The sequence below is a fragment of the Podarcis cretensis genome (assembly GCF_951804945.1).
Source record: "Podarcis cretensis genome assembly, chromosome: 12".
Classification (NCBI taxonomy): Eukaryota; Metazoa; Chordata; class Lepidosauria; order Squamata; family Lacertidae; genus Podarcis; species Podarcis cretensis.
In genome coordinates, this window is record NC_137181.1 from 36,237,630 (window position 1) to 36,525,987 (window position 288,358).

At 42.9% G+C, this 288,358-nt stretch overlaps 7 protein-coding genes and 4 long non-coding RNA genes across 31 annotated transcripts; 4 read left to right on the forward strand and 7 right to left on the reverse strand.

Moving 5' to 3' along the window:
• Nucleotides 1-12,207: 12,207 nt before the first annotated feature.
• Nucleotides 12,208-15,106, reverse strand: LOC307199926. Of its 2 annotated transcripts, none has more exons than XR_013832263.1 (2): nucleotides 14,980-15,106; nucleotides 12,208-12,560 (listed from the first exon to the last, which is right to left on the reverse strand). It is a non-coding gene; the product is annotated as an uncharacterized lncRNA (long non-coding RNA). The 2 variants fall into 2 exon arrangements; XR_013832264.1 differs by lacking the exon at nucleotides 14,980-15,106 and adding an exon at nucleotides 14,187-14,278.
• A 267-nt stretch (nucleotides 15,107-15,373) lies between these two features.
• Nucleotides 15,374-55,975, forward strand: PALS2 (protein associated with LIN7 2, MAGUK p55 family member). Of its 10 annotated transcripts, none has more exons than XM_079948017.1 (13): nucleotides 15,374-15,646; nucleotides 18,067-18,140; nucleotides 33,070-33,191; nucleotides 34,837-34,989; nucleotides 35,482-35,634; nucleotides 36,222-36,449; nucleotides 38,463-38,594; nucleotides 44,248-44,347; nucleotides 45,160-45,228; nucleotides 46,081-46,242; nucleotides 46,838-47,040; nucleotides 47,511-47,639; nucleotides 49,034-55,975. In XM_079948017.1, the coding sequence occupies exons 3-13, from the start codon at nucleotides 33,075-33,077 to the stop codon at nucleotides 49,208-49,210; spliced, it is 1,623 nt and encodes a 540-aa protein (XP_079804143.1). In that variant the 5' UTR covers nucleotides 15,374-15,646; nucleotides 18,067-18,140; nucleotides 33,070-33,074; the 3' UTR covers nucleotides 49,211-55,975. The 10 variants fall into 10 exon arrangements, with proteins under 10 accessions (XP_079804143.1, XP_079804152.1, XP_079804146.1 ...); XM_079948026.1 differs by having other exon boundaries at nucleotides 33,070-33,173; XM_079948020.1 differs by having other exon boundaries at nucleotides 33,073-33,191.
• A 749-nt stretch (nucleotides 55,976-56,724) lies between these two features.
• Nucleotides 56,725-84,960, reverse strand: GSDME (gasdermin E). Of its 2 annotated transcripts, XM_079948039.1 has the most exons (11): nucleotides 84,833-84,955; nucleotides 82,961-82,998; nucleotides 75,298-75,536; nucleotides 74,291-74,483; nucleotides 70,939-71,110; nucleotides 68,608-68,728; nucleotides 61,688-61,864; nucleotides 58,971-59,098; nucleotides 58,628-58,823; nucleotides 57,890-57,963; nucleotides 56,725-57,201 (listed from the first exon to the last, which is right to left on the reverse strand). In XM_079948039.1, the coding sequence occupies exons 3-11, from the start codon at nucleotides 75,506-75,508 to the stop codon at nucleotides 56,962-56,964; spliced, it is 1,512 nt and encodes a 503-aa protein (XP_079804165.1). In that variant the 5' UTR covers nucleotides 75,509-75,536; nucleotides 82,961-82,998; nucleotides 84,833-84,955; the 3' UTR covers nucleotides 56,725-56,961. The 2 variants fall into 2 exon arrangements, with proteins under 2 accessions (XP_079804165.1, XP_079804164.1); XM_079948038.1 differs by lacking the exon at nucleotides 82,961-82,998 and having other exon boundaries at nucleotides 84,833-84,960.
• A 769-nt stretch (nucleotides 84,961-85,729) lies between these two features.
• Nucleotides 85,730-99,826, reverse strand: LOC307199915 (uncharacterized protein). Of its 3 annotated transcripts, none has more exons than XM_079948100.1 (14): nucleotides 99,720-99,826; nucleotides 98,412-98,447; nucleotides 96,462-96,510; nucleotides 96,300-96,366; nucleotides 93,674-93,724; nucleotides 92,462-92,489; nucleotides 92,166-92,196; nucleotides 91,655-91,712; nucleotides 90,796-90,826; nucleotides 89,551-89,587; nucleotides 89,175-89,210; nucleotides 87,176-87,211; nucleotides 86,519-86,546; nucleotides 85,730-85,875 (listed from the first exon to the last, which is right to left on the reverse strand). In XM_079948100.1, the coding sequence occupies exons 1-14, from the start codon at nucleotides 99,802-99,804 to the stop codon at nucleotides 85,861-85,863; spliced, it is 588 nt and encodes a 195-aa protein (XP_079804226.1). In that variant the 5' UTR covers nucleotides 99,805-99,826; the 3' UTR covers nucleotides 85,730-85,860. The 3 variants fall into 3 exon arrangements, with proteins under 3 accessions (XP_079804226.1, XP_079804227.1, XP_079804228.1); XM_079948101.1 differs by having other exon boundaries at nucleotides 99,756-99,819; XM_079948102.1 differs by having other exon boundaries at nucleotides 99,564-99,749.
• A 52-nt stretch (nucleotides 99,827-99,878) lies between these two features.
• On the forward strand, nucleotides 99,879-106,599 carry LOC307199921. The gene is made up of 3 exons (XR_013832258.1): nucleotides 99,879-99,959; nucleotides 101,618-101,708; nucleotides 106,194-106,599. It is a non-coding gene; the product is annotated as an uncharacterized lncRNA (long non-coding RNA).
• Nucleotides 106,600-106,782: 183 nt separating this feature from the next.
• On the forward strand, nucleotides 106,783-110,297 carry LOC307199920. Its single transcript, XR_013832257.1, has 2 exons — nucleotides 106,783-107,345; nucleotides 107,727-110,297. It is a non-coding gene; the product is annotated as an uncharacterized lncRNA (long non-coding RNA).
• Nucleotides 110,073-205,914, reverse strand: OSBPL3 (oxysterol binding protein like 3). Of its 6 annotated transcripts, XM_079947989.1 has the most exons (25): nucleotides 205,702-205,914; nucleotides 204,335-204,467; nucleotides 170,804-171,022; nucleotides 156,853-156,969; nucleotides 156,644-156,697; nucleotides 156,326-156,439; nucleotides 154,458-154,631; nucleotides 153,301-153,427; nucleotides 150,785-150,888; nucleotides 150,580-150,672; nucleotides 148,993-149,091; nucleotides 147,650-147,806; nucleotides 144,498-144,628; nucleotides 135,367-135,474; nucleotides 127,295-127,429; nucleotides 126,681-126,774; nucleotides 124,175-124,425; nucleotides 122,392-122,529; nucleotides 121,192-121,255; nucleotides 118,829-118,907; nucleotides 117,106-117,250; nucleotides 116,738-116,882; nucleotides 114,488-114,614; nucleotides 113,989-114,111; nucleotides 110,073-112,199 (listed from the first exon to the last, which is right to left on the reverse strand). In XM_079947989.1, the coding sequence occupies exons 3-25, from the start codon at nucleotides 170,948-170,950 to the stop codon at nucleotides 112,103-112,105; spliced, it is 2,823 nt and encodes a 940-aa protein (XP_079804115.1). In that variant the 5' UTR covers nucleotides 170,951-171,022; nucleotides 204,335-204,467; nucleotides 205,702-205,914; the 3' UTR covers nucleotides 110,073-112,102. The 6 variants fall into 6 exon arrangements, with proteins under 6 accessions (XP_079804115.1, XP_079804117.1, XP_079804118.1 ...); XM_079947991.1 differs by lacking the exon at nucleotides 148,993-149,091 and having other exon boundaries at nucleotides 205,702-205,839; XM_079947992.1 differs by lacking the exon at nucleotides 135,367-135,474 and having other exon boundaries at nucleotides 205,702-205,839.
• Nucleotides 205,915-229,446: 23,532 nt separating this feature from the next.
• LOC307199927 lies at nucleotides 229,447-241,868 on the forward strand. Of its 2 annotated transcripts, XR_013832265.1 has the most exons (4): nucleotides 229,447-229,741; nucleotides 233,974-234,037; nucleotides 236,768-237,475; nucleotides 240,952-241,868. It is a non-coding gene; the product is annotated as an uncharacterized lncRNA (long non-coding RNA). The 2 variants fall into 2 exon arrangements; XR_013832266.1 differs by lacking the exon at nucleotides 233,974-234,037.
• Nucleotides 241,869-245,845: 3,977 nt separating this feature from the next.
• CYCS (cytochrome c, somatic) lies at nucleotides 245,846-249,476 on the reverse strand. Of its 2 annotated transcripts, none has more exons than XM_079947730.1 (3): nucleotides 249,316-249,476; nucleotides 247,356-247,532; nucleotides 245,846-246,272 (listed from the first exon to the last, which is right to left on the reverse strand). In XM_079947730.1, exons 2-3 carry the CDS (start codon nucleotides 247,522-247,524, stop codon nucleotides 246,124-246,126), a joined length of 318 nt encoding a protein of 105 aa, XP_079803856.1. In that variant the 5' UTR covers nucleotides 247,525-247,532; nucleotides 249,316-249,476; the 3' UTR covers nucleotides 245,846-246,123. The 2 variants fall into 2 exon arrangements, with proteins under 2 accessions (XP_079803856.1, XP_079803857.1); XM_079947731.1 differs by having other exon boundaries at nucleotides 247,356-247,529; nucleotides 249,316-249,460.
• A 3,202-nt stretch (nucleotides 249,477-252,678) lies between these two features.
• Nucleotides 252,679-276,739, reverse strand: SPMIP4 (sperm microtubule inner protein 4). The gene is made up of 9 exons (XM_079948035.1): nucleotides 276,624-276,739; nucleotides 273,984-274,126; nucleotides 265,453-265,614; nucleotides 261,852-261,881; nucleotides 260,383-260,492; nucleotides 256,624-256,685; nucleotides 255,707-255,872; nucleotides 254,894-254,985; nucleotides 252,679-253,593 (listed from the first exon to the last, which is right to left on the reverse strand). Exons 2-9 carry the CDS (start codon nucleotides 274,115-274,117, stop codon nucleotides 252,805-252,807), a joined length of 1,545 nt encoding a protein of 514 aa, XP_079804161.1. The 5' UTR covers nucleotides 274,118-274,126; nucleotides 276,624-276,739; the 3' UTR covers nucleotides 252,679-252,804.
• Nucleotides 276,740-278,045: 1,306 nt separating this feature from the next.
• On the reverse strand, nucleotides 278,046-281,403 carry NPVF (neuropeptide VF precursor). Its single transcript, XM_079948097.1, has 3 exons — nucleotides 281,236-281,403; nucleotides 279,284-279,666; nucleotides 278,046-278,531 (listed from the first exon to the last, which is right to left on the reverse strand). The coding sequence occupies exons 1-3, from the start codon at nucleotides 281,362-281,364 to the stop codon at nucleotides 278,399-278,401; spliced, it is 645 nt and encodes a 214-aa protein (XP_079804223.1). The 5' UTR covers nucleotides 281,365-281,403; the 3' UTR covers nucleotides 278,046-278,398.
• Nucleotides 281,404-288,358: the final 6,955 nt, after the last annotated feature.

The following is a 288,358-nucleotide window of genomic DNA, read 5'->3' on the forward strand; positions in this document are numbered from 1 at the left end:
ACTTCCTAAAAATCACTGCAACCCCCCCTCCCCGCCCACATGACCTGGGTTGCTGTGCGTAAGAGAAACCTGGTGGGCAAGCAGCAGCAAGGACAGGCCCATCTGCTTCATCCAACCAGGTCTCTGTCACACATGCCAGGTCAAATCCTCCATCCACAATCAGGTCGTGGATGGCAGTGGTTTTATTCATCATTGACCTGGCACTGCACAGCAACACTTTCAGGTCATGTGGGTTTCCCTTGCTAAAGTGGTGCTTCAGGTTAAGAACAGTTTCATGTTAAGAACGGACCTCCGGAACGAATTAAGTATGTAACCAGAGGTACCACTGTAATTTTATTTTGCACATTAAAAAAAAAAAACACTGTTAATTTTATTGATTTTTTAAATCATTTGTATTATGCCTACTGTGTTGAAAGTCTGCTTTTATTGCTATTTTTAATGAATATTTTATACGATTTTATGTCAAGTGCTTACATTTTTTTAAATTTAGTGGCATATACATTTTGTTCAACAAACAAATAAATAATTCAGTCCTAGCCTCAGCTGAACATACATTTCATGATAGGACTCAGATGTTGCACCTACTGTGGCTCCAGAGGTTTCAGCTGTAAATGGAAATGGAAATATCCCCCAAATGGATTTTCCCTTTAGAGTTTGCAAAGTCTTGAGTGCTTTTCATGCTTTTCAGAAAGAAAGGGAAAAGTTTTCATTTGTATGGGTCTCTCTGCCTCTGTGTAAAATGGGATAGAGAAGAAATTACCAGCAGAGTGTTGCTAAGAGGTTTTAGCAGTGAACAGTCTCAGCAAAATAATGATAGTAAGAAAAAAGAATGGATTATACACATTGCCCCACTTCTGTGAACAGTGAAAAGTTCCAGGATGACTGTTGCAACACTTAGTTTTCTTTGGATTAAGGGGGGGGGGGGGAGTACTGAAAACTTATACTGCTTTTTGCTATTTTTGTTTTATTTACTAAGATGCATACGGAGCCCACTCAAAGCAAACAGACTGATAAAAACAAGCAGCGGGTCTCCCAGGAGCAATTTGTGCAACCTCCCCAAAGTTGCGCCCTGAGTTTCAGCTACCTCTAGATAGAAACTCTCCACTCCTGCTGTCTCTAGGCCAGGGGTTGGCAAGGTTTACTGGCCATGGGCCAGATTATTCCCATGGAGATCGTCCGTGGGCTGGACTGGAGCAGCGCGATGCCAGAAATTGTGTCTGCGTATGTCTGCAGCGCCGGAAATCGCTTCTGCGCATGCCCGGCGCCGAAAATCGTGCCTGTGCAGATGCGATTTTTGGTGCCACGCAGTGAGCGGGTGGCTCAGTTTGGGGGCGGCTCGTGGGCTGGTAAAATGGTCTTTGTGGGCCGCATGTGGCCCATGGGCCACACGTTGCCAATTCCCGCTCTAGGCCAAGGATCTCTGCAAAGCAGATGCTGTTATCATATATGTTTTTCCTATTAGTGCAAACACCAGTTTCAGAAGGGGTATGTAAATTAGTAAATAAAGAAAACACATGACTTTTTCTGTCTCCCATTTTTAAACTTTGATCTGCCCGCTTCTCACAGATCCTATTTTGCAGGATTTACAGAAGCCGTCCAGGTTTCTGATTTGATCCTGGAACGATTCACAAATAGGGTCCTTTCAGGCATCTTATTATTATTATTATTGTGCATTCATGATTATTTGTGCCAGCGATGATGGTATCCCGCAAAAGTTATGGGGCAGATGTACTGCGTTGTTCACAATCAAGTCAGGGTCACTTCCAACTCTGCAGTTTTATGATTCCAGTCTGGCCCAAGCTTCTTTTTTAGGTTATGTCCGCGAACACCACAGAACTGTATTTACAGATCACTCATAAGTGGTACCTCATATCTCGTAAAATGCCTCTGGTGGTTCCTGAGTACCCACTAGACTAGAGAGGATGCCATCTTATTGGTTGATATATGATTATGGTGGGAATGGGGCAAAGTGCAAAGTTTATGGGAACTAGTATTCAGAGAAATTGGATGAATTGTGAAACTATCAATCTTGCCCTCTCCACAATCGGCATTGCTGAACTCCTTTTTTGGAACAATATGCTGATTTCGAAACCACTTGTTACTTGCAGCAACGGCTATTGTTGCCAGACTTACAAAGAACATCAGCATTACTACGTTGAAATCTTGTTTCCAAAGGTCTAGCAGGTAGCGCTTCAGGAAAAAAATTATCAACAAACTGAAAATATTAAAATGGCCAAAGTAAACAATATATTTTTGTTAGAACCTGCCATGGATTTTACTAAATGTACCAGTAGAAGTGGTCGTTTTCCAGAGTATGCCCATTTATGGACCTGGTAGTGAAGTAAGGTTGTTTTCCTCTTTTTGTAATTAAATATGAATATAACAAAAACATGACTGAGGAATGTGTTTATGTGCATTCCCTCCTCCTCTCCATGTAGCTCATTTAAACTTAATTTAAACTGCTTGTGTATGTATTTTGATGAAAGTTTATCAAAATAAACCTAATAATAACCTGCTACTTCTGTTTCCTGCTACACCAGAATGGTGGATACAGAAGGTGCAGTCACAGTTAACTTGTTACCAACGGTAAGAAAAAGTATCGATTTCTCTCTCGCACACACCAGTTGCCATCAGAAATAATTGTAATATGAATGCTGCTGCGTTTGTTATTTTTAAACTTTCCACGGCTCGTGTGTCTGCAGGCGCATTCCTTAGACCAAAAATCGAGCCCACATAGAAAAATAAGCAGATAGTTCCCACACTGACTTCCTAATGTAGAAGCACTCTGGGGATAACTTGTGTTAGATGGTATGACACTATTTCAGAGTAAGTTACTCATACTTTTAGAACTCTCTAGAGGACTAAGAGAAGATCTGCGAATGCACAGTTTCCTGCAGTTATTCAGCTGCACTCAAAATACTGTGTACCTTAAAAAGGATATTGCAGAGATGGAAGAGTTGAGGGAAAGAACAATCAAAATTATCAAGGGAGTGAAGCAACTCCCCTCTGAAGAAAGGCTGAGTTTGGGACATTTTAGTTTATTTTTTTTTAAGTGAGTAAGAGGGGTATAAAATGGATGTGAAGAAAGTGGGTAGTAGTAATTTATTTATTTATAATTATTATTATTTATACCCTGCCCATCTGGCTGGGTTTCCCCAGCCACTCTGGGCGGCTCCCAACAGAATATTAAAAACACGATAAAACATCAAACATTAAAACAGGGCTGCCTTCAGATGTCTCCTAAAGTCGGATAGTTGTTTATTTCCTTGACATCTGATGGGAGGGAGTTTGCCCTCTGCCTGGTTCCCTGTAACCTCACTTCTTGCAGTGAGGGAACCACCAGAAGGCCCTCAGAGCTGGACCTCAGTGTCTGGGCAGAACGATGGGAGTGGAGACGCTAATTCAGGTATACTGGGCCGAGGCCATAGTTATTCTCCTTCTTTTACAAATCTAGAATTTAGGGCCATCCAATGAAACTGAATGTTGCAAGATTAAGGATCAAATTAAATCCTCACCCGGTGCTCAGCTAAATGTGGAACCTCATACCCTCCAACATTTCTCCCATGAAAATAGGAATGTCCCATTCCATACCAACAACAACATTTTTATTATTTATACCCTGCCCCTCTGACTGGACTGCCCCAGTCACTCTGGGCAGCTTCCAACATATGTAAAAATATAATAAAACATTAAACATTTAAAAAAAACTTCTATCTAAGGACAGCCTTCAGATGTCTTCTAAAGGTTGGATGGTTACTTATCTCCTTGGCTATTGTGTCACATAACTCCATACCCTCCAACATTTCTCTGGTGAAAATAGGGACATCCTAAGGAAAAGTGGGACATTCCAGGATCAAATCCTGGGAGCAGTCTCCCTCAGGAGCTTGTGGACTCTCCTTCCTTAGAGGTTTTGAAGCAGAGGTTGGATGGCCATCTGCCATGTTTGTTTCAGCTGAGATTCTTGCACTGCAGGGGGTTGGACTAGAAAGACGATCTTGGGGTCCCTTCCAACTCGACAGTTCTATGAAATCAGAAATCAGGGTGGCTCCTGTATATCCAAGACTGTCCCTGGAAAATAGGAACACTTGGAGAAGCTGGTCAGTCTGCTTCCTTGGGATGTAGTGATGGCATCCAACTCAAAGGCTCCAAAGGGAGATTCGGCAAATTCATGTGGAATGAGGTTACCACCACTGCACTGCCAGTGTTGAAGGCAATTTGCCTCTGAATACCAGTTGTTGGGAATTGTGAGTGGGAAGATGAGTGCTGTTGTGCTTAGGTCCTGCCTGTGGGCTCCCCATAAGTCCACTGTGAGAAACAGGATGCTGGCCCAATTAGGAATTCTGTCTGATCCATTTGAGCTTCTCATGCATATATATTTCTCCTGATTCAGAGACTCTTGTCTACTATGATACACACAATGAACTCCTTCCATGTTGTGAGTCATTATTCGCATGATCTGGCTTAGCTTTTGGGTCGCTTATAACAAGGCACTGCTGTTCACTTTCAATTCCTTGCGAAAAACCATTCAATTAAAGAAGTGTTTAATTTGTTAGATTTACAGTAGCTCGTCTCCAGCAAGAATAAAAATCCTGCTTGACACAGCCACAGATGAATGGCACACAGCTAAAAAGCCACCGGCAGTCTCTCTTTCTTTCTCTTTATATATATAAAAAAGACTTTCATCCTACCTTTTGAAGGTAGGAGGTCAACTGTAGCTTTCAGACAATATTCCCCTACCTTGACTCTAGTTGGCAACTTTCCTGCTTTTTTATTTTCCAAAAAGTAACCAGCCCCTTAAGCTTTAAGCACATCTCACAAGTTGCCTTTTATGTTTCACCCAAAGGTTTCAAAGTGTCTCGGTTGTTGGTTAAAATACATTTTAACATTTTTGTTTTTTTAAAAAATTACAGAGTGTGTGTGTGTGTCCATGATTAGGGAAATGGAAAAAAGGTAAGGAAAGAAATTATATGATAGGCCAAAAAGGAAAAAAAGAGGGGGGACGAGAATGAACATTAAAAAAGGAATCCTGTCGTTTTGCTCTAATCATTTGAAAGAATCCCCCGTGTTTCTAACAGAGACTGGCAAGCAGAACTGAGCACGTTTTGGACCAGGCAAGGAGATCAAGGGCCTGTTGGCAGGTTGCACGCAGTTTCCCAGGAAGAACATTTGGCAGCAACAAAGCTGTTGCTGGAGGGTGTTTGCTTCCCCTCTCTGCCAGTTGCCCTGGGACTGATAAGGCTGTTCACACACCATCCATTTATAGTGCATTTTAAGCATGAAACTTCTTCCCAAAGAATCCTGGGGTCTGCTGTTTATTCCTGGCAGGGCTACAATTCCAAGCGCTCTGAACAAATGGCAGCTCCCAGGATTCTTTGCAGTCTACGGTATTCATCCTACAACACACATGATGACCTGCACGGAAAATGCAAATGGAAATGCTCTCTGTGTGGGAAGTTAGTCATATGGGCCCTGGCAGTGCTTTATTTCTGGGGGTACTTAAGAGTATGCAGTACTGAGAAGCTTTTCTGTTAGGTATAATAGGTGAAGAGATACCAAAAGAAGATAAAATACTTTTTATGTGTGCAACGAAAGCAGCGAGAATGCTTCTAGCCCAGAGATGGAGGGAAGGAGAAGTACCAACAAGAGAAGAGTGGCAGACAAAACTGATGGACTATGCAGTGATGGCAAAACTGACGGGGAAGATCAGAAACCCAGAAGATCAAGTATACTTAAAAGACTGGAGTAAGTATTTAATTTGTTTAAAAGACCACTGTAAACAGTTAAAATCACTGGCAGGGATGTAATGTCACTTGTAATGGGGAACTAACTATAGTACAGTGGTACCTCAGGTTAAGTACTTAATTCATTCCGGAGGTCCGTTCTTAACCTGAAACTGTTCTTAACCTGAAGCACCACTTTAGCTAATGGGGCCTCCTGCTGCCGCCACGCCACCAGAGCACGATTTCTGTTCTCATCCTGAAGCAAAGTTCTTAACCCGAGGTACTATTTCTGGGTTAGTGGAGTCTGTAACCTGAAGCGTCTGTAACCCGAGGTACCACTGTAACTATGGATATATAACAGATGGATAATGGTAAAAGATGCAGAAAACTTTATTTTAATTATGGAACCCATGGAGAGAGGGAGGGAGGTCCAAAGGTTCAAAGGAACCTTTCATTTTAATGTTTGAAATGGTTAAAGTTAAACTGCATAAAATTAGGTAAAACCTCTGTGTGTGTGTGTAGTACCGGCACATTAAAAAAAAGCAGCACTGTCCTTGAGAGTCATTCATGTGAAGGCAGGTTGAAGGAACTGGGTATGTTTAGCCTGGAGAAGAGGTAATTAAGAGTGGATATGATTGCCAAATGTTTTAAGGACCGACACAAAGAAGATGGAGCAAATTTGTTTTCTACCACAACAGAGGGTGGGACACGAACCAACAGCTAAACATTGGAACGAACTTCCTGATATGGGGCAAGCTATTTGGCAGTGGAACTAGAGATGAGGAAATATACCAATTTTGTTTTCTCGTTTTTCCAGTCATAAGTTTGATTTTCCACATCTGCATCGGTTTTCATTTTTTAAAAGTCCTCGTGATATTTCAACAGCATTTTAATATGAATTTTGCATGCCTAATATACACATTTCTGCAATTGGCCCTTGAATAATGCATCTCTGAACATTACTTCCACTAATATTTGTGTTTTTCATGCCACACTACTCTAGCTTCTGCATTTTTGCACATGTTACTTGGCTGGAGAACATCACTGCAAAATTCATATAATTGCAAATTTTGAAGGATGGCCATGTTTCGATTTGTGTAATTTTTGGGAAAGTCAAATTAGTGATCCAATCTGGATTTATCTCCTATCCTGAAGTGTAGCAGACTGCCCTGCCAGGTGGTGGAATCTCATTCTTTAGGAGGTTTCAGGCAGCAGCTAGATTGTCACTTCTACCAAGGGGAGAATTACTAATGGACTTCCTGCATGATCAGGGAGTTGGATGAAATAGCCTTTGAAATCCCTCCAAACACTATGATCTTATTATCTTTGGCATGGCCTAAGTCCAAAGTGTGCAGGATTGGGATTGCAGGGAGGTGAAAGCATGCTGTGCAGGTCTTGAAGAAGCACCAGTCTTAGTGGTGTGCTGACCACAAACAAACTCCTCAACTACCTATTCAACTGCTGAAACAAATAGCACCAACAGTTCATCTTCCTTTGTAAAACTGGCGACACTTGTGTTGTGTTAACAGTAGGGTTCCCTTCCCCCTTTATTCATGAGAAAATTCACAGTTCAACAAAGAGTGTGCATGTGAACAACTGTGATCAGATCCACGCATGGACATTTATCATCTTATATGGTGATGTATGAAAGTGAGAGCTGGACCATCAAGAAGGCAGATCACCGAAGAATTGATGCTTTTGAATTATGGTGCTGGAGGAGACTCTTGAGAGTCCCATGGACTGCAAGAAGATTAAACCTCTCCATTCTGAAGGAAATCAGCCCTGAGTGCTCACTGGAAGGACAGATCGTGAAGCTGAGGCTCCAATACTTTGGCCACCTCATGAGAAGAGAAGACTCCCTGGAAAAGACCCTGATGTTGGGAAAGATGGAGGGTGCAAGGAGAAGGGGATGAGATGGTTGGACGAGTGTTCTCGAAGCTACCAGCATGAGTTTGACCAAACTGTGGGAGGCAGTGGAAAACAGGAGTGCCTGCTGTGCTCTGGTCCAAGGGGTCATGAAGAGTCAGACACGACTAAACAACAACAACAATGGTGACAGGAGTAAATTGTGCATCAAATTCAGGAAATAAAAAAAGAGAGCAGAAGGCTTGTTCATCATGTGCTGTACCATTTGGCTAAGGGCCAGTCCTGCAAGTACACTCCCTCCAATCAACCTTGCATCTAAAAACAAAGAGCAGATTTATTTGTATGCCCTCCAAGTGTCCCTATTTTCCAGGGACAGTCCTTGAATCAAGAAAGTATCCTGGCTTCTGATTTGATCCCAGAATGTCCCCCCCAGCCGTCAGTGCCAGCACCACTGAGCTCGGGGAGGAGGAGGACCTGGTGCTTGTCCTAAGCTGCACCAGCAGTGGTGGCTGTGAGGGAGCTCCCCATGGCCTCTCCATGGCCTCTCTATGGCCACTGCTGGATGCCACCCTTGGGCTGCTGGAGAGCTGGCAAGGAGGAGGAAATGCTGCCACTGATGAGGTCCAACCTTGTGTGATGCTTCATGTGCAGCCTTTCTGCCATGTATGGCGAGCGCTCAACAGCCCCCTCCCTCTTTCGACTACCCCATGCAGGCACCAAAAGCTGGACTCTTCTCAAGCTGCTGCTGCATGTTGCTGACGTGCTACGTTTAAGGATGGGGGAGAAAGTCAGTTTTGTTAGCACTTTAAAGAGAGACAACAGCCTCATTCTCACTCCAATGTGAGAATTGAAACACAGCTGGCCATCGAAATTTGCACTTCTCCAAATTTTGTGATGCAATTGGAGAAAGCGTGCATAAAAATGAATGCATTCAGGAAAATATTGTTTTTTAAAAAATATTGCATGGCTTGCAAAAAAATTGCTTGCAAAAAATGTGTATATTAGCCAAACTGCATGGGGGAAGTGTCTATTGGGGGAAATTCCCACTATGTTGCTGTGAAATTTTCCTATCAAAGTGGTGCTCTCTGGATGATTTAGGCTACAATTCCCATCTGCCTCAGTACGACTCTTCCTGACACAGAAATGAAAGTTTTCTATAGATGGCAAAGCTTACCGGTAATGCCCTGGACTTGTACGGGAGGGGAAATGCAAAATAACCAAATCAAACCAAACTACCAGGATCTTAATGCCCGAGTGTGAAAGAAAAATCTGGTTTATGTGATGTTAGTTTGAGACATGTGAAGCATGAGTACTTGACAGGATGCCTACAAAAATGTCTACCATAAGATTTTTTTTGTATTTTTTATTTTGTAAAGGCCCCTCGTGTGTGCAGCTGGCCTTGGTGCAGGGTGTTCAATGGATAAAATACCATTTTAGGTTGTGTGTGGCAATATCTGACTCACACCCAATGAGTGAAAGGCTTTTAGCTCACCACACAGTTATAAAACCATGAATAGCAGGGTTTGTGAAAGCTTTCTCTGGTATATGCACAGGATTACTGTTCAGAGACACTCCTGTTGGCTCATAACACTTATACAATTTCATTCAGATTTAGATCCTAGCAAGGGACCCTTGTGTGTATTTTCTGAACTGGCCTTTATGAAATTATTGGCTTCCATGTAAACTGTTCTTAAAGGGGAAAACATGGGGGGGGGGGTTATTAAAGAGATCAAAGCTGCAATCCTATACAGACTTACCTGGCTGTAAGTTCTATCGAACTCAATAGTTTTACTTCTGAGTCAACTGGGCAGGCTTGTATTGTGAAGTATTGCATCTTATCCCAGTCCCCAATTTCTTTATCAGACTTGTCTGAATTTATTTTTTTCTTTTTTGCACTGGCATATTCCCATGGTCCCAGAACATGTTCTGAAGGCCCGTGATAGAGCAGCCTTGATGAAACCAAGCAGGTCTTGTTCCAGTCAGTACCTAGATGGGTGACTGCCTTGGAACTTTATGTATACTGTCTTGAGATACAAAGGAAGATGAGAAATAGATGTGTTTTATGATGTTTGTTATGGTTAGCTTAATCCTGTTGATATGCCTGGTGCGTAAGAACATAGGAAGAATCCTGTAAGATCATAACATCTGGCCCAGCATCCTGTTCTCACAGTGGCCAACCAAATGCTTATGGGAAATTCACTGCAAGAAAAAGTTACAGGGAACCAGGCAGAGAGCCTTCTCAATAGTGGCACCTGTGCCCTCCCATCCGATGTTAAACAGATAAATAACTATCGGACTTTGAGAAGTCATCTGAAGGCAGCCCTGTATATGGAAGTTTATAATATTTGATGTTTTATTGTGTTTTTAGATTTTGCTGCAAGCTGCCCAGGGTGGCACTATCGCCACTTGTGGGGATAGTATTTGGGTATGTTCAGCCATTATGACTAGTGGTCCTTGATAGCTTAATCCTCCATAAATATGCTTAATTACCCTTTTAAAGCCATCCAAGTTGGCAAGCATCACAATATCTAGTGAGAACAAATTCGGTGGCTTAACCATGCACTGTGTGAAAAGCATGTTCTTTTTTCTGTCCCAAATCTTCCCTGTGTTCTGCGCTATGAGGGAGGGGGGAAAGCTTCTCTCTATCCCCTTTCCCCACACCATGCATAGCCTTATAGACAGTTTTCGGGTTCTCCGTTGACTCTTTTTCAAAGCTAAAAAGCTCCAGTGTTGTAACGTTTTCTCAGAGAGGAGCTTGAGCATTTTGGTTGCTCTATTCAGCACCTTTTCCAGCTCTACAATATCCGTTTTGAGGAGAAGCCACCAGAAAGGTAAATGGTTTTCCGAGTGTGGTTGCGGCCTGCTTGCCAAGGACTCCCTTAAGACTCCCAATGGTTTCTTTGCCTCAGTGTCTTTACCTGCCCCACTCATATAACATCAAGTGTAGGAATAGGTGAGCATGGTTGGTAGAGGAATGTCTGATGGGCTCAATTTGGTTTGTGGCCTAGAGGTTGCCCACCACTGCTTTAATGGGAATGTTTGCTATGTACTTACAGGCAGTGAAAATTTCGCATGGGGGTTTCATTCCTGGCCTCCACGTGTCGGCAAAGTGAATATAAGTGCCCCCCACCCTGTTACGCCCCACTCCACCCTTGTGCTGCCTTCTTCCAGGTCCAAAAGGGCATGCATTGGCAATTGCGCATGAATTGGGTGCACCTAAAATGGTCACCAGGTGTATTTAGAAAATGTATATACTGCGTAACATTTTTGGCAGGGATGTGGGTGGTGCTGTGGTCTAAACCACAGAGCTTAGGGCTTGCTGATCGGAAGGTCGACAATTCGAATCCCTGTGACGGGGTGAGCTCCCATTGTTTGGTCCTAGCTCCTGCCAACCTCGCAGTTCGAAAACACGTCAAAGTGCAAGTAGATAAATAGGTGGGAAGGTAAATGGCATTTCCGTGTGCTGCTCTGGTTCGCCAGAAGCGGCTTAGTCATGCTGGCCACATGACCCGGAAGCTGTACGCCGGCTCCCTCGGCCAGTAAAGTGAGATGAGCGCCGTAACTCCAGACTTGGCCACGACTGGACCTAATGGTCAAGGGTCCCTTTACTTTTAACATTTTTGGCAAAAATCCCTAGGCGATTCAAGCCCCTAAATAATTGATGTTTGAAAAGTTGTTTGATATTTCTTTTAAAAAGCAACTCACACTTGATTTCTTTTTACAAAAATATGGTTAAAAGAATGTTGCTTGTTTTACTAGAAAATCATTATTTTTCCTTGTCTGCATCCCATGCTCCTCATTTCCCCTGATGTCCTGGGCCGGCAGAGCCTTCCAGTGGATTTAGTACAGTCACAATATCAGAGCACAGATCACGGAGCCACAGTTGCTACTGTAATTTAAGCAATTGCCACATAGGCATCTAATATTTCAGTCCCTTGATACAGGCCTCGCTCACGTGCAGCAAGGCTTTATATTCCTGGTTTTCAAATCTACAAAAGGGTTGTTAGGGGTTGGTTACTGTTTCAATTTCTTCTGGTAGGTCAAATGTAAATCTGTACCTTTTGAGACTCCAGGTATGCGAAATTCAGCTTGTTTGTTGTCAGGTGGAAAGGGCTACTGCTGCCTAGCAAATTAAAATCAATATGTAATAAATTTTGTTTGCAAGTGAACTTTAATCCTGAATGGCTGTGTTCCTGCACCTCATTATTCTCCCCCTGCCACACTTTCTGAGTTCCAGTCTGTCAATATGTATCATCCTCTTTGACTGCAGTATGAAGGCTAAGTAAGGATGCATTCAAGTTCAGCTCATTTAACAGCACAATCCTCACCTCTTTGGCCCGAAATAAGTCCTAAGGGGGCTTACTCCCTGGTAAACAGGGTTAGGACTACAGTCATAGTCTCATAGATTTTGGTGGGAGAACATGCAGGTGTGTTTTTTATTAACCCAGCTATCAAAATTAATGAGAGTTGTTCAAACTGCTTGCATTTGGGTGCATTTAGCCCCATATGTTCACTGTGATCTCGTTCTCTCAATAAAGTTCATTACCATGTCTCTGTGCATTCTTAAATGCCATCACAAGAGCCAACAAGAGTGGCGTTTTGGCATGGAAATAGAAACATGAAACATCATCTGATTTTATTTTTGCTCACTTGACAGTTTAGATTTTCTTTTGATGGATCAAACTCATTCCCGAGCCATGAATGCTACGCTGTGGCCATTTGTTTGGATGATTAGCTCCTTTCTTCTGCTTGGATACTTTCCTTGGTACCATTACTGTTGGTCACTGGCTCTGCCTTTTCTCTAGTACAGTGTGTTGATACTGCTGTTAGTGTCAGCATGAACGATGCGGTAGGGCACACACTTGTGCTTGGTTATTCTCAAATGCCGCCAAATTTTGCAGAGAAATGCGAGAGAGTAAAAGGCAAATGAGTGCACTTGGCTGCAGTCCATAATCTAATTGTTGCAGAGTAGTCCTATTAAGGCAAATATAATGAATACCACAGTGAGTGCACAACAACAACAACAAAAGTCCTTGAGTCTCAGTTCTTTCTAAAAACTTCACTGGGCATTTTGGTATCTCAAAACATTTTGCTAAAATATTACAGTGGTACCTCGGGTTACATACGCTTCAGGTTACAGACTCCGCTAACCCAGAAATAATACCTCGGGTTAAGAACTTTGCTTCAGGATGAGAACAGAAATCGTGCTGCGGCGGCGTGGCAGCAGCAGGAGGCCCCATTAGCTAAAGTGGTGCTTCAGGTTAAGAACAGTTTCAGGTTAAGAACGGACCTCCGGAATGAATTAAGTACTTAACCCAAGGTACCACTGTATATAATAGAAATGACTCTCAGTATGGCCATTCCCAAAGGCAAAAATAGGGAAGATTGGTTTTGTTAATTTCAGCAAAGGTCAGGGTCATCCTAACTAACTTGTGCCCACTGGGTAGGATTAAGACTCCAAATCTCTGTGTCAGGAAGGCACAGCACTAAACCAGGTAAAAAAAAGTAAAAGGTAAAGGACCCCTGGACAGTTGAGTCCAGTCAAAGGTGACTGCTTTCAGGCCGAGGGAGCCGGCGTTTGTCCACAGACAGCTTTCTGGGTCATGTGGCCAGCATGACTAAACCGCTTCTGGAGCAATGGGACACCATGATGGAAACCAGAGCACACAGAAACACTGTTTACTTTCCCGCCGCAGCATTACCTATTTATCTACTTATACTGTTGCTTGAGGTGTGGCTAGGCGGGTCTCAAGTTGCTACACCTTCTCTTCCAGCAAGACAACCATCTTGCACTTGCTACAAGTGTACTGTTGCTTGTTCTCTGACAGAATGGCAAACATGGCAACAGTGTTACAGGTCACTGCAGCAGCTCCCTTGCCCTCCATATCTCTGGTCCTATGCACACCAAGACAGAGCTAATTGTTTTGGATAGTGTACAGCAGCCACCCTCTCATCTGCTTTAAATCTGGGTTGCAAACTGTATCTGTTACAAGGAACATTTTGTTTTTGTCTTTTATTATTGTTTGGGAATTGCCGTGTATTGTATTTTTAACATTGCCTTGCTCATAAGTTGCTATGGGGATATTTATTGATGAGATGGTTACATGCATTTTGTAAATAAATAAATTCTGTTTCTTGCATGAGCCTTATGCCACAGTCCTGCACACACTCAGGAAAAAGCCACATTGAAATCAGTTGTACTGGGCTGCCAAATCCTTTCTTCAGTACACAGAAATGCACAGAGGCTCACAGCACAAGAGCTTTTCATCAAATTTCCCTCTAAGCCCTTAACTTTGTTTCCCTAAAGATTTCTGTTGAGGTTATCAGGTTAAGATATGCACTAAAACGAACATATTGGGCCCCCAAAGGACTGCAGATCAATAACTAAGCACACCTGTCTGCCATTTTAGTAGAAGTGACAATCTGAGATTGGCACACAGGCCTGGGGCGTGGACCTCACTGAACAAGAAAAAAGGGGGAGACCAATGCATTTGTGACTGTTTAGTCAGAAAACATGTTGAAGCCAGTCTGTAGTATACAATGATATAGGAACAGGAAGTATAGCTATACTGTACTAAAACAGAAAAAGGACTCTGTTACCTCATGGTTGTTTCCTGATTTTAAGAACAGACTCTTTCCCTGCTTTTAATACCATTTCCATAGATTATGAAAATCCTCCTGGATCTTTAAACGTGGGAAAGAAAGCCTCATATTTGTTATTCGTAATTCATGTAGCCTAGGGTTTTCCATTTGGATTTTGTTTGTTATACAGTAACATTATAACACATTGTTATTATCATGGCTATTAATGCTAATATTGCTATTATTAATTATTATTATTATTAAACAAACAGGCTGTATTGCAAGATCATCCACACAAACTATGAACAAGTGATAATCCATTTGAAGGTCAACTGTATGGAAATCAATAGCGCTTATTGTCGAGAGTATACGTTTGGTCTTGGGAGTAAAAAAAAGTACTGCATGAACAACAGGAGCACATTCTCACTTAGCTCAGATAAAAACAATCATTTTAATTTTTCATTTTATTTTTAGTATTACACCATTTATGTCCTAACAACAGGTTCAAGGTGGTTCCCTCTTCCTCTTTTTATTCTCACAGCAACTCTGTGAGGGAGGTTAGGCTGCATATGCACCACGCATTTAAAGCACAGTCTCTCCCTTTAGAATCCTGGGAACTGTAGTTTAAAGGTGTTGGGAACTGTAGTTCTGTGAAGGGGGGCACAAACTACGACCCCCAGCATTCCTTGGGAGAAGCCATGCGCTTTAAATGCACGGTGTGCCCGCAGCCTACATAAACCCGAGCTACCTTTCCCCCACATCGCGCCCTGCAGTGGGGGGGGGGGAGCCTCTGATAAGAAGGCATATTTACAGTGAAATTCTTGCCACGTTTACTTAGATATTAAAAGCTGCAGCGCTTTACTCCTTCAGTCAGGCAACCCTTTGCTCCCAAGAGAAGCGAGGCTGGATCCAACCAACACCAAGACGAGTAGTTAAAAAATAATAATAAGGGGTTAAAGGGAGGGAGGAGCCTTCGAAGAAAAGGGGTGGGGTTTCCCCGTCCTTCCCGCGCGCTCGCTCGCTCGCTCCCAGCAAGATCAATTGGCGAGCCGAACGGGAGGGAAAACTTTCGCGCGCGCGCGCGTCTCCATGGGGGGGGGGCGCGAGAGAGAGAGAGGGAGCGCGAGGGCTTCCCGCTTTCTCCTCTGTGCGTGTATTGTGGGAGTTGCGCGCGCTCACAGAGCCACACACGTGAGAGAGACACGGTGCCTCTCTCAAGAGGCAGGGAGCGCTCTACGCGCGCGCGTGCGCCTTGCTGCTGCTGCTGCTGCCGGCGGTAGTGGCGGTGGCGGTTTCGCGGGCTCCTGGCTGGAGACTTCCAGAGCGTTAGATGGGGCTGAGGCAGAGCGGCGCCCACTGAGGAGGAGGAGGCGGAGGGTGTGAGCGCGCGCGCGCTTGGGGGCGCGAGCGAGACGAGGCCAAGGCAGCCGACCGACCAACGTTCCAAACCAACGAACCAACCAACGGCCGCCTCGCCGGTAACTGCCCCAGCAGCAACTGCCTCCTCAACAGTCCGGCGCGAGCTGTGCCGGGGGCCGGGCGGGGGCGCGTGCGCCTCTCCACGCGGAGGGGCGGCGCGGCGGTCCTGTTGCTCCCCCCCCCGCCCCGTGTGTGTGTGTGTGTGTGGGTGTTTGTGTGTGGAGCCGGGAGTTTCTCTACTATTCGGGCTGAGGAAAGAGAGGCTCGTGTGGGACGAGGAGGAGGCGGCAGCTGCCCCGTGACTCTCCTCTCACCGCGAAGGGAGCCATGGGGCGGCCTCCTCGCCTCGCCTGCCTGGGGCTGAGAGGGGCTCCCTCAGGTAGAGAGAAGACCCTTCTTCCCCCCTCCTCCCCGTTGTGCCATAGGGGCTCCTGGCGCCTCTCTTCGGGCCCCCCCCCCGCCCTTTTTCTCGGGCCTCGTATGGCCCCTTCCTCTCTTAGCGCTCCCCTGGATTATCCCCGGTGGTGGAGGAGGAGGAGAAAATACTTGCCGGGGGAGGGAGGGGAGATAATCTTTTCCCTCCCGCCCGGGATTATCTCCCCGCCCTCTGCGGGATTATCCTGTCCGCCCTCCTCCTCCTCGCCCCCCCTTCCCTCGCTCACCCCGCCTCCTCCAACAAATCCTCGGGGCGGCGTGGGGACAAATCCCACCCACCCAAGAGTCGCTCCCGCGCGCTCTTCTTTCCCTTCCCCAAAAACCTTGGGCTTCTTCCACCAGGTGAAAGGCACGTATTTTGTTGGGCTGTTTACTGTATTATTAATTTATTTTCTGGGTGGTGGTGGTGGTGGAAACCGGTGGCTGCGATCCGCATTGAAACTGAAGGTGGAAAGGGAGGGGGGGGAAGGGTGGTTGGTGGGTGGGTGGGCTGCCATTGCCACGGCGGTGCTGTCACCTCGCTGGATTTGGAGCTCAGGAGGGCGGGAGGCAGGGCGAGAGCGTGGATTGGCCGCGGGGGAAGGGAGGCTGGAAGGGGGGGGAGAAGGTAGGTAAGTGTTGCAATCCGCCACAAATGCAGCGAGGTGGGGGGTTGCGGGTGGCAACGTGCCAGAGCCCCCCCCCCCCCACGGTAGCAATTCTTGAGTGCCCAGGGTGTTTCTATACAAGGGGAAAGGGGAAATGAGCCAGTCGGTTCTTTGGCTTGATCATGCTTTCTTGGTGTGATCGGCTTCGTCCTTACGAAACTGTAGAGCGTAGCTTTCTCCCACCTACTAACCCACCCCCACCCCCCAATTTTTTGGATTTTAACTCTTCGAAATGCCTTGGGAGCCTCTCACGCCACAGCAGTTGAAATAGTTTTACTTAAGGCACAAAATGTGAATGGGGGGAAAAAAAACCCCTGCATGGATGTCATTTGTTGTAAGTTGGGCTGGGCTCTGAATGGAGTGGACTTGCTTCTGGCTTTCCGCCAATTGGTTGTGGCTATTGCTGACAGAAGGAAGGGCGGGCGTCATTTAAATTAATGCTCTGACGACACAGCAGTATAAGATAATCACGTTTGGCTCGTGGTAGAAGCAGTGGTGGTGATCTGGTTGTGTGGTTCCTTTTCACCTGTTCGAGCTAGGTGCAGCGATCTGGATGACTGGTGCTGCAGAGCTTCTTTCCAGTTCTGCTGCACAGAGCTCAGGATTACATCCATCCATTAAACTTCATTTTATTGGCTTTAGGAAGAGGAGGGGCCTTTGGAAACTGAACAGAAGCAGGGTAACTATAAATAGACCGTTGGACTAGAGGAAGCTTTGAGCAAATTCTGGTATATTGTATTTGAACCACTAGTATCTGTTTATTGGATGACTGTCATAATGTTCTTATTATGGCTGATGGCTTCTATCATGTCAGTGGGGGGTTGTTTCGAAAAGGCTAGCTACTGTTCTCTGTCATTCTAATAATCTTGCACTTGAGATATAAGCTGATAAAATGGTAGACGGTTCAACCATCTCCTTTTTGCTGTTTGTGGACTCCTTGGAAATTATTAATTAGAGCTAGATGTTTATTGCAGCAGGGCATTGTGCCCTGAATGATAATGGAGTTTGGTTTTGGATATATAGGCCACTTTATTTTGTTAAATGTTCTTTTTAGTAGCTGTCTTTTGTATATTAATATTACAGTGACATCTCAATATTTCACTGTATGTACACTGTCTCAGCTGAGCCTTGATCATATCTAGAGTTTTACTCATGGATCATTATTCTGACCATCTTTATGTTGTCAATAATTTAATATGGAGACTGACAGAACCTTGAAGAAGTGACTGTCTGCTGTACTGGGACAAATTTTGCAAGCCAAAAATCTTTATGAAAAGCCTGAATAGCTCTTGTAAAATTGGTACAATAGTGTTTCTTCTAAATGAAGCAGCTGTATTTACAAATGGCAATAAATTAGTATCATGTATTAATTAACTTCCTATTCCCTTTCATTAAAGGGAATGGCTGTGTGGAAGAAAAAATGATGTCTCACGTATTAACCTAAAATCCTGATGAAGACGTGTCTAAGCAGGTGTGTTGCAAGCTTTATTAATGAATTGCAGTGTTAGATATGTATTCATACATAATTTTTTGATATTATTTAACAGCTCATTGAAAATAATTCCTTGTCAGAAAACACTGATAAGAGGAAATCATTTTATGCATACCGCTTAGAGGGTTTAAAAAAAATTATGCTTTATATAAATACTGTTGGAATAAATAAATGACATATGTGGAAAGATGTGCATCTAGGGATGAATTTGGACAAGATTTAAATTATCGAAGCAACTTGTAGATCATAGCACATTATTAGTATGCAGCTGTTGATTGCTGCAAAAAGGACAAGCGAAAATTATGTTTGGAGAGAAAGTATTTTCAGATAGCATGAATATGGAATTTGAAGTATCTAGGGGGCTGTTGGATAAGCCGATTTTAGACCTTAGACGACTTCTTGTGTCTTGTTCACTTTCTCAATCATTTTTAGCCTACTTGGGGAGGGTGCACTGTGTATGTATGATAAGTAAAAACATGTAAATATGGAATATGATATCCGTTCGGTGTCATAGTTTAGAGTTTTGAGAAAAAGGCATAGTGGGATCTAGTGGGGGTCTCAAGGGTATGAACACTTTTAAATGTTGTAAACTGACAAATGATATATTGACTTGTGTGGTAATAGTGTGTTGGGGGGATTGAAATGCTACCAGAACATGTTGCAATCCCCAGAATCATTGCCTTATGATAGTGTTCGTGTTCCTTTCTTAAACTTGAAAGCTGGAGCCATAGTGCAATATGCTGCTTATGAAAGTGGATTTTAGTAAAGGCTAGTAGTTCTGCAAATTGACACTGCATTGATACAATGCCCTGTGGTGTGTTTGCCAATCTTACATCTTTGTCAAATGTGTGATGTGTTTGTCTGATTGTCTTTTGTCACACAAAATCCAGTTGAATAAGTCATTCTCTTATGTCACTGGCCTGTGAGTTTTGTACACACATGGTAATACAATGGTCTGAATCTATACATAGTAGATAATCAATAGGGCTCTTGAAAAACATTTCATTGGAATGTTGATGTTAATAAATGAAATGGGATAGATACAACAATAAAGTCACAAAATCTCATCAAATGTTTTGTATCAATTTAAAAAATATTAACTTTAAATAGTGTTCTTGAAATAAGTGTGTTTCACTGGAACTTCTTATGTGTACTTTGGTGCATATCCTGAAATTAAATCTTAAGTTGACATTCTCTCTGTGTTAATCATCAGTTTAAAGCAAGGATTGGGAACTGGGTGACTTCCAGATGTTGCTGAACTATAAAGACTCTCCTCCCTGGAAGAGAGGGGAGTGGTTGTGGGCGGGAGCCCGAGCTCCGCCCCTAGCAGGGGCGTTAGCCCCCTGCCTCTTCATCTCACCTGGCTGGCGCCCACGCCCCTCGGCAGGCACCCAACCAGGTGCCTCTGAGGGGGCGTTTACAGCAGCCTTTTGCTGCAGCGCCAGCCACTTCTCTGCCTCATTCTTCTAAAGCAAGGATTGGGAACTGGGTGACTTCCAGATGTTGCTGAACTATAACTCACATCATTTCCACCCAGCACCAACAGTGATGGGAGTTACAGTCCAACTATCTGGCAGTTAACAGGGTCCCCTTCCCTTCTTTAAGGCAGTGAAATACTTTTGGAGGGTTAGAAAAGGCAGTTGTAACTTGACATTGCCCATCTGGATTGGGTTAGACCAGAAGTTGTTTTCACGGCCATGCTAAGTGACTATACATCTAAAGCAGGGTTTCCCAAATTTGGGGCTCCAGTTGTTGTTGGACTACAATTCCCATCAGCCCTAGCTAGCAGGAACAGTGGTCAGGGATGATGGAAATTGTAGCCCAAAAGCAGCTGGAGACCCAAGTTTGGGAAGTCCTGATCTAAAGATATTCTAAATGGCAATAATTAGCTTGACAGTCTTTCCTATTACAGTAGCAAGTAGTGTAGCATTGAAGTAGTCTCAGCATTGCAAATAATAAAGGAAACTAAAAACTGACTTTAGCTAATTCAGTAGGACTCTTATAAACCCACCTTACTTGCCAGGCACTGTGAACCTGTGTTCCTCCAGATGTTGCTGGACTACATGGAGAAGGCTGGGCTACATGTTACTCTGGGGTTATCCAAACACTAGTTACTGACAACCCTTACAAATGTTCAGTCAGCCAAGATTCTGCTAATTTAAGGCACTCCATACACCCAGTCAGTCCAAATGATGAAAGTAACAGCAGTTAACAAACCTACTTAGAACCTAATTGTTAGACAGATCTTATATAGATATGGCTGACTCAGATAATCATATATATATATATATCTCAGATGGCTGCTGGTTCTTTGGTGAGAGGCTTTTCATGAATGAATACATCAGATGATATCAAGGCGCAGTGTATATAAGAGAGCCTTTGATGTAAGAGCTGGCAATAAAGCTTGCATAGAATACCAATCTTATTCAGTGGTTGGTGCCACAGATCAGTCTTGTACTGCAAAGGGAAGTTTGGTCAAAATGTATCTCAGAGAAACAAATGTACTGAGTTGTCTTACAGAAGATCTTGATTACTAGGAGCTGACTTATTGCCTAGCACAATGACCTAGAAACTACTATTAGAAGCAGGAGTGATGACCTTTGCTCTGCATTGTTTTGGTTGAAAGAACTTTATTACACTTGGCATGGGGGATATCAGTTTTTCCTATCACCATGTTAAATCTTGCTGTGGAGGATGCAAAACCTTCAGGAGCAGCTTTCAGGGGTGAACTATATGTCATTGGAAGATAAGGTGCTGGAAAACTACACCCATAAAAGAGTCTGGCTCTTGGCCTCTGTTTTAGTTTTCTCTTCCTCTTAATTATTTTGCATATCAAGCAGAGTCAGCAGTATCAAATGGGGCTCACACATTCCCCAAATGCAAATAATAATTCAGTCAAACTTAGAGGAGTTATGCATGTATTGTGAACAAAGGAACTGTACAAAGCCTCCAAAACATGCAGAAAAAACAATGTTAGAGTAAAATGTTGAGGGTTGTGATTAAAATGCTTTTGGCTACAGCCAAATTGCACTGGAAATTGTTGGAAGGACTTTTCATAAAAAAATATTCTGAAAAACCCAGTATATGGAGTTCATTTTGCTGAAACCCTTGGAGGATTCAGATAGTTTGGTGGCATGTTACTTACTTTGCTGAAGCTGTGCTGACACTTCTATGCATGGCATGTACATCTATTTTTAACAATTCTTGCCTTGGTGGTTTCCACCCATAATGCTTGTCAAATGTTCGGTTGATGTCCTGTGTACTGATAGCTCCCTGGGTCCTTTTTGAAAGTTTTATGCTGGCTACCTTCTATTGTCTGATAGGGGCTAACATTTTGTTAAAAGTTAAATTGCCTTGCCATTTCAGATTTTAAGTGACACCTGATTCTTATGCTTTCTTACTATTTAATTGATTTTCCTTTCCTTTCCCTTTATTCCCTCTACATGAATGTATGATTCTGTTGTATTGACGAAGTTGTAGCTTAGGTGGTTAATTTTCTTCAGTAGTGTCTGTGTTGAAACAAATAGAATTTTTAAATTAAGGTTTCTCAGGGTTGCTTTTATGACCTTCATCTAATCTTTTCTGTGTCCTGAGTTAGTGCTGCTACTGAGTGTTCTTAAACAGACATCTTGGTGCCCTTTAAACTATAGTTACCTTGCTAGAGTTGTGTTCTTCCGTTTCATCAATTTGGAGAAGGTTTTTCCTTCTTTAAAGTCTTCCTTTGCTTTGTAGCTCTTCCTTGGCTCTCTTTAATTACCGGTATATTGGTATTTTCTGGCATTTGTCCTTCGTCAAGTGGGGTCTTGATTTTCCAAAATGCATGATATTTGCACCAGTGATACAGATGCAGGTTTGCCTAGGTTACCTGGTCTAGCAAGTGAATATGGATCTTCATAATTTGATTGGATACGTGTATTTCTTTTCCTTTGCATCAATCTTCACATTTTTTTTATTATTTATTTATTAAATTTGTATACCACCCTTCATCTGTAGATCTCGAGGCGGTTCACAGCATAAAAATACAAGATAAAATATTTAATACATAATAACAAGAACAAAACAAACCAGTAATCCCCCTCCCGCAAACTCATTTAAAAGGGCATAAGATGTTAATCATCTTCTGGTTGAAGAGCTGTATAATGAAGGTGCCAGCTAAACCTCCCTGGGGAGAGCATTCCACAAATGGAAAGCCACTGCAGAAAAGGCCTTTTTTCGCATTGCCACCTCCACACCTCTCATGGAGAAGACACATGAAGAAGGGCCTCCTATTTAATCCTTTAGTAATTCCCATGCTCTCTGCAGTAATCTGATTCTCAACTGTGTGTATTTAGGTTTTTTTTTTATCCAATTCTCTTTCTTTCTGGTGCTGTTCTCCTTGAAATTGAATGACTGATACCCTGCTCACATACATGTTGAACTAAATAGTATTATTGTTGTTGCTAGGAGACTTAAGCTGCAATCCTAAACTTACTTGCTTCTTTTGAAGTAAGTACCATTGAAATATTTCTGAGCAAACATTATTAGGATTGGACTGTTAGCAGATTCTCGTTACTATTTGAGTTATTTCTGGTTTGGTTGACTTTCTATTTGTGCCTATCATGAGTTGCCATATGAATGTGTTAAGTTTTTCTCTTGTTTGTGTAGCATTTCTGATTTGTTCCATTTCAGTTCACTATAACCATATGACTGAATTGGTTAGAAGATTGTAGCCAGATCTTTCTGTTTATGATACAAAATTGTCTCCTTCTCCTGTTCCAAATGACCCAGCCTCTGAAGTTCCCTTAACTTTCTTCTTCTACACTAGCATACTTCCCTTTTGAAATATGACCATAATATCATCTTCTCTGAGCCCTTGGCATAATCCCCTTAACCCCCTTTTCTCAGTTCATTCACATAATTTTCTTGGTTAATGGGGTCTGGGCAGCCATGTATTTTACTTCTGCCTGGTTCTGGAAATGAGAGCCCAAACCATTTGAAGGTACAATAAATGTTTGCATTTGTGTGGTGTGTGCTCATTGTTCAGACCTCAACTACATCAGGTACTCTTGTCAAAAAATTGGTCTAGGTTACAAGCTGCCCCACAAGTATGAGTGAGTAAGACACCAGTTTCTAGAAGATGCTTGAAAAGCAAGTGATTTAAGCAAGCAGACTTAACTGCTAGAGTGAAGGCAGAAAGCCTGGAACAGAACTAGGAAATCAACCAAGTGCTCCTACTTATTTAATGGCTTTGTATGAATGACATTGTTTACTCGGAAGTCCTATTGAGTTAATGAGGCTACCAGGTAATTGGGGTTAGGAATGCAGCTTTAGATTGTTTGGAATGTAATTAGACAAGAAATATGAAAATATTTAAGACTGAACTAACACAAAACAGGATGCTGCTAATCAGTCTTACATAGTAGCTCAGTCAACAGTTGCCACATGACACACTTTCATCAACCTGTGTAGGCAGGGTTTGGCAGAAAAGCCATCCTATGTTGGATGACACAAGCTTCAGCTATAGCTCTTGCTGGATTCTTTCCTCTGAGGAGCTTACAACTGTGTTTAAGCCAGACTTGTCCAGAGTATTAATTGAGCTTCTTAGCTGAACAGTGGTTCATTTTTGGGATTCCTACAGCTAAACTGATGACTATGCCAGCTATACAAGGCTGGCTGTTTCCCACCACCTGAGAAATCTGAGTTTGATACAAATTAAATGCACAAATTGTTTGACACACTCTAATCTGCCTTTCAGATAATTGTTTTAACAAACTAAATGTGGATATCTGTTTTCCAGCACAGGGAAGCTTTACAGTGGATGCTCGGGTTGCAAACATGATCCATGCGGGATGCACGTTCGCAACCCACAGCATTCACAACCCACAGCAGCGTATCTGCGCACACACAGGTTGTGATTCAGCGCTTCTGCGCATGCGCAAAGTGTGATTTAGTGCTTCTGTGCATGCATGACTGCAGAAACCAGGAAGTAACCCATTCCGGTACTTCCAGGTTTTGGTGAGTCTGTAACCCGAAAAAACGCAACCTGAAGCCTCTGTAACCCGGGGTATGACTGTAATCACATTTTAATACTGAAAAAGCCCCGTTTGATTTATAGAGTAAACTTTAGACCACTTCCCTCATCAGCAGTTTTTGACGATTGTAAGTTAATTGATGTGGCTAAATACAAGAAATAGCATGTTTTGTTTTGTTTTTAAATACTCATGTCTGGTGTCCCATTATGTATGATACTGAGACAACAAAAGACATGAACCCCACTACTTACAGTGGTAGATTGAGATGAGAAAATTAATTTTAAAGGAATGTGGATTCATTGAAAAATTGTCAAAATGTCTTTCTTTTCAGAAGCACTTCAACTTTCTTTAGTATGTTCACTTCCTCAGTTGTCAGTCTCTTGGAAGCAAGCACTGCTATTGTTCTTTCCAATAAAATTTCTTTAATAATAATCAAAATAGCACATGCATTTGCAGCTCTCAGTTTGAAATTTGGAAGGAAAAAAGTTTTGCCCCTGAAAAAGGATGGAGATAGCCAAGTTTTTAGACATCCAAGTTTAGCCACTGATGATGACATACCACTTACATCTGTACAGATTGAAAATCTGTTGTGCTGCTCATCTGAAAGATTGTAGTCACATTTTTGGTTGGACCCATCTTTTCCTTCAGACATTAGCAGTTACTTAGTCACACACAACAGAAGCAGGAATATTGTTAAAGGTTTGGCTGTTAAATTAGAAAGCCTGGCCATTAATATATATTTATATATATATATATATATATATATATATATATATATATATACACACACACACAGAGGGACGCGGGTGGCGCTGTGGGTAAAAGCCTCAGCGCCTAGGGCTTGCCGATCGAAAGGTCGGCGGTTCGAATCCCCGCTGCGGGGTGCGCTCCCGCTGCTCGGTCCCAGCGCCTGCCAACCTAGCAGTTCGAAAGCACCCCCGGGTGCAAGTTGATAAATAGGGACCGCTTACTAGCGGGAAGGTAAACGGCGTTTCCGTGTGCGGCTCTGGCTCGCCAGAGCAGCGATGTCACGCTGGCCACGTGACCCAGAAGTGTCTCCGGACAGCGCTGGCCCCTGGCCTCTTAAGTGAGATGGGTGCACAACCCCAGAGTCTGTCAAGACTGGCCCGTACAGGCAGGGGTACCTTTACCTTTACCTTTATATATATACAGAGAATTGTTTCCTGCATAGGTACTTTTGTAGCTAAGATTAAAATAAATTTGTCTTCTTGTACAGTCTTCTGACTATGCAACTATAATAAGTGTGGTTAGAAAGTATCAATTAAAAACAATACAGTGTTCAAAGGTTTTTTGGCAGGGTGCTGAAATTAGACTTGAATACATTGATGCAATCTTTCTTATACCTTGATTTATTCTTGATGAGCTGCATAATTTTTGGCAAAAGATTCACTATCATTCCTAACAAAGGGTTTACAATCTTCTGGATAATATTCAAATGGATTTTAGAACATTATTGGTGTTTTCAACAAGAACCAATTTGGCATGTGGGTCTTGGAAGTGGCATACAATTCACTAGTAAAGCAATTAGCATAAGTAACTGAGTAACTGAATGTTAATACAGGATCAGGTGAATTGAACAAGGGTGATTCTTAGTAATAGATGACGCATTTCCTCTGCCCTAATAGGAAGCTTTATTGTTCAGTGTTTTAGGTTTAGCATTGGAAGAGTGTATTTTAAGTGGTGAAAAGCCCGCTCCAGGTTTTGTGAGGAAACTCATTTAGATCTTGAAATCTGGTTTTTGGACTTACTTTGAAACTGAAATTGCCTTAGTTGCCCTTGCAGATTATCAGTGCTAGGGGATGGGCAGGAGGAACATGACCCTATTATCTTTTTTCTTTTTTAACCTATCAGTATCTTATCTTTCTGGACTACCTAACTGGGATATTAGTGGCACAGGTCACAGTGTCCCTGCATCTTGGCTACCACTGAGTCTTATGTTTGCTTTAGGGAGGAAAGACTTCTGTGTGAACTGCATCATGGTTTGTAAAGCTTCTGGGAGGAATCAGTCAAGTGTCAATCTGTCAGTGCTCTTATTACTAGAATTGAAACTCTTGAGGCTGATGCTCCTTTTCAGGCACTGTAATATTTCATTTCCTTTATTTTCCGCTGTAACTATAGGCTTTTTGCAGCTCAGATCTTCTCTGTGTTTATCAGCATGGATTTTCAATAGGTCTGAATCTTACTGCATAATCAGTGACTCCACCAACCCAACCAGCATAATTAAAGTCAGAAACAGGACATGGCTTCCATTGTCATTGTGTGTTCTCTTCCTTCTCCTTGTTTTCCATCCATAATAAGCTTCTTTATATGCTGTATCCTTGGGATTCTCAATCTTTGTTATTTAGGCTCTTTATCATGAGAGCAAAATCACTCAAGATGCCCGGATGTAGCTTTATTTCCCCTCCTGTCACTGTAATTGTGTGCTCCATATCAGTTGCTAATAAGGCACACGTGCAACCAGAGTGCAAACTAATATTTTTCTAGTAATGTTTATTGAATTATTTAGAACTTACTGAACTTGGTGCCGTGTTAGATTTCTTTTGGGATAGTGGTACAGCTTTGATATCTTTTTAGCAACTTTCAGTAGATTTGGCTTCAAGTGACTAAAGGTAGAGTTCTGGTAGCAGTGCAGCCTACTTCTGCGGTCCTTTCATTTTATACATGCAGCTATATAGCGATAGAAATCGCCTATAGCCCTTTGATTACTCCTATTGCTGTGATCATGCCCCTTCCATTTCACAAGCCATAGAAAAACTTTTACAGCTTCAGGCAGTTTTTAACACTTTAATGTATTATTGGAGCATGCATTAAATCAATAGTCTTAGAAGCAGAAGGAAAGAAAAACTATGGCAGTAGGTGATGGCAAAGCAGATGCTGAAAGTTAAATTGTAAAAGTAGCCATTTAAACACTGAAAGCAAGGCTTAAATTTTTCCTTGGAGGACAATTCAGAAAACTTTAAAATGTTGCATGAAATTTTAGCAATTTCTCAGCTTGTGAATGTGTCAGATAAGGAATACACACACTTAGTTGGACATACAGACTTCATTCCAGAGCCTTTCATAATGATAGCATGGATAAGGGGTTCCCTAGACAGTAAGCAGTTTGCTTGGGAAGGGCCCCAGTTTGCATTCTGTATAAGCTGATCATTTCTGTCTCCGACAATTATTTTTCTTGCACGACAGGTCCTTTTGGTTCTGCTCTTTGCACACACACCCCTTTGTACCCATGTGTGCACATACATCTGTGTCCTGAGAACACTTCATGGCATGCATCTGACAAAGTTGGCTCTAATCCATGAAACCTTATGCTACCACAAATCTGTTGCTCTTGAAGGTGCCAGAAGACTCATTAAATGTTCGCAGGAGTCATCTAAAACACTAAGTCATCTAAAACCCCCAAAAGGCATCAGCTAGTAGCAGCTTTGCATCTTTCATGGAAAAAGACCCCTGTGGTGGTTGTTTGTATCCATATATTCATCCCTAGGATCTCCACATAGCTGCTATATATTCTTCAAAATTACTAGAGGCTCTAACCACGATGTAACATTATCTGAAATATAGGGAACTAAACCTTAACTCACCCAGTCCTCTTGAGTACAATTGCAAAATAGAGAAATAGTTGTGGGGTAACACATAACCTATGTTGGCTACAATAGGATGCTTCTTTCAAGCTTATAATGTGGGGAGAGGACCCTGCAGGCACTGTGTTGGTAATCCCTGCTTTAGGAGAATCAATATAGCTGAGTCGTAGAACACATTCTTGGCATGAAATGGTCCTAGGTGCAACCTGGCATCTCAAGACTAAGAACATAAAGGGACCTGCTGGGTCAGACCAAAGGTCCAGTATTCTGTTCCCACATTGGCCAACCAAATGCCTATGGGAAGCCCACAAACAGAAAATGAATGCAATAGCACTCATGTACTATACAGAGGGCTGGAAAAGGCTGACCTATAGGAAAGCAAAGTCTGAAACCCTGGAGAGCTGATGCCAGTCAGTGCAAACACTGAACTAGATTGGCCTGTGGCAACTTGGTATAAGGCAACTTCCTGTGTTCTTTCTTAAATGAATCAAACTATAATACTTGAGTTGATGCCACTTAGACCGAAGCCCTGGTTTTGAATGATCAATAAACTGTGACTCTTGCATGCAGATCAAGGGTCAGCTTGCACTCTGGCACAGCATGTGCTCTATGTTCATAGTAGGGTGCCAGGAGCAAGTCAGATTATCCCTGCTCTCCAAGTTTGGCTGTGGATTTATTCTGTGTATACATATGATCAGTCAACTTATTTGCCCGCTTTTCTGCCTGTCAAACCTGATGTGGCACATTAACATGTTTGCATGCCACACTAATGTGGGAACTGCTGTGAAACAGCGTGGCAGGTGGGAACAAGCCTGGAAGACCATTTTAACATTTGTGACATTTTCAAACTGAGGGCTTGTATTTGTATGGTAGGAGCTGTAGTAACCCAGTTAGGGACCCAATTGGAAATCTAGCAGATAACAAATAATGCTACCGCATCTGTGTCGCTTTCTGATGGGAGTCACTGCTTGCATTGAATTATAAGATTGTTTTCTGTCCTTCAGATGTTCAGTTTTCTCCAGTAGCCTACAAAAGCCATAAATGTCACAGTTGATGTAGAATTGTGGCTGTGATAACAACTGTTCAGCTCGGGAGAACTACATACATGATAAATAGTACTGGCAGATTACTAATGGCAAGCATATTCTAAATATCATGGAGTCCTAATCTATATAGAACATAGTTTTGTAGCTAGGGTGGGAAAATAGAAAGATGTAATCTGTTTAAAGCTTCATTCCTAAGTACATTTACTTAGAAGCAAGTCTCATTATACTCAGCGGGATTTTGGAGTAAGCATGCCTGGAATTGCACTGGGAATTTTGACACTACATAGCTGCTGTGGATTCTGAATAGGTAACTATGCAAGCCTGGAATAAGCAAAGGAGTGGCCTAATTTTGGAAAGCATTTTTTTAAAAGAATGGCATTGGCCATACTTAAATTCATGCGTATGAAACAATATTTAAGACTTTAATATATCCACCGTTCTTTACACGATTCTGCTGGAAGCATTGAATTGAAGCTACTCTTGGTGGAAAAAATGTATCATTTCCTTCAAAATTGTAGAGTAATAGTGTGTGTGTGTGTGTGTGAGAGAGAGAGAGAGAGAGAGAGAGAGAGAGAGAGAACACCTGAAATGAGAAACAGTTGCCTTCAACCTTTTACATTGTACCTTAAGATGAAGAATGTTTGAAATATCCTATGTTTTGCTGTGCCTCTAAAATATGTGGGGAAGGGCCATACCTCAGTGGTACCACATCTGTTTTGAATGCTGTAAGTTCCAGGTTCAATTCCTGGCATATCCAGGTAGGAATGGGAAAGACTCCTCTCTGAAATCCTGACGAGCTGCTGCCAGTCAGTATTGAGATAGACAGACCAGGGCCGTTTTCCTAAGACGTGTGTAGCTTTCAGATTAGACGTTATAGTATCACATGCAATCACATGTAAAGGCTTAGGGTTTATAACCTTGATAAATGTGAATTGGTGTTTCATGTGGAATATGATTGGCATAATTCATGATGGTAAGTAATTGGTTTCTTTAAAGATAACTTGTTTCAAGAGAATTGTATAATTTGTATGTTTACTTTAAAGAAAAGGCCTTAATGCATGGTACTAAGGAGCTATTGATTAATTGCTGAAGGATATTATCACGGCCAGTAGCACGACTAGGCTCAGAAAAAGATTAGACCTATCTAAACTGGTAGTCCTGACTTATAGCTATTAACCAGTATGATGAAGCTCATTTGTAAGATGCCATTAAAACATCGTCTTCCTTAAGCTTAGAGTGAATTACAGTTCCATATAACTTTTCTTGTAATACATGCCCTTAGAAAGAAATTATACTGGCCACCACAGTTGAATATTACATTCTGGGCTGGATGGACATTAACCTAACCTGTTAGGATCATTTATATCCTGCTGAGGAAGTATGTGCTTCCTCACAAAGATAAATGTCGGCCACTGCATTTTAATTGTATAGATTAATATAATTTATACAAGACTGATATTATTGTTGCATACACCGCCACAGCTTGAAAATGGTTGAGATAGTCTTAATTGTGGAGTTTTATATGAACAACTGTTGATAGAAGTCTGATATGAAGTTGTTTTTTTAGAATGGTGGACATGAACATAATGGATTGGGCTGGTTGCCATCTATCTCTGGATTTTGAATAAAGAGAATCAACATTCATTAAAACTGCAGACCTATCCACACACTAAATTATTCTTTTATATGATCCAAATGACGGTGTGTTAAAATAAAGGACAAATGTCTGTTGAGCAAATGAGTTTTGAAGAGCCAGCCCATCTACACACAACAGAGAAAGTCAAAATAACTCTAGAGATACCATGGTGTCCTTCCTTGTTCCAGCTATAGCAACTGGACATAGCCGAAATGAGAAGCTGTTGCTCCTCAGACTTCCAGTGGAGTGGCGAGGATATGAGGCATGATATGAGCAAGCCTGGTGGTAGTGGTATGAATGTGCAAAATTTGTGGATCTGTCCCTGAGATGGGATGGGATGTTGGGGAAAGAAGCCGTGGTGATTCACTGCCAGTCACACTGTAATAGGTTATGTTCTAGCCATGGAATTAATTGGGTCATCTTGGGCCAGTCTCATTTCTCAGAATTGCCTCTACCTTACAGGGTTGTTTGGATTAAATAATTGGAATAGAGAGGCGGTGTCATGCACATGCTCCCAAATTTCTTTGAGGGAGGCTGTTCCAGCCCACTTTCAGACATCTTCTAAAAACTGAACTGTTTAGATAGGCTTTCACAATATGAGTTTTTCTTTAAACCAACCAGTATCTACTGATGCTTTATTCAGTCTATAGGTATCTATTAAACATAATTAAAGACTGATTTTATTGCTACTATTATGTTGTAAGCAGCCTTGTTACATTTTATGAAAGAGCATATTATTCATTTTCTAATAATAATTCATTTGCTTTTATAACAATTAATAGTTATAATGTGGGCTCATGTTGCAAGATGTGTACCTGAAATGGGCCATATCAAATAAATTACAACAGCAAGACTGACTGTGTTTTGTACAATTGGCACAATATAAATTTTCAGGAGCTACTATATATATTGATTAGGATGTGAGCCTTGGGTTTAGTGAAGTAGAATTTTTTGTCCGCCCCCCCCCCCAGTATATTCTCAATTATTATACAAATTGGTTCCAGTAATAGGTATTATACAAACATCATTTGTCCCTACCACATTATTCCCTAAGACAATGGTAACTTCAGTTACTTGGTGAAACATAGCCATTGAGAGACAATTTTAACTGTTTGCCCTGTGAAGAAGTACTTTCTTTTGACTGTCCTGAACTGTCCTTGCAATATTCAGCTTCACTGGATGGCCGCTGTTCTAGTATGTCTGTTTTTGTTCACACCATGCATAATTTTACACACGTCTGTCATGTCCTTCCCCCTTCCTTTTTATTGTTTTCTAAAATAAAAAGCTCCCGGTATTGTAATCTTTCATCATAGGGGACTGGATCATTTGGTTGTCTTTTTGCAGATGTATAATACCTTTTTCTGAGGTGTAGAGACTGGAACTGAACACTATGTAGCTTATACATTTGTCTCAAGCATGTAGAAAACCTGTGGGTGTACACAGACATATTAGATGTGAGAAAAATTTCTGTGCATCTTTCAAGATATTTGAGTTTAAACATGGTGGCAGCTTACACTGGTTGTCTGGGTTTCTTTAGGCAGAACTGGAAAAATATTTTAGATGGCTAGGTGCTAGTATCTGTTTCTTCAAGTTCCAGAACAGCCTGGATTATTAACTTGAATTTTCTGCTATGCCTGTGTTGCTCCCCCTAATCTTTATGTTAACTAGCACAACTGCATTATGTTTTAGAAACCTTAAGAGTGATTGGCAACAACCTTGGTTTATCCACTGAAGAAAAAAATCCCCGTTGCTGTCAGAATTTCTGAAAGCATAATGTGACTGTCATTAGCCTCCTACACATGCTTTCAGTGAGAACTTGTTTGCTAGGAAGAAATGGGATGCATTTGTTAGAAAGTGTGGGTATAGCAGCTATTCCTTAAAACCCAACTCCATTTCACTTTGAGAATGGTACTATATGGCTGAAAAATTGTACTTAGTACAACTGGCAAGAAAAAGAAATAGATTTTTGAAGAAAGGGCTTAATAGAGTGTCTTCTGTTCATCTTATACAATAAAGGCAACTGGATTACAACAGTGCAGAATCTACTGGAATTTTCTCAAATGAGATTTGTGTTCTTAACAGACTTGTTGCTTGTGTTTCTGAAAGGGGTAGCTGCTTTTTCTTCTTGGCTTATTTCTGAACACCGCCATACCTCCTTTTCTCAATATTATGAACTTAAGATGTTTTGTTTAATGGTGGTGGGATTTTTATCAGCTAAAATTTAATGCAACTGTGATTGTATACTTGTGCCTTCAAATACAATTGTGGGCCAGTAATTAAATCCATTTAGGTTCAGCATTACTGACCATGTCGTTTATATCTCTGTTCTAAGCATACAGATTGGTCCACTTACAACAACATACACAGTAACTGGGTTTGAACTGTGCTATAAGCACTAATGATGACTTAGTTTTTTACACACTTATATGTAAACTGTTGAAATGCTTCTTTAAAAAATAGATAATCAGATGATGTAAAACAGTGTGCTTGGGCCTTAAATAGTTTAATGACAGTTTTAAAGGAAAAATCGGCATGCTAAATTTATTTGATTAAGCCTAACTTTTTTAAAAATGAGCTCTTGTTCAACTTCTCCCTTTTCATCTTTGTTTTCAGCAGCAATGCAGCAAGTTTTGGACAACCTTACGGACTTGCCTCCATCAGCAGGAGCTGAAGAAATAGACCTTATTTTCTTGAAAGGAATTATGGAGAATCCTATTGTAAGATCGCTTGCTAAGGTGACAGTGTTGCTTACATATATATATAAATATATATCTATATATATATTATTATTAACTTCAGAATTTAGCATGAAGGTGGGGCTGGAAAGAGCTCAGTATAGGGAGAGTTGCTGGACTTTATCATGTGTGCAGTGGGGTCTAGATTTCTGTGTCTATAATATAACATTTTAGAATGTTGTACTGTTTTATTGTTGTTAGCCGCCCTGAGCCCGGCTTCGGCTAGGGAGGGTGGGATGTAAATAAAAATTATTATTATTATTACCCTCTTGGTATCACTAACAAGATTCTGCAGGGCAATGAGTGTGAAGAACTTGCCTCACACTCACAGCTGAATATGCTTCAGGTCCCTGTGTACAAAGTGATGTTAACCAGCATAGAAAGGGGACTGTAATGTTTTAGAACTGGATTGTAGTATTTAATATTTTAATGTGTTGAAAACCGATTTCAAATTATTTTTCCTTAATAATACAAAGTGATATAGAAACAAAATGAATTATAATTATAAGCCTTTTGAAAGGCCTGAGCATTTCAAGGGGATTTTGTCTGCTCCTTTCAACCCGGTGTTCTACTCTTCCCACAGACACTCTAGATATGTTTCTGGTGACTCCGAGTTCACTGGCAACTATTCCTTAAGGCAGTTTCCCATATTATAGACAGTTAGGATTACAAAATTGTATACATAATTTCAGTAAAGGAACGCTGACCTGTTTTTCTAAAACTTACAATAGTTGAGGATAAATCTATACTTGTGCCAAAAAAATGAATCGAGTAAAGAATCTGATGGCTGCTTAAAGAGAAAAACTAAATATATGAGTTTAAAGTTTCCATATCAGAATTATTGAATGCACTGTTAACAGACTTTTAAAGATAAAATGTGTATATGCTGGAAATCTGGATATCCAAATTACACTTTGTTAGCAACACTTTCCTTGCATCAAGATCTCAAGGATTGTGATTACAATTTATTTGTATGCTGTTTTTTTAGCTCAAAGGCACTCATAGCAATGAAGAGCAGACTAAAGTAATAAAGTGTCATAAATAGATCAGTGAGCAAAACATATACAAAGCAGCACATCACAATTCAGGAAGGCCAGAGAAAACCCTTCCCAATGAGGATTTATGATAGCTCAGTTGGGTAGAGCATGGTGCTGATAACACCAAGATCTCAGGTTCAATCCCCAGATGAGACAGCTGCACATTCCTGCATTGCAGAGGGTTGGACTAGATGATCCTCAGGGTCCCTTCCACCTCTACACTTCTGTGATTTTGGGTAAAAGGTGCTTTCACTAACCATATATCACCCACAGCTGCCAACTTTGTTGGCCTATTTATGCTTTAAGAAATCATTTTCGCATGTATGGTGATGGTGCACAGAATTAAGTGAACACTAGTCACCATAACAGTTGCCAAGGTGAGGGAAAAACCTGCTAACCTTGTTTCTGTGGCTTAGATACAGAGCTGTATGCAAGCCATAGTATCTTGCTTGTATTGCTAGAGGTAGGGGAACCAAATAACTATTCAGAAGATAGAGTTGTATGCTAGACTATCTGAACAAGCAACCAGAGGCAATACAGTTGGAGAAGCAGAGTTGTTAATCAAAAATTTTCCAGTCAATCTAAGGCCTATTTTCCAATCTTCACAGGCTCATGAACGACTGGAAGATTCTAAGCTTGAGGCTGTCAGTGACAACAATCTGGAATTGGTAAATGAGATTCTTGAAGACATCAGTCCATTAATAAACAAAGATGAAAACATTGCAGAGTTGGTTGGTATACTGAAGGAGCCACACTTTTTGGTAAGATTACTTCATTCTTAACAATAAAAAATACTTTTGTTCACTTACTATAATGTATCAAAATCAATTTTCATCTAATTAAAGATAAAACACTGTGTCCTTTATCCAGAGAGTTAGTTATGCTTTGCGCCCTGCTGAAGTGGAAGAAACCTCTGTTAATCTTAAACAATTTGTTGCTCTAGTTTAAATGAGATTTAAGCACCACTTTCTAAATTGCAGAACATGCATAGGAAGAATTACCTTAAAATGAAAACTAGTAAAAAATGATTAACTAGAAGCTTACTGTCTTGCTCTTTTGACATGTGAATTGAGCTTATGAAATTTTGCAGTGTCCACTTGTTCACAGAAGTGTTGAGGAGTTATCACATTTCTCCTTTTCTGACTGTTGGGGCAATTATCACTTAGATAGAAACAAATGCCACTTTAGTAACTAGACTGCTACACTCCATTACATATGTATGTATGTATGTTTGTTTGTTTTGTTTTTTGCAGTCACTCTTGGAAGCCCATGATATTGTGGCATCAAAATGTTATGAATCTCCTCCCTCTAGCCCAGAAATCAATAATTCTTCAGTGAACAATCAGATAGTGCCCGTGGATGCCATCCGTATACTTGGCATTCACAAAAGAGCAGGGGAGCCACTGGTAAGTAAATTATGAAAGAACATTCTGTTTTCCCACCTTCCCTACATACAGAGGGGAGGAATATTTGACATGTCTGTGTGTATTGACTTTCTTGCTTCTCTTAACCTATGTGGTAAGAAGATAAATGCAGTCTCAACTGAAGCTATAGCCTAAGGTGGAACAGAAGTAGGGAAGGGAAAACAAGTGCATCTGAGTAGTTCAGAGTTTTCAAGAGCTGTTCAAACCTTTAGTTGTGTTGGGTAAAATAATGCCATTTACCAGAAACTCCTCAGGGGCCTCGGTAACTGCAAACTTGATTTTATATATGTTAACTGGGTAGCATACATTCTTGCTACCTACACCATGGAATAAACCTTAATGAACTCAGAATTGTCTGGAATCATTGCTGTCAGTTAGCTGAAAGCCTGACAAATAGATTTTTGTTAGTCAGTTCCTTATTTGAAGTACTTTTCGATTTTTGGATTTCAGGAACATAAAAGTTTTAACAACTCTCTTGTGATACGCAATCACAGTCTTAAGAGTCTAGTTTTAAAATGTGGATATATGTTGTAGAGCTAAGCTCTGATGCCCTTCCACTGTTCATTTAGGGTGTGACATTTAGGGTGGAGAATAACGATCTGGTAATTGCAAGAATCCTTCATGGAGGAATGATAGATCGACAAGGTCTTCTACATGTGGGTGATATTATTAAAGAGGTTAATGGTCATGAAGTTGGAAACAATCCAAAAGAGTTGCAAGAACTTCTGAAAAGTATTAGTGGAAGTGTCACTCTGAAGATTCTTCCTAGCTACAGAGATAATATTATTCCCCAACAGGTGAGTAGTATTATGTTTCACTTGAAGGGACTTCATTTGTTTCCTTTCATTTACTCTAATGTTAATTAAATCAACTATTGCAAGGGATAAATTTGGTTATATGTTTTATTTTTTCTTTATATTTGTGTTCGTGTGTGTGTGTGTGTGTATGTATGTGTATATAGATATTCTCATAACTATAGTAATCAGTTGTCTACAGTCAGTGGATCACCAATGGCCACTTGATGGAATATAAAATCCTTATGTAGAGTGTATACTATGCAGGATTAATATGACTCTCTTGTTAGATTATAATCTCACATAATTGCACGAGGTTTTCTTTCACTTAGAATACATATGTTGCCACAACTTGTCAGTGTATCAACAGAGCAGGAGATCACCTCTGAAGCTGCTCTTTACGGTCTACAAAAGGGTTTTACATTACTTTCCTGAAGGAGTTCTGTTTTTGTGAATTCCTCTTAAATGAGAAAAAGTATATCATTTACTTTGATACCTTTGTGTCCAACATATGCTTAAACTATATGCAGTTTATAGTTAAAACAAAAAATGAGCTACATTTAGTCTTTTATAAATTCTTAGGTTAGCATTTTGTTTCCCCTCAAGATTACAATTTTCTATATTTAAAAAGTTTATGAAAAATATTAAGTCTACACAGTACTAACATGTTGTGAAGCTACATTTGGCTAGCTGGGCTCTGATCCAGTTCTCAAATATGCAGAGTAGAAAAGAAAACCTCATTGCATAAGAAGTGAGCCCATCTTTACAGAAGAAGGATTTGCTGGATCAATTTGTTATGTCAAAAGGGATATATTTCTTTGAAAAGCACAGAACAAACTATACTGATGAAATGTTTGGAAAGTATTAGTTTTGTCATCAAATATAAATTGTTGGCAGACATTCAAAGTGTTCTCAATTCTTCCGTAATATGTATCTGACTAGTGTTTACCTTTTTGTTTTGATTTTTCCCTAGTATTTTCTCCCAAAAAGGCTCTTGGCAGTGTGCATTTTATATATATATAAAAAGCAATATGCGGCATAAAGTATAGAACCACCCATATATGCTCTGTTGACCTGCAGAAAAACTGGAATAAAGCACACCACATAAATTTAAACTTTAAATGCATTCAAAAAGAAGTCTCTTAAGGCTTACTATTCCATTGATAGCTGAGGTGGTTGTGGTAGGAGGAGCAAGGAAGCCATATTAGCTGAGCATGTAAAGAGTACATTCCCTCATTCCATTGGTCAACTGCAGCCTTTCTGCACTTGGAACTAAGGAGCAGGTTTCTTTTCACGATAGATAGCAGGGATCGCCACACAAGTTTCAGTAGTGCACCCTTCTTAATTAAAAATTAAGCATTGCTCTCACCTCCTATGATTATTGTTAGGTAATGTTTGGGAAATATTTTTAACACTTAAAACATAGTTTATGCAGCCACTAAGTTTAATGCCCTCATTTATACATCACACAAGTCAAATGTGCATGAGTGAATGTGTGGGCACTCAGAGGGGAAATTGTAGCTGCTGTGCTGCTCTCCAGTTTCATTAATGTGCTTTGCTAAGACAAGTTCATGGTTCGGCTTAATGTGTTTGAGCCCAAGCTTGTGCGCCAGCTCTCTCTAGACAAGCCACAATCTTTAACCACTGTTTACCCTATGGTGTACAGCTTGTGATTCGCCTGGAATGAGCTAAAGCGCAAGTCTGGGTTCAGACAACAAGTTCAGCAAAACAATGGCTTAGCAAAGCACAACAACAAAACAACCAGGGAAGACCAAGCTGGCTGTGTTCTGCTCTCTGGGAGCCCACACGCTTACTCATTTGGGCTAAGCCATGATTAGCCATGGTCGGGCTAAGTGTGATGTGAAATGCAGACCAATGTCAGTAATTTGTGCCCATTTGTGCTAACTGCTTTTATACTTGCTAGAAACTTAATTGTCTTCTTAAAAATGTGCATTGTCTAGAGTTAAGCAGAAAGCACCATGTGAACTTGCTAAGCCCTTTCATTATTCGTTACAGGTATTTGTTAAGTGTCACTTCGATTATAATCCATATAACGACAACCTGATTCCATGCAAAGAAGCAGGGCTCAAGTTTTCTAAAGGAGAAATTCTTCAAATTGTGAATCGTGAAGACCCAAACTGGTGGCAGGTTAGAAGACAATAAGTTTAATACAATCTTCTCTAGACTTGTCATTTCTTTAGCTTTATTCATTTATTTGTTGCATATTTTATCGTTGTGCAAAGTCTTCCTATTCAAATGCACATTGCAGTATTTTTAAAGACTGATCTGCCTATGATTCAGTGTCATAAGGGATTGCTTTCAAACTTCAATTGTAGACAGCTATTTTTAATGTACATCCCCTCGTGGTCAGAATTAGTTCATTCCAAATGGTTGCAATGAATTTTTATATCAAGAAAAATAATGGAATGAGAGAGACAGGAATGTTTTAAATTGGTCCACTGCTGATTACTAGGGAGCCAGGTTACCTGAGGCTGCTTTATTCAATCGGAATATAGCATGAATGTTTTATAGAAAACCTAGTGAGGAACAATGTATGAGGTGGTAGGTTTCTTATATAACTTTAGGCTAGCGAGGTTGGCAGATTTTGTGTATTTATTGAGCAAAAAAGGATGTGATCGAACTTTGATATTACCTTGGCTCTGTGATTCAAAGCATCTCATTTCACTAGGCTCACTGCTCTAGCAGCTGTGGTTTATCCTAGCATTCTGCCCACTGCATTCTAGTTTTTTTCTAGCTTTCTTTCCAGAGCGTGACTGGGGATCCTGCTGTGTAAGTGGAGATCAGCCCAGATATTTCAAGAGAAATGGAGATGGAAGAAACATTTCCTATGGAATTATTTGCCTTATTTCCATATAGCTTAGTACTATAAGCAGCTTTGCTCTGTTTTTGCTCCATTTCCCCTCACTCTCCCACCCCTGAATTTCATGTGAATATTGTGATTTTATTCAAGTTGATTGGATTAGATTGATTTGCATTTTCTTACATTATTTATGGGCTGTTGGCAACATATGCAAGTTTTTGAATTTGAACTGGATTTAAGTTTAGACTTCCGGGTTGGCGCCATCGCCGAATGGCGGACTCCCTCCGAGCTTCGGAGGGAGCCTGCTCGGCAGGGGCTGGGTTCTACCGCGCCGGCAACGCGGAGACCCTCAAAAACCATGGGCGCTGAAACCCATGGGCATGGTGACTCGGCGGGCACCGTTTGCGTCCCCCCTGACCCGCGAAGGAGCCTTTTTAAAGGCTGCGGAGCGGGTGACGGGGTGGTGGTGCTGTGAGTCCTCCGCTTCCCCTGCCGAGCGAAGCCGCATGCCATTCGACAGAGAGCGCTGACTTCTTCCATTGAAAATTTGGACTTTAAAAGAATAACCCGTGAGTAATTGGAACTTGGATTAAAAAAGGGGAAAAATTCTTTTTAAATTCGGAGCGAGCAGGGGAGGTGCAAAAAGGAAGTCAGCCTCCCCCCTGTTGTAGAGGAGCTAAAGCAAAGGATTTGACAACTAAGATCGAGTGCAACCTTTTTTTGATAAAATTATTAACTTCGCGATGGAAAATTATAAGACTGGGCTGGAGGAGAAAAGTGGAATGTGAATTAAAAGGCAACCCCCCCCCGGAAACCCCGGGAGCGATCCGTAAGAGCGCCGGGAGAGGAGAAATAGAGGTTTTGACAGCTGTCAAAGGAGCTGTCAAAGCGGATGAACAAAAAAAGAACTTTGTTACGAGGACTTTGCTGGTCACATTTGTTACAAATTGGATATAAATTGTTTAAAACAAGGAATAATAAGTTACTTTGACTGTTGGGTGTGATCGGGAAGGAAACTGAGTTACTATAATCCCTCTAGAGGAGCTGTGGGACACTACAAGTATTGTTGGCATCGAATTTGAATAGGACTTTTTATCTCCTGGGAAACTGCAGAAATGGAACACTATTTTGTCTACAGAGGTCTACACACTAAAGGAGACAATAGATTTATCTATTGAAGAATGGAAGGGACTTGACCTAATGTTTTGTTCCTGAATAACAAAGCCTCTGCAGAGGAATTAGAAGCTTTTTGGAATTAGAACATTTGTGCAGGAGAGCAGGGAAAAAAAAAAAAAGAGGAGAGAGAACAACAAGAACAACAAGAACTGGACAAAGTTGGAAGATAGACTCCTTCCAAGATTCGACATGTGAAATCAAAGATGACCAAAAGACGGCAAAGACTAATAAAAAGACGGCAAAGCGGACTGGTGAAGGACTGTGGTTTAGATGTGGGAGCTTCAGGATGACAGTAGATATTGACGGACATTGAGAACGCAACCGGGAAAGGGGGGAGGGAAATTTGGAATCCAAAGGGTGTTAAATTACATTTTATTCTTTTTTCTATTTTTCTGTTTATTTTAATCTGTATTGCATATTAAAGAGGGGAACTCGTGGAAGGGAACAGGTCGATTTTAGGGGATGGGAAAATATTTTTTAAATTGGGTCAATGATAAATAATTTTAAAATTTGGAGTAAGAATTTGTTGAATCTATTTGAAAGAATTGGAATACAAGAGGGGGAGGGGAGGGGAAGTCCTGGAAGGATGCCAATGAAAATTAGGTTTTAAATTTGGATGTTTTTCTTTTTCTGTTATATTTGAAAATCTTTAATAAATATTATTTAAAAAAAAAAAAGTTTATACACCAGTATTAGGAATAAGTATAAGGAGAAAGAACGACACCTGCTATCTTCAACACTTATGGTTGGGTTACTTTCTAAGGCTACTGAAATTAGAGGAAATAGTTGTGGTTTGTGTTGCTTTCTGTTCCAAATAAATTGGTAGAAAGCTTTATTAAATATGATTTTGTCAAGCATATAGAAGAACTAATATTTCAGAAGAAGAATCAGCATGGGTTCTGCAAAGGGAGTCATCCACTAAACTTTTATAGTTCTTAGTGTCAAGCATGTGAATAGGGGTGATCACGTGGACAGTGCTGTACATGGATTTCCAAAAGGCCTTTGATTTAGTCTTCATCAGTATCTCCTGAGTAAACTTTGGAATAAGAGATTCATAACTGGTTAAACACAGAAAGCGAAGAGTAAAAATAAATTGAATGTTTACCATAAAGAGATAATAAGGATTCTCCAGGGATTATTGTTGGAACTGATGCTTCTTAAGTTGCTGGTAAGTGATCTCAAGTTAGGGGTGGGCAGTGAAGTGAGAAATGACACAAAATTACTTAGCATTATATTTAAAAAAAGCAGAATGAAGAGCTTTAAATGGAACTCTTCACACTAGATGAATGGGAAACACATGTCATTGGCAGTTACAGCATTCCAAAGAACATTGGGATTTTCTGGTTGGCATGTTTAGTGCTTCTGTCAATACCTTGGTCACTCTGTGGAGTTATTAGGCAGTTGGCACAATTGTTCCTAAGCACCATTTTTCTACTGAGAATTACTTCAGTTCCTTAGTATTCGGGGGAGCTGATGACAGTGAAGCAATTATGAAGACTTGTGGAGGGGGTGGAAGACTTCCAATGAATCTGATCACTGGTTGGAGCTCATTATAGAGTATACCCCATGGCTGGAATGTCAGTAAAGAAGCAGTTCTTTTTCAACAATGTTTTATCTTCAGGGTGCTTTCCAATGGAACTTTTCTGTGTGGTTCAAGGTCTGCAATTTGGCCCATATGGTGATGATAAGGAATCCAGTGGGACTTGTATGCAAAACACTCCAAGGATAAAGGCACTCGTGTCTGCTGTCTATCAGATGCAACGATTTTAATCATGTCTGTCTATAAAGTGATTAGAACATTACTTGGTCCTGTGGTCTTGATTCAGTTGGATTCAGTTTTTGAGGTTGAGGAATGTGGACTAGCTGCTTGGACAAGTACAGCCCACTTTGTGTCTTTTCAACCCTCGCCCATCTTGATTCATTACAAATAGCAAGGGATTCATCAGCTGTGTCCAGGAAGGTGTTAAACATCTGCTTGATAGTCAAAGTGGCCTACTTTTAAAAGCAACAGTGGCACGACTACTTCTGAATAAGCCTACTCTGGGCCCAGAAGTTCTTAATTATTGCTTTCTTGCTGATATTCCTGTTCCGGGCTGAATATTCAAGCACAAAGTTGCAATAGAACTCCAGGCACATGGATCAGGCACAGTTTCTAGATCTTCTTCAGTCAGGGTTCAGGTCTGGCTTTTGAAGCATGGGCAGGCTATTGAGACTGCTTTATCCTTCCTAGGCTGGGAGAAAAACAGAAGGAGAGCATACCATTCTAGACCTCTCAGTGGCTTTTGATAACTGTTGACCATGGTTTCTTTCTGTATAGGCTTTATGATGTAGGCATTAAGAGGGTTTTGCGAAGGGGCTCTAGAAGGGGCTCTGGCAGTTACTGTCTGACTCCTTGTTGCTAATGCTATCAGATCCTGCAGGCTTCTGTGCTGTCCTGCGATGCACATGAGGCAGAAAATCATACCTTCACATTGGGGTCTGAACTAGTGGTGGCTAATCGGGAAAGACATTTTTGTTATGGTGGATAGCTCCTAAAGATGCTGTGATGTGCAGCAGCTGTGAAAAAAGTGAATTCCATGCTACAAATGATTAGGAAAGAGGTCCAAAATAAAACCTCCAGCATTGTAGTGCCTTTATACAAATCTCTGATGTGCTCTGTTGGTCCATCTGTACTTGGAATATTTTGTGCAGTTCTGGATGCTGCATCTCAGAAAATGATACCCCACAGCTGGAAAAGGTGTAGAAAAAGGCAGTCAAAATGAACAGGGATTGGATGTAACTTGCAAGAAAAGGCTACAACATCTGGGGCTTTTTAGTTTAGAAAAGGGGTGAGTAAGGGGAGGGGGGAGATGAACAAAGGAACATTATGTCTAAGGGGGGGAAATGGTCAAAGGTTTCTCTTTCTCTCGTAATACTTGTACTCTGAAGTAATTTAATGAAGCTGATTGAAAAGAGATAAAGGAGAGACAAAAAAGGAAGAAAGAAAAAAGGAAGGACTCCATACAGTGCTCAGTTAAATTGTGAAATTTGCTGCCACAAGTTCTGGAGGTGACCTCTAGATAGATGGCCTCTAGCTTCTTAGAGAATAGACAAATTCATGGAGGATAAGTATATTATGGAGTACTAGTCATGATGCAATTTACAGGATCAGAGACAATATGCCACAGCAGCTGATTTGGACAGCAGAAGAAGGCTATGGCTTTCATTTCTTGCTTGTGGGCTTTCAAATGCATCTCCTGGGTCACAGCAAAAAGCAGGATGCTGTAATAGAGGGATCTTTGATTTGATTCTGCAAAGCTCTTCCTTGTGTTGGGATGACATTTTAGTTTGCAAAATAACAACAAATGAAGCTCTTGGGAGATTTCTGAAGAAATTGGAAGATTCATGTAGACCTCAGTCTAAATCTGGCTATAAAATGTTTGAAATTGTTTATGAACCACTTGAGTCAACATTTCATACTAGAAATAAGACTATGAAATGAATGCTTAAATAGTTAATTGGTAATAAACTAGCAAAACTACACTCTGGGAATGTTCAATGAAGAGTGAGTTGTAGTTGGGTTTTTTGGGTGGAGTACAGGGGAGAAAATTCAAATCACTGTTTCAGAAGACCCATCTATTCTGACACCCACATTGAACTAAATGTTCCAGTTATTACCTAGTAGCAGTATGTGGTATTGCTTTAAATCCAAACATGTTGATGTAGCTAAACTGAGGCATATTAAATAAGATCTTTGTTACATTAGTAGTAGTAGTTGTTGTTTTACTATGGGTTGGTGCCAAAACATGTTTAATTTGATTCCAGGCTAGCCATGTCAAAGAAGGAGGAAGTGCAGGCCTAATCCCTAGCCAGTTCTTGGAAGAAAAGAGGAAAGCATTTGTTCGACGGGATTGGGACAATTCAGGTAAGGAGCACAGCAGTGTAGTACTTTGCATCACTTCTGAATCTGCAAGTTCAAGAAGGTATGAATAATGGAAGTGCATCAGTGGTTTTGGCAATTACAAATTATTTGACCTGAGATAAAACAAAAAGCAACAATTAAAATATTCACTCCCTTGCAAATTTGAGGCCTTTCTGCCACCTGCTGGTACACAGGCAATATTAAGTAGAAAGCAAACTGACTTTATAAACACAAGTATTTGTCTGCTTACAGCTTCATAAACCCAATTTACTCAAGGGTAGCATAGTGTCAGGGAACTGCCATCAGAGCAGGTGGTGGAAGGGCTCAAGGAGGTTAGGAGAGACTTAACAGCAGAGGAAGGAACCAGCAGGGGGAGAGAAGGAGCTCCGAGGGAAAGGGAGTCGGAAAAAGGGCTCTGGGACACTTCCAGCGAAAACAGTGAGGAGGTTTCAGGACCTCCTATAGGGACACCCACACCTCGCCGGAAACTGTCACGCCGAGAGTCCAGAAGACGCGTTTCCGTTAAGGAGCTTTTATGTTGGAAGAGATTCCGCAAACGCCCACTGTCGGATTCTGCCAGCGACTGAGGGAGCCATGCTTAAGGGCTCCGCTAAAGACAGAGTTTTGCTAAGCTGAGCAAACCCTGAGGGACTAAGCTTTTACGCACAAGCAGCTCATCATCCCATCACACATAGCTTTTGCTTGTAAAAGATAATTCCAATCTTTCCTAGCATTGATGAAAGTTTATTCTAAGTTGCCATGGAGTATTTAAAACTTTCAGTTTTCTGTTTTTACTTTTCCACATATATTTTCAGGTCCTTTTTGTGGAACAATAAGTAGTAAAAAGAAGAAAAAGATGATGTATCTCACAACTAGAAATGCAGGTATATGAGCTTTTAGCATTAAATACTGCATCACAACAGAACAAACCCAGCATGAACATTTTGAATTGTGCTTGATTTGTATTTTGTTTCTTAATTTATAATTTTCAACACAAGGAGAATATTAATTTGAAAAAGCGCTTTTATCTTCATTTCCTCCTGTTATGATACTTCTATATTGACCACCTGTTCTTAGCCATACCAGTCCAGAAAATGGCTCCTGGGGAAATTTAGCTTTTCTCTATTTCCATTTGTATATTCTTGCAATCTAACATAATGTTTTCCAAATCATATTTGGAATATTTTATATTATTCTTGAAATTTACAATATTTATATGCTGCTTTTTATGATAGCTGTCTTCCCAATGGCTTCTATGTAGTATTAAAATACAGGACATAACAAAGTAAATGCAGAACCCATAGTAAAAATAATAAACTGCAAAGTGTTTTCCCCATATTGTTTAGTGTTGTGGTGTGCAAGCAGCTCCATGCATATGCAATAAATGTAGAGAGTGGGAGTATATCCACTGGCTCTGCTCTGTGTCTGTATTCAGCACTAGTGAGCAAGGAGTCCCATGTGCATAGGTTCCTCCATTCTATTGGGAACCATGGGGTCATTATTATTCCTAATTTGTGTGAAGGAGTGAACCCCTTTCACAATGCCTGGATGTTATGATTCAGTATGAGTATGTAGAGAACATCCGTATACCGCCAAAAGCCCAGCAAGGATGTTAGCATCCTTGCGAAAGTTCTGGAGGAAATTGTCTGTATCCTAAGGTATAGAAAGAGCACTGAACAGTGTTGAAACTGTATAATGCTCCACTGTCTTGTTTTTATTATGTTAAATGTGTCCAGAATTTGACCGCCATGAAATTCAGATATATGAGGAAGTAGCCAAAATGCCTCCGTTTCAAAGAAAGACATTGGTGTTAATAGGAGCCCAGGGAGTGGGCCGAAGAAGTTTGAAAAACAGGTTTATTGTACTAAATCCCACAAAGTTTGGAACCACAGTGCCATGTAAGTTATACTGTCACCCTTGATTCTGATCTTTCCCTTCTTTCTCTCTGATGATGTTAGATTCAGGCTGGTATTATATATTGTGATGCAAGAAGAAAGCTAGAGTAACTGCAGATTAAAACACTAGAAATAAACTTGGCTCATATTTTGTAAGTAAACATTTTTACAGTACTTTTGGGGTGGTGGTGTAGCTTTGTCTGACAAGCAGTAATTGAGTGCCAGCAAACTGCATACCAAAACACACTCGCTTGGGGAGAATAAGCTGCATGGAGCTTGGATTTATTTCTGATTCAACATTGGGCTGTATGTTATGTAAGAATGTCTGCAGTTCCAGTTTAAAAATACCTTGACAATTTTGTTTATAATTTTAAGAGTGACATTTGATGTTCCTGTTCAGGAACTTCTCAGGTTTTTGGTGCCAACATTTGAGAATACAAATTGGTAAAAATTGGGACCCCACCCTTGGATGAAATGCCATTCCGCTCATGTAGGACACGTTTTGGATCTGAGCCCTGTAAGATCTAATTGCATGAATACACAAGTGGCGATGTCAGTCTAACTTTTGATGTGTTGTGCATTTGTCAAACTTATCTAGTTACATCACGAAAGCCAAGGGATGATGAAAAAGATGGTCAAGCCTACAGGTTTGTGTCCCGAGTTGAAATGGAGGCAGATGTTAAAGCTGGAAGATACTTGGAACATGGAGAATATGAAGGAAACCTTTATGGCACCAAAATAGATTCTATCCTTGAAGTGGTTCAGACTGGAAGGACGTGCATCTTGGATGTAAATCCACAGGTATGCTGGAGTAATACTATATTCAAAAAGAGGCATCGAAAGGAAAGATTGTATAGCTGACCATATGAAGGCAATTTTAACCTTAAGAGAGCCTCTGCATTACAGATAGTGACTATAATCCCATTAACTAATCAGTGAAGAGAACATTTGATTTGCAGGTGACAAAGCATAGCAGAACCCTTCTCATTAAAAGTGCAGCTAAAGATACTTTACTCCAGGGTGGCAGCCTTTGGTCATCATTAGAGAAGCAAGTAACACTCAGTTACGACGTTACATAATTTATTCTCACTATTTGCTAATTTCTTTGAATCGTGCAAGGCTGAATTTTAATATTTTAAATGGGGGATATATATTTTGCACACTTTCCATCCTCTTGAAGTTTCCTGCTTTTAGTGTATGAAGTTGTTTTCAATAATGCTCCTTTCTATCTCAGAATGTTGTGTAATCTAGCTGATGCTCTCTTTCTCTAGGCACTTAAAATATTGCGGACTTCAGAGTTTATGCCCTACGTAGTGTTCATTGCTGCTCCAGAACTTGAGACATTGCGTGCCATGCACAAAGCCGTGGTAGATGCGGGGATTACAACCAAACTTCTTACAGTAAGGCAAATCTAACTTTTAAAAATGTATATATGAACAAACCTGGCCCATTGCATCAACACTAACATTTCTATGCCTTGTGTACTTGGTGGACACCTTCAATCCCTAAGTTTCATACCTTTCCTGGGTTTTTACACCATGAACGCTTCCATACATTGCTGCAGGTGGTACTTTTCCTTCCCCTTGATAACTGCTGCCTTACACAAGGTCTAGGTAGGCAGATGGCTTTCCTAAGTGATGTTCATAATGGGGTTTGTTTTTTTTAACCTCCCAATACACGAGGATTGGGGTGTGTGGATATGATTAATGCAGGAAATAAAGTTAATGCGGCTTTTCCAAGAAATGTGGCTGTTTAATTGAAAGATGGCCATACGCCTTGTTTCTGTGAAAGGATGTGATCTTAAAGATGCATTATGTTATCTACTTATCATAGCATGGCACCTGGTTTTTTTCCTGCCATCCCTCAGTAAAATCACTTGGGGTAGAATGCATTAAAACAATGAAAACAGAAAGTATATAGAAGCTGCATAATGAAACAGGAGGAACAATGAAGGCAACCCATAAATTCACCAGTATGAGTGATGACTTGCTTTACATGTTAAAAACAGCTAGGCAAATTAAAAGGCATTTCCCTGGTGCTAAAATTACATAAAAAGAACTTAAAGAGTAAAGGCTCCCTGGGAAGCATATTTCTCAGGTGAGGCATCTCCCAAGTCACCACTCATATAAAACTTCAGATAGAGGAGGGCCTTAGATTATGATCCCAGACTTTGAGCAGATTTGTGTGGTAGAATGCTGTCCTTCAGGTACTTGGGTCCCAGGCTTTTTAGAGCTTTATATATAATCACTAGCTCTTTGAAATGTCTTTGGCAACAAACTGGCATCATTTGTAGGGTTAGTGGTGAGATATGTTGGTACGGATGCAGCTGCTTCACTGTATTGCTAACTAAAGTTTTCTAGGGCTTTTTCAAATGCATGTACATTGTATTGCTGTAATCTGAGCTGGAGGCAATAGTGCTACTTGAAAAAAAATATTTTCAGAGTTGGCTGATTCAGAGCTATAGTCAACTTACTAACATGCAAATATTATTCTAGAGTGTTTATATGTAATTATGGGCATCGAGGATTTTAGACCTTCATATAATAAATATAGTATTTTCATGCATTGAATAAAACTTGTACTCTTTAGGATATCATTGCATTTCTAAGCCTGTCTCTACCACATTTTGCTAGGAAGCAGTTCCCACTGAGATCCTCAAGAATGTCTTCTGAATAAATTATGTTTAAAATCTGGCTGCCAGTTTTAAAACCTTAACCGAAGTAAAACAAAAGCAGAATTTATAGTTTCCTTTGCTTTTCAGATCATGTTTTTATTTGTTTCAATCTTCAAACAGGACACTGATTTGAAGAAAACAGTTGATGAGAGTGCACGGATTCAGAGAGCTTACAGCCACTATTTTGATCTGATCATTGTGAATGACAATCTAGACAAAGCCTTTGAAAAGTTGCAAACCGCCACAGAGAAGCTGAGGACGGAACCACAGTGGGTTCCAATTAGCTGGGTATACTGACAGTTCTTTTTGAAGACTGGTGTAAGCACCAAACTAGGCTTTCTGCACATCATAAACATTATACCGATAACACATTGTACAGAGGTGCCAGTCACTAACAGCACCTGATGCATTTGTATTCTGTGTATATTTAGATAATGGTATGCTATTCCAAGTTTTTATACAATATATTGAAGGGAAAGTGTACTTAATAAGTAATTTATTTTAATTTTTCTAACTTTTTACAAATCTTTCTATTCATACCACATGAAGGAAATGCGTTGAAGCATTTTTATAAATGTTTTGATTTACTACTTTGCCTTTTACTCATCTAAGGAACATTCACTTCTACATCTGGTCTTACATTTTCACTGTGATAAGGAGAAAAATACTTGAAAAAATGTTGTTGTTTTTTGTAAAACTCTGTTTAAATCAAGTGTTTTATCTGGCTGGTTTTTTCTTATTTAGAAGAAGGCACTAATCCTTATCCTAATAAACATGTATCTCTCCTTGACGTGATCAGAATTTTCAATACTTAAGCAACCAGCACTGAGCCATGTTACTGACACCTTTTTGCTTAATGTTTATAGACATGTTTTGCAGTTGTCTTGTCTTAGGCAGATGTACTGTAGACTTCCCTGTATATCTTTTTACTGAAAGTAAAAGCAATACCTTGAACTTTCCCTAGGAGGCTGCTCTGGTGAGCCAACATTTCTACCCATTAGAAACAAGTATTACTGTCTGAGTTATGTAATGTGATTCATTGTGTTTGGGATCATGGTGAAATAGCCTAAGAGAGCCTTACAACACAGAACCTTGCAGTGAGGCTCAGCATGTAGGATGTTTGTTCTCACTTGTGAAAAACCATTGCTTTAAAATAACAGAACCTGCTCCTTTACAATGACTTTGCTCTGTATTTCTATATTGTTCTGTGACGCGCTTTTATTTTATGCCAGAATATTATGAGTGATTATGTGTGTTATGAAATATGACGTGATGGGACTTCTGAGCTACATGTTACCTTGTGTTATTCACCAAATAGCTTGTGAACCTAAAATTATTGTCAGTTCCTAAAAATCAATGTTATTTATAAGTGGGTTTATTTATGTTTTACAATCATGTTTCTTTTTCTTCCAGTGTTCATAGTAACTCTTCTCTTTCGGCAAAATTAATTCATCTACTAACTTAGGTTCATATTCACTTAAATACTTTTGCTGATGTATATTCTGTTTAATGAATATAAATGCAGATTGTCACTTGGACAGACTAGTCTGGTGACCATAGTTTATATTATGCTTGCTGTTGTAAATACGCCCATTCATCACTAACATGCTAGGTGCCTGAATTGGTTGTCATCTGCCATTTCATTTATTTTTTCCATGTGAAGGCAGGCACTTGGCTTCAGATTTTATTTTCAACACCAAAGTTCCATACATAGGATGCCAACAAAGGAGAAGCTTGGAAAAGGCTGAGACAGTGCAAACAAGTTCTTAAAATGTTTTATAATTTTTTTTGATTGTGCACAAGAAAACAGGGTTTGGATAGTTTTTACCTTATACAGAGACACGACGAGACACCAAAAAGGTATTCTATATTTAAAACCTTTAAGGTATTTTTTTAAATACTTCAGTATATTTTGTAAATGTTATGCAGATTATTGCATACCTTTGTCTTAATTGCTGTTGCTACTTAAGATTTTAGCTTTTAACAATATAACATATTTTTTAAGAACTTCTATTATGTTAAATCTCTAGGCTACGTATTTGAAAAATGTATTCAGCTGAGACTGTGGAAAGATGATATTCCTGTGTGGTACCCAGAATGACACTTTAAAAGAGTATGTCTGCAGTTTTGATGCTGTTGTAGGATTAAAGGATGAGGCACAATGTGATGATTACTTTTGGTGGACAAAGCTGTGTTTAAATGGCACCTTGCAAGAGGTCAGTGAATCCTAACCTCAGATGTTAACTCCTGCTCCTTTGTTTTCCAGTGCTTCAGTGGGTTTGGTGCATCATTTTTGGCCCAGCTTGAGCAAAGGAAGCCCGGGCTTTGGGGCTTCTTGCTCAGATTCCAAACATGAACTATTTTTGAGAGAGAGAATCCTAAGACTAAATAGCCACATAATCTGCTCCCTGTCCTCTTAGCGTTCTGTTCTGCTTTTAGCACAATGGGTGGGTATGGCTCACTTGGGTTGGAAAGCAGGAAGAGCTACTAGCAAATAGGTCAGAGTTTCATGAAAAATTAACAGGAATTAGATGTTGGTTATAAGTCCCACAAGCTCTGAAAATGGATAGTGCTGCCCAGGGGCAGTAGACGAAAAGAAAAGTGATAGGAAACACTAATGTTTGTCTTAACTGCTGCCCCTAAAGTCAGGCACATTGAGAGAGAGCTAGCGAGCTCTCTGGACATGCAGTTTTTATACTGCTACTGTGGAGATTTTGGAAGAACTGGTTAAACTGTGTCATTAGGAGCAGCAATAGCCAAGCCATGGGTTGATCCTTTTGAGTCCAACCATGGTCTGGTGTGTGTTTGAAACAACATGTGTCATTGCCATTCTCCAGCAGGAAACAGATCTAGGAACAACTGTGTTTAACATGAAATCATGCCTTTTCACACGATGGCAGAATAAACTGACTTTTTGAACTGTGATGCCAAAGGAGGGTTGAGCTAGCTCCTCCCTAATTAATATTCAAAAAGTGATTTTACTTTCCACACCACAGTGCCACTAAATCAACTTTTGCTGTACTTGTACTTTAAAATGCTGAGCTTGCAGCATTTTCAAATGTTGAGCCCGTGTATTGCTATCATACGTTTGGAGGGGAGAGGCAGATAATAGCAGCCAAAATCCCGGTCCTTCTGCTGAGGACAGTGCCATGGCGATGTGCTCAGTATTGTACTGTTGTTGTATCAAGACTTTTTAAAGAGAGGGGCCACAGCTCATTGGCTGAGAATCTGCTTTGCATGCAAATGTACCAGGTTCAGTCCCTGGCACCTCCAGTTAGTCCTGGAAAGACTTTTGTCTGAACTCTCAGAGAACTGTTGCCAGTGTAGCTACAGTCCGAGGCAGATGACCATTTGCCTCTGCAGTTTCCAGTGCATAATGATCCCAAACGATACTGGAAAGAGCACTTGCTACATTATGTGCTTTTAGGGGCTCAAGCTGGGTTTTTTAAAAATTGCTTCCCTCCCTCCTAAAGTGAGAAGAATGTGGGCAACTTCACATGTATTTTCCATTACCTGAGAGTAAGCACCAGTGAACTCAAATACATACATGCATGCATACATACATACATACATACATGGTTGTGCTCTACATTCTAATTACCCAATGAAGCCACTTGTCACTTCTGCCAAAACACAATTGCTTGCCGCTTTTTGTTTCATGTACTGAACTGCACATGATCAGCTGTGTGCCACCTATAGGTAAAGGGACCCCTGACCATTAGGTCCAGTTGTGGCCGACTCTGGGGTTGTGGTGCTCATCCCGCTTTATTGGCCGAGGAAGCCGGCGTACAGCTTCCAGGTCATGTGGCCAGCATGACTAAGCCACTTCTGGCAAACCAGAGCAGCACACGGAAATGCCGTTTACCTTCCTGCCGGAGCGGTACCTATTTATCTATTTGCACTTTGATGTGCTTTCAAACTGCTAGGTTGGCAGGAGCAGGGACCAAACAATGGGAGCTCACCCCGTCGTGGGGATTCGAACCGCCAACCTTCTGATCGGCAAGCCCTAGGCTCTGTGGTTTAACCCACAGCGCCACAATAAAAATAACATTGGTTTATCCGACTGCCTCTATTGGACATAGTCTAAAGTCACACAGATCAGCAGGAATTAGAAAGTTGGGTAGAAATGTCCTACAGTAGTAGTTAAGTCTGGTAGAAAACAAATGGAACACCTTTAAAAGTGCATTGGTCATTTTACTACCCACCTTCAAAGAAATATGTGCTCAGTGTCTCTTGAGAGAGCTTTTTATTGAGGGATAAAAATCTGGCAATCTTCTAAAAGTGAACTGTAGATCTTAAGCCAAGTTATATGGTTGTATTTTTTTTAAAGAAAATGTTTTATTTTGAATTCCTTGGGTACTATGCAGTTCATTGCGCGATACAGAGTTTAATACTTGTACAAAAGCTTAGAATGAGAATATTGGAATTCTGCTTGCAGTTTTTTCACTTGAAAAATTCACACCAAAATGTTGAGGATTGCAGACAATATGGATGAGGCTGATTCAGATCTACTCAAAGTTAAGTTTAGCTTATATACGGCTTTTTGTATGTATCCGGTTACTTGATCTTTTGAACAACAGAGCTGCTATAGTGTTAAAATATTCTCAAGTAATTTGTAAATATATTGCCTGGGCCGTTTCCATATTATACTGTAACATAAGGAGTAGAAGGTATCTAGTGACAGACTATAAGTCTGCAATGTAAAACTACAAGGGTGGAGGTAGAGCCAGGGCAGGGCAGAAGGCATGGGAAATTGAGTCTAGGGGTTTTTGGTGAGCAAGTGTTTCCCTTTCTGCTTCACATCATGCAGTGATGCCTTGGAGATACATGTATCTCTTTGTCTTCAATGCAGAACCTGGAAACTTACTGGATGTGTATGCCAAAAACACAAATCCCTTTGCTTAAGTATGAGGCCCTGTTTGTCTTGTGCTAACAACTTTGCTACAGTTGTAATGAACTCTCTTTTTAGAAAATCTATGAATAAACTGAAGCCATTTAACCTTGGAGAAAACTACAGGAAGGTTGCTAGATCTTGCTTTAGGGGTCACAGATTTCCAAACATGAATTTTTCCTGAGAACTTTTTTTTTAGAAAGGAAAACCCAGCAACTTAAGGCTTCATAAAATAAAAAAAATCAAGTCTGAGTGAACTGTATGGAGTAGAAATCTCAAAAGGAAGATGCGGTGGTATATCCAGGGTTTCAGTGCTTTGTTTTTATACTGTCTACAGATGCAGAAGAAACTATATGTTGGTTTGGGTACTGTATTTTATATAGGCTGTAGAATCTTTGGGAGGGTAGTGGCAGCTGCTTTCAAGAACTCCAGTGAAGTCTTGTGAGCAAGGGAGAAAGATGATCAAATGGCACAGATGTGCACAGAGTTGGGTATCAACTAGGAAGTCCATATTGGTTTTCACCCTGGGAATGATGATACTAGACGTAAGCAAAATTCATTGATGTAATGAAATAGTATGAAACTTGCTGATTTGAGATCTTGAGTATTTTTTTATAACCTCGGAGCAAGGTACAGCATCCCATAAGCCGTAAGAAAGTTGTGTGGTCTAGCTGGGATAAGTTAATCACAGTTTTGGTATCACTGAACCAAATTTTAAATATTTTCCCAAATTTAAATCAGAAGTTTTTGTCTTGGCTGTAAACTATTTTGGCTTACATTTTAAATTACAGTTCAGTGTTATGACTATAGCTGCTAAAGAGGAACTTTGTCATTAGAAAAACTAAGTAAACAACAGCTATGAAGAGGATAAAACAGTTGGCCACAATCTAGTTATACCGGTAAGTGCTTTTTTGTATTTAAAAGATCTATAAAAAAGTATTGAAGGGCTTTGCCTCCTATGGGTTTATTCTGTAGAATGCTATAGTGCAGCTTCTGTAGTAGACAAACAAATAGTTTATTGCAGCTAGGAGAGTAATCTCCCCTTAATTTTCCCTACTGAATAGGCATAGGTTGGATCTGTTGTTTTGGCAGCACTGTGGCAGAAAACTTTGATCAGTCTTCCATGAATTAATTTTAACCTGCTTCTTTCAGTTTAAAGACAGGAGAAATGTATCATTGAGGCTGTCCTAAAATAGCCATTCTTACATGCTACTAGAAAATTGGTAAGCTTTATCAAATGGGCAGTGCACTGATCAGGAAAAACAAACCTTTGTACAGGCATCAGTATTCAAACTAACGTAGTACATCAGCTGCCACTAACATGCATTTTTTATATTCAAGTCCTACACAACTGTACATTATTGTTATTATTATTTGTATTTTATAAGGATAGATTCCAAAACTTTGAATTATGTCAAGGTTATACAATTCATAATTTAGATTGCCGGTACTTTTTAGGTTGTTATCACTTATTATTTGGTTTCTGTATGTGCACTGAAGTTGATATGTATTATTTGTGCAATCTGATTAAACCTTGGACTTTAGTCCTCTCCAGGCCTTATTGCCCTAAGAGACAGCATTGGTAGAGGAAGGCGCTGTGTAGTTTAAGTAAACTTCTGTGGTGGGGAGACTTGAACCTACCTGGAGGCTTCCTATACAACTGAGAACCAGGAAAGTCAATGTTTGCAGTATCATGGGGAGCTTCAATGGAACAAACAAGGCTCCTCGTTGCAGAAGTTTATTTCAATTGTGCAAAGGGCTGGAAGGATTTGCATGGCCTCGAGAGACAGAGCTAAGTGCACAGCCTTGCGGCTTTATTCTGTTCATGTTGCCTCACTGGGCAGTTACACCCGAAGAGGACTTTCGTTGATAAGAATTGTAAGATGTCCCTTGATAGCCTAATCCCAGAAAAATATTGTCTGGTGCATTGATCAATTTAGATTATTCTGATGGACCACGGGGAAATTGATTAACTGCTAAAGTAGTTCCATAGAACAAGGCTAAGTGCTACTCAGCTAAACTACAGTAACTTTTTTTAAAAACCCTCAATGTTTTCATGCTAAAGGCATATGTTGTTCTGTATAATTGTTGAAATGTACAAAGCTGTGAAATCCTGTTAACTCCTAATAAAGTATTTTTGTATATATGAAATAAATTTAATATTGGAAAAAGGGTTGCCTCGCAAGTTTTCCTAGCCCTTTCCTGAGTGCCTCTGACGGAATGTTGCTGAACATCATTTTGTAGGGTAAATGTCACCACTGAACATCAGTGCTTTGCTGAGAAAATGGGGGAAGCAAAGAGGGGCCAGACAGAAACGTATAGATTAGCCATGCTAGTGAATTCCCTCTTTTATTGAGTAAAACATTGAATACGCCATCCCAGTTAATATAGGGCATGTTTCAAAACCTGATTGCTTTTTCCAAAGGTCTAAACCGTTTCAAAGGAAGGGGTGGAACCCAGATGAGCAGGATGAATACACAATGCTTCCTTATACTATGCCCACTTAGCAAAGACTTCTCCTTGCACCCCTAGATTTCTGCTAACACCTACATGATGTCAGAGATTAAACCAAGGGTCTTTTGCACTCAAAGCATGTGTGGCTACAACCTCTTCCTCAAGGAAACGGAATTGGGTCAGATTTGAAATGACTCCTTCCACAAAGATGTTTTGGATAACAAAACTCTCTAGTACAGGGATTTTCAACCTTTTCAGACCCAAGATCCACTTTCAACTGAAACATGCATTTGGAGACTCCTTTCTTAACTCTTTCACCATATATTTGCAATGCTGGTAGATCAGACCGAGACCCACTAGGTGGTCCCAACTCACTGAAGACCTCTGCTCTAGTATATACAAATGCTAACAAAGCAATAAAGCAAAGGCTGCTTATAGAACAAATAAATGCTTCTGAAGTAACCTCTGAGGAGACAAAAACTGAAGATGTATTTTAATATGTGCATTGCAGATGAAGCGCCCTTGCATGGCTCTTCAATATTTTCATTTATACACTCCATTTCAACTTCTGCCATGCTCCAGTGGCACAGCCAATTTGCCCATGTTCCCATTGTAATGATGCAAATCAGCCAAGTCCAACTCAATTATGACAGATATTAAATACTGCCGTTAGTTATCCTATTAAACCACCCAGGCCGCTGCTTCAAGCCTGAGCTGTTTTACAGCCTAATGCATGAAGTCCATACAATGCTATATAGAGAATGATTGGGGAAAATCTGGGTTTCTTCATGGTTACAGCTTTTATGCACGACTCTGTCATCTCAAGGTTAATGTTTGATAAAGCAAACAGCCTTTGTGCTATCTGAAACCTTTGGGTGTCAGCAAGGGGAGCTAGCGCTGGATCTGCAAGTGTTAGCGTGCCATCCGCCGAGGTCCTGTTAGGCTGTTCAGAGAGAGAGAGAAAGAAAGGTTAAGAGGCATTTACAATGAAATTTCAAGTGAACCCCTTCAGTAGCGAGGGTGAACTTAAAATATTTAGGAAGTGTCTAGAGAGAGTGCTGAACAAGGGTAAAGGTAAAAAGACCCCTGATCATTAGGTCCAGTCGTGGCCGATTCTGGGGTTGCGGCGATCATCTCGCTTTATTGGCCGAGGGAGCTTCCGGGTCATGTGACCAGCATGACTAAGCTGCTTCTGGTGAACCAGAGCAGCGCACGGAAAGGCCGTTTACCTTCACGCCGGAGTGGTACCTATTTATCTACTTGCACTCTGACATGCTTTCAAACTGCTAGGTTGGCAGGAGCAGGGACCGAGCAACGGGAGCTCACCCCCATTGTGGGGATTCGAATCGCCAAGTCCTAGGCTCTGTGGTTTAACCCACACCTGAGTTCAAATCCCCACTCGGGCAGGAAACTCACTAGATGACCTTGTCAGTCAGTATCAGCCTATCCTAGGGCTCATGTAAGGCTATAATGGGGCTATATGTGCCAGGAATGACAGAGCCTCTGGCCCTCCACATGCTACTGATGAGAATTGTCAGCCTCCTTGATTACTGGCCATGCCGGCCGTGGATGATGCAAGGGGCAAAGCCATGCTGCTATCGTGACTGCACACTTGCGATTGCAGGACTTACCAAGCAACATAGAGCGGGGACAACCTGGAGTTCGCAGCAGGCGCGAAGCAGGACAAGCGCATAATCAGACAGTTCTGCAGCAAGGAAATAAAGAGGCAAACCGAAACAAGGATGAAATTGAAAATTTTTACATATCATATCAGTGAAACAAGCCTATATGGAAACCTTAACAACGTAAACTCATGAAATCTAGAATTGGGGGGCAGTGGGGAGGGAATGAGAAAAATAATTCTTAAAAAAAATAATCGGGTAGCGAACAGCCATTGCTATTCTTCAGGAACCAGCAATAGCTTAACAAGTTTCCCAGCAGAAGCGAACATCTCTCTTCCCAGCCTCAATTTACCAGCCATCAACTTCACAGAATGTAGCAAACTGGCTTCTTGAACCAGGCAACTGAGCTTTGCACTCTCAATGCTGCTGCTCAAGACTGCATGCTATTTACTTCTATCACAGGAGAAAGCAAAATTGCTCAGTCGGCAGAGCATGAGACTTTTAATCTCAGGGTTGAGGGTTCAAGCCCCACGTTGGGCGAAATATTCCTTCATCGCAGGGAGTTGGAATAGAGTAGACAAATGATGTCATGGAAGGGAAGAAATGGCAACTGCTTCACACAAAATTTGGCCATTGACCCAATCTAGCCTACGGCTGTTGCCCGTTTTCCAAAGTCTTTCAGGGTGGGTGTTTCTTTCCCACAGTTCTAGAACCACCAAGCAGCTAATTTCTTTTTTCTTACTGTACCTGCCATAGCACTGAGGAGGATGTGAGCCGCTAAGAGGAGCTCCTTGTTGGAAAGTGGGTCCTTCTGCAGGAACTGTTTGTTCCGTAAACGGATTCCAACAAGCTGTAAGAAATCCTCTATGTTTTTCTGCTCTGGTGGCTTTGACTCCACCATTACAAGGAGTTCTGGTTTGTCTTCTGTACATATATGGTCCAGCTGTAAAGAACAGACAGTGTTGATGGGATGCTGAATATGGGACCAGAAATACATCAGCCCATGGGGGCGGGGGTCGAAAATCAGCTATTATTGCTTATAAATAAAAAGGAGAAAGTTTGTGTATTTGGAAAGAAAGAAAAAGATTACCACATCCTCCAGCTCAGTCACCATTTCTTCCTGAAGCAGAAAATCACAGAGTAGTTGGTATAAAGTTCCCTGCTTTTCCTCCGTTAGCTTCATGAAGGGCTGGAAATGGGTCTTGAACTGCAAGGCATCTTTCAGAGACAAAAGGGGACACACATTAAGCAACCACTTAATAGAAACCACACTGAAAGGGATTTGAAGGGGCAAAACTTTCAACAGCATCTCAACCAAAGGTTACCAGTTCAATGAAACATTTTTTAAAAGCGGGGGTGCGGCACCAGATGATATTGGACTGCAACTCCCATCATTTCTGTCCACTGGCCATGCTGGCTGGGGCTGGGGATTGCAGTTTGGGGGACGACGACAAGATCTCCATTTCTGAATTAGAGCATTACTAAATATGTTTTCAAGGCGTAATAATACAATCTTTCCTGGGACAGAAATCACAGCGCAATGCCAAATTTGCCCTCCATTTGTTAACTACTTTGCACTCCACTTCTGTAGCTTGCACTACACTAGAGAGGTAAAACTCTGCAAATGGTTTAGGGGTGCGGGGGACTGGTGACGCTCCAGAAGTTGTCAACTCCCATTGGCCATGCTGGCTGGACCTGATGGGAATTGGAGTTCAACATCTGGAGGGCCCCTGGTTCCTCACCTTTGTTTTAACAGCATATCTGTTCCTACTTATTGTTGTGCCTCTTCTTCATTAACTTTTTTTTTAAAATGCTGAATTTGCCCTTTTTCACCCAGTGCACCACTTATTTCTTGTTTTTTTGTTTCATTTTAATAAATGCTACATCTATATACGGTAAATATATTGTACATGTTTTACTCCATTATGATTTATCAGGGTGTATATGGGGCAGCATTTATTTTGAAAACTGATTTCTTTCTAGAAAGAGGAAGCTTTTATGTGCAGAAAATGTATGAAGAGTAGCTAGCACAGTGAATGCCCGGAACTCAAACATAACTCAAACTGCAACATAAATGCTTTTTCTGGATGCACTCAGCCAGTAAAAGAGAAAAACCCATAGTACATTCATGTACTATTCATTTATAGAGCAGATAATAAAACCTGGGATTGAATGGCAAATGAGGCCTAAATTTGGATCAGTTGCAAATATGTTTAAGGATTGCTTGAACTGGCTAGAGTAAGCCAATGAAATCAAGAAGCAGCCACAAGCCTTTGAAATAGTCACACAGAGCAGCAAACTAGGAAAACGGTCATGGGGAGACTTTCAACAAAAATCACTTCAATTTCAGCAATACAAAGAGATTCATTTTTTTCAATCAATTTACCTATTCCAAAGAAAGTCCTATTTTGTTTCATTGATTGAAAAATGGCTGATTTTTATCATAGCTCTGGAACTTGGGAACTTGGGGGAAAGACCACATTCAGAGGCCTTATGCAAAGGTGTTATGGAAACGCTTTGATGAAGCAGGAAAAGCAGCTACAAAGCTGTAAGGCAAAGCAAGCTGCAACCTGCTCTCCCCTGTCCTGCAAACTAATTCTTTTTCTTGTCACAACTTTGTCTGACTAGACCTTAATTGGGCAAGATACAGCAAGCACACACCAGCAACCAATTTTCGCTGCCCTAAATCTCAATTTGACCCTCATTTACAGCTTCTGCATCTACCTCTCTCATGGCTTTGTCGAGTAAGGCGGCGCTTCCTGAGCAAAAACAAGGTTCTGCAGGGTCAAGGTGCTAAGTAAGCCTCTGCTGGGGAATTTAATTAAGAAACTGTTTCCATGCTGTGCAACAAATGCTCTCAAAAAATTGCTATTCCATGCGTGCATCCTAAAACATTAATTTGGAACAGTTTGGAAGGGGCACAGCGTAGCCAAAATAGTTCGCAATTAAGTTTTCACGGCAAGGGATGATCTACCTTCCAAGCAGAACAGGGAGCACACGTTCCAAAGCACCACATTTTGACATTTGGTACCTTCACATGCCTTAACGGTTGCCCAGGAGAGGAGCCTATAGACCAATAGCATACTATGTAAAAGGAAACCACACCTTTAAAATGTGTGCATAGAAAACGCTCCAGAAATATGGATGCAATTGTACAGAGCAACTTGGAGGTGGACAAAGGGGAAGATATAATTTGTTTCCCCTCCCAGTTTTTTGGGGGGAATCCAAAGCAAACCCACATACGTACTTTGAGGGGAAGAGTGGTATAAATATATCCAATGGTAGGCACCAATCTCAAATCCATTGAGAGGATCTCAATTCATTGATAACAAAAAAAATCCTTGCCCAAATCCAAAACACCACCTCTTTATTTTTTACATATCAACACGTGGAGCATGTGGCCTTTTCTACTCAGAGGGATGAGAATTTTATGAACCAGCAGCTGACACCAGTGTTTCCCTCTCCATTTAACAGTAAGTTGCACAACACTGTCTTGCTCAGGCTAAGGGCTGGGTGTGAGGTTTGCTGCAATACCAATATAACTGTCTTTTTCTTAGGTTCAAGAACTGGAAATACAGACCGGGAGGGGAATTTCAAACCCCTCTTTCCATGCTGCAGCAATCAGGTTGGCAAACTATCTCCAACACTCTTCTCCTACGCACATCCCAACGTTCCTTTGTGTACCCTGATATCTAAGAGCTTTTCAGAAGACCTATTTAAAACTGAAAACAGGTTGATCTTCCATTTTGTTCTTAATGTGAGCCAGGTTTTCTTTTGTACTTCTTAACACTTCCCACTCAGTCCTACCTTTGCTCAAAACACTTAATGGGGCATCACTGGGGACAGGGCCTGGCGGATTCTCACTATCGACAGCATCCAGAAGATGGGGGAAGAAAGAATATCGGAAAGCTGCAGACCGATAAGCCGTTCCTTCCATGCTGTCCCTTTCAAAGCCACCCTCTTGGTCATGTAGCAGGCAGAATTCTGTCAAACAGAAAGGGCTTGATTGAGTTGTCCAGAAAGACTTTGGAAACACAGCAACAAAAAATTACCCAGCAGATGCCTTTTGATTACATGTTAGCCTGCCAAACACACACACACATTTAACTTTTCTTCCTGTGCACCTGAACTTTTAGAGAGAAAAAGAAAACTGCTAAATTACTGCCCAGCAAGTCTTTAACTGGTTGGGAAGGAGGGCTACACAATCGTAGCTAATTAGCAAGTTTGCTAAAACATGATATGTTTAGTTTACAGCTCCTCAAAGATATAAATGAGAATTGGATCCAAGTACCATGTTTAAATTTTTTTAATTAGTGAAGGTTGCCATGAGAAACATTTCCCCCCTGTCATGTTACGGTAAATAACACATCACACCACGAGACCCACAGTTATGTGAAAGAGATTGTATCTAACTGTCCATTTACTCGGCTGTCCATTCATCAAAATACACATTTGCTAATAGAAGCAAACTACTAGGATGAATACCGTTAACAGTTTTTCTGCTGTCACCCAAAGGAACTTAAGTCCTAGCGATTCAGGATTCATACTCCTCTTTGTCCCATCTGTACAGAAAGACAGTGGAATGAAAACCTAAATATTGTGTGGCTTGCTATCATTAAGTACCGTTCCCATAGGATGGGCTACTTGACTACACACCTTTGGGTTAAGTTTGCTCTGCGTGGCCCACACAGAAATATGTGCAGATTTGCTTTTGACAAAGGATGGAACTGGTTAGATTTGGATCTGGCTCCACCACTCCCCCTAGTGGACATCAGGCCGCACATACAGCCCAGCCAGGAAAGGGCTTTGAGTCAAGGAAGTTTTTCCTGACTTTTCAGAGAACTCTTATGGAATCTTGAAGAGGCAGCAGCTAAACAACCTGCCCCTTTCTATTCAAGGTGTGATCTTTTTTGAAAAAGAGAGAGGGGGGGAGAGGACGAGCACTTTTGAGTATCACAATCAATTCACTTTATGATTTATAAGCTTTTAGAAAATGCATATAGCAGTCAGATTGCAGCACTCTCATTTGCAGAAGGAAAAACTAAAATAATATTATATGCTTTGTTTCTGGATGCAGCTGCACCATACATTTAAAGCGCATTGCCTCTTCCAAAGATTCCTGTAGTTTGCCCCAGCACCCTCAACAAACTATGATTCCCAGGATTCTCTGGGGGCTGGGGGTGGAGGCCATGCTCTTTTAATTTGTAGTGTGGATGTAAACTTTCTAAAAGAGTGGGAGTGGTTTTTGGAGGCCCTCTACTTCAGTGATGGCCAAACTTGGCCCTCCAGCTGTTTTGGGACTACAACTCCCATCATCCCTAGCTAACAGGACCAGTGGTCAGGGATGATGGGAACTGCAGTCCCAAAACAGCTGGAGGGCCAAGTTTGGCCATCACTGCTCTAATTCAACTACTTCCTCTGAAAAAACTCAAGAGCTAGAAGATCCCTCGACAGATGATAGCTTTCCGCTGGCTCTGTTTAAAGACCCCTAGCGAGGGAGAGTCCATCATTCATCAAGGTAACTGATTCCATGTCAATTGCGTAGAAAACAAATTCTCATCAGAGCCAGAGTTAACAACACGGATGTTTTGAGAAATGGATCTATGAGAAAATGGAAGAGATTTCACTTTCCCCAGCACTCTTGCAAAACTGTAATGAAATCTGCATGAAGATAACAGCAGACTTAAGGATAAATGTGAGACGGGAGGAGCAACGCTAACTGTCAACTTCACAGCCCATGCTCAGAATTAAAATATAACTGTTCCACATCCATATCCCTTCTCACTGAATTGAGGACATGTATAAAAAGGGAAATACAAACAGAGCACCAGGAAGGAAGCATTTCAACAAAGATAAAAAGGCCGCGGCCACGCAAACCTCTGTGCTGGAGAATGAGATGAAGGAAGCAATTGTTTGTGGAGCTGTTGGCATATTAAAAACCCTTAGAGACCCAGGCAAGCAACACAGAAAGATGGGGGGGGGGGAGAGAGAGAGAGAGAAATACAAATTAAAGCTATTCCCAAGAGTAATGAGACTCTGCCATGGTGCTCCTCGTGCCTCTGCTAAAGCTAATAAGAGCTGGCTGCGAACATTGGAAAGAAGAGATATTGGTAACACTATTGAATTAACTTCTGTTCCCAGGGCAATCTTATCTAATAATGTCCCAAGTGAGTAAGTCTGTCTGGAAGCCTGCATTATCCTTCTAAACTCCAGGATCAGGCAGGAGGAAAAGATATCTTCATAAGCCAGATAGGAAGCAGCGAGGAGTAAGTGGCATCTGGACCTGTGATCCAGATCTGCACCATACGAAAAGCAAATTTAAAACTTATTGCCTAACCAAGAATTCTGGGAACTGCAATTTACCTCTCACAGAGCTAGTTTGCAGGACCTTTAACAAACCGCAGTTCCCAATATTCTTTTTTTTTAGGGGCGACAACGAAATGTGCTTTAAATGTAGAGTGTACATACAGCCAACGGACCTCCCCCCAAATATCAATGTGGACAAACCATATCATAGCTGGTCAACTGTCCAAGTTTCACAGCTATGTGATATCAGTGGTTGTTAGAGCACTGCCCTTCCCACTCTTCCTAAAGCCTATTTGCATGATAACAATTCCCTAATTCTAGCTGGCAAAAAGGCACTGTGTGTTCCATGCTGGCAAAGCCACGAAGAAATATGGGCTGTGGTTTGCTAAGAGTTATAAAGCACTCAAGAGCCACATGTGCTACCAATACTACCAGATGCATTCCCAGAAAGAGCACTGGAAATAAAGGAAAACATAGAAGCATAAAGCAAAGCACCCCCTTGTGAGCAGATACGAGCTACCCTGAAATTCTGTGGCAAGGATTTACTTCTACCCCACTTCGATATATCAATTTGCAACCAGAGGCTCACTGTGGATGCAAAGTGAGCAAGAATCTGAGATGGGGACTGTACGTGAGCCGAGACTGTGTTCATACACATTCTGGCCATTTGGAGGACATCTTAATGGGCAGGGCTACAGAGAGGCAAACTTACTTACCGTATTTTTCGCACCATAGGGCCCACCGGACCATAGGGCGCACCCAGTTTTTAGGGGGGTGGAAATCAAGAAAAAAAAACCTTTTTTCTCCCCCAGCCCCAAAGAACAGCGTACAGGCTGCACACAACCTCTCCCTGCCGGAGGGGTTGCACGAGGCTATGGCACAAGCCAAGGCAGCGAGCAGGATGGATCCCGCTCACTGTTTTGGCTTCCCCTTTAGCCCCGTGCAGCCTCTCCTTGCCAGGAGACGCTGCGCAGGGCTAAAGAATCCATAGCCCCGTGCAGCCTCTCCTTGCCGGAGGGGTTGTGCGCAGCTATGGAGCAAGCCAAGGCAACGAGCGGGATGGATCCTGCTCGCTGTTTTGGCTTCCCCTTTAGCCCCATGCAGCCTCTCCTTGCCGGGAGACGCTGTGCAGGGCTTTCCTGGCTTTCCTGGGAGGTGGGGAGATTCCCTCACCTCTCCCAAAAGCCCGCAGAAGCCGCGCAACCCCTTTAAAGAGATTGCGGCTTCTCCTGGCTTTTCTGGGAGGTGGGAGAAGGGACTGATGCGGCCAGTCAGTCCCTTCTCCCTCCTGTGGAAAAGCCCGCAAGAGCGCACAGAGCTTGTGTGCGGCTCTTGGGGGCTTTCCCCGCCTGCCTCCCCCTGCATTCGCTCCATAGGACGTACACACATTTTCCCTTGCTTTTTAGGAGGGAAAAGGTGCGTCCTATGGTGTGAAAAATACGGTAAATACAGCAAACAGAAGAAGCATTCCTGCAACAGTATAAAGGAGATGATATACCAAGGGTACAGATGGTGCCAATCCAGAACTCTAGACTTGGTCCCTTTTGCAATTCAACGAGAAGAAACAGAATACAGTGGTACCTCGGGTTACATACGCTTCAGGTTACATATGCTTCAGGTTACACACTCCGCTAACCCAGAAATAGTACCTCGGGCTAAGAAATTTGCTTCAGGATGAGAACAGAAATTGCATGGCAGCAGCACAGCGGCAGCGGCAGTGGGAGGCCCCATTAGGTAAAGTGGTGCTTCAGGTTAAGAACAGCTTCAGGTTAAGAACGGACCTCTGGAATGAATTAAGTATTTAACCCGAGGTACCACTGTATGGAAAACTGATCGATCATCATGCATGCAATAATCCCTTGCGATTTGCTGCCATAAAACTTTACTACACAAGTCAATAAAACTTTTATGGGCCCAATTTGAAGGGAGTTATTCTTTGCTCAAGTTGCTGGGCACCAAGGAAAGAGATCAGGAACGCCCTTCTGCTATAGCGTATTCTCCCTGAATAGTGGAAACAGTTTGCCTTGCAGCATCTACGTTCCCATGCTGACATACTTATTTCACTAGCTCCTGCGGGAGGAGTGACTAACTGGGTATTAGAGAAAATATGGTTTGCTTGATGACACACTTCGTTCACTAGACATCCCCCCATGAGGTAGGGTTGTGGACTCTTGTTCTGCGGCAGACCCCACATAAAAACATAATAAAACATTAAAAACTTTCCCTATACATAAACTGAGATAGTGGAGACATCCATCTTATATGACGCCTGAGAGATAAGATCACCAAATACCAAAAAGGGCAGGGCAGCAACGAAGAGGACAGAAGTTAATAAACCCAAGGGTGTTGCACTTGTTATCTCGATCAAACAAACCATTCCAATAGGGAGAAGATATAGAGGCTGGAAATGTTAATATTTTATCATTAATGTTCATGCTTAGTTGTCATCTTAAGATCTGTGCATACACACAAGCACTCTATCAAATTATATCCATAGTGCTAAAATTGATATGTGGAGATGAACCAGAATATCTTGACAACTACAGCAACAATAATATCTGCTCCATTCTCTTATATCAGCCAAATAAAACTCCTATGCTACCACCCATGAACATTGCAAACAAATGAGGTGCTTGAAGGCTTTGCATTTAACCTGCCCCTCAGGTGGATCTTTTCACTGGCCTTTTGCCAATGTCAAATGAGTTCCAGGCAAGCCTATAAGATACTCTTGCACTGCTGAGAAGGATGAGCAAGTGGAAGAGGATCATAAATGGTAGAAAAGAAATTCTGTCTGAAATCACTGCAAACTAGATCCCCAGCAGGCAAGGGTCAATTCAGGCATCAGGTCCTTCAAACATCAATTCCGACATGGACACATATAAGTCTGAGGCACCGCAGGTCACCAACTCTGGAGGGACATAATGAGGAAACCTTTGATTCCTCTCACTGGTTCAGGGATGGGGAACGTCTTGCCCACAGGCCAAACTTTGCCTGCCCACAAAGCCATTTTGGGCAAGCCACACCTACTCACCCATCCTACACCTACAAAGCCCCCTTGAGCAGCTTCTGAAGTGCCCAACCCCCACTTGGTTGTTGGGAGCTTCTAAAGCATTGTACAAAGCAGAATTGGCCAGGGAGGTCAATCCTGCATGGTTCGGGTGAACCCAGTGTTAAGTAGGATAGAAACCTCTGCTAAAATGAAGTTCTCCCCTCTGTTTCAAGCAGTGGTTTCAACGCAACCCCATCCTGAATCCTGCTCAGTTTGAATGTGCTGTAAAGTCCTCAAGTTGGGGCTTCAAAGCACCTTCACAAGCAGTAAAGTCATGCTAAAATAGCTTTTTCCTTCCTTGTATCAGCAGAGCAGCAACAGCTAAAATGAAGGGAAAGACCTAGCCCCACCTTGCTGCATGGAAGGTGCTTCGAAGTCCTGACTTTGGAACGTCAAAGTGCCAAACCACCTGACACCATTATGAGAGCCAGCCCACTCATGGGGCAAGGTGGCAGGGTTGATCTTCCTTCTCCTCCTGTTGTTCCTGATGTAGATCTTCCCTGATATGGAGAACGCCATTCTGGGGTCTGCCTCAGATACCCAAATGTCTTGGGCCACCCCTGACCATTATGATGTCAGTTGATTGACAGGCGGGTGATCCTACCCATTTGACAAATTGGTTCCCTTGCACTAGTCAGATCATCCTTTGCAGGTCAAATAAGGCAACCCTCACTGGATGATGTCAACTGCAAAGGTGTGAATTTCCCTTTCAAGAACTCCTTTAACTGTATCCTGCCTGATGCTTTGAGTCCCGTGGGAGGTTTGGGAGGCAGAGGCAGTGAACAGAGTGGAATAAGTTTTCTCTGCTTCCATTTTTGTGTTGCACATCCATAAATTGCTGAAACTTCCACCAAAAAATACACAAAACCCTGCAGGGTGCTTATGAAGTACTATAGAGGTTCAGCAGGAGGGGAATAATTGGAAAAAAGGCTAGGAGAAACTCTACTGTAAAAGCAGATGGTGTATGAGCAACAATGGATTATAGCAGCTGAATGAGTTAGCAAAAGAACAAGACCGACTCTGACAGATGGATCTGCTGGGGAGGAAGACTCTTGTGTCACTAATACGTTTGCTCATTTACGATAACAGAAAGACTCTTTTGTAATACACCCAAGACAACACACTGTGGACAGAGTCCCTCTTAAAAGTAAGTGCATTTTCAAATTCAGCAAAGGCAAGAATGGCTTTAAGCAACTGTGTACACTTCCAAATCCTTGTATTGTTTCTCCCCTCTAACTCTATTCAAAAGTTATCGGACAGTGAACAACTTGATTGACTGTATCATGTCCTAATCCTAGCAAAAATGCATCGCTCATCAAGCTACAGAGCTTGGTAATGCTGCTCAAGGGAAGAAGATGAACATATTACTTACCAAATTGTCCGTCACGCTTTACATAAAGTTCTATTACACCATAAGCAATAGCTGTGGGAGCAGGGATCTCCAAGATCACATTAGAATCCTTTATCACATTCCCATTTTCACTCACTGATACCTGAGGGAGATATTAATCCGCTCTTTAATTTACACTGGCTTAATTCAGTGCCAGTAATAACTTGCAGACAAAATGAATGTCAAGATAAACAACATACTTAGTTATGTAGCACTACAAAAAACAAACACACCACAAAAAAGGCTCTCTCCATCCTTTCTAAGCCAGTTACACAAGTTGATGAAACAGAAAACAAAAAAAGAGTTCTTTTTCACAGGGTGCAGACGTTACAGAATTTGTTTCCACAAGGTTGGCCACAGGTAGTTGCTGGTGACCATTAGAGAAGCCTTAGGTGAAACCAGTGTCAAGGACAGGCAGAGCTCTGCCTGGTGCAGAAGAAAGAGGGTAGGCAGATGAGGAATGTCAGAGGGCAAGCTGAGTTTGGCAGGACAGTGCCCCGTTTGTCCTAATATACCAACCTCTGCTAGTTGGCTGTGCCCAAACAGCTTAAATTGGTTTTTAAACCATTATTGGAATTGGCCACAGGTCTACCATAAGAATGATCCTCCATGGCTATATATTGATCGTCCAGCAATTGAGGCAGTATATAACTTTCTGCTTACCAGGGTACCAGAGACACAGCCAAGTGGGACCATCTCTGTAACACTGCTTGTGAGCGTCTACACCGCTGACCAGAGCAGTAGACTTAATAGGACTTCGGTCCAACACAAGTGTTTTATATTGTTAGCCTGAGTTTGTGACATAGGCTTGGCAAAGCACCTCTATGCTGATATAGCTTCCAAACTGATCGGAATATTTCCACACTGAGAAGATGGTGCGCCACTTTTGCAGTGTCTTAAGTAAACGTTTAGGAAAACCATCCTGACAAACGTCCCTCAGATCGCTCAGGTTTCACTCTTTTAAAAGAGCTGTCTCAAAATCTTAATCTGGAGCAGATTCAAGGGCAGAAGCCAGCATCACTGGGCACCTGGGTACAAAGCTTTGTAAGAGACCAGCTACTGACTTCCTGAGCTTCATGGCCCTGATGCTCCTCTTCCTATCTTTGGCTGCCTCCCTTCCCCAAGCAGGGCGAGAATAAAGCAATGCTCTCCACTTGCTTTGCACTCTCCCTCTGGCTGGTCATGCAGATTGCACCCAGAAGGAGAGGGCAAGCAAATGGGCAGTGGCAAGGTGGAGATGGGTGCAGAGAGCGGAGCCTGTTCGAGGTATCTTGCCCAAAGGCACCTCTAGCTAGCATTGCTCTAGAGTAACCCTGCCATAGGGAAATGATTTTTTTTCCTTTTCACAGGCACCAATATTCTTAAACACCTGCCTGAAGAAAGCCATGGGGCTGGGGGGTGGGCAGGCACAAACATGTATACAGAACTTTAGTTCTATGAAGCCATGTAATTTTTAGTAAGCAGACCAGGGATGTGGAACCTGTGGCTTCCTTGGATGTTGTTGGGACTCCAGCTCCCCCAGCCCCAGCCATTGGGACCCAAGGTTACGGATGGTTGGGGGTAGTGGTCCAAAAGAATCTGGAGGGCCAAAGGTTTTCCCACCCCTGATTAGACTTAGGGGACAATCCATAAGGAGCTTCCCCAGCATGTGCCGAAATGAAACGAGGAAATTAAAGGAATGTATTATTGCAAAGCTTTCCTTGCAACTGAGCTTCCGTAGGAGAATGTCCCACAGAGCTGCACCTCGGCATGTGGAATCACTGCATACTTGTGAAGAACTGTTCAGAAGCAGGAAAGCTACAGGGGCCTATAACAGCACAGATAATCTTAAGACGCTAAATGGAACATGTCACAGTTTTAAAGTAAAACACAGTCAAACTGCAACTTATGCAGGGGTTATGTTCCGGGGATTGTGCATAAAGCCAAAATCGTGTATAGTCAAAACAACCCTGGAATGTATCCTGTGCAAGCATCCCTACCTTTTTGAAGTTGGTGCGCCGATCAGATCTTGCCCCACGCAAGGTGCTTTCCGCCTTGCTTACTGAGCTCTGGGGAGGTTTTCGCAAGATCTTGCCGGGCTGTCTGAGATCTTGTGACAGCCTCCCAGAGTCCACACAAGAGCTTCCCAAAGCTTGGCAAGATATTCTGAGAGTTCTTCAGCTCTCTGCCTTGCGTGCATTTAATTTGTACGATTTCAGCTGGCCAGCCGCCAAGTACGTAAAGCTGAAATCACTCAAGTTAAATGTGTGCGAGGTGCAATTCAACAGTACGTATCTATAATGAACTGCATTCAAATTTTTTTCCAGTTCTTACCTTGATAACTTTTGTCTTTATCCCCACCATACTAGCCATTTTTTCTTCTGTCTGAATATGTTCAGATATTAAACATTTCTGGGTTGTTACTATTCTTTTTGTCAGGATACAAAGAACTTCATGCTTTCTTTCAAGCATTTGTTGCAGCAATGTATTGTGCAGATTAACAGCCCTGAGGAAGGAGTATGAAACAGACAAAAATTGCTACCCAGGAAAAAATGTATCTTTATTAACTACACCAGGTGTAGTCAACCTTTTTATACCTACCGCCCACTAATGCATCTTTCTTGATGGTAAAAATCTCCTTACTGCCCATCAGTGCTCGATGGAAGGAGGATTCAGCTTGTGTTGTAGAATTCCCTACCACCCACCTAGAATCCTGAAACGCCCACTAGTGGTCAGTAGGGACCAGGTTGACAACCCGTGAACTAGGTGCAGAGCACTGATCTGTAAGAGGCTGATAAAGTGTTCATTCTTTGGTGGCAAATTGCAAACAAGAGAGGCACAAACAAGAGAGATGCAACCCTAGTTTTGCAAGCAGATGCTCCTTGCTAGTTTGTCAGTGTCTGGTAAATCAATCTGAGGATGCAATTCCATAGCTGGGGCAACACCCTATGCCTGGCAGCCAGCCACGTCATGTGAGCAAGCAGGGGCATTCACAAGAAGAACCTCCGATGAAAGTCTCAACAAGGCTGGTTTGTATGGGAGCAGGCAATCCTTTCAAAAATCTAATGGTATTAATAGGTAATCATGTCCCAATGTGCCAAGAGAATGGGAAAAAATATTTCCCCAAAGAAGATTGTAGACTTCCTTAATAATCTCCAGAGAGCAGGATTCATTATAGTCAAAGAAACCTGTTAATGGCACACTGTTAAGCTAATAATGTCAATTACGGCAAGCTTTTACAAGCTAGCTATTACAGTGCCTAGAAAATGCATCCTAATATCAATTAACAGGTAAATCTAAGAGGATAGCAACTAAAGAATATATTCATTCTTTTGCACAGTTAAGTGCAAAAGTTCTTGCTCCTTCCTCTGTTTCAAGGAGACTCAATACCTGAACTAGATGTTACATGCAAACATTTGTAACAAATCCCAGATAGTCCTCCAAGGAAAAGCCACTTAAGGAGGTTGTATTTGAAGCAGAAGGTTTGTTGTACACAGGTGAGAAGCAGGACCTAGTACTCGGTCCTTTCACTATCCCCTTTTTGTTGTTGTTGCTAGCTGCTGCCCTGCCCTGTGCGATTCCAAATATGCATTCTCTGCATAGGATTCCAAACACATTGCTGTTGTCTCTCTTCTTCAAGGTTGTACAAATACTATTTATAATCTATAGTATGCACTCTACCTATCCCCTCTTGACTTCACCTAACTGACATACATCAGTAAATAAGTCTATATGATTAGTCAACACCAAGGATAATTCATTCTATGGCTATTCAATTCCATAGGAAGCAGTAGGTTTCTACAGATGTTGATCTGGAGTAGCACAAGTATACACAAAGGAAGTGGGGGTGGGAAGAATTATTGTTTTGGTGGGGGGGAAAAACCCATAGTATATACCGTATTTTTCGCTCCATAGGACACACTTTTTCCCTCTTAAAAACTAAGGGGAAAAGTCTGTGCATCCTATGGAGCGAATGCAGGGGGGGAGGCAGGCAGGAAAAGCCCCCAAGAGCTGCACACAAGCTTCGCGCGGCTCTTGCGGGCTTCTCCCCAGGAGGGAGAAGGGACTGACGCAGCCAGTCCTTAAAGGGTGCGTGGCTCCTATGGGCTTTTGCGGGAGGTGGGGGAATTGCCATAGCCGCGCGCAGCCTCCCCAGGCTGGAGAGGCTGCACAAGGCTAAAGAGGAAGCCAAGGCAGTGAGCCGCATGGATTGCGTTCGCTGCCTTGTCTTCTTTAGCCGGGTTTAGCTCCCGGCTGGAGAGGTTGCATGGCTACGGCAGAAGCCAAGACACCCAGCGGGATGGATCCCACTCGCTGTCTTGGCTTCTTTGCTCTTTGGGGCTGGGGGGGGGGAACCCAGGCTTCCCCTGAAGCCCCGAGAAGCTCTGGAAGAAGCAGACAGGCTGCGCGCACCCTGTCCGTCGCTCTTTGGGGCTGGGGGGGAAGTGATTTCCCCCCCCCTCTAAAAACTAGGTGTGTCTTGTGGTCCGGTGCGTCCTATAGAGTGAAAAATACAGTAGTTATGAAATTGCAAAGGGGTTTGAACTCTGGATCTTGTTTCTTGTCTCTCCTCAGCGTGCTGGAGCAATAAAACACCACCTCATTCCCTCTACCCAAAACACCGTCTGCAATTATATAAAGCCAAGTTTTATCCCCTTGAAAGGGAGCTAACTAGACCAGCACACACTAATCTAATCCTCTGTCACATTCCACCAAGCAGAGCCCCATGTTAGTTCGTCTATTAATCCAATTCAAAATACAGCTTTCCAGTGGATTAATTTCAGGCATGCTTACAAAGCACGATCCGTACTATAAAGCTTCAGTTTGGCCCAACAGCTTTCCAGGTTGTGGCAGTACCTTGTTCTGTATCTTCCTTAATTAAAAACCATTTAAAAGCCGCACCCAGTTGGGTGGTTACTTAGCTCACTGCAATTATGGAAAGATCAGTAAAGGCACCAACGACCATGCTACCTTAATTATGATGGCATAAGGTTTTGGGGTTTTTAAGGTTTTATGTGCTAGAAGACCCTTTGTTGCCTTTGCCATAATAGACTAACTCAGCTAATAAAATTATTATTTTTTGTATCCCACCCATCTGACTGGGTTGCCTCAGCCACTCTGCACAGCTTCCAACATAATATACAGCAGAGCTTTCCAAACTTTCCATGTTGGTGTCACACTTTTTAGATATGCATCATTTCGCGACATAGTCAGTTTTACTAGCAAATTGGAGGTTAAACTAACCCCTTCCCAGCCCCGGGAGGAGTGCGGAGAGCATTTGTGCAATGCACCTACACATTGCAGCCAACACTCTAATGTCACAACAAGAATTTTGGAAATCTCTGATGTACAGAAACCCAGCAACAACACAACAGAACATCACACATTAAAAGTGTCCTGAAATAATAATAATTACCTCTTAGAAGTTATGGACATTTAAAAAAAAATAGCTTACCTTGAGAGCTTCCATCAGAGCAAAACGGCAAAACATACTGCAAAGTCAGTTAATTCTGATTTTAAGTATGCAGATTGTTTCATAACAAATACATACTTATATTTAAAAAAAATCACAATTTTGGAAAGTATGGTGGAAATATTGCACCTTCAACTACATTGCCTTAATATTAAGTGCATTTTAAAAAAAAAAAACTTCACAAGGATACCAGCTTTGAAGCTGAATACCTACTTTCCCTTGACATCCTTCATAAGCTTCTGTAAGTCAGCTTCTTGCTTTTTCAGATTTCCAAATGACGACTGGCTTTCCACAACACCTCTTCCTCCAGCTCCTACATTAATCGTCCCAAATGAAGTTTCAATGTTTCCTTTGACATAGTCTTCAAACTTCCCCTCGTACTTCACAAAATCAGACTCCACAACCACTTGGAAAACAAGCAAAAACATAGAAGTAGCTTAGCCATCAAAACATTAGATTGGAAACACAAGCAGAAATCACAGAATGCTTTAATTCTACGATTCTATGTTCTGCTAAAGTTGCTTCATCCTGACTGCACCTGATGATGAAATGGACTATAGCTCACAGAAACTTGCACCACAATAAATCTTATATGTCTGTGAGGCGTCACAAGACTCTGGTATCCCCAGTGTTATTTAATATATGGAAACATTGGGAGTGAAGTACCATCAGTATTATACTTAGTATTATTTGTGAGTGTGTGTCAACAGGACTTTTCAACTGGATGAATATTATGTGATTGGCCATTTCCTTGTAATTTTTTTGCTTTCCCATTTTTCTTGTGTTTCCTGTGGGTTTTATATTTGCTGTACATGTTTTCTATAAAGTTAGTGGTATATACATATTTTTATCAATAAACAAATACATATAAAAATGCAGTGGGTTTTTCTTCTGAAACAGACTTACTCCTCTGAAAGTTACCAACTTGAGGATGTGTATCTGAAATACAGAAAAGCCTGATAGCCACTTAAGAACATCAGTGCAATAAAATTCCACTTGTGTTTGCATTGGAAAAAATTATTAGTATCTTATATATACTTTAAAAGGACATGTTAAAATGCATTAACATGGCAACATCTGCCTTTACGAAACTGAATATTTAAAAGTTTTCAAAAATTAAAGCAGGCAAATCTTCTGCAGTCTGATTTGAAATACTTTTTTATTAACGGCTTGGACTTTATACTTCCTTATCTCCTGTGGCAACGTGTAACTAATTTTACCTGGTTTTATGGGTTCATCTTTAGCAAGCACATCATTCAATGTGACTGATAAGAGATGATACTTGGGTTTCTGCCAGCACCAGGTTTTCTTCTTCTTTGTCACTATGTTCAGGAACTGTAATTTGTCCAAGTTATTGAGCTGAGATACGGGGATCAAGTCTCCTCCACAGTCAATTTCTCTCACAAAATTCTTCGTTGCTTTTGCAAACATCCTGGTTTGTTTTCACTTTCTTAAATACCTGAAAGGGCAAAATCAAGACATGAATCGAGATGGCTGCAGGCATGGATAGGTGATTTCCTGGGGTAATTTTAATTGAAACAGTGCAGGTATACTGAAATATATGAGAAAGGAAAAAAGTTGCTTCCCTAGGTGATGTTTTTTACTTCCATTGCCAGTATCAAAGTTTACACTACAGGTCTTACCTTGGGCCCTATTGGGAGCAAGCGTGGGATACAAATTTAACCAATAAATAAATAATGTTGCGAACTGTACTGATGTTGTATTTTGCAAGGCTTTATATTGTTAATTTCTGGTTTAAAATATTTATGTATGTTCCACACTGGGACCTTTGAATAAACAGCAGACTATAAATGGTCACAATAAACAAACAACAATATGTGCACATTCCAAAATACATGTTCTTGATGACTGGGAAAGGAGCCTCTGCTTAAACCTATTTTAAAGAGAAAGTGTCCATTTCATACATAAGCACGCTTTATATCTGATAGGGTGTGTATGCTTGGGTGCCACTACCAAGTACAAACTTCCATGCAAGTTTCAGTCCTTAAATGCAGCAAAAAGAATGATTGCTCCAAGGACAGGGTGTATATCAAGCAAGCCGTGACTCCTAATCTCAGGGCTGTGGGTTCGAGCCCCATGTTGGGCAAAAGATTCCCGCATTGCAGGGGTTGGACTAGATGATCCTTGTGGTCTTTTCCAACTCTACAGTTCTATGAGGGAAAGATTTTAGAACATTCAGTGGAAAGAACAGAGCCCCAAACCACCAACATCTGAAAAGCATTTGCGAATACAGTTCTGTAAAGTAGTTTGAAATTTGATTTATCCAATATGTAAACAACTTATATTAATGTAACTGCCAGTTATAATTTATGTGCACAACTTTGAGTTTAATTGATGAATGTGCCGTTTTTATACAACCACAATTTGACTGGAACATGTGACTAAATACTGAACCAAGCAAGCCACAAGGCAGCATGTATTAGAACAGGCAACATATCATCCTTAAAACTGGAACTAATTAGTTTTAACTAGTGTGGCAAACAACTCACTTTGCTGAAGACACGACATGTGTCTTTGTAACACAAAAAGTGTCAGATGCAAGTGCCAGACCTCCTTAACAGACTAGTGGTCTAGATTCGATTCTGAGCAAAAATATTAAGAGATAGTTTCAGCTAAAAAGAGTTCTTCAGAGTGCCAGAAGTGAAGTAGAAATGTCATCCAATTATCCCTTGTTATTTCTTATACTAGAAAGATATAAGGGCTGACTCGGATATAAAGTGCTTGGGAGTTCACCTGTAGATACAGTGGTACCTCGGGTTAAGAACTTAATTCGTTCTGGAGGACGGTTCTTAACCTGAAACTGTTCTTAACCTGAAGCACCACTTTTGCTAATGGGGCCTCCCGCTGCTGCTGCACAGCCGGCACACAATTTCTGTTCTCATCCTGAAGCAAAGTTCTTAACCCGAGGTACTATTTCTGGGTTAGCGGAGTCTGTAACCTGAAGTGCATGTAACCTGAAGCATATGTAACCCGAGGTACCACTGTACTTATAAGAAGGATAAAGGAGGAGATTACAACAAAGGTACAGTTTACCTGTACAGATTACAGTGGTATCTCAGATTATAAACACTTTGGGTTACAGACTCAGCTAACCCAAAAGTAGTACCTGGGTTAAGAACTTTACCTCAGGATGAGAACAGAAATCAAGCGCTGGCGGCGTGGCAGCAGCGGGAGGCTTCATTGGCTAAAGTGGTACCTCAGGTTAAGAACAGTTTCAGGTTAAGAACGGACATCCAGAACGAATTAAGTTCTTAACTCAAGACACTCCCACAGCCAGAGTTCAGGTAAAAATATTTTTTGTTCCAGCACTGGTAAGCTAGAATTCCTAAAGAGGAACATAAAATGAAAGCTTCTCTCTCAAACTCTGGCCATGATTTTTCTTTATATTCCTTTGAGGTTACATCAAAGTGATTTTAAAAAAAGTCAAAGTATTTCCTGCCCCATCCCTTTTAAGGGTTTCTTCTTCTTTTAAGAAAAGTTTGGTAATCCTCAGAACAACTTGCTATTTACAACCAGTGTTTTCTAAAACTAGAAATTAAAGATTCCCCACACCAAAATTCATGCATGTAGCAATGGGCAAGCTATTAATTTTTATCTCTATTTTGGTAGGCAAGTAACTGTTGTGAAATGAACTGAATAGCTGCAGCACATTGACAACAAATGGATGGGGGGAGGGAAAGGTTCCTTTCTGACAGGGTTCTTCTGAAAGAGATGAGATTTATTAAAAAGAATGCTATTTGCCAAACATTAATAGCATGATAGTTATTTAACTGTCATAAATCAAAACACCCAACTTCTCTGAATTTCAATGAAGTGTGAAGCAAATGTTCTTCTCTGAACTGTAGCATGTAAGATCTGCTGCCTAAAGGCAAGTTTTGAAATTTAATCATTTTTAAAACATTCTTTAAATCGTTTAAAAAATATATAATGTGAGTAAACACCATCACCTTCATTCAGAACAGATTCAGACCAGCAGATGGACAGTTTTTCTAGAACAGGGCCTGCATTAGACTGTGATAAAGTGGGGCAGGGCATTCGGCATCTCAGCTAAAGCCTGTCTTGTGGAATGGAGAATGCTTTTTCCTCTAGATGGTTGGCACTCCCTGCTCTAATCATCTGTTTTGGGCAGAAGACCAATTCCAAATACACCTCCGCCCAAATGTCTGATCAGCGCTGCCAAAGCTAGCAGTGCCAACCATCTGTTTTGTGGAGGAACCCTTGTGTGCAGGAATGAAAATCCAAGCTGCTGCACTAGAATATTTCTGCATGGGAATTATAGTGAAAGTCTGCCCCACCCTCACCCATCATTTGGGCTTTCCAATTTGCTAAAGGAAGGCTAGAAATTCCTTACGACGACAACAACAACAACTACCAGTACCATTATTTTAATCTATATGCACTTGCTCAGGATGGCAAACACATAAATGATATCAGCAAGAGGCCCTCAGCTGTAGCTCACAATGGTCAGTTGGGTATGTTAATGGGGGAGCAGTGTTAGAAACGCTAGAAATGTAAGCCAGGCACCAAATGGCTCCTTAAACCAGGGTTAAAAAGGGAACCCTGACCATTAGGTCCAGTCATGGCCGACTCTGGGGTTGCGGCGATCATCTTGCTTTATTGGCCGAGGGAGCTGGCATACAGCTTCCGGGTCATGTGGCCAGCATGGCAAAGCAGAGCAGCATACAGAAATGCCGTTTACCTTCCCGCCGGAGCGGTACCTATTTATCTACTTGTACTTTGGTGTGCTATCGAACTGCTAGGTTGGCAGGAGCAGGGACTGAACAATGGGAGCTCACCCCATCATGGGGATTCGAACCGCCGACCTTCTGATCGGCAAGTCCTAGGCTCTGTGGTATAACCCACAGCACCACCCACGTCCCTAAAACCAGGGTTACAAGTGGCTAAAAAGGAATGTCTAGTTGCTGTTTGGTGGCCAGACAGCTCGAAGGTTCTATTTTTCAATATGATCTTTTGGTTCCTAAAATTCGTTCTGATCGTGCAGACAAAATATCACAGATAGAATTATACAGGATGTGTTGTTAGTGCGTGAAAACAGACACGATCCAAGGATCCCCAGGCACACATCTCCAGATGGTGGAGATGTCAGGCATCATCGTGGCGCCCGAGCATCTTAACTTGGCTGCAAGTGGCCGATAGCCAGTTGCAAAATGCACCTGGCAAATTTCGACAATCTTTCCTGTATCCAGGTCCCAAGCCATATAGGACTTTATACACAAAAACCTAAACTTTGTCTACTTGCTAACTAGCAGAGGAATTATTTCAGCAATGGGGTACTAAGGCAGTGACTAGTGAGCAGCTGAACTTCCACATTTTGCAGTAGCTGCCATTTCCGAACCAACATCAGGAGGAGCCCCACACAGAGCACATTGCAGTAATCCTGGAGTTTAGCAGCACATAGGCAACAGTGGACAGGTGAATGCAGTCCAGAAATGGCGGCAGCTGTCTCACCAGTTGTAGCTCGTAAAAGGCACTATTTTTACTATGGAGGTTCCCTAGGTCTCCAGAAGCAAAGATGGACACAGGAGCACCCCAGACTACAAACCTGCTCTTGCAGGGTGAGTACGACCCCATCCAAAGTAGGCAACTGACCAGTTATCTGGACTTGAGGATCACCAACACACAGTGCCTCCGTCTTGCCAGGATTCAGAGTCAAGTTTGTTGGCCCTCATCCAGTCCACCACCACACCCAACAGCTACATATCAACACTGGGTACAAGATGGTACCTTGCTGCACTCCACAGCACTACTGCTGAAAGACAATCACCCAATAATTTGACCCTGGAAATAAGATTGTGGCTGCTGTAAAGCAGTGCCTCCAAAAACCATTTCACTAAGCCAATTCCAACTTTCATTTAAAAACATGTCTGTCCGTCCCCAAAAATTAACTAATTTAAATTAAATTCTATCTTTAAAAAAATCACAAGACACATAATCTTACTGCAAGGAAGACCATATTTGTCCATCCGCCCTAGTATTGTCAACTCTGATTCACTAGGCCAGGCATAGGCAAACTCGGCCCTCCAGATGTTTTGGGACTACAACTCCCACCATCCCTGACCACTGGTCCTGTTAGCTAGGGATGGTGGGAGTTGTAGTCCCAAAACATCTGGAGGGCCAACTTTGCCTGTGCCTTGCACTAGACCAAGGTCTCAGGCAGAGCGTACTTCACTTCACCAGCTGCCAGGTGGCTTTAAATGGAGAGGCCAGGGATTGAATTCAAACCCTTTGCACTCAACTATAGAGTTGTAGTCCCTTCCAAGAGCACACACCAACTAAACTCAAATATTTTTTATTTCAGTGGGAGAATTATATGGGTACCAAATTCCCCATTATAATGGAAAATGGTTAGTCATCAGTTGGTTGTGCCCACATTTTTGAGTTAAAATTGTATCTTTTAAATGCAAACAAAGTAAGCTGTGGGCAGATCCACACCATACATTAAAGTGTATTCAATGCAAATTTAAAGTACATTGCTTTTCCCGTAATCCTGGAAACTGTAGTTACTCCCTTTCCAGCATCCATAACAAACTACAGTTCCCAGGATGCCTTGCATTCTCCTTATTTTAAAATGCGGTGGAGGGCCCTGGATATGTTCTTCCAAATCAAACATAGGAACAATTCACATAACTATTTTGAAGTTGCAACACCCTTGTGTGATGGCCTCATACTTTTTATTTTCACACAAGGAGCCATTTGTGCAAAATTCCCTACAGCTGAAAAGCCGCAGTAGTCCTGAATGAAATAACTGTTTTTTAATTGACGTAATACACTCGTGCTCTTAGGAACAGTTTATTTTTCACACAAACTGCTCCTTATTTTCAGAGGTGAAAATGAAGTGGTCAAGACATCACATGAACTTTACTGCACCTCAAAAATGAATGTATGAATTGGTTCCAAATTTTACAGACATTTCAAATGATTTGCACAGTGAGAGAAGGCTGTAACAGATGAAGACTTCTCTCATTCTGAATGGTAGAACTGTAAAGTTGGAAGGGGCCCATCTAGCTCAACCCCCTGCAATGTCACAACTAAAGAATCTCTGATAGATGGTCATCCAAACACTTTTTAAATTTTTTTTAAATAATATTTATTAAATTTTTAACAGAAAAGAGTTACATAGTAATAACACACAAACAGAAAAGAAATTTTTTTACAAAAATACAAAAACCAAAAATTTAACATAAAAATAAAAAATAAAAACTAAAGGTCCCTCTTTTATAATATCTTACATTCATTTACTTATTTTCGTGACTTCCTCACACCTCCCTTTTTTGTATTCCATTAAAAAATTTATTCAGCAAATTCATAACCTCATATTTTACCCTTGGTTATTTATCTTCACATATTCTAACTTCAAATTTTCATCTAATATCCATCCCTTCTTGCATATCATCCAAACACTTTTTAAAAACCTCAAATGAAGGAGAGTCCACCACCTTACCTGGGAATAAGCCCCACTGGACTAAGTGGAGCTTATTTTTTAGTAATCATATGTAGGATCTTGTGGCGCAGGGGAGGAGAGGATAGTAAAATACTTATACAAGTCCCAGTAATGCCAGCCAAACTGCTATACTTAAAAATGTGGTAACAAGTGATTGAAGCCTACCAATACTTAATGCAGTTGCATTTACAAGGAAACCTGAAGTGGAAATGCATTGATGGCAGAAGACAAAAGAGCAGAGTATATTGTTGGGCAATTGTAATGAAAACTGCACCCACAAGGATAAAGTGCGAGACTGGTTACACTACGCTCAGATTAAAGAAGTTTTTAAAAATGACAAAAAGTTAGGGTTCCAGGTGGAGAAATCGAAATTGGAAACAGAACTGTTAGAACCTAAGACTAAGGTACTTTCAAGAATGTATAACTTGCTGTTAAAATGGAACACACAAGATGAAATGGTTAAATCGGCTATGATAAAGTGGGCACAGGATATTGGGTACAACATTATGTTTGAGGACTGGGAAAGGTTGTGGACCACTGGGTTGAACTTCACTGCATGTAATGCTTTGAAGGAAAATGTAATGAAAATGATATATAGATGGTACATGACCCCAGTCAAGCTTGCAAAGATATACCATGTGTCTGATAATAAATGTTGGAAGTGTAAAGAAGCTGAAGGAACATTTTTTCACCTCTGGTGGACTTGCCCTAGAGTGAAGGTTTTCTGGGAAATGATTTATAATGAACTGAAAAAGGTATTTAAGTATACTTTCCCCAAGAAACCAGAGGCCTTCCTCCTGGGTATTGTCGGCCAGAGGGTGATAAAGAAGGACAGAACTTTCTTCCTGTATGCAACAACGGCAGCAAGGATACTCATCGCTAAGCACTGGAAAACCCAAGATCTACCCACACTGGAAGAATGGCAGGTGCAACTGATAGACTATATGGAATTGGCTGAGATGACCGGCAGAATCCGAGACCTGGGAGAGGAGAGGGTTGAAGAAGACTGGAAGAAATTTAGGATTTATTTACAAAAACATTGTAATTTATTTGGATATTAAGAAGGATGCCAGATCATAAACAATTGAGCACCATTAAATTAGACGTAATCTGGATGATAAATGAGATTGAGGAAAATATAATTTTTTTGGAGAATTATTAGACTAAATTAAATGAATGAGACTTAAGAATGTAAACAAGTTGATAAATTGCTGGAAAAAGTTTTACAATGATGCAAGTGGGAGCGGGGGACGTGAGGGAGTCCAAAGAAGCTCTGAAAATATGTTATGACACATGTTTTATTGTTTATTATTTTTGTACTTTTGTATTTAAAAAATCTCAATAAATATTTTAAAAAAAGAAAAGAAAACTGCACCCACAACTTCAGTCATGAAACTCACCTGGTAACTTTGGGGCCGTCACTATCTCTCAGACCTCACTGTGTCGTTGTGAAGAACAAACGTGGAGTGAATGAAATGCAAAGAGAGAAATTAACTTGGCCAAGAAAGGCAACAGATAAGTATTTAAATAAACAAAACTGTATATACCGCCTTGAGCTTCTTGAAGAAAGGCAGGATACAGATAAATGTAAATCGTTTACATCACTGCTATACAGTTATGTATGGGGAAGAGGCCAACACTGTTGTGTGGCTACAAACCATGCCTGAAAAATCAGCATGGCTGTGTATAAATAAGACCCATGAAAACATATCACTGGTATACAATATGTGGGTGGAAGAGGGAATGGTGCATGTGTGTGTGAAGGCTGGTGGTTTTTTTTACAGCAATTCTATTTTAAGAGTGTGTATAAAAGAAAAGGGTGAAGCAACTCAATATGGAATGTAGTATATAGTGTCCATAGGGCACAAAAATCTAAGTTTTTAAACTAGCTAAAACACTTTTATATGATTTTAGGTGTGCCATGACATTATAGAATTACGTATAGTCGAGAGAATATGAATAAAGAGGATCCTCCTCTTCCTCTTTCAATACTAGAGTGTTGTGGGGCAAGTAGCAGACAGGATGAAATTACATCACAGAAGTTCCAGGAAGGACAAAGGGAAGTAGCTCTTTGGAGTATTCATAACTAATATTGGGAATTGGCCATTGCATGATGTGGCAATGGCTGCTGGCCTTGGATGACTTTAAAAGGAAATGGAAAGCCCAAAAGCAAGTTTATCAATGGCTACTGCAACATGATCTGGAGACACACGAGGCCACCAGCTGGGTGAAGCTAAACCAGTCTGTGTACAGTACCGTAGCTACTGGGGGTGGACTAGCTGGGTTTTTTGTCTCCATAGGGGTGCCATTGAGGCTTCCATCCTGTGTGTTTGTGTGTATACACAAATGAATGGGGGGGGGGGGGGAGAGAGGTGTCAAGCTGAACCCAGGTGAAATAAAGTCTAGTTTTGGCCCTGCTGTGTAGGTTAATGGATGGGAACCACACAAACACTACCTCAGGGGATAATAATGCTGATGATTTTATTATTTGTACCCTGCCCACCGGGACTGGGTTGCCCCAGCCACTCTGGGGGGCTCCATGGCAGAAGATAGGCAAGAAAATAAGAGGAGGAAAACAAACAATGTATTAGCCAATATTACTCAATATACACCGCCAGTTGTTGGGCAGCAAAGAAGGAGGGAACATAAGAAGAGCCTGCTGGATCAGTCCAGCATCCCGTCCCCACGGCGGCCAACCAGATGCTGGAGGGAACAGTGCAAGCAGGATTTGAGCACAAACGAGAGCCCTCGCGCCTCCTGTGGTTTCCAGCCACTGGTCTTCAGAGGCACGGCTGCCTCTGGCCGTGGAGGCAGAGTCTAGCCATAGTGGCCAGTAGTGGCCATCTATAGCCGTCTCCTCCACTGCTGGCTTTATACCTGCTTGTGGACTTCCCTTGCCTGGCCACTTGTGGGGGGGAATTGGAGGTTGCAGCGTGAAGCCCCTTGACCTGGGAGGAAGGCTTCCCTCTGAGGAGGGCTGCAGTCTCAGCAGCCTTGCCCTTCAAACGGTGGGGCTCTTTTGCGTTCTTATTGCGCGAGCCCTGAGGAAAAGCAGGTGTTTTTTTTCGGTGCGGGAGAGACGGACCCACGTCCAGAATTTGTCGCCGTTTTCCTTTTTTAAGGCAAGGCTTTCGAAAGGGAGGGCTGTGGGGCGTTACACGAGGGGAGCACAGGCGAGAAAGCAAGGCAGAAGTCCGCGAGCGACGGAAGAGGCGAAGTGGGGGGGGGGGAGCTGTGGAGACTTGTGGCGCGGAGGAGGGCCCTTTACTCACGGCTGCTCCGCGTTCGCCCGCGCGCCGCCGCTCGCGAACCCGACGTCTGCGCGACCCTCTTCGGCGCAGCTGGACTGCAACTCATTGTTTGCGCCTGCCTCTCACTCCAGGCCGCGACGCCCAGTCCGGCGGGGCCACGCCCTTTTCTTTCCCCCCCCCGCCCCGCCCCGCCCCGCCCAGTATGCCGCTGGCTAGGAAAAGGGAAGAGCGCGTGGAAGGACAAAGGGCGGGCCTAGAGATAGGGAAAGCGTGGATTTGCACCGATTTCTTGGGGTTAACTAAGGCTACTTCCTGCGATGGTAAATTAAATTAAATGGGGGGCGGGGGGCGGAGGGAGACAGGTTGGCATTTGATGGCAACAAGATGCGCTGTAAAAGATGCGCACGTTTGAGGCGCGCCCATTCTACAATAAACACCCATTAGGAAGCACCCTAAAAATAGTTGACAGTCTGGCCAGCATGGAATGGGAAGGGGCTTCTCATATGCGAGGGAGGGTAAAATACTCAAATGATGTTAAAAGCAATCCTAACACTCCTGTTTGACTTTGAATAGAGCCAATGGTTCCCTGAATCCACTATTAACCTATTGCAATTAGTAATTGTTAGTAATCAAAGTGCCTACTCTGCATGTATTTCAACAGGCACAGACTGTACGTTTTGCATTTCAGTCTTTAGGAGTGGCTTTCAGTAGAATATGCAGCTGCTGCCCCTATCCACATGTGGTAGAGATCATGCATAGCCCCTATGGACCCAATGCCTATGTGATGCTTTACTGTATTGATAAACAATCTCTAAACTGCACCGGAAGAAATGCAATTTTGCCCAAGTGAAGACAGATACCTTTGATGCTTTCCACACCAACAATTTATTAATAGTAACTATACTAACTCAAACTATAGCAGGATTAAAATATCTTTATTTGGCATATAGCTATAAATATTTTAATATGGTTCACCAAAATTTAAAATGTCAAACATGAAAGCTCTCCAGCACTCAAATAGGTTATTGTTACACCACACTGGACTTCTGCTATTCAAACTCATCCTGCAAAGAGAATATTAGATGAATAGGTTTTTTAAAAATATATTCTAAGCATTTCTACAAAAAGAGTCCACTTCAACCAATAAACCTTCAACCTAGATTAAGCAGCTGTTGTGATTCCCACCCCCCACCCCACCCTCCAAAATATACTGGGTTTTATCAACTTAAGTCATATGACATGTTGAAATTATTGGATTTAAGTTAGCCATATGCACTGATTTCAGAAGGTTTACTCTGAGTATGAGTTAGTTGGATACAATTCACTATTTGTATTTACTGACTAATTTTAATAGTTGGATAAATAGGCATAGTTGGATAAATAAACTATAGTGAATAAAATGTGAAATACTCAATCCTGTGTTTGCTTCATATTGTTAATAAAGGTGACGACTCTTCTACAGGCAGTGACAAACACAACAGAAACACTGCAAGTACAAGATTCCAGCTTGCCGCTACCACAGGAAGTTGCAAAAACAGCTAAATTTTCAAGCTGACTGGTATGGCTGTAAAAAGTGGGCAGATCAGATTTTAGATTAAATAAATTGTTCAGCAGAGAATCAGCATGACTTTCTATGTCCAACGTGTTGGATTTAAGGTATAAGAATTGCACAGCAGCTGCCCACCTAGCTCCAGACACTTTGCTTACCTGTGATAATGAGTCTTCAACAACATAGCTAAATTGGGGAAAATAATAACAGATCAGATTCATAATCTGTGATGTGGTCCACCACTTTATGACTGCAATCCTATATATACATACTCGCTGGAGAGTCAATCTTGAATTCCAGATTGTGGACTGCATTGTATGGAACATGCAACTGTGAACTACAGTCTGCCAATCCCTTTAAGGCTGTAGGAGTCTTCAGGACAATGAGGTAAAAGGTGTAAAGTGGGAGTGAAAGTGGGAGGTGTCCTGTTCTCCTATTCAGGTCAGAGCACACTTGTGGCCATGTAAGGATTGGTGCAAAATCCTTAAGGCTTCAACATTTAGCTGGTTTTGGATGCCCCACAGCACAATAGCTACACTGTATCATCACATTATTGTCACTAAAGTTGCCTGTCCATAGCGACCATTCTCTGACCTGAATATGAAAGTCTCAGCAATTTTGCCAAGCTAAGTCAGTGGGTAGCAACTTGTCCTTAAAATCCACCAAGGATAATCTTTGTCACCCTCACGGAAAATCCAAAGAGTTACTATTCGCAAAGTACTTGAATTATTTAGTGAACCCCTTGCTTCATTAATTTTAAGTACACAGAGAATCAAATTAATGTTTTAAAGAATTATTTTTTCACTGTATGATACCTAGAGCCATCTTCTCCAGTCTGAGTTTCAACAGTTCTGTGGGATGGAATAAAAACAAAATTAACCTTCAAGTGAGTGAGTTGTATCATGACTACAGCAGGAGGAAAGATTTAATCTTTCTTCCTCATATACCACAGTTCCCAAATGAACAAGGGGTCAATCCTGCAGTTGTAGTAAAATCCCATACATATCAAACCAGAATAAGTCCTGTTGAGGCATACTATCAGGTAAATTGGTATAGGATTGCAGCCTATACCAATTTCATATCAGGCACGATTCTAAGCATTTCATTGTGGAAGTTTGTTACATATTCTTTACATCAAAAGAGTGCAGTTCATTGTCTTGGTTATTACTTACCAAGCCCTAAATAGCACGGGGTCAAGCTGCTTGACTGTCTCCTCTTATGTGAACTTTAAGATCTATCATTTAAGATCAGCTGTTTTACCCATGTCTGGGTAAAACATGTCTCCCTGGTGCCCTTGGCAAGGAGCTGTATCAGTGCTCCCCTGCTCTGTCCCTTGTGCCCTTGCCTGAGGAGCCTGTGCGCCTTATCCGGCCACCCAGAGCAGCAAAGGAGTGGTCCTGGAAGTGTACAGACAGGCTAGCAGGCTGACTTCACTCTATGCCTGGGCCCTTGGCAGGAGCCAATCTAACCACCCCTGCCTCTTGCATGTGTTCTAAGACAAAACTGATGACCATATGCAAGTGGCCTTTCTCTGTAGTGGTACCTCATATGTGGAAATCCCTGCTCAATAAGTTAGGTTGTAGTCATATATTTATATTCCACCAGCATTGAAAAGACTCTTTTTTAAAGCAATATGTTGTTGTCGGTTCTATGTTTGTTAGTTTGTTTGTTTGCTGTTCCTTATGACATTTTTTTTTTTTTTAGGGACGCGGGTGGCGCTGTGGGTAAAACCTCAGTGCCTAGGACTTGCCAATCATATGGTCGGCGGTTCGAATCCCCGCGGCGGGCTGAGCTCCCGTCGTTCGGTCCCAGCTCCTGCCCACCTAGCAGTTCGAAAGCACCCTTAAGTGCAAGTAGATAAATAGGTACCGCTTTATAGCGGGAAGGTAAACGGCGTTTCCGTGTGCTGCGCTGGTGCTGGCTCGCCAGAGCAGCCATGTCACGCTGGCCACGTGACCCGGAAGTGTCTCCGGACAACGCTGGCCCCCGGCCTCTTAAGTGAGATGGGCGCACAACCCCAGAGTCGGACACGACTGGCCCGTACGGGCAGGGGTACCTTTACCTTTGTGACATTTTTTTGCTGATTTTTAATTTGATGAATTGTATCTTAACGGTTGAATCACTCTTGCTTTTGTACTTCTTAGCTGCTTTGACTGACTGCTTTTTGAAGGCAAAAAAGCAGGTGATACAATTCTGAAAATAATAAAAAATACTTGGCCTTTAGTGCCTCTATATTTACACTCTGAATAATTGTAGAGTAGCTGTTGGCAACCCCTCGTGTTTAGGTACTTCGAGGAACTGGCATTGGCAACAGAGGCCTCTTAAGAAACTTATTTTGATGTTATTGTTCATTAAACAAGAACTAATCAAATGAGAGAAGTAATTGTTATAGCAATTGGCTACATAAAATGCCTCAAGAAGCTGGTAAGCACTGATGTCAGTCAGCCAAAAACAAATAAATGTAGTGATTCTGTATCCCACATAGTCATAAATGTCCATCTACTTCATAGGAGAATGAAACTGCATGTACCCTGCCATTACCTGGAATGGTGTTTAAATAGAAGCTGTATTATTTTCAGGTTCCTTAACCATTCCCTTTTAGTTAATAAATATTCCAGTAGAATATGCTAGTGCATTTGTACATACACACTCTGCACTATGCGAAAGTGGCAAATGCGTAGCATGCTTCTAAACAGGGATCATCTTATTCTTCTTAGTCAAACTAGCATTAATTCCTTGGGGAAACTCCACCAGGGATATGCCTCTCACATTCAAGCAATTTCAAAACGAACTAAATTATGCAGTTGCCCTTACCTCTTCTCCAGCACAAAAGCACCCTCTGTCTGAGTGCTGTGGATATTCAAATGAAAATCTTATCATTTAAAAAGTCACAGATATTGATTTACATGTAAAAAATAGAAGATAGGTTATTCAGGTACATAGCTCAAAGGGAAAAGGCAACTTCTAATTAAAACTGTGTTTCAATTAGGCACATATGAAAAATATGTCCACAGACAAGTGAGAACTCACTGAATTTTTTTTATAGTCTTATGCTAAACAGTGTGGCTGCAGAATTTTAGCTAAAATAACTGAATTTTAAAGAAAATATATTACCCAACTTCATACACAATCAATCACTTAGAACAACTTTCTATAAGTAGATAATGGGGTGAAAAAGTCAAGCCCTCACCTGGCATGTTTTCTAGGTTCATTTAGAATTCTTTTATCTGTAAAATTGAATATTATGTTATACACATGCACATCTGGGAATCTTTCAATAACTCTTTGCTTGGTCTAACAGTCTAAAACTTGCTGTATCAGCCAGCAAGTGCATAAGATGGAGGATACATCTAGCATCTAACATTAGAAAAGATGGAAAGAATTCCAGGAATCTTAACCAGTGCCAAAGACTTTATTTTATTTTATTTTATTTTATTTATTAAATTTGTTAGTCACTTTATCTTGCCCTAGACAAGATATATAATGGTGGCACCAAGCAAGCCTCCTTGAGGAAAGCATTCCACAGACAGGAAGCCACTGCAGAAAAGGATCATTCTTGTGTTGCCACCTTCTGGACCTCTTGTGGAGGGACACACAAGGAACATCCTCAGAAGATGATCACAGGGTCCAGGTTAGCTCATATGAGGAGAGGCAGTCCTTGAGGTATTGCGGTCCTGAGCCATTTAAGGCCCTATAAGTCAAAACCAACACTCTGAATTGGGCCAAGAAAGTAACTGATGCCCAGTTCAGTCAGGCTAGGATTGGTGTTATATGTTCAAACTGTGTTGCACTGGCTACTGAATTCTGCACCAGCTGAAGTTTCTAAACTGTCTTCAGAAGCTGCCCCACATATAACACATTGCAATGATCTAACCTAGAGGTTACCAGAGCATAAAATTTAGGCTACCCCTGTCCCGATAGGGGCGTAGCTGGGGTACCAGCTGAAGCTGATGGAAGGCACTGCTCGCCACTGAGGCCACCTGGGTCTCAAGTGACAGCAATGGATCTAGCCGTACTTCTAACCTGCATATCTGCTCCTTCAGAGGGACTGTTTAGGGACATTTTTAATGTGTGATATATTATTCTGTTTTTAATATGTTGGGAGCCATCCAGAGTGGCTGGGGGGCCCCAGCCGGATGGGTGGGGGTATTAATAATAATAATAATAATAATAATAATAATAATTACTACTACTACTACTACTACTGTAACTCACTGTAGTTCAGAATCAAGGTTTAGCCTTCATATCATATGAAGGTTTAGTTTGAATTTCCCCTCTTATTGCTGATTACAATGGGTCAAAATATTTAGTACAGTAATGTGAAATTTTGGCACCTTACACAGTAGGATTACTAGGAAGGGCATAGAGACTAACATAAAAGTAAGCAGATGTATAATAAACATCAGTGTCCTTTACAGCCACTAAAACAACATACCTTGGCTGTTGAGAAGCTCAGACTCTTCATACTAAAAAGAAAGACACAATCTAACTGATGTTTCAGCAAACCAAGCAAAACGTCTTTTTAATGAAAAGTGTAATGGAAAGTGATATATGACGTCACTCCCCCAATCTTTCCAATCCTAGTTTTATTTGTTTATTAGATTGTGGAAGGGTTTTGTTTTGTTTTTTGCAGGACATCCTTCAGTAAGAAATCATACACATACAAAACTATTAGGATGGAATACAATAACAAAACATAAAAATATCACTATCCATGTATGAACACACATACACAATGCAGAAAAATATCAGCATAAAAATTCAGCAGAGAGCATATAATAAGCCCAGAACGAATGTTGCATTTGGAGAATTAAACTTCAAAACATTTTCTAATAACTGTATCTGTAAAGAGCAACAAATGTATATAATTCATGGCCAGGGCTTCTGCCGTTCTCTAGATTCAACAAGCTAAAAGTAGTCATGATTAAGTACTATGGAAAGTCCATAGTTATTATTACTTGCTCCCTTGCTTTTAATGGGTTACTTTAGCTAGATTGGGCCAGTCTATTGGCTGTATCCAATGCTACAGCTCCAGTGGGGCAAGGAATTTTCATGCAAACAAGGGGACCTTCTTTCCCTTTCCTGCCCTCTGTGCACTCTCAAAATTAGGTCGGGAGACCTTCTGGAGCAGATTTGGGGAGAGGGGCAAGGAGAGAAGAGCAAACAGAAGTCCTATCGCATCAATGGAACTCTGATAGCACAGCAATGGATACAACCCAATGACTTGATATTTATGTACCAGATACCACTTTTTCAGAAGCGTATATACCACCCCTGAAATAATTTATACTCACCCAGAAGTTTGTGACATTCAAGTAATTTGATATCTCACCCGAAAGCCTCTCAATCTCACTTTGAAAGTAAATCAGAATACAAGCACAAATTCATATTCATATGTTTACATTTAAAAGCTACTCTTTATCATGTGACGGATGCTAACCAAAATGGTTAGCAAATATAAAATGTGCATTCACAAGCTGCTAGCCTAATGGTGGAGGCTGACAGACCACAAGCCCGTGTATGTGTGATCTTTCTGTTCTGAAATGCACAGAAGTTCTATGATGTTGTTCATTGTCAGTGTTATCCCACACAGTTCCATACATTTCCCTGTCACTTATCACAAAAAATCCAGAGTATTTTTTTGTTTTTTTGGGGGGAGGTGGTTGTTGTGCAAGAATGCTAAATTTACTTCAACTGTGCAACCTAAATTTCCAGGTGTACTGAATCATATCCACAAAATAGTGAAAGTTTAGATACGACCATGGTCTGTTGTTTAAAATGTTGTGTTAACATATCATGTCTTACTTTTCATATTCTTCTTTCTTTAGGGCCCAATCTAAGAAGAAAGAAAAATATAATTCTGCTCCTTGCAAGTGGAATTTCAGTTGCTATTTTAAGATAAAAGTACCCCTCCCAACATGGTATTGCAATAATCACTACAAATGTTACCTGTTCTCTTACCCACAAACCACCTACTCTTTGAAACCTACTTACTTGTTTGAATATATCTTCATCCTTATCGCCTTATTGCCTATCACAAAATAAAATATGCTGCTTCCCTAAGAATGCTCCTCAGTGGGTTTACTTTTGTAAATACATACCTTTTGTTTTATAACGCAGCCGGGAGTTCTAATGTGGAAAAGAATTAGAACAGTATTAGATCAAAATATTTACATACTATTTTATCTATTTTAAATATTTTAAGCCACTTTAAGAGGAAAAACTCACCAAGGCCACATACAACTAAAATACAATACAGTAAAACAAAATAATTAACCACTAAAAATCAACAAGCATCCCATCCCACAAAGTACAGTAAATAACTACAACAAAAGCCATCCACAGATCAGTTAAAACAGTTAAAAAAGCATCAGCCTTGTGGCTCCTCAATGGCCAAGGAGTGGAATAGTAGCTCCCCAACACCACCTTCTATGGCTGCTTATCCAGGAAGGACTGGAAGAATAACATGCATCCTAAATTCAATCCATATAAACAACTTAGAAGGATGACATCTTCAATGACTTGAAGTGTTACTGAGAGGTCCAAAAGAACTAACAGGGTAGCACTTTCTGCATCTATTTCCCAGCAGAAGCCATCCACCAGCATGACCAAATCTGCTTCCATCTCCAAAGCAGACTGGAATAATCCAAAAGTACCTGAAGTCGAGAAGCCACATGCTCCAACATCTTGCCCAAAACCAGCAGATTTGAGGTGTAGGATATATTTCCTCTTAGATCAAGAGTTCCAAAACTGTGGTCCATGGACCATCAGTAGTCCACGAGCTTCATTCAGGTGGTGTGTGGCATGTTAATTGATTTGTAGTTGAAAACAGTACATGGCACATTGATTGCATAACATACTCATTTTGATTTTTAATTGATTTTTTAATTTTTCTTATTTTTTGTTGTATTACAATTTGGATTTTATGGAATTCAAATTGTAATACACTAAAATACAATATGTAAGAAATAAAAGCAATTAAAATGCAATTAAAAATCAGACAGCACTTGGCAAAATGGCTACAACAGGCAGAAAAGTCATTAAGTGGTCCACCAAGTACCTCAGCTATTTTCAAGAGGTCTGTTGCGTGGGGGATTGGGAACTACTGCCTTAGATCCTATGAACTGGCATAAATTACCTCTGTAGCTAATATTTAATTCAGAACTCAAGCAAGGGATTATTTCTGGCCACCAAACCCATGCCGTCAAATGGAGTAAAGTTCTGATTGAAACAACCTCCCCCAACCCTGGCACTGAAGCATAGGAACAGGCTTTAAGCCAGCCATAAATGTATATAAAATGTCAGATAGGTACCGCATTTTTTAGTTTCCTATTTTCTGTTCTCAGAGCATCAATCTCCTGGACCTAAACAAACAAACAAAGACACAACCAAACAAAACATTATTGTTGCAGTCCAAGTAACATATCTCAAAGCTCAGGTTTGCTTTTCTCAGATAATTGTTGTATTTCCAAAGGCCTTAATGGTTGCTCTTTGCTTTATATGTGGAATTTGGCAGTTCCAAACTTGCTTCTGACATATCACAATTCTGAGAAACATCCACTGCTTAGGCTTTGAACTGATATATAGGTACATGTGGCCAAGCATGTAGATGATTATTATTATCTTCTCTCTTTTTTTGCAGGCACTTAAATATTTTTATTTTTTAAACTAAATTCTGAAAAAGTTGTGGAATAATTTAGGTTGCAACACTAACCCCCCTTACTCCATTTAATTAGCTCCATTTAATTCAACAGGACTTGCTTGTGAATAGACATGGTTAGGATTGCTTTAAGTAGCAATGTTGCTTAATTTGTTTAGTATTGGCCACAGCCTTCCAAAACAGACACGATCCACTTCCCCAAAAGTCCAAATTTTATGGCAGCTTTATTATTATTATTATTATTATTATTATTTATTTGTACCCCGCCCATCTGGCTGGGTTTCCCTGAAAGATACACTAAAATGTCACATATTAAAAACTTCCCTGAACAGGGCTGCCTTCAGATGTCTTCTGAATGTCAGGTAGATGTTTATCACTTTGACATCTGATGGGAGGGCGTTCCACAGGGCGGGCGCCACTACAGAGAAGGCCCTCTGCCTGGTTCCCTGTAACTTGGCCTCTCGCAGTGAGGGAACCGCCAGAAGGCCCTCGGAGCTGGACCTCAGTGTCCGGGCAGAACGATGGGGGAGGAGACGCTCCTTCAGATATACTGGACCGAGGCCGTTTAGGGCTTTAAAGGTCAGCACCAACACTTTGAATTGTGCTCGGAAACGTACTGGGAGCCAATGTAGGTCTTTCAAGACCGGTGTTATATGGTCTCGGCGGCCACTCCCAGTCACCAGTCTAGCTGCCGCATTCTGGATTAGTTGTAGTTTCCGGGTCACCTTCAAAGGTAGCCCCACGTAGAGCGCATTGCAGTAGTCCAAGCGGGAGATAACTAGAGCATTTACCACTCTGGCGAGACAGTCTGCAGGCAGATAGGGTCTCAGCCTACGTACCAGATGGAGCTGGTAAACAGCTGCCCTGGATACAGATTTGACCTGTGCCTCCATGGACAGCTGTGAGTCCAAAATTACTCCCAGGCTGCGCACCTGGTCCTTCAGGGGCACAGTTACCCCATTCAGGACCAGGGAATCCTCCACACCTGCCCGCCTCCTGTCCCTCAAAAACAGTACTTCTGTCTTGTCAGGATTCAACCTCAATCTGTTAGCCGCCATCCATCCTCCAACCGCTTCCAGACACTCACACAGGACCTTCACCACCTTCACTGGTTCTGATTTAAAAGAGAGGTAGAGCTGGGTATCATCCGCATACTGATCTCTCCCAGTGGCTGCATGTAAATGCTGAAAAGCATGGGGAGAGGACAGAACCCTGAGGCACCCCACAAGTGAGAGCCCAGGGGTCTGAACACTCATCCCCCACCACCACTTTCTGAACATGGCCCAGGAGGAAGGAGCGGAACCACTGTAAGACAGTGCCCCCAGCTCCCAGCCCCTCAAGACAGTCCAGAATTGATGTTATGGTCGATGGTATCAAACGCCGCTGAGAGATCCAGCAGAACTAGGAAACAGCTCTCACCTTTGTCCCTAGCCCGCCGGAGATCATCAACCAGTGCGACCAAGGCAGTTTCAGTCCCATGATGAGGCTGGAAGGGATCCAAATGTTCCGCTTCTTCCAGGCGTGCCTGGAGTTGTTCAGCAACCACTCGCTCAATCACCTTGCCCAAGAATGGAAGATTTGAGACTGGGCAATAATTGGCCATTGTGGCCGCATCTAAAGATGGTTTTTTAAGAAGCGGTTTAATAACCGCCTCTTTCAGCGGGTCTGGGAAGGCTCCCTCACGGAGGGAAGCATTCACCACCCCACGAAGCCCATCGCCCAGTCCTTCCCGGCTAGCTTTTATAAGCCAGGATGGGCAAGGATCCAGGAGACAGGTGGTTGGCTTCACTCGTCCAAGCAGCCTGTCCACTTTACCTCAAGGAAGCCATAGGCAGCTCCAAGGGCTCAGTTTGAGCCAGGACTCATGAGCACACAGTCCTTGACTATGTGGTGCAATAATAGTATCTCAGAGTATACGCCAAACGTATTACGCTAATAATGGAGTAACTGTACGTACAGTAAAAGCCAGTGGGTGAAGTCTTGGCAGAATCTACATTTTGAAAAGAGATGCAAGTGGGCTTTACCAACTATTTCAAAGAAGACACTCTCTAGGTTGTATCCAGTGTTACTTTTACTCAGAGTAGACCCACTGAAATTAACAGACATTATTAACTTAGGCATCTACTCTGAGCAGATACAACCCTCTCTCACACAACACAAAGACATAGGGAAAATTAAAGAGCACCCATAAAATTAATCATTGCTCCATAAGACATTACTTATCTGCATATACACAGTTTTCATTTTCATGGGCAAGATTTGTTTCATAAATTACTTACAGATTGGCTGCTGTCCAAAAAGGTGCAGATTTCATGTACAAGCCTCTTTCTCTGGTCCTTGTTTTTTCTTAAATAAAAAAAATCAATTTTTATAATGAATTTTAATTTACATACAATTTAATTTTTAAAAGTCACATCAATCTTTCAAATGGGAGTACTTACAAAATCTGCAGATAGGTTTCATTTTTCACTAGCATCTGCTCACTATTTTCTATGGTTAAACATGCAGAGATGGTAGGTTATACTATCACAAACAGGTAATTAGAGACAAATATATTTGTGTCTGTACTACTTGCTTACATAAGTTAGTTCATCACTGCATCTGAATATAATACTGAATATATTAACCCCCACTCAGATCTGTGAGATAGAGTGGAGTTTACAAGATAAAAACATTTAAGAATATCAGTGAGGGCAAAGTGCTAATAAATAATTATATTTGTGGGAATGGTGGCAAAATGTCATGGAAGGAGGCTAGGATGTTAAGAAACAGTTGCAGAATGTTGATGATTAGCATGATGAGAAATTACCAGCATGAATCAGACCATTTTGTGCCAAATACAATTGAAATTCAGAAGCTCTGCTTGCAGAAAATTGCAAAGGGACGTGCTCAGTTTGATACACAATACTTACTGTGGGGGGAAGAATGTTGTCTATTTGATTAATTCTGTTCTACATTGTATTTCACTTTATCGTATCTGCTAGTTTTGATACTAGTTGCTTTGACATTTTCAAATAATAACACACACACACCTTAGCGATTTTATGGAACCAGGTCATATGGATTATTTTGCAAGTTCCTTTGGAACATGATCGTTCAATGTTACATTTATTTCTGTGAAAAATTTATAGACCACCATTAAGAAGAGATTCTAGGGCAGTTTACATACAGAGCACCCTTTCCTTAAATTATCATATCTGGAAGAACCAACACTTGGACTACATTTCGACTCACTATTAGGATCAATAGATTTTAAAATAGGAAGACAGATTGCAGGATGGACCTTTATAGCTGAGCTGCCATTATCCCTCATCTCCAAAGACTGTACAGTGCGGTCCATCATTTGCAGAAGTAGCATGTGATACTGCCTTAGATTGTTCTACTTCAAAATGCAGGAAGATGACAAAAATCTGATAATTTCCCTGCATAAAGCATACATGGAATGTTTTATGGCTAGGCTAAAACTTTGGACCCTAATGCACTAGTTTTTCACATGCAGTGAGGTGCTAACATGGGGTATCATTCAAATGGTTCCACTCAGAATAGACTTTCAGAATGTGCTCTTTCTCTACATCTTGTGAAATTGGGTCATAGAGGTAAAAAGTGTCTGATATTAATATGAAACCCCAATTGTGAATGACTTTGAGACACCTAGTTAATCACCATTAGCAGACTTGTTACTGTGCTGCTGTTGCTGCTGTTGTGTTAATAGATCACTGCCATGGGCCAGTATGTTCTAAAGGCAATATTTTCAGATAGACTTATAATTCCTTATCACTCAGTCAAATTTATTTGCTAAAAACTATTGATCATCACAAAAATACAGTGTTGAGGTACATTTTAGCATAACCAGTCCCTAGCACACTGGAACCCATGCTGTAAAATGAAATTTTGTTTAACCTGTTGGGCTCTTAAAGGAAATGTAGAAACCTTATATGTAGTATATCCATCAGCAAGTGCAATTTTTCTTCCTACCATTCAAAACGGAAATTCTGAAGATTCACATTGAGAAATCTATCCCTAGGACAATTATGCATGGAGTAATAAATACATACTTAACAGTATTTTCCACCTCTCCCTGGCCACAAATACCGTACATAAAGAGGACAGCTCGGGGTGCCCTGCACACAGTGAGTGCGTCTTCCAAATAAGATCTCTTTTACAGAAATCCTTCACAATACCTGGCAACAGGCTTAAGGGTTACCCAAGGGGAGCTTTAAAAGATGCCTATAAATGAGAAGATATCATACATACAAATAAAATAGCTCTTAAAATTATTGCCAGAGCTGTTAATCAGCTAGCAAAACACTCACCACAGTCAAATTCTATATTGATAAACACTCTTTGCAGATATTATCTGATACTAAAAGCATTAAATAAGTCTGTCTTACCTTGTTTCTCAAGTAGTGGCATTTTAAAAGAAAAACCTGGAACCAGGAATAAACATGAAGCCATCAGGTCAAACTTGATAAGACACAACCTACAGCTAAAGACTATTATTGTTCACACATCTTGCAATCCTTAAAATGCTTGCAAGATGTGTGGGAGCATCAATACCCTAATTTATATATAGTCAAGACAAATTATTAATTGCACTTGGGGGGTGGGGGTGGAATAGCAACTTTATAACTAATCTGAACAATTGGCAGTGAGCAACAAAGAAGAAACAGAATGTTTCAGATGTACAGAATCCAGATTGGATACCAGATAACATTGTCTCTGTATATGGTGATACAATTACAAAAAGGTCACAGCCCCATGCACTCTGCAAATTAATCTGGAATAAATCCCTCTCCCCTCATTTACAATCACTAATTTTGGTTGTGAACTGCCCTGAGATCTACTGATGAAGGGAGGTATACAAATTTAATAAACAAATAAACCCCTATTTCACCATAAATAAGCATGCATCAAAAGTCAGGGGGAGGAGAGAACTTTGCCTTAAATTTAGTATAATGTTTTGTCACTAATAACAATAATTACATTATATATACACTCCACCCACCAGGCTGAGTTGCCCCAACCACTCTTCATGCCGGCTGCCTTGGAGGCCTGTTGGCAGGTGGAAAGTTGGGGCTGAAACCTTTTAAATCCATAAAGGTGGGGGTGAATTGAATGAGGTATGATATGCCCTTCTCCCCAGCTCCAGAAAAGTGAGGGCAGAATCATTTCATGTACCTCAGGGTGTTTTCTTCTTTTGGGTGCGGGTGTACGTAAAAATGCAGCCGCATTTAGCCTTAAGGATTTCACCCCGCCTTTTAAAAAATATACATATATATTTATTAAGTTTTCCATTTTAACAATCCAACAAAATCCACATTAAAACATTCCAAATTATAATACAATTAAAAAGCCAAATTTTATGCCAAATTCTATATCTTTGGGTGACTTCCCATGCTCTGAAGTTCGGGTGGCGATGATCTCGTATTGCACTGCATTCCTTAATGGATTTTACCCCCTTTTTTGCCTAAACAAGCCCATATAGAGAAAGATAATAAGGGGAAATCCATGCGTTATAATAACAAGAATAAATTTCCTCTCACCCTCCATATCCCCCCTACCACCCTCTATTTCGAAAGCTCTCGCTGCCTTTCTGAAAGTGTCTTGTAAAATAAAATAAGGGGACCATAAAAATAAATAAGGGGACCATGAGGTGGAAGAGCGTGGATAAGCTGCTGCTATTATTCCCTTCCACCCACCCGGACAGCGTCTCGCTCTCTCTTTGCCCCGCCCACCAGCCCCTCCACGGCGCCTTCCCGCGCCTCTCAAGCCAGAGGTGCGCATGCGCGCGGGGCGGAGCAGGCCCAGGCGAGCGTTAAAAGCCCGTTAGTAGCCGGGCGGGGGAGGGACGTCTTGTTCCAACGGTCGCCCTGGAGCTCACGCATTGCCATACCAACTGCGCACGCGCAGCCACGCACCTGGGCAGCGGGGTTTCCTAGGTCAGTCCGTGGGGAAGTCCTGTTGAAATCAGTGCTGCCTTAGCTGCCACTGAATATAGTTGGGGATTTTGACTGGTGGATTTGAAGGGACTGCGAGATAGATCTCAAATGCCTGAATCACAAGCGCCCTTGGAATTATTTTCTTCTTTTTCCCGAATGTTTGGAAGGAAAAAAACAACAAAACCCTCTTGATATTCATTTCTTTGTAAAGGAATCACCCCCAAGGAATGTCTCTTACTTGCACCTCAGAGATACAGTACAACCAGTGCTATTTTTCCCCCTTAAAAAAAATGTTTAGGGGTACTCTCATTTCGACTCCAGAAAATTACCATTTTATAGTTCACATCGGGGAAAATAAATACAGTAAATGGAAAAAAGTTCAAAGATTCACAAAATTTTTAGGGGTATGCGTCCCCCCAGAAAAAAAGCACTGGATACATACAGCCCAATGGGTTCTGTTGTTTCAGCATTCCAGGAAGGTTTAGCTAAAGAAATAACTTCAATGGACTTCAGTGGACTATGATAATACAGTCATGGGAGATTTGGTAGAGAGGTTGCTTGGCTGCAAGATCTACTCACGAACAAAATTCAGAACTTTGTGTCAGTTATTTAATTCAGCCACCAGGTGTCATAGTCCAAGAGGCCAATTTACCAAAGTACGGTAATATCTACCAACTATTGCAACAGATGGGCCTTTTTTGCTCATGTATACAAAAAGTATGAATCCTTGCAGAAAGATGGGGGCATGTAGTATAAATAGAGGGACCCCTCCCCAAAGAATTTCAGAAATGATGTACACGGCTTAAACTTAACACAGTTACGCAGGAGCATTTTTTCTGTACAAGAACTATTTAAGTGAGAGGGAACAACACTGGAACAGATTTGTATTTTTATACAACTCACATTCATGAGGGAATTATTTTGCAGGATGAGTATTGTGCCTGTGAGCAATATCCACCACAGGGCACACAAATACAGAGATAATATAGTTGCACCTTTATAATCTAAGTGGTTACCACCTGCATGTTATGTGGATCAAACAAGTGGATCTCTCATTTCTTGATTGTTCACTTTTGTGAATTTCAGATAAAATTTGAACAATAGTCCCTGATATATCTTAAAAGATTTGCCTCAGCAGTACTTTGTTAGAAGCCATCTGGCCTCATTCATGTTTTATTAAGAACCATCTGGATCTGTATTTTTCCAACACTTGCTGCCTTAGGGCTTAGTCATAAAAAAGATTTTTTAAAAAACCATCCGATAAACCATTGTTTCATGCATGTTATGTTACCATGTAACTTGACTTCGGTATAAATATTTGCTTTAGATGATGGTGAATGTCAAACAAGCTTCCTTTCCCAGCTCCCAACCCCAATTAAAAATCAACCCAAAATAATCCAGGGCTATTTTTCAACCTAGCTAAAGGCCCCCAGTGAGCTGCACTCTTGAAAACCCATTTGTCAATTTGGCTTTCACTGATTTCTCACTTTATCCTTGCTTATATTGGTTGCAACCAGCCCGTGTTAGTTGTGCTTTGCTTCCATTGAAATCAATGGGACTTACCAAGTCATGTATAGCTTGTTCCATTAAACTTGAATGCCATTGAAATAAATGGGACAAATAAGTAATGATTTAACAAACCCTCTTAAATTAAACAGGAATTGAGTTTGTCTGAAACCAGTCCATCATTTCTCAACCAGCCCCTAGAACCGCGATCAGCCATCCCACCTGCAACTGTAAGATAGCTTTGTTCACATTGCTTTCCTATATTTTTGCTTCCCCTTTTCCAGGCAGTCATGGGATTCTTCTTTCTGAGCAATGGTGTTGCTTCTGGGATTCCCTGACTCCAGTCAGCTGCAGCATGGGATGCATAAGGAATCCTAGGGCACTTATATTCTTGCCCTGGAGATGATGAGGAGAGCAGGGATCACTCATTCCTGAGGTCTCCTTGCCTATCAGCAGCAGATATAGAAATCCAGTTTATGTTATGGATCACCCAAGCCAAACAGCAGCTGCTTGACCTATCTTCTGAAGGCAGGAGAATAGGACAACAGCAAGCTCTCCTAGGGAGTTTTACAGACCACATGCTACCTCAAGTATGTTGCATTGAAGGAAATGTGTCTTCACTGAAAGTGGGAGCCAATAATTTCTCCCCAATGAAATCTGATTACTTGGACTAGGTCTCCTCACTTCTTCCAAAGGGCATAGATTGTTGTTTCAAATTTGAATGCACCCTTCAGATCTCTCAACTCACTTGTGTACCTTGACCCCTAACTTGGGAGCTGCTGATCTAAGGCTTGCTGCCAGAGTTTCTGTAACGTTAGTAATGATTCCCAAATGAGCTTGTAACTCAGGTGAATGAAGACTGATTTAGGATTGAATTACTTTAAGGCTGCCATGGTGCTCAATTTTAACTCTCAATATAGAACACACTCCAATGATCTACCATATACTTGACTCTTGCCCCACCAAAAACTGCATAATTTTAAGGTCATTTCTTCTTCTACAAAAGCAATACACTTTATGTGATTTCTGGTGACATCTAGTGGCTACATGTGGGAATTCAAAAATTATAATATTTTAATAGCACTGCAGGCCAGGCATAAGCCAAAGCCAACCTGGAAGCAATCTGCAAAGTATCTGGCATTTGCAGCCCCTTCATAGGTTATGCCTGCCTCTGGAATATTCTAAAAGACTTGGGTCTCAAACTCTTAAGGAATGCTTCTTCCCATATCAATCTGCTTGTGCACCAAGATCAGCAGAGGAGACCCTTTTCCATGTTTCATCTGTTAGAGCTGCCACATGTCTGGATTCTCCAGGATATTATTGGGACTTCAAAGGCAGAAATGACATTCAAGGGGGGACTTCCAAAAGGTGGCTCTTTGGCCTGGAAAAAAAAGCTCAACAATTTACTTTTCTACAAATCTGAGCCCTAAAAGAAGCTCAACAACCTTTGGGGTGTACTGGTTTTTACTTTCTGAAATATGGCAACCCAACACTGTCAAAGGGCTAAATAAATGGCAGATATTTAATTACCCCACAGTTTTGAAATGAATAGGGAGAAATAAAGTAGCATGATCTCGCGACTTTATTTTGGGATATGGTAGAATGTCAAAGCTGCTGCCAAGCTGACAGCAGAGAAAGCAAAATAGTAAGCCTGTACTCTTTCCACTAGCAATAAGTTCACTATCTTTTGTTGCTTTAAACCCAGAGGTTCTCATAAAACAAACAAACACACACACAAAAGAGGAAGGTGTTTCTGGTAGCACCTTAATGGTTGTTTTTTTAACTCATTTCCATTTCATGTCATTTTTACATCATACAGATAAAACCAATAACACAAAGAAGTTTCAGGATGCAGTAAACACCTCTGAGCTGCAAGTCACATGAGGAGACATCAATGACCATCCATGCATGCTTCAAATTGCCCACTTTGGCAGTTTGGGAGACTGACATAGGGTAAAGTTATTGCACAGTAAACTATTGGCAATGGAGGAAGGTGGGGCAATGGAGGATGTAGATAAATGTAATCCTGAAGACATTTTTTTAAACCACTGAGGCAATTTTCTTGGTGCTGGTACCACAATACTTTGTCCAGCAGGAGCTGTGCCATGTGATATTTGGCTCAATATGGTCAACCCTTCAGGCACAAATAGAATTCCAGATCACCACAGGAAGCACAGAAGATGGACAGAGATGAGAGAAGCACATTTTTGCATGCAGCGTGAAAATTAGGTGTGGCGGCCTGGCCCGTTTGTAATGGTTTCCATCTGTCAAGGAGCCTACTAGGTGCCATCTTAGGTCAGTGGCAGCGAACCTTTTAGAGACCGAGTGCCCAAACTGCAACCCAAAACCCACTTATTTATCACAAAGTGCCAACATGGCAATTTACGCCCCCGTGTCCAAGACTAAGAATTTGGGGACTCAAATTTTAGAGAATGGGGGGAGATGACCCAGAGTTGTTGAGCTTTTTGGGAGGAAGATTGCCCAAAATTGTTGAGCTTTTTAGGGGGGAGGGAATTGCACAGCATTCTGCAGCTTTTTTAGGGGAAGAATACAGAAAATCAATAACCACTCTTCGAAACGCCAAAATCCATCACGTAAACACAGCCAGCATGTACCTGCCCACTCACCAACAGCAGACCGCCAGCTGGTGGCGGGTGTGCAACTCCTCCCAATGCCACTGCGGGCGAAGCTTTTCCGGCTCACAGAAGTGGGGGGCTGCATTCACCAATGACCCTGTGGCCGGAACACACTCTAGGGAGCGTTTCCTGCCAGCACTGGCGTGGGCAGCTAGTCACTTTGTCTGTTCGGGCGATGGTGCGCATGCCCACCGATGGCTCCGAGTGCCCACTCTGGCACAATTGCCATAGGTTCGCCACCACTGTCTTAGGTTGATCTATTTGTTCTGGACTATGGAGACTGGGAAAACTGAGCAGACCAGAAGCTCCATTAATAGCCGTCTATTTCCCCAGAGTTGCTTATCTAAGGAATAAAACGAACAGAAGTGTCTCATTTGAAGGGCCTGCAGACTGAGCAAGTTCTAGTGTGCATCATATTTGGGGTTTCTTTCCAACTTAATTAAGCCTGTGTGCATTCTTACACTCCATGAAATCTGTATTTTTTTCTGATCTGTGCTGTGGCATGGGATTTCTATGGCATGTTCTTTCATTCGCCTCATTAATCTGGAGAGCGCGCAGATGTTACAGCAAACCGTTGAGGATTTTTGCCTGGCAAAATGTACAATGGTGATATCCTGGGGCGAGTATAAATATGACGCATCAGGCTTCCAACTGTCTACTTGGAAGGCAGACTGCAATGGAATTTTTAAAACCGCAACACAAAACACCAGGATGTGTGATGGTATTTGAGATGTAAAATTTATTAACATCTAACTAAACTAGTTACAGGGGATCAAATACATAATATGATACACAGTAAGATGAGCCAGAACTTTTATAGCAAGTTCATGGTATAAAAAGAAAAACAAAGAAAACTGGAAGACAAGAATATTGCAACAGTGAAAACAACCATTGTATAATGATACAGTCCATCAGCAGGTTTAAGTATGTACCTTCCCAATCCAAATGAGATTATCATTTGAACAATGAAATATTTGTAGCAATCAAGCGTTCATGTGAAGTAGATAACCTCTGAACAGTAACTTGAAAACCAAAATGTTAAAGGATCAGCCTGATTCTGAAATGATAACAATTTCACCTAGTTTCTACTGGAGGAGGCCAGGTTTATTGTTGGGGTTTTTTGTTTGTTTTTTGCAAGGAGTCTAAGAAGATTATGTGAAAAAATTCAAAACAATTTGGAAATATATTAATGTGGCAGCTAAATAGGGAGAAAAGTAGAGAAGAGCGATAGCTTTATTGTCCTTAGATTTAGGTGAAAAAATAGTTGCTTTAAGTAAAAAAAGATATGCAGTAACACTGATTATGTTTTATTGACAACAGAAAGCTAGCTTATTTTCCTTCTTTATTTCCCAAAGTCCTTCAGTATGGAGAGAGACCATCCAATCCACCTTCTTCACAGCACCCTAAAACAGTTATTTTTCTTCTTCCAACTACTTCAGACGGTTTAGAGAATACAAGAAATTCTCTTATATATTTTTCCCAAACAAAAACAACTTCCACTGTTCTGTATATTTATGTATTATAGGGTAATAGAGAACAGAAAAAAATGTAGACCAGTAGAAAAAGCAGCTAACTTTTACTCATCCAATATATCAAATCTGCACCAGCCCCAAACTGAGGAGATTCTGTGCTTGGTACATTTGAACCAAGCATAGAATGAACATGACAAAATAATGACAAGGGTGGAACAATTTAATTCAAAAATAAGAGTGGGGATAGATGGATACATGATTGTACCCCACCTGATTGTAGCCATGGTCAGTTAGCACACCCCAGACAAGGTTACCAATGATATGGTCTTATCCTGGCGCTAGGGTGCCTTATTTCTCAAAAGGGAATCCTCTATTTGAAGGACTGTCAGATTCAAGTCTGGTTTATAGATTTAGGAACCACAGGAAGGGAGAGTAGAGAAGACCTTGAAGTTGCTCATCAACGATTAATACCTGGACAGCAAGATAGCTCACCTGGTCACAGTCTTCTCTACTATAAGATGTATTGACTTTCTAATTAAATTATAGTACTTATTTCTAAATTTGCATAACCAAATCTGTATCATCTTTAAACTTGTTCCTTTAGTGATGCAATGTGTAAGTGGTGGTTCTGCCCGGAGCAAGCTACCAGTAATTCTGGCCCTGGATAGTTGCTTCAACTTGTCCTGCCCCAGCAAACATTTTGCAGAGAAAGTTCTTTTGGATCCAACCTCATATACTTGTACGTATGTTATTTCCCAGGCTTTGGAATACCCTTCCTGGATAGGCTAGATTGGCTCCCTCCTTGATGTCCTTTCACTGGCAGGTGAAGACTCTTTTATTCCTCGTTCTTTTGGGAATTGACTGCATATAAGGAAAGGGCTCTTGATAGTGTGATGTACTGTGTCCCCTCCTCCCACTGTCTGCATTTTAATGGATACAGTTTCAACACAGTTTAATTGCTTTTTAACCATAACCTTTAATATGCTGAAACAAAACAAAACAAAAATCATTCCAGTAGCCCCTTAGAGACCTACTAAGTTTGTTATTGGTATGAGCTTTCGTGTGCATGCACACTTTTTCTGTGCATGCACACGAAAGCTCATACCAATAACAAACTTAGTTGGTCTCTAAGGGGCCACTGGAAGGAATGTTTTGTTTTGTTTTGACTACGGCAGACCAACACGGCTACCTACCTGTAACTTTAATATGTTTTTAGCTATATGTGTAGTAGTAGTAGTAGTATCTGGATGTATATTTAATTGATAAGATACTAAGGGTGCTTCCAGATGGTAGTTTGTGGTATCAAAAACAGAAAAGAACCTAATAAGAAAAATATATCACCCTAACAGAATAGCCTGAAGCTTCCACCACTGGTTTGGTGCTTCATTGCTTCTTAAACTGCAGTGCCCAGAATCGGACACAGTATTCCAGGTGTGGTCTGACCACAGCAGAAGAGAGTGCTGCTAATACTTTTCTGGATCTGCTGTTCCTCCTGCGCCAATGCTGCAAATCAGTGTAGAGCAGCTGAAACCAGCAAGGGAACAGACAGTCCTGCCAGTGCCAGAGTGCAGTTGTCAGGTACCTGACAGAAACCTTCCACTTGTAAGTGCCATCAAATAATATCAGATATGTATAGAATGAGTTGGTATGGATATGCAGCCAGGTCCCAGCAGCTGCTGAAGCAATTTCCTTTCCTCTTTCGTGGCACGTAAATCATGCAGGTTAAACCTAATTACACCTTTAGAGTGAATTACAGTAATCTAATTGTTTAGGTTTAAGGGACGCAGGTGGCGCTGTGGGTTAAAGCCTCAGCGCCTAGGGCTTGCCGATCGAAAGGTCGGCGGTTCGAATCCCTGCGGCGGGGTGCGCTCCCGCTGCTCGGTCCCAGCGCCTGCCAACCTAGCAGTTCGAAAGCACCTCCGGGTGCAAGTAGATAAATAGGGACCGCTTACCAACGGCGTTTCCGTGTGCGGCTCTGGCTCTGGTTCTGGCTCTGGCCAGAGCAGCGATGTCACACTGGCCACGTGACCCGGAAGTGTCTCCGGACAGCGCTGGCCCCTGGCCTCTTAAGTGAGATGGGCGCACAACCCCAGAGTCTGTCAAGACTGGCCCGTACGGGCAGGGGTACCTTTACCTTTACCTTAATTGTTTAGGTGGTAATTGCAGGTAATAATATGAACTTGCAAAATTTCAGTGGAGTGGGACCAGTCCAATTACATAACTGGATCCAAAGGGCTAAGACAGCACCAAGCGATGTGTGCATGCCCTTGCACCATACTTGAGCATCCTCCCTCAAATATTGGGAAACCAGGCTGCCTAATATCCAGGATTACTATGGTGATGGTGATCGTTGGCATATTTCCCTGCCACGTTTTGCTCTAGTGAGGTGGGCTGATAATTCCTCTTACCATATGCATATACTCAAGAGAATAAGAGGTGATCAGGGGGGAAATATTTAAAAGATCACAAAAATACATGATTAAACCCTTAATTTCAATTGATGCATTCATGGGCTTGGCCCTCCCTTGAAAAAGAAAAGCTATGGGTTTTGCAGAAGACTGGATGATATGTGTGTAAAAGGTGAAATCATGGTCCTGTGTTAATGTGATAAAGGTCAGATGAAATTATGCTAAGATATCTGTCATAAGTGATGCAATGTGTGTGATGAACTGGCCATATGACTGTTTCATCATGCATCCAGTTACCCGTTCTATGTATGTGAAATCGAGAAAACAGCAAAATGAACATGGTGACCCACAGGGTGTGCAAAAGGGTGTCTTTTTAAAAACCAAAACAAAATCTAGCAAACAAAAATTGGAGCAATGCACAGAGCAATGTTCCTTTTTGAATTGGAGCCTAGAGTTCTATCCCAGCATTAACTGACTAATGCATGCATTACGGTAAGCTCTTGGCTCATGAACAATGATTGTATCTGTTTCTTTAAAAGCTGCATTAAATGTTTTGGGTTTTTTAAAACTGCATTTCAACTGTACAAAGCAATAAAAGACAAAAGGAAACAAGCGTTTCCAAGGACAGCAGCAGCTAAGCATCCAAAGCAGTAACATTTCTGAAAGTGCAAGGCCAAATTACATACCCAAATCTTAACTGACTGTAAGCACAGAATATGATTTATGCCTGAGATGATATACAAATAAATGGATTGTAAATGAAAGAGTGAACCTGTCCAAAAATGGAACAAACTTTGTCTGGAAAATAATTACATTTTTTAAGAAGGAATTGTCCCAAAGAAAATTACAAGTTACAAGAAATCTCAATTAGTGCAAAAAATATATAATGCGTGATACTGTCTAATAGTGAGACACTGCAAGTAAATTGCTATATGGATGCAAGGGCGTAGGGAAGAAAAGTTAGAATAACTGTCATTGCTTTATATGAATGAAAAACTAGGTATGTTATCTCCATATTGATATAGGGTCCCAAATTCACATTGGGACTCTAGTATAGGAGGGGGGGCATTACCGGTTACCAGATGTCCCCGTTTCCCGGGGAAAGTCCCCGGATTTATAAATCAGTCCCCTGACAAAATCAATCTAGTTAGTAGGGAGTTGAAAAGTGTCCCCGGATTCATTGAAAAAAACCTGGTAACCTTATCTACCTCGCTCTCCATAATCCTAATCTGAACTGCCCACACCAGCAACTTGCCTATAAAAAAAGAGCTTCCACTGAAATGAATGAGAACATTTTTTTCTTATGCACATCGCTGGTGGACCGCCCAGATCCTAACCAGGACTGAAGCAGGGGGCAATGGCGGAAAGCCTTGAACCCTCCATGCTAAGGTCCTAGTTCAGAGCCTGCACCCCACACTACCAATTTGTATAAAAAACAACAACACCATTGAATTTAAGGGCACAAATATGGGGCAAACATAGTGCCTAGTTAGACCTGAGTGTTTAATGAGGCAGCAAGCAATTGTTGTGCTGAGTGATAGACATGATATTATTGTAATGGAAGATCTTATAAATAAATGAATGGAAAAGTTATTAACTGATGTCTGAGGGGTTCTCGCCACCCCCACTTTAGTTGGAAAGTTTATGAAGTTTTGCTAAAATTTAGTTTCCCTTGAAACTGCTTAGGCATATATAAATGGGAGAGTTCAGAAGGTCATTAACATTTTCTATTTCGCCACTCCATCAATGTGTATCTGCAGAACAAACTGGTTAACTATGTTAGCTTTAGTTTTGTATTGTGGTGTGCTTGTGCCGTTGCGAACACTCATCCTCATGCATCTTGTGTCTAGCTAAATTAGATGTGATCTAGTTGTGCGCTATACAGTATGCAGGAAAAAACCTGCCTGAACCCGTTCGCTTATTAGAAGGAACAGCTCTAAACCAGGTGAGACAAAATGCTTGTATGGAGCTGCTCCCTTTGCCATAAGTGATTTGGGGCAGCTCACGCAGGGAAAAGCTCCATACGCATATTCAAATTAATGTATTTTACTTCTGTTCACAGCACTTGGATGCAAGACATGTACTACATACTAAGATGAAGAAAGAATGCTTTACTAATTTACAGAAAGTACCATTCAACACTGTAACCCAGGACCACTCTCCCATCAGTTTGTAGGCAAGGGACCTGAAAGCTTATAGAAGTATGTGTTTCAGACTCTAATTTTCTGCACACATGTTTCCTGTTTAGCGTGATATTATATTAAAACTGTGATTTAACAAAAGAAAAACAAACAAGACTGCCACCTACATTCCAAAGCGCTGTTTTGTCTACTTTGGATTCCTTCTTCAACATGCTAAATATGCTCATGAAGATATTAGAATACATAGAGAGGATATAGGAAAAACATAACCATTTTAGTGCAAGACAAATATTTACCTTAAAACACTAAACAGGTAAGGGAAGATCATATATTCCATACATTGTATCTAAGGCAGATGGTTGGTTTTTTTTAATAATACAAGATAATAAATGTGCTGCTCAGAAGAGGTAGAAAATACCGAAATCTTATTTCAGAAAACACCTGTCTCTTAACCACAATTAGCTACTTTGCAAATAGTTAAAAAGGAGGGCTTTTAAAAAAATTGTCTAGCAGGATCTTTTTATTAAAAACAAACCAGAATCGTGAAATAAAGAGTCCATGCTCTGTAAAGATATCGCCAGCCCCAAAGAAAACCGTGTTTCTTTTCCATTTGCTCATTTTTTTTTACCCACAAGCTCTGTTTAGGAGTACCACTAAATTGCATTTAACCAAATGGTACTTTCTAGGAAAAGGTAGCTGCTCACAACTAACAGCTTTTCTATTGGATTTTAATATGAATTAAGCCATCGCTAACTTTGGTTGGACTGTGCCTCAAACGTTCAGTCTACACAGCACGATTCATATATGCCAACTGTACAAATCTGGGACACGTTCAACTTGGAACTTCCACTGTGCGAGCCCTGCTGAAGTCCAGCTTCCGTAAAGGTCAACAAGGCATAAGAGAAGTTCCTAGGTGTCTGTGTCCTTTTGCTTGCTTGTAAGGCAGTAGAACCATCAATGCTACTACCGCTTAGTACTATTTTCTTGGAATAGGTTACCTAATGGAGTAAAAAGAACAGGAGCGATCCAGACCGCCAGCAGGCTGCAACGGAAGGGCTAAACAGAGCAGTGAAGACTGACCGCTACATCCCAGAGCCCAATGGCAGCTAGGGTAGGGACAACAACCATTTTGCTTCCTTATTATACCAGCTCCAGGCTGGTACAGCAGAGAGGCCCAGATTTGGGCCCGTTTCCACAAGTAACTGGTGGCTGGACTGGCTGAGGATCCAAGCGATCCTTAGCTTATGTAGCTCTGCTCCCATTTTGGGGATATATATAGCAGCTACTGCCAGCAGGGATTCCACAGGAGTGCCTTCCACTCATCCACAGTTGAGGTGGGTGCAGCTAGCCGCTCCATGGTAGCAGTGCCCAGCACAGCTAGGCAGAACTGGGTGAAGGAACACCTCCATCTCATCCAACCCGATTGGTGGTATTCTGCATTGCTCTGCCCATCTCCTCAAAAACAAAGCAAATCCAAACCACAAAAAAAGATTCCAAAAAGATCAGTAACTGAGATGGAATCTCAGGCAAGAGACAGAAACACACTCACTCCGGCTTTGGTTAGCTTCCTGACATCTTGTGGGGTGGGATCAGATGCCTCCATTCAGTTACTGTAGTGCGGCTGAAGGTTCCTGGCCAATACTGTTTATCACAGAACTCAATAAGGCATTAAATCTGAACTTGCATTATCCTTTGGAAAAAATAGTGTTAAAGCTTCTCTCCTCACCACCCCCCCTTTCAGAGATAACATTCAACCATCATTTATTAAATATATATGTCAAGAAAATTAGAGTTTTTTGTACATTCAAATAAATCATGGTTACTATCAAAATAGCAAAAGACAAACAGAATAACGCAAATGTGCTTGTCAAAAATCTAAATCAAGCAGGAGTCTAGAAGGTTATGGTGATACGCAGCATTTCCATTCTTATAATCAGAGAAACAGCAGCTATAATGTCCTTTTCGTTTGTTTTTGTTTTTTCACCATAAGACAGCATTATCCACTTTGGAAAAGCCAGGGTTTTTTCTAAGTTCTAGATAAGTTCCATTGCTGACCCAGGAGTCATCTTCAGATTTCCTGTCAAACAATCAACAGAGCTTTTTTTTATTCTCCTGTGAAACATGCATGTTTTATGCCACTCAGTGTGGCATTCATATTCCTCCCACACCCCATTTAATCCTCAGAACCACATCTAACCAGCTTCAAGTTGAGTGAGGATTTTAACTGGTATTTCCCTGGTCTGAGTCTGACATTTCACACACTCAGCAGTGGCTAAGGATGAATAATTATGCTTCTCTAAAAGTGGTAGCAGTTGGCAGATCAAGCTCAAGCTATGTTGGCAAAACTGAACTCCTGGGCACAGCTGCCACCGGAGATTTCAGAAGCATAGGAACCGGCTGCAAGTGTAACCCTATCCAGAGCAAGAGCACCATCCACTTCCAGATCAATGGGATCTTTCACACTGCACACCTTTGCCACATCTGCTTCAGTTTATTAATCTCACTGGATCCCACACCATATCTCAAATACATTTAAGACATACAATGCTTCACCTGGAATACTGAAATTAGGTATAGGTTTGTATATGCTGATGATAAGGTAAAGGGACCCCTGACCATTAGGTTCAGTTGTGACTGACTCTGGGGTTGCGGCGCTCATCTCGTTTTACTGGCCAAGGGAGCCGGTGTACAGCTTCCGGGTCATGTGGCTAGCATGACTAAGCCGCTTCTGGCAAACCAGAGCAGCGCACGGAAACGCCGTTTACCTTCCCGCCGAAGCAGTACCTATTTATCTACTTGCACTTTGAGTTGCTTTTGAACTCCTAGGTTGGCAGGAGCAGGGACTGAGCAACGGGAGCTCACCCCGTCGCAGGGATTCGAACAGCCGACCTTCTGATCGGCGAGTCCTAGGCTCTGTGGTTTAAACCACAATGTCACCCGCGTCCCTTTGCTGATGATACTTTGTCCCAAATCCCTTTCCCCAGAGGTTTCATGTAGATACTGAAAAGCACAGGGGATAAGACTGAATCTTGTGGCACACCACAGAATAAACCTCATGAGGTGGAACAGTAATCCCCTATGATCACCTTCTGATAGCTAGAACTGAAACCACCATCACAGTACAGTGGTACATCCGAATCCATTCCAGAAATCTGTTCTGGAAGTCCGTTCGACTTCCAAAACGTTCGGAAACCAAGGTGCTTCTTCCGATTGGCTGCAGGAAGCTCCTGCAGCCAATCGAAAGCTGCGGAAGCTGCACCCGACATTCAGGTTCCAAAGAACGTTTGCAAACCGGAACACTCACTTCCGGGCTTGCAGTGTTTGGGAGCCAAAATGTTCAACTTGCAAGGCATTCGGGATCCAAGGTACAACTGTATGCCAACTCCCAAACTAGCTAGGCAACTCAAAAATGCTATCCTGTGTGGCAGTGATGAGGAACCAACGTTTCTGGAGGAAAAATCCATGAGTAGGATATTGGGAGCTGTGTCCTGAACCTTGAGCTGTTATTCAACTCCATCTCCAATCAGCTGCAGCCAACATGGCCAAGGGTCATGAACGACTGTTGGCCAAGGGTCCAACAACATCTAGAGAGCCACAGGATTCCCCACTTATTCCTTGGTTCCTCACTTCTCCCAACATGTTTCCGAGTTAGCTTCCAGCCACCCCACTGCAAGAAAACAATTTCTTTGGTTTTCCTAGCCCATTGTTTTAGCCACAAGACATAAATAAAATTATGGCTTTAGCAATTAGGTAAGTATTCTGAGAAATGAACTATGAAGCGGAATCTTGTGAATCACTTTCTGTGCCACTCTGCTAGCATATTAGCAGACATTTCAGCAAAGAAATCTGCTATGTTAAAAAAGTACCTGAAAAATCTAGGCTGATGCTCCATATTGTTTTCTTCTAGAACTTTCCGCCGCTCTCTCTGTAGCTGCTCAATCCTTTGTTTTTGCATTTCTGCTCCTTCAATATTCCCTTCCTCTAGGAGCCTGCCATAAGCAACGATAAAAGAACAAAGCATTGTTGGCATTTTATTTTGTGGCTCCCTTAGCTTACTATCTGCAAACCGTGAAGTAGCTAGAGCTTTTAACCAACAACCAGATCATTTCCCCAGGCTACAGATTGGGAAAAACAACCAGTGAACTGATTCCAGAACTCAACAAAAAATGGGAGGGAAGGGACCCTGACATCTCTACTCCCTTTTTGTCTTTCCCAAAAAACTGACCAGTAAGAACAGATTTTCCTTGATGATGGGCACAACACATGCACATCCTGCCTCTGAAGGGTACAAGATAATAAGTGCTGCCTCAGTATGTATTCAGCTATAGGAAACTTAATTTTTTTATACAAAAAATAAATAAATACCTTTGGTCTGGTCTAAATCGGGTATCAGTAGATGGTAACAGAGGCCTAGTGAGCGGGTCCAATTCATTTAATTCTAATGCAAACTGTGTGAAACCATACCACTGTTCATAATCTTTTGGCATTGGATCTGCAAATAAAAATGGATTTGATTATTTTCTCCAGCCCAAATCTATTCATAATTTCATGACTTAAGAGCAATGATAACACTGGGCAACAATTTTTTACTTTTTGAATGTTGTCTAGATTTCTACAATTGATTTAGGGTATTTTTGCACTGCTGAATCAGGAAATGGCATCCGTTTCTCTCCATCAGGTCAGGTTTACTGTAAACTGAATGGTGGGCACTGATAAAGGTAAGTACACGTAAATTGCATGTTGCTTCACCATTTTTCAAACTTCAGGGCTTGAACTTCTGTTTCTTGGAACTCCTGGAATGCTCAGCGGCAGGGAGGTCTCTCTTCAGAGTCCAACAGTAGTCAGCCATCATGACTGCGTCCCAGCGACCCTGATACCTGGTCTCCATCTCTTTCATGTCCTGATGGAATCTCTCCCCCTGCTCGCCACTCATTGAACCCAGGTTCTCAGGAAACCGGTCCATATGTAAAAATAGGTAGTGCATCTTGACACTCATGTTGCAGCCCAGTTTCTGAAAGCAGTCAACATGTTGTTGACAAGTTCTGCGTAGTTTCTGGCCTTATTGTTGCCAAGAAAGTTATTCACTACCAGAACAAATGCCTTCTACGCTTCCAGTTCCACTTCGTTCATTGAGTTTCCGAACTCTGGATCTCTGATGAACTGATGGATCTGAGGACCGTCAAAGATGCCAACTTTCAACTTCTCCATGGTCAATCCTGGAAAAGCCTGGCACAAGTAAGTGAAGCAGTCACCATCCTTGTCCAGAGCCTTGGTGAACTGCTTGATTAAGCTGAGCTTGATGTGCAGCGGTGGGAAGAGTATTCTGTCTCTGTCCACCAGAGGGTCGTTGATGACGTTCCTTTTTTTGCAAGGCACCAATTCCTCCCACACAGGCCAGTCCTTCTTCGTGTAATGCTGAGCACGGTCCCTACTATCCCACATGCACAGAAAACATGGGTACTTGGTGAAGCCAGACTGTTGTCCCAACAAAAAGTTCACCATCTTCAGGTCAACACAAATAAACCACTTATGCTGATCATAACCAATTTTCTCCAGCACATACTTCACCGCTTCATAGTTCTCCTTCAGTGTACTCGAGTGAGCCAGGGGTATAGAGGCAAACTGGTTGCCGTTGTGTAGCAGAACACATTTCAGTGATCGCTTGCTGCTGTCAATGAACAGTCTCCAATCTTTGGGTTCGTACTGTGGCACTCCAAGCTTGAGCAGAAGCTGCGCAATATCTGCACAGTACACCAAGTCCTTCTCTTCCATGAAAAAATGGAGGTTTTATGACTTCAAACTGATCCCTTTTCGACATAATCACCAAGAACTATCGGACCTCAATACTTCTTGTCATTAAAATAATCATTTCCAATCAAAACAATTATTCGACATGGCATTTTACCCCCACCAACTTCTACTAAAATGCTCCACACAAGCGTACATGTGAACAAAAATGTAAAAAAAATGACATGTGGCCATAGCTCAAAAACTTGACCTGATTGAGCAAAACCAATGTGATTTTTGGATTCAGTGCATCAGATTCGTCCTAAATCAACTGAAAAAACGCAGACAACAAATTTGTTGTTGACCAGTGTTACATACATCATATCTGTGGCAACTCCCCAGTCTCTGAACTCCCTCCATAGGGATGTTTGTCAGGCAAAATTGGTTATGGTAATTTAGACATCAAGAGGACTTCCTACAAGTTTTTAAAATTAACAACAATGGATGTGTCTCTGTGGTTTTATTCTATGCCACTTTTTTTACCCATTTTTATTTTTGTTTTCCACTCCCGTTTTGTTTTCAACTGCTCTGCTTTGGTTTAAAGATAACCCTTAACCATGGATGCAGTTGAACTATTTGCCATGGTTGAGCATTATCTGCATATGGCCATTGTCTTAAATGTGGCCTATCTAGACAGTCATTTATAGTGAATTATTATGGATTTATCCATTACAAGACTCCATCCATAGTATATAGCATGGTAAAGAACTATAGTAAAATGTACTGAAACTTAAGATTGTGGCAGGTGGCAGTCAATAGATGAGCATAGGTAGGGAGTGCAAATGCTTTATATGTGTATAAAAATAAAATGGTTGATTGGTCACTAACTTGCTCTCCAGATGCACTTTGGTGAAGATGGTGTTCCGCAGTATATATTCTCATGCCATTTCCCAAAAATGCGATGCACTACTTTCCCATTTTTGTCCAAAACATTTCCTTCAATCTCATGTACATTGTGATTCCAGTATTTTGTCTGGAGATAAAATGAGCAAAACCAAAATCACTTCAAAAGATCAGGAAAAAATTGTGAATTAGGTTGCTCCTATAGATATGCCAAGAAATGACTATGTCAGCTTACAACCTCAGGATATTATTCAACATCCTCATTGCCCAGGAAATTCTGCTAGTAAACTTACTGACTTTTTAAATGAAATGGCACAGGCTCTTGAGAACATCCAATGTAATTTTAATATTACCTTTACAAAAGTAAGTTTGCAGAGACAGCTGTGGTCATTCAGATTCTTGATTATGATCTCCCCGTAGTGTTCTATCCACCGCTGTCCACTTAATATATTATGAATGCAAGATGTCACCTTATTCCATTCATAATGGTCGTTATAGCTAGAAGAAAACAGAGGACTGTGATTTCATGTTGTAATAAAGTATTAGTTAACAAAATCAATGGTTTTACTTAAAACGTTCATCTCAAACACCCTGAATATCCAATTTTGATTCCTTTCAAGAAAAGCAGAGACAAAGCAAAGGGAAAAAATATCTCACCGAGATAGAAAACTTGCACTTGGGGATAGCAAATTTACCGGTATTTATCTTATTTAGCAAAATTTATATACCACTTGATTCTAAGAAAACCTGGTTTGCAAAAATATAAAACATTAAATTTCTCAATAAAAACAGAACAGGTACTTTTAAAAATCCAAAAGATTAATAAAATCAACAGATGCTAAATCGAGGCAAAACACGAGGCTCTGTATTGCCTTTTGAAGCATCTGAATTTTATTGTATTCCTGGAGGAATCCTCCTTAGAATTGACTCATGCTTGTGTCAGTGCAGGAGCACAGGGAATGGCAGTGCAAGTGGGCAGTGGGGTTATGATGAAGGTCACAACGTGTTCACATGTTGGGGGTTGTGGTACGTGCTGCCCACAACGGTTTCTTAGATTTCCAATTGTGCACATGGATAGCGACTGCACCTCCTAATCATTACAGCACACTGCCATACACATAAAGGAATAGGCATGAAAGGAATAGGCATTGCACATGGCATCCACACGGTGGCGCTCTCAGCAAATACTGGGAGTGCTAGCAGAATTTCCCCTTCGGAACTGAACTGCATAAGCAACCCCTTATTTTGCATGTAGTTGCTGACCTAAGCTTTAACAACTTTTCAACAGCTGCACAGATCTTCACCATACCAATGAGAAATAAACCTCAATAAACCTGAATAAAGTGCATTTATAAAGGTAAAGGTAAAGGTACCCCTGCCCGTACGGGCCAGTCTTGACAGACTCTGGGGTTGTGCGCCCATCTCACTTAAGAGGCCAGGGGCCAGCGCTGTCCGGAGACACTTCCGGGTCACGTGGCCAGCGTGACATCGCTGCTCTGGCGAGCCAGAGCCGCACACGGAAACGCCGTTTACCTTCCCGCTGGTAAGCGGTCCCTATTTATCTACTTGCACCCGGAGGTGCTTTCGAACTGCTAGGTTGGCAGGCGCTGGGACCGAGCAGCGGGAGCGCACCCATTTATAGTTTTCATCAAAACTGGAAAGAAATATACGATAAGCCTGTTTAAAAAAGGGTGAATGGGTCAATTTGTAGCCATTTTAAAACTGATAAACCTGTTGCAATCAGATCGGTCTGAATTTGCCACATTCACAAGCTTTGATCATGGGATGATAAATTTTAAGCTGTTGGCTTAACAGGTAAAATTTTTATAAGCGACAGAATGTTGAGCCCATAATGGTATGTCCCAGGTTCAGTTCAAAGGTATCCCTAGTTAAAAAAATTTCTGATAGCAGGTATCCTGTATACATGTTATGCACATAATTCTCTCTCTATGGCACCATATGATTTGCTAGATTATGGAAAGTGAAAAAATATGGAGATTTTTATGTCAAAGGAGTTTTGACAACCCCAGAGCTGCAAAACGTGAACTACAGCCTGCATACAATTACAGAACTTACGCTGGCAAAATTACATGTGTAGTACCAACTGGCACTATTTCCATGGATTTCCCCCAGAATTTGTTTTTCCATCTGATATCTGAAATTTTAAAAAAATCAATTAAAAAATCAGTAATAAACTAAGTACATCCTTAACACCAAACACATATTGCTATTGTTGAGCTGAATTGTTTACTAAATGTTATACTTTAAGCCTGAGACCATCAATAAATTGACAAAGGTATCAAACAGTGCCTGCGTTTGAATGTCATGCTAAACCATGGTTTAGCGGTATGTGAGCAATCACACTAAACATGGAGCTCATGGATTCTCTCTTATGCTCCCAGTCACCCATGATGATGACTTTGGAAGCTTTTGTGTTCACTTTTAGTTAACTACAGCTTGGTGTATCATGCAGCCCTGAAACCGTGGCTGACAATAACAATGGTTACTTTAAACAAGAAGCTTCAGAAACCATGGTTGGAAGTGACCTGTTTGAAATGAATCATAACTAAAGCGAACCACACAGACAACACAACAGACCATGGTTCAACCAAATCTGAACAAGCCACACTAAAGGAGGATAGAGGAGTACATGAGCCTGAAATTTGCTGCGGCTCATTCACTTTGCACAAAACTATGGCCAGTATACATTCCATTGCTCATTTACAGATTTGCAGTCAGAGGTAACTCTATAGTGAAATCTCGTATTTCACTACCGCAACATCACAGCTCCTAAGCTTCAAGTGGTGCTGAATATAACCAGGACAAAACTCAGCCTGGTAACAAATAGTTATACTGACTTAAGATGCTTAAAGGGGTTGGACTCGATGGCCCTTGTGGTCTCTTCCAACTCTATGATTCTATATTGTGATTCCTAAATCATGGCAGTTCGTATAACCACAGCATATTTGGCTAGATGCTTTAATTTTTCCTCTTTGGAGATTGGAACCGGACTCTTGTTTTAGACAATGAAGTCATCTGAAACATTTATGACAAGCAGAGAATACAATACTTCAGTGTCTTAAGTAGTGGAGGTTTCCAGAAGACTTAGGCATAAGCCAACTGTCCTTGCATCCGTTTCCCTGAGTGCAATCCACTCAGTGCTGTTCAAATGTAAACTCAATAGGGTTTAGTGCGTAGCAGTTTAACTGTGTCCTTGCTTTCAAATGTTTGGGGAAACGGGCAAGAATTCGTTTTTCTATTGGTTTGTTCAAAAAATGTTGTAAAAGCCCATTATTACATTGTTTCTGTGTGTGTTTAAAAAGACACACACACACACACACAAAAACAACAACACCCCCCCCCCACTTATACAGTGGTATCTCGGGTTAAGTACTTAATTCGTTCCAGAGGTACGTTCTTAACCTGAAACTGTTCTCAACCTGAAGCATCACTTTAGCTAATGGGGCCTCCTGCTGCCACCGCGCCGCCGGAGCACGATTTCTGTTCTTATCCTGAAACAAAGTTCTTAATCTGAAGCACTATTTCTGGGTTAGCGGAGTCTGTAACCTGAAGCGTATGTAACCTGAGGTACCACTGTATATGCTATTATTGTAGAGTAGTATTGATACCACAGACCAGTTTCAAGTCTATGGTAGCAAGATGATATCAATTGCCTTGCGTGCCCAGCTACAGAGTCCCCTTGCCCAGATGCACCTGACTAGAGAGGGCTAAATGAATTAACACTACAAACGTGATACTCCCAGCCGACTGTGCTGCTGCATGCAAGGCCAGCTGAGATAAATAGGTGGGAAGTGAACCTGAGTGAAGCCTGCTTCAGCCAGGTCTGCTCCCCAAGACCTGCCCCCCTGAGATGCCGCAAATTGGCCTACTTGAATCGAGGGTCCTCGCGGGAACCCATGGGCCCCCACACCATACGAGGAGACACAGCAACAGCCGCAAAGATGGCATCGTGCAGCAAGGGGACTCGGGTTGTGCCACAACCACCACTTACTGGGAAGGCAGTAAGCAGCCGTTTCTAAAACACCCCCCTCCAAACTGGTTACATCAAGCTGTCTCAATTACAGATGGTTCACTAAATCCTAAGGTCCAAGACTGCCATGGATCTTCACCAACCTTATGTCTTCCAGATGTTCTGGGCTACAACTTCCATCAGCCCCAGCCAGCATCGCTGATGGGAGCTACAGCCCTGAACATCTGGAAGACACCAAGTTGGTGAAGGCTGGTTGAGGTTAGCCAAGGTTGAGGATACATATGTTTGTTATGCCAATGTCTGTGTTTCCCCATAATGCCATACAAACAGATGTTTGGCACAGCTAGCACAACCTCTAAAGCTGCACTAACATCTGCCACTAACGTTTGAGCTTATAGATTTCCTTCACATCCAAGTAAAAACAGAAGAAAATAAGCTGAAGAGTTACCTTGCCAAAACACAAAGTTATCAGATTCAGCATGACATGCAGATATAGGTGGGTGATGACTGACCTAAGAGGAAGGGAAAAGTTACCATTACAGCTACAGGTTTTTGATTTTTTAAATGACTTCCATTCCTCTCTCGTGAATTATTTTAATCGTTTCATTTTATTTCAAGCACAGCACTGACCACAAGAGGGAGCTTGTAGTAGCAAAACCAGCGTTGGATATGGATAACAAAACATGAAAAAAATGTTTTAAAAAAACAACCCAGAAGAGCAGATGTAAAGCGATTAATACTAATTTGTATTCCCTTCCCATTTGAATGGGAAGTTAATGAGGACTGTTATTTTTAAAAATAAATAATAAAAAGAAATAAATGTTGGTATATAAACTGTCTTAAATCAAGTCACTTGTGAAGAAATAAAATCCAAAAAAATAAATAAATCCAAAAATAAAATAAAAGAATGATGCAGGGAAACACAAATACCAGAAGAAGGCAGTTGAACGTCAAGTTTGGTTTCCAGTCAGAGCTATTGTTAGAGAGTGTTATTTAGTACAGGATAAGGATCAGGCCTGAGAAAAAGTGAAGTATTTCCTGTTGAGTAATAATGTGCCCTTTTGAAGTTCATTTCTGTCTCACCTTAGAGAAATATAGTCTCTAGACTGAGAAGTGTTTAATCGGGTTGGAGTGGTTTACGGAAATTTGCTACAGATTTAAATAACGGAAAAGAAACAGTAACATTTCTGAGCTACAAGAAACAGCAACCAAGCTCAGCATAATGTAACCATACAAGCTAACATAACCATCTATTTATACTGTAGTCATTTAAAATATAATTAATTTTGCTTTTCACTTTAAAGTGGAGCCTGTGCTGCTTTGTATCAAGTTTATGTATAGTTACTGCCAGGAAACTAAGGGATATAATTCACTTGGCATCTGGATACACAGGGCAGTGGTAAAAGTAAAATATTTTAGCGAGTGTAAAGAAAACACTAAGGTGCAAGGCACCCACTCTAAAATAAATATATGGATTTGGAGGTGGTTTCTCAAAGTAACCACGCTATTCCACAGCTTTCAGCAATCTCAGTTCAAGCTATGTATGCATGCAAAAGTCAACTGAAGCAATTCAGTATAAAATTAACCTCCTGCCACATAATCAGAATGAGCAAATTTTTCAGCCTGGACCACAACAGAAAAGTAGTACCTGTTCAGCAAAAAACTGAAAGCCTTTATCTTCTCGGATACATTCGTAGGTTTCTCCAAGCACAGGATTAAAAGGCTTACTTCCAGCTCTGTAGTAACTGGATGCATAAGCAGATACAGCAAAAGCAGCCACATATACCTAAAAAGCAGAAGACATCATATTATGTTGGTCATTAATAAAGGGGTATGTGTCATGTCTTGCTGCATTTTGATTTTTTAAAAACCTGATTTTTTTGGGGGGGGATGTTCTGATGTCACACTGACTGCAGGCACCATTTTTCTCTACTTTGCAATTTTAATATTTGCAGATATGTTTCCTGCAATCTGGAACAATATCTTTAGCATGGGAACATGACTCAGTATTTACAGAATGACACTAAAGTTCCTGAATTGCAATAGACTTTAAGAAGAAAACCAAAATTAAATGGCTGTTTTGAACTAAATTCCATTGCAATGAATAAAATGACTACTGGATTTTTATTACGGTTTCATTCTCATTAAAAGCACAATAAGCATCTCCAGACCAATCCATAGAAACAGCAGAGGTAGACTCCCATGGCAAACTATGTCAAAGCTCTATCGAGGGCAGATGGAGCTGTCAGCGTGAATTTTTCTGAATTCAGCCAGAATGTTTGCTTCATGAAAGGGGTGCAAAAACAGTTTATTGTGCTTTTCATGGGGGGTCCAGGCACCCTGCAATCATAACACCACCAAATAGCTTCCAGAAGACAAATACAAAGAAACAGAGGGAAACTTGCTGGTTGTTTTTAAAGTGACAGTTTATACATTACTGTATCCAACACACTTGGGATTCATCTCCATGGGTGGTGGGATGATGATGAGTAGTGAGAGAGAGAAGAGGGAGCAGACTGGGAAGGGGAGGGTGTCAGAAGCTGAAGAGGTAAGCAGGGTTTAGTGAGCTGGGAGAGTCTGTGGCAGAGAGATGTCCAGAATCCGAGTCAGAAGTTGAAGCAGGCGAGTGGGAAGAGGGAGGCCAAGAGGAAGAGATGAATCAGGCTAGTGAAAAGTTATGGGTGTCTCCCCGTCCTGCTGTGCCAAGCTCCCCTCACCCCTAGTTTCCCAGAACCAGGAGAGAGATGAAGGGGAAGGAGCAGAGGCAGGCACACAGACACAGTCTCAGATTGCTTGGGAAAAGCCCTGGAGAGCAGGTAAAGGTAAAGGTAAAGGTAAAGGACCCCTGACCATTAAGTCCAGTTGCGGATGACTCTGGGGTTGTGGCGTTCGTCTCGCTTTACTGGCCAAGGGAGCCAGTGTACAGCTTCTGGGTCATGTAGTCAGCATGACTAAGCCACTTCTGGCGAACCAGAGCAGTGCACGGAAATGCTGTTTACCTTCCTGCCAGAGCGGTACCTATTTATCTACTTGCACTCTGACATGCTTTTGAACTGCTAGGTGGGCAGGAGCTGGGACCGAACAACGGAAGCTCACCCCGTTGCGGGGATTCGAACCGCCAACCTTCCGATCGGGAAGCCCTAGGCTCAATGGTTTAGACCACAGTACCACCCGCAGACAAAGACAACTGTGGGAAGGCAGGAATCTCTAGTCTCTGCAACTGCTTCATAGGGGCAAGACCTACCGAAGAAGAGTTCCTGTGCTCATCTCCTTTTTCTTCTGGTAAAGCGTTAACTCCACTTACTTTGTGTGATTTACTGCTGGCCAGCTCGCTCCTGACAGCTGATGCACGAACCATTACATACCTGTGGACATGCAAAAGAGAACTCACTTTCCTTCTAGAGCTGCCGAGGGACCCTATTTCCTCTTACCATCCTCTCAAACAGGTTGGGCGTACGTGCCGCTTTATCCAACAACTCGCTGTACTCCAATTCCTCGCAGAGGCGCTGCAAAGTGTTCAGTGGTTCGTTCAGCTCCACTGGCATGGCCACCTTGGAGAGGTCTTTCCCGATGTTGTTCCGCAAAATGTTCCAGAGGCTGATGTTACTAGTGTTGGGACACGGAGCCGGCAGACACGTCCTCCGCTTGGAATGGCATTCCAAGCTGTCGTCGGGAACACTGTCTAGAAGACAGAGGCCAGGATTAAATTTGGCAACATCCCATGGTTAATATCCACACTTTTGCAGTAAAGGTGAGTTAAGTAAAGTTTGTAGTAGTTAAGTAAAGGTAAAGGGACCCCTGACCATTAGGTCCAGTTGTGGCTGACTCTGGGGTTGCGGCGCTCATCTCGTTTTATTGGCCGAGGGAGCCGGCGTACAGCTTCCAGGTCATGTGGCCAGCATGACTAAGCCGAACCAGAGCAGCGCACAGAAACACCGTTTACCTTCCCGCCGGAGCGGTACCTATTTATCTACTTGCACTTTGACGTGCTTTTGAACTGCTAGGTTGGCAGGAGCAGGGACCGAGCAATGGGAGCTCACCCTGTTGCGGGGATTCGAACCGCCGACCTTCTGATTGGCAAGTCCTAGGCTCTGTGGTTTAACCCACAGTGCCACCCGTGTCCCTTTGCAGTTGTAGCAAACCACAAAGAGGCTTCTTTCAACACAGTCCTGAAGAGGATGTAAGTTATGCCGAGACACTGTGGCTTGCCCAAGACCAACCAGCAAAGTTTCATAGCTGTGCAGGAATTTGAGACTCCTTGCACCAAATTAGCTCTCTATTCCCTCCCCCCATCTGTTTCCCTGAAGCTGAATTGCTCCCCATTTTAAGCAAGTGTTTAATTTTGCCTGAATTGGGAAGATCATCTCTGTGTATTCAAGTAGGAAATTAGTTTTCAAATTCCAGCACCAACGATGCGCAACGTGGGACCAGTGCAGCTAATTGCCAGCCCAGAACCATGGAGAAGAATCCCAAAGGTGCCACATGTTTTATCAGCTATACTTTTTTTAAAAAAACAACAACAACACCCTGCCACATTTTAAGCAGGACTTTTTATTCCAGGGAAAGCATATATGTTTGATAGCTATGGACCGTTCTGTTTGTTCTGCCTCCTTTGTGAAGAAAGAGAAAACAACAACCAGTAAATGTAGTGCATAAGAGCCAACTCCTTTTGGCCCCCCACCCATAAAATATTTGAGGGGGCCGGGCTTCCCCAAAGTTGTGTTAGAATTCCTGATCTATGATTGCAGTCATGGGATTTTTGTCTTTCACATGATGGTATGTGTTTTGACTCCACAGAGTGGGAAGTGACGGAGGCAGGATGTTTGTGTTACTGTGTTCTGTGAAGTGGGACTATTGTCCTTTGTTCTTTTTCTCTTTGCTGTCTGATGCTAGAGATAGAGGGAGCCATGTTGCAGTGCTCCGTGTGTGTTTACATGTAAATAAAGTAGATTAGCCAAAATGCTGAGTTGCTGAGGTCTGTTACGCAAGGTGCACAAACTCTGCGGATCCCTAAGTGTGCCGGTGTTAGTTGGCATCGGTCCCTGTGATGTTCGGGCTGAAGAAAGCGTTTGAAGCTCCCAAACGATCGACCAGGAGGGAGAGAACATGCCAGTTGGGCATGTGTCTCTGCCAGAGCCCTTCTCGAGTGTAGGCTGAACTCCTGACAAGTTGATGGGTATTGCCATTAAAATGTTGTGCATGTGCCAAGCCTTGTGATTCATCGGGGTGGGGGGCTTACCTGCCCCGCCATATTTTACTGTAGTTGGCACCTCTCGATCAAGCGGAAGGGGAAAGAAATATCACTTCAGCAAGAGCACAGCCTGGAATGGAAACACCTGGGCCCTGTGTGACAAAAGTGGGTAACTGCTGCATGCTTATTGGACTAAGGCCTTGGGGCACAATCCATCCCCACTTAAGTGATGTGCGTTTGGAAGCAATGTCATGGGAGTCAATGGAGCTATGTTCCTCCCCCATCCTCTTTGACATTGTGTGCTGCAGCGCATCAGGCCATTACTAGGGATGAAGGATTTGTGTATGACTGTACAGGCTCCAAAGCCTATACAGAGGGGATGGGAAAGGGAGGGTAAGAACCTCTGAGCTCTGTGGTTCTTGTTTTTATTCAGATTATGTATTTTGCGCATTTGTATTGTGATTTTATGTTTTGCACCGCCCCGAGACCTGCGGGTATAGGGTGGTATTATATTATTATTATTATTATTATTATTATTATTATTATTATTATTTCTCTCCATGTACAGGTGGTTTCTCCTACATGGGGAGAGATCACTGTGTGCCATTTTACTGTTGCAAAAATAACCCTTTAAAAGGAAACACAATCCTGAACGTGTCTGCATCTTCATTTCTGCACTATAAGTTTCTGGTAAAGAGAAAGCAGAAACCCTCAGGACAGACGGCAAAGAAATTTGCAACTCCTACCGAGGGTTTGCCTTTCATTCTCTATGTCGTTACTTAGGTTGTCTTCGGAGATGTTATCACTCACATCACTGGCGTATGAATCATCATCAGATACCTGAGGCGGAAGGAAATATGCTTTCATTCTGATTAAAAGGAACATGCAGAACACCACCACAGTATTTGGGAAACTGAAAAAGTGGATAAAAAGAGGCCATGAAGTTTGAAATGGATATTGCAACGACAAAACCCTGCTGTTAGGGACTCTACTTGTGCGTGTCAAGAGGAAAACAAAAGCATAAATACACATCCCTACGTTTAACACCCACACACCCACAAATCTTTGTAACATTTGTCAGACAGACACAAGGCATATAATATTTGAACATATGCTTTTTTAAAAACACACACAAAACAAACATGGTAACATCTATAAGCAGCGTTTCCTGCAAACCCCTTCTCCCCCCTTTTCAAACTGCTTTTTAAACCTAGCAGTGATAAATAATTGTGTATTCTGAATGGTACATAACATGTCGCTTGCTGCCCTGGGTTTGCAATTAGTGTGCAGAGACGGTAAAGGTCAAACAGCTTTGAAAGAAGCGACATGAGACCATTGCTTCCGATGCCGGTGCCCAGACCTCGTTTTCTGAAGAGCTGGCAGACAGCAAGACTTCCTGAGCATCAAAAAACTCGGTGAGCGAATCTGTTATAGACAGCCGACTTTCGTTGGAAAGCTGGTGAACTAGACCCCTGTTCTCGTCGTCCGAGTTTTCCTGCAAATGAGAGACAGAAAAGAGCCTTGAGCGAAAGTGTCATTGTTAAGTGCAGAACACCGAGGGAGTTGCCCTATGTCTACATTGACTGTCAGAGACTCTCAGGGGTCGCATCTTGGACCTTCTGCATTCAAAGTGGATGCCCTACCCTTGAGTTTCAGCCCCAAAGATACCAAAAGCCACATACAGTGGTACCTTGGGTTCTCAAACTTAATCCGTTCTGGAAGTCCGTTCCAAAACCAAAGCGTTCCAAAACCAAGGTACACTTTCCCATAGAAAGTAATGCAAAATGGATTAATCCGTTCCAGACTTTTAAAAGCAACCCCTAAAACAGCAATTTAACATGAATTTTACTATCTAACGCGACCACTGATCCATAAAATGAAAACAATAAACAATGTTTACACAATCAATCAATAGCTGAACTGAGTCCCACACAGTCACAAAAACAAAAAAGGCAAAATAAATAGCAAAAACAGACAGGCCTCAGTGTAACAGTCAAAACGGAAGTGTGGCGCTCAAATTGGAAGCGTAACACTCAAAACAGAGCACGTTTGGCTTCCAAAAAAAGTTCACAAACTTACACTTACTTCCAGGATTGCAGTGTTTGGGTTCTAAGTTGTTTGAGTACCGAGGCATTTGAGAACCAAGGTACCACTGTACTATTTGCTCAAACAAGCTTATAGGGTGAGCGGAGGAAGCAAGACAGCCCCAGCATTCTGTCACACTTCATGGGGCTCCATTTACTTTGTTTAAAAGTGCTGCTTGCTGCTTGTGGGGTCCACTAGTGATCTGGCAGAAGACACATTTCCCCATATGTAAAATCAAGCATAATAAAAAGAATGGCGGATGTGAACAGAGTATCCACTGTCACCGCAACCACAGAGAAACGTGGATTGGGGATAATTCAAACAGAAATTCCCAGGTGTCAAAAAAGGTTATTTACGTATGCTACTACTGTGGCCCATGTTTGATCAGCCCCAAAACGGAAAACAAGCGGGGTCCCAACTAAAGAAGAACGCCAACTTAAGTTGATGGAATATGCGCAGCTTGCGAACTTAACATATAGAATAAGAGAACAAGAAGAACATAAGGGAATACTGGAAAATGTTTATTAAATATATGGGGGAAATTGTGTACACCTGAAAATGTTGGCAGCATTAAGATAAATTCAACAGTGTAAATAAGTTTTGATGGATGTAATAATGGAATATGTAAAATATGCAGGGATTTATGATATGCAAAATGAACCATGGAAAGAGAAAAAGGGAAGCCATTGATATTTTAAGGATGTTAATTAGTACAGTGGTACCTCAGGTTACAGACGCTTCAGCTTACAGACTCCGCTAACCCAGAAATAGTGCTTCAGATTAAGAACTTTGCTTCAGGATGAGAACAGAAATCGGGCTCTGGCGGCGCGGCAGCAGCAGGAGGCCCCATTAGCTAAAGTGGTGCTTCAGGTTAAGAACAGTTTCAGGTTAAGAACGGACCTCCAGAACAAATTAAGTACCGTATTTTTCGTCCTATAGGGCGCACCAGCCCATAGGACGCACCTCGTTTTTTTTGGGGGGGGGGGAATGAATAAAAAAAAATTATTTCACCCCCAGCCGCAGCTGCCGCCCCAAGTCCTTGCGGACACTCGCCTGAAGCACGGGGAGCCCTCCGGAGGGCGCCCCGTGCTTCGGGCTGCAGGCTGCTGCCCGCAAGACTTGTGAGCCCACGGGAACTCCCGCCGGGCTTGCAAGGCTTGCGGATAGCTTCCTGAAGCCTGGAGTGCGAGAGGGGTTGGTGCGCACCGATACCACTCGCTCTCCAGGCTTCATCGAAAGCCTGCATTTGCCCCATAGGACACACACACATTTCCCCTTTATTTTTGGAGGGGAAAAGGTGCGTCCTATGGGGCGAAAAATATGGTACTTAACCCGAGGTACCACTGTATTCTAAATTGTAAAACAGAAAATTAAATAAATCTATCATCTATCTATCTATCTATCTGTGAGAGAAACATGGAGACGTTGGGAAGGGAAGAGAAACCCCATGCTGCCAAACCTCATATGGAAAAAAGAACAGTGACCAGGAGCTTTAGATTGTTACTGGAAAAACTGAAGTACAGGCTGCAAAACAGGGGTAGCTAATCTGTTGCTCTCCAGATGTGGGGCTCCAACTCACATCAGTCTCGGCTAGCATTGCCAAAGGCCAGCATCTGGAAAGCAGCACCTTGGATACTCCCTGCAGTAAAAAGAACTGAGGGCAGCATGCACTTTAGAAAGGACACAAGGAGCAAAAGCACAGAAGGATTCAGCAAAATGTCAAATAAAGACAAGCATTATGTACTTCGTATAATTCTTTTCCGCCCTCACATCTTGTTTTGCACTGCCTGAAAGACAGTTGCTAGAACGCTCGTTATCAGCTTGTTCTTCCCCACAATAAATCAACAGGCTTAAGCTCTGACTAAGATTACTTTCAAGCTATTACTACTGGTTTTTTTAACGGATGAGACACAGTCATACGTACGGCAAGTTTGGATCGAAGAGTTAAAGCAGATTGTGCAACAAACCTGCTTTGAGAAATGGGGCTTTTTGTGTTAGGTTAGTGGGAATGTGCACTGGGAAGTATGAGAAAACAATTGCTTGATGCAAATATCCTACAAACTCCCCACAAGCAAATCAGAATAAATGCTTGATGAACAACAGGCTCTGAATAACTTTCTGCACGTCCCTTGTGAAAATAAAGAAGGACAGGAAAGTGGTAGTGCCCCCGACACTTCATCAAATCAGGCTAATTGCTTGGTTTTACAAAACAAAAAGGAAAAAAAGGAGAGGAGGGAGCTCCCATTTTAATCATTTTTTAAAAACCTTTTCCTGTTGTCCACCACAGAGAATTGGGCAGGTGTATCAATACTCCTCAATACACTTGTGTTGACTTGTCGAAATGCAGTATCAGCAAGCATGGCTGATGGTTGGGGATGATGGGAGCTGTAATCTAACATTTGCACGGGGAAGGCTACTTCATAATTTCATTTTACACAGACTTGAGGTGGGTAAAATCTGGGCAATCTTTTTGTGCCAGTGAAAGGTTCTTTAACCCCCACAAGGGATCTGTCGGAGGTCCCTTCCAACTCTACAATTCTGTGGTACATTTTATAGATTTTGATTGGGAAGTAAGCAGCACACCTGGCTAATTGAAACTGACATCCTTAGCTTATCCACAAGCTTATCTGTAATGTGTTTTTTCTATTAAAAAAAGGCATTTACAAGAGTGTTTTCCACTCAACAGCTTTGCTGTTTTAGTTCTGATAATTTGGGCACTTAACTATCAAGAGCTATTTGATGTGTCAGGCCTTGGCACTACACATATTATTAAAATAACTCATTAAAGTCAACTGCACGTGGAACACTCATCTCCATGAGCCTTAGCTACATCACTGATAGTTTTTTGTGGGCTTTCAAGTAAGTTACTAGGATTCTTGGATTTGGCCCTATGCAACAGAAGCTCAGCATCAATAAGTAAGAAAGTAAATAGGTAAAGGACCCCTGGACAGTTAAGTCCCGTCAAAGGCGACAACCAGGTTGCGGCACTCATCTCGCTTTCAGGCCGAGGGAGCTGGCGTTTGTCCACAGACAGCTTTCCGGGTCATGTGGCCAGCATGACTAAACCGCTTATGGCGCAACGGAACACTGTGACGGAAACCTGAGCTCACGGAAACTCTGCTTAACTTCCCGCTGCAGCGGTACCTATTTATCTACTTGCACTAGTGTGCTTTTGAACTGCTAGGTTTACCTTTATCAATAAATACACCATGATGGATCAAAGCATTCATGAAAGGAGAAGAGGTGCTGTTACCAAAGTAGGATGGGTAAAAACATTTGTTTCTTGTTTGTTTGACAATGTCTAAAGCTTAATATGGTTCTATTTAATGGGAAAATCAAGCAACCAATAGATTTGGTGTAATGCAATACATAGCAGTTACAGCCACGATTATGCCATAGAAAACATCACTACAACTCCTCATTTTTCCATTTCTTCACTGTTTGTGACCCAAAGGTTCTGGGGAAGGTATCCATATGATAGTATAGCCCAGCTGTTCACAAAAAACAAACAAACACACAACTCCAAGTATTAAACCTCAGCCCCATCATGTAAAAAGATTTCATGTCCCATTCACTGCTGCCATTTATATCCAGACTCAATGCAAAGAGGCTTTCCATGTGGGGGGAAAAGACACCACAAATAGTTGTTGTGAGCTGCTCTACGCTTTATTGCAAGGGCAGGAAGCCTGTGGATCTCCATGTTGAAAGAGTACAACTCTCTTCATCCTTGACCATAGGCAGGGCGGGTTGGAGTTGGAGTCCAATTAGATCTGGAGAACCCATAAGCTCCCTACTCCTGCTTTACAACCACTAGAAGAGGGGTCTGGGGTGTAGGCAAGTTAAATTCTCACCAATGGCCTTCCTCAATCTGCTGCTCTCCAGATGTTTTGTACTATTATCAGTCCTAGCCAGAAAGGCCATTGACCAGGGATGGTGGGGGTTATAGTCCAAAACATCTGGAGGGTTCTAGGTTACGCAAGACTGGCACAGTGGAACCTCGGTTTTCGAGCATCTCGGAAGCCAAATGATTTGAAACCTGAATGCTGAAAACCTGGAAGTAATTGCTTCCATTTTCGAACGCGCCTCAGAAGTCGAACGGCTTCCGAGGCGCATTTTTCATTTCCCCCCCATTAACTTTGCAGCTAGCTTATTGCTCCTCGGGTTTTCGAACGTTTCAGAAGTCGAACGGTCTTCCAGAACGGAAAACCGAGGTTCCGCTGTATAGGATGAGAAACAAACGATGTAAAGAAGTTGCATTTAATGATCCAGCACTGGGATTCTTTCACATTTTCTGTGCATCAGACTCAACTTCTGCAAAGCCAATGGTGAGGGGAGACAAAAACAGAGAGGGAAGAATGGAAGTCTGCAAACAGTAAGAGCTTGTCACTTTATCACTTAGATGGTTAACAGTCCTGAACCAGAAGATTTTACAGAGCTAATGGAGCATCGGCAGACCAGCTCTGCCCTACCAGTGCAAGGGAAACTTCCTTGGCAGATGAGGCCTATTTCCTGAAGCTCTCTGCTTTCAACAGAGCTCAGTGGTGGTGCACTTTAAGCCACTGCCCAATATCCCTCAGGCTTTCAGTTCAAAACTGATGGGAGGCTAAAGTCCTGACACTGCACCTAAGAACATAGCTTGGCCGTTCCTGCAGCTCAAGGAAGACAACTAATCTTTAGCAATCAGAAATATACGGTTGTGAAGGATAATTCACCAACAACATTCCATCCAAAGCAGATCAATTGCATCTCTTGAAACTGAAAAATCAATGCATCCTCAAAACCCATTTTGCAAAACCTGGGCTTGGAACATCGTATTACAAACTCTAATATAAATATAATGTCATATGGTTCAGCTGCAAAATGAAATACATCCAGACCAAGGGTGGGCTAAAGTTTACCGGCTTCTCTAAAAGTAATTGAGCATTGTCTCTTCCAATGTCTTTTGCAGGCATGCATTATGAAAATAACGGATTAAAAAAAAAACCAGCCACTGTTGGTAACATCTTTTAATTCTAAACTGTGAACTCCCACTTCTTCCCCTCCAGCCTCACTGCAACCCCAATACCTAAAGGATCGTCTCTTTTCCCACTTAGACTATGCGCTTGTCATCTGAGACACACCCTTTTGCTGTGTCCAAAATAAGTATGGAGAATGGGTGACTAGAGAATATGCCTTCTCTGTCTTTTCAATGAGCTTCCCAGATAGGAATGCCTAGAGTCTACTTTACTATGATTTCAGGGCTGCGTAAAAATGTTTTTAGCATCCTGGGCAGCTTCAGTGATATTGTTATTACAGTCACTCAATCTACCTTCCCAGGTAGGGCTGGGAAAGACTCCTGCTGAAGAGCTTCTGCCAGTCAGTGTAGACAACAATGAACTACATAGACCATTGGTCTGACTCTGTATGTGGCAGTTTCCTATGTTAATATGTTTTATCATGCTTTGGTGTATTAAAAATATTGTACATCATTTTGATACGTCTTTATTTTTTAAAAAGTATAAATTGATATACAAGTCTAATAAATCAAATCACTTGCTCAGAACTGGTGAAATCTATGCCCATTATCCTGATGAACAATCAGAGCAGGTTCTGGAATTGCCACTTTGATGACAACATCACACAGACAGCCGCTAAAAAGTAAGCAAACAGTTGTTCTCCTGCCTGTTTCTTTTGAACATTCACAAACGCCACTTTAAAAATAAAATAAAAAATGGAACAGTAGCAGAGTTTCTGCAAATGAAGAAGCTAGTGCAAATCCTTCCATCTTTTTTAAACTTTTCATCAGGTTGAGCCCTATTTTCCACCTCTCTTCTCTTCACGCACCTCCATTATAATTCTTTATGGATAGTGCTGTTTTAACAAGATGTGTTTTGTTTTTAAAAGATTTTAAAATTCGCACGAAATCAAAGAAGCATTTTGGCACGCATCTAAAAAATAGCTAAAATTGTGCCCTTACGTGTATTTTTAGCGGCCCCCCCCCAAAAATACGGTTATGTTATGCCTACTACTGTGGACAGAACGTAGTGGGGGTGTAAGAACAGACAAAACATGATATTCAGAGTGTGGAAAAGATGCCCATGGGAAGCCCACAAGCTGAACCTGAGCACAATGGTAATCCCGCCCTTGTCATTTCCAGCAACTAGCATTCAAAGACATCCTGCCACCATAGCCACTATTGACAGCAGCCATTAGGGCTAGCACCATTAATCGTTTTGTCCTCCATGAATTTGTATAATCCTCTTTTAAAACCATCTATCTAAGTTAGCGGCTGTCACAGCCCTTGCATGCATTCTCTGCTGCCTCTTGTGATTGTGGTGTTATTGTGAGTCTCTGTGTTATCAGCGAACAAAGTACATAGGAAGCACTACTGGCCCAGCACTATGCTCAAACAAGGTCATTAATTTTCGATCTTGCCTCCCTTCCAAATCATAACACAGGGCGTTCCAGAGTTTAATCGCGAGGTGCTCCCCGGCACCACCTGTTTACTCAAAATGTCAGTCCATGTTAAATCAGCCTACCAATTTCTATCTGGCTTCTCAAAAAGTATTACATAAGACCAGACTAAGTTATTGTGCTAGTCAAAATTTAGAGAGCGTGTTGTAAGTAACACAGCCCCGCTTCCTTCATAGCCGCCATCTACCTGCTACGATTTATAAATATATTTCTGTTCAGCTTTATGGAAATTGCAGTTGCTAGTGCCAGAAAGACGTTCAAGCAAAGAGGTAAACTTGGCTTCTGGCAGGGAGACTCTGCAGCTCCAGCGATGCTTTGCGATTTCACCTTATTCTTCCAAATATCAAGAACCTGGCATGGTGATGGCGAATTGGCATATTATAGCACCTTTTCCCCCCAGTAGCTTTTGAGAGATGTGCTTTTCAGGCTGATGAGCAGTGTTGAAATATTCTACTTCGGCTATTTACAAAACAGAATGCAAGTTGTGTCTCATGGCACATGGGGTGTGTGTGTGTGAGCACGCGCAAAAGCTGTAATGGAAGGAACTATAGAAAACTAGTTAGAGACACAAAACTGTTCAGCGACACCAAAGAAAACGACAGGACAACTTTTTCTAACAAAACTCTAGCAGCGGAAGGGAAGCAACGAGGCTGTCAGCAAAAAACACTGAAAACATGCTTGGAAATAAAACTGTTCTATGCGAAGTATGCACAATAATTCATGTCGCAACAGATGAGTCACAAGCACAGGAAAAGGAGCAGCTGAATGGGGTGGAAAAAGAAGCAGGGCATTGGTCGGGTTGAGGTGGGGGAGAGAAGCAGCAGGCAGCTTTGCAGAAGGACAGGGAATCTATACCCACCTTTGCCAAACCAGGGCAGAAAAATCTATACCCACCTTTGCCAAATCAGGGCTGGATTTTGCATTAGCTGCTGAATCAAGAAGCACAGATTCGGCATGTATTCTGCGTAACCGGTCTTTAAGATCTGTGTTTTGTGCTATGGCCTGAAATGTTTAAGACAAAAAAAAAAAAAAAAGTACATTTGGGCTATTAAGGTGTCTCAGCTGATCTTATATGGTTGCCTTTATGGTTCAAAACACAGTCTCGATATTTGAAAGGGAAAAACAACCACCCCACATGGGTCTTTTTGCACCATAAGTTAATTCAAATAGTTTCTCCTTTCCTCTAAAGTAAAGAGTAGATTTAGGTGATGGGGAGTTGCACTTTAGCTGCTTAGAAACTTACTGTGCTACATATTTTATACTAATTTCTTGAAACAAAAAGTGTGGTTAACATTGGGCTTAAATGAAACTATTGTATTCCTATTGCACACTGTAACATTTAAAGTGGTTCTTGTGTGCCCGGTTTCACCTGAAGACATTGAAGTTCACCTTTGGAATGTACGAAGGTAGGAGATGTAGCAAGTGACTTCAGATAAGGCCCTTCGTTAGATACTTGGTTAATATATATATACTATTTTCTGGGTTATATCTTCGTCTCAAACCATTGCAACACCCATTTCCTCACATTCCTTGGCTTCCTTAGAACGGAATATGACTAACTACTTTGGAATTTACATTGGTTATTTATTTTCTACACAGGGTTCTCTGTTGCAGATCACCACACACCAAATAACCAAACATCTACCAGTGAGCACTTACCGTGCTTTGCATTAGAAAACTGTAATGGGCATTGTAGCGTCTGGGTGAAAATGTCACTTACAAGGTGACTTTTCTCCTGTCAGTCTTCAAATTTAGACCAGTTAAAGGAGACCGGAGAAGACAATGGGTTAAAAGCGTAAGGCCTACTAACGTCTAAACCACCCCTGCTTCCATAGAAAAGTTCTAGTGGCCCTGGCATGTAGCCAAACCCATTACAAAGCCCATGAAAGACAGGAAAAGCACTCTCAGATGGTAATAACGAACTGACATTAAAAGTGAGTTATGAATAACCAGGGCAAGATCAAACATGCCTCTTCAGCAAGTGGGAGTAAACACTTGCTTTCCTCAAACAGAATATGTTTTTTAGGGCAAGCATGACGAATCACTTGAGAATTTATATTTTTAAATTATTCTACTTAGCTTTAAAAAAGAAAGACATATTTTGAATGAAACTAAGGGCTCGCCCACACTTCTGCTTCTGGATAAGTAGTGTTAATTCAGTTGGCTAGAGATTAATGCTGATCATGCCAAGGTTGTGGGTTTGGTCCCTGTATGGGGCAGCTGCAGGGGGTTGGACTAGATGATCCCCGGAGTCCCTTTCTACTCTAGGATTCTATGAGTGGCAGCCAATGTAGTTCTATGAGTAGGTACAAGCGGTTTTGCCTTTCCCCCAGAAAGCCTGCTCTTTAGTGCTAAATCAAAACCAACAGCAAGCCACAGAAAACCTGGTTGCCATTTGCTCCGATTCAATGAAAAACCAGGCGTTTCCCCAGGGAGAAGCAGCGGGGCAACCAGAAGTGTGGATTCTGAAATGCACTTGCAAATGCCATGAATTCTATGGGTGGGACTTTGTCCCCAGAATGACAAATGTCCTGAGATCTTCAGAGCTAGTGAAGGAATGGGTTTCCCAAACCCAAAACTGACTGTGAAGGCAGTTTGAAACTGCACCCAAATCCCTATTTTTCCTTAGCTAAAATCCATTAACTTGAGCTCTGAGACAATGTATAAACAAAAACCCGGCTGTGCTCAGAGCCCTCTCCTTTATCAGTTTGTGACAGCAGGGATGGCCCTGACTGCACCAGCAGAACAGAGAAGACACGTCCATGCCTTATCTTATGTGCTGACCACAACAGACGCACAGACCGAAGTCCAGGAACAATGCCAGAAGCGTGTTCCCAGAGATGATGACCTCTTCCTCCAAGATAAGAGTAGGAAGAGGAAGATCCTTTTATGGTCAGAAGTACAGGAAGGGATTCCCTTTTATGGTTAAGAATACCAGAGCAAGAACATATGTGATGTCAACCTGCGTACATAGGCTGACGTGGTTGGATTTATATGGGAAGGAGGGAGAGGGTGCCTGGAGGATATATATACTGCATGAAACTTGTCATTTCTTTGGACTTGCTGTGGACTTGATCACGCAATCCGGAGAGCAGAATAAACTCTTTCTTGGAATCAACCTTGGTGTCATTCGACTTCCTTCCTCCTGAGCAACGCAGACCCTATCAGTGAACTCAAATAAGGCTACACTAGGATGATCTCAACTTGATGGAAAAGTTGAAAACATCTGAATTTTCAAAGTCTGTATACGTCTGCCCCTCCTTTATTGATAAAATCAGATGAGGCAAAAATTGGTTAATTAAGACTTTTGCTCTGATCTTTAGGGGGTCATTTCTAGCACAATCCCAAATGCATCTAGATAAAAAGGTACCAGTTCCCTTTAGGCTTGGAACTGAACTGTAATATCAAGTTGTTGTTGTTTTAAAAAATAAGCCAAAGGCCTCCTGATCCCTGGATTTTCATTGGTACTCCAGTGCATGGGGAGGTAAAGTTTAATCCTACTTGATGAAAAGTGACCCACGTGCTGCAAGAGGCAATGGAAAAAACTCCCACTGGCACCAGGAAGACCTTCAGACTCACTGCCACAACAGGATCATAACAGCAGGGTCCTGGCTGAGGAGAGGAGGGTTAAACCTTTTCTCCCTGGGCACTAGTCCTAATGCAAATCACTCCTCGCCCCCACAAATTAATTATAAAAACAACAACTTGTTGTGGCTGCAAGCCATGCTATTATCCAATGTGTAGTCCTAAAATCCCCTGGGCTCTCAAGTTGGTCCGTTTAGGACCTGGCAACCTTAAATGGCCCATTAATGTGGTCTGATCTATATTCAGCTACAGACTAATCTTAGCTCAGGGGAAATGTGTCAGGGGCTGGATCCCAGGGTGGAGTCAAATGTGGGCATCTCTCACATTCACAAGCACCATCCCTATCAATCTGTCTCAACAAGAACACCCCCTTGATCCACCATCTACTCCCGTGGTTCCCAATGTGGGGCACACGCTCCACAGAGGGGCAATTTGATTTTTTTTTTTGGGGGGGGGCAATTCGAGAATGAGTTATTAACAGTTAATGGTCTTTTAGGCTTCCTCCATGTGAATAGGAGTTCACTTTTTGAATAATAAGAATTATTATTATTATCATCATCAGGCCCCTGCTTTTCCTTTCTCTCAGTAGCCTGAAGGGAGTTGAGTCCTGGTGGCTGGATGGAAAGCATTCCACTCATGGGTCAGAGGATCCCCATCTTGTCTCCGTATTTTATTTTATTTTTGAGATAGTTGGAGATGCTCCATACTCTTCTCAAGATAATAAATTTCACTCTTTCGCCCACTCTATCTCATGTCCCATCTTTAGGCACTTTTACATATACAGAATGAAATTTCAAAGGAACTCGATGTTGTTATTAAAGAAGCGGCAAAGGAAAATGCCATGGCATTTGTTGTTTCAGGCTTTTAATAACCTTAGATGTCAACAAGAAAATATGAATGTGGAGGCAATGCTGAAGCCCTCCTTTAACACTTGTAAATCAAGATACCGCATTCTTCTATCAATACCCGCCCCTGCCCCCCAGACACACACAATTTAAAATATGTTTTAAAATCTGTCTAAACTGTCCAGTAGTGAACAGGGACTTTGGCTCCCTGGCTGGTGCCAGTTCTATTTACTGAACTGTGATAGTTCTTTGGGGAGAAAGAGCTAAAAGTACACCTAACATTTACCAGAGTATTAGAATTATTGAGCGCCCAACATGAAACCCAACACACTCCATTTCCCTGAGCAAAATCACAGCCTGTCCTTCTGCTGCCTTCGAAACCAGTCAGTAGTTAAGGGGGATGGGTCTCCTTCCCTACCCTGGTAATCCAAGCATCCATTTCTCATCAGGCATCAAATCTTTCCTATGTGGCTGGGAATAATGCCAGAGGACCACTTTCATTAACTGCTTTTGAATTGTATCCTCTTGTTCCTGGGGGCATTTGGCAGGGTCAACCGTGTTTACACCTTTTTTGCCAAGCACTTCCTCCCTAGCATTTCCTGGAGACGTTTAGCTATAGTCAATATTTCTTCTAGGAATACATCCAGGTGTTTCAAGGCCATTTCTTGTCTGTGAATTGTCAGACCAAACACTGTCTGCATGTGTTTACATGGCCAAAAAACAAGCTGCAATAAGGCGCGTTCAGCAGCTTGAAACAGTATTCCAAGGCCAGTTTTGGACTCCCAAAGCACTTCGGAGGTAAACCATTGTTGACGGTAACTGATCTGGTCGCACTGACAAGCTATAGCTACTATGAACCAAGGAGAAAGGAAAGAATAGGAGTGCACTTTGGGTATGTTTGTGTGCAGGGTAGAGTGTTCAGGATCAGCACCAACAGGTATCTGGCAAGGTTTCCAGTTACTACTGTCTCAATAACGGCAGACTTTGTTTGTGAAAGAGTAAGAGAAGGAAGAATACAATACTCTTTTCTGAGATAAGAAAGAAAAAGAAGGTGCTCATCTTCCCTCCCATTATGTTTGGACAGAGAAAAACAAACCAACAAAATCTTCTTGACCGAGTGTCTTAAATAGACAGCACCAAACACCAAGTGTTAAAACATTCAGGAAAAACATGTGGTATGAAACAACATTTACTGGTAGGACTTCATCACTGTGCCTCGTGGCTGTGAATTCCGTTAAGTTACATGACATGTTGCAGGAAAAAATGTCTGCAGTATTGCTTCATAACACTGCCTGAACTCATTTTTCTTGTACAGAAAGGCGCAGGAGAGAGGAAATAACTCCAGAGCATGTTCGACTGCAACAAACGGCAGGGAAGAGAGTGATAACTGCTCGGGGTTTGAAATCCACCCATGCCTTGTGCCTGCTTTGTTGTCCAGAGAATATTCTCACCTCACATCACTAGTTGTCCTAGGGCCTAGGCAAATCATATCTAGTTCCACGCTCACTGTTGCTCCTCTCTACAGACATAATGCTCCTGATCTTAGAAGCTCAATTTAGCTATTATGGCTGACAGAATCTACCTATGGGTGGAGCTTTAGTAGAGAAGCTTTTGATAAGACAGAGCAGAAAGAAGTTTCTTAATAAGTCTGTGTGGGACTTGCAGCATTCCTGCTTTGGGGGAGAAACCATCTGCCACTGACAACCCCTGTGCATTTTGCTGGTTCAGGCACAAATACCAGCTTGCCAAGGCTGGGCAGAGCTGAAAGGAGAAATAGGCAGCTGAAAGGTTGTACTTCCAACAGAGTTCCGTAAAAAATGGCTGAATAGTTTGGCACAGCCTGAGTTTTTATTCTAGGAAAATTTTTAAAGCTCTTCACAAAAGCCAAGGTATTGTATCCAGAACAAGAGTGTAAAGCAATCAAGAGCTGCAGGATGCAGAATATTTAAGCCAGACAAATGGGACGCAGCATTAGCACACGGTTACTGTGCTGTGCCATGAATTTAATAGTACTGTGTTTTAAAATGATTTTATAATTCGATTTTGTGGGACCTTTGAAGAACAGTAATCTTCCTGTACATACAGTAACACTTTTATGCACTCTAAGGCTGTTTTTATTCCAGAAAGCGAGAAAAATTTTAATGTTGCTTGTTGCCGTTTTCTCATCCATCTTTACAAAAGTCAGTGGCTAAAATGGCTAAGAAATTGAACTTGAACTAGTGCTAGGAAGTGATGCTCTCCGATTCATGCCTGGCCTATAAATGCGGCAGCATAAAGAGGGAATAAGAGTCATGAAGTGGTAAATGCACAGCATCCCTTCAGATAGGGAGTGCTATTTTTTAAAAAATGTTCTTCTCTGCACAACCATTTTCAAGCCAGCAGAAAACTAGAGGACTGGTCTAGAACCCCTTTTCCTGATGTTCTTGTTTTTTTTTTTAATTTGCTTCAATGACATACCTAAGGGGAGCATGAAAAACGGCCCACCCCCTTCAAGCTGGATCTACAGGATCCTACCAGTTCATCCTGCTCCATGCAGAGGCCTAAGGTGCAGATAAATCCAAATGCTTGCAACCTTAAAAGTGTTCAGAAAGCAACTACCAAATGAGCAGTAGCTGCCACTCTGCATCTACTCCAGCTGAATATGCATTTCTGTCAAGTTAACCAGTCCTTGATTCATTCCTGCCTTCCAACTACAAGTGCACGCCATATGTTCTAACCTAGGAGAGCAGCAGATGCCGTTCTCTCCCCTGTCAAAGCTAACAATCCTTAATCTGATGACTCACATCACAGACAGCCCAAGCAGAAGGTATTCTGAAGCCAAACTTCACTGCTAATCACTTTGAGATGCCTCCTGGGAAGAAAGCCATGCACATAATAAAAATACATAAAACGGTAAGTCATCTTCTCATCTTCCCCAGGTCTCAGGCTGGTTTCCAACGCAGGACCTAAGCTGTAAGCCAACATCGTAGGTTTGCCAAGAGAACAGAGCAAGGAGAGCAGGTGAATGCTGGAATGTCACTGAGCATCCAAGGAAGAAGAGTAATCCGTTTTTTAAGCTCCAGCTTGTTTAGCGGCAGTAGCATCAAGTTAGCAAAAACCTCGCCTGATTTTGTTATCACAAAAAGAAAGAAAGTGTGAAATGCATTCTACCCAACACATAGCATTGGAGACAGGGCACATACTAAAAAATCTTCACAATAAAACTAAAACAGCCTTTTAAAGCCCTAAACAGCCTCGGTCCTGTATACCTGAAGGAGCGTCTCCACCCCCATCATCCAGCCCGGACACTGAGGTCCAGCGCCGAGGGCCTTCTGGCGGTTCCCTCGCTGCGAGAAGTGAGGTTACAAGGAACCAGGCTGAGGGCCTTCTTGGTAGTGGCGCCTGCCCTGTGGAATGCCCTCCCAGCAGATGTCAAGGCAATAAACAACTATTTTACTTTTAAAAGACAACTGAAGGCGGCCCTGTTTAGTTTTTAATGTCTGATGCTGTATTGTTTTTAATATTTAGTTGGAAGCTGCCCAGAGTGGCTGGGGAAACCCAGCCAGATGGGCGGGGTATGAATAATAAATTATTATTATTATATTATTATTTTAAAAATGAACTACACCTACATGAACTTTGAGAAATACTCAGTTTAATCTGTTGTTGACTAACTCCTCACAATTTCTAAAAACTACTTTATAGGTACTGAATAAGTTTATTAATATTTATACAATGCCCACATATTGCTTGCCTAGAGTCTTTGAGTTATAGGCGGCCTCTAGTGCTCAGTGCCGAAAATCCAGAGTTTGAGTATCCTCCATAATCCAGCCTCTGCATGAAGACTGTGGAAGAGTGAGCAAGAGCCCACTATCCATCTTGGTCATGGCTGAAAAAGCCATCACTGATACACCTGGTATCAGGGAGGAGAAGGAGAGAACTCTGAACCTAAACCTCCACTTGCTTTGCAGCTATACTCATTGGTGAGAAAGGCTTTGGGAGTAAACCCTAAGGAAAAATCTCTACCCACTGCCTTGTGGGATATTTTAGAGAGAAGAAAGGGTTAAGGAGTAAACCCTACACAAATCTGGGAGTGGAGTCCCTAAGACGGTTGGATGGTGCCTTGTACGTCTCCTTCTTCCAACTCCTATAGCCAAGTACAGATAGGTAGCCGTGTTGGTCTGCCATAGTCAAAACAAAAAAATTCCTTCCAGTAGCACCTTAAAGACCAACTAAGTTTCCAGACCCTTCTATAAAGAAGTTTCCAGACCCTTCTATATAGTGAGAAGGTGGGGAGGGGTATTACTCAGAAGGGTGGTGGGAATGGGTCATCACAGCTATCTGCCAATCACCCATTCCCACCACCCTTCTGAGTAATACCCCTCCCCACCTTCTCACTATATAGAAGGGTCTGGAAACTTCTGTTTCAGTGTATCTGAAGAAGTGTGCATGCACACGAAAGCTCATACCAAGAACTCCTATAGCCAAGTTGATGTCAAATGTATTGCTCTGCTTTCCTTTGGCCCACAAGCGAGGCCGGGGGGCAGGGTCTTGCCATCTGGACAGCCCAGGACCTCCATACACTCTGCCCAGGCTTGTGCTCACTTCAGTACTGCTAACACAGCAAAAGCAATGCTGGATGCAGCAGTTATGAGTAACTGGTCTCTGCAGCCACAACAGGCGCTGTGATTCTCCAGCAGTTTAATTTCACCCCTGGAGGTGCACTCCATTGTCTCTCGAGACAGACGGATTCCAACAACCGACACACTTGGTTTAGTCTACTTTACCCCCCCCCCCAAAAAAATCTCCCTGTGCATTATAAAGCTGCCTTGAGTTCTGTCACCTGAGTCCATGGCCCAGAAAAATAGCAGACTCAGCCAAGAAGCAGAACACAAACCAGAGCTATGCAGATAGTTCTCAGTATCTCTCAATGAACTATATAAAGCAAAGAAAAAAGGGCTAAAATCCGAGCCGCGGTTAAGTGTGTTGGGAACACACTCTGGACATAATCAGATTCATGTCTCAAGTAGCCCATATTGTTGCTTTCAACTACTCTAATTCTCATTCCGCCATGTAGCAGAAAAGCTATCGTTCATTCCCACGAGGAAAAAGGAAAGAACTTGGGACACAACATTGCTGAAGATGCAAGACCTGCTCACACGATGCGTAGAGGAGTCTTTCACAGCTAGGTGCCCTCAAGTTGTTTTGGACCACAACTCCCATGATCCTCAACTATTAGCTGTGCCAGCATGATTTATAGTCCAAAATATCTCAAGGACCCCAAGTTGGGGAAGGTTGGTTTAGGGGTCTGCAACATAAATCTGTATGTGCAGCACACAGACAAACATCGTGTCTCCTTTGAACACCCCTTAGACATACAAGGTTGTTCATATGTAACCTGGCACTCCAATGATTGACAACTCATGACTGAAAGAAATGAATGTGCACACATCAAAAGGTTCAAGACACGAATGGCTCCTCATGCATTCGATGGCATTCCATCGGTCTTATTTCAGTGAGTTGTAAACACAGGCAAAGATCAAACCAAGACCAGATAAGCAAGTGATTTATGAGGCATGCCTCTGAACATCAGAGCAATCAATGTGGGTCACTTACAGATGATAAGGCATTCTTCAGTCCAGCTATTTGCGCAGATGGAGATGAGGCTGAATCATGTTCAAACATCTGCTGCAGCTTCTCTCTCTCCGTCGAAATCGTACTGAAAGCCGACTTTAAGGTGAAGTACACTATAGAAAATAGTCAAAGTTACAGAAACGACACAAGGGCAAAATGTGTGCAGAAGAGCAGCTGGAGAGACAAACACAGCATGGCAAAAAGTGAGAATGAAAACATTTCTGTTGCTGATTACATAAATACAAAGCAAAGTGCTTTGCAAGATTTTAATGTAAAAGGGGGGGAGAGATACAGATTCGTAAAATAAACACACACACACAAAATCCACAATGTAATGCAACTGTGGGCAATAATTATGATTATTTGCTCATGACCAGATAAGCTTTGTATTTAATTACTCACTTGGCAGCTTTAATGAATTTCATGCAGGTGAGTGAGCAGGCTGGCAGAGAAGCAACAAATCGCTCCAGCCCACCAGCCTGTTCCCTCGGTGTTCAATAGGGAAATGCAAGAGCTGACACAAGAGACAGAGCAATCCATCCCTCCTTTGCAATTGGTAGCTCAAGTTTCCATGCTGGCTAGAGAAGAGATGGTTTTCCGTCTTATACAGACAGTATGGAAATGCAATCTACTATTCATTTATCTTGCGGCTTCGCACAATTTTCAAAACAGCGGGAAATCCACAATTTAAAAACCTCAGAGCATGAGAAGAGCTCTCTCTGCTGGATCAGACCAAAGGCCCATCTAGTCCAGCACAAGGGGAAGCCTGGAAGCAGGACCTGGGTGCAACAGTGCTTTCATCCCTTGTGAATCCCAGCAACTGATTTACAAAGGCCTGCTGCCCCCGACACACCACTAGGCACCAGGCTTCTTAGCAGGCTAATAAAACTGCAGCTTAGTAACTTTTCTGGGCTTGTTTGCAAGGCTTCTCTACTGATCTAATAACTTTTGTATCTGTATTTGGCACTATATTTGGAGTTATCCCACTCTATCCTCTGTGGGATAGAGTTAAGCTGAGATATCGCAGCTGAGCGGGGATTGGAGCCTAGGTCCGACACGAACTGCTGCTGCACCAGGCTGCTTCTCAGCAATATAAAAAGCAGTAAGCACCTAAACTGAAATGAGTTTTAAGAGCACTGATCTTCGGTGTGTTCATTTTCTAAACAACAGAATACAAATGAACAGGAAGTAAGGAATGCAAAGCTCAGGGTTAGGTTAGTTATTTTCATGTTATGTACATCTGCAGCCTTGAGCAAAAAATAACTTGACATGTTATCACTGCAAGATACCAGGAAATATGTAACACCAGCTAATGGTGGGCCTGCATGACGTAACTACCCATTGCTTAATTGTAACCTTGTCATTGGGCACTTTTCCCAGCTGAAGTCAATGTTCAAAGTCACCATGTAATGACAGCTACAGGGCTCTAGGTCACAGTTTCAGTCCTTATATGAATGTGTTAACCTGAATCCTTTGTAAGAGGGACAGACTACAAATGTATACTAACGACGATATAGGAAGGGATGGCAGCAGGAGGAACCAAGATGCCTCTAAGGCATGGCTTCTCTGGGTGCATAATTAAGTATTTCATCATTATGCTGATGACAAGTAAAGGTAAAGGACCCCTGGACAGTTAAGTCCAGTCAAAGGCGACTATGAGGTGCGACACTCATCTCGCTTTCAGGCCAAGGGAGCCGGCGTTTGTCCACAGACAGCTTTCTGGGACATGTGGCCAACATGATTAAACTGCTTCTGGCGCAACGGAACACCGTGACAGAAACCAGAGCACACAGAAACGCCGTTTACCTTCCTGCCACAGCGGTACCTATTTTTCTACTTGCACTGGTGTGCTTTCAAACTTCTAGGTTGGCAGGAGCTGGGACGGAGCCATGGGAGCTCACTCCGTTGCGAGGATTTGAACCACTAACCTTCCAATCAGCAAGCCCAAGAGGCTCAGTGGTTTAGACCACAGCGCCACCCATGTTCCCCTATGCTGGGATAGCTCAATTGGTAGAGCAAGAGACTCTCGATCTCTAGGCGGTGGTTTTGCGTCCCTTGTTGGGGGAAATATTTCTGCACTGCAGGGGGTTGGACTTGATCCTTGGGGTTCCCTTCCAACTCTACAGTTCTGTGATTCTGCACAAACACAGCTTCACCACCTAACCCTGAGCAAAGCCTGAACTAAATAATGGATTTAATCATACAAAGCAACATGGGGATTTAAAGCAGCTTCAAAAAGCCAGAGTTTTACCTACAAACAAGATGGTGTGAGGTGTGAGGTCACGGAATATTTTCTGTGATTAATGAAATGTGTTTTTTTAAAAAAATCCTTTTTATAAAAGACTTGAATAATTATCTCTGTCATTTCCAAGGTTCCCTTTCCCTTTGCTACTAGAACACTGTTAAAATGAATACAGATGGTACGATTTAGCAGACATACTAATAAAGTGTGAGCTGCTGCTTTATTTATTAATCTTGCAAAAGGGCTGACTAGTGCCAGCTTGAGCTGGCCTCATAGCGCCTTAAAATGATCCCCCCCCCTTCTGCATCCACTAAAAATAGGTTACTACCATAGCAACCCCCTTACATCACAAATGCCAACTCTAAAATTCAGGAAGCTACATTCAACATCTGTACACATAAACCAGATGCAATATGCAGCTGCATTTTCAAATTAAGGCTTTCACAACTGCTCTTCAGGTTAGAAGATTCCCTAGACTTACATAAACAGTTCAAAAATGGATTAGATTGCCACAACTATTCATGAGGGGTGTTGGATGAAGGCCAGCTTCAGAGAATTATGATGAATGGGGAGGATTTGCAAAATGGACCTGAGCATTCTTTTCTAGATGCCTCCTTAATATGTGCGCATACATAAAGTTATGCATTAATTCAGATAAGGCTGAAAGAAACAATAATTAGTCTGGTTCAAGCTGTTCAAAAGAAAGTCCAAAGCTCAAATCACAATTCCATACTTTGATAACTCATTGTGCAAGAGGCATTTTAAAAGCAACTGAATTCTTACAACATTAACTGCACATCACTTTTTTACTGGATTTCTCACAAACCCCACCTCTAACTTCCATGTTGTTGGGTTTTTTTAAAAAATTGACACTGAGCAAAATCCCATTTACCTTTGTGTGCTATGTGACACAAGTCCTCTTGCATTTTAGAGAATTCCGATGTTGTTTCAGAACCATTAGAGTAAATTTTCTCTTCGCCAAAATCTAATGTGGATAAATTGGGGTTGGAAGCGTGCAGTCTCAATGGAGCAGAAAGAACAGTTGGTACCTATAAGGAACACACACCGGCGGTGCGATATTAGTACAAAAGATTCCAGCTTGCCAGCAACTTACATTCAAGATTCAGAAAGGAAGGGAAAGACATCGATCTGAAACAGACCATTGCCACTCGCAAACCAGAAGAACCCCCCGTACCCTACTGCACCCTCATTTTACGCCACAGATTTGTCCATGGAGCTTACCCAAACCCTTAGTTAAGGGTTTTGAAGTTTTGCTTGAGCATTTCAAGTGGTGCTCTTGATCTCTGCACCTTCCGCATTGAAGCTTTCCTTCCTGCTGTTTCTCTTCTCACTTCAGATTGCTCAGAAAATCGATGCTGAGCTACTCTCTTTCCATTAAGTTATCCTCTCTATCCTGAATCCTTTGCTCCAGTTTCCTTCCCTAGACCTCACCCTGAAAACTCTCCTGCTCCTTATCCACAATTATAGTTCCTTCACTTGCTCACTCCATTCTACCCAGAGTCATTTGCCAACAATTTCCTTCTGCCTCCTTCGCCTGGGAACTTCCTTATTCCTTGAACACCTTCACTTTCTTCTCCCTCAATACCCACATTTTCAGGCAAAACCGTGGTTGAACAGTCACAGCATCACTGGGAACAACGGCTATACCACACCTTGCTTTCCCCCTTACTTAGCCTCACTACTTACTTACCACCCCTTCATCTCTTCCTTCCCTTCTCCTTATTTCTTGATTTATTTAACAAAATTTATTCCCCACTTCACAAGCAGATGCCCACAGCAGCTTACAATTGAAACACAAAATGCCAAGCATGTGCTTGGGCCTAATGCGATCCTTTCTATGTTCTTTACAGACTCTTTGCAAAAGAACCCAATGAAAGCCCAAATGTTATATTCTTAGCAAAAACAACAACCCAACATTAAATAAGTGTAAGTACTGTGGGATTTGCTTGTGCATGGGGGGGGGGACCTGAGGTTAATTTGAGGCCATGCCAATACCCATCACAAATGTCAATTAACTCGTGTTTAAAAGGTGATTACAGAGTACACCATTCAACTCTCTTTTCTGGTCCAGGATTCGATCCTCCCTTCCTCTGTTGATCTATGCAATCCCCCCCCCCTCAGTTCAACTGTCTCCTTTCCTAACTATATACAAGCTTCCTGCTCTCTTTCAGAAAGTCCCCACCTAAGCTGCGGAGGAAGTTGTCAATCACTCACCTGAAAGGATGTGCTCATGCTCCTCATTAAATGCCTTGCTGAATTCAGAGGATTGGAGGTATGGGGAAGGAAAAGGTAAGGGGTGGTGGGATTGCTAGGCTGGAGTACGGACATGGCAGAAAGCGTATTGGCCAGTATATTAGGGGGGTGGTATGTGACCGGTCAAGAACATAAAAAAATGAAACAAAAAACATAAAACTTGGTCAATTGACTGGCCAAATAATAGACAAGCATTTAAACACGTATGCTATAAAGAGAATTTGCTAGTTGCCCAAAGAACTAGGGGACCTCCCAGAAGCTTTATAGAGCACTGTGAAAGAACACTCGAAGCCCTTCCTCCCCATAGGAAATGCAAACAATTCAAAGGAATAATGGCTTATGAAATTGATGGACTAGGCTGAAACGGCGAAATTAACTGCCAAACTAAGAGGACATCATGACTAAGGAGGAATTGGGACCATTGATGGATTATCTATCAAAGTATCACCCAGACATGAAGTTGCGGGCAGGATTTGAAATATAAGCAGTAGATTCCCGAAAGACCTAATGATAGTGAAGTTTAGATAATAAAAACAGATCTATTGTTGTGCAATGGTGTGTGGGTTTGGTGCCACCTGCTACTGGAATGTCCCCTTCCCCCAACAGATTACCATGGGGTGATGAGGACCTTGGCCTGAAAAAGTTTCTTCATCCCTATGCTACAGGGTCAATTTCTGGCTAGCCAGTAAGCTGAGACCAGTGTCTCTTCCATGAGGACTGTTTGTGTATGATTCCTTGATGCTTCGCAGCCTGAAGCATGAGTTCCTGTTCAGATATGGCTGTGGTTACAATACGTGACTAGTAGGAGAAGCTCGCCCATGCTGCTTAAAAGTGAGGGAGAAGGCAGGAAGTCAAGGAATAGTTGTTCCAAAAAGTGAGGAGTGGACTCGCATGCGCAGCCCTGATTCCTTCAGGGCTGCACAGCAAGGGACTCTCACTGTTTGTATTGCTGTCAAATGACACTGGGATGCAACAGAAAGCTGTTAGTCACACAGGGTGCTCCTAACATGTTGGACTGCAGCCAATTAATCGTTTTTGACCAATCAATTGACCAGCATGACAACCCTACCCTCATCTGCGTCAGACCAATACTAGCCTAGTTCCCCTACCCCAAAATGACAACAGCTTTCTAAGGCTTAAGAAACCACTTCCAGATATTCTTTAATGGGAAACGTTTGGCATTGGCGTGAGATATTATGCATGCAAAGTGTGTACTCTTACGACTGCGCTACCCCTTTCACCCTTCTGCAGCCCCCTGTAAACTCAGCAACCCAAATAAATGTGCATTCTCCAGATGGATGGAGCCAATCTTGGATATAAATGCTATTTATTATGCTGTCAAAAGTTCAGCAAACGAAAGGCTCAATAGATTAGTGAATGCAGCACCCTCTGTTTATATCACACCAGCAGAACGGAATCACCATCTGTCACAGAGAGCAATTACTAAGACCGTCAATTATATTGGAGAAAATGAGTTTTCACCAGTTCATCCACACCTACATTTTTAGGCTAAGCCTGGAAGAGGATGGGTGAAGAGAGGCTGGTTACCTGCAACATTCCTTTCGCATCTTTACTAAGACCTCGGGTACGCCACCTCCTGTGTGTTCTTTTTTCCTTTTTAGGACTTTCAAAGGGGATGCCCTTTAGAACAGCACACGGGAAAGAGAAGAACGGCATTTATCACAACTCTAGGAAGAAAGCTGACACGAGCTAGCAGCATGACCGAACAGAGGTAGCAATTTGCACAACTAACCTGCATGGCATTTATGGCGGGCGCTGAGTATGTCCTGTGGAGAACTTCCATGCTTTGCAGAAGCTGGCTCATTTCCAGCAGATAGTTATGACAGTGGGAGAGGTCTGTTGGGAAGAAAGAAACGATTTTCAGTGCTTTGTAAAAGAGAGGGGGAGGGGAGAGGGAGGAAGAGGTTATCTACCCCCTCCATTTATCTAGTGTATGCGCAATCTATCTTTCAGCAGAACTCTAATGGTAACTGATTACTAGGTAATTCAGAAGATTATGAAGGATGTGTCTGGCTGTCAGTTACATTCTGATTCTGTGGTTACTCTCCCAGGATTTGTTGAAACAGCTATTAAAAGCGAAGCTTACGAATAGGCGGGTAGGATTTTAGCACACACAAAGCAGTGGCGCAAAAACATACCACCTATGAAATATATGATCCATGTTTAAAAGGGCTGTGTCAGGGGTCTGCATTCAGGGGAGTGGGGGGAGACAGGAACGTACAGACAGCCTCCTCCTCTGTTGAGCAGCTGCACTTCGTCAGAGTCTGGGGAGGAGAAGCCTTCAGGAGACACGGACGAAGAGAGAAGGGGGGGGGGGACACGAGGCAAAGGCTCAGTCAGGCGGAGGGGAGCCAAGACACTACTCCCAGGGAAGTGGATGTGCCTCTTCCGTCGCATAGTTTTCACCAGGGAATTTCACGTAAGGAAAATAGGAGGTTTTCCCGGGCTTTTATGCTGGAGGGCAAACAGGAAGAAGGCACTTCTGGAATCTGCTAGCGATTAAGGCAGACATGGGTTTTGGACTTCTGCACTGTACATAAGTTTTGCACTCAATAAAACCTGCAAAGACAGGCCGGAGTCCTGGCTGTTATCTTCGTGAGCAACCACACTCTCACCTCACAGGTTGCATTAACGTTTCCAGGGAGAAAAGAGTTTAAGCAGCATCTTTGAGCATAAGGTCATAGAGTTGGAAGGGATCCCCCCCCAGTCCTACCCCCTGAAAGGCAGGAATCTCAGCTAAAGCATGCCTGACCGATGGCCATCCAACATCTAAAACCTCCAGGGAAGGAGAGTCCACCGCCTTCGGAGGGAGTCCTGGCCCTCCTTTATTCCATTTCTTTAGACTAATAGCACCATAAAGCATTGTTCTCCTTGTAATTATTAGTTCCTTGAGCGACTGGATGAGATTGTCTAATTCTTAATACGCAGCTAAGTTAGCACCCTCTTACAAGAATGTAGGGTAACCTGAAACAGCCCTATCAAAAACCGAAGCAGTAAAACTGAGTGACGTGTAAACAAGACTGGAGAAGATGTTCCACACAAACTAGGCTCTGGGGGCTAGTCTTTCTTGAACGGTTGGATTTCTCCCTCCCTCTCCATGCCCACCCAAAAAACCCCCAAACAAACCCATACACACTCCATTAGAAAACAGAGGCTAGGAGAAAAAGGTATTTTAAAGGTAGCTCACATGCCTGACCCAGTTGCTTTCTCAAAGAGATCTCCTGAGAGAGTTTTGAGTAGGAAAGCAGAGAGGAACACAATAGCAGAATAGGCTGGTATGCTGGCAGTACTCAGAAGTGAGGAAGACCCCAGTCATAGGAAGAAAAATGGAGTACACCCCGAAGTACATAGGAAAAGGATTTATTAGGCTCAATGTGTTTTGGAACAAATCTTTTCTTCAGGGGCATTCTAATCGTCTTCCACCTGTTCATCTCAAACCAAGGAAGGGCTGTAGCTCACTGGCTTGACTCACTAGAAGGCTGCTGCCCATGTTCCTAATCTGCTTTGAAACCAAGTTCCAGTTCCTATGCACCTGCATGTCCCCTCTGCCTTCCTCCCCATGCGGAGAGTACTCAACCGCACGTTCCTCGTTCCTTCCTAGCCTAAAAAGGACACTAGCAGCAAACAGGGCTTGTTTGTTTTTTAAAAAAGAAGTTTCACAGTGAGGAGTCCTGCAGCTGGGGTGAGCATAGTGCTAGGACAATGATTTACGCCAGGGGTGGGGAACCTATTGCCCTGTGGTTCTCACCAACCCTGATCATTAGGTATGCTGCCTAACTTATGTTTTGTAACACCTCTGATAATATCACCTTTAGCCCAAGGAACTCCAGCCCAAAGGCTGTAAAGGAACCAACCCCCCACCCCCATTTTCATTCCCAGGGGGTGCACACACACACACACACGCTTTACACATCTTTCCACCACCCATCTATGTCCCACCTAGGAACAAGTTATTTCAAACTCTCCATTTGAACTTCAGTCACCTGTTATTTGGAGTCCAGTCCTTTTTAGAGGCTGAAGCAATTGACAAGGCAGGTGATAGGCTCTTGAAATGGAGAGGAGGAGAAGTAACCCTAACTTCAGAGTCACATGGTCTATTATCAAAGCTTGTTTTAAAAATTGCTTTCCAATTTCCACCTTAAAAATTGCTTTTTAAGGCGGATGTTGCATCAGGACATAGAACCCTGAAGAACGTTCTGTAAACGCTAAGTAACTTAGAAGACTGAATTTCTACTAGAGAAAAGTTACCTTTTGAACATCTTTCCATATCCTCCGAAGACTGCAGCCAAGGTGGGATCCTTGAGTCATTGTTTGAGCAGGAGAATGACAAACTACTTCCAGTCTGCAATGAATTCTGTTGAGTCATGCTGCCTCGCTGTTGCGTGGAAACAGGATTACATCATCAATAAAAATATTCCAGTAAGGGGAGAAATACTTTGCATGGTTTGTTATGATGAATGACACTTAAAAGCAAGTACAGACGTTTAACTTCTCCATCCCTGAAGTAAAGCTCAACCTGCGCCATTGCTAGTCTGCAGGTTGGCTGAAAGATAAAGTACACTCAGCGGCCTTGCCCCACTAAAATTACCAAATTTCAAGCTAAATTCTTACATACTAGTAAAGACTCACTCATGCTGTCATTTCCACAAGCCAAAAATGCAAATACTTCCCAACTGCTTCAACACTGACATTTCCTATCAACGGCCTTCAGGCCGTTACGGACATTTGGGCAAAGAAAGTCCATGGTCTGTCAGGAAGGCAACTGGACAGCCCTAGTGAAGACAGTTTCTCTACCTAAATGACCAGGTTGTTGCCAGAACAACAGGAAGTGAGGAAAGTGAACAAGAAGAATGAGACGGGCTATAGTGCACTTTGTATCCTCCCAAATGCCACAGAAAAAGGCTAGCCAGATTGGTGTGTTCCAGATGTTCTGAACTCCAACTCTCATCAGTTTCAATCAGCTAGGACAATGGGAAGGGATGATGGGAGTTGTAGTCCGACAATCTCTGAAGGGCACCATGTTGCTTATCCATATAAATACTCATCGGGTCACACAGCACATAAAGCAAGCATGAAAAGTAGCCCTTTCTTCAGTTAATGGAAACGTAAACTATGCTGCTTAGTATCAATTGACTTGGATGAAGCTTTGTTTTGATTTCTTTATGTTTTATTTTGAAGCCACCAAATTCCCAAATCGCTACAAAACACTCAGCTTTTGTTGACTTTCATTCTTTACCTCCACTGGTACTGGAAAAAGAATGAGCACTACAGTGGTTTTTTGAAAGGAACATATTGTGTTTATTCCTCAAATATCAGCTCTATTCCTTGTTTTATTCTGCACACAGAGGTCAGACCAAATTAAGCCCCAAGGGAAGCCCATCGTCTGCCATTCCTGTGGTTTCTACCTTTCTGCTTGCCGTGGATTCCAGAAAGCCAGTTACGGAGTCTGTAACAGAAGCTGATGCTGGAAAGAAATGGTTGTTGATGTCATGCGGAAACATGGAAATTTCATTTTGACGATACATTCTATGATGGCGTAGCTTTGCTACCCATTCATCAAAGACTTCCTGAGATTTTGCCTAGAGGAAAACAGAGGTTATAAAAACAAGAGTTATATTTTTCCACATTACTACTACCCAGCGTAAGTAGGATGAAAGATCTCATTTATCTCCCCTCAATTGGTTCTAAGTCCTTACTAAATGAGTAATTCTGCAGTCCTGGACTGCTTTGCCTCCTGGGAAACCTACATAGGAAGCAACCTGCTGGGCCACATCTATCAAGGCCCAACTAGTCTAGCATTCTGTTCTTACAGTGGCCAGAAACAGGACATGACTCAACACCAGTCTTCCTACACTGCTCCTTTGAACTGAATGACAGAGGAGGTTTTGCTGCAGCAGATGGAAGGAAATTGTCCTAGTGAGGTCCTGGTAACTTGTTTCTACTTCTCAGCCTAGTGATGAAGGGGATGCTGAGCTGCAGGAAGGACGAAAGGCAGCGAACACAGTGCTCTATGGTAGCAACAGGGCCTGGCCCAGGCATCTACAGAACAAAGGGAAAGCTATAGGCTAAGTGTAAAAACCAAGGGATGACATAGAGACCATGGGCAGCCTGTCCTGTTCCAAATAGCCAATCAGACCAGCAAGCCAAAGTTAAAGTGGCAACGGATTCTACACCCTAATACTCAGCTCCTATTGCATTTCTTTTTGAGTTTGCCGCATATGCAAGCTGTATTCTGTACTGATCAACACAAATTCTTTGAACCAAAGTTCGAGTCTGAAGTTCCCGGGCAGCAATTTGGATCCCAAGTCCAACTTAATTATATAAGTTTATAACGATTTAAAACATATTAAATGCATCACACTCTAGTCACGCATAAAACAAAAACAAATCAATGTCTGTCTTAAGGCAGAGTTTCTTATATGCACCCCCCATCAGCCAATTTTGTCTTCTATGGCTTGTGACTCAGTTGCGGCTCCACTTCAAATCATTATTTCTTTTTTGTGGGTTCATCTGGAGCCAACGCTAAATAAAAATTCCAGCTTCAGGTTCTATCCCCCAGGGTTGCTCTGATCAAAAGGCTTTTAAGAAATACCCTACAGCTGAAAATTGATAACATAAAGTTAAACTGTATATGTATCTTTGAAAGCAGAGTACTGAACACCATGGGAAAACAGCAGTGGCAACTGCAGAAGCGTGATTTCCCTTAGCTACACACATATTACTGACAGGCAAAAGAGGTTCTAGTTCACTCAGTCCAATCACCCCTCCAAAGATTAAAAGCAGGTCTTCTATAACTCTGATTTTCTGACGCACCACGCTACAGCATACTACACTATGCCCATATCCTTTGATATATAACATCCTTTGATATTAACATGCAAAATCACCATCGTTTACACTAAAAAGCATATAATAAGCTTTAGCCTATTAATAATAAATCTTTGGCACCATTACATACTTTAAATGTACATTAAGCATCAAAATAATATTAAGTAGTTAAAACTATGCTGTTCTTCAAACTTTATTCTCATGTGTGGGAATTCAAATTAAACTATTGCTTTCAAAGCCACATACGACACCTTCGGTTCAAGCTTAGAGTAAGATACGACCTTGTACCAAGTTGAGAGTAAGATTGCATTTTAAGCAAACTGGGCAAAATAGGGCAAAATATAGCAAATTCAACAGGATTCTGGGGAAATGGAGATCTCTAGGTTGAATGCAATCTTTTCCAGTACCAGAATGACACTCTGATATTACTTAACAACAGGATTACCTTTAAATGATAAATGTGTTCTTCTGTATCCAGATCTATACATTTTGTTGACTTCTTCACGGACATCACCGAAAGCCCAACATCTATACACCCATGCAGCTTCCCTCGCGCTATCTGTCAAGAGTCGTTGAAAAATAACTATTTCAATTCAGGGAGAGGACAGCAAAAAACACACACAAAAACACCCCAACTTTCAGGATTACCTCTTTCTGCCTACTGATATCCTTTCAAACAATCACTGATTTCTTTCACAAAAACCTAAGCAGACATCAAATTAATTCACGCAACATTTGCACAATGTGTCTTTGAGGTACTTACGTCAGCTGGGCTCTTTGCATACTTCAAAATCCCTTTATCCAGAAAGAAGCATCTCTGTAATGCAGAGAAAACTCTTTTAGTCAGGAAGCGTAAGACAGTGTGACTGTTCCTTGAGGAGCTGTAATACTCCTTCACCCAGCCTTTCAACAAGGGCACCAGACTAAGTGACTTAAATGTTAATGGGAACAAACAACGACAGATGTCCTCACCTTGTGCCAACCTTTCAGAGGCCATTTCCTCTTTTTCAGCAGGTAGCCTTCCTGTTTCGGTGGTTCCTGCGTGTAATTCATGGCTCCCCGCAGTCCTTCTACAATTTCCCAGCTGTCCTGTTCAGAAACAAGGCCCAGAATATATAACAGTGTGTTTTTTCTCCTTCGTCAAATGAGAGGACAGTGACAAAAGCAGCAACTTTATCATGCTAACGGCAGGCCAAAATCCCAACCAAGTAAATTTTATGTGAAAATACTTTTGGAAAATTGCTACAATGATTTATATGGAAACTCAGCCAGGGGGACTCGAGGAAGTCACCCAACAATGTTAACAAAAGTGGAATTATTACAGTTAGGATAAATGTTTGTTTGTTTTTTGATGTTTTCTTTCTATTTGTTTGTTATAAATTTGGGGGGGGGGGAATCCCAACCCAAGCAGGCTGGGGTCACTTAGGTTTAAGATGGCTGCTCCACTGGGTTTCCAGATTGAGTGCAGCTAATTCAGTCTAAGTGGGCTCTGAATTGAACTGCCATTATGGACAGAATACAAAAAGGTGCATATAAATCCATTTGTTTGGAGCAGTCTTTGCCAGCCTGGTGTTCTGAACTACAATTCCCATCTACCAGCATGCCAAGTAAATTAAAAAAACTTTTTAATATGCAACAGCTGCATTCAGATGAAACAATAAACTATATTGAATGGTTATGGGAGCAAGTCTAAGTAAGCCTTGGAATAGGGTATCCATTTACTCCTCAGGCATAACCAGGAGGGAAAGTCTGGAAGTTTTTGCTTCTGTTTTAAACTTCTGCACAGTTCAGTGAAATGTGAGAACTTGTGGGTCTTTCCGCACTTATTCTTTGTGATGGTCTAGTTCAGGCATAGGCAAACTTGGCCCTCCGGATGTTTTGGGACTACAATTCCCATCATCCCTGCCCACTGATCCTGTTAGCTAGGGATCATGGGAGTTCTAGTCCCAAAACATCCGAAGGGCCGAGTTTGCCTATGCCTGGTCTAGTTGCTGTTTGGTCCAATGTCTTTAAGAGTGAATTTGTAGCTGATAGTCTGCACCTTTGGCCACATGTTGCTGTTATTAGAAAGGGACGAGTAAAGAACATGTCCAAGGAATATCACTTTTGTGGCTCTTTTTTTGTATTTAATTCACTGTGTTCTGGAATTCTAATAGTATAGCAGATAAGAAGAGGAACTACTGTGTCTGGTGAACCTAGTTATTGTGAGGAATATTGTCCGCAGCTAATTTTTGCTGTCATGGGCAAAACTCTGAATCATTATCACCATCTCAGTCTGCAATCTCTCTCCTCTGAACTGAGCTCGCAAACTGACAGCTTGCAGCGTCATAAAGAAGTGGAGTGAAACAGATGTTTCACAAACCATGCTCACCAACCTTACCTCCACATAAAAACTGGGGCAATACTTATACACAAATGGAAACTATTAAGAATCGTAGGTCAGAAGAAAAAAGTGGTCTTTGTTCCAGAACACTAGATGAATAATAATGTCATGTTGCAGTGTGCTAAAAAATCTGGAGAGAACAGAAATGATACCTCTATGACTGCTGAAAAACCCCTGTGTCTAATCTAGTTGTGGTCTATTAAAACGAGCAGGCTTCATAAACCATGGTTTGACATTTCTTTATGTTTGGAAATTGTTTAATGGACCATGATTAAGACTAACCATGGTTTGTCCAAATCCAGACATTCTCCAAGTTCATAATGGTAAACTGTGGTTTGAAGAAAAAAGAAGAAGCAGAAGCTTCTGATCTGCCTCACGTAGTTGGTCCAATGTCCCTAAAGCTCCCAGGCTCATTTCCATAATGAATGTACAAACACAGACAAAATATCATGAAGTACATTAATACAGCAATACACAGGAATATTTTTAATGTTTTTATCAATACAACAACAATGATCATTGTATATTCTCATGGTAGTGTGAATATTCCATACTAAACTACCGCTTGTAATCTCATCCGCTCCTACCATATGTGATATTTTGTGCCCAGAAGATCCTTGTAAATTTTTGAACGTTTATTACCCATTTCCCTTCCCCCGTTTCTGAATAATGAAACAGAGGTTTTAACAACAAAGCCTAAAATGCTCTGTTGCCTCAAATGAAATATGCATGCAGAAAAGTAACTGCTTATTGCACATTTTAGAGCTGCAAAACAGCAGGAAAATGCGTATGACAACATTCAGAGCCCAAATCAAACCCAACAAGTGAGAAAGCAATGAGCAATAGGAGTTACTGAACTGATCACATTTCAAATTGGCAACAAAGTTTGCGGAAATGTCAGAGGAATAACTCCTACAAGTTAAAAATTAGTCATTTGAAACCATCTCAACCTGGGCAAATGGTCCATTTTTAAAATATCATTTATTTGCTGTAGTATTTTAACATTGCAAGCCACTGTATATAAATGCATTAAGAAGCAGTAACAAAAGAATGCTAACATTAATTTCACAAGATAGGAGAGAACATATTCATCATGGAAAACAGGGACAAATCACTGGAAGTGGTTTGGAAACTGCAAGGCCAAAGGCAAATCCCCCTCGGCCACCTGTGCTTGCCTTCTTCAAAATTGTAATTTAATCTTGCAAAGGATTTGATAAAGCGAAATGAAATGGCACAAATGCTTTGTTTGGAGTTCATGAGTGCCAGAGAATCTCAGGCTTGCAGGCCCAGTCCCCACAAGAGGGGGGCCTCCCGGAATGGGCCTCCCGGAAGAGAGCTTCCTGTTGTTGTTTAGTTGTTTAGTCGTGTCCGACTCTTCGTGACCCCATGGACCAGAGCACGCCAGGGACTCCTGTCTTCCACTGCCTCCCGCAGTTTGGTCAAACTCATACTGGTAGCTTCAAGAACACTGTCCAACCATCTCATCCTTTGTCGTCCCCTTCTCCTTGCACCCTCCATCTTTCCCAACATCAGGGACTTTTCCAGGGAGTCTTCTCTTCTCATGAGGTGGCCAAAGTATTGGAGCCTCAGCTTCAGGATCTGTCCTTCCAGTGAGCACTCAGGGCTGATTTCCTTCAGAATGGAGAGGTTTGATCTTCTTGCAGTCCATGGGACTCTCAAGAGTCTCCTCCAGCACCATAATTCAAAAACATCAATTTTTCGGCGATCAGCCTTCTTTATGGCTCAGCTCTCACTTCCATACAGCACTACTGGGAAAACCATAGCTTTAACTATACGGACCTTTGTTGGCAAGGTGATGTCTCTGCTTTTTAAGATGCTGTCTAGGTTTGTCATTGCTTCCTAGGGTGGGTTAAAGGGGAATAGGAAACATTTCCATTCCAGGATCTGCCATGCATGAGGGACACAAACCTTTTAAAAGCCAGGAAGACCTCAACATTTTGAGCAACATGTGTTCCACTGTCTGAAGTCTAACCTTTTAATAACGCCTTTGAGAAACCCCTGTAATCTCACTAGGTTGTCTGGGCCAGAACAGCCTGTGAGCAGCAAATTAAAAACAAAGAACAGCGAGAATGGCTTCGCATCATAAACATGTTCTTGGAGGACTGTTTTCTCATTTTTGCGCTTTTATAGTCTGGCGCAGGTACCAGAGCATAAAACAGATCCTCACATCTCCTGTAGGGAACGGTGCATGTACACTTAAAATCAGGGCTTTCCTCAGCGAAACTGCAAAGAATGGCTTTGCATGGGGGCGAAAGTAGGAATATAAATGCATGCATTTTCAACGGACATGAGGGTATGGCTGTCAGATACCTGTGCCAGAAAACAGAATGAACGTGTGGGACGTGTACCTCAGAAATAAATGGCTATAGTTCAGAGGGGGACGTTTTGGCTTCCCCATCAACTATATTGCTGTGGAAGGAGGGGAAAAGGAAAAAAAAAGACTACAACTCAAGAGTCTTTGTGGATGCTTGAAGGTTCATATTTCATCAGATTTCCTGCCAATGAGCCTTTTCATTAAAACTGACAATACCTAATTAAAATGGGACTGAGGGGGCAGGTTACCAATTCTCAGCAGACAAAAGGTATGGCGTCTGTCACTTGGAGCCTGAAGTCTCAGTCATCACAGAGGCAAAAGATATCTAGGTGTCTGAAAACATGTGTTATATAGAGCAGCAGAGGACTATTATAAAAGTAGATCTGTCCTTTAACAAAAAAGAAAAAAGAAAGTAAGTCACAAAACTAGGCTCCATTTCGGTTAAAGATAGAGTTGCTCTGCATGAAAGTATTCTTTTGAAACCTACAATTCTGCAGTTTAAGATTGACTAAATGATGCATGACCTTAACAGGGTAGTTCTACTCTTGGGTGCAAGATTTTGCACACACATATACAGTGATTCCCTTTCTCACTAAGCATTTAAATCAGTGTCATATCATGTTAAACAATGCTCCCCCACCACAAAACATCATGGGAACAGAAATTTGTTAAGGATGATGTAAGTTGCAGGGAGACCTCTATTCCTCTCAAAGAGCTACAATTCCCAGAGTAGTTTAAAAATCAATCCCTTCTCTGGGAGGACTCTGCCAACCAGCTCGCTGAAGGGAATAGAGGTCACCTAACATTTTCCCCACATAAATATATAATATTTAGACTAGGACCAGTGTACGAAACCTGTGATCGCCTGTACAATAACTGAACACATTAAAAAGAGCACAATTGCACCAAATTGTTTGTTGTGGGAATAGAAGTGCTTCGCTGTTTAGATGGATTTCTCCATTAAAATTAGCTAATATGACGCATTATAAATTGCCTCTTCAGATTTTGAGTTCAGCTACTGGCTGAGTGCCCCATACAATCGATTTAATCTCACGCTGAATGCAATGGATCTAATTGCTGCTACTAGGCAGCAAGACTGTAGGAATATCTGCAGGTATTCCTGGCTCCTGGATGCAAAATAGTAGAAATAGTGCCACACATCCCAGCTGAAGAATCAGAAAATCAAAACCCTGTCATTAAAAATATTCATTTAGCAGCATGTGGGATTCTAGGACAACAAGTAAAGTTCATGAAATAGATACTAGCACTTCACGATGAGGATTTCAGTTCATGTCATTTCTGCCGGGAAAATTCTCATCTTGCAATATGCAATTTGTGGCCAGTTCACATTCCAGAAACATATCACAGCCCAACATTATACAACCTCTGGAAACGCTAGGCTGAAGCCTGGAGGAAAGTAAACATTGCTCCAGCCTTTCTTCTTTCAAATACCATAGCCTCTTCTTTGAAACACCAGGATCACCACCGGCCTTCTGCTCCCTTCACCATGCATATTTGATGTATTAGGAGACAGAGCAGATAGCATATGAATCATTCTATAATTGCAACACCCAGTCAGTCCAATGCTGGACCGGAATGACCAAATTGTATTGTTGTTATAAGGAAAGACTACGAAGTGTTGAAATCATTTCCTGCCATGAGACGAGCTGATGGCCCAAAAAGATGATGGCCAGAAACTCAGTTGGCTTTTAAAAGGATTGTACAAATTAATGGATAACACAGCTATCAATGCTCATTAGTCATTATAATTAAGGTGGAACGTTCATGTACTGAAGGATCCTGGGAGCCAGCCCATTCCCCATATCTCCATCATGTCCTATGTGTTAGCTTATGTAGGCATTTAGCCATAGAGACAGAATACTAGACAAGATGGATTGCTGGAGTGATATTGTAAGACAATTATAACCCATTTCTAAAAGCCCTGGATGCTAAAATGATATTAAATGCAAAAAGCTAGAAGCCACCCATTTTCCAATGCACAGTATGCATATTGTGTAGAAGCCATATCGAAAGAAGGAAGCAATGAACCAGAATAACTATCACACTGAAATTTGTTCTTATAGCTCCTTGAACATACCAGATGACAGCGCCAGACTTCTGTCTAGAATAAAACGCAGTCTGTTGTAGTGAATATTTGCAAGTGCCAAAAATAGAAAGCATCTTTGCGGGGGAAGACAGGGTTTTACATCAGCAGCACCAACATTTGTTACGGTTCATAAAATTGGCACAAATGGTTTTAAATTTAAATTTTCTTTCTTACTCCCACCAGAGCCATTTTTATGCTTTCTCTCTGGTACTACACATGGCCCAAATATTCTCAACATTGTTCTTTTTTGTCATCAGTATACACTCTTAAGCATCTATGCCTGTAAGAACACTTACTTGGAAGCAACCCCATTGATCTCACTGGGATTTACCATATTTTTCGCCCTATAGGACGCACCGTCCCATAAGGCGCACCTAGTTTTTTTTGGGGGGGAATAAAGGGGAAAAAATTATTTCCCCCCCAGGCGCGGGGCTGGGGCGGGGGAGGCCCGAGCTTCCCCCGACCCCAGTCCCCAAACAGGCAGCTCTCTGCAAGCCGTGGGAGCCCAGCGCTGGCTCCCGGCTTGCGGAGAGGTCCGCGAAGCCTGGACGCGCTGATCTCAGCGGGCGGAGGCTTTGGCATGCAGGCAACTCTCCGCAAGCAGCGGGAGCGCTCCCGCCGCTTGCGGAGAGGTCCGCGAAGCCTGGACGAGCTGAGCTCAGCACGCCCAGGCTTCCGCATGCAGGCAACTCTCCGCAAGCAGCAGGAGCGCTCCCGCCGCTTGCGGAGAGGTCCGCGAAGCCTGAAGAGCGAGAGGGATCTGTGCGCACCGACCCCTCTCACTCTCCATGCTTCAGTGAAAGCCTGCATTCGCCCCATAGGACGCACACACATTTCCCCTTCATTTTTTGAGGGGAAAAAGTGCGTCCTATAGGTTGAAAAATATGGTAGTTTTGAAGAAAAGGGCGCAGGACTGATTTGCTACTTTTCATTCTGCAGCTTAGCAAAGTCACTGACTCTTAAATTCAGAATACAGTGGCGATAGCAAATATTGCCTTGCATTAGTAGCTACTGTTACAGTGAACTACAATAAAGAAATGGAATCCACCATCAGTCTTCCAAGTGATACAAAGAATTTAGTCACCATGATGGGGGCAGCAGCCAGAGTTGGTTTTATGAGTAGCCAAGGTGGGAGGGGGGCGGGGGAGGTAATAAATGAAGACCCAAACAGTAATAATTTGAGCAGGGTCTTGCTCCCTTCCAGTATCCTGCCAACAGTAATTCCTCCAATTCACATCTAGCACATTTCTGGAATATAAAGCCACAATCCTTGAATGTTGCAAGGTAAGAATTCTCCCCAGACAAAACATATAACACAATAAAGCTAAAGATGTCTGCAAGTTAAGCTGAAATAAATCCCAGCGTAACCAGATGCAAATCCCCTGGGTTTCATATTTACAGTCCAGACAGTGTTCAAGTTCTATAGAAAATCTAAAGCAGATTGAGAGATACTCCAGTTACAAAAGATGAGGCCAGAGACCGTCTTGGCTGTGAGTCCTGGAAGACCTGCTCCCTGCCTTGCAGGCCTTTTCCCACCTGACCAGAGAGGGACTGACTCCAACTACAAAAGCTGAGGCTCCTTAACAGGCCATTGGGCTATTGTTGCCATTGTTTATATTAATTTTTTGTCTCTTTATTTTAGATCTTATGACTTAAGTGGAAATGGTTCAATTTGGTTGTGCACTTTTTGATGTTTGCATTTATTGTTTACGTCTAATTACATATTTTGCAATACGTTGTAAGCCGCCTTGAGCGTGGTTTTAACTTCGCAAAGGCAGCATACAAATGAAATGATTACTTGCTTGTTTCTGAGTGACAAGAAACAAACTCTGTAATCCACCTTCTATAGTAGGCGGGTGCATCTGTTTTGGATAAAGCCAAATACTGTACTGAAGAGGGTCATGTTGGAGGCATTTGGACTTCTGCTGAATCAGAAGCAAAGTGGGCCATGCCCAAAGCTTTGAATCAATTTCAGAACTTAGGATGTTGGGCAGCTGTCAAAACCCCAGTATAGGAAGACATACATGGAGGCACGTGATGAAGAGGAAAAATAAGGTTGCACCTAAAAAAATGATTGTAGGGAAGCCCAACACCTAACATGAACCCCACTGCCCAAGGATCCTTGCTGGGGAGTTAGCTGTCCCCAGCTCCAGCCATTTACAGGGATGTAGCCTGTATTCTCCCCTTCATGGATCACTGCCTTGTTGTGGTGAAAAGGGCTTGAATAACTCCCAAAAGCTATGAGCTATGCCGTGCAGGGCCACCCAAGACGGACAGGTCATAGCCGAGAGTTTAGACTAAATATGATCCACCTGGAGAAGGAACTGGCAAACCACTCCAGGATTTTGCCAAGAAAACTCCATGGACATGAAAAAGGAGAAGCTTTGAGAAGAAATTGAGTTTCTCCAAGGCATGCTCTGGTTCATGGGGTCACGGAGAGTCGAACACGACTAAGACGACTAAACAACAACAAGCCTGTATTTTTCTCTTTCGTGACTTCGGGGCAGCTCCTGCTTGATCTCACACTGGCTACTCTCATAGTAGTGGGGAGACATCTGAAGTTTGGGGAAACCAGAGCAAAGCTTTGCCTTGGGTTCAAAGTAAAGTGGGGCATCTCGAATGTGGGCCGAAACAAAGAAGCCTCCGATCCAAAGAAGTGATTTTAAGAGATTTTTCTTCCATATGCTCAAACCCTATCTTATGCCTACAAAATGGTATCAATAATCACCATCAAATAAACTTATTATTTCATACCCAAGAAAGATTCTTCTAGCAACTCAAAAGGTTGTGGCCACAGTCCAAAGTCATCAGTTATGCACTAGCAAAAGCGTCATCAAATGATGGCTTGAAAACAATGGCTTCCCTCTAAAAATGGGAGCTAAAGCGGGGGTGGAGGTGGTGGTAAACTAAACTAAAAGAAGTCTTCAGCTGTACCTGTAATCCCTTGCTTGCTCATAAATACTGCAATAGAAACATGACCTCGAGCTAAAAGAGCAGGAACGTCACGGGAGGACCAAGAGCTAAGGTTTGGTTAGTTAGAGCAGAGGTTTTCAACCCTGACCAACTACATTATTTCTGTGGCACCCCTGTGAGGCTCAGGAGCCTAGTTATGTCACCTCTTGCCTGCAGAGCTGGCAGCCTCTCACCCTTTTTTTTGAACATCCTCCCTTGTGGAGCATTCTCTCCTCTCCTCTCCCCTCTCCTTCAGAGTCCTCTGGGCAGCTGCAGCCGCCATCCTTGGTCTCTGAACTGCCCCCCACCCCAAAGAGAAGCGCCTTCTTACTCTGCCCCACAGGGGCCTAGGAAACCAGCCCCAGAAGTGCCATTCGCCTGGGAAGCTTGTAGCCAGGGCCACTGCAACAAACATCTGTGCAAGCCTTTGGGAGGCAGAGGTGCAAGAGGGCATCAGAGAGAGGGAAAGAAAGGGGGACAGAGGCCAGTGTTGCCCATGGCACACTGGGTGAAAACCAATGAGCTAGAGGAAATGAAAAACTGCCATTCTGCTAGATTGCAATTATTTTAAAAACAAGAAGGCATACACACTTAAAAAAAAAAAAAACAAGTAAAAATTGTCCCCGCATTCTTTGCAGAACTTGGTATCCACACATAAATGTTTTGTGACCATTCCCTATTATTTTGCACTCTCAAGGGAAGTAAAATCTCCATGAACCTCATCGCATGGATAGTGCGCACCCCGGAAATGATCTCTTTCAGCTTCTGCTTTCTGGAAGAAGGTACAGGGTTATAAAGTCTAGGCCTAGCTGCCTGAGAAAGAGTTTCCATTCAAATGCGATTTTGGTTTTAAATGCAGTGTAAGGTAGTCTCTATGGGAGTATATTGTATTTAATTATGGGGTATCAGAGTTTTTAGGGGACTAATCAGGCTGGGATAGCAGGCTTGTTGGTTTTTGAGTGTCTGATGTAGATTTTTTCAATTTCATTGTTCTGTATGGGACAATGACAATAAAGATTATTGTATCGTGTTATCATATCGTATCGTATTAGGAGTTTGTAGCTTCTCTGTTGTTGTCTTGTGAAAGCATGCATCATACACCCCCTTCTTATTTTCCCCTTGTGACCAAGGAATATGCTTACTTTTGTTAATTAACTAACTAACTAATTAATTAATTAATTAATTAATTTTTTTGTGCCTCCCTAGATCCGTAGATCTCAGGGCGGCTCACAGCATAAAATTACAATATTAAAAAAAACACAAGATGCATGCTAAAAATAAGAACAAAGACAACACAACAACCCCCACCACACAATACATTTAAAAGGACTGAACTGGAAAGAGATGTGGGAAACCTCTCTGCAACCAACAAATCTACCATAGCATTAGTAGGGATGTGGCATTGGGACATTTCAGAGGTTCTTTGTGCTGGGACAGATGGGCGTTGAGCACAGCCTTCCCATTCCCTGAAATAAATGAGCATGGTTTTTAAAAAAGAGTAGGCATGGCTGGTTTGTTCTGGTTACCTCCACCATGTACTGTGAACAATGCTCAGCACCCAAGTTATATTGAAAGGCCGCGCTGTGCCAAAACTAAAGTGACAATCAATAGTCTCATATAGCTTTATTTAACACCACACTTCCGTGCTTGAAACTTAATTCATGAAGATTCCAGACTTGTTTGGGGGTATCCACCGCTGGCTGAAGATTTGCTACACATGTTCTGCACTTTGTCCAATAAAACTAAGCAAGTTGGAAAGCCAGTTTGGAAAAGTTACCACAAAGGTATACTTTGTCCTGGAGTTCAAAGATAGCGGCTCTCAGCTATTTTTTCCTGATTGTGTTGGAAGCCTACACAGAAGCAGATGATCGCAGTGGTGGTTGGTCCTCAATTGGGACTGACAGGGCAGAAGGCAGGAAGACCAACAGTAGGGGGAGCCAAAGCCAACAACAGGAAGAGACACCCTGTGACAGGATGTAAGTAAGAAGGCAGGCAGGTGTAGGCTGGTTGAGGTTGGTAGGGCAGTGCCCCATTTATCTCAATGGGCCAGCCTCAATGGCTACTTGTGCATGGGCTTCTTCATTACAGACAACCACACTAAAATATGGATGTCTCCAGCAGAGGCAGGCAGCATGGGGACCAGGAGTGTACCCCAACTCCCCAATAATCACGTGGTGCCCCCCTTCATGCAGACAACATAGGCAGGTGGTTAATAAAGTGACCAAATCCAACCGTAGACAGATTGGGCTTCAGCCAAGGATAAATCCCATATCCTGGTTGCCCTGGCAACCCTAACAGCAGAGATATTTCCTTGCGCCAACCACTGGAAAGGGATGCCTCGAAACATAAACAAAATGTCTGCCCACTTCCTGTTATCCCTTGAAGCTGTTTATACAGTCTTCTTCCACATAATCTGATTTACTTAATCTGATCAACGGCACAGACAGTGTGAAAAAGTGGGAAATGTTCCCAGTCAACTTGGCCGGTTAATAAGAAAGCAGAAAGTCTGGCTAAAACCAGTATTTGTATGTGCTTGGGGGGGGGGGCAACTACGCCAAATGGAACAGAAGAGGAAAAGTGCAACTCTTGCTAAATCTCTAAATATTCATAAATAAGGAATTGCATTGGGGGGTGTGGGTTCTTGCACTGATTTTGATTCAAAATTATATGCATATGTATTTTTACTTTATAAACATTCAGAAATGTATTTGAGAATCTCAGGTTTCACTTTAATATGAGATCTTTGTGCTCAGAATCTCCCTTTCTCTCTCTTTTAAGTAACAGATGCTGGGAACAAACAAGAGTGAACTTATAAGCTTCCCAGAAGCATTTGGATGGCTAGCATTTAGAAACAAAACAATGGATGATACAGATCTTTGGTTAATCCATCATACCCCTCCTCTTCTGCCTCTTCTGATTGTTAAAAAAGGTTCCAGTCCTTAGGATTGCAAGTGTGTGACCAAGTTCTGAACGTCCACTCAAGTGCGGATGTGTGGTAAGTGCCATGGATTTTGGTAGATCTTTACAACGAAAGCCAGTATCAACATGATCTTGGTTTTCTAAAGGAATTTGCAAGGGGCCATGATAATATGAAACCATATTATCTGGAACCTGCAGGAGAGAAGATTGTTTTCTGCACTAACTCAGGGCCTGCTTGCAGGTTTCCCACAGGCAACGGGTTGGTCACTGAGAAAACAGGAAGCTGAACTAGATGTGCCACTGGCCTGATCCAGCACGCTCTTATGTCCTTGCATAATCGACTTTCCTTATCTGGTCTGCAATTATCTATAGCATGCATACATGACCAATTTTTTTATATGTCTCCGCTCAACCACACACAGCCTAAGAATGTGTCATCAAGTTCTCTTTTATACAAATGAACTTTCTGGCACAATTGAAAATGAAATATTACTACAGTGGTACCTCAGGTTAAGAACTTAATTCGTTCTGGAGGTCCGTTCTTAACCTGAAACTGTTCTTAACCTGAGGTACCACTTTAGCCAATGGGGCCTCCCGCTGCTGCCATGGCGCCGGAGCACGATTTCTGTTCTCATCCTGAAGCAAAGTTCTTAACCCAAGGTACTATTTCTGGGTTAGCGGAGTCTGTAACCTGAAGCGTATGTAACCTGAAGCATACGTAACCTGAGGTACCACTTGTCAGAGCTGCCCGAGGTCCCAGCTCACAAAGGACCAACGCCAGTCCGTTGTTATATATAAAAGTGTTTATTGAAGTTCAGTTTCGATTTCAAAGCCGTGGCGCGCAGCTCTACGTCTTAAACTCTAGACCGCTGAAGCTCCGTCTGAATCTCCTCCCCCCAGACACCAGTTTAAGACTCTAGCCTTGCTCCACCTCTTCCTTTGCTCTTTCCTCCTCTGGGTCCGCCTGTCCGCTGGGGTCTTGCCCTTTCTAGACTCTTCTGACGCTGAATCCCCTGAGTCTTCCCCCGCCTCCGGCGGGCTTTAGGACCTGGTTCCCAATCCTGGTTTTCTGCTGTGCCGCGCGCCTGTACATTTGAACTTGGCGCGCGCGCCCAGCCGGCAACCTTCCTCCTGACCGTTACACTGCTCCTGTCACTGCTTCCCCCTTCGGAGAGGATAGCTGGACCTGACTTCCCCTCCGTTCCCTCACTCTGCGATGGAGGCGTGGTCAGCCCTGATTCATCTTCTCTCCCTGCTGGAGGAGAAGCTGGCCCTGATACATGGGAATCTTCCCCCCCACTACGCTTTGGTGGAGGAGCTGGTCCTGATCTCCCGCTGCTGCTTTGGGAGTCCCCGCTGGCCCCTTGCTTCTGGTGTGTCCCCCCTGGGACCCCCCTTGCCCTGGCCATCGGCGCCCCCCTCTGGGAATCTTCTGATTCGCTGGAGAAGCTCATGGAATCTCTCGGGCCACTTTCATACTCCCCTACGCTGCCCTCAGATTTTTCCCCTTCGCTCTCCATTTCCTCTCTCCCCTGTGCCTCTGCTCCTGAGCCCCTGACACCACTGTATTGAAATCCACGGGAGGGGGGTGGGGGAACTAGCAGTGCCAATTAAAATGTTACTGAAAGCCAGGTTGTGAACTTGGCCTGTTGTGTGAAACCAAGGCAGAACCAACTCACTACAGATCTATACTCAACCCACATACTCAGAACTAAAGCTTGGTCATGTGAATTAATCCTAAGTACCAGAAACAGTGGAAAAGAGCAAGCAATCAGGAAGTGAATCATCTGCAACAGGAGTGAGGAAACAGTGGTACCTCCAGAGGTTGTTGGACTACAACTCCCATCATCCCTGACCATTGGTCATACCAACAACAGCTGGAGGGCCACAGGTTTCCAACCTTGATCTCTATTTCTATACAGATCTTGATCTATATTTTTCAATCAGTGGCGTTAAACAAAGGAGAAGAAGAGTTGGGACTTGATATCCCGCTTTATCACTACCCTACGGAGTCTCAAAGCGGCTAACAATCTCCTTTCCCTTCCTCCCCCACAAGAAACAGTGAGGTGAGTGGGGCTGAGAGACTTCAGAGAAGTGTGACTGGCCCAAGGTCACCCAGCAGCTGCATATGGAGGAGCGGGGAAGCGAACCCGGTTCACCAGATTACAAGTCTACTGCTCTTAACCACTACACCACACTGGGGATGATAAAAACACTTTATATTTACCTGTCTACTCCCCTGCTTAGAGGAGCAGCTGCTGGTACTTCTTGAAGGCGACAAGACTTTCTGAGACACACCAAGATTCTTTTCTTCAGTCATGGTCTCCGAAAGAGTTTCTTCTGTACCAAATTCAATGACAAAACGAGAAGACATGGGAGAGAAAGGCAAGAGTCATCGCATCTCCAAATGCATTCCAGCGGTGCTCAAGGTGCTCAAAGGAAATCCCTAAAAGACAGAGCAGGGGGGCGAGGGGAGGAAAAGGAGACAACAGCACGCCATCAATTTTAGTCAAGAGTAATTCTAACAACAATAAAGAGTTCAAATTTTCAGCGATGCAACGTGACACCATTGCTATAAAATTAGCAAACCAATAAGCTATGAAGGGTACCATTCAAGACTTGATGAGTAGTGTTGAAATAGGTCTCAAAAGAAAGAGAAGGCAGATGGACACGAAGTATTATTTAGTGTAATGTTCTGCCTTTTTCAGAGGCATTCAAAAAGAAACTGAATAGGAACCAGGTAATATTAAGGATGCATACAGCCTTTGATTACTGTGAAACAACCTGCTAACCCCACTTCTCGGACAGTTTATAGAAGTGGCTGGAAAATAAAGACTGGCAAGCTTTTCTTTCTTTTTCAATTTAAGGTTTATTACCTGTTGAAGTTTTAATTCTTGTACATTTCTTTATCATGAAATATCATTTTATCTTTTATTCACGAGCCTCATTGAGAGAGCTTGCTCTGAAGTGGGGGGGGGGAATTTAAATAATTAACAATAGAAGAATAATTTACATAGTGCCGGAGTGTATTTCATAACACTTCATGTTGAGGCTTATCCATACTTTCCTCCACTCTTTCCAGGCATGGTCGCGATTTAAAACTCCATGGCTGAGCATTCCTGGCCACACAAACACACCCCAAACTTTTGCAGCAATTCTGGGCTGCATCAATAGGAGTATTGCATCTAGATTAAGGGAAGTAATAGTGCCACTGTATTCTGCTCTGGTCAGACCTCACCTGGAGTACTGTGTCCAGTTCTGGGCACCACAGTTCAGGAAGGACACTGACAAACTAGAACGTGTCCAGAGAAGGGCAACCAAATGGTCAAAGGCCTGGAAGCGATGCCTTAAGGGAGCTGGGCATGTTTAGCCTGGAGAAGAGGAGGTTAAGGGGTGATATGATAGCCATGTTCAAATATATAAAAGGATGTCACATAGAGGAGGGAGTAAGGTTGTTTTCTGCTGCTCCAGCGAAGCGGACACGGAGTAATGGTTCCAAACTACAAGAAAAAAGATTCCACCTAAACATTAGGAAGAACTTCCTGACAGTAAGAGCTGTTTGACAGTGGAATTTGCTGCCAAGGAGTGTGGTGGCGTCTCCTTCTTTGGAGGTCTTTAAGCAGAGGCTTGACAACCATATGTCAGGAGTGCTCTGATGGTGTTTCCTGCTTAGATTCTGGGTTGGACTCGATGGCCCTTGTGGTCTCTTCCAACTCTATGATTCTATGATTCTATGATTCTATGATTCCCTGTTTTAAAGAACATTTTTTGTGGGAAAAGCTCTGGAGCAAAGAAAGGGCACTCAGACATAAAGCTTTAAAGGACAGACCATGTCTCAATAGTGCCGAGGAAAAGTTAAGCGTTGATAAGCCCTTGTTAACTGCAGCAAGCCCCACTGTGTTTATGTCCAAAGCTAAGATGTGAACCAGGGTCTTCGAACCCACATGCTTAAGCCAGTATGCTATGTCAGCCCTCAACTATGTTTTAGGCATGGGGCAGAGGTATGGAGGGGATGATTTGTGGGAACGCTTCCCAGCTCTTGGATCTGCATGGATTCCATGTGCAGAGATGTTCAAGGTGAGAGATTTTGACCTTCTGATGCAGGCATCCCCAAACTCGGCCCTCCATATGTCTTGGGACTACAACTCCCATCATCCCTGACCACTGGTCCTGTTAGCTAGGGATGGTGGGAGTTGTAGTCCCAAAACATCTGGAAGGCTGAGTTTGGGGATGCCTGTTCTGACGTATCCATACAGATACACAGAGCTCACAGACCATACCAACCATACCTCTACCAGAAGACAATACTTCTAGGACCTTATCTTTATACGTGATCAGGTGAGTCATTTTCACCTTTTAAACACATCCAAGTTGTTGTTTAAAAATGTGTTTTTTTGCCCAATTATTGAAGCAGCACTTAAAGGTGTGGGCATTTAAAAACCTGTCAGCTGTGCATAGATAAACAACAGAAATACCCACAGGGAATGATTAGAGAGCAATAACTGACCTCCATAGAGAAGGAGGCAAAGGTATTAACAATGTCAATATGATTGGTGGAAAACCCATTTATGGAAATTGCCGCCCTGAAGAACAAAACATCTTTAACTGCCGCACAATAGCAATCCCAGTGCATGATGAGGTCAGGTATTTAAGTAGGCATCTGTTGTCGAGTCTGGCAGAAAACAATATTTAATAGCAGCACCAAGGTGGCAGTCTGATTCAAGAACCTTGCTGGTAGTCCCAGTGACAATGTAGAAAACGTGAGCCAGAGTAACCATGGCAACAGATTCTTCCCACTTCACAAAAGCTAGACTAAAGGGCAACACCCTTCACAAACTCGAGGGTAAGAAAGTCTCTTACTGTACTATTACACAAAATATTGTATTATTCAACAGTGGTCAAAATACGTAATGTAATATGTAACATGTAATGCAAGTGGGAGCGTTCAGAATACTGATCAATATTTAACTTTGATCTTGTCCTCTTGGACTCTAGTCGTGCTGACAATATATAAGCTGACAATATATAAACAATCTAAGCAAAGCATTTCTTATGTCTTGCCAACAACTCTTTTCAGGATATGAAATCCAATCATTTTAATACCATGCACCAATGTCTAGTTTATAGATTATAGAGTTTGCTTTTTAAAAAATGCTCGGATACCACCGCTGGAGTTTTTCCTGTTCTTTGTGTCTGCACAATGGCCACAGAATATGCTCTTGCTAAAATTAGTTTTATGGTATTATGCCTCATGCAGTGTGTTCTACTAACTTGCTCCCTAGACAACCCCAGTTCACCTTGGTTTTTCTGTCTGCAGCAAGCAAGTGTTGCATTACATGCCTGGCTACTTGGTGCTGAATTAAGAACCATGGCTACGTTTATTCACCCAAGATGCCTGAGTGACAACATATGGCAAAGGTCTGCTTCAGTGAATCCGGCGCCAGATCTGTCATCATTCCCTCCAACAGTAAACTCAGGTGGTTGAGCGCCAATAGCACTGGCGTCAAAATGTGGATTACTGAGAAACAAGGAAGAGTTCAGCATGTTCCGCTGAACCCCGAGGTATGAGGAAGTACAAAACATCTGAACACCTTCAGAAACAGTCCAGTGAAGATTGAATATTGCTCATGCATTCCAGGGACCATTGAATGTTGGCAATTGGAAAAGAAAACCAGCTGGTAAATAGAGATGAATGAATCGGACTGCTTTAGCCTTACCACACCTTATAGGAGTCCAGCCACTGGGAAAGGGGAAAGAATGGAACTACAAGATTTTGTTGAAGGCCCCATTTGTTTTCTTCCTATTCAGTGGGATATGGAAAGGAGAAGGCATCTCATTGTAAGTGCTGGGATCTAAACACTACATATCATGCTCGTTCTTCTATTTAAAAAACCAACAACATCTCAAGTGCCTTTGTGAATGGCTGCCAATAGCTAGTATGCAGCAACCAACATTTAAGAAGCACCACTGGGATATTTAAAAACTCTGCTATAAAGTTGCCTAATGTGGCTGCAATACGGTGGTACCTTGGTTGTCAAACTTAATCCGGAACACTTACTTCCGGGTTTGCAGCGTTCAGGAGTCGATTTGTTCGGGAGCCAAGCTGTTCGACAACCAAGGTACCACTGTACAAAAACTACAGACTCCTGCAGTTATGCACTGATGCTTCTGTATGGCCAGCTACGGTTCTCTTGAATTGATTATTTTTGCCCAAGATCCTGACACCACGAGTCCAAGTGTGCGAAGGAATCATGTGCCACGCTGGATAACTGTTGCAGCGAGTGGGGGAAACCCCAGACAGGACTCTCGGGCATGGGCATAGCCCTACGGGCAGATCCTGAGCTTATTCTCGGTTAGCAGAATAAGGTTCTTCCATTATGATTCAAGGTTTACTTTTAAAGCACCAAATCCTCTCTTTTTAGAGGTTCTAAAAAGGAACTCTCCGTTTGTTCCCAAGAGCTCTTTTGGAAGAGCCAATCCTCTAATTACCTATTTCAACTGTCAAGGCCTGGTGAAACCCATTTCACTTTCTGTTACCATGAAACAGTACCTCCTGCATCCACAAAATTCAGCAGCATCTTCAGCTGCTAGAATTTAGTCTTGGGGCAGAGATACAATCATGCTCTGCTGTCTGAATTTATTATTGCTTAGGCGTTTCATATGGGAAACTGCACGAATACCTCCTAGAGGTTAATGAGCTCTGCCTTTCTATTTTCAACACTCTTTCTAATTGTTCTGCAAAGAAGAAAGGGGGGTGAACCATGCAGCAGAGAACTTTATAGAATAAAGCATCTCCCAGGATAAAGAAGGCAGACATAAGCCTGTGCAGGTGTTTCAGACAGTTCTAGAAATCAATATGCAACAGCTAAGCAGCATCAAGGCCACAGAATTCGCTCCAGAGAACTGTTTCAGCAATTTGCTGATTTCTGCTCCACACACTCTCAGTTTTCACCTGCATGTGACCACAAGTTCTTTACGGAAGCAGGTCATGTGATGTAGCAGGTTATTTGCATCATACTTCAAGTTTATTGAATGGTTGCGTTGGTGGGGGGTTTGGGGGGAGGGGGTCCTAATAAAAATGTTCCTAATTGAAGCAGCAAAGGGACGCGGGTGGCGCTGTGGGTTAAACCACAGAGCCTAGGACTTGCCGATCAGAAGGTCAGCGGTTTGAATCCCCGTGACGGGGTGAGCTCTCGTTGCTCGGTCCCTGCTCCTGCCAACCTAGCAGTTCGAAAGCATGTCAAATGCAAGTAGATAAATAGGTACCGCTCCGTCGGGAAGGTAAACGGTGTTTCTGTGCACTGCTCTGGTTTGCCAGAAGTGGCTTAGTCATGCTGGCCACATGACCCGGAAGCTGTACGCCGGCTCCCTCGGCCTATAAATCGAGATGAGCGCCGCAACCCCAGAGTCGGCCATGACTGGACCTAATGGTCAGGGGTCCCTTTACCTTTACCTTTAAGGCAAGCAGCACGCAAGTTGAGAAAACAGCAAAAATATCTGAACAGCTACCACCCCCTCCCTGGTCGATACACTCAAGTTCCAAATATATCTAGAAATTTCAATAATTTCAACAAGACACTAGAACTATTTTGGTATGCCTTTGCATTCATGGTCACAATGCTTCACTGTTACAATCTGTTGTACTATTATTACATAGCAATGCGTGACTTCGCTCTCAGATCCTCTGAAAGAAATATTAGAGGGGAAAGCTGGCGGTGGAGTTGCCAAGGAGCAGTTATAATTTTTTGTTGTTGCTTAGCACTTTCTACAGCTCTTTAGAAATTATGGCTCATCTCTAACCCAGTAGTTATCCACTGTATTTTTAGAATATACAAAACTGTATCTATAAATACAACCTGCTTGATCATTCATGCAATTCTTCCTGAAATAACATAAAGAAAACACACTCATTTTCAGGTCTTGTCTACACAGAGTATTTTAAGTAGCTAAAAGGAGAGTAGTAATAGATTCTCAATGTGACCAGCTCCAGGGCATCCACAAAAATCAACTCAGTTATGTTCCATCAGGTTGCTCATTTCAAGATTTTGACAGAATCCCTCACAAGGACAAAGGAAAGGAAATGGATTTCTCTCTCTTTCAAGAAAAAAAATCATTTAAATAGGTTGGTTAGCAACACCACATTTTGTATTAGTTTACTTATAATCTATTAACAGCCCCTGAGCACCAGCTGACCAGCATTTCCTTCCCCCTCCCCTTTTAAATTTTTTATTCCTTAAATATCCTGGACACCCCACCCCCACCCTTTTGCCATCCATATGGGATCTATTATGCAGAACTGATGAGATTTCCCAAAATGCACCACACACGCTGAACTCTCTAAGCAGGTAGGAAACTAAAAATAGACATTCAAGTGCGATTTGGCTACAACTGGTGTGTTCTGCTAGCATCTGCTCTTACCCTGGTCATTCCAAGCAAGAGAGGAAAAACAGAACAGTCAATTTTTATTTTTATTTATTTTAAACCCCCTGTGTACTAGATGTGCTTTTCTTCCCAGTAAACCAGGGTTACAGAATCTCTTTTAGCCCAAGGTTTCCACATTCCCTTCTGAACAAAATCCCGTGGTGGGTGGAGCCAAAGGGGAAAGTGGGTGGACCTGGGAAGGCTGCAGGCTACCGTCGAGATGGCTTGCAGAATGAAAGGACACACAAAAGCCCTGAGGACATCACATCAGTAAGGTAGGTGCAACCAAAATCCTACATACCCACTTATGAGAACATCTATCTATCTATCTATCTATCATCTATCTATCTATCTATCTATCTATCTATCTATCAATCAATCATCTATCATCTATATCTCCCCTCTGATAATTTTTGAAGGCAATTTATTTTCTTGTCGATTGATGCAGAATGGTTACAAAGAAAAGAAACTGCCAGAGAAATTTTCAGCAAGGCACTAGCTCATACATGGCTTCAGGTAATCATAACGGCTTGATCGCCATGCTGCTCATAATAATAGCAGCTTATCAATCAGTGTGTGGGGTTCATCTGGACGCAAGGTCTTTTGAGTCCTAGAAATGACTGTCCCCCCACAGGACTCACAGGGAAAAGTTCTGTATTATAAGATTCCACTTTTCTACCACTGTTGAGTCTTGGCAACCGACTGCAAGCTCTCTTTTGAAATAGCCATAGCTATAGGTACAATGATCATCCTCGTGTGCCTTTCTTGCCCCACAGGCTCAAAAATTCCCCACCCACCCTGAGTCTCTGTGCTACCTGCCGCCTTACTTCCCTAAGCAGAAAGTTCTCTTTGGCTGTGTTGGGTTCTCTCCCCAGGAACAAGAGCATTAGCTGCATCCGTCACCCCTTCCAGTTACAAATGCATGCCTCTTTTGTTGCTGCCATTCTGCTCTTTTGGTCCACAGTCCCCTCTCATGTTGGGCCCAATCATTCCTTCTCAATGCCTCAGTCTACTAATCCACACAGCGACCTCATCTTTCATCTTGCTTTAACTCGGGCAGTCTCTAGCCCTCCTGATGTTGTTGGAATCCAAATTCCATTAGCCTGCATGGCCAACAGTCAATGATGATGGGAGTTGTAATTCAGCAACACCTGGAGGACCAGAGATTCCCCATATCGGGTTCCATGCCTCTGCTAGCCCACTGGGACCCATCCTGCCTTACCATCTTCTCCTGTGCCGATTTCACCTTCAGTTTCTCTGCCTGAGATACCTAGCAGCGAAATGTGAGCAGTCCATGCTGCTTGCATCCTGCAATGGGTTTCCTTACCAGCTTATCAGATTGTACTCATCCTTGCAGTGCGTCTAAGTTAGCACAACTGCCAGAAGGTGCTTTTATACAGCTTACACTGAGGAAGAACGGCTTGTACGTTGCAAGCGCAAGCATCTGCCCCCATTAACCTCCAATATATTCCACATTCATAAAAATAACCTGCTTGGATTTTCGAAACATAGCTTGTCCGTTTCCGATTCAAACCCTAAACAAAGTGAGCTTCCCCATTGGGCTGATAGCGTTCATACATCACTCTTCTTTGAGCAAGCATGCTTCTTCAAAACACACAAATGCTGCCTTTCAGACTTGAAGAGCGTCAATTTGAAAACACTTTGCAGCCTTTACCACACTTGAACAAAGTGATCAGCCCTTTCTTTTATTTAGTGCATGGCTGTTACGTCCTTTTGCTAGGGCTCTTAAATATTTTATAGCCTGCTGTCCTCCCTTGTTAGTCTGAAAGCCATAAAAGCTCAGGTATCATCACTTTCCAGTACTAATTGGATTCTGGAATCCAGACAGAGACAATATGGCAGACCAACTTACAAATGAATTAGCTGCCATTTATTGACGGGCAAACACACTGCACTCCAGCGCGTGTTTCCTTGATTTTTAAATGAAAAGCAAGCTTTGGGGGGGGGACAGTGCTGAGGAGTAGAGACATGGGAGTAGCCAGGATTTTTTGGGGGGGGGGCTTGTGGGGGCAGAACCTCAGTTTGCTTTTTTAATTGAATTTTATTGAGGGGGGGGGAGCTGCCCCTCCCTGCCTCCCCTGGCTATGCCTATGAGCAGAGAGGCAACTAGAGCATTGGGGAGTGAGGGACAACAACTTGGGAGTGATCTGGATGGGTAAAACAGCAGGCAGGCAAAGGGGGTGAGGCAAGCACTACCTCCCCTAGCCAATTCTTTGCTCAAAATGACTCTCACTAATAAGCTGTTTTTCATTTAAAAGAAAACAGAAACCAGAGCAGCTACTGGATCTTTTGTTTCACAAATTTTCATGGGCATATTATTTGCCCCTCATAGCAAGAGAAAACTTTCAGATTTTGCTAGGTGTACGAAATAAATAAATAATGCAGAAGAGGGCATGCATACCCCTTGCAGTTGCATTCAAAGCTAGAAGGCTGCAGACAGTTTACACATCCAAGAGTGACGTGTGAAGTCAGTATTTTGGAGCTTGCTTCTGCCACAGGCTGCATTGAGCCAACCATATTTCAGCACAATAAGCCAAGATGTGCATAAGCCATTGTGCCTTCAGACCCCACCTCTCCTCAGTGTGCTGGGCAACCCAGGAAGTTTTCATTAACCATAGTTTCCCATTGCGCCTGAGTGAGTAAGCATGCATAGCATGGGTGGCCAAGCCACAGAAAGTCGCCTCCCAGTCCCCACAGCTTTATCTTTCCATTTGGCTGGGAGATAAATCTCTAAAGGGCAGACAAGAGGGCTTTATCTGCCCATCGCAGTGGGATCTTTTATCTCCATCTCAGCGCAAAGCACAAAGATTAGAGATGAAACATTCCAACTGCTCTTGCGGAGCAAAAGGCAGCATTTGCCCCCAGCTCAACGATGGAGCAGGGATGAGTGGAAACTCTGCATTTTACTTTGACAGGTCCGGTAGTGAAGAGTAATTCTATCCCTAAAAGTTAAAGGAACCCCTGGCCGTTAGGTCCAGTCGCAGATGACTCTGGGGTTGCGGCACTCATCTTGCTTTACTGGCCGAGGGAGCTGGAGTACAGCTTCCGAGTCAAGTGGCCAGCATGACTAAGCCGCTTCTGGCGAACCACAGCAGCACACGGAAATGTTGTTTACCCTCCCGCCGGAGCAGTACCTACTTATCTTCTTGCACTTTGACATGCTTTCGAACTGCTAGGTTGGCTCCTAGCAGGGAAAGAGCAACGGGAGCTCACCCCATCGTGGGGATTCGAACTGCTGGGGTGGGGGCTGGAAATGATGGTTTTGTGGGCGCAAGGTGTATGTGAAAGAGGGGGAGAATGATGTGTGACTGCAGTGTCCATAGATTGCCTATATCACTGCTAAGTGGTCCTTCGAGATGTGGATGACTGTCAATACTGTCCTTAGGATGAAATAGATTAGCTACTACTGGTGTATAGGACTGCAACCTTAGTAGCATACTGAAGGCAGTCCTGCATTTGGAAGTTTTTAATGTTTAACGTTTTACTATGTTTTTTTATGTGTTTGAAGCCGCTTGGAGGGGTTGGGGCAACCCAGTCAGATGGGCGGGGTTTAAATATGATGATGATGATGATGATGATGATGATGATGATGGAAGGCGTAGGGAACTTGTTGCTCTCCAGATGTTCCTGGACTCCAACTCCATTCAACCCTGACTCAATGCAAGCTAAGGTTGATTGGAAATGGGAGTTCAACAATTTCAAGGAGCTGTCCATGAGCCAGGTCATTCACCAGGCAGGCATACACACAGAAGACCCAGGATGCAATTAGCTTTTTATTAGCAGGAAAAAAAACCCAAGACTGCAGTGTCCTTGGTTCGTCTAAACTCAAAAAAGGCATTGCTGAAACTAAGCTCTGGGCATTCCCTTTCCTTCTAGCCTCTCACTCTGGATCCCTCCCAAGCAGACTGTGTCGAGCAGGTGGGCTCCTCCTCTGGTCCTGTCTGACGCATTGCTCAGCAACGTGCAGGACCCTCCTGGAGCTGGGGGTCAGAGGGGGAGGAGAGACAGCAGGAGTGGGACTGTCCGCATATACGGAGTGACTCTCAGCTTCTAATCATGTCCTAGAGGACCCTCCTTCTCCTGATTCCCTCTTGATCACAGGTCTCCTACTTCTATCAGCTCCCAGCTCATCCCTTCTGCCAACTGCTGCTCGATGTCCCACCACCAGGCTCCGGACTCTAGGGTGTCATTTCAGAGTCCTCCTTGGGGGGCTCTTGGGCTGGCAGCTCCATAACTCCTCCTCATTCAGCCTGTCCCTGACAAACAACATCTGGAGAGCCACAGGTTAGTTGTTGCTGCTCCAGGGGTTTCCCCAAAAGGCTTCACGGAGAAGGTAGAGTTTCTAGAATGCATTCCTCTAGGATATAATTGTAGCGCATGAATGATGCAGCCAAACTTAAGAGCCCTTGCCGAGTACATGCTTAGTTCTTCTAGTGCATTCTTTTTTGCTTCTCTTGAATGTCAGCCACACAGGTAAGCCGAAAGCTTTTTACCAGCTCCCAAAGTTTTTGTCTGGCTCAGCCCTCCCCACCGTGGCACACAGAATAATGGAGCTGGCTACTCAGAGGAGCTTTGCTGTTCTCGGCTGGGGAACTAATTACAGGGCCGCATTATCTCATTTTTTTCTACTTGCCAATACACTCAACGTGTAATACAGTCCCTTTTGAAAAGGGAACAGCATGTGGTTAATGCTATAAATTCTGGCAGTCGTAAGCATGGAGCACTCTTGGCATCAATTTGCAAATACATTTATCTGTCTTTTATGAGGATATTATCTCTTGATCAGTTTTAGTTCTCCTTCCCATGCCTAATAAGGAGAAAAGAAAGCTGTCAGTAACACAGCACAGAGATTCCACAGATTTATGCTTGTCTAACAAGCCACAACATTACTCATCCCTACAGCAGACCGAATAGGTATTCATTATAGTGCAATTTACTGACACAAAACTGTGCTAACAAGGAGTTAAGCTGAACTACTCCTCAAGAGAAACACTGCAAAGGGAATTCAGGGGAAAGCGGCTTCTGATTTGAGAAAGAAAGAATATTGTAGATTACCACTGGCAATTTACTCTTGCAAATTTATTTATCTTTTGGTGGCTGTGGAGATAATCTCCTTAATATTCACCAGACAAGCATTATTCAGGGATCTTTGATCTGGTTTGATTGGCTCCTAACCACTGGGTTTGGAAATGGAGGTAATTACTTGTTCACAGTTCTGCTGCAGAGTCTTCATAATTTTTATTCTCTTCTGAACCATTAAAGTGTAAGAAAGCATGACTGGCACCTCAGTGACTCCATGGCCAGAAACCATCTGCAACACTGGAGTACTCAGCAACGAAGTACAGATTTGTAATGAAAAACCTATCTGGAATATCCCAGGCAAAAACAGAAGACCAGTGCAGTCAAAGTTACCCAGCTATGACCTTCTCTTTCAGTACAGCTCACTCACTGTGTCCTTGGGAGGATAATGTAGCAGCTGACTACTGCCTGAAGGAAGCATGCATATAAACTGAATCAACACAACTTGACAGAAGGGAGGCAGAAGAGGTTCTACCACTGCAGTTTGGGCTCTGCTACTTTAGTTTCAGCTACTGGAGTTCATATTGCAGCTCCTATCAACTTCACATGGGGTTGGACTACAACTTCCATCATCCCCCTCACCACTGGCCACACTGCCTGTGGCGGATGGGAAGCAGCATTAGAAATTCGCCAGGGGCTAGGCGCATTTTGCACCTGGCTATTGATCACTCGTAGACGAGTGAAGATGCCAAGCCTGAGGCCTCCACCATCTGGAGATGCATGTCTGGGGATCCTTGGATCTTGACTGTTTTCACACACTAGCAATGCATCCTGTGGAATTCTCTCTGTGATATTTTATCCGCACAATCAGACTGAATTTCAGGAACCAAAAAGCCATATTGAAATATACAACTGTCTGGCCCCAAAATGGCAAACTAGGCATTCCATTTTGGCGACTGTAACCCTGGTTTAAGGAGCCATTTGGTGTCTAGCTTATATATCTGAGTTTCTAGCACTGATGGGAGACGGAGTCCACAGTTTCCATACCCCATAACCTAGCACAGAGAGAATCATACCTGTCAACCTTCCCTCTTTTTTGCGGGAAATTCCCTTATTCCAGCGCCATTTCCCGCTGCTTCCTGCTGCTATCCCGGATTGTTAGATATCCCGTAGACTGTCCCTGGGACAGGTGAGGCTGCTGATCCCTTATTTTCAAATCTGAAAGTTGACGGCTATGGAGAGAATTTGTAATGAAGTTTCTTTAAAGGCCTTAATCTCAACCCTTTCTGTGAGCTGGAAGTGCAAAGACCTGTCCAGTCATTCTTAAGGGATTAACAAGTTGCTGGAGGGGGGAGCTGAGTGGGATTCACTGATCCTACACCCCATCCATTTAATGAGGCAGCATGAGTGCAAAGCGCAGCCTGATTTATGTATACAGGCCCTCCCCAAGATGTGGAACCCAGATCGATTTGAGTTCCACATCATTTGGTGGGGGGCACATAGCAGATACAGCAAGTTCCTCTCTACATATGTTGCCCATGCCATCCACACGCTAGCAGTTACTGGGCATGGTCCCATTTCCCCCTCTTGCAGAATGAGCTCATTACTCAACTTAAAGACCCAAATTAGCAGGAAAACTATAAACTGAAACCTGGTTCGCATGTAACACTAAGTCAAACAACAGCTGGCACACAAAAGGATGAGTGTGTGGGTTCCTAGAAGCTGTAGCCAAGGTTTGATCTTGGTTCACAGCTCATGGTTTGTCTGAATGAGACAAACCATGAGCCCAAGTTCAGACAACATGCTAAACCAAACCATGGATTAGCTTCAGGTAGCACGGCATCAGACCCAGAAGAAAAGCACAGGGGTTGCCATCGCCTTTCTAGGAGCCCACATGCTCATGCTAAGCCATGGTTTGTCTTAACAGTGCATCTGAACTGTGCCAGAGAATGGCTAAGAAAATGGACTTGTAAGTTCTCCTGTATACAACCTACTCAGAAGTATATCTGCAGCCATGCAGTAGGAATTGGGTCGGAGGCCTCCAGTTGAAACTAGCTGCCCACCAGGACTTATATACAAAGCAACTCGTTGATTTGGCAGCATGCCTAATTTTTCAACCATCTGGTCAAGAAGCAGCATAATAATATAATAAAAATTCATTTGCTCTAAACAAACAGTACTCCAGTTTATTAGAATATTTATATGTTTGTTACCCAGGCAATTTTTTTTTAAAAAACTGAACCATACCTACTTGCCCCTGCTATCAACAGTTGCGATGAAAACAGTGCAGCTATTAAGACATCAATCCTGAAGATGACTTACAGAGACTAAAGAAAGTTCATGCACCCTGTATTATGGTTAGGGTTGCTCAATCACATTGTGTTCCAGCAAGAATATTTCCATAGTGAAAACAGCTCCACTTAAATAGTGTTTTAAACTCTGTTTGCAACATTTTCCCCCAGATATGTTTGTTTATGCAAGTCAAAATGTCAAATAGCATGTTCTAATCTAGGCATAGGCAAACTACGGCCCTCCAGATGTTTGGGACTACAATTCCTATCATCCCTAGCTAACAGGACCAGTGGTCAGGGATGATGGGAATTGTAGTCCCAAACATCTGGAGGGCCGGAGTTTGTCTATGTCTGTTCTAATCCCATTAAACCTGGATAGTATTCCCAGCATTCTGTCTTAAGACAAACAGAAGACTTTGGTGCCCCCCCCCCGCCCATCTTTACCAGGTTTTTTTGTCCTCCTCACATTATTGATTGCTTAATATCCATATTGAAGATGTGCCTTCCACAGCTCAAAAGCCTTCTCGCTACTCTGAGACTCGTAGTAGGGCCTAATAAAGGCATTGCCCTACTGTTGATTTTGAACTATTCCCCAATGGACTGACATAGCTGCCTACGATTTGGGCGTATTTAAAGGTTGGAAGTCTATGGTAAGATGTTCCGAATCTACACATTGACTCAGAACACTACTGCTTCCATACTGGTACAATGCACACGTCAGCAATTTGATTGTCTCAGGGACGCACTCTGAGGAAGAAGTGGGGAGGAGGTTCCCCCATCCCTTGTAAAATGGCCACTTGCAAGTCATTCATTCTCAGAGAAGAAGAATTGCCTCCTCTGCCCCATATACTTTCCAATTAATTTTCAGACATAAGACATAATCTTCATGGCTGTTTATTCACAATAGTATCATCTACTGAAATGTCACTTCCTCTTCCTTGCCCAGAATTGAAGAGAAACACTGAGGAAGTACCTTCTCGCCCGGTCTACCTTCCTTTGCTGCTGTGTGACTCTCTCTTCCACCTCGTCTATCAGAATGAAGCACGCAGGCAAGATCAACTTTCATGATTTTTTATCTCCTTTCCTTGCAAGCTCATTTCTTTCGGGCAACAGCAGGGAGGGAAAGGAGGAGACAGAGGTGAACGCAAGCGAACTTTTTTAAAAGGCAAAACTATTTAGCCAACCTTGCCTACTGCCAAGTAGATTGCTGGAAAATACTCTAACCAAATTCTTGGCAGGCCACATTAGCAGTGCAGTCCTATACAAACCTACGAAGGCTTCAGTCCCATGAGTTCAATGGGGCTTAGTCCCACATAAGTGGCATAGGACTGCAGGCTAAATAGTCTTAATCACTTATACGGAGACATCCTTCCATGCTAATCTGAGCAGCAAGATAATGGGGACTACTTTCTCTGTGGCGTCTATCTAGAAATAATGAGCGACATCATTAAAGTAGTGCCAGTGTTTCAACACAAAGCTAGGAAACCAGACTCCTCACCCAAAACATTACCAGGACCATGTGCAGATTTTACAGGCATTCTGATTGTGCATTGGGACATCCCAGTGCAGACATACTGATAATTCGCTGAGCAGGCTGCCACCACCCATAATGGGGAGCCAAGGTTTCAGTCAGATCACTCCTGCTCTGCTCTTCCCCAGCAACAGGGAAACATACCAGAAAGGGGAGTAGCTTAGAATTACAGCCAAACCTGGAATCATGGTTTGTTTTGTCCTAACAAACCAGAATCGCTAGGCTGCCTTAAATCATGATTTGTTATTGGTTTATTGATCTGCGCTTTGCTAGGATAAAATGAACTATGATCCCGGGGGGTTGCTAAGCTAGCCCTTTCCTGATTTGTTTATCCCAGGGGTAGGGAACCTGAGGACTTCCTGCTGCTGGGCAACAACTCTGCTCGCTGACCACTGACCATGCTGGCTGGGGTTGATGGGAACTGGAGTTCAAGAGCATCTGCAGTGCTACAAGTTCCATGCACCTGGTTTATCCAGGAGAGAATCAAATCAGTAGCATGAGGATTGTGCACGTTATGATTCATTAAGCTTGCCTGCCATGGCGCGGCCAGGCAAGGAATGTCCAGAGTGAGGAAGTAACTGTTGACTGTTAAAAGTACACTTACAACTTAGAAAAAGCCATGTCCATCAACCCAACGTCTTTCAGCTACTCCTATCCAATGAGGCAGTTGCAGCAACAGAGACCTGAGCTGCACACAAGCAGGTGAAAACCATGCCTGTGTGCAACCTATTTCTGCTGTTCCCTCTTCAATCCTCAACTGGTCCTAGGAGACATTGGAGCAGGAGAGTTGGGAGCAGAAGGAAGCCTTTGACTCTACACCAGCCTGACCTATCACCTCTTCTTCAGGCTACAATCTTGCAGCTTCTCCTGCCTCGGACTCTCATCTCCAGACTGTTCCAGGTTCCCCCCAGGTCACCGATCCCTTCCTTCCAAGTCAGACTCCAACTCAGGGGCAAAAACAGGCTTCCATTCATCACAAGGAGGCCAAAATAAGCATTCAGAATTTTCAGCCATATTATTACACCTGTCATCATAGGATGCCTTTGTTCAGCAGTTTGGAAATCCATAATGCCACGAACAAGTAAATAAACTAAACCTCACCTTCCTGTGTGATAGGAACTTAAAAAGTTGCAAGTAGTCTCCTCTTCAATCATCCCCACCCCAAAAGTGCCCTTCTCATCTGCTATTGACTGTGGCTCATCCAACACTGAGCACTGAAAGCCAGGTAACAAGTATGCAAATCTCTTCTCTTTCACCCCTCCACTGCAGTTGACAGGCTAGGAAAGAGAAGAACAAGGGCAATGAATTAAAAGTATTGTTTTGCAAGCTTATAAATGCTGTTCAGGACAGGACATGTTTTTATCCCCAAAATCTGATACACCCTATTGGCAAGCACACACCCCGCCGCAGATTTAGTGCTGCAAAATCCCTATCCATCTTTGTGCGCTTTGGAAATTTTTTGGCAAATCCCTATGACTTGCCCAGCTCCACCAAATGCTTTCTTTCAGCCAGTTGACAGTTTTCATAGCACTGCTGCCAACATTCGGGGTGAGTAAACAGGAGTGTTCCTTTTGTTTTTAATCTTGCAGTCAAAGCAGGAAGATGGGAAAAGGGGGGGGAAACGTAATTTAGAGGAAGCATTGTACAAGAGACAGGGCTAAGGCATGAAGCAAGAAATTGTGGGTAGTGCGGAGGGGGGGGGGAGAATTAATGCGATTTAAGAAAGCACACTCCTCCCCTGAAATCTGTATTAGCTGTAATTATACCCTCTTGAGATTTTTTTTTTATCCTCTTTGAGTAAGAGTCATTGCTTGCAACACTCATTTTTTCTATGTACCAGCAGGATAACATGTTAAAGATCTGTGGTCCTGTATTCTGCTGTTAACAATTTTCACTTGATGGGTGGGCAACAGGTTTGTTATTACATAAGGCTATGTATGCACCATAACATATAACGCATGTTCTCCCTTAAAAAAATAATAATCCTAGAAACTGTAGTGTGTTAAGAGTGCTAGGAATTATGCCTCTGCTAGGTGTACACTACAGTTCCCAAGATCCTTGGGGTCTGCATGCTTTAAATGTATGTAGGTAGCCTAAAACTCAATACAGTGGTACCTCGGGTTACATACGCTTCAGTTTACAGACTCCGCTAACTCAGAAATATTACCTCAGGTTACGAAATTTGCTTCAGGATGAGAACAGAAACCGTGCAGCAGCAGTGGGGCGGCAGCAGGAGGCCCCATTAGCTAAAGTGGTGCTTCAGGTTAAGTACAGTTTCAGGTTAAGAACGGACCTCCAGAACGAATTAAGTTCTTAACCCGAGGTACCACTGTAAATTAAAAGATACTGTGCACATTTTCAGCTCTGCAGTTGTCTTCTTATAGGAAGTCTGTGAATTCAGTAGGTATTTTTCCAAATCTGTGACTGCAATAATTCAAAGTTCAGTTTCTAACAGTAAATTTGGATCTTCATCCAAATCTATATCTGAGAAGTGGGACACTGTTTCTATCATGAAGTTTTATACTGGAAATGTTTAGGTGAGGAGGAGTTGCAAGACAATGCCATCCTAAGAACCACTTTATTCTGGTCCCTTCTACATTCTAAAATGAAAGGAAGAGGAAAATGGTTATTGCTCGTTCACTGCTCTGTGATCTTACTGTAGAGAGGTCCAGGAATATCCCCAAAAAGAAAATTTCAGTTGGGTACTTTTTATTTTGTCTTTCGTTTCCAACTTCTGGAAGCAATAAAGCCAAAGCACTGCAAACCACAAACTCTTAACTGAAATGGGATTTTAAACTACACTGCAAGAGCACTGGCACAACCAGCTACAGGCATGTAAAATACTTCTGTTCTCCTCCACCGCCAACTACAATTCTAGCCTTCGTTTATAGTCAGGAGTCTCAGGACAGAATGTTAAAATAGGCTCTGCCAGATTCTACACAGCACACAGGCATCACACATACTTTCCTAACAGAAAATAGATGGGTCTTTGGCATAAAAACCAGCTCCTTATCTTCAGACTTTTGAAACTCGGGAAAAACTGTGGAGTACCTGTGAGTCACCCAGGGTGAAAAATGTTTTTTTTAATTAACCTTCTCAGCTTGTGCCTCACCTCAGTCTGTTTCCAGTAAGGATTGTGTTCCTGAACAGAGGTGATAGGTCCAGTACCAGCAACACAAAATGGATTATTTGGGAAGGACAATGGGAAAGATCTCCTTTCACCTGAGTAACATGGCTTTTGTATTATCACACACCTTTATTTATTTATTTTTTAAAAAGGCAAAGAAGCAAAGGTCCATATGAAAAAACTCAGAAATCAGAGTTGGGCTTCATATACCGTTGTATGAAAGATGCAGGATTTTGTAAACAGCCAGTCAACAGCTATAAGTGATGTTGCACAGGTGAAAGGATGCAACTCCATCTCTACCTAGTAAACAAGTCTAATTGGTATTAAAAATGGAAGGAAACATGGGAAAAGTAGGCTCACAACACAAAAACATGCCGCAGAAAAGCCTAGTGAAGGGAAGAGAGATGTGTCAGACTTCCTTCCCTGTGTTCACAGAGACAGAAACAGACTTGTCTTTATTGACTCACCAAAGTGAAGTCTATGGCTTATAGAAATACAAACCAGAAGGTCACAGCTCTTCATGTCCAGTATCAATATCACAGAGACATACTGTACATATTATCTGCCCTAGGAAAGCAGTGAAGGATATCAAAGTAAACCATTCCATGTTATGAGGAAACACCAAAGATGTAATCCAAAGGGCCCATAATTCCATCTCTAGACACTATTTTCCCAGTGCAAACCAGTGAATTTTAGTAAGTTTTTTGTATTATCAATAATGTACAGATGCTATGAATACATTCACATGGTTTGTATGAATGTATGAACTGATTAGGCACAGAAACTCACTGAATCCAAGTCCTAAGTAATCTCAAGTGTATATTCAGAGTAAAAAAAAAGGTGTGTATTCATTGTCACTTACACCCAACTATTTCATTTTTAATTTGCAGACCTCCTTCCTATCTTACCGTACCGTACTGCACCGTACCGTACCTAAGCTTACAGTATAGGGTTCCAGAAAACAATGAAGCTAACATGTTACTTCACATCTATAGACCTGTTTTTACCTCCAATGAAGGAGCTGCCTCACATCTTCACTGGTCTCACTAGAAACTCAGTTGAGGATTACTTCTGTTTAATTGTGGATTAACTGCGTTCACCAAATATCCACTGATGCTTCTTCTGACCATGCACACACGTACACACACACACATTAACAGAGACAAAGCTGGTCTCTTTTCTGGAAGGGAAGGTGACAACATTAATCCCCTTTACTTGCCACACCTACAAAAGTTGCCAGACAAGTTCTCCAGTGCTAGTTTCACAGAAACTATATGTTAGTCGAATATGGGAGCCAGTTGTTTTGATATTCCAGTTAGGAGAGGAGAAGGAAGAAAAGGTGGCTTCCTCTTCCTCTTCTTATGCTCCCTTAGAATGGCTAGTGAAGACTCCATGTACCTGGGGTCAAGAACTTAACTCGTTCTGGAGGTCCGTTTTTAACCTGAAACTGTTCTTAACCTGAGACACCACTTTAGCTAATGGGGCCTCCCCACTGCCGCTGTACCGCCGCCGCACGGTTTCTGTTCTCATCCTGAAGCAAAGTTCTTAACCCGAGGTACTATTTCTGGGTTAGCAGAGTCTGTAACCTGAAGCGTCTGTAACCCGAGGTACCACTGTATCACCAACCACAAGGAAAATAGTTCATCCTCAAATGGGGACCCAGCACACACATTTCCTCGAGATGATGATGCAATAAAACCACGAAGAACCCTACTGTCTTACGAATCTCATTTATCTTAATGGAAGAGAAATATTTTCAGGTTAACACGCAAATTTTCCAGCCTGTGCTCTTAATCTGAATAGATTCATCTTCCATTATTCTAATAGCAAATGCAGCTGGCAAGCACCGCTGCCAGGCTTGGACAGGTAACTCACAACTTGCGCACATTTAACTTTTGCGTGTTCAGCTTTATGCACTTGGCAAAAAGAAAAATTAAAAAGGAGGCAAAAAGAAGACGGGTGTCCGGGGGTGAAATACTTTGGCAATCCCACCCACTACTTTGTGCTTTGACTGTGCGTGATTTATGCTCTATCCCTGGAGTATAGCCCTAGCTAAGTTGAAAATTGCCTGTACATAAAACAAGGGAACACTGAGGAAGAAGAGGGAAGTATCAACATGCTTGGTGGAACCTCAAGGTTTGCAGAAGTACTTCTTTGGGGGGGGGGAGGTAATTCCCCCTGCAAACAGCCCAAAGAGGATTGCGCGTGCCCGGTCCAAGGCTTACGCTCTAACCACTGCACCACATCAACCATGGGACAGCTCCAGTGGTTAAAGAACCTAGCCAAGTTAAGATGCCAGGGAAAAAGAGGGAAGTGCTCTCAGAGTTGGAGAAACGAAGGAACAACCTCCTTCCCCATACTTTTAACTCTATAACATACTGTACTATAAACCTATAGTTAAATTGCTGTAATGAACTTGTTTCTTTTTCAACGCAAGGGAATTTTAAAAGGAGGAACTATGACTGCGGTCCATTAGTGTGTAAAGAAAAGCTTTGTTCTTGCATCTCGGTGCTTTCAAAGAGCAGTCAAGTATCAGCATTAGCCATGCACTTATAAATTATACCTGCCGCTCACTACTTTATTTCTAGAAGTCAATTAGGAAAACACTTAAGAATTGTGTCTGGGTTTCCCTCTCCATACACACACATTTATTTATTTTTTGAAGAAGAAAGGAACTGATGCAATCAAGGAGTGCGCATTTTGTTTTGGGGCAAGGCAGAAGATAAGCTATTTTAAACCAAGGAGAAATATTATGACATACAAATAAGCTTCCTGGAATTGGGAAAAGATTTCACAAACCAGACTGAGACTTAGGTGGACTTTGCTCTCCATTTCTACATGTAGTTATTATAAGCAGTTTGACCAATGAATTACTTAATAGGTTACCTGAAACCCATTAAAAAATTGCACAAACAAGACATTAACCTACATGGCAAGGCTTTGGAGTCTCGTTCGATATTGTCACTCTGTATGTCCTACGTTGGACTGATAATCTGATAATCTCCAGCTCCTCATAATGCCAAATGTTATTCCTCTTGTAAAGTATTCCTCATCCATAACCCAAAGCACATTTTAAGATTAACAATTTCTTCAGTAGCCATCTGAATTGATCAGCTGCTGAAATCCTCCTTTCTCCTCAGCTAAATTCATACTAACATTGTACTTCATTTCAACAGATCCTTAATTAACTTTTAGTCCAGAGTGACAAGGTGTCCTGTTTTACAGAGGGCACACCTCTCTCTGAAGAAGCGCTGCCTGGTTCAAACCAGGTTAAAATGTTTTTAAAAACCCGAAGCAGCTAAGCCTTGAGCTTCTCATCAGCAGTTAGCACCTGGATAGCATAGAATCGTAGAATTGTAGAGTTGGAAGAGACCACAAGGGTCATCTAGTCCAACCCCCTACAATGCAGAAATCTTTTGCCTAACGTTGGGCTCAAACCCACAACCCTGACATTAAGAATCTCATGCTCTGCTGACTGAGCTATGCAGGCAGATCAACTTTCTGCAACCTTCCCTACTATGGTAAAGTGTATGGCATTGCTATTTAAGTTACAGTAATCATCTCTAATTCTCATCAAAACATAGCCAAAGTTTTATGTAAATCTGTGCCAACTTTTTCTTTCTATGTAAATCACCTGTTTAGCACCTGCTCCTTTCCCTCTAGGAAGGAGGGAAGCCAGTTATGAACATATCTGAAGAAAAATATATGCCCCTAATCCTGAACCTTTTGTTCATGGCAATATTACCCGATGAAGGGATTTCATGCTGGCATCATTATTTTATAATAGAAACGAGGACCTGGAGAGTTCAGTTGGTTAGAGTGTGGTGCTGATAATGCCAAGGTTGCAGTTTCGATCCCCCTGTGGACCAGCTGCATATTCCTGCATTGCAGGGATTACACTACAGATGACCCTCAAAGTCCCTTCAATTCCAAGATTCTACAAAAGCAGCACACAATATAACTGTGGGATCTTTCCCAGCGATCTAGAGAGCCAGTGTGGTGTAGTGGTTAAGAGCGGTAGTCTCGTAATCTGGGGAACAGGGTTCGCGTCTCCGCTCCTCCACATGCAGCTGCTGGCTGACCTTGGGCCAGTCACACTTCTCTGAAGTCTCTCAGCCCCACTCACCTCACAGAGTGTTTGTTGTGGGGGAGGAAGGGAAAGGAGAATGTTAGCCGCTTTGAGACTCCTGAAGGGGAGTGAAAGGCGGGGTATCAAATCCAAACTCTTCTTCTTCTTCTTCTAGATGAGAAATCTGCCGCAAGCAGAAATCCACTAGTGTGAACAATGACGATTTCTCCTGATTCCAAAAACTAATTTTCAGCTGCACGCGACAAGCATTGGTCTCTGTGCATGTTGCATCTTCAAAAGGCCTGAGCCTGCTTACTTAGTACGATGAAATATAGCCTGGAGAGGAGAAATTTAATGGGAGACATAATTGCGGCCTTCAAATACCTGAAGGGCTGTGATGCAGAAGATGGAGCAGACTTCTTCTCTGCTGCTTCAGAGGGCAGGAGCAGAGCTAATGGGTGGAAATTGAAGGGAAGCAGATCCCATTAGGAGAGACTGCAGACTGCCTCAAGAGGTAATGGGCTCTCTCTACCTGGAGAGATTCATACAAGAGAGGCTGGACAACTATATATCAAGGACACAGTAGCTGCAACACACACTACTTATTTATTTATTTATTTATTTATTTATTTATTTATTCATTCATTCATTCATTCATTCCCCGCCCACCTGGTTGGGTTTCCCCAGCCATTCTGGGATTCTGGGCAGCTCCCAATCGAATATTAAAAACACAATACAGAATTAAACATTAAAAACTTCCCTAAAAACTGCAGATCCAGCATTGAAAAGAGGATTAGGCTAAATGACTTTCAAGGTCCCTTCCAACTCTTATTATTCTAGGCTTGGTGATGGGTTTGAAAATGTCATGGTCTGAAACTGTTCTCAAAAGCGGGCCTTTTAAATGAGTCCTTAGTGTACTTCCTCTGCTTCTTAAGTAGGAGGCTGAGACAGAAGGCCCTGGAAGAAGAACAGAAATCCACAGCTTTCGTATTTTTATATAGCCCAGTCTGCATGCAACCCATTTTGTTACTGAAATTAGTAGCACAGCACTACCTGCCATCACAAAAAGGCATTTTCCATCCTATTAGTTGCCAGTTGGGAGAATGGGTATGCCGTGTGTGTGTGTGTGTGTGTGTGTGTGTGTGTGTGTGAGAGAGAGAGAGAGAGAGAGAGAGAGAGAGAGAGAGAACACACTACTGTGTAACAGAAACTGCCTATGGCTGTTTTCTGTCTGTGAAGTGCTTTGCAATTCCCTTGTTTCCCCTTTGCTACCTGTCCGGTAAGTCGGACAGAGACAACCCCTTACTTAAACCCAGCCAGCTTCATGAGTCTGCAGGAATTGGAGTATGGATCCTTCACAAACAATTGGAACATTCTTATCCAGCACCTCACATTGGCGAGCCTCTCTGACACATGCAAACACATGCGTGCACATACTAACAGTAGGAGGAAAGGTGAATAAATGTGCCCAAACAAGTTCATTACCTGATGGCGAGAAGACTGCAAAACAGTCCCTGTTGCCAAAATGTATCCAACAATTGTTTACAGTGCAAACCTGAGTGTCTACTCAGAATTCAGTGAGGTTTTCTCCCAGGTAACTGGGGCTAGGCTAAGCCGCTTGCTTGTGCATGTGCAGGACTCTGCTAAAATCTAGCACACTGCTTCCAAGAGTGGCAACAGGTTGAATGAAAAAAGGGAGAAGAAAGATGCTTATCTTAAAATTAATATCGTGTCCATTCAACAGCCAAGCGGATGGAGGACTGACCCAAAACCTCAAGAACATTATATACAAGGGTGAGCCTCCAAGATTAAGCCCAGTTTCGCAGGATGCAACCGTCCTTCAAAACCACGCCACCCAGGTAATCCTGGTTTCAGTAAATAAGGCATGTTTGCGTAGCAATCAACATTGGGTAATGCAACACAACTATATTACCAGAAGCAAGATTACATCAAGTCACAAGAGGGAGATGCAATTTACCTTCCCTTTAAATAAATAAATAAATAAAACATCGTACTAGACATCCATACTTTCAAGCAGGTTTCGAGTTTCCAATTAAGTACCAGAACATTTCCAACAGGGAGGAGGGAGAGCAGGTGGGCGGATAGATACAGCCATTGACCATGCAGCATTGTCAATAATATCTCGCATCTGGTGAAATTGGCGCAATACATTATATGCAGGGCTGCCTCTGAAGATGGTTCAGAAATTCCAGCTAGTGCAGAATTCGGTGGCAGTCTGATCCTGGCCCGACTGCACTGACTGCCGATTAGTTTCTAGGCCCAGTTCAAACTTAATAAATAATAATAATAGCAAGGAGTAAGTAAACACTATGTATATAGATGTACTTGTGTACATACATATACTCAAGAAAAAACTAGATGGATAAAATTATGTCTAAATTGCACATAGGTGCCCTTAAAAGTAAAGGGACCCCTGACCATTAGGTCCAGTTGTGGCCGACTCTGGGGTTGCTTTATTGCGGCCAGCGTGACTAAGCCACTTCTGGCGAACCAGAGCAGCACACGGAAACACCGTTTACCTTCCCGACGGAGCGGTACCTATTTATCTACTTGCACTTTGAGTGCTTTCAAACTGCTAGGTTGGCAGGAGCAGGGACCGAGCAACGGGAGCTCACCCCGTCGTGGGGATTCAAACCGCCGACCTTCTGATCGGCAAGTCCTAGGCTCTGTGGTTTAACCCACAGCGCCACCTGTGTCCCAATAGGTGCCCTTGCTTCCCTGCTAAAACCATATCATCAGGCCTTTTTTCAGCTGGAACTCCCTGGAATTCAATTCCGGCACCTCTCAGGTGGGCATCAACGCCATTCTAAGAGAATGGGGGAGGTTTTCCTGGTGAGTTCCAGCACCTCTTTTTCTAGAAAAATAGCACTGCACATCATGATATACTGAGAAGCAGCTTACTTAAATCTCAGCTTAAAAAATAAGCACTTTTAGATGTGCAAAATCCAAACTAAAAGTATACAGTAGCTGGGATTTTATCTTCCCAATTGATGCTCTCTTCTCAGAAGCATAATGCACATGAGAGAATGAAGGTATCACCGGCACTGATAATCTTGCCATCACCACCCTATTTAATGTGATTCTGGAGAAGATGTCTGCTGGAAAGCTAAGTTTTTGTTTTAAAACAAGCTCTAAACTGAAATGTTTAAAACAAGGTGCCTGGCAAGACTGTCACAATATTGAGCGAAGTCAGCCGTGATGTTCAGCACAAACTAAAGCTGTGAAACACATTAATGCATCTTAAAATTAATCAGAGTGCACACACAATGACACTCCCACAAATTTTACAACCTATAAAATACAGGCAGACACTACCAACCAATCACTTTTATATTCTCTCTCCCTCTCCCTCCATCCCTGCCACGAGATGTCTATTTATACAGCAGAGAGATGGTCTTTCATCAGACAAACGGAGGAACTCACCACCTCAATAAATAAAACTGAACTGCCAGACTAATTGTAAGCTTGAATGAGCAGTCCATCAATGTTGCCTCCCCTTTAAGGTGTCAACATTATTCTTCTTCAGCTGGCTACTCTTGCTCTGTGGAAAAACTAATGAAGTGGGGGGGGGCAGGGCAGAATTAAATAGTTTGCTAGAATTTGTCTGATACCCTTTGTAAAGGAAGATGGCCGCAAGGCAACTTACCTGAGAGCAAGCACCAATTAACACGGCGGGACTCCTTCCAAGTGGGATGCTCGCTTTCACATAGTTTATTTTTATTACCTAAAATATTTTAATGGGGTTTTTCATACAGTGGCCCTTTTCCCTTTTCCTCTCTCCTTCTCATGCCAAAGATGTAACAGCAACACATACATATGCACACATAGGTATTTTGAAGTCCAGCTTCAGGGGCCTTCTGGAAGTTCCAACACTGCAAAAAGTGAAGTTACAGGGAACCAGGCAGAGGGCCTTCTTGGCAGTGGTACCCTCCTTATGGAACGCCCGCCCATCAGATGTCAAGGAAATAAACAACAATCTGACTTTTAGAAGACATCTGAAGGCAGCCCTGTATAGGGAAGTTTTTAAAGTTTTCATTGTGTTTTTAATATTGTTGGGAGCTGCCCAGAATGGCTGAGGCAACCCGGTCAGATGGGTAGCATATACATAATAAAATTATTATTATTATTATTATTATTATTAAGCTTTAAAATGGTAATTGGTTAAATTTATCAACTAGGATTCCTATCAGCTTTTAAGCAAGCATGAGCAGGCTCTTATGGTCAAAATAATTTGACTAGGACAGGACAATACTTGTTGCAAGAGAATCCTCTGGAGAGAAAACAATAAACCTGTTTTACTGAATCATAGCTGCCTCCTGAAAAGCAGGGATGCCACAAGCTAGCTTCTTTCTTGCATTTATGCATTCCTCCAGTACAGTAATCCCTCAGAAACAGGAATTCATCTTTCAAGCTTAAAAACATAAAAGCGGCCTTGCTGGAGCAGACACAAGGCCTATGAAGTCCAGCACCCTATATCTTACAGTGGTCAATGAGATGCTTCTGAGAAACCTACAAGCGGGATGTGAGGACAATAATAACTCTCTCCTACTTCTGCTTCCCAGCATACCTGTATTAATAGGCACGGCATGTCTGATCTCAGAGGGGGCATACAGCCATCCAGCAGCCAAATTGTGGTTAGGCAAGACAATTGCTTACGCCACAATTATATCTCAAGAACTTTTATAAACAGCCACATGCATTTCTCCAAATTATGCCCTTTCTTCAGTTAAAGGGGCAGCTGCTGGAGCTCACAAGAAAATACAAAACCTTTAGATACTGTTCCCACCTGAAGACAGTTGCTAAAGTTATTGTGCAAAAAGCTCAACCCTTGATCTCTGAAAAGTATACCAAAGGCATGCAAAGATCTCTAGTTGACCTCTCTCACACACAGGCAATAAAACCTTGCCAAGACTTCTTCATTCAAGGTAGATCAGGCTTCAGCCACAGTAAGAGTCTAACAATGGAATGTGCCTGCAGGCTGACAAATTGCCTTCTTCAACTGTTTAGAAGACAAGCACCCTTTCCTATGTCAGCTTCTAAATCCAATATGCTGCTACAGCTTTGAGAATTCAAAAAGTCGCTCGATCCAGGGACAGTCCACATATATATTGGCCTATTCCTACCTCTTTTTCTTAATGGTGACACAGACCATTCATACTGTAAGAATAGTCTTCACAACTTGTGAGCCGAGCAGTGTGGTGGGGTGAAGACAAGCTACAACAATTAGCTGTAACGTTGTTCACTGATCCTGCTCAGGCTGCACAGAAAAAGCATTTTGGTTCCTGAAATTCATTCTGATGGTGCAGATAAAATATCGTAGATAGAATTCCACAAGATGTGTTGCTAGTGTGTGAAAACGGTCCAGATCCAATGATCCCCAGGCATGCACCTCCAAATGGTGATGTTAGGTGCAATCCTGGCACCTAGCTAATTTCGAATACTGCCAGAGACATATGGCTTTGGATCATTGGCTTACCGGAGAATGTTGGCTTTACAGTGGCAGGACAAACTGCTGTTGTGCCTCAGAAATCTAAGCAGCTCCAAAAAACTGGGCTGTAATTGACAACCCATTTACTCCAGAACAGTTCAATTAAAGTCACTGGGATTGCACTAAACTAAGCGGCTGCAGATTGTTGCCTTAAGCACGTACAGTTTAGGGAATATATCTATGGTGATATATTCAACGGAGAGTTTTCATTCAGAAGTTTTAGCTGCATTTCAAAGTGTAGCCACAAATTGAGGAGATGACCGCAAATTAAGGAAATACACACTGGCTGTTACGTTGCCTACCTCAAATGACAGATTTTCACTGCAGTTTATCTAATCACCGCTATTCCCGTGTTTAAACATATCCCATAACCAAACACCTGGCTGGCAAGATAAAGACCAAGCAGATTTTAAAAGTAACAACTGCATTAACAAGAAGCAAGCTTACAGTTTAAATATAAACTATGTGCATTATGGAGGTGCCCTTCAGCTGCCAACCTCAGCCACGCAGGAGCTGATTTTCACAGCACCATCGCACAAGGACAAAGCAAATCACATGGGGACACATCATGGGAAAAGTGGGTCCCATGTACCCAAGGACCATAACTGAAGGGCACCTGAGAAAATGTACTTATCAGCAAGCAAGTCCTGGAATCGTAAGACTGAAACACGAGGCTAGTTCTAGTCAAGTTCTCTGAGCTATGACAAATATTTGTGACGTGGTAGACTGGCTATGATTCAGACTTGGAAAGAGACTTGATACGCATCACGCATCTAAAGCACATGACTTCCCCCAAAGAATCCTGGGAACTGTGTTTGTTAAGGGTGCTGGAGATCTGCAAGAGTTAAACTACGATTCCCAGGATTATTGGAGGGAAGCCATTTTCTTTCAATGTATGATAGGTATCAAATCAAGGGCTGGAGAACCACCTATCAAGGATGCTGAAACAGTGGGTTTTCTGCATCAGAAGGCTGCTGAGGTCTGTTCCAGGTCTATGACTGGAAACACCTGCTCAGCCATGAAGCTCACAGGGCAAAATCACTATCTCTCACCCTACCTTAATCCAATAGTCCTGTGAGCCGAGTTAATTTAAAAGGGAAGCTGAAGGAAGCATCCAAAAGCCTTTGGGAGTCTCCCTCATACACACGTTTTAAGATCAGGGTGAAATTGGGGATTTAGAACAGAAGTGGGGAGACTCCAAAGGCTTTTGCAAGCCTCCGCCAGCTCTCCGAGTTTGGGAATTTGGAAGGGAAGAGGCTTGCATGGGAAGTCTTTGAGAGTTCGGCCTACTCCCTTCTAAATTCCCAATCTCATGCTGATCTTTAATCTCCACTCATCAACTGATGCCCAGAGATTCGATCCTGCTGCCTAGGCTGCATGATCCTGTTCCCTGCTGGGAAATGGGCAGAGCAGCAGATGCAGGATTAAACTCTGTCCTCTCATCCATCCATAGATATGTCAGCTGATAGATGGGTGAGTGTGGATTGGTAAAAACTGCCTGGCAGGCCAAATTGAACCCCCTGGCAAGCCAAGACTGGCTCGTGGGTCATAGGTCCCTACCCCTGGCATAACTACTTGAATGCCTATGGTCCTTGGAGGAATTATAGGATTCAAATGTTTGACTGAAGCAAAATCACCACGACCCTCAGTAGAATCAGAATCTGTCTGTAGACTGAATACATAACCAAGTGTCACTCATGCTATCTTCCATTATAGCACCCTGAAAATGGACATTAAATATTGTGTATGTGTGTGTACATGCATATTCTCCTTAAAAATCCATTTATAGTATATGAATGTCATTCTTTTTGGACAACCGGGGTTGTTACAGTTGCTGTAAAAATCTACCGTATTTTTTGCTCTATAAGACTCACTTTTTCCTTCCTAAAAAGTAAGGGAAAATGTGTGTGCGTCTTATGGAGCGAATGCAAGCTGCGCAGCTATCCCAGAAGCCAGAACAGCAAGAGGGATTGCTGCTTTCACTGCGTAGCGATCCCTATTGCTGTTCTGACTTCTGAGATTCAGAATATTTCTTTCCCTTGTTTTCCTCCTCCAAAACCTAGGTGCGTCTTGTGGTCTGGTGCGTCTTATAGAACGAAAAATACGGTAAATCATTTTCCATGACTCTCAGAAAGTATGCATTCAAATTTTAAAAATACACACATTACAACATTCTATTTTTACACGTATTCTTGAAGCTTCAACTGAGGCAACAAAGCGTTGTTTTTATAACCAAAAAGACACATACACACACACACACTCCAACAACTCTTAAGTACTTACAAATAGTCTCTAATTTCCAAGCTGTTTCACAAAAGTGTTAGCAGAATGTGCTAAGCATTTTTTTAAAGAGACAAAACTCATGCATATTTCCTGTACTTTGAGAGTAGCCGGAAACCAAGGATTTACCACGGCTGCAAAGTCCGTCCCCCCCGCCCAATCTCCTCTTCCTTGCATCCATTCATACTGAGAGTAACAGAGGTTTTTTATTGAGCATTTTCTCAACCTACACACATTGAAGCCTGCCAAGATACCACACAGCACCACAAAGCAGAAGCTGGGGCTATGAAAGACTGTATCCAAAAAAAGGGTAATTTTTAACGGATGAAAAATGGCAGATTCATACAGCACTGGGACAAGTATGGCCTGAAATTACCGTATTTTTTCGTGTACAAGACTAGGTTTCCTTCCCCCCCCCCTAAAAATAATGTCAAAAATTAGGGGGCATCATACTCTGAGCCATCTCCTCACATTTTCTTAAATCTGAGTCCCCCAAAATAGGGGGTGTCTTATACAAGGGGGTGTCTTATTTCCAGGTCTTCCCTTATCTAGGACACAATTTCACAGTTAAGCAGAGTAAGATATTCACCTCAGGCAGTTGTTTGGGGTGTCAGAAAGGGCAGCGCATAGTTAGTTATTCAATTTATTATCGTCATCTTTTCTTTCCAAAGAAGCGGGGAAGGTGCTTGTGGGATTTTCAGCCTCAGGCACCAAAACAACTTCATTGGCCTTGGTGCGGCACAATTGCCAGCTCTACCTCAGGGAGCCTGTCTTTGGTTTGTCCTGCAAAATGGGGTCCCTGAAATCTGTGTCTGGGGGCCATGATGAGGAACAGAAGCACCTAGCACAGCCCAGTGAAGGAGATGGAGAACAGGTTGGAAAAAATGACCCAGCAACCAACTTTTTTTTAGAAAGCGTACAAGTGAAACAGGTAATGGAGGACAAAGTAAAAAAGACCTTGGCTATGCAAGGTTTTTCTACCTTGAGGTAGAAATGTGTCTGAGAACTTGAGTGGAGAGCCTTGGCCAAAATCAATAAAACAGAGCTCTTTGGCCAGTTACACTGCACTGCTGAGCTTATATAGAAAACAAAAAATAAGACAGTAAACCTGGTAATGTGGAGAATACTATAATTGGGGCTCTACTGTATTGGTTTCAGTATTAAATAGTTCCAAGCGCAACTAGAAATAGATTCAAGATCGCCACAGGCTTTATGCTTTGTTAAGTCATTGCTCATGCATTAAATACAGAACTTCGTTTACAAGATCTGCTAAAATGCAGTGTAGTGTCAACAGCAGGGCTTTTTTCAGCCAGAACTCAGTTCCTGCACCTCTCAGGTGGGTGCCATTGCCATTATAAGAGAACAAGGTGAGTTCCAGCACCTCTTTTTCTAGAAAAATAGCACTGACTATCAGACTCTTCATTCTGAAAAGTTGTGGGCTAGCATGTCTTGGCCATGAGCTCAGGCTGCTTTCTCTGAACCCAATAAACAGGAAATCAGTAGCACTGTGTCTAGAAGAAACTAGATTTAATTACTCCCCTCTCTTAAGAAGTGATCAAGAAAGGAGAAAAGAGAAATTTTCCATTGATGCAAACTGGGTGGGTGGGGGTTAAAGAGGCCACAAGCTATTTATGCAAAAGTGCAGATATTCTCAGGATCTCTGAGCTTACATTCAACAGCCAGCTGGTTGTCTATTGCCATTTCCAAGGCACACAGCAAGAAGGCAAGATTTGTGGTACTTCCCTGCTGAAGAGCCTCCCAGAAATTCAGCCTTCAACCCCCAGATGTAGTAAGCAATACATAGTGAATGCATCAATTAATCCAGAATTAGAAATGTTTCAGGGCACAAAGTAAACTCTTACAATTAAACAAAACAAAACAAAAAAATTGTATTAAAAATCCTCAACATTGCAGTTCCATTTCAAGCTGCTACAGACATTCTTGAAGGGATAAAAACAAATACAGGAACATCAAATACTGCTCTCTAACAGCACCACTGAGGATTGCAATAGATTTTATGAGAGATGACTAGACTGATGTTCAGAATCTGAATCGTTTCAGAGAATGCAAGCAAACTAGGACATCTGCTCATGCCTATTCAGGCTAATGAGTTTATTTCCAGTTAACGGCTAACAGGGGAACCATGCAGCTGCACTCTACATTTCAGAAGATCTGAGTTCATTTATGCTTGCTGCACAGCATCACAAAGAAAGATAAGAAAGCAATGATTAGGCTGCATCCAAATGGCAGTTTGAACCACAGTTGGATGTGGTTTATTGCTACTACTCCTCATAAATACTACCAGTGGGCCTGGAGAGTTCATGTTACAATACCCAACATGGAAAGTGCCACCCTTATTGTGATCCTGATAGAACCAGTGTATTATTTGGGGCAGCAGGAATCAGTATGGAGAACTCCTGTGTATCTTGCAGATGGCAGGGGCATTGAACTTCCAGCTTGATACTTTGAATGCCTTTATATGGAGCCACTCTTATTTAAATCATCCAGACCAGAGCCTCTCATGCTATCATCACAGACTCCCAAATTCTGCACAGGAAACCAGCTGCCCAACACCAAGCCTGCTGTGGGAGAAAATAGGTACTTTCTCGACACAGAGTGATATTACTGTATTGGTCTGAGATGCTGAGAACCACAGGAACTATACCAGTACAAAAAAAAACCTCCTAAGAACTACGGAAATAATACAAGCTCTTTTGAAGGGCCAACTACCATCAGTGGAAAAAGTACTCAAGCTTTCAACAAATCAATCCACAGAACTCTGGCAAAATAAAAAGTAGCAGCCAGATATTGAGCAAAGACCTCTCTCAGAGATTTCTCTAATTTAGCTCAGTACTGGAAGAAACAATGCAAGTATTTCTCATGCCACGTATAACTTCACAGACAAATTATCAAGCTCTTTAAAAAAAACCTTTTGCAAACCTTTCCAGCAACCAAGTGAAAAAATTGTGCACAGAATATAAGATTTGCAGAATATAAGAGTCTTGCAAGGTAGCATACAGCTCCCCAAACCTAGTAAGATACCACCATTGGGTGAAGATGGAGAAAGGAAAGGGTAGGGATGTCCTTGCTGGATTGACCCAAAGAGTCTCCTGAACCCAGTACTGTATTCTGGCAGTTAGCAGCCAGAAGATAGTGGAAGCTCACAAAACAATAGTGAGAGTCCTTTTATTTGCATCACTAATCTTCCCAAACCAACTTGGCATACACCCTTCTCTTTCTCTCCTCCCCAGTGGCATATTTATGGCTAAAAGTGTCAATGCATGTAGTTATAAAACGAAGCTACATAACAGCTGAGCGTTCACACAAGCCAAATTGCAGAGGAAAACCAGAGAGGGACAGAAAATAAGGAGCGGTAAATCGATGTATGCAATTGGAAAGTTGCTTACTCTCCCGCCCCTCAAAGAAAACCCAGGGGGAAACTACATCAGAACAAGTAACAAGCTTTCTGGAAACTCAGCCCTCTTCCTACCTGGGAACTGACAGCGATCGCAAGCATCAGTCGGGCTATAAAGTAAGCTCTTCCGAGCCGCGGTTGTGCCCCCACCGCAGGCAGGGCTTGGAGGGAGCGAGATCCAAGCGGCTTTTCCTCACCTCTGAGCAACCTGCCAAAGCACAGCCAGGAGTCAGAGAAGCCACTGACAGGCAGACAGCCGCGACAACGAAGCGGGCGGGAGCGACAAACACAAAGATGCACCCTCTAAGCAGCTCTACCTGCCTGCTCCCTGCTACTCCCTTCGGCGGCGAGAAAGGGGCGGAGCCTCTCGGCCAGACCCAGCTTGGTTCCTCCCAGGGAGGTTCCGGAGACGGCAAAGAATCGTCTCAGTTGATTGACAGCGGCGCTGACCAAGGGGAATCTCCAGACGGATCAGCGCCAAGGCGGCGTTCGCTCGCGCTTTCGCGGGCAGCCGCCGGGTGTTTCCATGATGTCAGCGAGCCATGTTTCTCGGACAGGTAGGAAGAGGAGATGCGGCGCGGGCGGTCCGGCACCAAGGAGAGCGAGTCGAGGCACCCGTCACCCTGGGGCAAGACTTTCGCGTGCGATCGCAGTTCACCCGGATGAACAGAGGCAAAGGTGCTTAACCCGAAAGGTGGGCTTAAACTGGCCAAGGCAAAGAGGCATGATTTAGAGTCGGGAGAACGCTTCCCTGTTACAGCACAGAGTCAGGATTTCAGTGCAACAAACTAATCCCGAACCAGCTTTACTGCACCTCTTCCTGAGCTTAGCGATTTACAGTTTCCATAATTACTTCGGATTTGCACCACAAAACGCATGCAATATTTCCCATTCTTTGCAGTGCGGCTCGGTCGGATGAACACACCGTTCTAGAATAACCTCCGCTTCTGCAATCGCGCGTCCTGCCAAAGTGTCTCCCCACTCCCCCCAAAATGCCCATTTCGCCAGCGAGGAACGCGCAGCACCTTTAAAAGCCGTCGTTCCGTGGCCGGGGACAGCGTCCGAAGAAAGCAAAGGCATTTTAAGTTAAGGAATATTTGCAACACACGAGCCCAGATTTGAAAACGCAGCTGGAGAAGCTTGGAGGAAGCTGCTGCAAGGAAGCCCAACCACTTCCACAACTTGGCTAAAAGAACTCGCAGCCTGTACACATAATTAAAGCTGAGCCATGAAACCTTTAAGAAATAGCCCCTCGCTATCATGAAACCATCCGAGTGAGAAATCAAACTCCACAAAGACTGCAGGACAGAATGCAAAATGCAGAAAGGCTCTCAAGATGAATACCTTGTTATTTATTTGCATATAGAAATTTAAAAGCTGGAAGCATCCCCAGGCATATTCAAACTGCCCCAGCCATAGATTTCAGAGTTGCGGACACTTGCCTCTCGAGAAGACTCCTTCCCTTCCCATTCTGCGAGTTCTCTCAATGCAGCGACAAAGGAAAGAGTCCGCCAGTCCCACCCAGATTCCGCCCAGGCGGCGGGTTTTACTGGCTGCTTTCAAGGAGGCGGGGTTTCGCCTTGCATTCTTCAAGTAATCTCATCAACGCCTTGGCACCATTCAGGATTTGGGCTGAGGAGGAGCCAACTGTGGCGCTTCTCGCCCCGGAAGAACAGACAGCTCATTAGGGCGCTGCCCCGTCAACACCCACTTCTGGGCTGAGATGGGCTCCCACATTCCACTGCCGCATGCCAGGGACGCCGTTGGTTCCGATTAGAGCACTTTCTGCCCCAATCGCGCAAAATAGAAACCCATTGCAATGTTAAAATTAGCAGGAGGTTTGGGGTTTGGGTTGTTTTTCGAAAAAGGAACCAAGCAGAGGGCGGCGAGGTATTTTTGCTACTGAAGATACAAATATCCAAATGAAAGCTTCTCACAGCCTTTAACGTGGGCATTCTAAAAATATTACGTTTGCAGTTTGCGTGGGTGAAAGCAAAGAACGGATTGCATTGCTACTTCGGGCTCAAGCCGCGCTGCTTACTGTTCTGAAAGCTACCGTTCAAAGTTTCTTCTGTCTGTTTTTGCCCTGGTACAGTTAAAATGACATGGACCGTGCTTCCGGGTTAGGGTGCAGAAAACCAGGATAACTGTTCAAGAAAATAAAAGTAAGAAAATGCAGCTGTAATTATCGCAGAATTGACCTGCGGAGCTCCTTGTCTCCAGCATTGCTACTGGGCAATAATAGAATGGCCTCCAAAACAGAAATGACAATAAGCTCTGAAACCTAGTGAGGATTCTTAAAGAAGGTAATGGAGGATGAAACACATTTTCTCTCCCTGCATTCTTGGGAGGGATATTGGCTACTTATCTGTGCTATTCTGAGTTTCTATAAGCACCAAAATCTGAATCAGTGGCCCTTAGAATGAAAAATATTTCTTGCCCATGCCCAATTGTAACTAAACCTAAGTACAGTGGTACCTCAGGTTAAGTACTTAATTCGTTCCGGAGGTCTGTTCTTAACCTGAAACTGTTCTTAACCTGAAGCACCACTTTAGCTAATGGGGCCTCCTGCTGCTGCCACGCCGCCAGAGCACGATTTCTGTTCTCATCCTGAAGCAAAGTTCTTAACCCGAGGTACTATTTCTGGGTTAGCGGAATGTGTAACCTGAAGCGTATGTAACTCGAGGTACCACTGTATGCACAACCGAAATAGCCAATATTTCTCCCCCCCTGCTTCCCCCTGCCTCCCCCCCCCCCTGTAAATTATCATCTGTCAAGTTAGATATCTAAGCAACACACACACACACACAAGGCACTGGCATCTACCTGATCCCAAGCATTTTGTGCCATCCATTTCAGTGGGGCCTAGTTTTCTGCAGCATTCTTAAGAGTGGGTTGCAATGCATAGAATTCAGGATGAATATACTATTTGCACTCCCTAGGGAATAGTGGATGCCTGGAAGGCACAATTTGCATACGGAGAAAAGGGAGATTCAGTTGTGCAGAGCACTACAATGGTCTTTGCTCCAGAGCCTTGACAATGAGGGGGATGGCTGACTAAGAGCAGAGATGTAAGAGCAGCGAAGTGGGCTGGTTTAATTACTGCTAATTTCGAAGCATTTGCACAATGTCTTTTTATAGCCTTACTCAAGGGCAAGGAGCTGCAATGTCACTGTAGCAACTGGACTCTGACCCAAATGCTGAAACCAAGCAAAAAGGACGCTTAAATAATAGTCACTCATTATTGTGGGACTTTAGCTATGCAGAACTATCAGAAACCAGTAGTAAGAAATATGTAATTTGGTTAGAACAGTTACACACCGGAGGAAACTCAGGCATTGACTGCTTGCACCAGTATTCTGGAATCCATGCAAGTGCAGCTCCTGACATAATGCAAACTTTGATCCTCTAGATCACAGATTCAGCAGGAAATGAATCTACTGGGAGCAAAAGGGATGCTAATAGGAATATCCTTTAAGCCAGTATTTTTCAAACATTCTTTCTAGGAAGTGGTAGTTCTCTTTGATATGGCATATGGGGCTGGTTTCTCCTGTTTTTCTTTTGACATGTTTCACAATATACTCATTCACCTTGCATTGAACTTTATCGCAGAACTTCAATGTCCCAAGAGCAGCGTTTATTTCCATTATAGAACCCCTTTCACTCAACATCAAAGCCATACAGAAAAGCAGGGCTTTCCCATCAGTTTCTCATGCCTGCTGTTCTTCAGAGCCTTGCTTATGCGGCTCTGAGGCCCAGTATTTTTGGTGTTGATGGAAGGAAACAACAAGATGCTCTTCACATCAAAGGAAATTTAGCATTCTTCCTTGCCCTCAGAAAAAGGAGGAAATAATTGTATGGTGTCCAGCAAAATCAAACCACCAGTGCAATAATTTTTGGCTGTGCAAAAGAACATCCTCTCCCTCTCCTCTCCCCCACATGCCCCCCCAATCCGTTTTGGGGCTTCTCCCAACTCTCCGCAGTCAGTTTTAATCAAACATTTAAAAAACCTTCCCTATACAGTGGTACCTCGGGTTAGGAACTTAATTCATTCTGGAGGTCCGTTCTTAACCTGAAACTGTTCTTAAACTGGAGACCACTTTAGCTAATGGGGCCTCCTGCTGTCGCTGCGCTGCCGCTACACAATTTCTGTTCTCATCCTGAAGCAAAGTTCCTAACCCGAGGTAATATTTCTGGGTTAGCGGAGTCTGTAACCTGAAGCATCTGTAACCTGAAGTGTATGTAACCTGAGGTACCACTGCATAGGGCCGCTTTCAGATAGTTCGGGGGTCAGATAACTCCATACCGTCTAACATTTCTCTGATGAAAATAGGGACGTCCTGGGGAAATGCAGGACATTCCAGCATCAAATCAGAAACAGATGGCTTCTGTAAATGTAGGACTGTCCCTGGAAAACAGAGACAGTGAGTTGGATAACTACTCTTTCTAGAATGAAACTGCATTTCATTTTTCTTTCTAAACACAAGTGAACAAACTGATGGAATTGGATTGAGAACAAATCTCATGATTCTGCAACTTACTGACAAGGGTCAAGCATGTTAGAAACTCCTGAGCAAGCAGGGACGGAGCCATGGTCAAAGTGGTCCAATAGGATGACTTCAGCAAAGCTGCTAGACCCTAGAAGAAGGAGCAGAGAGGAGGGGACCCCTGTTCCAATTTTTCATCTGACATCCCAGTAGTGGAAGCCGACACCCAGAACCAATTTATAAGCATCGATGCAAGAGTGCAGCTGAGCTTTTGATTGTTGCCTCTGGCCTCTAGTCTGAACGAGAAGTCCCCATTATTCTATGATCATTATTGAATTACATTAGCTACAACATTAAATTGCAAGATCACAAAGGCAAATCGTTCTCTGAAATAAAAGCTAAGCTATTGCAACCATCTAAGCGCAGTTTGCCTTTCATAAATTAGCATGTCATTTAACAGTCATGGTTTGTTTGATGGCACCAATTTACGGAGAGCCAGACATTGCTATGGAACTATCTAAACGGACCCAGTTCAAAGGGCTGGTTATGACCAAACAGTTTGGACATCCTTATTAGCACAGTGGATCCCATGGTGTGACTGGGGTTGCCAGCTGAAATCTAGGACAGTAGAATATGTTTTATTGATCATTACTAAGTAGACCAGTATACCTAGGTAAAAGCATATCTATGTATACAATATCTACTATTATATACAGACACATATGAAGATACAGAGCCTTCTCTCTCTCTCTCTCTCTCTCTCTCTCTCTGTGTGTGTGTGTGTGTGTGTGTGTGTGTGTTGTGTGTGTATCTCCTATGATGTGTTCTGAAGGCACACCATTTTATGCATGGTAGGCTGCTGGGAAATCTATGCTGCCTGGAGTTCCATACAAGAAAAGGGTTTTATATAAATGAAATAAATAATACGAACACATTTGAGGACAAAGCTACATTTGTCCAAAACCCAAATGACCACTTCTTATAGGGAAAAACAACTTAAGGAAAAGGCATTTTGGAGAAGCGGAAATAAACCTTTCTCCTTCCTAACCCCTTTTTTTTCTTTTTTAAAATGGCTTTCTGTCCCGCACCCCCAATTCCTGGTACTTCGGGAAGGCTTCTAAATGCACATTTACTTTCTCAGTCATGCACCCAGGAGAACATTGATGGCAAGATAACGTTAAAGAAGTGAAGATGAATAAACATGCGTATATATGAGTGAGGCTGAGGCAACCTGGTACCCCTGACTGGCCTGATGAGCAAATAGTCTGAGCTGCTATAGGGCAGCTTCCTATGTTCATTCATGAGTCTTTGCTGCCAAGGTCCAGGATTCCAAGTCCTCACCCCTCACCTTCCTCCTCCCTGAACAACAATTGCCATCTAGATGGAAAGGCAGAAGTGAAAATATCAAAACGGTAAAACACTCCATCTGTGCATAAGAATATTTTTGAGTGGGAAGAAAGCAATAATATTGCAAGTGATCCATTCCAGAATCTAAGAAGATCAACCAATATTGTGAACACAGATGCAAAAGCCTCCCACATGTTTCTGCCTCTAACACAGTATGTGGGCAAGGAAAACAAAGAAGAGGCGAGAGGAAGATGGAAAGCTCTGACTTGCAGGCTCTGTGCAAGCTTGAGTGCCATTCATTAACCTAGGACCAAGCTGTCCATCATTACCCAAAACCAAGTAGCTGGCTTGGGTACCACTGTCAATCTGATCAGCCTCCTTCATCTGTAACTCCAGAACACGAGGCAGGCTAATTGGGAGCAAATGCAGAATGGTTTGATGCAAATCAGTTGCCTCACACAATATTTCTCATGCTCATATTCTCTTCCTGAGCACGAGATGTGTGTACAATATCTGTCTTGTTAGGTGCCAAATGAGCTGATTGCCCAACCGGGAGACAGCGTCTTTTGTCATTCCCCCGCCACTCAGAAAAAGCTGACTGCTTTTGCAATGCAACAGTCGGAAGGGACAAAGAAACAGCAGCTCAGCATGGTGAGGGATGTTCAGCTGCTTGAAAAGGCCAAATCAGATGTAGAACTGTAGAGTTGGAAGTACCTCAAGGGTCATCTAGTCCAACCCCCTGGAATGCAGGAATCTCAGCTAAAGCATCCATAGCAGATGACCATCCAACCTCTGCTTAAAAACATCCAAGGAAGGAGAGTCTACAGTCTCCCGAGGGTGTCTGTTCAACTGTCAGACGGCTGTTACTGTCAGAAAGTTCTTCCTGATGTTTAGCCGGAATCTCCTTTCTTGTAACTTGAATCCATTGATATGGGTCCTACCCTCTAGAGCAGAAGAAAACAAGCTTGCTCCATCTTCCATGTGACAGCCCTTTAGATATTTGAAGGTGGCTACCATATATCCTCTCAGTCTCCTCTTTTCCAGGCTAAACATACCCAGCTCATTCAACCGTTATTCATAAGGCTTGGTTTCCAGACCCTTCATCACCTTGGTTGTCCTCCTCTCCACGTTCCAGCTTGTCAATATCCTTCTTAAATTGTGGCACCCAGAACTGGACACAGTATTCCATGTGTGGTCTGACCAAGGCAGATTAGAGTGACACTAAACACTGTACCTCCGTTGATGCAGCCTAGAATAGCATTAACCCTTTTTTGCTGCTGCATCACACTGTTTTTACCAATATTACCAAATCCCCCTTCCCTCTGCAAGCAGAATTTAGAAAGCTCACAATTCCTGCATCTAATAAGACAGTCCTACACATATCAAAAAGCACATGCAACGATGTGGGTTGTTTCACATTACAACTTACATGCGGAAATGATGTCACTTCCTACATGGAAATGACATCTTTAGAAAAGTTTGCTCATGCAGTTTCCACATTTAGGGAATCAGAAAATTTTTGACTCACTCATTTTCAGAAAACCTATCAGGGTCAAACTTAATAAGCTGCTTGCTGGAGGACAAAAATGCAAGCAACTGTGTTTTAAAAACACCCCTCCTCAGCTGGGGTTGGGGGCAGATACGGTTTTTTCCATAAAATGTGTCACATCTAAGCAAATCAAGGCACAACAAAGACCACAAACAGTAGGCAAAGGAGAATGAAAGGATATAATTTCTATAGGTTTTCAAAAGGCTCTTGACTAAAGCCTGCTCAGAGGAAACTTGATGACTTGGTCTAGGAAAGTCATGAATTAAAAACTAGTAAGAAGATAGGGGACAAAGAGTAGAAATAAATTACCTGTTTTCAGCATGGGAGGAAGTTAACAGAGGAGCGTCCAATAGCTCAGAGTTGGAACCAGTGTTAATGCCAATATTCAATATATTATTAATAGCTGAGAATGGATTGGTAGAATACAAGGTGATAAAGTTTCTGGATAGACCAGAATGACCTGTCAGAAAGCTGCTGTAATCTTGTTGCTCGCTTCCTGACATCAAGAATTCTGGTAGCAGACACAGCCTTGCAATTTGTTTGCAGGGGCCCAGCAGGAATGTCAGCTATTTTAAGGTTTGCAGAATTTTTATTTTAAAAAACCAAACACCTGATATAATATTTTTGTTTTATTCAGTTGCTTTTCTAAAGGAAAGGAAGGAAATAAAAAACAGATAGAAAACTCTTCCAACCTGCTGACAAATTTAGGAATATAGTGATCTCAAATAAACTTCACAACCTAGAAAATATTTAAGTCAAGTTCTTCCCATGTAATGACAACATCCACTGACAACATCCACCCACATTCTGATCTGCATAACAAGGTCAGAGGGTAGAGCCACAGAGACATGCAAGTCAAGGGCACAGCAGTGTTGAAGTCAAGTTTTGTGCGAGGGACAGCTTGGGAAATACATTTAGTGTGGCCCCTCTCACTGGGCCTTCTCAACATTTTTGCTGGTGGCTTCCAGCAGCTATGAATAAGCAGATGAGTGGCAGCAACTACTCCTGGTCCTTGCAGGGGTCACCACCAGTGGTATAGCATGGTTTGCAAGTGCCCAGGGCCGCATAGAGGGGAGGGAGGGAAATGGATGGAGTATGCATTCTCATTCAACTGCCTAACAGCGTCCGCATCACCCAGGAGATTGCAGCCACAGAAATAAGAAAAGAAGAGTTGTTCTGTTGTCTGGAGAGGTCACTTCCTGGTTCGTATGGAGAAGCTGTTTTCAACGGAGCCCAGTGACGGAAGTACAGGTTAAGAACTTAATTTGTTCTTAACCTGAAACTGTTCTTAACCTGAGGTACCACTTTAGCTAATAGGGCCTCCCGCTGCCGCTGTGCTGCAGTACTGCCACACAATTTCTGTTCTCATCCTGAAGCAAAGTTCTTAACCTGAGGTACTATTTCTGGGTTAGTGGAGTCTGTAACCTGAAGCGCCTGTAACCTGAAGCGTCTGTAACCCGAGGTACCACTGTACAAAGCTGTACATTTTTGCACCCAGGACGGACGCCCCTGTGGCCCCCCTCCACACTATGCCACTGGTCACCATTTACATGTCCATACTCTCTGGGCCAAAGGATGGAGTAAGCAGTAAGTGGCAAAAGTAAAGAGGAAGAACCTCAGGGATAGCAGACTCTTAGCAACGGGTCCCATCCCAGGGCATGGGCCTCAGTGAGTACCTGGTGTTAAATTCCCAGTGTGAGGGCAGTGTCAGCAGCCCCTTCTTGACAACCTCATGAGGGCCATATGCCAGTAGTGAGGTGTGGGAATATGGTCATTTGTCCATAAGAGCATGGGCAAAAGATTATTATTGCAAGGATGATTTCATAGCAGAAAGCATTGCTTGGAGCATGATCCACGCGTGGACAGCTCATGCTGTCCTAATGATTGGTCCACGTAACATAGCCTGATGGTCTACGTGGTCTAGTGCGATGGCCCTTATCTGCTGGCTGAGAACAAGTGGGATTCCTTGTATTTTGTATCTTTCTGACTTTACACAATAAAGGCTGTGCTCCAGCAGCTTCTAAGAGAGAGAGAGCTGCGGCCAGACTTCTGCAACCCATCTTGGTGTGAGACTGATTATTTACGGATGGCGAGCGGGTTCTCGTCAGGACCAAAGACTGAAGTGGGTGGAGAACAAATGTAAACAGTAGACCTGTTTCCACATGTGCTCACGTGCCCCTCCAAATCCTCCATCTAAAGAAGCAAGATCAGAATTCAAGAACACATTCCAACCAAGCAAGAATCCTCTGAGTGCAAAACAGAGCCAGTAAAGGGTTTGACCTGGAGCAGGGGTCAGCAAACTTTTTCAGCAGGCGGTCCACTGTCTCTCAGACCTTGTGGGGGGTCCAGACTATATTTTTTTTTTTTTGCGGGGGTGAACAAATTCCTATGCCGCACAAATAACCCAGAGATGCATTTTAAATAAAAGGACACATTCTACTCATGTAAAAACACACTGATTTCCGGACTGTCCACGGGCTGGATTTAGAAGGTGATTGGGCTGGATCCAGTCCCCGGGTCTTAGTTTGCCTACCCATGTTCTGGAGGGTAGGGCAGGATGTGACCTAGATAGGCCTAAAGGTAAAGGGACCCCCGGCCATTAAGTCCAGTCGCGGACGACTCTGGGGTTGTGGCGCTTATCTCGCTTTACTGGCCGAGGGAGCCGGCGTTTGTCCTCAGACAGCTTCCGGGTCATGTGACCAGCATGACTAAGCTGCTTTTGGCAAACCAGAGCAGTGCACGGAAATGCCGTTTACCTTCCTGCCAGAGCGGTACCATTTATCTACTTGCTATTTGACGTGCTTTCGAACTGCTAGGTGGGCAGGAGCAGGGACTGAGCAATGGGAGCTCACCCCATCACAGGGATTCGAACCGCCGACCTTCCGATCGGCAAGCCCTAGGCTCAGTGGTTTAGATTTGCCCCCAGAGCCTGAGGTTCCTCATCCCTGGTCAACAGCATTATCCGGGCTCCTTACTTCCCCACACATTCACTGTATCCTCAGAAGAAGACTGGAAGGGGTTTAAGTTTGGCTCATGTCACATCCTGTTCGCCGCCTATACACCCTGCCCACACCCCTTTCATCTGAACTCTCTCCCACTCGTTGCAAAATGAATCCGCCCGAGCCTCACGAGCGGTCTTTTCAATCGATACTGAGTACGCGTTTGTCTTTCCACATTGTGAAATATTTTTACAAGCTGCCTTAAATAGCTGCAGATTCCTAGAAGTTGTGTTCTCGCTGCCAAGTCAGGTTCAACCCAAGGAAAAACAACAACAAAGCAACAGCCATGGCAACAGGAGAGGACAGAGAGGGCCACATTCACACTTAAGATGCTACTTTAAACAGCTGTTGCCTCCCCCAAAGCATTATGGGAGCTGTAGTTTGTGAAGGATGCTGAGAGTTGTCGGGAGACCTCTGTTTCCCTCCCAGAGCTAAAGTTGGTTTAAAACTCTGGAATTTGTAACTCTGCGAAGGGGAGGGAGAGAGAGAGAGAGTGAGAGAGAGAGAGAGAGAAAATGCACTTATGCAAATAGCACAGACAGAAAGTTGGGTGTAATATTGTGGCTAAATCCATGCAATTAGCTCAGTGCAAATTTCATTTGGTTAATTACATGTAGGGGCTTTAAAAATGGCTGCATGGGACTGCAATCCTATGCACATTTGTTTATTATTATTTTATTTATTAGATTTATATACCGCCCTTCAGTGCTATTTTTCTAGAAAAAGAGGTGCTGGAACTCACCATAAACACATCCCTAATTCTCTTAGCCTTAGGCAATGGCAATAGTACCCACTTGAGAGGTGCTGGAACCCAGCTGCCACCCTTCATTAAAAGATCTCAGGACGGTTCACAAGATAAAAACATTTACGAGGGAGTAAGCCCATTTGAATTGGTGGCTCTAGTATATCATGCCAATATAGTGTGGTTGCTCAGTACACTTAACCAGTCCATTAATCCCTTTGACTTTAATAGCACTTTGGCTTCAGTACAGCTCAAAATCAACATATTTGAACAACTCTCTGAAATTCCTTAGGAAAAAAAAAAGTGGCGGAATAATTTCGTTATCAAACTAATTAAAGTGTCTTCAAAAGCTTGCAGCATATTTGATTAAATATGCTCTTTTTTATATTCTGAGGTTTAATTAACTGGTGGGTTACGATATGCTCATGTAGTACCTCCCACCCTCTGCCACACTCTAAGGGACCACAAGCCGTCCTGTAGCTGGGTTCTTCCCCAAACATCCTTCCCTCCATTTGTTGAAATTTGTCCTTGTGTGTTTAATTGCCGAATAAACAGGTGACCAGTAAAGGGTGAGGCAGAAGGAGGAGAGAGAGAAAGTGAAATAATTACTTATTTATTTCTTGGATTTCTCTCCCATCCTACCTCCCCAAGGAGTCCAGGGTGGCAAACAGATATAAAATATAAAAACGAAAACATGCTAAAACAGATTAAAACTTTCCAACAACAATTACAGTTAAAAACATGCCTCCGCACAGTGATCTCAAAACTACCAGAAACAGTATTCTTCAGCCACCCAATAAACAGGAATGTTTTTCAAATTCTTCCCAAAAGAAATTCAAAATAATGATGGAGACAGGCACAGAAGGGTGGGAGGAGAGAGTTTTTTATGTTTGCATACAATCTTGTAAATACAAAATTATTGACTAAAATATAATTTTGAAATAGATGAGGGGAGAAGTTACACCTAAAATGGTTCATAGAATTCACTAATGTCCATTTATCTTTAGATTGTTCTTTTAAAAAGCACTATATTGCCGTGCTTGTGTGTTAAGATGTGCACTCCTCATGGTTCCCTGGTAGGTGAAATTCAGGGAACAGTGGCTCCTGAAAGAGCTTACTCTGCAATTACAATTAGTCGGCTCTGCCTGTCATTGGATCTAGCGCCACCTGCTGTTGGGTTCCCTGCCTTTTGTCCTACCTGCTTCCATGGGTATCAGCCACCACAGACTTTCTCTTATGGCTGCCCATTCTATCTCAGGAAGTGAGTGCAAAGTGAGCAGGCCTGGCAGGAGTGCTCTCCTGGTGGAACATAAGCCATTGTATTCTCTTTTTTTTTAATTTACATTTTATTTCTTTGTAAACATTTTTATATTACATTGGTAAACGTTGTCATATTACATTATACTATAATATAATTTCCAACATGTATACAAAAATTATATAAAAATTTTATATACCTAGAAAGAAAATGAAACAAACAAAATAAAAATAAAAATAGAAAGAACAAAGAGAAAAAACAAAAACATTTCCCCCCAAAAAAAATAATATACATACCAACACACTAGACTTCCTGTCTTTCCCGTTGTATATTCCTTTTTTACAAATGAATGTACTCTTATTATTGTATATTTCTTTACATAATATCTAATACATCCCTATATCAATATGTGCTCTTAATCTTATTTCTCAACTCAGTCTCACTCCAACGTCAGTCAAATGCTAGCATAGATAGCGAACCTTTACTGTATTTTTGAACATATGTTTTATATCTATCCCACTGTATTCTCTTTCGTCAAATATAATGGTAATTTTAATGCAGGTTCCAGTCCCTGAAAGGGCTCTCTGGGCTGGCCCAAGATATCTTCCTGCAGGACAAGATGGGGCCTCCCTCTGTTCCATGTGCAGATGCTGACCAGAGAGTCAGTTTAATCTTGTTTCTGCGCCGGCAGCAGGACAATTTCCTCCACTGCGTATGAGAAAAGCAAGCTAGATTAGGGAGCACAGAATGCGTTGGACAACACACACAATTGCCACCTGAAGCAGCCCCCTCACTCTTTCTAATGATCCTAATCCTAAAGAGCTTTACCCAACCCCACATATGATCTTGTGCATTCCCACAAAACCTGATGTGGCGTTTGCCCGTTTGTTTAGAGCCTGTCTGTACAGGGGAAAAGAAAGGGTTAAAAATGTAAACCAATAGGAAAGCTGGAGGTGGAGCCTACATGGGTATAAAAGAGCTTAGCCCGAGGTTTGTTAGAGTTGTTGGTGGGTAGTTGGTTGGTTTTATTGGATTGGCTGGTTGGGAAAGGCAGTTGGAAAAGCAGTTGGCGGGCAGTTGGAAATAGAGAGGCAGGGCAGTGGGTTCTTGAGTGAGGGGAAGTAGAAGATATAGAGAGAGGAAACTAAGACTAAGAAAGTAAAGAGTAACAACATTTGGAATTACGTAAAAGTTTGTGTCTGAAATAAAACACACTCTTCTTTATTACCTTGAGAACCTGACTGAGACTGAAGTGACTTTACCGGGGAGGACCTGGTTGGTGGCAGCGGGTTAGTGGTGTACGGGTCAATAGTCCGTGAGACGACCAGGGGCTCCGTACGAACGCCACACTTACTTCTCTAGGCTATGCTGTGGGGTGTTTTTATTCAGCTGCTACTGACTCCTTTGAAACCTGCTTCCTTGAATACATCAGGGAATATATATATCCTGCATGTAGGTAGCCTCTTAAACTTCTCCCTCCTCTCAGATCCATAATGTCACCAACAAATTAAACATGTTTGTGTGGATTTCGAAATTTCAGAGGCATCCTGTCTAGAACACAATGTGTTGATAAGGCGTAGAAAAATGAAAATGGCAACAGCAGCCAAAAAGAGAGTAAAGTTACTTCCGTCCTTTCCACCAGCTGTAGTACTGTGCTGTTTCTAAAAGTGAGCAAGTTACTAGAGTATAATTCCAGTACTCACAACTTGTTAACAGGATGGAAAGCAGTTCCCACAAATGGACAGCGATCTGACTTTTACCTGACATCAATAGCTGCCAAACCTTTTTCAAAGTGGGTGCTAGAGAAGGAGGGATTTAACTTCGAGACAACTGGTTCCAATCAACTCTGAGGATCTGAGCCAATGTAGGATGCTGATCAGGATCAGTGTTCACAAGACCCTCACAGCCAGGTGCATTGACAATAATTTCTTTGAAGTTGGATTTAATATGCTAAAAAGATCCCTCAGCTGCTGTTCTTTTACAAGATTAAAGGCTTACAGAGTTTATTAGTTCATTTATCACCAGTTACTACTGTTGGATATGGTCACGGTGCTTAGAAAGCATACATTTAAGCTTTACATAGATTGGTAGTTATTAATAATGATGTATTATTTTTGCTCTATTTTGTCTCCACTGTTTACCATTTTATATATGGGCAGACAGACAGACGTCAGACCTCCTAACTGAAGATAGCTTTTCATGCTTCTGATCGTTGAATCTGGTCTTTGTAAATTTATGTTAAGGTGTTTCTAGATTCTTTGTTATTTTATCCCTTCAAAGCCACAAAAAGCACTTTATGATAAGGAAAAAAAATGTAATGTTTCGGCAAAGGACATTTTGCATTTGACGAACACCTCAAGCAAGTGATTTCCAGAGCAAAGGAAAAAGCAGTATAACGGCCAGGGAATCCACATTTTAAAAGAATTTTTTATTTATTTTCTTATTATTTAATTTGTATCTCAAACAATAGTTAGAAAAAGGTGGCTATAATTATACCCCCTTGCCTGTTTTCAGTCAAAACAGAATTGTAGCAACCACCTTCCAACAGGACTTAAATAAAAACTCTAATATTTCCCCTCCAATAGGTCTCAAACAACCTCTCTGTCTGTCTTCTTCTGCTAAAGTTGATTCCATATATCCAGATCTGGAGAAAATCTCCAGGCTATCTCATTCTGGGTCTTGAATGAGATGGTTTGGGTATTATGTCCCAAACCATAAAAGCTGTTGAGCAAAATATTACTATTTCTGAATTTCCAAGAGGAAGTTTCTGTGTAGCAACCAGTATGTAGGACATCCTAGAAATTTAGTCACAATTTCAGTCACAGAAACTGCCTAAACACAGGGAGTTTAACTGATCTGTTAACTCTTTCTTCCATGAATTTTAGGATCAGTTCAATCTAGCCTTCCATTTCTGGATGGAATATGTGAGAAACCTCTTGAATGAGGCAATATTTGTTGTATGTCAACCTCGACTACTTCTTCAGTGACGAATGTGGTGAACCACAAGTAGTTCTCAAGAAAACAGCTTTGCTATTCATACATTGCATCTGGGGCATTGCTTGCACACCCCACTTCTTGCAGCTTAAGAAAGCCCAGGGAGAGTTCATGACTTGAAGATAAAGGATATAAAAGAACTTAGAAGCTGGCCCCATGCTCAGATTTTGCTACAGCGAGATTCTGTTGCCAGACGAACCCACAACATGCATGGGGAATCAGCGTCCCTTCAGTCAATCTCCTCAGATAATAGTTGCACTAGTGTTTTCACACTGCTTAGCTTCTCTCATAGCAAGATACCACCCCATATGGCCTGGTATGATTTAGCAGCATTAACAGCAAAGCTTTGACAGATGCCGCTCATCCATTATTACCATCTCCAGAGAGCATCTGTTTTCTGGGCAAGAAACTGATTCACTGTGGCAAATCCCTTTGGAGGGGATGTGGCATTAACAAGATTCAAGAGAAGCTTAGGTCATTTATATTAATTGGTGAAATACCTGTAAAAAAAAAAAAAAAATTGGTGACAGAACCAGCACGGCTGACATCTTTATCCTGGCCTTTGAAACGTGAGGTGTGTGTTCTCAGGGCCTACTCTATCTCTGTGTCTGTTATCTGTTTTAACTGCTTTTCATTTTTAAACCTTAAATTGTTGCAGCCTGCCCTGGGACCTGCTGGTGAAGGGCACATAATCAATTGAATGACAACAACAACAACAACAACAACAACAACAATCTGATATTATATTATATTATATTATATTATATTATATTATATTATATTATATTATATTATATTATATTATAATTTATTATTATTATTATTATTATTATTATTATTATTATTAGCCTTGCAGGGCACTCCAACAAGGGTTCTAAAACTTTTGTTTTCAGGCCTTTTTTTTTTTTTTTTGGCAATCTCTGAAAATCTGACTCCATTATCTATAGCCATATCTGACATAGCTACCCACTTGCTTTCCATAAATAGGCTGATAATCAGTCATGCCCTTGAAATTTCTTTCCATCGATCACTTTCATCTCTCTAAATCTAGTGAGCAAATTAGGAGAGCTGACTCACTCCTGTTTGAAATATGTTAACAACAGAACCCTGCCTTTAGCCGCCTTCCCCAATGTGGCGCCCTTCGGATACTTGGGACTGTGTCTCCCATCATCCCCAGTGAGCGTGGCCCGTGGTCTCAGATGAAGAAAGCTATAGTCCAGAACATCTGGAGGACACAAGACTAGGGGAGGCTGATCTATTGGGCGCAATTCAACTAGATTTGTGCACTAACACAAGGATTTGCACTAGTGCAGGGGGATGTTCCCGAAATCTCTGCCAGGAAAGATTAGGGGGATTCCAAGAGCAGACCTGGGAGGTGCCATTCCACTGACTACAACCTGTTGTCAGAACTTGTGTTGTTGTGTAATGTATAAAACTAGGTCAAACATATGTTGGAAATGTAAAGAAAAGGAAGCGACTTTTTAGCATATGTGGTGGGAATGCAGAGAAATTAAAAAATTATGGGGAATGAAATATAATGAGTTGAAGAAGATGTTCAAAATAACATTTATATATATAAAAAAAGAGGCATTTTTGTTAGGGATTGTAGGACAATACCTGCCAAGGAAAAGAAAGAACTTATTTATGTATGCTACAACAGCGGCAAGAGTCTTGATTGCACAAGGATGGAAGAATGAGTTAACCCCAACAAAAGAACAGCGGCAAGAGAAATTGATGAACTATGCAGAACTGGCAAAGTTGACATGTAAATTACGAGACAAGGACAACTGTGAATTCAAAGAAGAATGGGAACCCTTTACAAATTATTTAAAAAGACAACAAAATGAATTGGACTCCTTGGCAGGATTTGAATAAACATACACAAATTTATTGAGGGATAACATAGAAGATGGATAATATAAGGATGTATACAGTTGTATAATATGCAGAACGTTGGATGAGAAATCAGAGAGAGGAGCAGAGGGAAGTCGTAGGGGGAGGGAGGGAGGGCTTGTTGGGGAGGGGGAGGGAAAAATGGGGGGGGGGGGAATAATGAAGATGATTAGTTTTGATAATTTGCTATGTTGAAATTGTTAACAAAAAAAGAACTTGTGTTGTGTACTGTATAAAGTACAAGGGAGAAGACAGGAACTTCCTCCTCCTCCTCCTCCTCCTCCTCCTCTTCTTCTTCCGTACTATACCTGGAGGTCTCATGGCGGTTCACAGAATAAAATCAAAATATAAAACCACAAAATACATAATCAAAATAAAAACAACAACCCAATAACACCCCCCCCAAAGAAAGCTAATATAATGAGATCTCTTTAGAATTCTTTTTTTCTGAAGCATTTGAAAATGACTTGATAGTGGCAGTCAAGTCCCTCTGAACTCATTTGGGCTTACTTCCAAGTAAACATATTTAGGATCCAGCGATCGGAGTCCGTTTAATGTTATGTTGGTGTGTGGAACTGTTGAAGATAGCTGGCAGGCTAATGCCTAGCCTTATTTCTTGGGAGTCAGTTGCACTGATTTTAATAGGTCTTAGATCCTAGTAAGTAAGATTAGGAGGAGACTGGGATGCCAGTCTAAAGAGACAGAATCCTGGCTTAAAACAATGGAAATTCTGAGCTAAGACTTTGCAAGTGACATTTCAAAGTGCTTGACCATCTTATGACCTCAGAAATTCACATTAAAGATGTTGTTTGAGATTTCTGGAGGTGAGAATATGTAAATATTCTAAAAGAATGCAAAAGGACTTCTGTTAAGTAACTCCAAACGTTATTAAAACTTTTTATTTTCTATTTCAGCAGGGACCTTCTCTGTTTTCATTACGGCTAATCCTGCTTGTTCTCTCTGGCATTCCACTTATGAACCCTGGGTGTGCACTGCAACACATGAGGGACCTTCTATTTCTCATTTGTCTTTGGAGTAATCAAACCATTGCTTGGGACTCTGATATCTGTGGCACAGAGCAGTCAAGCACCAAGGCAACCGTCCTTTCTCAATATTTGTCCAAGAGCCTTATACCAAATGAAGTCCTGATTACGGGGCTCAAATATAATTTGTCCCATATATAATTCAGCTATTCTCTCCCAGCTACCACTCCTGCCCCAAAATCCATGGGAACTGACCATGGGGATTTAGAACAGGAGTAGCTTGTGTTGGTGCCGTCCAGAGATTTGAATTCTGGAAACCAGAGGAAGGAAGAGTGAGTGAGGCATCTGATTGGTCAATATGTGAATAGGATGCTGAACTAGATGAGTCACTGGCCTGATCCTGCAGGATCTCCCTGCCTCACACTCCCACACGCATCATCACTGAACATTGGCCATGCTAGCTGGGACTAGGTATGGACAAATCTGGCAATATCAGTTTTTCATTTTTTTCCAGTTTTAAGTTTCGTTCTCTACATTTCCACATCCTATTTTTCCTTTATATATATCAAAAATTATTTATTTGGTTTTTCAGATTAAAGTTTTACAGTCACATATCCAACATACAACATAGAAACAAGATTCCAAGGAATCTCCTGGACTTCCCTCCTCCCTTTTGTGGGTCCTATTGTCAATCATTTCCTCCTGCATCTTTTGTAATAATCCAAATATTTTACCTCTCCATTGTGTCCAAAATTCACCATTAAACTACAGTGGTACCTTGGTTTATGAACTTAATCCATCCCAGAAGTCCGTTCTTAAACTGAAACCGTTCTTAAACCAAGGCGTGCTTTCCCTAATGAGGCCTTCCGCCTCCGGTGCCCTTCCACCATTCGGATTCCGTTCTTAGACCGAGGTAAAGTTCGCAAACCAGGACACTATTTCCGGTTTTGTGGAGTTTGTAAACCGAATTGTTCTCAAGCAGGACTGTTCTTAAACTGAGGTACCACTGTACAAGTGTTATTCCAATCCTACTAATGATTTTAACTGATTACAATTTAAGATAAATTATAAATTTTCTCCATTCGTTATTAAAATTTTGGTCTTCCTGATTCCTGATTCTTCCGGTCATTTTAGCCATTTCAGCATAATCCATCAACTTGATCTGCCATTCTTCTCTGGTAGGGACTTTATCTTATTTCCATCTCTGGGCCAATAACATCCACTCGGCTGCGGTCACATACATAAATAGTCTGTTCTGCTCCCTTGGGATTTCCACATCCTATTTTTCATTCATTTGGTAGGTTCGTATTTAAATGATGACAGAAGTGAATTTCTGCTCTGCCTCATCCCTAGCTGATAGTGGGGTTGTGTAATACTGTACTGCTTTTGAGTGCTTTCTTTCTTTGGTGCACAGTCAACAATTCTCAGTCCCACCCACCTCTCCAGATCCCCTAATTTATCACCCTTTCAAAATGAAAAATGAGGACGGAATGAGGACAGAAGCCTAACATCTAGTCACTGATACCAACGTGCAGCTGAATGGAAAAGAAGAAATATGCTTGTCCTTAAAGGATTATTGCTGTCCAAGGGGCCCTCAGTCTAGGACTTTAGGGTAAAAGCCCAGGGCCTCGCTCAGCAGATGGAGCAAGCAGAGTAGGGACCTCTTACCGCATGTTGAAGTAAGTTAAATACTACATAACGCCATCCTAAAAGGTGAGGGAGTGTCTGATTTCATTTTGACCAGTCGGAAGGGAAGTCTCGCAATCTGCGCTGGCTTTGTGCAGCATCACAAAGGCAACCTTGATAGGACTGCATTTCAGACTAGCAAAAAAATGCCCTTTCGCCCTTTGAGCCCAACACCCGGTAGTCATCACAGAAGGGTGCCACAATCACTAATCTTCAAAGTGGACAGAGCAGCCTTGGAGGGAGTTTGCACTTTGTTGGGGCTGGAGAGAGTTGAGCCGGGAGGCCAGACAGCACTGCAGCAAAGAAGAGGAAGGAATTATATAAGCAGTTTGCAAAGAGAAGCCAGTAAGGGTACTTTGATCAGGGTGGAGGGAAGTCCATCCATAGCAATGCCTGAGAAGTCAAGAAGTACAGCAATCTACCAGCAAATGAGTCTTCTCCAGATTGGTGCTTTTTATGGGCGCATTCTGCAACATGTCGTTGATGCATTAATAGCCCATTAGTGGCGCTGTGGGTTAAACCACAGAGCCTAGGACTTGCCGATCAGAAGGTCGGTGGTTCGAATCCCCGTGATGGGGTGAGCTCCCGTTGCTCGGTCCCTGCTCCTGCCAACCTAGCAGTTCGAAAGCACGTCAGAGTGCAAGTAGATAAATAGGTACCACTCCGGCGGTAAGGTAAACGGCGTTTCCGTGTGCTGCTCTGGTTTGCCAGAAAGTGGCTTAGTCATGCTGGCCACATGACCTGGAAGCTGTACATTGGCTCCCTCGGCCAATAAAGCAAGATGAGCACTGCAACCCCAGAGTCGGCCACGACTGGACTTAATGGTCAGGGGTGCCTTTACCTTTACCTTTTAGTGGTGGGTTTATCCTGGACTGACCACATGCAATCCATCTTTATTTGTTGTTCTGCAGTGCTTCTCAAGTGTGGCTACTTGAATGCCCTCTGGAGGGGCGCTCTGACACTATAGCACAACAAAAGTGGGACACATACAACAATCCAGAGCATTTGTGGGATGGGAAGTTACAGGATTTCAGCAGGAAGCTATGGGGCATGCACCAGTTGGAGACAAAGCAGTATGTCCACCCTGAGAGCCTTGCAAATGCAAACAGTATTGAAAGCATAATTGTAAATAAACATCCTGAAACATCATGAGTCCAAATCATCATGAATGTCCAACAGAAAGGACATCTGGAGAGGCCTTCAGGCAGGCTGAAGTTCATTGGCTGCAAATGACTTTAAGTGCATCTCTCTCTCTCTAAATTTGACTGGGAATTTTGTCTTTCTCTTAATCTTTATTGCTGCAATCCAACATTGAGATGTTTGGATGTAGAAAGCCCACCCAAATAAACTCTATATGTTCTCTATACTGGAGCTCTAACAATGAAAGAGGTGAATGAAATGATGGTTTCAAGATGATGCCACCTCTTTTGTCATTTTTTTTTTTAATAACCAGCAGCTCAGTCACATTTGCCAATCTCATTCTTGCCTTCCTGTAAATACTAACTTTTTAATCCCTTGAAATGAAGTAATGCCTTGCTAATGCACTTTCAATCTGATTCTCCAGCCAACTTTGTCTTCCAGTGGAATCTATATCTTTCTGTTCCAACACTGTGCTTAAATATTAGATCCGTCATTAAACCCGAATGCTGCAGTGCCCTAGGAGAACAGCAATAGTGTGTTCCTTCTATTTAATTGCAAGAGCCATTATTCCTGATATACTTGACAGAGGAGCAGAGGGCATTAAGCACCACTCAAGTCCAAGTTATTTTTCAAATGTGCTGGAAAGGAAGTTTGCTAAACTGGAGTATAGGATTCTAAATGGAGTGACAGCAGCAGGGTACCAAGTGATTCATGCATCAAGCACGTTGCTTCTCAAAGCCAACTTAACAGTAGCCACTTTAGAGTAAAAGTGCGGACTTTTTATTGTTAAAAATTTAAATATCAACTTTTGTCATTAGCATATTAAATTCTGATCTCCAACACACCTAAAGGAGAAGATGGAATGCCAACCAGGGTCACAGAACAGATTTCTATTTTTGCAAAGTCAGGATTCATAAATGGCTATTTTAGGGATGCTACCCTTTGATAGCAGAACTCACTTACACAAACAGAAATTTCCATGAGATTGTGTCACTTTCATGAGTCCTTTGGAAGTGTCACAGAGGGGATGATCTGATCCCAAGGAAGTAGATAAATAGGTACCACTGTGGCGGGAAGGTAAATAGCATTTCTGTGTGCTCTGGTTTGGTTTCCGTCATGTTGTTCTGTTGCTCCAGAAGCAGTTTAGTCAAGCTGGCCACATGACCCAGAAAGCTGTCTGTGGACAAACGCCGGCTCCCTCGGCCTGAAAGCGAGATGAGTGCTGCAACCCCATTTGACTGTACTTATCCGTCCAGGTGTCCTTCTTTTACCTTAACTCACCAGGGTGATCTATCAGGCGCTCACTCGTTTGTTTTTGCTCCTTGCTTGGCACTATAGAATAGGAGGTTCTTTGGACACCTGGCAAGCCAACGGTACATGAATCGTGGGCTCTGCATTCACCATTGCAGGTCACATCTTGCACAGGCATAGAGATTTCACAGGGTAGGTAACATTGTGTTTTTAAAAAGTCATTTTATTGGCTTTTTAAAATGCCAGTAAAATGTCATTCATTGTGAATAAAAAAAACCAAAGCAGACTTTCTATGCATCACTCCTTTTTATTCGTTGTTTTGTGATGCCTCCCCAACATTGCTGCACTGTTGACATTTGGAGGGTAATTCTTGCACAATAGTGTACCAAAGCAATACATCCCACCCCCCGCACCTGCCCCCGAACATTTGTCATTTTATCAGGAAATTATGGGGCATGTGCCTGAGGCAAATGAAGCAGTACGACTGCTGCAAAACAGGCGAAAAGGGTATTCAAAATGGGGTTGTGTATAACTGCCCCAATAACATCATAATCACAAATCATGATGAATGCTCTGATTACGCAGGTGTCTGGAGGGACCTACGGTTTTGATTGTTTTGTAAACTACCTTGGGCATCCTTCGGGGATGGATAGCACAGGATCTTAACCATTGTAATAGTAATGACCGCTCCCCACCTCAAATGGGAGGTGCTTTTTGCTGGGTTGCGTGCAGCCCCTTGATCCTACACAATCCCTGGCAATGTAGCCTGTCTTTGCCCAACCTCAGACCGTTAGCCATCCCCAGCTGGGGAGGTGTTGCCAGGGGAGTTGACCAGGTAGGGTTAGGACCTCCCTGCACACACAATAGAGGGTGGAACTTACCTGGGAGTCCTCAGTCGGCTCCAGAGCTTCTCCCACCCTGCCCTCCCTCAGTTTTGCAGGTTAACCTCTTCTTTACAGGTCCATGCTGCTACGGACATTGATGGTTGCTGCTGAAGGATCGTGAAGAAATTTCCCTGCATTGGCAGGTTTTGCCTTCCCCGTAGCAAAACATCACAACTTTGCTGGTTTCAGGCTTTGGGCAGAATCCTTTAGTCTGTCTTCCCTAAATGGGGCTTGTATGTGTGTGTAGCAGTGACCCACGTTCCCCCTGCGATGGCGATCCCAGGGTTCCCTGTTAAAGGGGTTGTGTGGAAGGGAGTCACTGGCCATATGCCGTTAGGTTGTCAGTGCTCTCCCCTGCATTGCGGCAAAATGGGGGGGCGGGGTCTCTGCTTAAACATACGTTTTTCCAGAGCCAGCCCAAACCCCACACAGTTTGGATAACCCTGATGTTCCCCAGATCCCCAGATGGGGACGGGGAGGGATAAACGTCCAATGCCTAAGGCAAGGTCTCCCTACATCTGAAAGTTTAATAAAGTTGTGGCCAATTTTAATCCCATAACACGTTGTCATGAGTCATTATTCCTCATGGGGGTCGCCTGGGGTCGGGGGGGTCTCCGCCTGGCCATGCAATGATTAAAAATTTTGTTTACAAGGATCCCTGGCTTGGGTCTGACTTCAATGAAAGCACATGGCTATGTGTCTCCCTACAGGGTAAGTTGCTACTACTGCTGTTCTTGTTTGCACTGAGTTTATGGGCCATGCCAAGCTCAGCAAAGCATCACGGAGCAGTTCTTAGAACTGTGCACCATTGGATGACGCAGTAAACAGGTTTCTAGGTCTTTTCCTCACGACTGCTCAGGAAGTACAACTCAGCTAAGTCACTGAGTGTTCTGGGTCACGGAGAAGATTTGCTGCTGGGCAGAAGCAAGCAATAGAAAAAACACACCTGACTTACTCCACCAGAGTGCTTTATCTTTTTAATTACAAAGGTCATGTTTCTTGGCTCTGAATCTGACCTCCCAGCCTTACCTGCTTTCCAAGATTGGACTGGAACATCTAGTTCTAGGAAGTTAAATGGACCGGCCTGGGCAAATGAGCCTGACATATGTTTTGCTGGAATACATAAGGGTTTCTATTGCAAACTTTGAGGCTGAGAGCAGTTATAATGCTACCTGGTCCTCTCATCATAGTTAAGAAAGTGAGGGCTTTGGTAATTACTACTCCTGCTTTATCTTCTCCCTTTCATTTTCAAAGCTAACCATGGATAGCATAACTGGTATCTAAATGTGGTTAGTTGCAAACCATGGTAGTTAGAAGTAGGTGCTTAAAATTAAAAGCATGATTCATAAGCCCCAGTGCAAAGATAATGGTCGTTAACTACAGTTTGCACCAAAAATGAAGGGGAGAGAGGGATTCATCCCCAAGCATGGAGGCATAAAAGTCCAGAAGGTATTTCTCACATTCTAACGGTTATTTTAATGGTTTAGGTAGGAGATTGGGCATTGTTGTAGCTGTACTGGAACTGTGGCATAGTGTGGGTTGCCAGCGCCTGGAGCCATGCAGATGGGTGTGTGTGTGGGGAAATCGAGGGAGTGCGCATGCGCATTCAACTGCCTAATGGCATCCATGTCACCCAGGAGATGGCAGCTGCAGAGATAAGAAGAGTCATTCCTTGCTCTGTCATATGCTGGTTTGCATCTTGGCAACAGCTCCTGACTCCACTCTTGACAGATGCCCGTAGCTCATGTTCAGGTACCGTATTTTTTGTAAGGTACATTTGTATTGCTATGAACATTGTGATGGCTTTAAACAGAGACTGGAATGTAAGCCGTTAGCTGTGGGAAGAGGAATCATCTTCTACAGATACAGGGTATATGAGGCCTGTCACTTAGCAGTTAAACTGTCACAGTTGTTCACTGTTGCTAAGGTGATGGCTTGGTTTGGCCTTTCATACACAGCACCCAAAAACGGTCATTATGGTTGGTCATTTGGTGGACATTCCGTCCTAAGCTATTGGTCCATAATTGTAGGCCAACAAAGGTTTGGAATTTGGAATTCCATCAGATACAAATTGATTGGCTGGAAGTCCCAGCTGAGGGGAATATAAAGCCGGGATCAGCACTGTTTGAGGGGTCAGTTGAACAGTCGTCGGTGGACAGTGAAGAGAATGGGCAAAGAAACCTTGAAAGCCAAAAGGAAGCCGAGAGATTGAGCCCAAAGCAAACTGAACAAAATGGAGAACCTCTGCTGGATGCTGAAATGATTTGAGGTGAGAATTAAGGAGGATTGTGAGAGAGGCTTGGAAGACTTTGGCAGCAGTCTTGGGGGAAACTGAGGTCAGATTAACAACAAGTAGAAACTGACCAGAGTGAAGACTTTAGATGACGATCTCGGTAAAGCTGGAATGGAAACATACCCTAGAGCAATGAATCCTGAGCCACACTTCTAGAAATGCCCTCCAGATAAGCCTATGAGTTAATTGGCAGTGTGTGTGTGTGTGTGTGTGTGATTGGAGTTGGAGAGTAATTTGCTAAGGAGGTTATCATATACAGAGTGGTACTAGAGTAGGCCTCTAGCTATCTTTTTTAGGGAGTCGCAAAACCATTAAGTACTACTAACACATTGTACCTAATAATAAACCAAGTTTTCTTTTACAACTTACCTCCAAGTAAATAAGTTATACAGTTATTAAGCTTTCCTATACAGTGGTACCTTGGTTCTCAAATGCCTTGGTTCCCAAACACCAAAAACCCGGAAGTAAGTGTTCTGGTTTTCGAACGTTTTTCAGGAGCTGAGTGTCCGGTGCAGTTGTCAGCTATTGTTTCCGGGGTGCCTGCACCAATCAGAAGTTGTGCCTGGGTTTTCAAACATTACGGAAATCAAACGGACTCCCGGAACAGATTAAGTTTGGTGCTTTTGTTTTTTACTATTTATTTTGCGTTTTTGTTTTTGAGACTTTTTGGTTATTTTTGTGTGTGTCTGTGTGGAACCAAGTTCAGCTACTGATGGATTGATTGATTGATTGATTGATTGTGTGACTGCGGAAATGGATAAAAGCCCCCTGTGGCGTTTGCCCTCCTAGGTGTGTGACATCATACTGGGTTCATAAGGAAAGGGTTAACTAATTGTAAAATGACTAACCAAGGGGAACCCAAGGGGAGGAGTTAGAGTTTGAGTAGTTAGAGTTAGGGTGGTTGAGAAGTCAGACTGGAGTTGGAGAAGAGACAGAGAGGATAAGTCTGTGGGTTGGGCTAGTCTGATGTGAGAGAATCTGTTAAGAGGAGTCAGTCAAACAGTTGATATAATCAGTCAGAAGATATTAGGAAGGTGTAGGCCGGTAAAGAAAGTTAAGAAATTGACAGGAATAATATCTGAGAAACCATAAGCTTGTTAATTTAGTTCAATTTTAACAACTGTCTGGACTCGGTGTTTTACCCAAGAGTAATGGGTTGGTGGCAGCGGGGAAGCGAGCAAAGTGGTGGCACAGGGATCAATAGACCATTAAACGTCCGGGGATCCTGTGTGATCACCACACCCCCCATCCAAACAATGACTATCATCAGTGCAGGTAAGAAAAAAGAATAATTTTAATTCTTATCATTTACATTATTGTCTTATTTATTTTATAATACAGTACATTGATTATTGCTTTCATTTTATGGATCAATAGTCTCGCTAGATAGTAAAATTCATGTTAAATTGCTGTCTTCCATTTTTTTAACATGAATGGAATACACAAGACGAAATGGTTAAATCGGTTATGATAAAGTGGGCTCAGGACATTGGGTATAATATTATGTTTGAGGACTGGGAAAGGTTGTGGACCACTGGGCTGAACTTCACTGCATGTAATGCTCTGAAGGAAAATGTAATGAAAATGATATATAGATGGTACATGACCCCAGTTAAACTTGCCAAAATATACCATTTGTCTGATAATAAATGTTGGAAATGTAAAGAACATGAAGGAACATTCTTTCACCTCTGGTGGACCTGCCCTAAAGTGAAGGCCTTCTGGGAAATGATATATAATGAGTTGAAAAAGGTATTTAAGTATACCTTCACTAAGAAACCAGAGGCCTTCCTTCTGGGTATTGTCGGCCAGAAGGTGCTAAAGAAGGACCGAACATTTTTTATGTATGCAACAACGGCAGCAAGGATACTTATCGCTAAGAGCTGGAAAACGCAAGATCTACCCACACTGGAAGAGTGGCAGATGCAGCTGATGGACTATATGCAACTGGCCGAGATGACTGGTAGAACCCGAGACCTGGGAGAGGAGAGGGTTGAGGAAGACTGGAGGAAATTCAAGATTTATTTACAAAAATATTGTAATTTGGTTGAATGTTAAGAAGGATGCTAGATCATAAATAATTGCCCACCACTGAATTAGATCTGAATTTGACGATAAGTGAGATTAAGGAAAATACAAACTTTTCGGAGAATTGCTAGATTTTATTTAAATGAGCGGAGATAAGATTGCAAACAAGTGGGTAATTTGCTTGGAAATTTTTTTTGCAACGATGTAAGTGCGAGCGGAAGACGTGAGGGAGTCCAAAGAAGTGACGAAATTATGTTATGATATAAGCAATGTTGTTTATTATTTATGCATTTGTATTCAAAAAAACTTTAATAAATATGTATTAAAAAAAATTGCTGTCTTAGGGGTTGTTTTTAAAAGTCTAGAATGGATTAATCCGTTTTGCATTACTTTCTATGGGAATAATAATAATAATAATAATAATAATAATAATAATAATAATTTATTTATATCCCACCCATCTGGCTGGGTTTCCCCAGCCACTCTGGGTGGCTTCCAACTGAATATTAAAAACAATACAGCATCAAACACTAAAAACTTCCCTAAACAGAGCTGCCTTCAGTTGTCTTTTAAAAGTGAAATAGTTGTTTATTGCCTTGACATCTGCTGGGAGGGCGTTCCACAGGGCAGGCGCCACTCCTGAGAAGGCCCTCTGCCTGGTTCCCTGTAACCTCACTTCTCACAGGGAGGGAACTGCCAGAAGGCCCTCAGAGCTGGACCTCACTGTCAGGGCTGGACGATTGGAGTGGAGATGCTCCTTCAGGTATATAGGACTGAGGCCATTTAGGGCTTTAAAGGTCAGCAACAACACTTTGAATTGTGTTCGAAAACGTACTGGGAGCCAATGTAGGTCTTTCAGGATCAGTGTTATATGGTCTCGGCGGCCACTCCCAGTCACCAGTCTAACTGCCACATTCTGGATTAATTGCAGTTTCCAAGTCACCTTCAAAGGTAGTCCCATGTAGAGCGCATTGCAGTAGTCCAAGTGAACCTTGGTTTTGGAACACTTTGGTTTTGGAACGGGCTTCTGGAACGGAATAAGTTTGAGAACCAAGATAGCACTATATAAGAATATTTTTGTTTCACTTATAATAAAAATTAGGAAATATGGGGAATTCTTGTGTTTTAAAGCGTGCCTTTAAAGAGTTGTCAGCATGGCAATACTGATGGGACTTCTCACATTTTAATAGGGAGATTAAAATGTAAATTTCCACAATACTGGCGCCATCAGTGAAAAAGCCTGCCTCCATGTTACGACTAGCCAGTTATCAGGCTGTAGCTTTGATCTTTATGCCCCTCTGAGGCAATGGAGGGAGAAATGTTCTTTCAGATAAGTTGTTTAGGGCTGTATATGCAAGAAACAGAACCTTATAATTGGCTTGGTAGTTAATAGGCAGCTATTGCAGATCACTTAGCACTGGCATGCTATGTGCTGGTAAGGAGCACTAACCTGGGTTGCAGCCTTCTGTGAATAAAGGTTTGTGAGAGAGAGGGAGGAGAGGCTTTGTGAGCAACAGAAGCCCTCGGGGTGCCTTTGCACCCATGGGTGCCACATTGAAGCAGCTATGACTAGGGTCACCAAAGTCCTGTGTGTGATACTAAAAGCACACTGTCCTTTGGTATCGAAGAGATCTGTGGATCATGGCACATCTTCAGAACTGGTCATATTTTCCTATGGGAAAAAGCACTTTCAGTGCCAACTTCAAGTTTTTTTGCTGCCTGAAGCAGAGCTGAAATGCTATTCATCTAGGGCTAACACTTTGTATGAAACAGGGAGGCGTTGTTTATACAGTGGTACCTCGGGTTAAGTACTTAATTTGTTCCGGAGGTCCGTTCTTAACCTGAAACTGTTCTTAACCTGAAGCACCACTTTAGCTAATGGGGCCTCCTGCTGCCACTGTGCCGCCGGAGCATGATTTCTGTTCTCATCCTGAAACAAAGTTCTTAACCCGAGGTACTATTTCTGGGTTAGCGGAGTCTGTAACCTGAAGCATATGTAACCTGAAGCATATGTAACCCGAGGTACCACTGTACACCAGTTCTTGCCTTCACTTGTTCCCCTTGAAACTACCGCCAGAAGCAGGTCTGTCCACTCTTCTGCATAACAGGGCTGACAACGTATTTAAACAAAAACAGTAGTTGAAACCAATATTTTCTGCCAATCTTTGTACATAATCCAGCACAGAATCAGAACCTAATACTTTGGTTGTGACCAACTACTTTGTCCTCACAAACCAATGGAAGGTAAGTCTAATACCATCTGCAAAATTTTAAGTAGTCGCCAGAACCCATCCCTAGGGATGGGTTTTTCAAATAATGCTTTCTCCTCCCCAAGATTTGTTTTATAGAACATTGCATGTCTTCTGTGCTTCATGACAGTGTTCTGACACTTATCACCTTGGACACCATATGAAACGTCAGTTTTATTTTACTGTTGTGACAGACTGAATGAATATCAGTTATCAGTTGTGTCAAGACATCCGCTTTGAAAATCTGGTTGACCGATCTGCTTATATTGTGTCTGAATTTAATGAAAAAGAGAGAGGAAGATTTCCCTCTGGTGGCTAGACTAGGGCATTGGAGAAACTGAGAAAAGTGGTGAAAATGCAAATTTATTTGGTTTGACTATTGGCTTGAGGAGCAGATCACATTATTTTGCAATTTTTAAAACTCACTAGGCTACACTAACATTCCATAACAGCAATTATTGTTATTGTTATTTATTAAATTTATATACCACCCTATACCTGGGGGGCAAAATATGGTCTGAAGCTCAACATAAAAAAAACTAAGATCATGGCCACTGGTCCCATCACTTCCTGGCAAATAGAAGGGGAAGAAATGGAGGCTGTGAGAGATTTTACTTTCTTGGGTTCCATGTTCACTGCAGATGGTGACAACAGTCACGAAATTAAAAGACGCCTGCTTCTTGGGAGAAAAGCAATGACAAACCTAGACAGCATCTTAGAAAGCAGAGACATCACCTTGCCGACAAAGGTCCGTATTGTTAAAGCTATGGTTTTCTCAGTAGTGATGTATGGAAGTGAGAGCTGGACCATAAAGAAGGCTGCTTGCCGAAGAATTGATGCTTTTGAATTTTGGTGCTGGAAGAGACTCTTGAGAGTCCCATGGACTGCAAGAAGATCAAACCTCTCCATTCTTAAGGAAATCAGCCTTGAATGCCCACTGGAAGGACAGATCCTGAAGCTGAGGCTCCAAGACTTTGGCCACATCAAGAGAAGAGAAGACTCCCTGGAAAAGACCCTGGTGTTGGGAAAGATGGAGGTCACAAGGAGAAGGGGAAGACAGAGGACAAGATGGTTGGACAGTGTTCTCGAAGCTACCAACATGAGTTTGTCCAAACTGCAGGAGGCAGTGGAAGACAGGAGTGCCTGGCGTGCTCTGGTCCATGGGGTCACGATGAGTTGGACACAACTAAACAACAACAACAACAACAACAAAATACCTGGGGGCAGAATGGTAAAGACAGGACCCACTAGGATGCCCCAATGTAGCAACTTTTTGTGTTGAATCAATAGCACAAGTCCATCTTGCTGTGATTTGATGTTTGTCAAGTGATGGAATTCAAATAGAAAAGATAGAAAAATAGAAATATTCAGAACATAATTGTGTCATAGTGATGGCTGAAATGCCACTATGTATTTGCTTTTTTGGTTCAGTTCAATCTCAACTCCCTTATCCATGTCTTGTTTCTCTTCATCCCCTGACATTCCCACTGACTTCCGTCACCTTCCATTGCCTCATTCCTGCATCCTGGGGCCTCTGTTATGTGGGGCTATTCCCTCACCCCACTTATATTACATCTCCTCGTAATATGTTATATAACAGCAAAGATATGAGTTGAGTTTCCAGCTCCTTACAAAAGAGCAGAGAGCAGCGTTAAATCATAATTAAGAAAAAAAAAACAGATTCAGAGAAAACCCTTACAACGGAAGTCTTTCATCTTCATTGCCACAGTTGAAAGCATATATTACAGGAATTCTTAGAATTATCTCTCCCAGAAGTAAGAGCTTAGGGAGTTTTATTAGAAAATGTATATTTTCTAATTCTTTTGGAAGCAATTATGCAGCCTCACTATGCGCATTCATCTCCAAGTAAGAGAATTTAAATTATTTTGACTTCATCAGCAGAGTTCTATAACTCTTGCATAGCAGAAGTCTATTAAGGAAAAGCTTGCAAGACAGTTTATATGGAGTGAATTTGCTGAGAGAGCCACTCCTGGGTAGTGAGCTTGCTCCTCAATCCTGATTTATCTTTTTGTCTTGATTTACTCTTCAATCCCAGCTTCTGGCTTGTCACAAACAACTGTTGCCCTCACATATTGGTAGAAGGGCCAGCCTAAGACTCAGCAGATTCTGTGCTGCTCCAGCTCCTGCCACCTTCACTCTCCACCTCCAAAACACCCAGTTGCATGGGTTACCACCAGCTCTCCATGGGGGTTGTTAAGTATAGTACAGTGGAACCTTGGTTCTCAAACTTAATCCATTCCGTAAGTCCATTCGACTCCCGAAACCATTTGAAAACTAAGGTGCTGCTTCTGATTGGCTGCAAGAGCTTCCTGCTCTCAAGTGGAAGTTGTGCCGGACATTCGGCTTCCAAAAAAGTTTGAAAACTAGAACATTTCTTTCTGGGTTTTTGGCATCCAGGAGCCGATTTGTTCGTCAACTAAGCCATTCGAGAACCAAGGTACCACTGTAATTTAATTGACTGAGATTATAAATACTTTTAAGCATGACTATGTGTTTAAATTTGATTGGTTGGTAACTGAATTCTAGAGAGTTCTCTAGTAGTCACATGGGACGTATCTAGTGAATGAGAGACTCCATTTAATGTCAGGCAAGATGACTGTGTTTTAGAATCCACTGTGAATACTGCTAAGTTGAATAGAATGTTTGAGTGCTTCGTCTTTGCTTGAAAGCAGAAGGAAAAGGTAAAAGTGGAAATCTCTCATAGGAGCTGCAAGGCATGGCCTAACTGAGATACAGAAGGCTGAGTACTGAGCTCTAGAAAGGGATTAAAATACAGTTTGTTTGGAAGTTAGAAGAAACCCATGCTTGGAGAAGCACGTAACTGTAAATATTCTGTTTTAATTCATTTATAACTAAGTTTCTGCAAGTAAAGTTTTTGAATGTTAAAGTATTGACATTGGTTTAATTTCCAAAGAAGGGTGTCAGTCACATATACGATTTGAGCTTCTTAGCTGAAATTTCACTAACTTCAACAGGGGTTCCCATCTCCCAGAGTTTGGCAGGTCTGGGTGTGAAACATCTCTACTGCATCCAAACCCCCTCCAGCGTTGCAGACCAGAAGTTTGGCTTGCTCTGTTCAGAGGCATTCTGGATTATTTATCCCATGAATGTTAAAGTGAGCCACAAGTGCAATCCATAGAGGCAGTCTCCGTTTTCTCTCCTTTGTTTGCCTGCCTGCTGCTCAACGCAATAAGCAAATGCAGACACTGTGCCGCACAGGTAAATACTTGATCCCAAGCAGAAATCAAAGGATAACACGGAGTGTTCTGAAATTCAATCATACCGTCTAATGGAGGACCCAAGAGTCTAGCATTTCACAAGAGGGATCAGAGTCTGAACTCCACAAAGCCGCCATTTGATATATGCAGCAAGCGACAGTCACACTGTTGTTTCGCCAGACACTTATGACAGTGTTTCCCAACCTTTTTTGGGCAAAGGCACACTTGTTTCATGAAAAAAATCTCGAGGCACACCACCATTAGAAAATGTTTAAAAAATTAACTCTGTGCCTATATTGACTATATATAAAGTAACTCTCTTTAATAGGAATCAAATAAACACAAAGAAAGTATTTTATAATTACTTTATTATGAAATAGTAAGTAAACAGAAATATGAAAAATTATAAAATACTTTATTCAGTGCGCAACCTGGGCCTTTTTGGCTGAACACAAAGCTGATATTCTGGCTGGAATCAAAGAAAGACACACACGTAGCTCTTCGTCAACAGCTCTCAGTCTCTCTCTGTATTTAGTTTTTATAGCAATCATGCTTGAAAAGCTCAACTCACAGAGATATGTAGTGGAAAATGGGAGCAATGTCAAAATAGCTTTATTTGCCAGAAGGGGGAACTCCTTGGCAGTTTCCAACCAAAAACTGTCCAAAGGTAGATCAGCAAATCTTAGCTTGAAACCACGATTTTGTCTCAGTTCAGTTAGTTCCTCCTGCTCCTGTAAAGTCATGTCCTTTCCACCAACTGATGCTGAGCTATAAGGGTCCCTAACCCAGTCAAGGCATTCAGTGGAGACTGAAGAGAAATAAAATGACAACTTCCCCTCGAGAGTTTTTAAATGTTTACCTATTATCTCACACAGTGCAGCAGTGTGAACACCTTGCCATTGCTTGGTGAGTGTGAACATTTCAAGATTGCCACTTTCCACGTGTTGATGCCAGAGTTGCACCTTTGAACGGAATCCATTTATTTTATCTGTACTTGTAAGCAGGTTTTCATTTCGGCCTTGCATTCGTGTGTTCAGTTCATTCAGATGATGAAATATATCTGCCAGGTATGCCAGCCTTGCACACCACTCATCACTTGCAAGCAGCTTTGCGTAATCTGACCTCTCATTTGTCAGAAACACTTTAAGTTCCTCCCGCAGCTCATACACACGAACCAAGACCTTGCCACGCGACAACCACCGGACCTCCGTATGAAACAGCAAGGTTTTATGCTTCGCTCCCATCTCCTCACACAAAGCTGCAAATATGCGACTTTTCACGGGTCGTGACTTTACAAAGTTTACCATGCGCACAACATCATCCAACACATGAACTAGGTCTGCTGGTAAAGTCTTGGCTACGAGGGCCTCACGGTGCAAAAAACAATGCGTAACAATCACATCTGGATTTCTTTCCTTCACTCTGCTTACAAAGCCTTTGGTGTGCCCGACCATGGCTGCAGCTCCATCGGTGCAGACACTTGTGCAGTTTTCCCACTTAAGTCCTCCTTGTTCAAGGTATTCTGATGTGACCCGAAAAATTTCTTCTCCTGTTGCTTTTTCTGGCAATGCCTTGCAGAAAAAGAAGTTTTCTCTAATTGCATCACCATCAACAAAACGCACATTGGCCAAGAGTTGAGCATGTCCACTGATATCAGTAGACTCGTCAAGTTGTAATGCAAATTTCTCACTGCTATGGATCTTTTCCAAAACCATACTTTCAATGTCTGCAGACATGTCATTAATACGTCTGGAAATTGTGTTGTTTGAGAGAGGGACTTTGGCTATTTCCTTAGCTGCTTCAGGTCCGAGCATCTCCTCTACAATAGCTTTGCAGGCGGGAAGTATTAATGTCTCTGCCACAGTGTGCGACTTTTTTGACTTGGCTATAAGTTCAGCAACGTGATAGCTAGCTTTAAGACCTCTTTCATTTACCTTTGAGGTTTGTCTCATGAAAGTTGCCTGTTTCTCCGTGTTTTCACGCAGGCGAACAAAATAGTCCGCATTCTTGTTTTGAAGCAAAGGGTGTTTCGTTTGGAGATGGCGTTTAAGTTTGCTTGGGACCATAGCACCGTTAGCTAGCTTTTCACCACACACCACGCACAGTGGAGTTGGTTGGTTTGCATCTCCGGTGAAAGTAAATCCAAATGAAATATAGCTTTCGTTATATTGCCTTGTGCCAGAGAATTTGCTTGAGCTAACCATCTTTGCTTTCTTTTCATGCCCACTCATACTTGGGCTCTCATCTGGCTCCAAATTTTGTTCAGAGTCCAGTTCTTTTCTTTTCAAAAACTTTTCCATCACTGCAGTATCCGGCCATCCAATTGCCACTGACAAACGGATACAGACCCCTTTTTTTTACAGCACAGCTCGCACAAATGTACACGGAACACCCTTTTCGAATTAAAACACACAGTCTCACGAGAGCAAGGAGCAGCGATTTTATATTTTACGAAAAGAAGCCGCTAGTCCTCATGGTGACAGGGTGGAAAATATTTAAAAGCAGAACCACCTTGAGGAAGGTGGAGCCATATCACATCCGGGCAGGAGGCCTAAATTGGTGGAACGCTCAGGCCCCGCTTATTCAAAGAGGACATCAGGCAACGTCTCAGGGTATTAAGAACCCTGAGCTAGATTAATGTCCCCAAACGTCATGGTTTGTGCCAACCTACTGACACTCCACAAAGCTTCTTAACCATGTTCGTATGAAAAAAAGATGGGGTGCTGCGGCTCTCCCAACCCACTAACTACCAGCACGCTTCAACACAATGCTGCGCGCGGCAAGAGCCCAGGCTTTCTGATCCAAGCCGCTTTCCGTAGCGCTTCCGGGCAAAGCCGAGCACATGCTACGAAGCGCCCACACGTGTACGAAAAGTCCTGGCTCAGCCGCGAGTTGGCGCAGGCAGATGCCGTCCTGGAGGCAAAAGCCGTCACGTGGCGTAGAGACCGGCGCGTAGGTCCGGGCTCGCGCCTTGCGTGGGTGGGGCGATAAAGCGGCCAATGGCGAAGGAGGATAACCTGTACCCGATGTGGCTGAGGGGATTTTCTCCCTCCCTCCTTTTCTCCACCCACACGCCTCCCTTTACGGCGCGCTCCCTTCACCCCTAGGGGGATTCCCCCCTCCCCTTCCTGCTCTCTCTCCCTCCCTCCCTCCTTTTCTCCACCCACACGCCTCCCTTTACGGCGCGCTCCCTTCACCCCTAGGGGGATTCCCCCCTCCCCTTCCTGCTCTCTCTCTCTCCCTCCCTCCTTTTCTCCACCCACACGCCTCCCTTTACAGCGCGCTCCCTTCACCCCTAGGGGGATTCCCCCCTCCCCTTCCTGCTCTCTCTCTCTCCCTCCCTCCTTTTCTCCACCCACACGCCTCCCTTTACGGCGCGCTCCCTTCACCCCTAGGGGGATTCCCCCTCCCCTTCCCGCTCTCTCTCTCTCCCTCCCTCCTTTTCTCCACCCACACGCCTCCCTTTACGGCTGCTCTGCGCGTGCGCGTTGCTGCGACGCTCTTCCAGTCTTTCCCTGCACCGTGGGAGGTAAGTGCTGGCTCCTGACGCGGGTGCGTGCGGCGCCCCCTCCCCCCCCGACCGCCTTCCTCCCACGGCACACCAGGCAACGTCTCGCGGCACACTAGTGTGCCGCGGAACACCGGTTGGGAAACACTGACTTATGAATAGGCAAACAAAAATGAACACAGGATATCAAAAACCACGGAATAAAAGAAAGGCCAAGAGTGTAAGATGGATTCTCTGTAGCTGCGGCAGAATGCTTCCCTGCAGGGTGAATTTTATCTCATGTTTTGGCTGCGTAAGTAGAGTTCTTGGTAGTACATTTCTATTGAAGCTTCTGGAGCATGTGCTGAACTGGCTGCACTCCCTTAAGAACCACTGAGATATACTTGGAGTCGAGAGTGGATTTCATGCTCTTTATCCAGCTCATAGTGGTGAGGAGGAATGGAAGTTCCCCCAGAATGTCTGCTTTATATGCATTATTTGCACAATGGGCCCCACGTGATTGGCTAATTCCAGGATTCTCCTGTAGGCCAATCAGGCTGTGGGTTCACTTCTACCTGGAGCTGGATTGGGTGGCTCCTGTGGACCAATCAGACTGCTGCATTCTGGGTCCTATTGTTCTAGGACCAATCAGACTGCTGCATTCTGAATCCTATTGTTCTAGGACCAATCAGACTGCTGCATTTTGGATCCTATTCAACTCAGTACATAACAGCCACCCTGCTGGATTAGTCCAAAGGCCCATCTAGTCCTTTGTCCTTTTCCACACAGTGGTCAACCAGACACCTAGTGGAAGATCACAAGGAGGCAAGAAGGCAACAGTTGCCTGACACTATTGCCAGTTGTCTTAACCCTCCCTGTCAGATGAGGGACTGGAACTCGTGACTCCGGTTTTGCTTTGAATTTCAGATTAGAATGGTACGAAAAGTAAATCACAGGTTGCAAGGCTCAGCAGCTGTATGAGAGGCACGAGCTAAGATGTTGAAGCAACAAGTGACACCCCCTCTGCCCCCTCCCAGGGATGGTCTATAAAATTTCAGAGGTGCCTGGTGTAGAGATGTAAAATATCTGGAAATTTTGAAGCCATGAGGGGGGAAAAATGTTTCCCCCCAGAAAAAAATGGAAATTTTGGAAAAATTGAAATTTTTTTTTAGTGTGGAGTAGTTTTACAAATTGCATGAAACACATGCTTGCAATAAAACATGTAACCAGCCCCTTTCCCTCAAAAGCAACAAAAAAGCAAGAAACCATCAACATAAAAAATAATCAGATTTGCCGCTTAGCACCAACAGCAAATAAATTTAAGGTCCATGTCAATATTTAAGCTCCGTAGAAGGTCTACCCTTTGAGTAGTGCTTTTTTAAAAACCCAAAAAAACAGAAGACGCAACATATTCATGAAGTTTATTCTATCTCATTTTCTGAACTACTGCTATCATTTTCCATTTCTTCTTGCTCTTGCTCTTTGTCATTTTTCTCATGGACTTCTAAAAAACAGCTTTGGGGGAAAAGGGGGGGGGAAACCTGTTCTCCCCCATTTTTCTGTCCTCCCCACCCCGGCCTTTCCAAATCTATGTGACGATAGCCGGGCAAAGCATAAGGCAAATTTTTTTTGTATGCCAGGCCCAGAAGTAGGGTAACCAACATACAGTTACTGAATAGTACAGTGCTGCCTCACAAGACGAAATTAATTCGTTCTGCGAGTCTCTTTGTCTTGCGGTTTTTTCGTCTTGCGAAGCATGGCTATTAGCGGCTTAGCGGCTATTAGCGGCTTAGCGGCTATTAGCGGCTTAGAAAAAGGGGGGGGAGGGAAAAAACTCGCAAGAACTCGCAAGACGTTTGGTCTTGTGAAGCAAGCCCATAGGGAAATTCGTCTTGCGAAGCACCTCAAAAGACGGAAAACTCTTTCGTCTAGCGAGTTTTTCGTCTTGCGAGGCATTCATCTTGCGGGGCACCACTGTATGTAATAGTAAGGCTCAAACTCTGTTTGAAAGGAAAAGAAGTGTGTGTGGTTTTTTTAATTGAATTTGTTATTATATATTATAAACCACATGATGGTAAGAGAGCTTTATGAACAGTTTGCAAAAATATACAAAAGAATATTAAAATGACTGATAAAACAAAGTCAAAAGCAGGTATTTAAAGAGTGTTCAATAGATGATTAAAGTCAGCAGTGGTTGAAAGGAAGTCCCAGCTTCAGCGAAAGGAACCTGAACCCTTTGGAGCACAGCGCGAGGTCCCGCTGCGTTCCAAAGGCTTCAGGCGGCTATCCCTGCGCACCGACCCCTCTTGCTCTCCAGGCTTCAGCAAAAGCAACACGTAGCCTCCAGAGCGCGGAGGGAGCGCTCCCTCTGCGCTTTGGAGGCTTTGCGTTGCATTCGCTGAAGCCAAGGAGCCTGCATTCGCTCCATAGGATGCACAAACATTTCGCCTTCATTTTTGGAGAGGAAAAAGTGCGTCCTATAGAGTGAAAAATATGGTATTTCATAGAACTGTAGAGTTGGAAGGGACAACAGGAGCCAGTCAAACTCTGCAATGCAGGAATCTTTTGCCCAATGTTGGGCTCAAACACACGGCCCTGAGATTTAGTCTTATGCTTGACTGACTAAGCTATCCCAGCTATTTGAAGATGGCTATATCTCCTCCCAGGGACGCAGGTGGTGCTGTGGGTTAAAGCCTCAGCGCCTAGGGCTTGCCGATCGAAAGGTCGGCGGTTCGAATCCCTGCGGCGGGGTGCGCTCCCGCTGCTCGGTCCCAGCGCCTGCCAACCTAGCAGTTCGAAAGCACCTCCGGGTGCAAGTAGATAAATAGGGACCGCTTACCAGCGGGAAGGTAAACGGCGTTTCCGTGTGCGGCTCTGGCTCGCCAGAGCAGCGATGTCACGCTGGCCACGTGACCCGGAAGTGTCTCCGGACAGCGCTGGCCCCTGGCCTCTTAAGTGAGATGGGCACACAACCCCAGAGTCTGTCAAGACTGGCCCGTACGGGCAGGGGTACCTTTACCTTTATATCTCCTCCCAGTCTCCTTTTTACCGGGCTAAACATACCCAACTCCCTCATCCGTTCCTCCTAAGTTTGGTTTCCAGACCCTTGATCATTTTGGTAGCTCTCCTCTGCACACATTCCAGCTTGTCAACATCCTTCTTAACTTACAAATTGTTTTTTAATTATTATTTTTTTTAAACCAGAAGCATTTTTACTTGGTATTATAGGCCAGGACATTAATAGGCAAGATGTTAAATTGTTTTTATATGCAACAACTGCGGCAAGAGTATTGTTAGCCCAAGAAGTGGAAACAAGAAGAAATTCCGATGAAAGAAGAATGGCAGACAAAATTAATGGACTATGCAGAATTGGACAAAATGACAGGAAGCATTTGAAACCTGCGGGACCAGAGATTTACAGAAGATTGGAAGAAGTATATGAATTATTGGAAGAGCACTCTAATCAACAAATTACGCTAGTAGGACTACAAGAAGTTTTGTAAGGAGAAATATACGAAGTGTTACAAAGTAGAAAAAGATAGATATCGATTATGAGTTTGAAATGTAATAGGGAAGAAATGTATACTGAGAGATTGGAAAATTTTCAGACAGGATTGATGGATGTCAAAAATTTGAATAAAATGTGAAAGTATGTTTAATTACTGTTGAAAATGATATGTTAAAAAACTAATAAAAAATTATATATATAAATCCTTCTTAACTTGTGGCGCCCAGAACTGGACACAGTACTCCAGGTGTGGCCTGATCAAGGCAGAACAGAGCGGTACTGACATCCCTTGATCAGGCACGGTAGTTTAATCTGGTTTGAGTATGTCTTACCTCTAAGCTATATAAAGAAGTCAATGAACCTTTCAACTCAATTATGATGAGTTCAGTGATAAGGAAAAAGAATTTGGAAGTAAAATGGTTGTGTTAGTTCAGAGGTGAGGCACCTGTGGCCTCCAGCTGCTGATCTGTAATTTCCTTCATCCCTAACCGCTGGCTATAATGGCTATGGTTAATGCTGGTATAATTACTACATTGCTACAAGCACTTATCTTGTAGTGCCTTTTCCTTCAAAGCCCTCAAAAATAGCGCTCATAAAAACGCAAGAACCTGCTGAAACAGGCCAATCACCCATCGTGAATTCTGACCAACACACTTCCCCAGCCAGCTGCCCCTAACCTTTTAGAAATTAAGATTGTAATGTATCATGGCATGGAGTGCTGCCATTCGATATACTGTGTACATTTCTTGCTCAATATAGACACATAACACTCCAGGGTAAAATCTAATTGGTGTCCTTGTATACCTCAGCTAAAAGAATGGGAGGGAATGCCTTTTTCTCACCCCTTTCCCCCTGCAGCCTACTTCCTCCTGTTTTGGAGGGCATCTCAACCCTTAGGACTCAAGAGCCATTTGGGGGAGGGGAGAAGAAACTACAAGCTGTCAGAGAAGGGGAAGATGGCAATTATTATTGCCTATCTTCTTCCATTAGTGAAGACCTTTGCTGGCTCTAAAGCCCTTCTGTGAGCGCAAGCGCACCAACAGGACTCTGCCCATGGCTTTTACCACCACTTCATACCAACTTGCCACTTTTTAATAACTGTAGCAGCTATTATGCTGCCTGCCTCTACCATAAGCCTCTGGAGAGCCAGGGATCAAGGGCAAGAGGTCATGTTCCAAGTTTTGTAGCTAAGTTTAAATTTAAAAAGTTTGTGTTTGATTCGTCGTATGGGGAAGGAAAACAGGAGAGGCATACAGAGCCATGGACTTGCTTGTGTTGAGGTTATGGAAAGCACCATGCTCATTGCTTTCAAATACAGTGGTACCCTCGGGTTAAGTACTTAATTCGTTCCGGAGGTCCGTACTTAACCTGAAACCTGAAGCACCACTTTAGCTAATGGGACCTCCTGCTGCCCCCACGCCGCTGGAGCACCATTTCTGTTCTCATCCTGAAGCAAAGTTCTTAACCTGAGGTACTATTTCTGGGTTAGCGGAGTCTGTAACCTGAAGCGTATGTAACCTGAGGTACCGCTGTATGCTTGAACTCGGAAAGAAAAATCAGAAAGACACATTGACAGGGGTTGTTTGTTTTTTAATTACATGATCAAGAAACGCTACAGTCACCCTGACTGTACTCATTCAAGCCTGATTGCACAATTCTATAAATTATAATACAAGAACAAGTACATATGTTAGGAACCATCCATGATCAAAAGTTCTCTGGCTGACGAGAAGGCTTTTTGAAGTTGTTACAATATAATGCATGTAAAAATAGAAAGTTTAAAAACCAATCTCATCAGAGAGTCATTTCCATTTGTATGGTGAAATAAATAAGGCAGCAGAAGCCAATTAGTTAGAAGTGGCCTCCTTCAGGTATGCTATTAAATCTGCCCTCTCCCCCTTCTTCCTAATGCCAGCAAATATCATCTTGGTTCCTGGAATATACTTCTTGGGGTTTTCCAAGTAAACCATCAGTGTATCTTCTCCCCAGGTTATACCTAGGAAACAACAACGGTATTTAACAAGATGTTTTCTATATAAAGAATCCCCCCCCCCCATTTCATTACTTTGGTCCAATGTTGAAAACCATGTCATATGGTTCACTTTATATTTAATACCACCAGCAGATTTGGACAGACAAATTAGGCAATGAGGACATGAACTGGTAACTTTTAAGACCAGTCACTGAGGCATTACTCTTAAAGAGGTTGTTACTGGCCCTGAACTGAAAGCACATGATGGGAACCCACACTTCCTGCTCAACCCTGCTTGTTTGTACAGTCATGATGCTACCTGTAAAATTCCATGCTATATTAGATAAAAGCCAAGACACGCATAGGCAGTAAATTGCCGTGCAATGCATGGCAAAATCTTCCCCTAAGTGGGCATTTGTTAAGATGAGGTCCTGAGTATTTTTGTTTTAGGAACTCTGAAATTGCTCATTCTCATGACAGTCAAAACCTAAAAGCCTGCCCACTGCATACAACCACTAGGTGGTGTTTCTATGGCTCTTTACTTGGCAAACAATTTTTTGCCCGCTAACCTGCACAAATAGGTATGGAGCTGGGAGTTGCAAGAGAGACACTAATCTAGTGTGGGCTGTCTCATGATTAAATGGCAGCTCAAAGCTGCTGCAAAGAGGAAGTTAGGAGGCTGACTCCAGAGAGAACAGAAATTAAATGGCAAGTTAATTCTTAAAAGCAGGCAGGAGTGGCAGCAGCATGTACCTGGACTCCTGCCACACCACTGCTGGGACAAGGTCAGTGCTCTGTGGATGCACCAGTGGAGCCAATCCAGCACTCCCACTGGTGCCATGCACACAGAGCTGACCTTCCTCCTCTGCTGCCTGATAAGCTGCGGTTGACTCCCTAGCCACCTTTTCTTGATGACCTAAAAGCAGGGCACATAACAGGCAATGAAGTGGGACTGGTTGAGTTTTTGAAAGATGCAGAGCACATTCCAGAATGCCCTGGTCATGGGAGTGAGCATGCATTCTATGTTACAACTATGTCCTCCCTATTGACTGCTGCTAGTTTTCTTGCAATCTGATTTGCAAAGCTAACAGGACACTTCCATTTTACCTTTGCTTTTGTTGGCGTCTGTGTAAGAGAAACCTTCGGCCTGACCAGTCTTTCGGCCAAAAAGACCATGCAGGTTAGGGCCAGTCTTGTGCTTGCCTCCCTTCTCAACTGTGTGGCACTGCGAACACTTCTGAACAAAGATCTTCTTGCCCTTCTCAACGTCTCCCATGGTCACTGCTGAAGAAAAACAAGAACATCATACAATCTTAAACATTTCAAGGTCAGTTGGGCTCATCTGAAGTGAATGAGAAACGCAGTAAGAATGCAAAGATCCGGGTACTTCTAAAAGCGGCCATAAAGAAAACAAAAAACCAAGCACAAAACAATGCATTTTAAAGCCAGTGACTATGACCAGTAGATAAACTTTCAAAAGCTATTAGGTTTTACTAATGTTACATGTTAAAATGAAGCATTAAAGAAGAAAATGGTCTGTCCCTGGGGTTCAAAACTATCTCAGGAAATTTGTTTGGAGCATTTGTTCTAGAGTAAGATAGCATAAGTGAATATCAAAGAGCTTGTCTGCATAAAACAAGGTATCAGATATATTCAATTCTGTCTGATTCATAGTAATCTATATTCCTGTAGTGTCATCATACCCAGGATACAATCAGGGCAAGCTAAGTTGTTCGTGACACTGTTATTGTGCAACGCTACAATCCTATGTACTTTACTTGGGAGGTTCTTGCTTCCAAATCAACATGCACATGGCTGAAATTATTAAGCAAGAGGTGTTCCAACATTACAGTGCCTTATTTCCTCAACAGGACCCACTACTGCCAAACCTGTTGAGGAAATAAGGGTCATGCTAAGTGTTATTTCTCATCTTCCCTCTCAGTTTGGGGGCAGTCTCAAAAACTGTGGTTAGGACAGTGACACCAGGAAAATTGTCCGTGTTACAGAGGTAAGTGAGAGAGGCACTGTAATGTTGGAACAAAGCATGCCTTCCTTCTCAAGTCTCCTGTTTCACAGAGTTAAGGGAGCATCCACAAGATCACACTGAACAGCAGGGACGAGCAGTCTCTCTTTGCCAGCCACCCTCACAAATATGGAGTTGGTAAACAAAAGGATAGATTTAAAATACATATAGCACATGTATGTATATGTATATATGCATTTAAAATTTCTTCTTTTAAATACCAACCCCGTATTTGTGAGTGGCTGGCAAATAGAGACTGTAATCCCTGCTGTTCGGTGTGATCATGTGGACGCCCTATATATATAGGGACCAAGTTCACCCTGTGCCTTTGGCCATGCTTGGTTTTCGGCGGGAAGTTCCAGGCCGCGCGAAAAGCTTTGCTTAAGGGCGAGATGAAGGGCACGAGTTCACGCGGGGGGTCAAACCGGCGCGCAGCACTGTTCTTTTCTCGGGCGGCCTCTTTCATTGGGGTCAACGACCTGTGCCTTCCTTTTCGGCTTTATGTGGAGCTTCACAAGGTCGAAAGATGCTCAGAAGCAGCAGAAGCAGAAGCAGCAGCAGCAGCAGCAGCAGCCTCTTCCTTATCTTGCATAAGGGCGCATGCTCGAAACCTGATAAAATCGCCGCCGCCGAAGCCTATGAGTCAGCGCCGCGGGGCCTCTGGGGACGCCGCGTCCCTCCGGCAGGAGACACCGGCGTCTCCACCGCCCGTGGAAGGGAAGGGCCGCTGCAGGGGCTGCATCTACAGCCCCTTCCAGGGCGATGACCGGGGGGGGGGGAGGCCATGAAGGGCCGCGATTCCGCCGCGCTCCTGCTCCAGGCCACGTGGAGGCGGCCCGGCCTCTCTCCCAGGCCTCTCCCCCCGGGCTCACCTGCCTGACCTTGGCCTTCGCACAGCCCGCTCCCGCCTCGACCCGCTTCTCCTCCCTGCCCGGCCTACAGCGCAGGCTTCTGCTTCTCCCCTAAGCCCGCTCCTCCGGTTCGGGGTACGGGGTGCCCCCCTCCCTTCCTCACACGAGAGGCTCCCGCTCCCCCATTCATTACCACGCAAAGTAGAGGAAGGGATGCAAAACCGCCGCCGCTGCCGCGCGTTCTCCCGTCAAGAGTTCCGCAGACTGAGCCCAAGGGCACCCCGTACACAGCGCTATGTAACCGGTGTCCGCGCAACCAAGCTTCCCTCCGGGGGCCTGCCGCCGTGTCTCCCAACTGGCCAATCAGACGCCGGCTCGGAGAAGCTCTATTGGGCCAGCCGGACGCCTGTCAGGGTGACTAATCTCAGCATGTTAGGTTGAGCCCGAGGGGATCTCGGGTGAGCCGGCTTTGGCGTTGCGCAAAGGCAGGGACGTAGGGAGATGACGACAGCGGCGCATGTGCAGAAGAGGGATAGCGGCAAGGTCAAGCACGCTTGAGGATGCTGGCTTAAAAAAAAAGAAAAAAGGTCATGTGATTGGATGCTCCTCCCTACAGAAAGTGACGTGCATGGGAATTCCGCCCAGTGTGTGATTGGGCGAGGATATTGCAGTTCCTCTTCGTACAATGAAGGGGGATGCCCCATTCAGGTAATGATGGTGTAGTCACAAAGTTACAGGTAAATGATGCAATTAGGGAGCAAGACAAGTTGGAACGACTCTATTAACCTTTGCACCCAGAGCAAAGTATTAAATTGTACAGTCTGAGGATTATTATGCCGCATTTTTTTTAAAAGGGCTAAAGGTTGTTTTCTCACCTGAGTCTCTCTGAGTAAATATTCAAACACAGAATAAGAAAGAGGTGGGATAAAAACAGTTTAGCATACAGCCATATATTTTTTCTGGGAGCAAGCTGCGTTGAAATCAATGTGATTTGCTTCTGAGAAGACATGTTATATAGGTTTGCACCTGCTGGAATGAAATGCATATTCTAGTTAGTGTAGATTTTACATTAGGGATATCATATAATAATTTTGTTTTTGAAGAAGCCTATTAGTGCCCTCTGTGACAGTGCGGGATTGTGTCGATATGACGTTGCAAAATTTAGTGCCACAATTGTATATGCCCCAGAACACCTCTCTTACTGCCTTTGAATTCAAAGCTCACCTTTTATGGGATATCTTGTGCAACCTCCCAAGGTCCTATGCCTTACTACAAGGATCACCAACATGGCGCCCTTCAGATGCTGCTGGACTACAACTGCTGTCAGTTGCAGCCAGCTTGGCCCGTGGTCAGAGATGATGGGAGCTGTAGTCCAACAAGCTGTAGTCTATCTAGTGCAAACTGCAATGACCGTTACTCCAGGCTCAGTTACAGTGAGGCAGGGATAGCCTAACTAGATGTTATGTCAATCACATGGATAGTGTCCATATCAAGGGATTGACAAAAAATTCATTTTAGGCATGGTGAGTAAGAGGATTTTTTTAAAAATGAGGCCACATTGCATGGGAAGAGCAGCTTTAACTCTTTCGTATGATGTGATAGGATCCCCTAGAAAATCACCCACCACCATCATAGTACAGGCATGGGTGCTTTTTGCTAATTCAAATTGCTGAGGTTTTGGTCAGGCAAGGGAAGGGTTAAGTCCCCCCCCCCCCGTGCATTGCAGCCCTGATAACAATTGCACACCTCCCACCTAGCATTATATTGATTTTAAATCCCATGATGTGGTTACTAGCCATATAATTAGCTGGGAAATGCTGGTGGGTGGTTAAAGGTCAGTAAATGCAAATACACGTTGCATTCTGTGTATTTTGTGTCCACCATAATAAATGAACCGAATGTTCCACTTCATTTTCTGAACAAGGAAGTTAGAGTACTTCTACAGCTATGCAGGCAAAGGTTGTTGGCTCCTCCCTTTTATGGAGCTCTTAAAAGCACATGATCTCCATATAGTTTGACAGGTGAGTAGCAAATTGACTCTTCCACTGTATTTTAAATTAATCTCGAGAGTTGAAAATATTTTTTCTCTCTGGGGGGATTTGTGCATATAGATGAGGAGTGGGGAAAACTTTTCTGTTGTGGGCTGCACTTATTCTGGGGTGATCTATCAGGGGCTGTGTTCCATAAGTAGACAGGACAAGAGCCAAATGTGGGTGGGGTCACCCCCCCTCTTTTGCCCTTCCTCTGCCTTCCTTCCCAGTGAGCTGTTAGAGACAGGTTTGGTCTTGCCACAAACATATCCTAATTGCTTCCAGAGTGCTTCCCCCTCATTCCACTTTCCATCATTTGATTAATTTTCCCTCCCCACATTTTAAATCCTTCCCTCTCCCTTCTCCCTTGGTGCTCTCAACATGTGCAAGAAATTAAGCCCTTCTGCTCTCTCACATGAAGTTGAATACACAAAAGAGATCCTTGCATATGCAATACTGCATAAAGGAAAGACCCGCTTTCACATTCAGTAGAACACATACATGTCAGGGGCATAGAAAGAGAGGTGTGCTGATGACAGCCAGTGTGGCGTAGTGGTCAAAGCCTCAGACTAGAGCCTGGGAGACCAGGGTTCAAATCCCCACCCGATCATGAAGCTCACTGGGTGACCCTGGGTCAGTCACTGCCTCTCATCCTAACCTACCTCACAGGGTTGCTGTTGGGATTAAATGAGGAGGGGGGGGGAGAACCATGCGCACCGCCACCTTGAGTTCCTTGAAGAAAAATGCAAATTAACAACTACAGTGGTACCTTGGTTCTCAAATGCCCTGGTTCCCAAACACCAAAAACCCGGAAGTAAGTTTTTGAATGTTTTTCGGAAGCTGAACGTCCAATGTGGCTGTTGGCTATTGTTTCCGGGGCGCCTGCACCAATCAGAAGCTGTGCCTTGGTTTTTGAACGTTTTGTAAGTCAAACGGACTTCCGGAAAGAATTAAGTTTGGCGCTTTTGTTTTTGCTATTTTGCATTTTGTTTTTGAGGCTTTTTCAGTTAATTTGTTTTTGTGACTCTGTGGATTGATTGATTGTGTGACTGCAGAAATGGATAAAAGCCCACTATCCAAACAATGACTATAATCAGTGCAGGTAAGAAAAAAAAAATTGTTATCATCTGCAATACTGTCGTATTTATTTTATAGTATAGTACATTGATTATTGCTTTCATTTTATGGATCAATGGTCTCGTTAGATAGTAAAATTCATGTTAAATTGCTGTTTTAGGGGTTGTTTTCAGAAGTCTGCAACGGATTAATCCATTTTGCATTACTTTCTATGGGAAAGCGTGCCTTGGTTTTGGAATGCTTTGGTTTTGGAAAGGACTTCCGGAACGGATTAAATTTGAGAACCAAGGTACCACTGTACCTCATAATATTAGAGGCATGGCTAGCAGGTGTGGCCCTAGGTGCGAAGAGGCTTTATGTCTTGTTCTCATTTGATTCATCCCAACCCCCTTCAGAGCTGCCTCAACCTGCCTTTGGACGACACTGAATCAGTACTTCACGCAAAAAACTGAAAAACTAGGAGAGTGTTTTATAAAGCACAGCAAGCCAACTCAGAAGCCGCAACTGGAGAAATCGGCTGAGATTATTTTCGCCCTTCCCTTTCACTTTTTTTTTTGAAAGGGTGAGGACATGTGTCAGTTATAGTGATAGGCATTCACGCCGTAGAATTTGTGCCTTCTGCCTTTCCTGTCGTGATCCCTCAGGTCCCTTATTCCTCCTCTAGTTAGATCACTCAGGCGCTTGATGGCTTCACCCTTCCTAAAACAATACTGCATATCGTTTAATTTTGTCTGAGGCCGAGCTATCCCGCGGTTAGGAATCCATTCTGGGAAACTGGACCTGCTTTCGATCCCTGGGAACACATTAGGAACACATTGAACACCTGGGATGTCTTCACAGGTTTCAAAGCTCACCTCCGTTGGGCCTGGTTTAGAGAGGCTGATGGGATGGTGCCACACAATGTAATTGCTTAAGCGGGAGGGGGGCAGATCTTCGTAGCGAATGGATTCAGCGGGCTTCACAACAATCTCTGGTTCGGGGGGGACAGCAAGCTGCCTTTGATACAACTTCTCCGTCTTCCAAGTATCTGTAATTTTCTGAAACCTGCTCCACGGAAGTTTTGTATGTTTCATGCTTTCTCTTGGGTTACCTACCGGACGATCGATCTGATTTTGTTGGAAGTCTTCAATTCTCTTTTTTGCTCCGCTGTCTGTTTCCGGAGGCATTTGCCTACTGCTGCTCTGCACCGCATCTAAACATTTGCGTATGAGTGACTCGCCTGTCCATTGAGGTGGGTGTTCACAAATATAGCCAGGATCCTGCTGCTGAGGGTCATAGGGGCGAATTGGTTTGCCTTGAAGTGCGCGAGCAATACGTCCTTCTAAGGGTCTTACTTGAGTCTCAGCTGACGGAAATGATTCTCTCTGAAAAACAGATAGCTTGGGATTGATAGCTACCCTTTCAGTTTACAGTGATGTTCTCTAAAGACAACTCTTAGAGCAGCAATGGGGAACTTTTGGCCCTCCAGATGCAGTTAGATTCCCAGCTCCCATCAGCCCCAGCCAGCATGGCCAATGGTCAGGGGTGATGGGAGTTGTAGTCCAGCAGTATCTGCCATGCCAGAAATACCCCATTTCTGTTATAGGACCAAACTAGATACTGTATATCATTTGCTTGATGATTTAATATTTAAATAAATTGTCCTTCGTGCAAGCAAATTCCAGGGCAGTGTATGATAATATCAGCAACAAGAGAATACAAGAAACCAAAAGACAACATCTATGAAATGAACAAACAGACTGGAGGACAGATGTAACCCTTTAAAAATGTGTGTTCAAAGAACAGGGCTAGGCGATATTTGGTTTTCAACAGCGTGATATATCACCAGCTAAACATTGCGACATATTGATATATCGTGATGTCTGAAATAAGGATGGAGCTATGTATAAAGGCATTGTCTGGGTTCACGGTTTTTCCCACATTGCGATTTTTTGCATAGCACACTCAAACTCACATCAAGATTCATGATATATTGCCAGGTCAAAAAGTATGAAGCCGATACCACAATATGGGCTTCATACTGGTTTTGGACGATATAGTGACATGTCGCCCAGCCCTATCAAAGAGGAAAGTCTTAACCTGGTGCTGAAAAGATCCCAACTTCATTGCAAGATTAAAAGCCACTCTAGGCATTGCAAGGTGACAGCTATGCCCAGGGTATTACCTTTTTTTACCGTTTATTTCCATTATTATTAGTAATAACATTTTATTTGTTCCACTCCATTAAAGAAAAGCTTTAATGAAGACATTTCATCACCACAGATCAATAAAACGTGTCTCATCACGAACAAAGCTAATGCATAGAAAAAGTGTGCCTTGCAACAATAAGGTTGCAGCATGGAGTGTCGCTGTTCAGAATTCCAGCCTCTCCATTCCATTCTCCTTCCCAACTGGTTTTCTAGGACAGTCAGCTGGCTGTTCTATGAAACTGAGCATGCTCACTTCTCATTGGGCTGCTTTGTGGTTTCCCCCTTCCCTTAGAGACACGTCTGTTTGTTTTTGCATTTCTGCAACCACCGAGCCCACCTCCCAGCTTGATATCTCCCTCTTGGGTGCTGTGGGTGGGTGCTGCCCTTTGGGCTACATCATCAATGGCACTCACAGCCTGAACATCAGAAATGGAAGGGAACGATCAGCTTGAAAGGTCCTAGTTGCCATACTTACGAGTTCAACATCCATGCCCAGTTCTCCAGTTGCTCTGCCAATCATCTTGGGATCATGGTCATCCAGCAGCAAGGGGTTCATAGAACCTTTACCTTAAGCAAGACAATGTTGACATCAGTTTAGGAAGTTAATATGTAATATGTGGTATGCAATAATATTGTTATGTGTTACCCCAGTCTCCAAGCTGGTAGAGACTCCAGGGGTACCTGTGCTTAACCCAGGATTTAGTTTCCTTGGAATGAAAGCCAATGGAGATGGTGGTGTCTCCAGGATAAATGGTTTTATTTACACACACATATATCCCAAGCATAGGATGGAGCGGCTCACAGCAACAACACCTACCCCTGTAGTTTTTGCTTCCCCTTTAAGCTTCCAGGGGAGACACAAAGTCATGTCTCTGTGCCTGCAGCTTCAACATCCAGCTCCCACCTCACAGATATACCAATTTTGGGCATTGTTCTTCTACCTAGGATCATGTGGCCTTTAGTCAGGTGAAGGGAGTGGGGAAGATGCCTATGGCACCCTTTCCTGGAGAGTAGCATCACTTAGCTCGTTCTTTGAGATGCTCACGAAGGCTTCACTAACGCCATTACCATGATAAGTTTGACCCATTCTGCAGGTTCCCTCGTATACATTCCAGCCTTACAGGTACAGGTCCCAAGTATTGGGACCCCAGGTATCATCAAGACTGTCCCCCCAAAAAAAACCTCCCCTCATCATAATATTTTGGAAAATGAACAGCAAGTCTCAAGATGATTTATCTTGGGTATTTTGTGTTCCAGCCTTAATCTTTCACGTTTAAAAGGTGTGTACCTGTGTAGTCACGCTTGTAAGTCGACAACCAGAGGGCCTTTTTGACATTTTCCAGCATGTTGGCGGCTCTGAATGAAATGTCAAGCTCCGGGGGTTTGGAAGTCTTCTTGCGGCCCCCCTTTGGGGAAGCATTTGGGTCGCCTGCCTGACCATTTTCATCGCCATTCTGACAATAAAAAGTAGAACAGGCATGTTAAATTCTCCTACTTGAACCGTGCAAGTGTTTGCTGAGAGGGTAGGAAGGACACAACTTTCAAAACTGAAACTGTCAGGGTTTAAAACGTGGTTTTAGAAATCTGTCTAATTGGGAGCAAATGAATGAGGATGGTAAAAGTTTGGATGCACTTTCCAGATAAGAGTCTAGGGCGCAGGGATGGGGAGCTGTGTTCAGCTTGAAGGCCACATTCCCTTTTGAGCAACCTTCTGGAGGCCATGTGCTAGTGGAGGTCAGGACCAGAGGCAAAGAGGATGGAGCCATTAATATGAATGCTACCTTAGTACTGTGGGATATTTTCTACACACCTTCTGCCACCCCCCTCCTCCATTCAAAGAAGGCATTGCCTCTGCCATGGGTGTGTCTACTTTGTATGATTAAAAAATAATAATTTCCTCTCATTGTTCTGTTTTAAACTTTTTTAAAAAGGTCATTTTTAATTTGTGCATCATCTCGAGACATATATGTGGAAGGCAGTTAAGAAATAGCAACAACAATAATGTTATAGTCCATGAAGCTGGCTGGCAAAGGCTGGTCTACTCTGCCAGAGCTGTCTCCAAGACCTCTTTGTTACTTGAGCTTTAAATATATATATTTTTTAAAAGATGGAGATAACCAGGAATTGAACCTGGTTCTTTTTGATTGCTGAGCTGTAGCCCTCCCTCTAATGTTAACATCCCCAACCATAGTTGTGATTACCTACAGGAAAGTATCCAAGCCGTCTGTCTAAAGGTTCGCCGGCTCTTTCATCTCTTTCGGGGCCACCTTTAAAATTCAAAAATACTTGATTGAATAATATGAAATTCAAGCAGCTCAGGTAAGAAGAAGAATCGGACTTGGAAGGGGGAAGCTACTTTGCTATAGTCAAGAAATGCTTCCTCATTCACTGCAAATCAGAGATCTACCAGGATGTCTTGGCGTGTGTCCCGGTTGGGCAGAAGGCAGAAGACTACTATCTTTCGCAGAGCACTTTTTAACAATGTTTGTGGAAGAGGGGCAAAATTGGCTGAGTACACACCATACAGTAAAAGCACAATCTTGGGCACAGTAGTTTGTTAAGGGTGCTCTGTGGAGGGTCAACTAAAGTTCCCAGGTTTCTTTTCGGGTTGGTGGTGATGGTGTGTGTTTTAAATGTATGGTACACACTCTTGATGTACAGTCACAATTTTGCTGCCAGCGCCTGAATGCAAAGAAGGAACTCAGCTGAAGAATTCCTTAGAGAAGGCCATAATTCTTAACCTGATAAGCTTTGCTTGGAATAGAACTTGTCCTCTCATGGTCCCTTGCAAAACAAAAATAGAACCACACATCTTTCCATCTTTGTACTGCTTAGGGCCAGTCTAGAATGAAGTATGGGCAGACAAGAGAAAGTTTAGAAGGAGGAATGCTAATCACACTATTGTACAATAATGTCTTACAAGTCTCTTTTGTTTACTAGGCAAAGACCCCACAATGTGCTTCAGCATTCGTATTCAGCGTTGTGGTGATGGGTGGTTGGAGATAACAGCTCCTTAACTCAACTTGACCTGTTGCTTAATGCCATTACTTCCCAATGATTAAAGCTTCTTAACACTGTGTGCATTTAAACTGGACAAATGTTCTGTGACTGTAGTAGTCTCATGAGGTTTTCCTCTTACATTACTTCCCTTTGCCTGTAATCCGTTTTGCGTTATTGCCAACACGTTTATAGAAGTCTGAATGCGCAGTATGGTCATTCATTCATTCATTTATTTAAAAGATGTTATGCTACTTTTTCAATGCATTCAAAGTGATTTGGGGGGAAAGGAGAAAAATTAAAACTGGAATAATAAAAATAAACATGCATATACATTGTGGTGTGCTCTCCCCAAGGAGGTTCATCCAGCACCTTCATTATAACGTAAAGATAAAGGACCCCTGGACGATTAAGTACAGTCAAAGGCAACTATGGGGTGCAGTACTCATCTCGCTTCAGGCCAAGGGAGCTGGCGTTTGTCCACAGACAGCTTTGGGGGCCATGTGACCAGCATGACTAAACCGCTTTTGGCGCAATGGAACACCATGACAGAAACCACAGCGCACGGAGATGCCGTTTACTTTCCCGCCACAGTGGTACCTATTTATCTACTTGCACTGGCGTGCTTTCGAACGGCTAGGTTGGCAGGAGCTGGGACAGAGCAATGGGAGGTCACCCCATTGCAGGGATTTGAACTGCTGACCTTCTGATTGGCAAGCCCAAGAGGCTCAGTGGTTTAGACCACAGAGCCGCCTGCATCCCCCTACCTTCATTATACATCTTTAGGCACCAGGTGAAAACATTGGCTGATTAATATTCTACAACCTTTTAAATGTGTTTGCAGAAGGAGGGGTTATTGTTTTGTTGTTTTTGTTTTAACTATTTATTTGTGCTTTTGCTTTATATTTTATCTTGTTAACCACCCTGAGATCTTGGGATGATGGGCATTATATAAATTTAATAAATAAAGAAACGTGTGTGTCTTGGCCAGTTGAAAGCATCGTAAGGGGCAAACCCCAATAGATAGATAAAGAAGGGATGGCTTGTCTGAAAAATCAGGCTGAGAAGAACAATCCCTCAGTTTTAGAAGATATTGGGGCCACAGCTGTAAAGGCCTTGCTTTCAGTGGCATATATTTGTATTGCATGGACAGATGTATAAAGTAACAAAAGCAGGACTGGCCAGATGAAGGAGGCTTGATAATGTCACTACATTACAGCCTAATCTCCAGGATCTCCCTGCCGCATTTCCTTGGAACAGGAGAAACCCTGCTGCAGGCCCCAGTTAAAAGCCCCAGCAGGAACTCTGTGGAACCCTGCCAATAAACCCATTATGTTATGAGCACCTATACAGAGCTTGAATTCAAAAGTCAAGGTTCAGCCATCAGGATTGAGTCTGTGGCTTAGCCTCCTGTGACTCAGTAGATTTGAGTCTGATGGTTTTTTCACCAGCAGATTTCCATTGATTCCAAAACAGTTTTGTGCCTTACATGGATCTCGGAGTCAGAAGATATTTAGCATTTGGACAGAAGTGTGCAGACAAGGGGGAGATGGACAAGCCCTGAATACAGAGATGGTCAATGTTTCCTCCACATACCAGGTATGTCATACCTTTGCTTTTGGGAAAAGGTAGCATAACAAATAATAGAATCACAGAATGGTAGAGTTGGAAGAGATCCCAAGGGACATCTAGTCCAGGGGTCAGCAAACTTTTTCAGCAGGGGGCCGGTCCGCTGTCCCGCACACCTTGTGGGGGGCCGGACTATATTTTGAAAAATATATATGAATGAATTCCTAGGCACACTGGGAAGAATGGGGCGGGGGAAGGGCAGGCATAACTCTTCATGGCAGGTTCTCAGGCCGGATTTAGGACCCAGGCGGGCCTGATCTGGCTCGGGGGCCGTAGTTTGCTGACCCCTGATCTAGTCCAACCTTCTGCACTGCAGGAATCTTAACTAGATCATACATGACTGGTGGCCATCCAACCTCTGCTTAAAAACTTCCAAGGAAGGAGAGTCCGCCACCTCTTGTGGGAGTCCGTTCCACTGCTGAACAGCTCTTGCTGTCAGAAAGTTCTTCCTGAAGCTTAGTCAGAATCATCTTTCTTGTAATTTGAAGCCATTAGTTTGACTCCTACCCTCCAATTATATGGAAATATTGCTGCTCCCCCTCTTCCCCCAAGATAATGCACAGAACTGCCTTAAAGCTTCTAAATAGAGAGGTCTGCTAGCTTATACAGTTGAGAATATGATCTTCAACAGGCATGGGGAACATTTAGTGTTCCAGATGCTAAACTACAGCTCCCATCACCCCTGAGCCATTGGCTAAGATTGCTCGTTCAGCATCATCTGGAGGGTCCCTGGTTGCACACTTCTTCTTTACAGCTATCCTAAGAGCAGGTTTTTAAATTAAGTTTCTCTAGCTGATAAAATAATAATAATAATAATATTTTTATTTATACCCCGCCCTCCCCAGCCAACGCCGGGCTCAGGGCGGCTAACAAGCAATAATAAAAACAAGTTGAATGAATACAACTTAAAAACAAGATTAAAATACAACATTAAAATATTGAAACATTAAAATATTAAAATGCAGCCTCGTCACAGGAGGAGAAAGGAAAGAGAAAAAAGAAAGATGGGGAGGGAATCAAATTGGCTCCAACCCAAAGGCCAGGCGGAACAACTCTGCCTTACAGGCCCTGTGGAAAGAAATCAGATCCTGCAGGGCCCTGGTCTCATGAGGCAGAGCGTTGCACCAGGCCAGAGCCAGAGTTGAAAAGGCCCTGGCTCTGGTTGAAGCTAATCTAACTTCCTTAGGGCCCGGGACCACTAGGGTGTTGCTATTTATGGACCTTGAGGCTCTCCGTGGGGCATACCGGGAGAGGCGGTCCCATAGGTACGACATGAGAAAAAGACATGAGAAGACTTAAACCAAAACCGCACACAGGCACAAATGAATAATGCTTTACCTGTGATGTCGATGTTATTGTGGACGTAAGGATGAAGTGGCCGATGACGGCCGGCCACAAGATGGGTCTCTGGATTGGCTGGCGACTTGTGCCTTAGATACTTCTCATATCTATCAAATACAGCAGAAAGTTTTTGACAGGGACAAAGAACATTGTATGGTTATGATGGGCTTCGGTTGCTTGGAATGGATTTCAGATGAAGAAATACAGTTCCTGAATTTTGCCCCATACCTTTACCTTGACTTCTCTACAAGCTGTTCCATACCTGCCGACAGGAATGCCCTGGGTTCAGTCGAGGGATTCAACTACAGGCTACAGCAACACATTTCACCCAGATTTTACTAACAGTATTAAAAAGAAGAAGAAGAAGTCCTAAGAATGAGTCAAAGGCATGGGGGGGGGGAAGGGCATCCCTACTGCCTCACCAGAGTGGTAGATGCTCTGGTTATCTCCTGCTTGGCTACTGCAATGCTCTCTACATGGGGCTACCTTCAAAGGTGACTTGGAAACTACAATTAATCCAGAATGCGGCTGCTAGACTGGTGACTGAGAGTGGCTACTGGGACCATATAACACCTGTCCCAAAGGATCTATGTTGGCTCCCAGTACGTTTCTGAGTTTAATTCAAAGTGTTGGTGTTGACCTTTAAAGCCCTAAACTGTTTTGGCCCTGGACATCTGAAGAAGCGTCTCCATCCCCATTGTTCAGCCCGGACATTGAGGTCCAGTTCCTCCTGGTGGTTCCCTCATTGCAAGAATTGAAGTTACAGGGAACCAGGCAGAGGGCCTTCTTGGTAGTCCCCCCTCCCCCGTGGAACGCCCTCCCATCAAATGTCAAGGAAATAAACAATAATATGACTTTTTGTAGATATCTGAAGGCAGCCCTCTTTCGGGAAGCTTTCGATGTTTGGTGTTCTGTTGGAAGCTGCCCAGAGCGGCTGGGGTACAAGCAGTAAATTATTATCATTACTCAGCATGAATTCTTTCCCTTTTCCAAGGAAGATGACCCCACACCTGCCCTTCTCTGCACCTGGAGTGCTAAATGCACACACTTGTTTTCTTTCTTAACTTTTTTTGCACTTCAGGAAGGGTAATGCAGAATTCTGGAATGAGGTCCAGTGGAGAGCTTGGGCCATTGTTTTCTAGCCAATAAATTATACAGAAACTAATTTAACAATAAACCAAAGGGAAGGGCAGTGTCTTCGTCATCAGCAAGCCTTTGTGGTCATCTTCAGCTTTTTCTGTCGCCCCAGGGGGAAGAGCTGGGAACCTGGACTGTGGCATCAATTGCCAGGAATTAGAAGCCACAAACTCCTCCACATAGTCCTAATATATTGTACATTTTGAACTGTAAGCTGCTTTAGAAGCCAGTTTGGCTGGGAAATGGATAAATATGTCAGTCACACTTTTTCTGTTATCTGAATAAAAAACACACAGATTTTAACACAGACGTAAGTTAACTATACTTACTCCTCTGAATTTTCTGGCAAGTCAGGAAGTCTGTAATAAGAGAGAGGTCAGCCAGTTACATCAGTGTATAGGATACCCTATACTTCCAAAAGGCAATTGTAATTGGACTATTGTGATTGCTGCAGCTGAATCTGGCCAAATGGCTTTAGGATATACTCTAAGCTTTGTAAATTTCACCCATCAGTCTGGAGAGGTCTGGAGGGTAGCAACATGAGAACGGGCCTTCTCTGCAGTGGCTCCCTGTCTGTGGAATCTTCTCCCCAGGGAAGTTCGCCTGGTGCCTTCATTATACACTTTTAGGTGCCAGGCAAAAACGTTCCTGTTTAATCAGGCCTTTGGTTGATTTGATTGACATCCTATGCCCTTTTAAATAGTGGGGTGTGGTGTTTTTTTTTGGGGGGGGGTTATTGGGTTGTTGTTTTTATTTTGATTATGTATTTTGTGGTTTTATATTTTGATTTTATTCTGTGAACCACCCTGGCACCTTTGGGTATAGGGGATATATAAATTCAGTTGATGAAGATGAAGATGATGATAAAATGTCCTTCACGTTTTGGACATGGATTGTAACATGATGCAAACAGCAGCACTTTGCATTGTTAGGCGTCAAATGAGGAGAACCTGCTTGGATGGATCTACTTTGGGAGACAAATGTTATTTGGAATCCATCAGTTAGTATTTTGTCTGCACTGTGCTGAATTATTCATAGTTGTAAAATATTTACGTCAGTGGTTTATTGATTTTGATAATTATTCTGCTAATAAACAGTGTATTTTGTACAGTGGTACCTCGGGTTACATACGCTTCAGGTTACATACTCCGCTAACCCAGAAATAGTGCTTCAGGTTAAGAACTTTGCTTCAGGATGAGAACAGAAATCAGGCTCTGGCAGCACGGCAGCAGCAGGAGGCCCCATTAGCTAAAGTGGTGCTTCAGGTTAAGAACAGTTTCAGGTTAAGTATGGACCTCCAGAACGAATTAAGTACTTAACCTGAGTTACCACTGTATTGTATGGATGGGATACTAAGGGTCATCTAGTCCAACCCCCTGCAAGGCAGGAATCTCAACATGCAGTCCCCCATCCAATTTGAAACCAGACCAGACCCTGCTTAGCTTTGCAAATGTGCTAGCAGTTTTGTTGCTGCACTTCTAGCAGGTAACTTCTATTTGATTATTTTTGTCCACTGCCCTGGGATCCTATGGGCTGAAGGGCACTTTTAAAATAAAATTAATAACAGCAGGAGCAGCAACCAAAAATTATAGGGAGCAAGGCTTGCATGTGTGCAGTAAAATGAGGTGGTAGACTTCTGAGGTGCTAAAAGAGGCTGTGCCATTTCAAACTGCAGGTGGTAGATCACATCTTTTAACCCTCCCCGCACATAAACAACTCACTGGAAGTAGTTCAGTTCTGTTCAGTAAATTTATTGTGCTAGCCAAAGGACCTGACAAAACCATATAACACAGGCAATATAAAATATAAAGCAAAACCTCTATTTGAACAAACAGAACCATGTGTTGCAAGCAAGACTGTGAATAGGGAGAATCTTCCGTACAATTTACTGTTATTTTGTCCAATTCCTTCTTCCTAATCTTTCTTGCTGCTAGTTCAAAAAGGGTGACTTTATTAGCCTCACGGGTGTTAGAGTTACTCAACAATCACAGAACTCTCTCTGCTGAGGAGAGACTGCTTTCTTGAACAAACAGGGGATTTAGAAACCATCTCCAAGCTCCGTGTATAATGGGCAATAAAACAAATAATGAAGAATGTCTTTGACCCACGGTTGCCCACATGTACAGAACCTACCTGCATATGGAATCTTTGCAAGTAGAAAGGTAGGGCAACATGGAATGGTCCCAGCTAGACAATCCTTTCTTCCAGATGTGCTAGGGTTTTTACTTGCAAGATGCGCAATTTTATGAAGGGGTGCAGTTCTAAACAAACCACTTTGCTGAATGTGTAGAGCAGGTTTAATCTATCTAGTCTCTTCTTTCCAGATTTCTGGAGGCTGGTTTTCTGACATGGTTTCCAGACATAACCACAAACGTTACAAACACTGCACAGGAAGGAAGTATGTTTTAAAATGAGGAACCACTCTTTCCCTACATCAACACCTAATAGGAGAGGGGCATAGCTCAGGATCCCAAGTGGACTCATTGTAATATCTGGATTTGAAGACTGAAAAAATATTGGGTTATAAAAAATAGAACAGGTGGATGTTAATGAGTGAATACTCTATTTAGCTGAAGGACAGAAAATCGGAAGTCATTTTATCTCCTCCCCTCTTTCTTTTCCTTTTCCCTTCTTTTCCCTTCTGTTCCCTTCTGTTCCTTTTTAGATTAGATTTTTAAAGTATTTATTTTATTCTGGTGTATTATAAAAGATAATTTGTACTGGGAATGAAACTTTGTATATCCTTGGATTAGTATAAATGCAAATAGATACATTTTTTAAAAAGGAACTCATGTGGGCTGCAATAGTTGCTCTTGGAATGTATCCTAATTTTTTCATTATGCTGATAATGCAACTGTGTTTCTTTCTGAATGAAACAGGCATTCAAACAAATAATTATGTTTATTCCAGTTCTGAAACGTGCAGCAATCACTTTTTGTGTTTTGGTGCCATCAGGTGGCAAAACTATAGTTCTGCAGTTCTAATCCCACAATGCTCAAGTTTCTGTCAGCCAGCTAAGTTTTCATATGGGCAATGAGAGAACCTTTTCTTCAGTTATTAACTTAACCGCTAGCTCTCTGCAAGGACTGAGACCCTGCATCAAAATCTAAAGGCACAACCACAACAGCACTCGAGCTCCATGTGCTATTTAAAGACAGTCTGATCTTAGCTGGGAACAACATCTTGAGAGACAACCATGTTAACCTGTTGCTGCAAATATAACAAAGGGTGCTTCTAGACTGCCATTATTTTCAAGTGGAATTCTGTCATCTAACCTCCCCAGAAACAAATCAGAACGAAAGCTTATCAAATAGCCAAAGTTGTCTAACCTTCCTCCATACCAATAAGAATGGAAGCCAAAGCAGTTCATTTTTAACACACAAGCCTTTATGAACTGACACGGAATCCAGTCCACAAAAGCCCATTTTATAATACAGTTGTCTTTAAAGGGGTCACAATACAATTTGTGGTTTTAATCTGAGGATATATGTGACCTGACTTGTGATGAAGATACCTGTGTATCTTAGTGATGCTGAATAAAAACCCATTCAACCAACCTAAATGCAAAGCCACACAAGGTATATAGGAGTGCCCTTTGCTATGGCACTATTGCCAGAATAATGACATACTTGTTAACGTAGTGATCTGAAAACTGCAGAATTTCAGGATGTAGACACCAATGCCTCATTCTTGAACGCTGCAGGTATTTTAAACGTGAGCTTAGTGTATCATAGATCATAAAAGCTCTCTGTTCACATTGGGCAGTCTCTTTTGACCATAGGATGGAGGGAATGTTTTTATAAAATAAATATTCTTCCAGGTTTAGTCCTCATCAGTTTTTGGCCTTCCGAGAGACACCAGCATTTCTGAATTGGCTTCTGGATTTAAACACCAATATCCAACCATCCAGAGAGAAAGCAGATAGCCTACCTTAGCGGGGCATCTCTGTTACTGCCATAGTACTGGTGTTCCTGATCAAACTTGTAAGGTGGCTCATAGATTCTGTGGGATTCTGGCAACAGGGGTTCAGATTCTTGTTCTCCTTTCACGATGGGCTTGCGCAGCTGGAATATTTCCCTTAGCTCTTCATATCTGAAATCAGATCAAGTGTTCCCAAAGAGCAGCTGCAGCAATGATACTCTACCTGAGTGAAGCTGGCTTCATAGCTGGGATGGCCACTTAACAGACCGGAGGGCAAAAGAGGACACAGATTTGCATAGCAATTGCACATGCTGATTAAGTTGCATTGGTTCACATTTGGAAGCAATTGCTGCTGTTTAAATATAAATGCAATGCATCTTGCCATAGAGGGCATGACTGCTGACCAGGCTCTGACTGCTGACCCAGGCTCTGAGTCAACTTGAAGGCTCTCTCGCCTTCTTCTCAGAGTCCTTTCTGTGTATATCAGACTTGAAACAGACAGCCCTTCAAACAGAGAACTGTCTGTCATAAAGCAGGACACATGGACACCTAGCTCATAGTGACTAACAGTGCAAATCTAGCCATGTATACCAGGCATTGGCAAACTCGGCTCTCCAGTTGTTTTGAGACTACAATTCCCACCATCCCTGACCACTGGTCCTGTTTGCTAGGGATGATGGGAGTTGTAGTCCCAAAACATCTGGAGGGCCAAGTTTGCCTATGCCTGATGTATACTCAGAGGTAAGCAGGGCTTTTTTCCCTGGCAGTACAGTGGTACCTCGGGTTAAGAACTTAATTCGTTCTGGAGATCCATTCTTAACCTGAAACTGTTCTTAACCTGAGGTACCACTTTAGCTAATGGGGCCTCTTGCTGCTGCCGCTCTGCCACCGCATGATTTCTGTTCTCATCCTGAAGCAAAGTTCTCAACCTGAGGTACTATTTCTGGGTTAGCGGAATCTGTAACCTGAAGCATCTGTAACCTGAAGCTTCTGTAACCCGAGGTACCACTGTACTCAATAGTACGCAGTTATCAGCAACCCCCCCCCCAATCTTTTGATAAGGTAAATGGAGGGTGAGGAGAGCAAGCTAGCAAGCATAACTCAAAGGGGGATTGAAAAAAGCAGGAGATGGAGTAAGTGGCAGCGAGGAAAAGGAGGACTTTGTTTGGGGCTGTAGTTGCTGCTCCCAGTCAACAGGTTACACCAGGGGTAGTCAACCTTTTTATACCTACCTCCCACTAATGCATCTTTCTTGATGGTAAAATTTCCTTACCGCCCACCAGTGCTTGATGGAAGGAGGATTCCGCTTGTGCCATAGAACCCCCTACTGCCCACCTAGAATCCTAAAGCGCCCACTAGTGGGCCGTAGGGACCAGGTTGACAACCCCTGGGTTACACCGTTCCCACTTGGCTGCCCCTGTAGGGCACGCTCTCCCCCTGGGTGTGCTGCTATGCCGCTGCCTCGCTGCACCACGAGTGACCAGGCGAGCCCAAGCACCACTTCCTTTTCATCTCTGCTCACTCTTTCCATGTCTGTGGGGCTGGGAAGGGAGGGAGAGAGAGAGAAGGGGAGAAGAAAGCAGCCTCTGTTGCCAGTGCTGCTGTCCTGAGTGGGTGTGAGCAGACAGGGAAAGGTGGTGGTGGGGAAGAAGTTGAAGAAGGGGGGGGGGACCAGGAGAGACGGAGAGAGAGAGAGAAAAGGGGGGGGATCATGGTGAGCACTGGCACTTTTCTAGGAAAAAAGCCCTGGATGTAAGCCCTATTGAACTGATTCAGTTTTAATCACAGGTAAGTGGAGTTAGGACTGCAGCCTCAAACCCTTAATTTCTCCTTTCTTCCATGACATCAGCCTGTTTCAAAACTCCTGGCTAGTCAGCTTGTTCTTCACATCAATCTAAAGTTCACAGCCCTTCTTGAGTTATTAGAACATGTTTCTTGCACCCTTAAACTGAAACATCTATGCTGTGGCTGTGCTTTTTAAGGTTACTTTTAACATTCCATACAACAAGGTTCATTGAATGCTATTGGCACAGAGATGCTGGACTAAGTCAGATATCCTCCCTGCCAAATTCCTGGGGGAAATCACTCATCTGAGGCTGCTATTTGCATTGAGAGGAACTAGCACAAACGCAGATGTGGTGGGATAATGAGCTGCTTGTGCGTTGAAGCTGGATCCCTCAGAGCTCACTCAGTGTAGTGAAACCCTGCCTTGAGAGGAGCCCTTGAGCATGGCTCCCTCAGTCGCTGGTAGAATCTGACAGTGGACGTTTGCGGAAACGTTTCCAACATAAAAGCTGTTTCACAGACATGCGCCTCCTGGATTCCCTGCGTGACAGTTTCCGGCGGGGGGTGGGAGTCCTTAAGGGCTGTTCTGATACCTCCTCGCTGTTCTCACTGGAAGTATCCCAGAGCCTCCCCTCCGACTCCCTTTCCTTTGGAGCTCCCGCACTCCCCCTACTGGTTCCCTCTTCTGCTGAAGAAGAGGCTCTCCTATTCTCCTGAAGCCTTCTCACCACCTGTCCTTCCGATGGCAGTTCCCTGACATCCACCTCCCCCCCAGGGCCCCCTTCACCCCCCCGCCTCTTCTCTTACTGGCGGCGAGGACGGAAATCCCTGGAAGGAACTTCCCTCATCCTCCGAGGATTCAAACACTTCTAACCACGGCCTACCGCCTCTTCCCCCCTCTTCCTCTCCTTCGTCGGAATCTGTTTCCACCTCCACTCCCGACTCTGGGAACCCTTCAAATTCCCCTTCCTCATCTGTAGTCCCGAAGTGTTCCCTCCTAAACCTTGCCACTGGTTGTGGTTTACTTGGGAAACGCCGATGAAACGTTTCTATTAAAATCTCGTCTTTGACTTCCTCTGCCGGTACCCATGCGTTTTCTGACTCTTCCTCCCCCTCCCATTCTACCAAGTATTCCACCTGATTCCCCTTCCACCTGGAATCAATGATCCCTGCCACATCCATGTTGCGTTCTCTCTCTTCTATGACGGGTGTCCGGGTGACCTCCCTCTCATGTTCCCCCCACTCACACCCCTCTCTGTATGGCGACAGTAATGACCTGTGAAATACTGGGTGCAATTTCATGTGACTGGGCAATTGGAGTTTGAATGCTACTGGGTTGACCTGCTGTATGACCTCAAAGGGTCCCAACCGTTTGGGTCTCAATTTCTTACACCCTCCCTTGAACGGCAGTCCTTGGGTGGATAGCCACACCCGGTTACCCACCCTTATGGTTTCGCCTTCCCTCCTATTTCTGTCAGCTTGCTTCTTATATTCTTCTTTGGCTTTCTCTAAGTTGAGTTGGAGCTGACGGTGGATCGCTTCCATCTCTTCAACAAAATTTTCCGCTGCAGGTACACTCCACCTTCCCCCGCCCTCTCCTGGAAACGCCCGAGGATGACACCCATAATTGGCTAGAAAGGGACTCATCCCTGTGGACACGTTCTCCGCGTTGTTGTAGGCAAATTCTGCCAGAGGTAACCAGTCCACCCAATCAGTTTCTCTGTCCTTTACATAACACCTCAGATATTGTTGCAAAACCCCGTTTGCCCTTTCTGCTTGCCCATTTGTTTCTGGGTGCCTGGCGGTGGAAAAACTTACCTCCACGTGCAACATGCTCATTAGTTTCCTCCAGAACCTAGAAGTAAATTGTTTTCCTCTGTCGCTCAAAACCCTCAAGGGGGCGCCATGCAACCTAAAAATGTGCTCCACAAACAACCTTGCGGTTTCTTCCGCTGTCACTGCATGTGAACAAGCTATAAAGTGGCACATCTTAGTTAGTAGATCTACCACCACCATGACCGCGGTTTTCCCTTTGGATCTCGGTAGATCGGTCATGAAGTCTATGGATACCATCTCCCATGGCCTTTCTGGGGTGGGTAAGGGTTCTAATAACCCCGCTGGCGCCAACCTCTCTCCCTTTGCTCTTTGGCACCTGTCGCATCCCCTGACATACTCCCGCACGTCCTCCCGCACCTTGGGCCACCAAAACTCCCTGGTAACCAACCACATGGTTTTGTGCTGCCCGAAGTGCCCCGCCGTGGGGCTGTCATGCAACTGCTTAAGCACCCGCCCTCTTAGTTCCCCACCTGGTATGTAGAGCGCCCCTTTGTAATATAGTTTTCCGTTCTTTTCCTCAAACCCCCCTGCGTTCTCACCTGTCTCCCTGAGTTCCCTAAGTTTCTCTTGGGCATATTCATCGTTTTCAATACCCTCTACCAGTTCTCTTTGCCCCACCAATGCCGCCCCACAAACCCAGTGGTCCTCTGAGATGATATGTCTTTCTTCCGCCCCTCCTTCCCCCTCCAAGTACTCAGGTTTTCTGGAGAGAGCGTCCGCCCTGACATTCTCAGCTCCTGGCACGTAGCGAATCTCAAAATTGAACTTGGAGAACTCTTGCGCCCATCTTACTTGTCTCTGGTTCAACACTCGGGCTGTTCTCCAGTATTCTAGATTTTTGTGGTCTGTCCGCACTTGAACCTTGTGTTGCGCTCCAATCAACAGGTGTCTCCATCTCTTGAACGCTTCGTGGACAGCGAGTAATTCTCTGTCGTACACTGTATAATTCCTCTCAGACTTGTTCAATTTCCTCGAGAAGAAAGCACACGGCCTCCATTCCGACGTATTCTCTCCTGGCTGCAGAAGCACGGCCCCCACCGCTCTGTCAGACGCGTCGGTTTCCACCCTCATCGGCTGCTGCAGATCCACGTGTAAGAGTTGTTCTTCCGAAGCAAACGCCCTCTTTAAACTTTCGAAAGCTCGCTGCGCTTCTTCCGTCCAGACAAATTTCTTCTTACTGCTGAGACAATCCGTGATGGGGGCTGTTAAATGGGCGAAGTTCTTGATGAACTTCCGATAGAAGTTTCCGAACCCCAAAAACCTCTGCACATCTTTCTTAGTTTTCGGTGGCCTCCATTCCAGCACCGCTTGCACCTTGCTAGGATCCATGGCCAGCCCCTTGTCCGACAACCGGTACCCAAGGAATTCCACCTCCCTGGTGTGAAACTGACACTTCTCCAGTTTCACCCACAGCTGGTTTTCTTGCAGTTTGCTCAGTACTTCTCGTACATCTCGCACATGCTGCTCTTCATCCTCTGAGTACACCAGTACATCGTCCAAGAACGCAGCGCAGTTCTTGTACAGCAATGGTCCTAGTACGTGATTCATGAATGATTGAAATACTGCTGAACCCGCCTGGAGGCCGAAAGGCATAACGCAGTACTCAAATGCCCCCAAGGGGGTGAACATAGTGGTTTTCCACTCATCTCCCTTTCTCATACGTATCAGGTTATACGCCCCCCTCAGGTCCAGCTTGGTAAAAATCTTCCCTTTTCTCACCCGGGTCAGAATGTCATCGATTCTGGGCATAGGGAAGCTCACGGGTTCGGACACTGCGTTTAGGGCCCTGAAATCCACAATTAATCTCGGTTTGTCCGAGTTTTTTTTGTCTACAAAGAACACTGGACTACCCCCCACCGCTCGTGACTCCCTGATGAACCCACGCTTGAGGTTTTTGTCAATAAACTCCCTTAGCTCCTGCATCTCTCTGTCAGACATTGCATACACCTTGCCCACTGGCAATTGCGCTCCTGGAAGTAAGTTGATTTGGCAGTCAAAGGGTCTGTGCGGGGGTAGTTTATCTGCTTCCCTTTCGCTGAAGACGTCGGCAAAATCTGCATATTGTCGTGGTACCCTACCTTGTTCCATTGCTTCTATCTTTGCTAACGTGGCCTGAGTGCCTACTTGGCCCCCTTTTTCTGTGCAGTGTCCCATACAATGTGCTGACCCAAAGGAAACCACTCTCTGATGCCATCCCACAAGCGGATCATGCAGCGCTAGCCAGCTCATCCCCAAAATGATGGGCGCTCCTCCCAACGTGGCTATATTAAACGCTATCCGTTCCGTGTGTCTTGCCACCCTCATTGTCATGGGGACAGTCTGCTGGTCTACTTCTCCCCCCAACAGCGCCCTCCCATCAATCGTGGTCACCTGCAGGGGATTTTTTAAAGGAATGGTTTGTATCTGATGGGCGGCTGCAAACTCCTTACTCATAAAGTTGCAGGAGCTGCCTGAGTCTAATAGCGCCTTCACTTTTAGTGGGTGTCCGTTTGCCAGCTCCAGCAATACCTCTATTACAAGAGCTGGTCTTGGAGGTTCTGGCGTGGGCACATTTACTGTTCCTTGGCCTGGCTGCTGTGCCCCGTCGGTGGCAGCCAGGCGTTGGCTTTTACTTGCTCCTTAGCTCCATCTCCCTCCTCCCCAACAGCCCCCGCCATTCCTTGCCATTCCTTTCTTTGCGGACAAACTCTGGCAAAATGACCTGGCTGTTGGCAGAGAAAACATTTCTTGGCGCCTTTTCCCTCCTTCTTCCGCCCTTCACTGGGGTTTGAAATTGCGCGCGCGCGCGCTGTTCCGATTTCCATCGGCTCTGCTGGCAGAGAAGGCTGCTCTGGCATCTCTGGAATGCGGAAATCCCTCCAACGCTCCCCTTTCCCTTCCCGCTTCTCCAAGGCTCTGGCCTCCTGGCGTGAGCCTATGGCCAGCGCTGATTTAGTCAGAAGGTCCATAGACTCCGCCCTGGGCCCCCGGGAAAGTTCATCTTTCACTGCCGAAGATAGTCCTTCTTCGAACAGCATTTGTATCGGTTCCGCTGACAAATCCCATCCTAATTTATGGATCAACATGGTGAACTCAGTCCAGTACTCACGGACAGATCGGTTCCCTTGTTTACACGCCATTAACTGCCTGCGCGCCACTCCCTGCTCAATCTCGCTGGAAAACATCAGATCCATGGCGCGAAAAAACTTCCTTGTGTCCCTTAGGGCTTCATTATTGGCTGCCATTAGTGGCCTCACCCAATCTCGGGCCGTGCCTTCGAGATGCCCAATCACAAAACCAACCCTCGAATCCTCATCAGGAAAATCATCAAACTGCAGATTGAGGGCATATTGCATCTCTGTCCTGAAGGCTTGATAATTCCTGGGATCACCCCCAAACTTCTGCACCAGTCCTGGCACTTTCCTCGAGAGCTGGGCGGCTTTCCCCTTTTCTGCATCATGAGCCCTCCTCTCCTCCAGCCTCGCCGTTTGCAGAGCTAACTGTACCTCCAACATCCTGTACCTTTCTTCCAGGCTAGGACCGGCTGCAGCTGCTCCCCCATCTCCGGCTCCGGCTGGGTTGCTCATGATGCCTCTCTTTGCACAAGCTGCTTTCAGGGACTGTCAGATTGCTGTGGTGGGATAATGAGCTGCTTGTGCGTTGAAGCTGGATCCCTCAGAGCTCACTCAGTGTAGTGAAACCCTGCCTTGAGAGGAGCCCTTGAGCATGGCTCCCTCAGTCGCTGGTAGAATCTGACAGTGGACGTTTGCGGAAACGTTTCCAACATAAAAGCTGTTTCACAGACATGCGCCTCTTGGATTCCCTGCGTGACAGTTTCCGGCGGGGGGTGGGAGTCCTTAAGGGCTGTTCTGATACCTCCTCGCTGTTCTCACTGGAAGTATCCCAGAGCCTCCCCTCCGACTCCCTTTCCTTTGGAGCTCCCGCACTCCCCCTACTGGTTCCCTCTTCTGCTGAAGAAGAGGCTCTCCTATTCTCCTGAAGCCTTCTCACCACCTGTCCTTCCGATGGCAGTTCCCTGACATCCGACATATTTCACATCATGACTAGTTTGGTCCCTGCTCAGTCCATGTTAACTATCAACTGACATGCATGCAATTTCTGCTATTTCATGGGTTGCTACTTGCAAAATGTGTAGCCCAGTCCTATGTGTTGTTGTTGTTTTAAGGTAAAGGACCCCTGACAGTTAAGTCCAGTTGCAAATGACTCTGGGGTTTCATCGCTCATCTTGCTTTACTGGCCGAGGGAGCCGACGTTTGTCTGTAGACAGTTTTTCCGGGTCATGCAGCCAGCATGACTAAGCCGCTTCTGGCAAAATCAGAGCAGCACATGGAAATGCCGTTTACCTTCCCGCCAGAGTGGTACCTATTTATCTACTTGCACTTTTTTGCGTGCTTTCGAACTGCTAGGTTGGCAGGAGCAGGGACCGAGCAACGGGAGCTCACCCCGTCGTGGGGATTCGAACCGCTGACCTTCCGATTGGCAAGCCTCAGGCTCAGTGGTTTATACCACAGCGCCACCCATGTCCCTATATGTGTGTTTACTCAGAATTAAATCTCATCAAAGTCAATGAGGCTTAATTCCAATACACAGCACTGTGGCCGTAATGAGTATATTCATACTACAGTGGTACCTCAGGTTACAAACACCTCGGGTCACAAGCACTTTGGGTTACAGACTCCGCTAACCCAGAAGTAGTACCTCAGGTTAAAAACTTTACCTCAGGATGAGGACAGAAATCATGGGGCAGCGGCAGTGGGAGGCCCCATTAGCTAAAGTGGTACCTCAGGTTAAGAATGGTTTCAGGTTAAGAATGGACCTCCGGAACAAATTAAGTTCGTAACCAGAGGTACCACTGTATAAGACCTAATTCAGCTACATAGAGATATTGGAAAAAAATAGAGTGAATAGCTACTTCTTACCTTTCTGGTGATATAGGTGGGCCCGGGGGAATATGCAGTGGAGTCAGGTGATTCGCAGATTCCAAGGTTTTTGTTACTAAGGCTGTTCCATCTTGAGCATCATTGTAATAGGTCATACCCGTATGCATTTCCATCTTTAATAGCTACAGAGTAAATTTATACACAGAAAAGTCCATGATCAAAGCAACTAGCATTCTGCTTAGTTTGAACAGAAAAAAATCTGTTTCAATAGGTAACTAGAATTGACTTAGCAACAGCGCCAACTTCATTACTGAACGAGATCACTTTTCAGATTGCAATATAAAAATGAGAGAGTCTGGACAAAATAGACATGACAAAGAATTTCATGATGAACTAGAAACATTGAAAACTTGGGATTTTGGAAAAGAAGAAGCCAATTTTGTTTTTTCAAAGTGACACAGTATCATATTAAAACAAAGTCCCTAAAAAAAGTTGGAAAGGACTAGAGCAGCCTTTTCCAACCTGATGCAGTCCAGATGTTTAGAACTGCCATCCCTAGCCAAGCTGGATGGGGTTGATGGGAGTTGGAGTTCAGTAACATCTGGAGAATGCTGGATTAAAGTTATTTGTATGAGGGGAAATTCTCTTTCAACTTCTGGGTATTGTACCAAATGGTATGTGGGAAGAATATGAGTCAGTTTCTTCTTAGCAGCCATTCAATAAACTCTAGCACTTACTTTGATTTCCCTTAAGATGTAGTTCATGGCAGAAATATAATTGTACCATGCCTTCCACTCTAATGTGATCTAGCATTGAACTTTGGCAAATTCATACAGAACTATCACACGTTTCTGTTGTGTTCCACTTTTGATAAATACATGCAGTTTTGTGAGTGCGTTTGCCTGCTGGATTACACCAGAAGTTATGCACCATATACCAGTGCTATGGGTACATGTAATGCCAGGATGTGACCACAGTTGGTTCTATCCCTATTGACTTCTTCAAATGACATTTCAGTGGAAGAAATATACAAGCAGAGCATAAGGCAGGGATGGCAAGCCTGTGACCTTCCAAATGTTGCTATATTATTCCTCCCATCATCCCTGCCCATTGACCATGCTGACTGGGTCTAATGAAAGCCAAAGTCCAACAACATCTGGAGGGCCACAGGTTTGGCACAAGGAGAAGCAAAAAGGCCCTCTTCCAAGGCAAGAGATGCGCTACCCCATAGCAGATTCCCAAACAGAGATACCTTGTACTTCCAATATGCCCTCAGCCAGAAACCAGTTTTCTTTCTGTGTCCCTTTCTCCCAAATGGCAAATAGTCTATGTTTATACAAACTGTTCCCATCATCCTCCACCTCCCAGCTGGAGGGGTGGTTGTAGGTCACCTTCTCTGTGCTCCAGTGGGTACCTCATTCAAAGGCATAGAAAGCATCCCAGCTGTCAGGGACTGGACTGAGGAGGAATGGTGGGGACTGCCCCCCCGCACTTCCCAGAGAAGAGGGAGACAGTATAGATTCACAACAGTGGTTTGCAGAAGGTCATAGTTCAGAGGCTGCAGAGGGGAGAAGCTGGGAAATATTGGGAGAGGAGCAGGAGGAGGAGGAAGAAGAACCAGGGGAGGGACAGCTGACAAATTCAGTGTCTTTGGAAAGCATTCCTGATCCCCTCCTCCTCACAGGACCTGGCGAGCATTGAGAGTAGGAGAACAGAAGGCAAAAAAACACAGATTAGCTGATGCAGGGATGATGTATAATAGGAGAGACGGAGGGGGCGGGACTTTACTCGGAGCAACGCCATTATCTGAGAGACTGCATCCTATGTCTATCTCTGTGAATATTGAATAAAACACCTTGGTAAGAGCTTCTTGTTTTTTTCCATTACGGTGGTACCTCGGGTTACATACGCTTCAGGTTACATACACTTCAGTTTACAGACTCCGCTAACCCAGAAATAGTACCTCGGGTTAAGAACTTTGCTTCAGGAAATTGTGCAGCAGCAGCAGGAGGCCCCATTAGCTAAAGTGGTGCTTCAGGTTAAGAACAGTTTCAGGTTAAGTACGGACCTCCAGAACGAATTAAGTACTTAACCTGAGGTACCACTGTACTGGCAGCCTGCTGTGAGGGAGGAGGATCAGAGTCCCTGCAGCCTGACACCAGCTATCAACCTAGCCATTATCCCTCATCAGCCACCCATTCTGGACTATTAACTAATAACCTGCTCTGCCTCCACAGTCAAAGGTGGTAAACTGTCCGAATACCAGTTGCAGAAAACCGCAAGAGGGGGGAGAGTGTTCTTGTGCTTGGGTCCTGCTTGCGAGCTCCCCATTGACCATCAGGCTGACCACTCTAAGAGGAGGAAGCTGGACTAGATGGGCCTTTGGCTTGATCCAGCAGGCTTGTCTTATGCTCTAACTTGCTCAACGCCATCCATCAACAACCACAACCCCATGAATCGTGCAACCCATGTCCACTTTCAAAGTTATTATTATCATTTGTTAAATTTGTATACCACCCTCTACCCGCAGAATGGATGAAGATCCATCTTTGATGCTTCCATTAGTCTCCAGGCCTTTTCCCCAACCCCATGCAGTGTTGAAAGTTAGATAAGGATGGCTAGAAGAGAGGAAACAGATGGAAGCGGACATAAAAGTGGAAGTTTGAGCCTCAAACCTACCTTTCTAGTTTAAGGGCAGTGCAGTATATTGTTCTAGTTCCCTGCCCTGTCCTGTCAGTGGTATCTGACATCACAATAGAGGAGATTGTCCTGATTGTTTGCTTTCACAGTTTCTGATGGAAAATTAGCTTGTTGAATTTGGCACATTATATTTCGGTAAAATGGATGTGGAAAAGCGAAATAGAGCGCTTGATACCGAAACCAAAATACCACGAATGTACTTAAAGGAAGTTTAGCTAAACGAAGGAAAAGAAAACCCTCACCTAATTGTGCTTTGAAAAGCAACCTTTTATGCTACTTCTTGAAACAAGGGGGAGATATCTGAGAGTGACGGCCACATTCTCATTAAACCAGTGCTTAGTTTTGTATTCTCTATGTTTTGACAGAATGAAACAGATTCTAATGATCATAGTCACTGGGAACAGGGCAATGTTCTCCACTACAGGTGAAGGCAGCAGGCTTAGGGGGTGCAGGGGAGGCCACATGGCACACCACATATGGCTCTCTCCTCCAACATCTGGTCACCATTCCCCATCCCCTAGCGGTGGACGTTAGTCCATTCTGGCAAATGGGGCACTGCCCCACCAACCTTAGTCTGCCCTCAGCTAGTCTCCACCTGCCTGATTTCTTGGTTATGCAACCAGTCAGGGGATGGCATTGACTCTCATTGGCTCTGGCGCCACCTAATGTTGGTCCTCCTACTTTCTGCCCTACAAGTCCAACCCCTGACCACTACCTGCCAGCATTTGATTCCTGAGGTAGCCAGTGATAGAGATACTTTCCTCTTGGTACTTATGGGGGACAATTATGACAATTTCAATCAAAACCATGGTGGGAGAGGAAAGACTTGAAGCTCCCCCCCCCCATGTACCTGGCCCTGATGAAAATCAGGGCTCCCACACTTAAAAAGCCCAAAACTCTGAGAATATTAGCAGCGACACAGTACAGTATGTTGTTTAGTTTGGCCCTGATTTGTACATGAACGCAACCGCAGTACAATCCTGCAGGTGTCTGGACTCACTTTACAACTGCCAGCTCTTCATTGATTCATCTCTAACTTCTTGGCCTAAGCCTAATAAGAGTATTGTGTTCTTCTTCTTTTGAAAAATAAAGGGCTTAGGCACCAACACACAACTTGTGTGAGAAACAAAGAAGGTTTGGGAGCTCCTGCAGCTTCCTGAAATCCACTCCTGTAGGCTTGATTTATTCCAGTCCTTCCCCTGCCTTTCTCCCCAGTTCATGAATAATATATATGCATGGATAATAAATAATCTACAGATAGCCATCCTTGTGTGTGTTACCTGCCTAGAATTTGCTTGCAGCTTCACTTACTAGGCAGTGATTATTTCCTTGGCTCCTGTGCTATAAAACCAAAGAGAAATTTGCATTGCACAGCATCATGTCATTCCCACCCCCATTTATTTATTTATTTTTGTGGATTTCTTAATCCACAGGAATCAGGAAAAAAAATTCCAATCCTTTTGTACATTTTCTTCTGCACAGCTTTTATAGAAGCAAGCCCCAAACATGTTTATTTCCGCATCACTTTTCAGCCACTTTGGTTACAAGGTAGATTTCTTGTCGTGACATTTTTTATTTTGTTTTCAGCTACATACAATACTACTATATGTTATTTACAATTGACACCAATGATACAGAGTACAAGAGAGATTGAAACCCGCAGCACAGCTATGGAAACAAACTAGTACAACCGCCACCATCACCAGTCTACAAATGCCTCTTGATGGAAATCATGATTTGAAGACCGGTGGCTTTTAAAAAAAATGCCCCATTTCTTTCTCTTTCGTTGTATCGCCTTTTAGAATGGAAAATTCACCCAGAGCCTTCCAAAGTCTTGCCTCTTCATCATCAGATTCCCTTTTCATATTATTGTGTAAATTGCCAAATCTGAAAAGAAAGAACCAACCACGAATGATTCAGCGGCACCAATGATTCAAATGTGGATGGATGTAAAGGAGAGAGCCCTTCACCACCCTCTGGATCATTCTTCAAATTAAATGTGCTTTTCAAGGGTACCATTCAAATGCTTTTAAGAAAACAATCCTCTCCACCACCCCATTCCAAAAATGTGTTTTGAATTGTAGGAAATGTCCAGTTATTATTTTTGGGTTTTGGTGATGGAGAATGGAGAATTGGATGATGGGGAATTGATAAGAGAATGGTTGAAATATAATGCAGGAGAATTTTTTGGCACAACTCTAGAGCTTGACTTTGGAGAGGAAAGATCATTTTTTGTCAAATGCAGAGAGGATGCTTCCAGAGTGGCCTCATTGCTTTAAAAATATCACATCTCTCTCCATCATACTTTCCTCCTTCAAGTTCAGACGGCAGGTCCGTTAAGATTTTCTCAAGCCACAAAGGACATGGACTTCTAGGGAATATTTTATTCACATTGACCTGGCAAATTCATAACGGTATATTATTACATCAATTCAGATTGGTAATGAGGTTGGGATTAGAAGTTGTTTATTGAATGAATAACACATAGAGCAGCTTTCTATGACCTGGTTCCCTTCAGCTGTTTTGGACTTCATCATGGACACACAATCTGTGGCTGGTGGGAAGTGTTGTTCAGATCATGGAAGGCTGCCACAGAGCGTTCAGCACTTGAATAAAACAATGGATTTAAATTTATTTACTTGTTATTGCCTTGGTCAGGGTCTTTGGCCACTTGGGGCAGACTGAAGAGAAGCGATGTTCCAAATCTTTGTGGCAAGTTGGCGGGAGAATGGAAGGAACTTTGAACCGAAGGAGCTCTCTCAGATCTTTGTGACAAAGGAAGGGTGTGCCGAGCAAGGCTTCCGGCAGATGCCCTTCCAAACCGGAGAGGCAGGTTTGCTGCAGGCTTGATGCTTCTCTCTTCCTGAAAGTTTCTGCCAAACCTCAGTGGCAAATTCGCAGCTGAGTTGGGCACCTTCTTTGTGGTGGGCGTCCTCATCTTAATGATGTTCTTCAGCCCCCAATCCTCCAGTTCTTCAAGGTTCAGGCTTCTCTGATTTTCTTCTATAATGTCTTCACTAGACTAAAAGGGGAAAAAACAATAACACAACTTCAAGGTGAATAATATACTGGTTACATGCTGATAATTAAGTGTGATTCTGATTAGGCTTTGGTCCTCTCCAAGTCTTGACTCTCTGCCAGTCTCAGATTTTTCTGTGGAGAGTGAGAACACGTCAAGAGTAGTTGGGGGAGGGGGAGTCAAATACAGTGGTACCTTGGTTTACAAACTTAATCCCTTCCGGAAGTCCGTTCTTAAACCAAAACCGTTCTTAAACTGAGGTGCTCTTTCCCTAACGAGGCCTCCCGCCGCCAGTGCCCTTCCACCGTTCAGCTTCCGTTCTTAGACTGAGGTAAAGTTCTCAAACCAAGACACTATTTCTGGTTTTGTGGAGTTTGTAAACCAAATCGTTCTTAAACCGGACTGTTCTTAAACCGAGGTACCACTACACTCAATTCATTCTGAAGTTGTCTTACCTTCAGATTGGCTGTGCACTTACTCTGGTGTGGGCTAATATCCTTGGCTTTATTACCATCCACTTTCCTAGTTTAATCCTTAATTATTTTTTTAAATAGCCAACTGGCTGGAACTGGCCAGATTTTTTGTCACAGGCACCAGGAAGGTGAAACCATCTTGCTAAGTAATGTCTGATGGATAATTTCTACCTTGATGACTAACATCAGAGCTGGAGCTTATTTTCCAGGAGAGAAAAGCACTGATTTATTGAATAAGTAACAGGCAAATAAATGCAGACTCTCATTTTATTGAGACGTGCTGGGACTCACAAAAAGAAGTATCTCACAAGAACCTGGAGAAATATTAATTTGGGGACAATCAGAAATAACAATAAAGGAAGAGTCATATTAGACTGATTGAGTGTCAGAACTGGAGATGCTGGAGGCCTGCAAAGGGAATTTGAAGTAGCACCATTAGCAGATGGCAGAAAGCTGTATACCACCTACAGCTAGGAGCTATTCTGGAGTGTATCTGCTAAACATTGGAAATAACTGTATTCTATTTAATTGACAGATAGAAGAGAAGAAGTGCCTCTTTTTCCTCTTTCTTTTTTCTTACTTAGTTTTTGATAGTATTTTATTAATATTAAATAACATTACTTATAAGCCTGATATGTATGATATGATATGAAGATACATAAAGAGAGAAGATTGGTAGAAGAGATTTGTGTGGGAGGCAGAATAGACTGGTTTTTCTCAGGGTGTGAGACTGAGAAAGGTGGGAACTGTCCCGACATGGATCTCTGTGAACTGAAGATGAAGACAGAAGGTTGATAAAATATAAAATTGTGTTGTGTGTGTGTGGCAGCAGGAGGCCCCATTAGCTAAAGTGGTACCTCAGGTTAAGAACAGTTTCAGGTTAAGAACAGACCTCTGGAACAAATTTAGTTCTTAACCTGAGGTACGATTCTTGGAGGGGCGCAATTTTCTGATTCGCCTCAGGTGCCAAAATGCCTTGGGCCGGCCCTGATTGATCCACACAAATGCTGTTTGAACATTTTCTCTGTAAACCTCTTTGTATACCGATAGCAGTGCAAACACAGACATAAGGATAATATTATGTCAGTAAATTTCTTACCTCGGAATAGTTATCATCACTGTATTCTTCTCTGCTCTGCAAGCTGGTCATTACCGATTCATCACGGCAGAAGGTCTTTGAGGCTAAAAGCAAACATGTAGCTAAAGTAAATAAGATTAATCTGTTCATTTGAAATACTGTAATTTTCAGTTCTCCTAGATCGTATTTACATCAGAGATCCAAATCTGGACAGCAGAAAAAGTAGCATCTTTTTATACTACCAGGCAACCAAAAAAATAATAATCTTACCATGACACCGATTCCAAACATCTTCATTTTAATATGAATTAGAAATGTGATGTTAATTATGTATGGGAAGTATGCAGAGAATTTTTGTGAACTTGTTTAAACAAAAGTGTTTCCGGTCAAGAAATGCAGATGGCATTACCAAATATTTCCCTTGCCTATTAACGAGCTTTAATTAGGGCTACGATAATCTGGAGCAAGACCTTATGCTTAATTACCACGTTTGAAACAAAACCACTCTGTTCTTGCATCAGCCTCAGTCATCAGTGCTTGAAAATGAAATGTCGGTGCATGCCATTTTCCCAAGTCTGTGGGAGTTTGTTTCTTCTTAGAGGTGCACCATTGGAAACAGACTCCCTTATTGGGTTGTTAGGAACAGTAGCTCTGTGAGCAGTAAACTTCACTGCCCAGAATTCTTTGAGGATGGAAATATGTTTTGAATATGCTTTAAAGGTGTAGTTTGCCATTCTGGATTCCACCCTGGGCATTATTAAAGACTTCTATAGCAATTGTATTTGTTACATTTATAGGTAAAGGTAAGGTAAAGGTACGTTTACATTTATAGAGCACGTTTACATTTATAGAGCATCTCAAGGTGATGTACAGTGGTACCTCGGGTTACATATGCTTCAGGTTACATACGCTTCAGGTTACAGACTCCACTAACCCAGAAATAGTGCTTCAGGTTAAGAACTTTGCTTCAGGATGAGAACAGAAATTGTGCTCCGGCGGTGTGGCAGCAGCAGGAGGCCCCATTAGCTAAAGTGGTGCTTCAGGTTAAGAACAGTTTCAGGTTAAGAACGGACCTTTGGAATGAATTAAGTACTTAACCTGAGGTACCACTGTACATGGTTCTCCTCCTCTCTATTTCATCCTTGCAACAACCTTGTGAGGTAGATCAAGTCAAGGTAAAGGACCCCTGGATGGTTAAGTCCAGTCAAAAGTGACTATGGGGTTGCGGTGCTCATCTTGCTTTTCAGCCGGTGTTTGTCCACAGACAGCTTTCCGGGTCATGTGGCCAGCATGACTAAACCACTTCTGTCGCAGCAGAACACTGTGATGGAAACCAGAGCACACAGAAACACCGTTTACCTTCCTGCTGCAGCGGTATCTATTTATCTACTTGCACTGCTGTGCTTTCGAACTGCTAGGTTGGCAGGAGCTGGGACAGAGCAACGGGAGCTCACCCCATCGCAGGGATTCGAACTGCTGACCTTCTGATCAGCAAGCCCAAGAGGCTCAGTGGTTTAGACCACAGCACCACCCGCATCCCCTCCTGTGAGGCAGGTTAGGCTAAGAGATGGTAAGTGGACCAGGGTCACCCAGTGAGTTTCATGGCTGAGTGGGGATTCGATCCCTTCTCTCCCAGGTCCTATCCCAACACTCTGTCCAACACTTTCTACAACTGTTTTGCAGGATATCGTATCCTCTGTAAGATTACTTGCTAATATATAATTTATTGTGTTTTATTAAATAAGAAGTGTAATGATATCTGAGCTCAAAACCTGACAGATATTAAACAAATTCTTCTTTATTTGACTACTGTGCAACAAGTGGCAATATCTGTTTGATGATGTCAGCTTCATTGAGGGACAACTTTCTGCTCCCACGTAGGTTCCATTGCAATGAATGAGGACCATGCAGGAAACTCAAACGATGTGATGAACTCTTGGCCTGGAGGAATGCATGCTTTCATATTAAATGGCATGAAAATCTGATCAGTAGTAATGAAAAGAGCAACTTTGTCTTCTAAGCGAATCCGTCAGTGTGCTGTAAATCACTTGATTCCAGCGGAAGAGCAGGTTTTAATATTGTTCGTTGCATTTCATATAATAATATAATGATAAATCCTTATTCATTATTAACAGCGCATTGTGCAAAAAGGATATGCATTACATGACTCATGTCACCAATAAGTATCGAAGGATTTCCATAAAGATGAATAATTCATTGCATATTCATTTTGCCCCAGTATGTAATGACCTATTTTATGGCTCATTTTGAAATAGCATGATTTAAAAATGCATACATTTTTTCATTGAAGAATTGGCCCAGTCATTTTTCATACATTCTATGTATGCAGCCTTCTTACTGAACTGTGTTTGATATTTCTTTGGTCTTAAAAATGCAGCTCTACGTAAAAGTTCAAGCAGATGTTAACAGTTATGCTAGTATCCTGATATGGTTAGGGATGGAGGAATCATTTGCATGGACAGGCAGAGACCCCCCCAACCCCAGGACTCTCTAGGAGTTTTGCATCACTCTCACACCTGCATATGTCATCCTATTTCTGCATCAATCTGTGTTTTTTGTTTGCTTAAGATGCATGAGAATTCATATTTAAATATGTACCTAAATCCTATGTTTGAATGTATTTTCTCTCAAAAGACACCTTTCTAAATATATTTTATCCTAAAATACACAGTTTTATACACACTGTGGTATGTGGTTTGAGTCAAGAACCGTATCTCAAAGTTTGGAGAAATACAGTGGAAACCTGTGATCCGATTTGCATGTATGTGAAAATTCAGAATTTGCAAATTTCAGAATATGTGCAAATTCAGAATTTACGAACAATATATTGCAGAGAGGCAGGAAGAACCTCCTGCAAGAGTTTGGCAAGTTGTCTGCCATGGAGAATTCACAGTAGTGCGTGGAGGAGTGTCTGGGGTTCCTATGAATTGTCATAGTCCCATTGCTGAGTGACAGCATGTGAAACTCGGTGGAGTGTGAGGCCAAATAACCAGAAGAGAAGAGTCTCTTGCGATACACTTGGCAGCATATGAAGTTAAGTCAGCATATGAAGTTAAGTCTGCTCTGAGGGTTGGGCAAACAGTTGGGAAATCCAGCGGTCAGGGAATCTGATGATTACAAATCCTAGGGTCCAGATGTAGAGCAAGAAGCAGCAAGGTAGGCCTGGGAACCACAAACATTGTTTCCGACATCTGACTGCTGCTGAGAGCTCTTTTTAAGAAGGCTGAAGCCAGCTGGTTCTCCTCTTTGTCCTTGAAGGCTGATCAGCTGCAGGTGGAGTCACACCTCTTTCTCCCCCTTCAGGCTGTTGATCAGCTAAAACAAAGCTGACTCCTGGGCCCATGACATGAATCTGGACTGTGTAGACCAGGGTGGGGATCGTCTGGTCAGTCTTCTCAGGGCCAGATGCTGGTGGGTGGGTGGGGGAAGAGTCAAAAGTGGGCAAAGCGACAAATGCCCAACAAAAGCAGGGTACACTCACACAGCAGGCAAGAGGAAGGAGGAGAAGAAGAAGAAGAAGAAGAAGAAGAAGAAGAAGAAGAAGAAGAAGAAGAAGAAGAAGAAGCAGCAGCAGCAGCAGCAGCAGCGTTTGGATTTGATATCCTACTTTATCACTACCCGAAGGAGTCTCAAAGCGGCTAACATTCTCCTTTCCCTTCCTCCCCCACAGCAAACACTCTGTGGGGTGAGTGAGGCTGAGAGACTTCAAAGAAGTGTGACTAGCCCAAGGTCACCCAGCAGCTGCATGTGGAGGAGCGGAGACACGAACCCAGTTCACCAGATTACGAGTCCACCAATCTTAACCACCACACCATGTTGGCTCTTTCTCACCAAGCAAGACTCATGATCACAAGACACATTTCATCCAGCCAAAAACTCTCAAGGAGGATAGGAAGCAGGGGCAGTGAGGGGTGTGGCCTTGGGGGAAGGGGTGTGGCTTGGGGGTAAATCCTGAGGACCATATAGAGAGACTTAGAAGGTAGCCTTTGGTGCTTGGGTGTAGACTGGCCCTGGTCAGAGGCACAAAGCAGGCTTTGTCTCTTGTAGACCAAGTCATGGGATACTGTCGGGGACTGGGCAGAGGAGGAATGGTGGAGACTACCTCCCCAGCCTGACCCTTACAGGGAGGAGGAAGTGGAAGACAGTGTAGATTTACAACAGGGGTTTGAGGGAGGTCGCGGCTCAGAGGCAGATGAAGGGGAAAGTTGGGAAATCATGGGAGAGCCAAAACAACATGTTGTCATTTGAAAGCATTCCAGACCCTCCATCTCCCAGAGCCTGGCGAGCCTTAAAATTAGGAGAGCAAATTAAGGAATGTTAGAAGGATGTTGGAATGAAGTTGTGCTGGTCCCGGGGGAAAGGTACCGTGATCGTAGTCAGAGTTCACGAGATGAGAGGTGAGGTCCGAAACAGGGAGCCGGGCGGGGAACAGGAACGCTGGGAGGTCAGAAGCAGAAGGCTGGGCAGGGAACAGGAACGCTGGAAAGTCAGAAGCTGGGAGCCGGGCGGGAACAGGAGCGCTGGAAGGTCAGGAACAGGAGGCCGAGCAGGGAACAGGAACACTGGAAGGTCTGAAGCCAACAACGACGTTGCTCCCGCAACCTGGGACCGGGCTGACTGACCTTTATCTTCTTCTAAGGCCAGGGGCGGCCCCGGCCCCCAGGAGCTCTGTCTCCTCTGGCCTTAAGGCGAGCACTCCTCCTGGGAGCAACCAGTTCCCTTCGCCTCTCTGCCCTAAGCCTCTGTAGTTCAGGAGAGGCCGAAGGGTTACTGGGCCCCGGAGGAGGCTCACCTGTAGCCACTGAGTCCTCAAGCACCTCTGGGGCCAGAAGGGTTTCACCTGGTGCCTGCTCTTGAGGATCTGACACAGGTGCAGGCTCCTCAGAATCTAGGCCTTGCCCCAGTTCAGCCGGCCCTGGAGGCGGGGACTCCTGTGCAGGCTGGGATTCCTCTGGTTCAGCCTCTGAATCGGAATCCCAGGCCATCACAGAAGTAATGTGGTTTTAGCAGAAATGATATAAAGGATTAAGTAAAAGTGGATTGGGGGACGCAGGTGGCGCTGTGGGTTAAAGCCTCAGCGCCTAGGACTTGCCGATTGAAAGGTCGGCGGTTCGAATCCCTGCGGCGGGGTGCGCTCCCGCTGCTCGGTCCCAGCGCCTGCCAACCTAGCAGTTCGAAAGCACCTCCGGGTGCAAGTAGATAAATAGGGACCGCTTACCAGCGGGAAGGTAAACGGCGTTTCCGTGTGCGGCTCTGGCTCGCCAGAGCAGCGATGTCACGCTGGCCACGTGACCTGGAAGTGTCTCCGGACAGCGCTGGCCCCTGGCCTCTTAAGTGAGATGGGCGCACAACCCCAGAGTCTGTCAAGACTGGCCCGTACGGGCAGGGGTACCTTTACCTTTACCTTTAAAAGTGGATTGTTAATTGGTGAAAGAACAGAATGTAAAATTATAGTATATTAAGATAAATCATCAGGATAGAAATAAAGATGGAAAGGATTTGCTGAAATATCTAATTGAATTAGAATACAAAAAAGGGAGGTGTGAGGAGGCCAAGGAAATAAGCAAAGGAAAGAAAGTTATGTAAAGGATTGATTTATGTTTTCCCCCCCCTTTAATTATCTGCATCTTTTTTCTGTTTTTTCCCTTTGTTTTTGTATTGTTCTGTATTTTTATTTTCTTTCTTCTGTTTAAATATGTTCTTTATTTTTTCTTTTTGTAACCTTTAAAATCTCAATAAAAATCTATTGAAAAAATAAATAAAAATAAAAGTAGGAGAGCAAAGAGCTCAAAGACAGAGGGCACATAGAAGCACCCGTAGAAGTGGCAAGTGAGGAAGTGGGAGCGACAGGGGTGGAGATTCAGTCGGAACAATGCCATTATCAAGAGGCTGGGTTCTATAGCCTCTCTCTGTAAAGTCTGAAATAAAAAAGGACTGTAAGACACTTTCCCTTGTCTTTATACTTTCCTGGGCAATCAGCCAGGAGCTGCTGACAGCATCCTGACAGGTACTGGGGTAGCAGGGCAAATTTAGCAAATTACAACGGGGCAGCTTTGGGCAGTTTTGGGTCATAGATGGGGTTGACAGTGTCTGGGTCATTTCTCCAATAATATTGCAGAAGCAGGGCACTGGCCATCTAAATGGCGCCCTTATTTTGAAGTTTTGACCCTGCTCAGACACCATTCTATTTTCCCATGATTTGGGGGAGCCTGGATCTCAGGGAACAGATGATACAGAGCCTTATAAAGTGGAGTTGTTGAGAAGAGCAATGGCTAAGCACAACTGGAGTTTCGTTTTACAGCCTGTATGAGCATGCTAGGGATGCAGGTGGCACTGTGGGTTAAACTACAGAGCCTAGGGCTTGCCGATCAGAAGGTTCGCGGTTCGAATCCCTGCGATGGGGTGAGCTCCCATTGCTCTGTCCCAGCTCCTGCCAACCTAGCAGTTCGAAAGCACCTCAAAGTGCAAGTAGATAAATAGGTACCGCTCCGGCGGGAAGGTAAACGGCGTTTCCATGCGCTGCTCTGGTTCACCAGAAGCAGCTTAGTCATGCTGGCCACATGACCCGGAAGCTGTCTGTGGACAAATGCCAGCTCCCTCGGCCAGTAAAGCGAGATGAGCGCCGCAACCCTAGAGTCGGCCACGACTGGACCTAATGGTCAGGGGTCCCTTTACCTTTTACCTTTATGAGCATGCTACAGGTTTAGCTATGCCATTCAGGCTTGCCACATGATATTTGGAGTGTTTATCTTTAAGACCAATTTTGTTTGTATATTTAATAAATAGTTACCATATTGCATAAAAATTGTCTGGTCCCCCCACCCCATTCCTTTTATGACTTTTAAGGTATGCATTATTTTCTCCGCACTAGCTGATTGACAAATATTTATATACCATAAATCCAGGAATAATCATGGTAAGGCCTTCCAGGTTTCAGCTATCAATAGCCAACTGGCCACTAAAAAATTAGTAAATCCTCATGCTTTACACCAGCCTTTAGGCCTTCAGAGGGGGACAATAAACAGAATTGGAGTGAGAAACCCACAATCTCCTAGATTATTTTGGACAGTTCCCCCAAACACCTGTATTACCAGGCAACATATCATAAGTGATCTTAAGTCCT

Excerpts from the sequence above, each read along its gene's own strand:
- PALS2 (XM_079948017.1), top strand. The coding sequence starts at position 33,075 with ATGCAGCAAGTTTTGGACAACCTTACGGACTTGCCTCCATCAGCAGGA. Across the intron at positions 36,450-38,462 it reads ATAATATTATTCCCCAACAG|GTATTTGTTAAGTGTCACTT; the intron begins GTGAGTAGTATT and ends TATTCGTTACAG. Across the intron at positions 47,640-49,033 it reads TTACAACCAAACTTCTTACA|GACACTGATTTGAAGAAAAC; the intron begins GTAAGGCAAATC and ends ATCTTCAAACAG.
- GSDME (XM_079948038.1), bottom strand. The coding sequence starts at position 75,508 with ATGTTTGCAAAAGCAACGAAGAATTTTGTGAGAGAAATTGACTGTGGA. Across the intron at positions 68,729-70,938 it reads TAAAGACAAAAGTTATCAAG|GTATCAGTGAGTGAAAATGG; the intron begins GTAAGAACTGGA and ends TATCTCCCTCAG. Across the intron at positions 58,824-58,970 it reads TGACTGAGCTGGAGGATGTG|CTGGACCATATATGTACAGA; the intron begins GTAATCTTTTTC and ends TGTTCTTTACAG.
- LOC307199915 (XM_079948100.1), bottom strand. The coding sequence starts at position 99,804 with ATGCGCACCTCTGGCTTGAGAGGCGCGGGAAGGCGCCGTGGAGGGGCT. Across the intron at positions 98,448-99,719 it reads GAGAGCGAGACGCTGTCCGG|GTTTTTCTTTTAAAATGCCA; the intron begins GTGGGTGGAAGG and ends TCCTGGTTCCAG. Across the intron at positions 90,827-91,654 it reads TGAATGTCACAAACTTCTGG|TATGAAGAGTCTGAGCTTCT; the intron begins GTGAGTATAAAT and ends CTTTCTTTTTAG.
- OSBPL3 (XM_079947989.1), bottom strand. The coding sequence starts at position 170,950 with ATGTCTTCTCGTTTTGTCATTGAATTTGGTACAGAAGAAACTCTTTCG. Across the intron at positions 156,440-156,643 it reads ATGCAAAGAGCCCAGCTGAC|ATAGCGCGAGGGAAGCTGCA; the intron begins GTAAGTACCTCA and ends GACTCTTGACAG. Across the intron at positions 126,775-127,294 it reads CCAGCTCTTCAGAAAACGAG|GTATCTGATGATGATTCATA; the intron begins GTCTGGGCACCG and ends CTTCCGCCTCAG.
- CYCS (XM_079947730.1), bottom strand. The coding sequence starts at position 247,524 with ATGGGAGACGTTGAGAAGGGCAAGAAGATCTTTGTTCAGAAGTGTTCG. Across the intron at positions 246,273-247,355 it reads AGACGCCAACAAAAGCAAAG|GTATAACCTGGGGAGAAGAT; the intron begins GTAAAATGGAAG and ends GTTGTTTCCTAG.
- SPMIP4 (XM_079948035.1), bottom strand. The coding sequence starts at position 274,117 with ATGGAAATGCATACGGGTATGACCTATTACAATGATGCTCAAGATGGA. Across the intron at positions 261,882-265,452 it reads AACAGAGATGCCCCGCTAAG|ACTTCCTGACTTGCCAGAAA; the intron begins GTAGGCTATCTG and ends CTCTTATTACAG. Across the intron at positions 260,493-261,851 it reads TTGCCAGAAAATTCAGAGGA|ATATGAGAAGTATCTAAGGC; the intron begins GTAAGTATAGTT and ends TGTATTTGATAG.
- NPVF (XM_079948097.1), bottom strand. The coding sequence starts at position 281,364 with ATGAACAGATTAATCTTATTTACTTTAGCTACATGTTTGCTTTTAGCC. Across the intron at positions 279,667-281,235 it reads GTGATGATAACTATTCCGAG|TCTAGTGAAGACATTATAGA; the intron begins GTAAGAAATTTA and ends TTCCCCTTTTAG. Across the intron at positions 278,532-279,283 it reads CCTGACCAAGGCAATAACAA|ATTTGGCAATTTACACAATA; the intron begins GTAAATAAATTT and ends CTTTCTTTTCAG.